This window comes from Lepus europaeus, chromosome 10 (assembly GCF_033115175.1).
Source record: "Lepus europaeus isolate LE1 chromosome 10, mLepTim1.pri, whole genome shotgun sequence".
NCBI lineage: Eukaryota > Metazoa > Chordata > Mammalia > Lagomorpha > Leporidae > Lepus > Lepus europaeus.
The window spans coordinates 27,815,590-28,103,947 of NC_084836.1; the positions used below are offsets into that span (position 1 = coordinate 27,815,590).

At 39.3% G+C, this 288,358-nt stretch overlaps 2 protein-coding genes across 2 annotated transcripts; one reads left to right on the forward strand and one right to left on the reverse strand.

Annotated features, from left to right (window-relative positions):
• Positions 1–3,269: 3,269 nt before the first annotated feature.
• EEA1 (early endosome antigen 1) lies at positions 3,270–163,792 on the forward strand. The gene is made up of 29 exons (XM_062203134.1): positions 3,270–3,484; positions 42,825–42,917; positions 66,498–66,625; positions 76,719–76,773; positions 76,864–76,929; positions 81,729–81,768; positions 82,576–82,689; positions 84,534–84,655; positions 85,896–86,051; positions 95,861–95,977; positions 105,672–106,010; positions 111,126–111,275; positions 112,233–112,352; positions 118,243–118,446; positions 121,236–121,436; positions 125,552–125,665; positions 128,750–128,905; positions 130,889–131,028; positions 134,539–134,869; positions 136,117–136,218; positions 138,294–138,488; positions 144,690–144,872; positions 152,172–152,357; positions 153,984–154,115; positions 157,050–157,235; positions 158,126–158,364; positions 158,627–158,747; positions 159,369–159,467; positions 160,168–163,792. The coding sequence occupies exons 1-29, from the start codon at positions 3,461–3,463 to the stop codon at positions 160,288–160,290; spliced, it is 4,236 nt and encodes a 1,411-aa protein (XP_062059118.1). The 5' UTR covers positions 3,270–3,460; the 3' UTR covers positions 160,291–163,792.
• Positions 163,793–166,038: 2,246 nt separating this feature from the next.
• On the reverse strand, positions 166,039–217,074 carry PLEKHG7 (pleckstrin homology and RhoGEF domain containing G7). Its single transcript, XM_062202447.1, has 16 exons — positions 216,271–217,074; positions 215,533–215,555; positions 198,742–198,869; positions 195,823–195,863; positions 190,803–190,898; positions 189,888–190,031; positions 186,478–186,573; positions 185,835–185,936; positions 183,445–183,558; positions 178,220–178,394; positions 176,035–176,150; positions 175,582–175,675; positions 173,106–173,185; positions 171,673–171,826; positions 167,452–167,549; positions 166,039–166,464 (listed from the first exon to the last, which is right to left on the reverse strand). Exons 1-16 carry the CDS (start codon positions 217,072–217,074, stop codon positions 166,357–166,359), a joined length of 2,373 nt encoding a protein of 790 aa, XP_062058431.1. The 3' UTR covers positions 166,039–166,356.
• Positions 217,075–288,358: the final 71,284 nt, after the last annotated feature.

Consider the following 288,358-nt stretch of genomic DNA (forward strand, 5'->3'; position numbering starts at 1 on the left):
GATGAAGGATTGATTGGAATAGGTTGAGGGGGAAATGTCAGTCAGAACATATAACAACTATAGATGTGTAAGCCATTTTGGAGGTATAGAGAAAGAAGACAAAAAAAGGATAAGAGGAATGCTACTGGGCAGTGTTGAGGGCCTCAATGAGCTCTGTGGCTGTTAATGTAAAAGGGGCCCAATTATACCAGTTAGCTTTGTGTATATCGAGTGATGCTCATCTACTCTTGGGCTGCACAGAGTAGGTGAATAGTTGGTTTTAACCAGAGTTTAGGCTCTGCTACATGAAAATGATGGAGAAAAAGAGATGTGAAGAAGTTAAGCTTGCTTATATTAGCAAGTAAAGTTGGATCCTCAAATTTAAGCTTGGTTTTGATAGAAATAAGTAGGCTAAAGATACAGCAGTAAGACAACAAGAGAAGCCAGTGGTCTACAGGCTTTGGTAGGGGTCAAAGTGTTGATGGTGTGGGAATATTATGTAAGAGAGTTGAGTGGATAGAAATTAGTGGTCAGAAAGTAAAAACATACTGTTACATGTGGGAAGCTGCAAGATTAGTGACGGGTATTATGTAATTATGTTTTACCCATCACTTATTTTCTTTTGGAGTAATTAAGTTCTCCAGTGTATTATTCTGGTGAGGGAGAATATGACCCATTTAGCTAAACAGTAGACGACAGTGTGTTACATTAGTCAAAAATATTCCAAGGAGAGTTTCAATAAAGATGACTTTGGCATGTGCCATTCATTAACAAGCACTTAAAAAAAAAAAAGATTTACTTTATTTGAAAGACACAGAGTGAGAAAGAGAGAGAATGAATCTGCCATCTGCTGGTTTATTCCCCAGGTGGATGCTATGACCAGGGCTGGGCCAGACCAACACTAGGAGCCAGGAACTTCTTCTGGGTCTCCTACATGGGTGCAGAGGCTTAAGCACTTGGATCATCCTCTGCTGCTTTCCCAGGTGCATTAGCAGGGAGCTGGATGGGAAGTGGAGAAACCAGTACATAAACTAGTGCCCATATGGGATGCCAGTGCAGGCAGCAGCTTAACCTACTATGCCACAACGCCAGTCCCACTAATAAGCATCTTTCATAATTGAGGGGCCACTGCTGTGGCTCAGTGGGTAAAGCTGCTGCCTGGGATGATGGCATCCCATATGGGCACTGGTTCATTTCCTGGTTGCTCCACTCTGGTCCAGTGCCCTGCTAATGCTCCTGGGAAAGCAATGGAAGTTGGCTTGAGTGCTACAGTTCCTTTACCTATGTGGGTGACCCAGAAGAAGCTCCTGGCCCTGGCTTTGGAGTGGCCTAACTCTGGCCATTGTGGCCGCTAGGGGAGTGAACCAGTGGATGGAAGAACTCTCTCTCTCTCTCTCTCTCTAATTCTGCCTTTAAAAAAAAAAGCGATTAATAATGTATTAGTAGGGGCTGGCACTGTGGCATAGCAGGTAAAGCCACTGCCTGTAGTGCCAGCATCCTACGTGGGTGCCAGTTGGGGTCCCAGCTGCTCCACTTCCTATCCAGCTCTCTGCTATGGCCTGGGAAAGCAGTAGAAGATGGCTCAAGATCTCCCATGTGGGAGACCCAGAAGAAGCTTCTGGCTCCTGGCTTTGGATGGGTGCAGCTCCAGCCATTGTGGCCATCTGGGGAGTGAACCAGCAGATGGAAGACCTCTCTCTTTCTTTCTCTCTCTCTCTGCCTCTCTGTGTAAATCTGCCTTTCAAATAAATAAATAAATCTTTAAAAACTAATGTATTAGTAGTCTGTGTGCCTGTTCTGATGCACTATAGACACACATAGAAAAAAATTTCAGGGGCTGGCACTGTGGCATAGAGGGTAAACCTACCTACCGCCTATGATGCCAGCATCCCAAATGGACACAGGTTCCAGTCCCTGCTGCTCCACTTCTTTTTTTTTTTTTTTTTTTTTTTTTTAGTTCCCTGCTGATGTGCCTGGGAAAGCAGCAGAGCATTGTCCAATTACCCAGGCCCCGCCACCCATGTGGTAGACATGGAAGAAGCTCCTGGCCCCTGGCTTTGGACCGGGTCAGCTCTGGCGTTTGCGGCCATTTGGGGAATGAACCAGCGGATGGAAGCTCTTTTCCTCTCTGTGTTTCAAGTAAAATAATAATCTTAAAAATACTTTCACATTAACTCGTTTAAAAGATATTTTATGCAGTTTTTTACCAGAAAATTTGGAAGTACTTTCCAACAAGGCCTCGATTTTTAATGCTTGGTGGGCTCCAAAGTTTGTCTCCCAGTCCTGCAGCACCCGTGTCCAATCAGCAGCTCCCTGCATAAGCCTCTTGGCTCATGAATACTGGCAGAAGGAAGGACGCAGGTACTTTTTGTTTAAATAATGACATTGCGCATAGAGGTCAGTTCCAAGTCCATGTCTTGGTTATTTGCACGATGATTATCTGTGCCTTTTTTTTTTTTTTTAAATTTGTAACGCAGAGCATTAATGATGGTTTGCTTCTTATGTCTATTATCACTGGAAGACTTGAAATTCCTCTGGGGAAGAGATCAAGTAGAAGCTTTAGAACAAGAAAGTGCAACGCAATAAACGAGCCTATTAAATATCATGCCCCAGGACAACCTCAAATGTCTCTTGCCAACTCAAATTCCAGCTTCTTCCCACCCTTTTCTTCTGAGTCTCTACATTCTCTTGGGCTGAAAGAAGCAAGAACGGAGCAGGGAGCTTTGGAAAAGCGGAGGACGCCCAGCAGACCGGTTAAACACGTCTGCGGGGACCCAGGGGCGAGGCGGTCGAGTCAGCAGTTGCGAGGATCCAACTCCAGCTCCACGCCATGGTCAGATCCAGGCGCCGCCACATTTTACAAAACAGCCTGAGGCGCTGGCGCTACAGTCAGCCGGGGGCCCCCTCCCTCTTACCCGGGCCAGGGACCCCCCCCACCCCGACTCCAAGCCACCGAAGTCCCCACCCGTCACCCTCGCGAGCACGCGAGCTGCGCACGGGTGCGGCCTCCTGACGGAGGGCGGGCGTGCGCTTGTTGGCCGCGGCATCCTCCCGCCTGCCGGAAGGAGCGCAGCGCCAGCGTCCTGCCGCCTGTCCGTCACGCAGCCGCCCACGCAGTTGCCGATTCCGATTGGTCCGAGGCCCAGGCTAGCCCTCTCCCAGCCCCGCCCCCCTCGGCGGACAGACAGGCCGGAGGGCGGGGCCGCGGCGGTACCGCCTCGTCGGCGGCCGCGGGCGGGCAGGCCCGCCCAGCTGTCAGTTACGGGGGCAGCCCGGCGGGCGGGCGCTCGGAGGCTACCTCGTCGCTCGCTGCCTCTCGCCGCCAGTGGGGAAGTCGGGGCCGCTTGAGCGGCCGCCGCCACCGCCTCATCCCGATCTCCTCCCCCAGTCCCTCCCGGCCCGCGCGCCCCCGAGTAGTGAGTGAGTGGCCCCGAGTAGGGTCCGGAGAGTCACCGCGGCGGCGCCGGGAGGTGTTTAAACCATGTTAAGGAGGATTTTGCAGAGGGTAAGAGAGTGAAACCGTCCTTCCGGCAGCACGTGAGCGGGAGAGCCCCGGCCCCGGGCCGCGGGCGCGGCGCGGCGGCGCGGGCGCCCCCTCCTCAGCGCGGGCCCCTCGCTTCTCTAGGCCCCGCAGTCCGCAGGCCGCGTGGGCCTGGTCGTCCGGCCCGGGGGCCAGCCGCGGGGGCGGGGAGGGCGGCTGGAGCGCGGCGGGGCGGCAGGCCGGAGCCCCGGTGGGGCTGTCAGCGCGCGCGGGCTGTGAGCTGGAGGGTGTGGCGCCGCGCTTCCCTCCCGGGATCCCGGAATGGGGGCGAAAATGGAGAGTCGGTGCCCGTGGGACGCCCGGCCGGCCGGGCCGGAGTCCGGCCCGTGGGAGATGGCGGGCGGCGTGCTTAGCTCTTCCCCAGGTTCCCCGCCCGCCGGGCCCCCCACCTGACGTGACGCGCACCTGCCCCACGCGGCGTCGCCCTCCCATGTGGACAGCGCTGGAGGGCGGCGCGGCGAGACCCGGCCTAGCGTGGGCCCAGTCGTAGGACTGGCACTTAATAGCGAAGTCAGCTGAGAAGGAAGATATTACTCACCGTCGGAAACTTTTTTTTTTTTTTAATTAAAAATGCGTTTTCCCTTCCAAGCCCAAGTACCTTATTTTAGCTATCTGAACAGAAATCCGTACTAAGCGTTATCAAATGGTGCACACTTCTTCCATTTCTGCCAGTGTATCTCTATTTGAAATCTGGAAAACCTTGAATATGTAACGATTAGGACATCCCAGAGAGCTGTTGGTGGATTGTTTACCAAGCACTTCCTAAAATAACATAATTAAACTCTCTCTTCCTGTAAGAGTTACTGAACTCAAGTTTTTGCTTTGTATAGCTTGCGTTCTTCTTGATTTTGAGACTAATAGGGGTTAACAAAAAAGTAGGTGCCAAACCCATCAGTTGGTTACCTAGGGAGTAGGATAACTAACAAGTTCAAAGGCAGAAGAAATGAGTGAATTTGTGGTATTCAACAAGAGTCGAGTCATCCAGTTGAATGGAAAGGGAGTGTTCTTGCTTCTGTACAGCTTTCCTGAAATGTTCAAGGCATGTAAAACTTGGCTCATATATGAAGGGCAGGAATAGTTAACTTCTGTATCTGACCCTCTGTATTGACATTTGTTTTTTATTTTTTTGCAGTGGTTTTGTTGGAGTTTTTTGAGCTCTTGATAAGCAGTGAATTTGGCAGTAGCAAGGGCATGCCCTTTACACTTTCCGCCAGTTCCTTTGTGCAAGACATCTGTGTATGATTTACTTGTAGTACTTAGGAGATTTTCTTTTATCGCCCTAGAGAAACTGATTACCTCATGCCTCAGATTCTGTTTCTGTTATAGGTCCACAAGGGAAAACCTTGTTTGCCTGTGAGTTGTTTTAAAGTTTACAAAGTGTTTACTGATTTGAAAGTAGCTTGTGGTAGTTATGGATTAGTTTTCAGAAATAAGAGGGGCTTTCCAGTACTTTTCCTTTAATGTTGTTAAGCATTAAGATTATATAAGGATCATTTTTAGTGTTGGTGTGTACATATGAACTGTTAGGAGAGTTTCTGTTGGAAGTACAAGATTGGAATTGATTGTGGGTCTTGCTGAGATGTAGTACTGAATCATCACATTTGAATAAGTCAGTTGACAGCTGAGTTTCTCACCCTCAGCACTATTGATGTTTTTGATCAGGATAATTCTTTGTCATGGAGGGCTATCCTGGGGACCATAGGATACTTAGCAACATCTCTGACTTTAACCCATTAGATGCCAGTAGCCTTCCCAAAAATGTCCTCCCCCCGGTTATGACTATTAAAAATATCTCCAGACTTTTCCAGATGTCCCCCAAGGGCAACACTGCCTCTGGTTGAGAACCACTGTGTAAAAGCAAATTTTGTTTGAGAGGCAGAAACAGAGGAAAAGAGTGAGCTACCATCTGTTGGTTAATGCTTCAAATGCTCACAACCTTTTAACTGGAGGCAGCAACTCAATCCAGGTTTCTCACTTGAGTGGCTCAGTTCTGCCTCTCAGGGTCTGCATTGGCAGGAAGCTGGAGTCTGGAGCTGGGACCAGAGTCAGAACAGATAGGGGTGGAACCCAGGCACTCCGGTATGGGACTTAGCATCTTTACTGCTAGACCAAACATCAGCCCTAATGTAGGCACTCTTTAGTAAGAAGATCCACTATTTAATTTTCTTTTATTCCATATACTTGAGTTGACAGTGAATACCAGGCATTATGGTAGAGGCTGGGGAACAGTTTGATAAGATATGTGCTCTCCTTTTAGAACTCATGGCCTAGTCAGGGAGGTGGACATTTAGAAGTAATTATAGAACGATGCAGTAGAAGTGTGAAGAGTGCCCTGGGGGCCACTTTGTGGGAGGGTATTGGTGGCAGTCAGGAAAAGCTTTTAAGGAAGAGGGCATATTCACAGGTCAAAAGAGGGAAGGGTGGATTGGACTCAGAGAATGGCAAATACAAAAAGGCATGGATTCATAAAAGGAGCAAATAATGTGGGACAGGGAGAGTGAGCAGTTAGATTTAGGGAGTGAGATGATATTCAGGGACTGGCAGGAGATGAGGCAACCCAGGTAGCTAGTGACAGACTGAGAAAATCTAGAGTTCCTTTGAAGGAGTTAGCTTTTATCTGGGAAGTAGGTCAGTGTTAAGCTCGCATTTAATAGTTACATTTTGATAAAAGTCTTAAAGAAATTTTGTGATTTGTATTGCTAATTTGGAACCTAGAATATATGTTTTATTTTAATTCTATTAGTGGTGTTGAATCTTTAAATTATGTAATATGGCAACCATTATATCTCACCCTACCCTGGTAAATTTATTTCACAGTATAGGTATCAAGATAATAAAAATAAAACTATAGTTCTGATTTAGAAAGTTGTTTGAAATGGTCTCTATGCTTTGAAATTATTTTGCACTTAAGATTCTGTTTTTAGATGATCTTTTCACTTTAGCTATTGTGATTTTCTTCTGAATAGTGTCCTTTAAATAACATTTTTTAAAGAAGAAAGGGAGAATGAGCTTATAATCAGTTATAACTCATAGTCCTTAAAAATTAGAAATAAGATCCTATGTTACTTTAAGAAAGTTTCTGGTCCCACTTCTCGTCCTCTTCCTCTTTTTTCATTCACTTATTAAAGAAAAATATCTCTCTGAAGCTTGAAAGGGCTTGGGGAAAACAACCCAGTAGCTCTAATATGTGTCATTTTGCTTAATAATCCTTTGAAGAAAACACGAATTTAAAGGGCCTAGTGGCCAGAAAGGTGGACATTTAGTACCTTCAGTAGTTTGTAAACTTTGCTGCTCTTTCTTCTTAAGGAACTCTGTGATGTAACAGTGGTGGGTTAGATTTCCTTTTACTGGTAGATTTCAGTAATGCTGCTAAGGGAAAAAAATGAATTTATTTCAGAACTGTGGAAATAGAAGGGCTGCTTTTTTTTTTTTCATTTTTTTTTTTTTTTTTTGACAGGCAGAGTGGACAGTAAGAGAGAGAGACAGAGAGAAAGGTCTTCCTTTTGCCGTTGGTTCACCCTCCAATGGCCGCCGCGGTAGCGCGCTGCGGCCGGCGCACCGCGCTGTTCCGATGGCAGGAGCCAGGTGCTTCTCCTGGTCTCCCATGGGGTGCAGGGCCCAAGGACTTGGGCCATCCTCCACTGCAATCCCTGGCCACAGCAGAGAGCTGGCCTGGAAGAGGGGCAACCAGGACAGGATCGGTGCCCCGACCGGGACTAGAACCCAGTGTGCCGGCGCCGCAAGGCGGAGGATTAGCCTAGTGAGCCGCGGCGCCGGCCAAGAAGGGCTTCTTTTATGTCATGAGGTCTTACCTCTCTGATTTTAAGAATGAGGAAGTAGAAACTGAGTGAGATTAAGTGATTTTTCTAAGAGGACAGTAGATATCAAAGATTACTGGAGACTTCAGCCAAGTTTTTACAACTCCCCATCCTTTTCGCAGCTCCCAACCCCATGTTCCTTTTCCTGACACCTAGCTGCCCTTCTTCCTCACTGTTCAGCTGATATGGTTGACATCATGCTATCACTGTGGAAGATACAGGAAAAAAATACCAGGCCCAAGTTCTGCCTTGAGGAATGTACATGATTAAATGCCAAAGTAAGTGACAGAGGCAACGAGGACTGTAGTAGTACAGAGGAGGATCAGATCGGCTTGGAGAAAATGGGCCTGAGATGGGGTTGTGAAGAGAAGAAAAGTTTCATTTCAGGAAGGAGTTACAGTGTAAGCAAAGAATCAGAGATGGGAATGGGTTCATTCCTCTTGCCTCGACTTCTTCCTAAGTCTTTTAACAAATATGTGTAACACTTGCTTTGTGCTGGCATGGGGGGCGGGGGCTAGGACAGTGAAGACACAATGTCTGCAGTTAAATAGCTTAAAACTAAGTGACTTTTAGACAGATGTCTATTTATAGCAGAAAGAAATTGAAAGATACATTTATTATATATATTTTTATTTATTTTAAAAAAGATTTTATTTATGTATTTGAGAGGTAGAGTTACAGACAGAGGGAGAGACAGAGAGAAAGGTCTTACATCTGCTGGTTCACTCCCCAAGTGGCCACAGTGGCTGGAGCTGACCCAGTCGGAAACCAAGGGCCAGGAGCTTCTTCCATGTCTACCACATGGGTGGCGGGGCCTGGGTAATTGGACAATGCTCTACTGCTTTCCCAGGCACATCAGCAGGGAACTAGATCAGAAGTGGAGCAGCAGGGACTGGAACCTGTGTCCATTTGGGATGCTGGCATCATAGGCGGTAGGTAGGTTTACCCTCTATGCCACAGTGCCAGCCCCTGAAATTTTTTTCTATGTGTGTCTATAGTGCATCAGAACAGGCACACAGACTACTAATACATTAGTTTTTAAAGATTTATTTATTTATTTGAAAGGCAGATTTACACAGAGAGGCAGAGAGAGAGAAAGAAAGAGAGAGGTCTTCCATCTGCTGGTTCACTTCCCAGATGGCCACAATGGCTGGAGCTGCACCCATCCAAAGCCAGGAGCCAGGAGCTTCTTTTGGGTCTCCCATGTGGGTGCAGGGCCCAAGGGCTTGGGCCATCTTCTTCTGCTTTCTCAGGCAATAGCAAAGAGCAGAATCAAAAGAGGGGCAGCTGGGACTAGAACCAGCGCCCATATGGGATGTGGGCAGAGAATTAACCTACTGCACCACAATGTTGGCCCCAAGAGACTTCTTTTAAAAGATTTATTTTATTTATTTGAAAGGCAGAGTTACACACAGAGAGAGAGAGAGAGATCTTCCATCTGCTGGTTCTCTCTCCAAATGGCTGCAGTGGCCAGTGCTGGGCGAGGCCAAAGCCAGGAGCCGGGAGCTTCTTCCGGGTCTCCGGTGTGGGTGCAGGGTCCCAAGGACTTGTGCCATCTTCTGCTTTCCCTAGCACATTAGCAGGGAGCTAGACCAGAAGTGGATCAGCTGGGACATGAACCGGTGCCCATATGGGATGCTGGTGCTGCAGAGGCAGCATAACCTTCTGCCATTGAGCCAAAGCCACCTATAGAGAAATTGTGCAGAGAAATTTAACACCTTATGTGGAGGTGTTTGATTGTCTAGCTCAGCTCTGTCCAGAGCAATTATGAGTTACATGTGTAAGGTAAAATTGCTAGTAGTTATATTTTTAAAAAGTAAAGAGGTGAAACTAATTTTTAAAATGTTATTTCTGGGGACAGGTTTGTGGTCAAACAGGTTAAGCCACTGCTTGTGACACAGGTGTCCTATATGGGCATCAGTTCATGTCCTGGCTGCTTTGCTTCTGATCCAGCTGCCTGGTAATTGGCCTGGGAAAGCAGCAGAAGATGGCCTAAGAGCTTGGGTCCTTGCACCCATGTGGGAGACCCGCATGGAGTTAGAGGCTCCTGGCTTCAGTCTGGCCTAGCCTAGGCCATTGCAGCCATTTTGAGAGTGAGCCAGTAGATAGAAGATGTCTGCCTGTCTCTCCTTTCTCTACCTCTCTTTCTGTAACTCTGCCTTTCAAATAAATAAGTAAATAAATAAATCTTTATAAATTTTTATTTTCTTGAAAGTGGTGAGGTGCTACGTGACTCCCGGCCGCGTGGGTGCTCAGAGCGCCGAGCCAGCGAGGCGCGGGCGAAGGATGCGCGCTGGAAGCCGGGCCCGCAGAACTCCGGCCCATAACAAAACATTAAAAAAAAAAAAATTATTTTCTTTAATTCCATGTAGCTAAAGTATTTAAAAATGTAATTAGTACAGAAATTATTTATGAGAAATTTCTTTTGTACTAAGTTTTTGAAATTTGGTGTGTATTTTATACTAGTGGCACATCTCAATTTGTATTAGCCATATTTCAACTGTTCAGCAGTCTCTTGTAGCTAAGGGCTACTGTATTGGACAGTACAGGTGTGAAAATGTGTGTGTGTGTGTATTAATTTTCAACTTCCTATTTGGAACTAGTTTCAGACTTGCCAACAGTTGCAAGAATAAAGTAATGCAATGAACACATTTTAATGCAGATTTACCTATCATTGACATTTTGTCCCATTTGCTTACTTTCTTCTTTTATCTCTTTTTTTCCTTCCCTTTCCTCAACCCCCTCTGCGTATGTATGTGATTTCTTTTTCCGTGAACCATTTGAAGATCTGTTATGGACCTTCACCTCTAAATATTTCAATGAAGAATAGGAATTTCTCTTACATAATTACAGTATAGTTGCCAATTTCATAAATCTACATTGGTTCAATTCATTATCCATCATTAATGTTTCACAGTTAGTCTGCCTGTGTCCTTTGTAGCATCCTGCAACCTCCTGAATACAGTTAGTTAAAATTAGATATCCTATTTAGTTGTCTTGTTGTTACAGCCTTTTTATATACTTATTTAAAGTTTCATTTATTTATTTGAGAGGCAGAGTTATAGACAGACAGAGGGAGAGACAGAGAGAAAGGTCCTCTGTCTGCTGGTTCACTCCCAAATTGGCCGCAATGGCTGGAGGTGGGCCGATCCAAAGCCAGGAGCCAAGAGCTTCTTCAGGGTCTCTTGTGCAGGTGCAGGGGCCCAGGCACTTGGGCCATCCTCCAATGCTCTCACAGGCCATAAGCAGAGAGCTGGATTGGAAGAGGAGCAGCTGGGACATGAACCGGCACCTTTATGGCATGCCGGTGCCTCAGGCGGAGGCTTAGCCTACTATGACCCAGCACTGCACCCTATTCCAACCTTTTAAAATCTGGAATATTGGCTGGTGTCGTGGCTCACTTGGCTAATCCTCCACCTGCGGTGCTGGCACCCTGGGTTCTAGTCCCGGGTGGGGTGCCGGGTTCTGTCCCGGTTGCTCCTCTTTCAGTCCAACTCTCTGCTGTGGCCCGGGAAGGCAGTGGAGGATGGCCCAAGTGCTTGGGCCCTGTACCCGCATGGGAGACCGGGAGGAAGCACCTGGCTCCTGGCTTTGGATCAGTGCAGTGCGCTGGCCATAGCGGCCATTTGAGGGGTGAACCAATGGAAGGAAGACCTTTCTCTCTCTCTCTCACTGTCTAACTCTACCTGTCAAAAAAAAAAAAAAAATCTGGAATATTTAAACAGCATTTATTTTTATTTTATGGCATTTTTAAATAATATATTTCCCCTTTTTGCTTATTTTGTGGTGTTATAACAAAATACCATAGAGTGAATAAAGTCCAAGATGAAGGGACCAGCATTTGGCAAGCACATTCATGTTGCTCATCTATGGCAGAAGGCATAGAACTGAACTTGCTTTTGTAACAACCTACACGGGGGCCGGGACTGTGGCCCAGTGGATTAAGGTGCTGCCTATGACTCCCGAATCCCATATGGGTGCCAGTTTGATACCTGATTGCTCCACTTCTGATCCACCTCCCTGTTAATGTGCTGGGAAAGCAGTGGGGGATGGCCCAGGTGCTTGGGTCCCTGCAAGAAGCTCCTGGCTCTTGGCTTTGGGTGTGGCCCACATCCAGCCTTTGTGGCCATCTAGGGAATGAACCAGTGGATAGAAGATGTGTCTCCCTCTCACTCTCTGTAACTTTGCCTTTCAAATAAAATAAAGGAATCTTTAAAAACAAAAAACAAAAAAATAAAAACCCTACTCTATCAGTATCGAACTCAATCCTTCAATAGCCACATTAATCCATTCATTTGTAGGTTTAGCAACTGTTGTTGATTCCTGCCTGATCCAGTCTTTAATATCATGGCTGCAAAATGATGATTTTTCCACTCCACCACTTTTCCTCATTTACCAGTAGGTCCTTGGCTGGCTGGCTGGCTTTCTGTCTTTCTGATGTGAGCTCATAAATTTACAGTATTATGCTTAACTGTGTCATGTTTGAACAGCAGGACCCCCTTCAGGATGGCTTCTGTGTCCTTTAGACTCTCTCCTTCATTTTTATGAGTATTTCATGACTTTTTGGCCTAATGAGATATACCTAGGGTATTCTTTACCTACGCTTTCCCAACCTTGAAATTAGCTCTAAGGATCTTAGGTTTCTTTTAGTGGGAAATGGTATAGACTTTCCCTTTTGTTTTTTAAAGCAGACGATTCTAGTGAAATTTTGAACTTTGTAAGCAGTAGAAAAATCAATACGATTTGGGTAAACAATGAGTTGTACTTGGCACCCACTAGGAATTTAATCTCTTTGAGAAAATGATAAAGGGATGTTTTAGGAAAATTAATATGCTAGTATTGCATATAATGTATTAAAATATAGGAAAATATAAGCAAAAACCAGGTTATTTTTAATATTTTAAGCACTAAGCAATTGTGATATTTGCATAGGGTTGATGACAGTATAAGGAGAATAAAGATGATGAATAAAGGATACATTTTAAGCATAGCTATTCCCAAGACATCTTTTATGGATCCACTTCTATAGCTACAAATGATGAATAAAGCAGAGATGAAGGCTTGTGGAACTTAGTGTCCAGTGGAGGAGAGAGGAGTTGTTAAAAAAAATCATGTAATTGTACCATTGCATACTTAGAGCATCCATGAAGAGAGCCTTTGTTTAGACTGAAGTATGAGGAAAGCTTCCCAGAAGTGTTGCACATTTAATTTTGATGACATTATTTTTTTTTAATCTTTTTTAATTTTTTTATTATTTTTGACAGGCAGAGTGGACAGTAGAGAGAGACAGAGAGAAAGGTCTTCCTTTTTGCCGTTGGTTCACCCTCCAATGGCCGCCGCGGTAGGCGCGCTGCGGCCGGCGCACTGCGCTGTTCCGATGGCAGGAGCCAGGTGCTTCTCCTGGTCTCCCATGGGGTGCAGGGCCCAAGGACTTGGGCCATCCTCCACTGCACTCCCTGGCCACAGCAGAGAGCTGACCTGGAAGAGGGGCAACCGGGACAGGATCAGTGCCCCGACCGGGACTAGAACCCGGTGTGCTGGCGCTGCAAGGCGGAGGATTAGCCTAATGAGCCGCGGCGCCGGCCAATTTTGATGACATTATTACTTAATTTATTGAAGCACATGTTTAAAAGTACCAGCTAATGGAATTCTTTCTTTCTTTCTTTTTCTTTTTCTTTTCTTTCTTTTTTTTTTTTTTTTAGCTTGTTAAGAATAAAGAAGAGATTAAGATATAAGAGAACCAAAGCTAGGACTAAGTTTTCTTCTCTAATCCTAGCTATCTTCTGTTTTAGTTAAAGAAACAGCACAGTTTAGTTGTTAAGAATGTGAATCCTGAAGACAGATTGCTATTTACCAGCTGTAAGGTTTTGGGCAAGTTATACCTGACTTCTTTGTGGAGTAAAATAGTTATAACAGAAATACATTCCTCATAGAGTTTTTGTGAAGATTAAATGAATTAATGCATGTAAAACTCTTAAAAGAGTATCTGGCACACAGTAAGCTCTCTGTAAATATTAGCTGTTGCTAATGTGTTGGTGTTTTGTTGTTGTAATTATCTACTCCAGATTTCTTTGAGAAACATTTTTCTTGTCACATTGTGCTGTGATTTTAGATGTGATTTTTTCCCCACCAAAACTCACATTGAAATTTCTTTTTTCATGTTGAAATTTGATTTCCATTGTGGTAGTGTTGGGTGATTTGGGTCATGGGTACACTACTCTCATGAATTAATGTCTTTATCAAGAAATTTGGTTAGTTCTCTTGAAGGGGGATTAGTTCCCATAACAGGTTGTTAGGGAGTGAGTCTTGTGCTTTCCTTCAGTCTCTTGTCATGTGACCTCTCTTCTACATGTGCGTGCTTTGCCTTCTGCCTTTTGCCATGCCTAGAGCAGAACATGGCCCTCAACAAAAAATGACCAGATGCTGGCATTTTGCTTTTGGATTTCCAGAACCATGAGTCCAAATAAACCTCTTTGTTTTATAAATTCCCTTCTTCAGTTGTTGTAACACCAGAAAACAGACCAAGACTCTGATTTTTTTTTTTTGGGTAGATGAGGAATCAGCTTAGATGTAGATCTTCATCTGACATACTGCTGAGAGTTTATTCTGTACTAACTACTGTGCTGTGCTTGGAGATAAAAATGTACAAGCAGATCTCTTAGAATGCACATTGTGGCATAGCAGATAAAGTTACTACTTTGGATACCTGCATTCCATATCAGAGTGTCTGGTCAAATTCTGTGTATTCAGTGCTTCCAATCCAGCCTCCTGCTCATGTACCTGGAAGGCAGCTGATGATGGCTCAGGTGCTTGGGTTTCTGTTTTCCATGTGGGAAACAGAGTGAGTTTCTGGCTCCTGATATTGGCCTGGCCTAACCCTGGCTGCTAAAAGCATTTGGGGAGTGAACCGGGGGTGGAAGATTTTTTTTTTTCTCTTTCTCTTCCTTTCTGCCACTCTGCCTTTCAAATAAACAAATTAAAAAAAAAAAAAAAAAAGTCATGGGTAAAAAAGTCTTGTAATTTTAATAGAGGAGAAGGGTACTTGAAAATAACAAAGCAGTGTGATAATTGTTGTAATAGGTACACAGAAGAGTAATTTGGGAACATGAAATAAAAAGCAACTCATTCTGTGGTGGAAAGTAGTTGGGGAAGGTAGAGAATGAAGATTATTGAAAGTCTTGGAGAGGATATACGTGAAATGGGCAAGGGGAAGAAGGCCATTTTATATATTTATAAATATTTATTCATTTATCTATTCAAAAGGCAGAGTTACACACACACACACACAAGAGGGAGAGAGGGAAAGAGGAAGAGAGAGAGAGGAGAGAGACACTCATGTTTCATCTGCTGGTTTACTCCCCAGATGGCCGCAATGGCTGGGGCTAGGCCAGGCCAGACTAGACCAAAGCTAGGAACCAGAGCTTCTTCTGGATTTCCCACATGGGTGGCAGGAGCCCAAATATTTAAGCTATCCTCCACTACTTCCCAAACTAGGCCATTAGCAGGGAGCTCAATTGGAGGTGGAGCAGCCAGGACACAATTCTGCGCCCATTTGGATGATGGCATTGCAGGTAGAGGCTTTACCAACTACTTCACAACACTGGAGTGCCATTTTAAACATAGGGCCAGGCAAATGCAAGAGCATGGTATAGCTTAGCATAGAATAGGGGATTGTATTTCTGGATATGGGTAGGGATACTTAGAACAGAGAAGACTGGAAAAGTAGAAGAATTTTGAATGTTATACAGTAAGGACTCCACCCAAATTTTTAAATGATCAAATTTGTAATAAGGAAAACCATTCAATAATATTTTCCCAGATAATATTTAAAAAAAATTTGTTATGTTTTCATTTTATTTTAAAGGTAGAGAGAGAGACAGACAGACAAATGGGGAGAAAAAAGAGATTTTTCTTTCCACTGGTCCTTTCACCAAATCCCACAATAATCAGAGCTGAGCCATGCTGAAGCCTGAGAGCCAGAAACTCAATCCATGTTTCCCATGTGAGTGGCTGGGACCCACATACGTGAGCATCACTACTGCCTCCCAGAGTGTGCATTAGCAGGAAGCTGCATTGGAAGCAGAGCTAGGACTCTAATTCAGGTATCCTTATATCTATTGCGGGTATCCTAAGTGGTATCTTTTTTTAAAAAAAATGTTTTATTTTTTTGAAAGGCTGAGTTAGAGGGAGAGGTAGGATGGGAAAGAGAGAGAGAGAGAGGAAGTGGGGGGGGGGGAGAGAAAGAAACAGTAGAGAGGAGAGAGAGAAGTCTTCCATCTGCTGGTTCACTCCCCAAATGGCCACAGATGGCCAGAGCTGAGCCAATCTGAAGCCAGGGGCCAGATTTTTTTCTGGGTCTTCCACATGGGTGCAAGGGCCCAAGTACTTGGGCCTTCCTCCGTTGCCTTCCCAGGCACATTAGCAGGGAGCTGGATCAGAAGTCGAGTAGCTGGGACTGGAACTGGTGCCTATATGGGATGCTGGCACTGCAGGCTGGGGCTTTAACCCGCTGTGCCACAGTGCTGGCCTCTCCTAAGTGGTATCTTAATTGCTGTACCAAACACCTGTCCTCCCCCGCCCCCCACCCCAGGTAATCATAAAAAGAGAATCAGTTGAATCATTCTACCTGTCTTCAACCTGAAGATGTTGCTGATTACTCAGTGTCCATAGCAGATGTCCAGACTTTTTATCTTGGGACATTAGAGCCTTAATATTTTGGTTCCTTTATACCACCTTAGGCTCACCTCCACATACCTCTGTATGTGTCAACTTTGCCATCCCTCACTAATTGTGTTTCTCACAACTTATCCCCTTCTCTCGGCTGTCCACATATCTTAGTTCAGGAGACATGAGGAGTTATTTACCTGTTTCGAGAGCACCCCATCCTAGTTAAGAGAATAGGCTTTTGAAATTAGATCAGCATTTAAGCCCTGGGCTTCTCCAGTCGTGAGGGTAAAATCTTGTACAGACTCGAGTTTTCTGAGTCTTAGTTGCTTTATCTTTAATATGAATATCGTACCTACTTCATAGTGTTAATGAATGATTAAGCACTTGCCACTATATCCAATATTTAATAAAGACTACTGTATACCAGCTAGTATACTAAATGTCTTTAGAAAATTTATTACATTATTTTTGTCATTTGTTTACTTGACATTTGAGGCAAACTGCTGGCTTTTTTTTTTTTTTTTTTTTTTTTGACAGGCAGAGTGGACAGTGAGAGAGAGAGACAGAGAGAATAACTGCTGGCTTTTTGTTTCTGTCACTCCTGAGAGTGGAGATTTTGCGAGAGTCTAACATAGTATCTGATGGTTAATGGTTTTCTTGTTTTTTTTTTTTTTTAAGATTCTTTCTTTATATATTTGAAAGGAAGATTTAACAGAGAGAGGGAGAGATGAAGAGAAGATCTCCCATCTGCTTGGTTCACTCTCTAAATGGTTGCAGTGGCCAGAGCTGGACTGATCTGAAGCCAAGAGCCAGGAGCTTCCTTCTGGATCTCTCATGTAGGTGCAGAAGGGGTCCAAGTACTTGAGCCATCTTCCACTGCTTTCCCAGGCACATTAGCAGGGAAGTGAAGCAGCCAAGACTCGAACTGGCACCCATATAGGATGCCTGCACCACAAGCCGTGGCTTTACCTGCTTTGCCACAGTGGCCCCAATGATTTTCCCATAATATGTGTTGACTAGTTGGTGACTTTGTGGAGAGAATGGCTATATTAAGGGAAGTACTGCTGAAAGTTATAGTTCCTGAAATTGTTGCATGTTAGAATGATTTATAATCCTTAAAAAAAGACTTTTGGGTCTCTTCATTGGCTCAGGATTTATAGACCTGTGGCTGAAGGTCCAGGGGATGATGAAAGCTTGAGTTCAGTAATGACTTTAGGGATAGATTAAGCTGATTTTCAAACAATGTAAGTGAATTCATAGGACTTCCTGACTTGTGAGTAATTTGAATAGCTGATGGAATGGACTGAGGGGGAGGGTAGAAAAGGAGAAACAGTTTGGGGGAGGAATGTGAGTGTGAACTAGCAGTTTAGACATTCCAGTGGAGATGTTCAGTGCAGGTAGAAATACAGGACCAGCACTCATGAGACAAGAAGAGGCAAGTATTAGATGTGTGAGTATGTTGAAGAGAAGTCAAGTCAAATAAGGACTGAGAAGTGTCCACTGAATGGGACAATTAGAACATACTCAATTCAGTTTCAAGAGAGTCATAGAGAGAAATGATTATCTGGGAAGAAAGGAAATTGAAACAGGGAACACAGACAACTCATCCAAGAACTGTGGGGGGAAAGGAAATGCAAAATAATGAGACAGTAAATGCATGAGTATAATCTGGACATGATCTGACTTTTATTTTTGTGGATTATAAATCCTCAAATCAGTTTAAATGAAATGAGGATTTACTGTAAAATTTCACAGTAATCTGTGAACATGAATGGCTGTATAGTTATTAGGGTCTCTCAGTAATAAGACCTAGAATGGTGTCTAGGCCAGAGGCAGTTCTCTCTCATACTGTCTCATGAGATGCTAGCTTTTTGCCTCTGCTTTTTTTTTTTTTTTTCAGATGCCCACAATTTATTTTCATGAAATTTCTTAGGCAGAGCTCCTAATCAAGTGGGAAGAGGTTTTAACTCAAGAAAGCCTAGGAAGTCTCTTATTGTACTGTTATGTATTCCTTTTCATAGGCATTCTTTTCCTGGAATGAACGTATATACTCAACATATAGATGAAAAGTAACTGACAAACTTTTTGTTAAAAATGTATTTCATCACTTACTAGAGTACTAAGAGAAGGCTAACTTAAAGACTAGGAGACACTTAACAATGAGTCTATATGATTTTTTTAATGCAAAAAAGGAATACTTTATCCCAAAAGAGGCTGAATAAAAATCCCTGCAAAATACACTGCTCCACACTCTCCTTTCAGTGCAGACTACATTGTAGAAACAAAATCTCTCTTAGAATTTTTTTTTTTAAGATTTATTTATTTATTTGAAAGAGTTACACAGAGAGAAGGGAGGCAGAGAGAGGGGGTGGGGGGTCTTCCATCCAATGGTTCACTCCCCAATTGGCTGCAATGGCTGGAGCTACGCCGATTCGAAGCCAGGAGCCAGGAGCTTCTTCCGGGTCTCCCATGCAGGTGCAAGGGCCCAAGGACTTGGGTCATCTTCTACTGCTTTCTCAGGCCATAGCAGAGAGCTGGATCAAAAGTGGAACAGCCGGGACTCGAACCAGCACCCATATGGGATGCTGGCACTTTAGGCCAGGGCGTTAACCCACTGCGCCATAGCACCAGCCCCTGCCTCTGCTTTTTTGTCTTTCTTCCACACTGCTGCTTTCTCAGGACTCCAAATAGACACCTAACATGATTCTACTTGCCTTTCATCTTAGCTTTGCATAGCCAACTGGCCTATTGTCCCAAATCCCAAGAGAAGAATCTAAATCTAAATTTATTAAAATGTCCTTCTCATCTTTTCTTGTTGGAACATATGTAGATCTCTGTCAGGCCAATAAAGTTGTTCCTGTAGGTGAGGTGTCCATAGCAAGTTTAGTCTACTGAAGTCTAGGGTGCAGTGGGGTTTATTACTCCTTTTATAAAGAAATTGTGGCACCATGAAGCACATTTTTTATAGATCATTCTTTTATAAATCAAATTTCCTGTGGCTCTAAACCAGTGATAATGGTTCTTTGGTTCTAGGATTTACACAAATAAAAGGATAGTGATGGAAATGAAAAGAAATTTTAAAAAAAGGAAATTGATAGAAATCTGAAACAAAAAATATGATATGGGGCTGAGCCTCTGAGACATTTTTGCTGGAAAGCTTTGTAGGATACAAGACAGTACTATTTGGGACCTCTATGGTAAAGTTTTGAAAATTTTCACTGTTGGGTTTAGCTATCAGAAGAGTCAGTGACTTGTACATGTTTGTGTCCTTGTATCTATGTGTTTTTATATGTATTGCAAACTCATTTTCTTACTGTTTTGCCTCTGTACACTCAGAGTCAATGGTCTTTTGAAACTTTGGCAGAGTTGTAACTATGATTTACTCATGTCCCTTGAATACTCTCACTTTACCTCATGACTTCACTCTGTATCAATTTAGTACCAGTTTGTACAGCTAATTGATTATTTCTTTTCATAGTTTATAATTTGATGGCCTTGTAAGCATAGGATTCAGCTATTGTTAATTCTGTGTTGGGACAAATTTTAATTTTTTGTTTGGCTTTTGGGCCGTTTATTGGCTGCTAGCCAGCTTGTGAATGACTGCTGTTGAGCCCAAGTGATCACATTTGATCAATGAACAATAGTCATGGAATCATATTAACCTGACTATTTTGGGCTGTGTTCTCCAAATGAATCATGGTAAGACAGCTTGTTTTAGGATGGATCATGGCCATTGCATGTTCTACTGTTGATTGACATATTTAACACAATAACAATAACAGTTTAGTTGCACAGATGTATGTTTGTTGCATGGACAATAGCAGTAGATGCAAATCATTAAATATCACATTCTTTCCCTCAGTTTTTAATATTAGTCTAAGGTTAAGTTTTACATAATGTACTAATAAAATTTTCCCAATGCTTGGAACTGCCATGCCTATGCTGTATTGTAACCAAATACATTGTTATGTGGGTTGAAGTGATTGGTAGATCATATTGTTAGATCTCTGGGAGTGAGATCCCAGTAGAAAGAAGGGGCCATCAAAGAAGGATGTACTTTTCTCTGAAGGGAGGAGAGAACTTCCACTTTGCCTATGGCCCTGTCTAGATAATGTTGGAGTTTGTGGACCCAGAAGGCTTCCAGAGCCTTGGCAGCTCATGACAAGAGCCTTGGGTGATCACTGACGTCATAAATAAATGTGTCAGTTGTTAAGTCAACAACAGGAGTCATTGTGTACTTACTCCCTATGTAGGACTTTTGTCCTTAATGAGTTGTACTATGAGAATTAACTGTAAAACTTGTATTCAAACAGTACTTTATACTTTGTGTGTCTGTGTGGGTGTAAACTGTTAAAATCTTTTCTTAGTATTGAGTTGGTCTTCTGTATATAAAGATAATTAAAAATGAATCTGAATGAAGAATGGTATGGAAGAGGGAGTAGGAGGTGGGACTGGAGTGGAGGTGGGAGGGCATGTATGGGGGGAAGAACTGCTATATTCCTAAAGCTGTACCTATGAAATTTGTATTAATTAAATAAAAGCTTTCTAAAAAAAAAAAAAGAAAGAATAGATTTATTTAAAACTGTAAAACTTTTATTTTTCTTTGATATAACTATAACTGTTTACAACTACTAAATATTTTAAGCAATGATTTAGGCTTAAATTATTTTAAAATAACAAAGGTGTATATCTGATTATAAAAATAAACCACATACACTATGGAAATTTGAAAAGTTCAGAAAGTGAAATTGGAAAGGAACATAAAGCTGTAACACAGTGGATGGTTTAATGTTAAAAGCACGAGCCCAGAAGTCAGGTAGAATTCCAGTTCTGCCCATTATTGTATTTTTTATTTTAGCTAACAACTATAGTGTCATTATTATTATTATTATTATTATTATTTTACTTTCACTTTTTATTTATGTTAGAGGTGGGCAAGGAGGTGGGGGGAGTGAAAGCCTGAGCGTACTCCCATCCAGTTGTTCACTCTCCAAATGCCCACAATGGCTGGGGCTGGACTTTGACTGGAGCCAGGAGCTAGGAAGGCAGTCCAGGTCTCCGGATGGAACTGAACCAGGCATTTCAATATGGAATATAGGCAACAGCTTGGCTAAATGCCTGCTCCCTAAGTTAGTGTCTTTAATGTCTTGTTTTCCCTTTGCTAAATGGGGACGATCTTTTGGTTTTTACTATAAAGATTGTTGTGAAGATTAAATCATATAAAGCAAACACAGTCCTTAGAGTTGTGTCTGTCATAGAGTTCATGTTAGCTAATATTGTTAATAAAAATATAAAGTATTTCACCCTGCAGGCATTGACATTTCTTTAATTGTTATACAATAATTTATTAGATGAATGATTAGAAAATGCACTTGATCTAGGGGGAAGTTGTTATTCTGAGGTTTAGAACAAGATTCATGCTTCAATGTTATTTTGGTTTTGTTAAGTTTTGATTTAAGGAACCCAGAACAAATGAAGAAGTCATTGAATTTGGAATAAAAAATCTAGTCCCGGTCGGGGCACCGATCCTGTCCCGGTTGCCCCTCTTCCAGGCCAGCTCTCTGCTGTGGCCAGGGAGTGCAGTGGAGGATGGCCCAAGTCCTTGGGCCCTGCACCCCATGGGAGACCAGGAGAAGCACCTGGCTCCTGCCATCGGAACAGCGCGGTGCGCCGGCCGCAGCGCGCTACCGCGGCGGCCATTGGAGGGTGAACCAACGGCAAAAGGAAGACCTTTCTCTCTGTCTCTCTCTCACTGTCCACTCTGCCTGTCAAAAAAAAAAAAAAAAAAAAAAAAAAAAACCAAACCAAACAAAACAGGAATTCAGGTTTCCCTCTTCTCTCTCTCTAGTCTTAGGCCAATCATTGAGATTCCCTGGGCTTCACTGTCCTTGCCTATCCAGTGAGGGTACCACCTAGGTGATGTCTCTAGTGCTTTTGAGGATGAAAGTTTTAGATGAAAACTAAAGAAGAACCAGGATTTTAAATCTGTGGTTCATTTGTATATCTAAAGTAGAATTTTAGGTGTGCTGTATAACAATCCTTATACCTTTTACCTTTTTCTCTAGCATCTTTATTGAAGGATAAAAAAGGTATCTTTAGGAAGCAAGGATTCCATGATAAAATTTGATAACTCACATAAGGTGACTGTCACAACATCTTCCATACAGTAGGCTTCAGAAAATATTTGGCATCCTCTTCTGAGATCTGCTTGCCTCTCCCCGACCTGGGGTATGGTCCTTCATAGTATCTTAAATGCAAGTAAGGCTCATTGTTGTAGTAACTGCCAGGGGGAAGACACATCCCCTGGATGCCTGGAATTGTGGTTGCTAATGGCTCATCTTTGCATCTCCTTTTCTGGAATTGCCCTTTCAGAAGGATGCTTCCTCATGATCATGTGCCTTCCTGCAGGCAGCTTGCTTAGTTGGTATGGAAGATACAAAGACTCATCCCTTTGCCTTGATTAGGGACTTTTTGGAAGGACCCTTCCTGCTTCAGGATTAATTTAGGCTGCTCTTGCAGTTGTGTTACCATTCAGCACTGTTCAACTTCTCCCTCTACCCCATGCTTCCCCTGTGCCCACACAGGGTGTTGTTTTTGAGATAGTGTCCTAATAAACCTGCTGCATGCAGACTTTAGTATGAAAGTGTTTCCTTGGGAACCTGAATTGTGACAGTAATCTGTTTGGATATCTTTCTCTAGGATTTTTGCGTCATAGAAAATTTAGTATAGATTTTAATGTTATGACTTTTTTGTTCTGTTTCCTTGAAACCAGACATCCAAGCTAATAGATTAGAATTTCTGTTAGATTATTAAGTGCTATGTAATAGATTTTCAGATTCATTTTCTGGGAATTTCAGCATGGCCCACACATGCTCTGTTCTGAAAATTTTATTGTTAACACTTCTTTTCTATTAAGTGATTTTAAGGCTTAAAAAAAGGGTTGCTTCTCAAAACTATATTGTCAACCCTTATTTTGATATGTTTTCTTATCTGTCCATATTCGATGAATTAAATGTTCTGTACTCTAACCTTGCCTAAAATATATAGATCAATTTTAATTATATGTTAGATATTTTAAAAACTTTTATTCTTTTCCTGAAGTTAATTGTGTGATGTCTACATGCCCATTTTAATTACTAGTAACGTCATTTGTAATTAGTTGTAATGGTCTTAGTTTTTTACTGACTTGGCTGATTTTTTACCCCATTATGCTTGTTGCTTTTGATAGATAAGCCACTTTCATTTAATTATTAACAACCAGTGAATTAAGTTTTAGAATTTTGGAAATAACCAAAAGAAAACTAAACATATTTGAGGATTGGTAGTTTATTTGACTTAGTTTCTATGTATATACTTTTTTTTACAGGCTTTTTTTATTTTTATTTTTTTAAAAGTTTATTTATTTGAAAGAGTTACACAGAGAGAGAAGGAGAAGCAGAGAGAGAGAGAGAGAGAGAGAGAGAGAGAGGTCTTCCATCTGCTAGTTCACTCCCTAGTTGGCCGCAACGGCTGGAACTGCGCCAATCCGAAGCCAGGAGCCAGGTGCTTCTTGCTGGTCTCCCATGTGGGTGCAGGGGCCCAAGGACCTGGGCCATCTTCCACTGCTTTCCCAGGTCATAGCAGAGAGTTGGATCAGAAGTGGAGTATCCAGGACTTGAACTGGCGCCCATATGGGATGCCAGCACTGCAAGTGGTGGCTTTACCGGCTATGCCACAATGCCAGCCCCCTGTGTACCTACTTTTAAGTTAGCCAATTTAGGGCCCAAATGAATCATGGAATTAGAATTTTAAAGCTGGAAAGACTTATGATCTTGTCCTATTCCTACAGCATATCAATGATGAAGTTGAGGTTAGAAAATTAAATGTCTTGATTGGTATCAGAGAGATTAATGAGAAACATTGTGAGAAGGTAGAAAGACTACTGGGTTGAGACCTTGGAAACCTAAGTTTTAATTACAACTCTGTCATTGGGTGACTGAATAATATCGAACAAGCTAGTTATTTCTTCTGCTTGGTTTCTTCATCTGTGAAGTGATGCAATTGGAAGAGATAATCTATTTCTGAGTGCATTCTGGCATTGACATTTGTTTTCTAGGAGAGGTACATTTAATAGTAATAATGTGTTTACAATTTATAATATATCTTCCACAATGTGAAGCCCTGAAATATACATTCTACATTTATTATAATCTAATCTTCACAACACATTTTTAGTTCAACTATACATATGGGAATTTCAGGCTTAGAAACGTTAAAGACATTTACAAAGCTTCTAAATAGTGAAACTGGTAGTTGAATGCAGTCTGTGTGACCCCAACTTCTATAGTCTGAATCAGTGTACTTAGATTTAGGTAGACTTTTGATTTTGGAGCATTTGACAGGCTTTGATGAAAATAATAAACAATTGCATTTTGGGCCGGTTCTGTGGCTCACTTGGCTAATCCTCCGCCTGTGGCGCCGGCACCCCGGGTTCTAGTCTCAGTCGGGGTGCCGGATTCTGTCCCGGTTGCTCCTCTTCCAGTCCAGCTCTCTGCTGTGGCCCGGGAGTGCAGTGGAGGATGGCCCAAAGTGCTTGGGTCCCTGCACCGGCATGGGAGACCATGAGGAAGCACCTGGCTCCTGGCTTCGGATCGGCGCAGCGCCGGCCATAGCAGCCATTAGGGGAGTGAACCAAAGGAAGGAAGACCTTTCTTTCTCTCTCACTGTCTATAACTTTCTTTCTGTCTCTCTCTCTCACTGTCTTAACTCTGCCTGGCAAAATAAATAAATAAATAAATAAATGAATGAATGCAATTGCATTTTGATAGGTATATGTTTCCTCCCCACCCCCTTTTTATTTATCATGTCAGCCATTGGACTGGCTGAACTAAGAGGGAAATAGATTTTTTAAAAAAATTATCTCTTTATTATTTGATTTCTTTTTTAAAATAAGATTTGTTTATTTATTTGTGAGTCAGAGTTACAGAGAGAGAGGAGAGGCAGAGAGAGAGAGAGAGAGAGCTTCCATTGATGGTTCACTCCCCAATTGGCTGCAATGGCTGGAGCTGCGTCGATCTGAAAACAGGAGCCAGGAGCTAGGAGCTTCTTCTTCTGGGTCTGCCACGTGGGTCATGGGTCTAAGGACTTGGGCCGTTTTCCACTGCCCTCCCAGGCCATAGCAGAGAGCTGGACCAGAAGTGGAGCAGCCTGGTCTTGAACCCGTGCCCATATGGGATGCCGGCACTTCAGGTCAGGGCATTAACCCACTGCACCACAGCGCCAGCACCATCTCTTTATTATTTGAAAGGCAGAGTGACAGAGTAAGACAGAGAGAGCGTTAGAGAAAGACACACACACACACACACAGATCTTTGATCTGCTGATTCTCTCCCCTAAATACACACAACAGCCTGGAGCTAAGATCTCTGTCTAGGTCTCCCATGTGAGTGAAGGGGACCCCAGTGCTTGGGCCATCTGCTACTGCTTCTACAGGCAGAGTAGCAAGAAGCTGAATCAGAAGCAGATTAGCCAGGACTTGAACTAGTACTCCAAAATGGGATGCCAGTGTTGTAAGCTGCAGCTTAACCTGCTGTGCCACAATACTGGCCCCAGGCATATGCTTCTGACCCTTTTTTTTCTGGCATAGAGTAGTATTTTGTGCTGGTAGGTTAGGCAGAAATGACTTAAGAAACAGACGTATTTGTGTTCTGGCACTTGATTTTTGGAGAACAGTGGAATTGGATGCAACAGGTGGGATAGTTGTTTAGATGCCACTTAGAGAGACAAATTGAGTAGGCATTGCATTCAATTTGCCATTAGTAATTTAATGGTGTAGGTGACTGTATTTGCTTGCTCATTAAAGTTGTACATGGCTTAGGTTTAGTGAAATTGCCCACACCTCAGATAATTGGACTTGTATTCATTTGAAAGCTGATATAAATGGATTTGGATTAAAAATGGTATATGTATAAACATGATTTTATGATGGATAGAAAAGCACCTGTGGAATTAGATGGAGAGTTCTATGGTACCTTTAGTTTTCTAGATCAAGGTCATATTGTTGGAAAAACCTGAGTAAGTGTTCTGTTTCACAATTTGATATTAATCAGCATCTGATCAGTTTCTTTTAAATATTTACTTATTTATTTGAAAGTCTAAGTGACAGAGAGAGAGGGAAGGACAGAGAGAAAGAGATCTTGCATCCTGTGTGGGTCACACCCCAAAAAGCTGCAGTGGCCTGGGCTGTGCCAGGCTAAAGCCAGGACCCTGGAACTTCAGCCAGGTGTCTTTGTGGGTGCAGAGGCTCAAACACTTGGGCTGTCTTCCACTGCTTTCCCAGGCTCTCTAGCAGAGATCTGGATTGGAAGTGGAATATCTGGAACTCAAACTGGTACTTATCTGGGATGCCAACATTACAGGAGGCAGCTTAACCTGCTGTACCATAAGGCTGGCCCCAGGTTCTATTCAGGTTTTTTTTTTTTTTTTACACATTTATTTAGAGTTACAGAGAGAGGCAGAGAGAGGTCTTCTATCCACTGGTTCACTCCCTAAATGACTGCAATGGCCAGAGCTGATCTGATCTGAAACCAGGATCCAGGAGCTTCTTCCAGCTCTCCCATGTTGGTGCAGGGGCCCAAGTACTTGGGCTATCATCTGCTGCTTTCCCAGGTGCATTAGCAGAGAGCTGGATCAGAAGTAGGGCAGCTGGCACTCAAACCAGCACCAATATGGGATGCCAGTGCTGCATGCCGGGGCATTAACAAGTTGAGCCACAGCGCTGGTCCCTCTGCTCACTTTTAAGAAGACCAAGAATTGAGAAAGAATACTTAAGTACAAAAACTATAATTAGCAAAAATGATTTAATGAGTTGAAAAGTGTTATTGTTATAATAGTGATTAGAATGAAGAGTATTAGTTTTGAAAGGTGAAGACTTAGATCAAGAAGAAAAGGATATGAGACATTTTGTATGAAGTTTGAGATAAAGAGTTGATTAAGGTAAGAGCCCTGTGAAATCAATCTTTCCAACTCAAATTGGATCATAAAACTTTTTCTGATCTCTACCATGTCCCTGACTTATTCTTCTCTTGTACCACTTACTCATAACACAGGAATAACATGGTATCAGCAATAGATTGCTATGAATGACCATCAGTGACTCACCCCTATTTGTAATTTTCTTGTAATTCTTCCTATATAATCTCTTCCACATCAACTCTGAGCTGGCCATAAAACTTGCTTTAGTTCATGAGATACAAGCAGAGACTTGAAACGTGCTTTCACAATGTGTGTTGGTGCTGGAAATTCATCAGTATTATATAAACTCAGGCTAGCCTTGCACACATATGGCCCCGTGGACATAACCAGCAACTTGAGTAAAGCAGTTTTACACCATCCATCTTAGTTGTGTCACCAGATGACTGCAGATGAATGAGTAATTCCAAGAGAGACTAACAAAAGAACTATTTAGCTAAGCCCATCCCAAGCTGTTGATCCACAGAATCAAGAATAAATAAGGGGCTGGCGCCGTGGCTCACTTAGTTAATCCTCTGCCTAAGGCACCGGCATCCCATATGGGTGCCGGTTCTAGTTCCAGTTGCTCCTCTTCCAGTCCAGCTCTCTGTTGTGGCTGGGAAGGCAGTAGAGGATGGCCCAGGTGCTTGGGCCCCTGCACCCGTGTAGGAGACCGGGAGGAAACACCTGGCTCCTGGCTTCGGATCTGTGCTGCGCTGGCCGTGGCAGCCATTTGGGGAGTGAACCAATGGAAGGAAGATCTTTTTCTCTGTCTCTCTCTCACTATAATCTACCAGTCAAATAAAAAAAAAAAAGTACAATAAAAACTTAAAAAAAATAAATAAAATGGTTGTTGTAAGCCAAAGGATGGAGGTGGTGTGTTATACAGCAATAGATACAATGTCATATCTTCTCCACAAGAGAGGACAAAAGCCTTTTTTGAAGATAGAAATCTACACCTGATGTATTCACCACAATTCCTGGTAGGAAAAAGAAATGTTTCCACCTGACTTCAACTGACACTGAACAGTTTTTATCAGTTAATAAAGGATTAATAAACTACTCCAAGAAGTACATCATTCTGTTTTCCTTTCTTCTACATTTTTTTAAACTTTTCAAGTTAAACCAGAAACTAGAAGGCAACATGACAACCACCAATCTAGTTTTGAGGTATTTAAGAAAAATCAAGGATTTTTTTTACTCTTTGACATTATTCATCAAGGTTGTAAAACCAGGGCTCTCAATGTGAGAGGATGTAACTAAGTGCAAAAAAAATTTAGTCTCTTGGAGGCATGCTAGGAAATCACTCAATGACGAATTCACAGAAGAATTACCTAAAATACATGCAGCACTGCTTATAACAGTGAAAGTGGAAATGACCTAAATGCCTTTCAATACAGGACTAGTTAAATAAATGTGGATATTCCACACAACAGAATATAATGTAGTTAGTAAAAATAAACAAGGAGGGGCCAGCACCTCGACGCAGATCAATGCTCTGCCTGTGGCGCTGGCATCCCATATGGACACTGGTTCTAGTCGTGGCTGCTCCACTTTTTTTTTTTTTTTAAAGATTTTATTTATTTATTTGAGAGGTAGAGTTACAGACAGTGAGAGGGAGAGACAGAGAGGAAGGTCTTCCGTCCGTTGGTTCATCCTCCAAATGGCTGCAACGGCTGGAGCTGCGCCAATCCAAAGCCAGGAGCCAGGTACTTCTTCCTGGTCTCCCATGCGGGTGCAGGGCCCAAGGACTTGGGCCATCCTCCACTGCCTTCCCGGGCCACAGCAGAGAGCTGGATTGGAAGAAGAACAGCCGGGACTAGAACTGGCACCCATATGGGATGCTGTAGGCGGAGGATTAACCAAGTGAGCCACAGCACCGGTCCCTGCTCCACTTCTGAACCAGCTCTCTGTTATGGCCTGGGAAAGGAGTAGAAGATGGCTGAAGCACTTAGGTCCCTGCACCCACATGGAAGACCCTGAAGAAGCTCCTGGCTCCTGGCTTCAGATTGGCACAGCTCCGGCCGTTGCGGCCATGTGGGGAGTGAACCAGCGGATAGAAGGTACCCCCCCCCCCCGCCTCTCCTCTCTCTGTGTAACTCTGACTTGCCAATAAATAAATAAAATCTTAAAAAAAATTGATTTCATCGGCCTTTGGAAAATGGTGATTTTTTTTTTAAAGATTTATTTATTTATTGGCAAGTCAGAGTTACACAGAGAGAGAAGGAGAGGCAGAGAGAAAGAGAGAGAGGTCTTCCATCCGCTGGTTCACACCCCACATGGCCACAATAGCTGGAGCTGCACTGATCCAAAGCCAGGAGCAGGAGCATCCTCTGGGTCTTTGCACATTGGTGCAGGGGTCCAAGGACTTGAGCCATCTTCCACTGCTTTTTTTTTTTTTTTTTTTTGACAGGCAGAGTAGACAGTAGAAGAGAGACAGAGAGAAAGGTCTTCCTTTTTGCCGTTGGTTCACCCTCCAATGGCTGCCGCGGTAGGCGCGCTGTGGCCGGCGCACCGTGCTGATCCGATGGCAGGAGCCAGGTGCTTCTCCTGGTCTCCCATGGGGTGCAGGGCCCAAGAACTTGGGCCATCCACTGCCTTCCCAGGCCACAGCAGAGAGCTGGCCTGGAAGAGGGGCAACCGGGACAGGATCGGTGCCCCGACTGGGACTAGAACCCGGTGTGCCGGCGCCGCAAGGCGGAGGATTAGCCTATTGAGCCGCAGCGCCGGCCTTCCACTGCTTTCTGAGGCCACAGCAGAGAGCTGGATTGAAATTGGAGCAGCCAGGACTTGGACCAGTGCCCATATGTGATGCTGGCACTGCAGGTGGTGGCTTCACCCATTACGCCACAGTGCTGGCCCTGGAAAATAGTGATTTTTTTTTTTTTTTAAAGATTTGTTTGAAAGGTAGACTTACAGAGTGGCAGAGGCAGAGAGAGAGAGAAAGAGAGAGGTCTTCCATCTGCTAGTTCACTCCCCAGATGGCCACAATCTGAAGCCAGGAGCCAGGAGCTTCTTCTGGTTCTCCTATACAGGTGCATGGGCCCAGGGACTTGAGCGTTCTTCCCAACGGTGATTTCCCATGTACTGCCTGTCCCAACATATGTGTAGCCTGCCATATTATTAACATTCCATACCAGAATGGTCTGTATGTTACAAATGATGAACCTACATTGATACCTCATTATCATCTGGAGTCTTTAGTTTATATTAGGCATCATACTTGGTGTTATATATCCTGTGGACAAATTTATAATATTTCCACCATTATAGAACCATGCAGGGTGATTTCATCTTCCTACATGTCCTTTGTATTCCACTTCTGCATCCCACCTTAGACTTAAACTCTTGACAGTGATGGTCTTTTCACTGTCTTAGTTTTGCCTTTTCAAAAGACATATGGTTGGAATCACAATATGTAGTGTTTTTCAGTTGACTTCTTAGTAATATACATTTAAGTTTCCTCTGTGTCTTTTAATGTCTTGATAGCTCATTTCTTTTTTGTTCTGATTAATATGTTATTGTCTGGATGTGCTACAGTTACTTATTCATTAACCTGCTAAGGACATCTTGGTTGACTCTGTTCAGGGCAAGGGAACCTCAGAAATGAAAGGTTTATTGAACCATTAAAGATGCCAGTCAGAAAAAGGACCAGGTTGGGGCTGGCGCTGTGACATAACTGGTAAAGCTGCTACCAGCAGTGCCGGCATCCAATATGGGCACCAGTTAGAATCCTGGCTGCTCTACTTCCGATCTAGCTCCTGGGAAAGTAGTGGAAGATGGCCCAAATGCTTGGGCTCCTGCACCCACTTGGGAGACCTGGAAGAAGCTCTTGGTTCCTGGCTTTGGATAGGCCCACCTCCGGTCATTGTGGTCATTTGGGTTGTTTACATTCTTATCAGTGACTTTTAAGAATTCTTTGTAGCTGGTGTGGTGGCGTAGCAGGTTAAGGTGCTGCCTGCAATGCCAGTATCCTCTGTGGGCACCTTTTTGAGTCCCGGCTGCCCTACTTCTGATCCAGTTCCCTGCTAGTGTGCCTGGGAGAGCAGTGGAGGATGGCTGAATTGCTTGGGTCCCTGCACTCACTTGGGAGACCCTGATGGAATTCCTGGCTCCTGGCTTTGGCCTGGCCCAGCCCTAGTTGTTGTGGCCATTTGGGTAGTGAACCAGTGGGTGGAAGACCTCTGTCTCTGCCTCTCCCTCTCTTTCTCTATAACTCTGCCTCAAATAACTAAAAATAAGTCTTTGTAAAAAAAAAAATAATTATTTATGCATTTTTGCTAATAGTTCTTTTTCAAATATGTCTTTTGCAAAAATTCATTTCTAGTGTGTCTTGCCTTTTCATTCTCTTGATAGTGTGTTTCAAAGAGGAGTAATTTTTAATTTTAATGAAGTCTAGCATATCAATTCTTTCATGGATCCTGCCTTTGATGTTGTTTCTAAAAAATTACTGCCAAAACCAAGGTCATCTCAATTTTCCATGGTGTTATCTTTTACAGCTTTGTAGTTTTGAATTTTACATTTATGTTTGTGATCCATTCTGAGTTAATTTTTATGGTGAGTGCAGATTCTTTTAGTTCTTTTGCATGTGGATGTCCAGATGTTCCAGTACCATTTGTTGAAAGTATGTCTTCATTGTATTGCCCTTGCCCTTTTGTCAAAGATAAGTTTACTAACTCATGGGTCTTTATATATTTTCTGAACTCATGGATTTATAGCTATTTTTTAAAGAGTTATTTATTTATGTGAAAGTTGAAGTTACACAGAGAGAGAAGGAGAGGCAGAGAGAGAGAGAGAGGTCTTCCATCCACTGGTTCACTCCCCAGTTGGCCACAACAGCCGGAGCTGCACTGATCTGAAGCCAGGAGCCGGGAGCTTCCTTTGGGTTTCCCATGCAGGTGCAGCAGCCCAAGGACTTGAATCATCTTCCACTGCTTTCCCAGGCCATAGCAGAGACCTGGATTGGAAGTGCAGTAGCCGGGACTTGAACCAGCACCCATATGGGATGCATCTATAGAGGGTGAGCATCTCAAATGATGTGGTTTTGTTGCATCCACTCGTCAGCTAAAATAGACTATTACCAGTGACAGTCACATGTGAATTTGAGAGGCAAGGCAACCAATCAGGACCTTACCAGAGTGCAGCCCCCAACAGCAAGTTACACAGCTTTTTATAGTATTCTGTCCACTAGGGCTCACAATTTCAAACCCCTTGTATGCAGTGAACAATAAAAAACCCAGATTATGGTTGTAAGATAACAGTGCAGGGTGCGTTTCTGTCAGCTGAGGCAGAACACTTGGTTTGTGTCCTTTCTCAGTTCCTTGGAATTTGGGCCTACATAGTTTCACAAGATATACCCTTAGCCATTAGCCAGCAAAGGTAATGTGTAGAAGCAACAGATCTGCAATTAGCTTTTAGCCACACTCACTCCATTTTGATTTTGACTATACAGTTTTCTCATCTCTGGAAAAACTATATGAATGTTTATATTCTGACACTTTTTTTAAAACTTTTATTTAATGAATATAAATTTCCAAAGTTCAGCTTATGGATTACAATGGCTTCCCCCCCATAACTTCCCTCCCACCCACAACCCTCCCCTTTCCTGCTCCCTCTCCCCTTCCATTCACATCAAGATTCATTTTCAATTCTCTTTATATACAGAAGATCAGTTCAGTATATATTAAGCAAAGATCAACAGTTTGCCCCCACATAGCAACACAAAGTGAAAAAAATACTGTTGGAGTACTAGTTATAGCATTAAATAACAGTGTACAGCACATTAAAGACAGAGATCCTACATAATATTTTTTTAAAAAATTAATTAATTTTCTATGCCATTTCCAACTTAACACCAGGTTTTTTTTTTTTCATTTTCAATTATCTTTATATACAGAAGATCAATTCAGTATATACTAAGTAGAGATTTCATCAGTTTGCACCCACACAAACACAAAGTGTAAAAATACTGTTTCAGTACTAGTTACAGCATCACTGCACATTAGACAACACATTAAGGACAGATCCCACATGAGTTGTAAGTACACAGTGACTTCTGTTGTTGACTTAACAATTTGACACTCTTGTTTATGGCGTCAGTAATCTCCCTAGGCTCTAGTCATGAGTTGCCAAGGCTATGGAAGCCTTTAGGGTTCGCCGACTTTGATCTTATTCTGATAGGGTCATAGTCAAAGTGGAAGTTCTCTCCTCCCTTCAGAGAAAGGTACCTCCTTCTTTGATGGCCCCGTTGTTTCCACTGGTTCTTTCCACTGGGATCTCACTTGCAGAGATCTTTCATTTAGGTCGTCTTCTTCTTCTTCTTCTTCTTCTTCTTTTTTTTTTTTTTTTTGACAGAGTGTCTTGGCTTTCCATGCCTAAAATACTCTCATGGGCTCTTCAGCCAGATCCGAATGCCTTAAGGGCTGATTCTGAGGCCAGAGTGCTATTTAGGACATCTGCTATTCTATGGGTCTGCTGTGTCTCCCACTTCCCATGTTGGATTGTTCTTTCCCTTTTTGATTCTATCAATTAGTATTAGCAGACACTAGTTTTGTTTGTGTGATTCCTTTGACTCTTAGACCTATCAGTGTGATCAATTTATGAACTGAAATTGATCACTTGGACTAGTGAGATGGCATTGGTACATGCCACCTTGATGGAATTGTATTGGAATCCCCTGGCATGTTTCTAACTCCACCATTTGGGGCAAGTCCGATTGAGCATGTCCCAAATTGTACATCTCCTCCCTCTCTTTTTCCCACTCTTATATTTAACAGGGATCACTTTTCAGTTAAAATTTAAACACCTAAGAATACTTGTGTGTTAATTACAGAGTTCAACCTCTAGTACTAGAACAACAACAACAATAACAACAAAAAATATTAAAAAGGATAAAATATTACATTGTACATCAACAGTCAGGACAAGAGCTGATCAGGTCATTGTTTCTTATAGTGTCCATTTCACTTCAACAGGTTTCCCCTTTGGTGCTCAGTTAGTTGTCACCGATCAGGGAAAACAAATGATATTTGTCCCTTTGGGACTGGCTTAATTCACTCAGCATGATGTTTTCCAGATTCCTCCATCTTGTTGCAAATGACCAGATTTCATTTTTTTTTGACTGCTGTATAGTATTCTATAGAGTACATGTCCCATAATTTCTTTATCCAGTCTGCTGTTGATGGGCATTTGAGTTGGTTCCAGGTGTTAGCTATTGTGAATTGAGCTGCAATAAACATTAATGTGCAGACGGCTTTTTTGTTTGCCAATTTAATTTCCTTTGGGTAAATTCCAAGGAGTGGGATGACTGGGTTGTATGGTAGGGTTATATTCAGGTTTCTGAGGAATCGCCAGACTGACTTCCATAGTGGCTTAACCAGTTTGCATTCCCACCAACAGTGGGTTAGTGTCCCTTTCTCCCCACATCCTCTCCAGCATCTATTGTTGGTAGATTTCTGAATGTGAGCCATTCTAACCGGGGTTAGGCGAAACCTCATTGTGGTTTTGATTTGCATTTCCCTGATGGCTAGTGATCTTGAACATTTTTTCATGTGTCTGTTGGCCATTTGGATTTCCTCTTTGGAAAAATGTCTATTGAGGTCCTTGGCCCATCTCCTAAGTGGGTTGTTTGTTTTGATGTTGTGGAGTTTCATGATTTCTTTGTAGATTCTGGTTATCAACCCTTTATCTGTTGCATAGTTTGCAAATAATAAATTTTTTTTAAAAATATGACAATAATAATAGAAACTTTTTTTTGTAGGTAGGAAAGTAGGTGGATGGTTTATGCAATCATTTTTTTTTTTTAAATTTATTTATTTGACAGGTAGAGTTACAGACAGTGAGAGGGCAAGACAGAGAGAAAGGTCTTCCTTCCATTGGTTCACTCCCTAAATGGCCGCAATGGCCAAACTGCGCCAATCCGAAGCCAGGAGCCAGGAGCTTCTTCCGGGTCTCGCACATGGGTACAGGGGCTCAAGCACTTGGGCCATCCTCCACTTATGCAATCATTTTAATGCAAATTTCTTCCTGTTAGTAACATGGGGAAAACAACAAAAATCACCTTCGCATAAACTTAGCAATCTGTTATATTTGTCTTTTAATATTTTTATGTATTTATATTTTTATATAATTGAAGTCACATAATTTATAAACTTTGTACTTTTCTTCTTTCATAGATTTGGGATTGTGTCATATGCATGCTCATTTTTCTACATAACTTTCACCCTTGCCATTTTTAATAGTTAAGCATTGAATGATTATGTTATAGTTTAGTTAGCTGTTTCTTTATTTCGAACATATAAGTTACTTACAAGTGACTTATAAGTTTGCTTGGAATGCTCTTTCAACTGGGCTTGAAAAATTTTGATCAGACTTCAATCCCAAACAGTGCCTGGAGGGACTTAAATCTTTTAGAAAAATTTGTTTTTGTCAAGGGGTAGCAGTAGCCTTGCTCATTTTCTGAATTCCTACAGTGAGCCTGGCTTGTTAAGACATTGGGTGCTTTAGGTCACTGTTAGAGAACTTTTTGCCTCTTCCTGTTTTTGGTCTGTATACTCCTGTGTTTTTTTAGTTTTGATTAGGGGTACTTGTTTTTGAGAAGTCTCTGCCTCTTTAATATTTAAGCATTCTTTTTGTCTTACTGATGTATAATTGAAGCAGAGGCAGCTGGTTTCTTTGTGAATCCTGAACACTGTCAGAACTAGTTCTGGACATGCTCTCATTTGGAACATGGCATATTTGCTCTATATCTCCTGTCTCATTCCACATTTTCAGTGTCTTTTAAAAGGTTTATTTTATTGGGAAGGTAGAGTTACAGAGAGAGAGATCTTCCATCCTCTGGTTCATTCCCTAAATTGCCACAATGGCTGGGGTTTGGGCCAGGCCAAAGCTGGGACCCAGAGCTTCTTGTGGGTCTCTCACATAGATGACAGGGGCCCAAACACCTGGGCCATCTTCTGCTGCTTTCTCAGGGGCATTAGCAGGGAGCTGGATTGGAAGTGGAACACCTGGGACATGGACCTGCACCCCTTTGGGATGCTGGTATCACAACAGCAACAACCTGCTGGACCAGGACTGGGGCAATTGCATATCTGATTAAAGCCATGGCCTGGAGCACCGGCCTGGGAAAACAGCAGTGGATGTTCCAAGTCCTTGGGCGCCTGCACTTGTGTGGGAGACACAGAAGCAGCTTCTAACTATTGGCTTCTGCCTGGCCCAGCCCTGGCAATTGCAGCCATTTGGGGAGTGAACCAGCAGTTAGAAGATTTCTCTCTATCTCTCTGTCTCTCCTTCTCTCTCTCTGTAACTCTGCCTTTCAAATAAATAGACAAATCTTTAGAAAACAAAAAAAAAAAAACCATCCCCCATGTTATCAGTTTAACTTGTGTGTTTGAATGTATATATATTTCTCTGATAAATTTCTGTCAAATATTTATTTTTCTTTAAGTATAGTATTATTTCTGCATATCTACTTTGCATTTTCCTCATCTAATTGAAATTATTGCTATTCTACTTAATTTATTATTTCCTTCAAGGAATAATTTCTTTTTCAATTACCAGAACTAGCATTGATCTCTTCATTCTCAGAACTCTAATTACACTCAGACCCCTTCCATTTACCACTCCTGTTTTTTTTTTTTTCCCCAAAATTGCTTTCTACTTCTTTGTATGCATTAGTTTAGTTTTCTTATTCAGAATGTGGTCTACCTGAAAGCCTGGTCCTTGGTTCTCTTAATCTGTCTTCATACCTGATGTACTTCCATTTGGCCTCTAGGTATAAAAAAATAGCTGTGTATGTAATACTTTCTCAAATATATAACTTAGAGGATATTTATCTCCTTATCACTGTAAATTTTTGGCACGAATTGTTATCTCATTGTTTTTGTAAAATAAAACTTTTAAAAAAGATTTATTAATTTATTTCAAAGTTGGAGAGAGAAAGAAAAAGAACGAAAATTATACAGAAATATCTTCCATCTGCTTGCTTACTCTCCAAATGGTCTAGGCTGACACCAGGAGACTGGAACCTTATCCAGGTTTCCCCCTTGAGTGACAGGGGCCCGAACACTTGCCATCCTCTACTGCCTCCCTAGGCTCATTAGCAGGAAGCTGGATTGAAAGCAAAGTAGTTAGGAATTGAATTGGTTCTCTAATATGGGGTGCTGGTTTCACAACTGGTGGCTTAACCTGCTGCACCAAAATGCCAGACTCTAGAATAAACTATTTTTTTAAACTTTTATTTAATAAATATAAATTTCCAAACTACAACTTTTGAATTATAGCGGCTCCCCCCCCCCACCTCCCTCCCACCTGGAACCATCCCATCTCCCATTCCCTCTCCCATCCCATTCACATCAAGATTCATTTTCAATTATCTTTATATAGAAGATCAATTTAGTATATACTAAGTAAAGATTTCAACAGTTTGTACCTACACAGAAACACAAAGTACAAAGTACTATTTGAGTACTAGTTATGCCGTTAATTCACATAGCACAACACATTAAGGACAGGGATCCTACAAGGGGAATAAGTGCACAGTGACTCCTGTTGTTGATTTAACAGTTGACACTCTTATTTATGACGTCAGTAATCACCTGAGGCTCTTGTCATGAGCTGCCAAGGCTATGGAAGCCTCTTGAGTTTGCCAACCCTGATCTCAGAATAAAATATTTTTTTAAAGATTTATTGGAGAGGCAGAGGCAGAAAGAGAGAGAGCGAGGTCTTCCATCCGCTGGTTCATTCCCCAGATGACCGCAATGGCCAGAGCTGCACCAATCTGAAAACAGGAGCCAGGAGCTTCTTCTAGGTCTCCGACATGGGTGGAGGGGCCCAAGCACTTGGGCCATCTTCTGCTGCTTTCCTAGGCCATAGCAGAGAGCTGGATTGGAAGTGGAGCAGCCAGTACTTGAACTGGTACCCATATGGGATGCTGACATTTCAGGTGGCAGCTTTACTTGCTATGCCGCAGCACTGGCCCTGCAGAGTAAACTTTTTTAAGTGAAAAGTTATCTGAGTGGTATTTCTTCAGGGTTAGTTTTATTGCATTTGGGCTTCTTTTTGAACTGTTGAGATTCTGGTGGCCTCAGAACAGAATAAGAAGCTCTCTGACAATTCAGCAACAATCAGTGGGGTATATTTAAAAATAGGCACATCAAAAACCCCACATCTTAGGATAATTTTCCTTTTTTTCTCTCATTTTACTCCCCATGCTTGTTGAGCTTACTTAAATCAACTAAGATTATTATTAAATATTTTAAAGTATTTGTTTTATTTATCTTTTAAAAAATGAGAGAGAGAGAGAGAGAGAGAGAGAGAGATATCTTCCATCTACTGGTTCACTCCCCAAATGGCTGCAGTGGCCACGGTTGGGCCAGGCTGAAGCCAGGAGCTTGGAACTCCATCTGGGTCTCCCACTTGGGTGGCAGAGGTCCAAGTAATTGGGCCATCTTTCTGCTGCTTTCCTAGGTGTATTAGCAGAGAGCTGGATCAGAAGTGAAGCAGCCAGGTCTCAAACCAATATGCTCATGGGATACTTTGCAGATGGCACTTAACCTGCTGTGCCATGACACTGGCCCCAACTAGGATTATGTTAAGCAAATGTGAGAATGGCTACTTTTGGTGGTGGCAATAGGATTATGTAGAAATACAATATTTTTTTGAATTTATTCCTCTCAGTAAAGGTAAATATTGGTGAGAAGCCACCTGGAACCTGGAAAATAAAAAATACAGAAATAGGGAAAATAGAGTTCTTTGGAGATACAGCTTTTGTGTCCAGTCCCTTAGGGATGGTGTTACTAGGTTTTTTTTTTTTTTTTTTTGGGACAGGTAGAGTGGATAGTGAGAGAGAGAGACAGAGAAAGGTCTTCCTTTTTGCTGTTGGTTCACCCTCCAATGGCCGCTGCAGCCGGCACATTGTACTGATCTGAAGCCAGGAGCCAGGTGCTTCTCCTGGTCTCCCATGCGGGTGCAGGGCCCAAGCACTTGGGCCATCCTCCACTGCCTTCCTGGGCCATAGCAGAGAGCTGGCCTGGAAGAGGGGCAACCGGGATAGAATCTGGCGCCCCATCCGGGACTAGAACCCGGTGTGCCGGCGCCACAAGGCGGAGGATTAGCCTGTTAAGCCACGGTGCCGGCCCGGTGTTACTAGTTTTTTAAAAACCATTGCAGTGTGAAGCTTTCAAAGGGTTAAAGAATCAAAAATGAATTTTTAGTTTCATACAGTAATCCATACTAACTATATCACTTTAATGCTTTTCTTTAATTTTGTAAATGTTCTTTCCTTGCCATATCCATGAATATATCATCAAGTTCAGAACTAGCTTTTATTTATTTATAAATTATGTCATATAAATTTATAAATTTATAAGTATATCATTTTAGAAAAGAACCTTGTATTAGTTTCTGGAGGAGTGTAGCTGTTATAATAATTAAAACATGAACATTTTATGAACATTAAGTGAACCCAATAAAGACTTATTTTAGATATGTTTAGAAAGTTTTAGAAGGATTTTGGGAAAATTTGATGTAATGTGGAAAACAGGGATTCTTTCTTACGCTATACCAGGAAATCTGAGATCCCCTATGGCCAAGAACAACAACCTGAGGACTCTCTGAAGGACAAAGAGAAATCTGAGATCAGTATATCTGCTGTATCCACATGATATCTACATAATTTTAAAGAGTCAGGATATTAACCACTTCCTTTATCATCTGATTCTTTACTCTTATATTATTTTTATTATTTTTTTTCAGTAAAATGGGGGTCAACATAGTAAATCAAACAAATAAATCAAAAAAACCCTCAGTTATAAAGACTAGGAATCTTAAATATTCATCCTCAAACATGTCCTCAAAGTCTTGAATATATCAGTACACACTTAAGACAGAACAATTCCAGCTTTAGGAGACTGACCCTCTATAAAGAAGTTTGAACTCATCAGAGCCATTGGTGTGGACACCTGTGGATTATATGGTTGAGGTTTCACAAGACCTTACCATGCCTTCAGTCCAGAGGAGAAAACTATATCCACTCAGAGAAAAGACATAAGCATTTTAGGAAGGTCACAGGACAAATAGAATGACAAAGCGCAAGAAGAAAGACAAAATGGAGACCCACTGCTTCCCCATTCCTAACATCTTGGTGTCACCACAAAGTAAAGATTGAAACTGTTGATGAAAACTCATTGCCTAGGAAGATGAGCCGGCCCCTTCTTGTCATTCTTCACTCAGACTCACAGAACCTTGAGTTTTTCTGAGAAGCCTAAAGAAGTTAACTACAAGTTCAGTATCCCTTATCTGAAGTGATTGAGACCCAAAGTATTTTGGATTTCTGATTTCTTACTCTTTTGGAATATTTGCTTACATGTAGAGATGTTTTGGGAATGGGACCGAAGAGTAAACACTAATTCATTTATGCTTCATATATACCTTATACACATAGCCTGTAGGTAATTTTATACAAGATTTTAAATAGTTTTGTGCATGAAACAGTTTCATTTGTGATGTGGAATTTTCCACTTGTGGTGTCATATTTATGCTCAGACACATTCAGATTTTGGAGCATTTTGGATTTTTGAGTTGGGGTACTCAAGCTGTGTTTTTAAAAATGTTCTAGATAATTTTATTTCCCCCTTGTTGTCTTAGCATTCTAGGTCCATTCTCCTCCTAGAATATAACATAGGAAGTTAAATTAATCTTACACCATCCTAGAGGGAGTATGTTTAAGAAACACTTGGGAGTTTCCTTGTAGCTTTAATCAATTGTTATTTCCTACTTGTCCCAGTTTCCCAATTTATATATTTCTACTATGAAATATAATAAATGTGCAAAATATCTGTGTAAAAAGAAAAATAGAAGAAATGTGGAACATTCAATGTAAGATGTCTGTTTATCTTTAATTTTTTTTTTTTTTTTGACAGGCAGAGTGGACAGTGAGAGAGAGAGACAGAGAGAAAGGTCTTCCTTTTGCCGTTGGTTCACCCTCCAATGGCCGCCGCGGTTGGCGCGCTGCGGCCGGCGCACCGCGCTGATCCGATGGCAGGAGCCAGGTGCTTCTCCTGGTCTCCCATGGGGTGCAGGGCCCAAGCACTTGGGCCATCCTCTACTGCACTCCCTGGCCACAGCAGAGAGCTGGCCTGGAAGAGGGGCAACCGGGACAGAATCCGGCACCCCGACTGGGACTAGAACCTGGTGTGTCGGCGCCGCAAGGCAGAGGATTAGCCTAGTGAACTGCGGCGCCGGCCCTATCTTTAATTTTTTTAATATAAAGGTAATTTATATGTATTGAAATTTTGAAAAAATTTAACAAAAACAAAGCATGAAAAACTAAACGCCAAAACTTTCATAATTCTGTTTTGCCATATGTAATTTTTAATATATAATTATAATATTGTATATATATTTTCCATTTCTATCCAGTTTTAATAATTTTAATTAATGAATTTGAAATAGTATCAATGCATCCTTGTTTGGCATTTAGGTTGAATATTTAGTAATGATATATTGGATGTTCTTGTGTTGAGGCAAATGTGTAGTAAGTTGTCAATCTTGGGTGTCTGAGGTACATTTTGTATGACAAGCCTATCAGGCAAGCCATATGGGCTAGTGATTAAAAACTACACTGCACAAACTAAAATGTATTCTTTCACTATTCAGTGTGTGTCTTTGTGCAGATCACTTAGTCTCTGTGCTTTGGCTCTTGTGCAAAGTGAGATTAATGCTAGTATGTACCATATATATCTTTGCTCTGAATCTGTTTTTATCCAACAGATTTCACATTCATTTAAAGTAACCCTAGATATTAATGAGTGATATTTGATGATATATGGTACAAATGTTGCAGGAGGAAAAGACCTTTAATCCTCCAAAATGTATCTCTAGTGGTGCCACTTTAAATATTGGAGACAGACTGGTAATGATTAGCTTGAGAGGTTGATGAAGAGGCAACTAGGTAATTTGTGCTATGTTGGTTGTTTTGACACTCCTCAAGTCATTGTAGTTTAAGTTTCCTTCCCTCCCTCCCTCCCTCCTTCCCTTCTTCCCTCTCTTCCTTCTTTCCTTTCTCTTTTGTAAATATTTATTTATTTGAAAGGTAGAGTTTACAGAGGGAGGGGGAGAGAGAGAGAGAGAGAGATCGTCTGTCATGGTTCACTCCCCAGCTGGCTGCAATGGCTGGAGCTGGACTGGTCCAAAGCCAGGAGCTTGGAGCTTCTTCCAAGTCTCTCACATGAATGCAGGGGCCTAAGCACTTGAACCATCTTCCACTGCTCTCTCAGGTGCATTAGCAGGGATTGGAAATGGAGTGACCAGGTCTCGAACTGGCACCCAAATGGGATGCTGATGTTGCAAGTGGGAGCTTAACCTGCTACACCACAATGCCAGCCCTATAGTTTTAGTTTTTGTAGTGAAGAGCAATGCAAGGGGAATCAGAAGATCATTTGGTTTTACTTCTTTCTGTTTTTTTTTTATTTTTATTTTTTGTTGTTGTTGTTAATAGTATGATCATGAGCAGGCCACTTAGCTCCTTTAAATGTGTTTTTTCTTCCATAGTGATAATGTTTACCTTATCTTTCTCAAAGATGTTATTATGATTAAATGTTCTATGAAAGTAGGCTGAAGAATATAAAGTATTATATTCAAAAGTAAATTTTGTTAATTGTAAAAGACTAAAAATGTGAGAATATATATGGAGATCTTGATACAGTATTAGCCACAGTACTGTTTGTCATTGTGAAGACATTTACTTATGTGAGAAGATTTGCATTATTAAATGGGTTATGAATATATTTTAGTATCTGCTTTGATATTTTTTCCTTTTATTTGTATTTCAGACTCCTGGGAGAGTTGGCTCTCAAGGTTCTGATTTAGATTCATCAGCAACTCCCATAAACACGGTGGATGTCAATAATGAAAGCTCTTCAGAGGTATGAAAATAATACTTTGGCAACAAAATTCAGTATTATTTCAAGGAAAATTAGGAAATATTTGGAGTAATGATTGTGACTTAAACTTGTCTTCTGTAGGAAAAGTTCTTATCAATCTTTCACAAAAATTGAAATGCAACATTTGCATCATACTTGTAGATATTTAACTGAAAAATTTGTGAGACTATGAGTATATATTAAGACTGAAAAATATATTGCCAATTTGTCTTTAATGCTATTATCATTTCAAGTTAATGAAGAATTTTTAGTCTGTTTATAAAGAATTAATAATTAGTTCTGTATATATACTGTCATGAACTGCAAGTTAATGAGAAATTAGTTTATCTATACAATTTGTATATTTACTGTTTCTTTTATGACTTTGGAAGACTTTTTATTACATCTCTGGTAGTTTATTATGAAAATTAATAGAGAAAGTAGGTACTTCATTTTTTTGGAAAATTATCCTTAATATTTGTGTTATTTGTCTGTTTTAATAATAGTTATTATTTTTAATAGAAAATTTTTATTTAATAAATATAAATTTCAAAAGTACAGCTTTTGGATTATAGCAGTTCTTCCCCTCATAACCACTTCCCCACCTGCGAACTATCCCATCTCCTACTCCATCTCCCATCCCAGTCTTCACTAAGATTCATTTTTAATTGTCTATATATAGAAGATCAACTCTATACTAGGTAAAGATTTCAACAGATTGCACCCACACAGACACACAAAGTATAAAGTTCTGTTTGAAGACTAGTTTTACCGTTAATTCTCATAGTACAACACATTAAGGACAGAGATCCTACATGGGGAACAGGTGCACAGTGACTTCTGTTGTTGATTTAACAATTGACACTCTTATTTATGATGTCAGTAATCACCTGAGGCTCTTGTCATGAGCTGTCAAGGCTATGGAAGCCTCTTGAGTTCACAAACTCTGACCTTATTTAGACAAGGCTGTAATCAAAGTGGAAGTTCTCTCCTCCCTTCAGAGAAAGGCACCTCCTTCTTAAATGGCCCGTTCTTTCCACTGGGATCTCACTCACAAAGATCTTTCAATTAGGTCACTTTTTTTTGCCACAGTGTCTTGGCTTTCCATGCCCGAGAAACTCTTCTGGGGATTTTTAGCCAGATATGAATGCCTTAAGGGCTGATTCTGAGGCCAGAGTCCTGTTTAGGGCATTTGTCATTTTGTGAATCGGCTGTGTATCCCGCTTCCCATGTTAGATCGTTCTCTCCTTTTTAATTCTATCAATTATTATTAGCAGACACTGGTCTTTTTTTTTTTGTTTTTGTTTTTAAAGATTTTATTTTATTTATTTGAAAGGTAGAATTACAGACAGTGAGAGGGAGAGACAGACAGAAAGGTCTTCCTTCCGTTAGTTCACTCCCTAGATGGCTGCAACGGCTGGAGCTGCACTGATCCGAAGCCAGGAGCCAGGAGCTTCTTCCTGGTCTCCCATGTGGGTGCAGGAGCCCAAGAACTTGGGCCATCTTCTACTGCTTTCCCAGGACATAGCAGAGAGCTGGATTGGAAGAGGGACAGCTGGGACTAGAAAATGGCACCCATATGGGATGCAGGTGCTGCAGGTGGAGGATTAAACCTACTGTGCTACGGAGCAGGCCCTAACACTGGTCTTATTTATGTGATCCCTTTGACACTTAATCCTATCTTTATTTATTTTAATAATTATTTTTAAAAATTTATTTGAAAAGCAGAGTTAGAGATGGAGAGGAAGAAACAGAGGTTTTCCATTCTCTGGTTCACTCCCCAAATGGCCACAATGGCCAGGGATGGGCCAAATTGAATCCAGGAGCCTAGACTTTTTCCAGGTCTCCCACATGTGTACAGGGGCCCAAGGACGTTGGCCATCTTTGACTGCTTTCCCAAACCAATAGCAGAGAACTGGATCAGAAGTAGAGCAGCCACATCTTGAACCAGTGCCATACCACAACACCAACCCCTGCATTATTATTTTTAACAAATAAGTAGTAATTATTCATTATAGAAAAGGAGATAAGAAAATGTAAGAACATAGAAATCACCCATGATATTACCACTAGGAGATCAATACATTCACATTCTGTTGTTTTGTTTTTTTTTTTTTGATTTTGCCTTTTTTGTTTGTTTGTTTTCCCCAGAAACACTTTTATTTATGGTATACAAACTTCATGCATTTCATTAATATAACTTTTGGAACATAGTGTTTCTTTCTACCCTACCTGCCCATCCCACCTGCAATCCTACCCTTCTTCCTCCTCCCTCTCCTATTCCCATTCTTTTTTTTTTTTTCACTAAGATCTATTTTCTTTTTTTTTTTTTAAGATTTATTTTATTTATTTGAAAGACAGAGTTACAGAGAGAGTTAGAGAGAGAGAGGTCTTCCATTTGCTGGTTCTCTCCCCAGATGGCCTCAACAGCTGGAGCTGAGCCAATCCGAAGCCATGAGCCAGGAACTTCTTCCTGGTTTCCCACGTGGGTTCAGGGGCCCAAGGACTTCTACCATCTTCTACTGTTTTCCCAGGCCATAGCATAGAGCTGGATCAGAAGTGGAGCAGCAGGGACTAGAACCAGTGCCCATATGGGATGCTGGTGCTTCAGGCCAGGGCTTTAACCTGCTGTGCCACAGCACCGGCCCCTAAGATGTATTTTCAATTAACATTATACACCTTAGATTAACTCAATACTAAGTAAAGAGTTCAACAAACCATTTAAAAAAAAAACTTCCTCAACAGTTGAGACAGGGCACTTCAAAGTCATCACATCGGCCGGCGCCGCGGCTCACTAGGCTAATCCTCCGCCTTGCGGCGCCGGCACACCGGGTTCTAGTCCCGGTCGGGGCACCGATCCTGTCCCGGTTGCCCCTCTTCCAGGCCAGCTCTCTGCTATGGCCAGGGAGTGCAGTGGAGGATGGCCCAAGTCCTTGGGCCCTGTACCCCAGGGGAGACCAGGAGAAGCACCTGGCTCCTGGCTTCGGATCAGCGAGATGTGCCCGCTGCAGCGGCCATTGGAGGGTGAACCAACGGCAAAGGAAGACCTTTCTCTCTGTCTCTCTCTCTCACTGTCCACTCTGCCTGTCAAAAAAAAAAAAAAAAAGAAACAAAGTCATCACATCTCAAAGTGTCAATTTCACTTCTATAGATTACCTTTTAGTTGCTCTATTAGTTACTACAAGCCAGTGAGAGCATATGGTATTTATTCTTATGGGACTGACTTATTTCACTAAGTATAATGTTTTCCAGTTTCATCTATTTTGTTGCAAATGACTGAATTTTTTTATTGCTGTGTAGTTCTCCATGGTTTACATATTCCATAATTTCTTTATCCAGTCTTCAGTTGACAGGCACTTGGGTTGATTCCATTTCCTAGCTATTATGAATTGAACTGCAATAAACATGGGGTAATGATAACTCTTTCATATGCTGATTTAAATTGCGTTGGGTAAATTCCCAGCAGTGGTATGGCTGGGTCATATGATAGGACTATATTAGATTTCTGAGGTATCCCCATACTGTATTCCATAGTCACTGTACTAGTTTGCAATCCACCAACAGTGGATTGGGTACCTTTTCCCCTACATCTTTACCAGCATGTGTTGTTTGTTTATATCTATATGAGAGCCATTCTGACTAGAGTGAGGTGAAAGCTCATTGTGTTTTTGATTTACATTTTCCTAATTGCTACTGATCCTGAATATTTTTTCATGTGTCTGTTGGCCATTTGAATTTCCTCTTTTGAAAAATGCCTGTTTAGGCCGGCGCCGTGGCTCAATAGGCTAATCCTCTGCCTTGCGGCGCCGGCACACCAGGTTCTAGTCCCGGTCGGGGCATCGATCCTGTCCCGGTTGCCCCTCTTCCAGGCCAGCTCTCTGCTGTGGCCAGGGAGTGCAGTGGAGGATGGCCCAAGTTCTTGGGCCCTGCACCCCATGGGAGAGCAGGAGAAGCACCTGGCTCCTGCCATCGGATCAGCGCGGTGCGCCGGCCGCAGCGCGCCAACCGCGGCGGCCATTGGAGGGTGAACCAACGGCAAAAAGGAAGACCTTTCTCTCTGTCTCTCTCTCTCTCACTGTCCACTCTGCCTGTCAAAAAAAAAAAAAATTAAAAAAAAAAAAAAAGAAAAATGCCTGTTTAGGTCCTTTGCTCATTTCTTAACTGGATTGTTTGTTCTGTTGTTGTTGAGCTCCTTGAGTTCTTTATAGGTTGAGAATATTAATCCGCTGGCAATTGCATAATTCACAAATATTTTCTCCCATTCTGTCAGTTGCCTCTTTACTTTGCTGATTGTTTCTTTTGCAGTACAGAAGCTTCACAGTTTGATGTAATCCCATTTGTTGATTTTGGCTTTGATTGCCTGTGCCTCTCGTTTTTTTTCCAAGAACTCTTTGTCTATGCCAATATCTTGTAGGATCTCCCCAATGTTCTTTAATAATTTGATGATATCAGGTTGCAGATTTGTATTTAGTCTATTTTTAGTGATTTTAGTGACAGATGTAAGGTAAGGATCTTGCTTCATGCTTCTGCATGGTGCGATCCAGTTTTCCCATCGCCATGTGTTGAAGAGAGTGTTCTTGCTCCAGAGATTGATTTTAGTGACTTTGTCAAAGATAAGTTGGTTGTAGATGCTTGGATTGATTTCTAATGTTTCTATTCTGTTCCATTGGTCTATCCATCTGTTTTTTATACCAGTACCAAGCTGTTTTGATTATAACTGCCTTGTAGTATGTCTTAAAATCTGCTATTGTGATGTCTCTGGCTTTGTTTTTGTTGTGTAAGATTGCTTTAGCTATTCAGGATCTCCTGTATTTCCATATGAATTTCAGTATCATTTTTCTATATCTGAGAAGAATGTTTTTGGTATTTTGATAGGTATCACATTGAATCTTTAAATTGCTTTCAGAAGTATGAACATTTTGATGATTTTGATTCTTCAATCAATGAACATGGAAGATTTTTCCATTTTTTGTATCTTCTTCTATTTCTTCTATTTCATTCTCTGATGCTTTGTAATTCTCATTGTGGAAATCTTTGACATCTTTGGTTAAATTTATTCCAAGGGTTTTTTTTTTTTTTTTTTTTTTGGTAGCTATTGTGAATCGGATTGATGTTAGTAGCTTTTTTTCAGCCATGGCATTGTCTGTACATACAAAGGCTGTTTATTTTTGTGTGTTGATTTTATATCCTGCTACTTTTACAAATTCTTCTGTGAGTTCCAGTAGTCTCTTAGTGGAGTCTTTTGGATCCCCTATATATATAAAATCTTGTCATCTGCAAATAAGGATTATTTGACTTCCTCCTTCTCAATTTGTATACCTTTGATTTGTTTTTCTTATCTAATGGCTCTGGCTAAAACTTCCAGTACAATATTTAATAGCAAAGGTGAGAGTGGGCATCCTAGTCTGGTTCTGAATCTCAGTGAGAATGTTTCCAACTTTTCCTTGTTTAATAGAACACTGACTGTGGGTTTATCATAAATTGCCTTGATGGAGAAATGCTGCTTCTATTCCCAATTTGCTTAGAGTTTTCATCATGAAAGGGTGTTGTATTTTGTCAAATGCTTTCTTTGCATCTATTGAGATAATCATATGGTTTTTATTCTTCAATTTGTATCACATTGGTTGGTTTGTGAATGTTGAACCATCCTTGCATTCCAGGGGTAAATCCCACTTAGTCTGGGCAAATGATCTTTCTGATGTGTTGTTGGATTCAATTGGCTAGTATATTGTTGAGGATTTTTACATCTTTTTTTCATCAGAGAAATTGCTCTGTAGTTCTCTTTCTCTGTTGTATCTTTTTTAGGTTTAGGAATTAAGGTGATGCTGGCTTCATAGAATTTTGGAGGATTCCCTCCCATTCAGTTGTTTTGAACAGCTTGAGAAGAATTATGCTAGTTGTCTTTAAATGTCTGATAGAATTCAGCAGTGAAGCCATCCAGTCCTGGGCTTTTCTTAGTTGGGAGGATCTTTATTACTGATTCAATTTCTGTCTTGGTAATTGGTCTGTTTAGGTTTTCTGTGTCTTCATGGCTCAATTTAGGTAGGTTGTATGTGTACAGGAATCTGTCCATTTCTTCTAGGTTTCCTGGTTTGTTGGCATATAGCTCTTTGTAGTAATTTCTGATGATTCTTTTTATTTCTGTGGTGTCTGTTGTTACATTTCCTTTTTCAATTCTAATGTTATTGATTTGAGTCTTTTCTTTTTTCTTGGTGAGTCATGCCAGTGGTGTTTGAATTTTGTTTATTCTTTTCCAAAAGCCAGCTCTTTTGTATATTTTGTATAAAGTTTTTTTGGGGGGGATTTCTTTTTTTTTTTGACAGAGTTAGACAGTGAGAGAGAAAGACAGAGAGAAAGACCTTCCTTCCGTTGGTTCACCCCCCAAATGGCCGCTATGGCCAGCGTACTGTACCGATCTGTAGCCAGGAGCCAGGCGCTTCCTCCTGGTCTCCCATGCGGGTGCAGGGCCCAAGCACTTGGGCCATCCTCCACTGCCTTCCCAGGCCATAGCAGAAAGCTGGACTGGAAGAGGAGAAACTGGGACAGAATCCAGCACCCCAGCTGGGACTAGAACCCGGGGTGCTGGCGCCAAAGGCGGAGGATTAGCCAAGTAAGCTGTGGCGCCGCCCTTGGGTTTCAATTTTGTTTCTTTCTATTCTAATTCTACTTATTTCTTTTTTTCTACTAGTTTTGGATTTCGTTGGTTTTCTATATCCTTGAGATGAATTGATAGCTCATTTATTTATAGCCTTTCCAATTTCCTGATATTGGCACCAATTGCTATAAACCTTTGTCTTAACACTGCTTTTACTGTAGCCCCTAAATTTTGATATGTTATATTCTTGTCTTCATTTGTTTCCAGAAAATTTTTGATTTCTGTTTTGATTTTTTCAATGACCCACTATTCATTCAGGAACATGTTGTTCAGTTTCCATGTGTTTGCCTATGTTCTTATCCTACTTGTGACTCACTGGGCTTCCTGCACATGTGAATGTTTTCTTGAAGTGTTCTGGAAAAGTCTGTGATATTACTTCCATTTTTTTTTTTGTTACCACCATTTGTTACTCAGATTTATTTTAAATGTAGGCCCAGTAGGAATTTCTGATTCATGGAATATCGAATGTATTTATGTTTTTGATAACTTTTTCAAGAAAGCTATAAGCTTCTTACATGTGAGGACTTTGCCTCGCTCTGTTGTAGTCACAGTACTGTAACATAGTGGCTAGAACATTGTAATCATATTCAGTGAATATATTTTGAATGATTGCAGGTAGAAGCTTAAAGTGAGCAAATAAGAGAAAAGTGAAAAGCAGCATAAAGGCAGAGTTACAGGAGGCAGAGGCAGAGAGAAAGGTCTTCCATCTACTGGTTCACTCCCCAAATGGCTGCTATGGCTGGAGCTGGGCTGATCTGAAGTCAGGAACCAGGATTTTCTTCCAGATCTCCCACATGGGTGCAGGGACCCAAGGACTTGGGCCATCTTCTACTGCTTTCCCAGGCCAATGCATAGAGCTGGATTAGAAGAGGATTAACTGGGACTCGAACTGGCACCCATATGAGATGCTGGCACTGCAGGTGGCAGCTTTGTCACCTGCTGAGTCACAGCTCTGGCCCCTATTAACCCCATTTTATAGATAAGGAAGCTGACAGCCAAGTAAATTGATTTCCTTAATGTCATGTGGTCAACATGGATTGATACCAAGATCCACATTTGTTTTAACACCCAAACTCATGATGTTATAACCTTTATCACCTTTTGTCTTCACAACTGTCTTCATTTTATTTACTTTGTTCCTAATACCATCAGTCCCCATGTTCTCTCATCCCTATAGTATTCTTTAAAAACAATTTGAAAGGCAGAGAGCTAGAAACAAAAAATGGTTTGTCATCCTCTATTCACTCCCCAGATACCTACAACAGTTGGGGTTGGACTAGGCCAAAGCTGGGAGCCAGGTACTCAGTCTGGGTTTTCCATCTGAGTGGCAGCGATCCAACTGCTTGATCTACCACCTGCTGTTACCTGTGGTGCATATTAGCAGAAAGCTAAATCCAACCTGGGCACTCTGATGTGGGGTATTGGCACTACTGTGCCAAATACCTCATCCCATTACTACTTTTATCTGACAGAATCTCAAGCCGCAGATCAATTTAACAACCATATTTCAAAACATTTGTTAATAATAGGGAATTTGAGAGATTATTTTAAGAAAGGTTTTATTTGGCTTGGAATGTTAAAAGGAAGAATCATCTAAGGACTATGAGTGTGGATTAGAATGAGAACTCAATGAAATATGGGGCCAGCGTTGTGACGTAGTGGGTAAAGCCACCGACTGCAGTGCCAACATCCCATATGGGCGCCAGTTTGAGTCCCGGCTGCTTCACTTCCAATCCAGCTCTCCGCTATGGCCTGGGAAAGCAATAGAAGATGGCCCAAGTCCTTGGGCCCCTGCACCTGCATTGGGGACCTGGAAGAAGCTCCTGGCTCCTGATCAATACAGCTCCGGCCGTTGTGGCCAGTAGGGGAGTGAACCAGTAGATGGAAGACTGCTCTCTCTCTCTCTCTGCCTTTCCTTCTCTTTCTGTGTAATTATGACTTTCAAATGTATAAATAAATCTTTTTTAAAAAGAAATAATAAAATCTTTTTTTTAAAAAAGAACTCAAGCCAGTGGAACATGGTAGAAGCTAAAATTACTTTCATTAAGAAAACCTCTTTGTTGAGAACAATATATCTCATAAAGGCATTTGTTAACACCTGCCAGTAATTTCTTTTTTTTTTTGTGAGGGGGGGGGGATTACTTATTATTTTTTTTATTATTTAATAAATGTGAATTTACAAAGTGCAACTTTTGTATTGTTGTGGCTTCCCCCCACCGCCAACCTCCCTCCCTCCCGTGGCCCTCCCCTCTCCCACTCACTCTCCCATCCTGCCCTTCATTGAGTTTCATTTTCAATTACCTTCATATACCAATGCCAGCGCACTTGGTAAAGTGATAAGTGTAAGTACACAACCGATCAAAAAAGATAGGGTAAGTGTTGAAGAGATTTCACAGATAAGACCAGTGTAAGCAAATAATGAAGGATAGAGTTAAAAGGGAGAGAATGATCTTGTGGGGGAAGCAGGACACACAGCAGACTCAGAACGGCAAACACCCAAAACAGCACTACGGCCTCAGAATCAACCCTTGGGGCATTCAGATCTGGCTAAAAGGCCCATGAGAGTCTCACAGGCATGGAAAGCCAGGACATGGTGGCCAGTAATTTCTTGAGACCAATACTAGATCTCAAATAAGTATGGCTAAAGTGGGGCCTGCGCCATGGTGCAGGTTAATCCTCCACCTGCGGCGCCGGCATCCCATATGGGCGCCGGTTCTCGTCCCAGTTACTCCTCTTCCAGTCCAGCTCTCTGCTGTGGCCTGGGAAGGCAGTGGAGGATGGCCCAAGTGCTTGGGCCCCTGCACCCACATGGGTAGACCAGGAGGAAGCACCTGGCTCCTGGCTTCGGATCGGTACAGCTCAGGCCTTTGAGGCCATTAGGGGAGTGAACCAACAGAAGGAAGACCTTTCTGTCTCTCTTACTGTCTGTAACTCTACTTGTCAAATAAAATAAAATAAAAATCTTTAACAAAAAAAAAGTATGGATAAAGTGTCATAAGCAGAAATAGTGAAAATGGTATTTTATTTTTAATTTTTTTATTTGACAGCAAGAGTTAGTGAGAGAGACAGAGAGAAAGGTCTTCCCTCCATTGGTTCACCCCCAAATGGCCGCAACAGCCGAAACTACGCCAATCCGAAGCCAGGAGCCAGGTGCCTCTTCCCAGTCTCCCATGCGGGTGCAGGGCCCAAGCACTTGGGCCATCCTCCACTGCCTTCCCAGTCTACAGCAGAGAGCTGGACTGGAAGAGGAGCAGCCAGAACTAGAACCCAGTGCCCATATGGGATACCAGCACCACAGGCAGATGATTAACCCAGTGAGCCATGGCGCTGGCCCCCGAAAATGGTATTTTAAATGAAAGAATATTCCGGCCTGTCCCATGGCTCACTAGGCTAATCCCCCACCTGCTGCGCCGGCACCCCAGGTTCTAGTCCTGGTTGGGGCGCCGAGTTCTGTCCCGGTTGCTCCTCTTCCAGTCCAGTTCTCTGCTGTGGCTGGAAAGGCAGTGGAGGATGGCCCAGGGGCTTGGGCCCTGCACCCGCATGGGAGACCAGGAGGAAGCACCTGGCTCCTGGCTTCGGATCAGCGCAGCGCGCAGGCTGTGGCAGCCATTTGGGGCGTGAACCAATGGAAGGAAGACCTTCTCTCTCTCTCTCTCTCTCTCTCACTGTCTAACTCTGCCTGTCAAAAAAAAAAAAAAAAATTCCAACCAAGTCACTGGTCACCATAAAAAAATTGAACCAATGACAATTTATAGCCTAAGGATGGGAATTAATTTTAGAAGCCCTACTTTGGATAGATCTTTGACCTTTTGTGCAATTACTACTTGAAAATTTTCCCTAAGTCTGTTAAAATGAGATATGCTAATTATTTTCCTGGTATGTCTGTTGGTGTATTTTGTTTTATAAGAAACGTTTTATGTATTTCTAAAAGTTGTTATTTCACAGGGTTTCATCTGCCCATTATATATGAAAAGATTTGTAACTACTATTGATTTGTTGGAGCATTACCAGCAAGTACCTGCTGAAAATGAAATAAGAGGACAGGAACTTCTTAATGACTCTAGTGTTATGCTGGGTCCTATATAATTTGTTTTAGCAGCTTGGTTATGGGTTGCTCAAAGTAGTTTGTTTTTCTTTGCTTTGGTGTTGCTTAACTTTTTATGCTACAAGGGAATATGGATTGCTTTAATTATGCATGCTTAATGGAAGGTTCAATAAGGAAAAATGCTCTTGGGCAGTCTGCTTGGTTTCTCCTACTGTTTGCACTTGTTTTTTTTGTGAGTTTATAAATAAATATAAAAGGTTAAGTTAATGTTTTGCATAAATTTTGCCATGGGATTTGAAATAACAAAGTGAATGATATTACTTCAACATTTATAAATGATATCTTTATTATTTTGTTAATGCTGTGTTGATGAATATATTAAAATTCATTAAGTTAAAATGCTTTGATCTTCCGTGGAAAGAAGATGGCATATGAATACTTACTATCCTTATTTGGAAAAATCTACAGTATTAGAACTTGAATCTATGATTTTCTTAAGTTCTTTAGACTTTTCTTTTTTTTTGACAGGCAGAGTGGATAGTGAGAGAGACAGAGGGAAAGGTCTTCCTTTGCCGTTGGTTCACCCTCCAATGGCCGCTGTGGCCAGCGTGCTGCGGCTGGCGCACCGCGCTGACCTGAAGCCAGGAGCCAGGTGCTTCTCCTGGTCTCCCATGCGGGTGCAGGGCCCAAGCACTTGGGCCATCCTCCACTGCACTCCCAGGCCACAGCAGAGAGCTGGCCTGGAAGAGGGGCAACCGGGACAGAATCCAGCGCCCTGACCGGGACTAGAACCCGGTGTGCCAGTGCCACAGGTGGAGGATTAGCCTATTGAGCTACGGCGCCGGCCGTTCTTCAGACTTTTGAGGGAGGTGACTGAATGATACACTCTATAAGTAATAGTGGATCCATCCCCAAAATATTTCTTAGTATTGTGGGACTGTTGCATATCGAAGGCTGAGAGTGAATATGAGTCAGGGGAAGTGTTGCTGATTTTTAGGCTGGAAAGAATTTCTTTTTTTGTTTTTTTTGAAAGGCAGAGTGGATAGTGAGAGAGAGAGAGACAGAGAGAAAGGTCTTCCTTTTTGCCGTTGGTTCACCCTCCAATGGCCGCTGCGGCCGGCGCATCACGCTGATCCGAAGCCACGAGCCAGGTGCTTTTCCTGGTCTCCCATGCGGGTGCAGGGCCCAAGAACTTGGGCCATCCTCCACTGCCTTCCCGGGCCATAGCAGAGAGCTGGCCTGGAAGAGGGGCAACCGGGATAGAATCCGGTGCCCCAACTGGGACTAGAACCCGGTGTGCCGGTGCCACAAGGTGGAGGATTAGCCTGTTAAGCCACGGCGCCGGCCCTGGAAAGAATTTCTCAGATGATCCTGATAAATATGTGTTTTCTTGGAAAATAACTAAGGTATTCTAAAAACAATAAGAAATGGTGTTTTTTGATTGTTGTTCAAATCTTATAAAAGAATGAAACTTGGAGCCAGCGCTGTGGCGTAGTGGGTAAAGCTGCCACCTGCAGTGCAGCATCCCATATGGGTGCCAGTTCGAGTCCTGGCTGCTCCACTTACGATCTAGCTCTGCTATGGTCTGGGAAAGCAGTGGAAGATGGCCCAAGTCCTTGGGCCCTTGCGCCCACGTGGGAGACCCAGAAGAAGAGCCTGGCTCCCAGCTTCGGATCGGCTCAGTTTTGGCCGTTGCGGTCATTTGGGGAGTGAACCAACAGATGGAAGACCTCTCCCTCTCTCTCCCTCTCTCCCTGCTTCTTCTTCTCTCTCTGTGCAACTGTGACTTAAAAAAAAAAAAAAGAAACTTTTTGTATCATGAAAGACCAAAATTTAAGACTTTTTTTTCCCCTGTGAGGCAATTATAATAAGAAAACTGTCTTACAAACCTCCACTTATTTGGAACTCCTCTGATTTTTGTGGAGTACTTCTTATGTAGCAGGTGAACATAAGTGAAAGTGATAGCAAAGTAAATAAAACAGGATTGCTATCCCAGGAAGCTTCTATGATAGATATTTGCAAAAAGACTGCAAAAGTTAATTCAGTATGATAGGGAAATCAGGAAAAAATCACAGATGAACAGTTAAACCAGACATTTTCTGAGGGTAGTAGGGAAAATTGGATGCATAAAGGACTACAACAGTTAAGCTAGCTACAACAGTGCAATCAAAAACAGAAGTATAAAAGATCATGGGAAGTCTGCTTAGCATTTTACCACTTATTTTTATTTTTATTTTTATTTTTTCTAGAACATGTAGGGCAACTTTTATTCTTCATAGGTTAACTAAAATTAAAAGTAACAGTATGCCTACTTGGCACTTAAATAGTGTGTACCAGATTGTCTCTGGAGACAAATGGCATTATTCTGATGTCCAAGGCATATCCTAAAGTCCATTGTATTTTATCATTTCAGGAATTTCATTGGGGGATCCTTATGTTGTGCTACTGCCATTCACCTTAACACTGATCAGAACACATCTTTAAGCATCTGTTTCCCAAATGCAGCATGACCGTGTTTCATGGTGTTTCTTGTACCTTTGTTTATATTCCTCCTTTTGTTTAGAATGCCTTTTTAAAAAATCTCTACCATGTATAAGCCTACTCATTAGTTAGTACCTAGTTCCAGTGTTTATTATATATAAATATTTACATGCAGTGCAGCTGCAGGGAGGATGGAGATGTGATAGATACATAACCTATTTGTGTATTTTTTAAAAAGATTTATTTATTTGAGAGGTAGAGTTACAGACAGAGACAGAGAGACAGAGAGAAAGGTCTTCCATCTGCTGGTTCACTCGCCAGATGGCTGCAATGATCAGAGCTGCGTGATCTAAAGCCAGGAGCCAGGAGCTTTTTCCAGGTCTCACATGTGGGTGCTAGGGCTCAAGAATTTGGGCTGTCTTCTGCTGCTTTCCCAGGCACATTAGCAGGAAGCTTATTGGAAATGGAGCAATTGGAACTTGAAATGGCACCTATATGGGATGTCGACATAGCAGGCAGAGCTTTACCCGCTTCACCACAAAGCCAACCCATGTATTTTTTTTTTTTTTTTTTTTTTGGACAGGCAGAGTGGATAGTGAGAAAGAGAGAGACAGAGAGAAAGGTCTTCCTTTTTGCCGTTGGTTCACCCTCCAATGGCCGCTGTGGCCAGCGCATCTCGCTGATCCGAAGCCAGGAGCCAGGTGCTTCTCCTGGTCTCCCATGTGGGTGCAGGGTCCAAGGACTTGGGCCACCCTTCACTGCCTTCCCGGGCCATAGCAGAGAGCTGGCCTGGAAGAGGGGCAACCGGGATAGAATCCGGCACCCCGACCGGGACTAGAACCCGGTGTGCCGGTGCCGCAAGGCGGAGGATTAGCCTGTTGAGCCACGGTGCCGGCCTATTTTTTTTTTTTAAGTGTTAACTTTTGGCACAAGCACAGTTGGATTTTTGTTTTTTGTTTTTGTTTTTCCCAAAGAAACCTTTTATTTAAGGAATGAAAACTTCATGCATTTCATAAATACATTTTTAGGAATATAGTCATTCTTCCCACCATACCCACCCTCCCACCCACATTCCTACCCCTCATCCTCCTCCTTCCCTCATTCCCAATCCCATTATCCACTAAGATCCATTTTCAATTAACTTTATACACAGAAAACCAACTCTGTACTCAGTAAAGAGTTCAACAGTTTGCACAGGGAAAAAAAAAACCTGTTCCTCCATAGTCGAAACAAGGGCTATTCAAAGTTATTGCATCTTGAGGCTAATTTCAATTCTTTTTTTTTTTTAATTAATTAACTTTAAAAAAACTCCCAAGGATGATATATCTTTTTTGAGCACTTAGACATACTATAACTTATAAGACATAAAATATCCTCCACTTAGTACATTAAAAGAAAGTAAGTCTTTGAGAACAAGTTTTATCATTAATTAAAGGAGCATCTAGGAAAGCAAGCAATGAAGTTGGACACCTAGGCATATCTAAAACTTATGAGACATAAGAATATCCTCCACTTAATACAGTAAAATGAAATAAACCTTTGAGAACAAGTTTTACTCTTACTTCTCATAATACAACACTGAGGACAGAGGTCCTGCATGGGAAGTTAGTGCACAGTAACTCCTGTTGTTAATTTAACAATTAACACTCTTATGTATGACATCAGTGATCACCCGAAGCTCTTGACATGAGCTGCCAAGTCTATGGAAGCCTTTTGAATCCAAAAAATCTGTCAGTATTTAGACAAGACCATAAGCAAAGTAGAAGTTCTCTCCTCCCTTCAGAGAAAAGTATCTCTCTTTTTGATGACCACTTCTTTCCATTGGGGTCTCACCCACCAAGGTCCTTCATGTAGGACATTTTTTGCCACAGTGTCTTGGCTTTCCAGGCCTTAAATACTCTTGTGAGCTTTTCAGTCAGACCAGAATGCCTTAAGGGCTGATTCTGAGGTCAGAATAAAATTCTGAGGTCAGATAAAATGATTATCATTCTATGGGTCTGCTGTGTGGACTGTTTCCCATGCTGAAACATTCGCTCTTTTTAATTCTATTTTTTATTATTACCAGACACTTAATCCTATATATATGATCACTTTAACACTTAAGACCTTTACCACCCAGGTTAAGAGGATTTGGGGTCTCATGGCAAGTTTTTAAACTGTACTCTTAGAAGTAAGTCTGTAGGAATGTATACAGAAGTATACAGCTTTATAGTTACAAACTTCATACACTTAATAATTACAACTTTAGGAATATGGTGATTCTTCCCACCGTGCCCATACTCCCACACATACTCCCACCTCTCTTCCTCCTCTCTCTCTTACTCCCACTCTTATTCTTTACTGAGATGTATTTTCAATTGACTTTATACACATATGATTAACTCTATGTTAAGTAAAGAGTTAAACATAGTATTAAAAAAAGCTGTTTCTCAACAGTCAAGACATGGGCTGTTCAAGTCATTGCTTCTCGAGTTATCAATTTCACTTCTACAGATTGCCTTTTAGGTGCTCTATTAGTTGTCACAGGTCAGGGATAACATATGGTATTTGTCCCTTTGGGACTGGCTTATTTCACTAAGTATGATGCTTTCCAGATTCATCCATTCTGTCGCAAATGACTGGATTTCATTTTTTATTGCTGTGTAGTATTCCATGATATGCATATCTCATAATTTCTTTGTTCAGTCTTCAGTAGATTGCCATTTGGGTTGATTCCATGTCTTTGCTATTGTAAATTTAGCTGTGATAAACATGGAGGTACAGATAGCTCTTTCATATGCTGATTTCATTTCCCTTGGGTAAATTCCCAGGAGTGGGATGGCTGGGTCATACAGTAGGTTTATATTCAGATTTCTGAGTTACCTCCATACTGTCTTCCTTAGTGGCTTTACCATCTTACATTCCCACCAACAGTAGATTAGGTTACCTTTTTCCCTATCTCCTCACCATCATTTGTTATTTGTTGATTTCTGTATGAAAGCCATTCTTACTGAGGTAAGGTGAAATCTCATTGTGGTTTTGATTTGCGTTTCCCTGATGGCTAGTAATCTTGAGCATTTTTACATGTGTCTGTTGCCCATTTAGATTTCCTCTTTTGAAAAATGTCTGTTTAATTCCTTTGCCTCTTTCTTTCAATTTATTTATTTATTTATTTGAAAGGCTGAGTTACATGGGTCTCCCACGTGGGTGCAAGGACTCAACGACTTGACCCATCTTTTACTGCTTTCCTTGGCCAATGCATAGAGCTGGATTAGAAGGGAAGCATCTGGGACTTGAACCTGCACCCATATGGGATGCCAGCATTACAGGTGGCAGCTTTTACCCATTATGCCACAGCACCAGCCCCTTTACCCATTTCTTAACTCAGTTGTATGTTTGGTTCTTGTTGAGTCTCTTGATCTTTTTATATATTCTGCTTATTTATCCATTATCTGTTGTATAGTTTGCAAATATTTTTCCCCATTCTGTTGATTGCCTCTTCACTTTGCCGATTGTTTCTTTTGCAGTACAGAAGCTTCTCAATTTGATGTAATCCCATTTGTTAATTTTGTCTTTGATTTCCTGTGCCTCTGGGATCTTTTAGAAGAATTATTTGCCTGTGCAAATGTCTACAGGGTTCCCCCAAAGTTATTTAATAATTTGATGATTTTGGGTCATAGATTTAGGTCTTTAATCCATTTTGAGTGTTTTTTTTTGTTTGTTTGTTTGTTTGCTTGTGTATGTAAGATAAGGGTATTGCTTCATACTTTTGCATGTGGAAATCCAGTTTTCCAAGCACCATTTGTTGAAGAGCGTGTCCTTCTTCTAGGGATTGATTTTAGCTCCTTTGAGAAAGATAAGTTGTTGTAGATGCTTAGATTGATTTCTGGCTTTTCTTTTCTGTTCCATTGGTCTATTCATCTGTTTTTGTACTAGTACCAGGCTGTTTGATTATAACTGCCTTGTAGTATGTCTTGAAATCTGGTATTGTTGAAGTCTCTGGCTTTGTTTTTGATGTCTAAAATTGGTTTAGCTATTTAGGGTCTCCTGTGATTCCATATGAATTTCAGCATCATTTTTTCTCTAAGAAAAATATCCTTGGTATTTTGATAGGTATTGCATTGAATCTGTAAATTGCTTTTGGGAGAATGGACATTTTGATAATATAGATTCTTCCAATCCTTGAACATGGAAGATTTTTCTATGTTTTTGTATCTTCTTCTATTTCTTTATTTAATGTCTTATAATTCTCATCGTAGAGATCTTTGACATCCTTGTTTAAATTTGTTCCAAGTATTTGATTTCTTTGGTCCCATTGTGAATGGGATTGATTTTAGTAGATCTCACTCAACTTTGGCATTATCTGTGTATAGAAAGACTTTGTGTGTAATGATTATATATCTTCCTACAAAGTTGGATATTTCTTCTTGTATGTTCCCATGGCTCTTTAATATATTTCTTTTTTTTTTTTGAAGATTTATTTTTTTTATTTGAAAGATAGAGTTACAGAGAGAGGTAGAGACAGAGAGAGTGGTCTTCCATCCGCTGGTTCACTCCCCAGATGGCTGCAACGGCTGGCGCTGTGCCGATTTGAAGCCAGGAGCTTCTTCTGGTTCTCCCATGTGGGTGCAGGGGCCCAAGGACTTGGGTCATCTTCTGCTGCTTTCCCAGGCCATAGCAGAGAGCTGGATCGGAAGTGGAGCAGCCAGGACTAGAACCAGTGCCCATATGGGATGCTGGCGCTTCAGGCCAGGGCGTTAACCCGCTGTGCCACAGTGCTGGCCCCTAGTATACTTCTATTACAGCATTGTCTGAGGATAATTGTCTGCAAATCTGTATCCTGAATAACTAGTTGGCCTTGATTTTGCCACATAATGTAAAGTAGTGATAAATAATAAGGATATGTGTTGTTTTACATCAACACCTAGTGAAAGAGCAGTGGTTTTTATTTATTTTTAAGCTTTACATGTTCATAATACTTATTATGTAGCTCATTTTGTCCCTTGAGAAGATGTATACTCTGTAGCTATTCAAGATCTGTGTCATTCCACTGGGTTCTGCACTTCTAGGTTCATTCAGATTTAAGTAAATAATTATACAGTGTAGATATGTCCAAAGTAGTACTTATCCATTAGGGAAGCACAGATGAAGAAACAGTGTGCTGTGTATTTTAGTGAATGTAGGAATTTGACGGCTAATGGGAGTGTTCTGGAGGGAAAAGGAATGTATGCAAAGGCATAATAATCTGAGATACCATGGTGTGCTCAAGGAAGCATAGGTACTTCAGTGTCATTGAAGCATGTTTTATAAAGTGAGAGGTGTCTGGAGACCATACTGTGGGTTATTAGAATGGTCATGCAGGAATATGTATGCCATATTTTTTAGAACATTAAAGCAGTGTTTTATTATTGTTGTTATTTATTTGAAAGGCAGAGTTACAAAGAGGCAGAGAGAGAGAGGTGTCTTCCATCCACTGCTTCACTCCCCAAATGGCCACAACTGCCAGAGCTGGTCCTATCTGAAGGGAGAAACCTGGAACTTCTTCTGGATCTCCAACGTGGGTGCGGGGCCCAAGGACTTGGGCCATCTTCCACTGCTTTCCCAGGTAACAGCAGAGAGCTGAATCAGAAGTGTAGCAGCTGGGACTTGAACTGGTGCCCATATGGGATACCAACTCTGCAGGTGGCAGCTTTACCTGCTGTGCCACAGTGCCGACCCCTGTCCACCATATTGACAACAATTGAGGAATATTGAACAATCCATATTTAGAAAGATCCTTTGGGGCCAGTGCTGTGGCATAGTAGGCTAAGCCTTTGCCTGTGGCCCTGGCATCCCATATGGGCAATGGTTCATGTTCTGGCGGCTCCTCTTCCAATCCAGCTCTCTGCTTATGGCCTGGGAAAGCAGTGGAAGATGGCTCAAGTACTTGGACCCCTGCACTTGTGTGAAAGACCCGGAAAAAGCTTCTGGTTCCTGGCTTGAAATTGATTCACTTCTGGCTTTTGCATCCATTGGAGAGTGAACCAGTGGATGGAAGACCTTTCTTTCTCTGTCTCTGTTTCTGTCTCTGTCTCTGTCTCTCTCTCTCTCTCTCTCACTCTGCCTCTCAAATTAAAAACTTAAAAAAACAAAAGATTTCTTTAGCAACTGTGTGAAGGATAATCAGGGAGAGGGGAGTCTGGATAAAGAAGCACCATTTGGGATGTTGTTGCAGGTAGCCTGGATGAGAGATACTAAGTGAACAGGGGCAGTGCAGTGAGGATAGAAATAAAAAAGAAAGGAGAAATATGTTTTATTAGAAATGAGAGGGCAGAGCAGTTTAGCATAATTTTACAATCCTAGTTCAGATGAAAGGTATAGTTGGTTGGAAACAGTGGTTGGAGAAAATAATTGAGTTAGATTTGTTGTTTGAGATTCCTAAGGGATACAGGCAGAGATGTATTGTTGTTCGACACATAGATCCAGAAAAATTGTGGAGAGAGTTTTTGGTTGGATGTATGGATTTGAGAGTCATCAGCACATAAGTGATAGTTGAAACTATTATATACCAGGGATTGTTGAGTTAGAAGAGGGGAAGGTAAGTGAGAAAGTCCTTGGGAGCAGTAATCTTTAAAGGAAATTGTGTTGTGATTTTTATAGAATGAAGAGAGGATGCTCTGTGCTAACAGAGCATTTTAGAATTGTAGCGTACTTGATGTAAGTAGATCAGTGTTTTATCTTTGATTTAATGAATAAACTTAGATATTCTTTATTAAATGCTCCTTAAGAATAGATTGCATGAGGATATTTTTGGGAATGGTTAGTGTTGAGGTTGATTTGTTCTGAGAGGAGCAGCGTGGTGGGGGCAAGAGGCACAGAGTCACTGCACAGACCTCGGGAGTTGGGTGAAAGCAGGCCTGAGGCGAGCAGCCCACAGATTCATTTATTTCAGTTGGTACAGCAGCTTAAATAGCCAAGGCAACCAATCCAGTCAAGGGGCAGTTTATGCCCTAACCAATCACAGCCTGTTGCCAGGCAGGCTTTGTTGCCGGGTGGGTTTCAAAGCCATTCCTGAGTAACTGATGCTCGCTTGCCAGCGGCCATCTTGGTGTGACCTTCTCATTCCACCACAGGTTACAGTGAATATGAGATAATATTTTGCAAAACCCTGTGTGTGTGTGTGTGTGTGTGTTTGGTGTGAGGAATAACTTTTGTATTTTCCATGAAATCTTTGAATATAAACAATTTAGAAATTAATTTAAAGATGAAAGAGATTTCTATTGTAAATTGGGATTGTAATGCAGAAATAATATGTAGTATTTTGAATACTGTTGAGAATTTGAAGGATGTAGAAATCAAGTAAATAATTTTCTGTTACACCAACCGACAAATGGAGAGAAAGATAGTTTAGTCTTTGATTTGCTAATTTATTTTGCAGTCAGATACTCTGACAATATAATTTTTAATACCATCTGTTATATCATTTATTCTACAAGAGGATACTTTACAAAGTTTGTAGTAAATGAATTAAAATGTAAGTTTACTTAGATACATATTTAAAATCCATGCATGTGTGATGTCTTAAAAAGTTCACGGAAAATGCATATTGTGAAAAAAACAGTGCATGGATTTATCTTTTAATTCCAGTTTTCTTTTTTTTAAAAAAAAAGATTTATTTATTTGAAAGTCAGAGTTACACACACAGAGAGAAAGAGAGGCAGAGAAAAAGAGAGGTCTTCCATCCACTGGTTCACTCCCCAATTGGTCACAGCAGCCGGAGCTGTGCCCATCCAAAGCCCAGAGCTTCTTCTGGATCTCCCACGTGGGTGCAGGAGCCCAAGGACTTGGGCCATCTTCTACTGCTTTCTCAAGCCATAGCAGAGAGCTGGATTAGAAGTGGAGCAGCTGGGACTCGAACTGGTACCCATATGGGATGCCAGCGCTGAAGGCGGCAGCTTTACCTGCTATACCACGGCACTGACCCCTTAATTCCATTTTCTATGACTTTTGAAGAACTCTTGTATTCTGCCTTCTCAATTCTTTGAAGGTTAAAAGCATGTTTTACCATTTGTATTTTTTATAGGACTATTATAATATTTGAAATTATGCTCAATAAATATTTATTGAATAAAGTCACTACAAAAGTTATTAGATAAAAGGATTTATTTTGGGGCCAGCATTGTGGCATAGTGTGACATGGGCATCCCATATGGATGCTGGTTTGAGTCTGGGAGCTCCACTTCTGACCCAGCTTGCTGCTTACGTACCTGGGAAAGCGGTGGAAGATGGCCGAAGTCTTTGGGCCCCTGCACCCACGTGGGAGACCTGGAAGAAGCTCCTGGCTCCTGGCTGCAGCCTGGTCAAGCCCTGGCTGTTGCAGCCATTTGGGCAGTTAACCTGCAGATGGAAGATCTCACTCTCTTTTCTTTTTTTTTTTTTTTTTTGACAGGCAGAGTGGACAGTGAGAGAGAGAGAGAGATAGAGAGAAAGGTCTTCCTTTGCCGTTGGTTCACCCTCCAATGGCCGCCGCGGTAGGCGCGCTGCGGCCGGCGCACCGCGCCGCTCCGATGGCAGGAGCCAGGTGCTTCTCCTGGTCTCCCATGGGGTGCAGGGCCCAAGAACTTGGGCCATCCTCCACTGCACTCCCTGGCCACAGCAGAGAGCTGGCCTGGAAGAGGGGCAACCGGGATAGGATCGGTGCCCCGACCGGGACTAGAACCCGGTGTGCCGGCGCCGCAAGGCGGAGGATTAGCCTATTGAGCCGCGGCGCCGGCCTCACTCTCTTTTCTTTTTCTCTCCCTCTCCCTCTGTAACTGTGCCTTTCAAATAAAGACAAAAATTTTTTTAAAAAAGGACTTTTTTTTTTTTTTTTTTGACAGGCAGAGTGGACAGTGAGAGAGAGAGAGACAGAGAGAAAGGTCTTCCTTTGCCGTTGGTTCACTCTCCAATGGCTGCCGCGGCTGGTGCGCTGCAAAAAAAGGACTTATTTTAAGGAAGTTACTTTTAACTATAATCAAAAAGTGCAAGAGATAGAGTAGCATTCTGGAAAGATCATGGGGTTTGTTCAACGGACTATTGCATATCCTGATTTAGTTAGGTTTGTGACATTGCTGAAGTTATTTAACTTTTCTGAGATTTAATTTACTAAGAGTTTTGAGATTTAAATGCAGTTATGTAGGGAAAGTGCCTGGCACATAGTAAGGATAGCGATCATTATGATCACTCATCCATTTTACATCTAACAACTGTGTATACCAATGCTTTTCAAGTTTTTTTAATTGCAACCACTATAAAAAGAAATTGATTTTTTTGTCATCACCCATACAAAAGTTAAAACATTATTTATCTTCACTACATATGATAAACTGTAATATATTATGTTGTAGAGCATTAAAAAATTGCAGTTGTAAGTTGGTTTTATGATTTATTAATAAAGTACAACTCAAAATTTGTGAAAATCACCTGCATCAGCATTTTAACACAATATTCTAGTTTTACAGACATTTTGGCTAGATATATGGATTTGGAAGACTTCTTAAGATTAATTAATTAATTGAATTTATTTGAAAGGAGCAGTTACAGAGAGTGGGAATGATAGACAGAGCTTCCATCCACTGGTTCACTCACTCCCCAAATGGCTGTAAGAGCTAGGGCTGGGCCAGGCTTAAGCCAGGGGTCTGGAACTCCATCTGGGTCTCCACATGAATGGTAGGGTATCCAAGTACATTGGCCATCTTCTGCTGCTTTTCTAGGCGCAGTAGCAGGGAGGTGGACTGGAGAGGAACAGCCAGAGATGCTGGTGTCACAGGTGATAGCTTAACCTGCTGCACTACCATGCTGATACCTAGTTGGTAGTCTTAACCATGTAATAATTCTGTTTTTTTTATGTTTTATAAGATTATACATTAATTTTAGGCTTTTATCCTGTTAACTTGAGATTAATAAGGATATTTACTGACAAGAATACTTTTATCATTGTAGATGTCTGAATTCTGTGGTAATTATGGATGGTTAAGGTTTTTACTTTTTCCCTTTAACCAGAGGACTTCTTCATTATTTTTGTTTGTTTGTTTGTTTCAGTGAAGTAGAATGGGACGGATAACATTTTACTAATGGAGATATCTAGATAGAGGAAGAATATGATAGCGCATCTTCTCAACCGATCTTCTAGGTTAGAACTAACTTCTCAGATTAGAACTTGATACTCTAGCAATTAATTTATCAACCTAAAGGTTACAAAGATTTTAATTGTATTTCGTGAAGTTTAATCAGAATAGACATAATACCTTTACATGATACCAGAATTCGGACTTCACATCATAAATGACAACTTTTGTAATGGCCCGTGGGCTTAAGTAAGGCATTTTACTATATTTCTTAATATGCAAATTGTTATTTTATAATATTAAATACTATTTTGAAACCTTTCTGCCTCTTTCTCTAGGGCTTCATATGTCCCCAGTGTATGAAGTCTCTTGGCTCTGCTGATGAACTTTTCAAACACTATGAGGTGGTTCATGATGCTGGTAATGATTCAAGTCATGGAGGAGAAGCTAGTCTTGCTTTGAAGCGGTACAGTATAATACTTTTTTGAAGTGTAATGCCGTTATGGAATGTGCCTGTGGTATTGGTTAATCATGGTCTGTTTTGAAAACTAATATTTTTGTATTATTTAATTTAATTATTTTTCATTTAGTATGGCCTTTATCCCTTATTTTTACAACTTATTCAATTCTTGATCTGTGATATCTATATCAATATCTACAATATAGTACAGAGGTTATATTTTTAATGAAAATGTAAATTCACAAAAGAAGGTTAAGTTAAATTTGGCTTTTGTCTAGTTGATTTTCTAATAAATTAAAATAATGAATTTAGCCAAGAATTAAATTTAAAGTTTTTAAATGCTAACTTATGATCAGCAGTAAATAATAAATACGCATACATATTGTGCTTCTGGACAATTTTGCCTGACCATTTTAAGAATTAAAGTTAAATGAAAATATAATACTTGGAATAGTACTCAGCAATATGACTTCAGTTTTCTTTTACTGCTAATGAGATATCATGCCTTTCTTTTTCAACTTTTATTTAAGAAATGTAAATTTCCAAAGTACAACTTTTGGATTATAGCAGCTTTTCCCTCCATAACCTCCCTCCCACCTGCAACCATCCCATCTCCCACACCCTCTCCCATCCCATTCTTCAAGATTCATTTTCAATTATCTTTATATACAGAAGATCAACTTTGTATATACTAAGTAAAGATTTCAACAGACTGCATCCACACAGCCACACAAAGTATAGAGTACTGTTTGAGTAGTAGTTTTACCGTTAATTCTCATAGTACAACACATTAAGGACAGAGATCCTACATGGGGAACAGGTGCACAGTGACTCCTGTTGTTGATTTAACAATTGGCACTCTTATTTATGACGTCAGTAATCACCTGAGGCTCTTGTCATGAGCTGCCAAGGCTATGGAAGCCTGTTGAGTTCACCAACTTCAATCTTATTTAGACATGGTCATAGTCGGAGAGTGGCAAGATGGCGGAATAGGAAGGGAGCACATTGATAGTTCAGCAAGACACACGGGTTAATAAAAGTGGAGATACTGCAGGGTCAAGGAAGAGTAGGGGAAGAAACAGCAGCGGAAACTCTTCTGGAACTAGTGATTCACAGTGGACCTGCGTGGAGAGCGTGGGAGCCCAAGTTCGGGACACCAGCGGCAGACTCAACACACCAGCGCTGGAACGCGAGGTGAGCCGAACCTCCATAGCCCGAGACACCAGCGGGCAAGCGGAAAGAGGAGACTAGAGGGAACGAGGCTTGAAACTCCGTGGGGAAAAGTTCACCAGGCTAACTAGAAGAGAGAGAGGAAAAAAAAAAAAAGTGACCGATACGGACACAAGTTTGTCTCTCTCTGCTCACCCCTCAAAGGCGAGCAAGACAAAGAGCAGGCGCCATTTTGGACATACGTCATAAGCAGGGCGACCTCAGGTCTGCACCGGCCCTGAGCCTAGCAGAAAAACCTGACTCTGGGGGGAGGGGTGAAATAACAGGAGATTAGCATCTAACTTGGCAACCCAGTGGGACACTGCAGAAGAATTGGAGCCCACACTGAGGGCAGCAGAGATTCCCTGTGTGGTCCTTGGGAAAGAGCTTCCGATCTCTGGCTCCTGTGGGTATATCATTTGCCTGCTAACTACCTCCAATTACGTTCAGCTGTGCGGAATTACTTCCCTTTTGAATCAAAAAAAAAAAAAAAAAAAGAGATTTACCACGCCTAAATAGGGAGTGTCATCTTTGACACACCCTCAGCCCTGAGGAACCGAACACAGCTCTCAGTCCACACTCATCTCAAGCCTCTAAGGCTCCACTGAAAGCAGACAGTCCACTTAATATAGAGCCATAGTGTAACAAGAAAAAACACCACAGTGAAGAAACCAAATATCTCCAACATGCCATACAACAAATGCAAAAACCGAGGTAACAAGAACAAGGAAGACACTATGATGCCCCCAAATGAAAAAGACACCCCAATTCAAGATTATGAAGATGATGAGATAGAAGAAATGCAAGAAGCGGATCTCAAAAAATCGATAAGAACATTAAGAAGTTCTCAAAAACAAATTCTTGAACTACAGAAATCCTTAATGAACAAGATAGAAAATCTCTCTCGTGAAAATGAAATATTAAGGAGGAATCAAAATGAAATGAAACAACTAGTAGAACATGAAACTGTGATAGTGACAAAAAACCACAATGAAATGAAGAACTCAATAGATCAAATGACAAACACATTAGAGAGCCTTAAAAACAGAATGGGCGAAGCAGAAGAGAGAATATCAGACTTAGAAGACAGAGAACAGGAAAGGAAACAGGCAAACCAAAGAAAAGAAGAAGAAATTAGAAATCTAAAAAATATTGTCGGGAATCTACAGGATACTATTAAAAAACCTAATATTCGGGTTCTAGGAGTTCCTGAAGGCATGGAGAGGAAGAAAGGATTAGAAGGCATTTTCAGTGAGATACTAGCAGAAAATTTCCCAGGTTTGGAGAAGGACAGAGGCATCTTAGTACAGGAAGCTTACAGAACCCCTAATAAACATGACCAAAAGAGATCCTCACCACGACACATTGTAATCAAACTCACCACAGTGAAACATAAAGAAAAGATTCTAAAATGTGCAAGAGAGAAACGTCAGATTACTCTCAGAGGATCTTCAATTAGACTCACAGCAGACTTCTCATCAGAAACCCTACAAGCTAGAAGGGAATGGCGAGATATAGCCCAGGTACTAAGAGAGAAAAACTGCCAGCCCAGAATATTATATCCTGCAAAACTCTCATTTGTGAATGAAGGTGAAATTAAGACTTTTCATAGCAAACAGAAACTGAAAGAATTTGTTGCCACTCATCCTGCCCTGCAAAAGATGCTTAAAGATGTGTTACACACAGAAACACAGAAACATGGTCACCAATATGAAAGAAGGTAAAGGAAGGAAACCTCACAGCAAAAGATCACAGGAAGCTCAATTTCTCTTTGACATAGAATTAAACTCTGATGCTCTGTTAAAGCAATGTGTTAAAGTAATCTAAAAACAAAAAGCAATTCAAATCAATTGGCAATCTACAAAAAGTGTTAAAGATTTTAAAAGCTATTTTTAAAATTGCTATATTGGTCTATTATGCTATGTTATATGTGTGTACATATTGTATGTCCACATGGGGAAATTTTATTAAGAGTTTTATTTTAAATGGCTTATAGATAAGATTGTCCATAAATTTAAGCTGCTAAAATCAATCAAAGATACATTTTAATTTGTGTGACCTGAATCTGTGTATCATATGTTTTAAACTTGTTGGTAGAAAGAAACTAAAAACATTTTATATGGTTGTGCTTAAGTTTACTGGTTAAACAAACTACACCATGTTAGATATTTAAGAGGTGTTTTCAAATACATGATTCTTAAAATTTATAGAAGGCATTGGACCTTCTGGTAGATGTTTTCTTAAGTTGTTATCTAATGGTTGAAACGGTTTGCTAAGTATTCATGTAATACTGCTATTGTCAGCAAGCGATCTAGGACTTGCTCCCTCATTTCTCTATTCTAAGCCCAACTTGTTCTTTCATTTCTCTATTCTCTTCAAGGTAGGAAACTAATTCTATTATGAAGGAATCTGTAGGATGCACAATTTAATCTTTAGACCTTATAAAAGAGATGGCTAACATTTTTCTGTAATAGCATAGCCAAAATAAGAACTTAAATAATAATCTCATAGCTAGATTCACTTTGCCATCAGCGAAGTATACAGTAAGTAGAAAAAACCTCCCTTTCAGACCAAAGGGAAAGAAAGTTTTAAAGTGAGAATATAATTTTCCTCATGGGCATTGTCTACCTTAGAAAAACTACTACAGAACATGCCTGTGACTATAGACTTGTAGTTCAGGCCACCGAAGATTAGAGATGGGACACGGGCACTCCCTTGACTTGCATCCTCTGGTCTGCTTTAACACAAACCAGGAGGAAAAGAAAACTAGGCATCAGAAGCAATGGGTGGCAGACCTATTAATGGCTGACATGTACATTGATCTGCCCTCAAGGAGACCCAACAGGCCAGTCCACTGCAGTGCTTTCAATGTGGTAAGCCTGGGCTTCAGCAGAAGTCAGCTTGTGAAGAGCCCTGGCAGCTCTGCCAAGAGTTGGATCACTGGAAATGGACCTGCCCTGGAGTCGAAGGATGCCCAGGTCAGAGCCACAGATCTTATTGGCTCTAAGCTGAAAAGCCCTTCACTCAGCCCAACTTCCAAAGTGACCACTGCAGCTGAGGGGATGGTCAAGTAGGGTCAGCAACATTGCAGGCAGAACTGTAAATTTCTTGTTAGAGATGCCACCTGCCTTTACCTGGCCAGCTCTCCTCCCAGGCCAGCCAAGTAATGAAAGTCAACAGAGTGCCTTCCCCTAGGAGGTTCACACCTCCCTTAGGATATACCCCATGTGAAGAGATAGATAGGTCTGGGCCTCTTAACTTACAAGGCCTAAAGTCCACCAGATTATTATCAAGCCCCTTCTATCAGGTTCTATTTGCCTCTCAATCAGAAAACTTAATTGTAGCTTAGACAGCACCTTTCTTAGCACATCTAATAATGACTCTGTCCTTTGTTCTAGACCCTGTCTAGCACACTTGGGCCTCATTCCTTTGTAATCATAACCTCTACTCTAGCACCAATGGCTCTACTCCCAACCTGTGTGTACTGATGGTCCTCTTCCCCACTTAATGCTGTATAATTGTTCAAACTGGTAATTGCCACTCTTAGGATCATTGGTTACTATCCTCACTCTGTCTTTTATGCCTTGTCTAAATATGATCAGAGTTGGTGAACTTGGAAGGCTTCCATAGCCTTGGCAACTCATGACGACAGCCTAGGGTGGTTACTGGCGCCATAAACTAGAGTGTCAATTTGTTGGGTCAACAACAAGAGCCACTGTGCAGTTGCTCCTCATGTGGGATCTCTGTCCTTAATGTGCTGTACATTGTGATTTAATGCTATAACTAGTACTCAAACAGTATGTTTCACTTTGTGTTTCTATGTGGGTGCAAACTGTTGAAATCTTTATACTAAATTGATCTTCTGTATATAAAGAGAATTGAAAATGAATCTTGATGTGAATGGAAGGAGAGAGGGAGCGGGAGAGGGGAGGGTTGTGGGTGGGAGGGAAGTTATGGGAGGGGAAAGCCATTGTAATCCATAAGCTGAACTTTGGAAATTTATATTCATTAAATAAAAGTTAAAAAAAAAAAAAAAACCTAGACATGGTCATAGTCAAAGTGGAAGTTCTCTCCTCCCTTCAGAGAAAGGTACCTCCTTCTTTGATGGCCCATTCTTTCCGCTGGGATCTCACTCAAAGAGATCTTTCATTTAGGTTTGTTTTTTGCCACAGTGTCTTGGCTTTCCATGCCTGAGAAACTCTCATGGGCTTTTTAGCCAGATCTGAATGCCTTAAGTGCTGATTCTGAGGCCAGAGTGCTATTTAGAACATCTGCTGTTCTGAGTCTGCTGTGTATACTGCTTCCCAATTTGGATTGTTCTCTCCTTTTTAATTTTATCAGGTATTATTAGCAGACACTAGTCTTGTTTATGTGATCTCTTTGACATTTAATCCTATCATTATGATCAGTTATGAACTGGAACTGATCACTTTGACTAGTAAGATGGCATTGGTATATGCCACCTTGATGGGGTTGAATTGAAATCCCCTGGCATGTTTCTAACTCTACCGTTAGGGTTAAGTCCGAGTGAGCAGATATCATGCCTTTTAAACTCTAAGGAAGACAGCTTAATTTCATTCTACTTGCAAACAATATTTTAATGCCTTTTTAAAAAGAAATATAAACTAATTGATTAATGTGTTATAATACAAGGAATATTCCATAGAGGAATAATATTGCTACCTAACTTTGTGATTGATAGATGATGTAGAACTATAAAATTTGACTTTGAATTTATTAAAATGTGTGAGAAAACTCATATATTTTGGGAGAAGGTCTTCTTTTTAACATGCCTTTTGACATTCTTTGGTATTTTTATGTGTAAGTTAATAATTTTGGCTATTGTTCTTTTGTCAGTTAGAAAATAAAGTGGTTACATTAAATCATATTATAAATATTTTAGAAGATTTATTTATTTATTTGAAAGGAGAGTTACAGAGAGAGAGAGAGAGAGAGAGAGATTATCTTCCATCTGTTGATTCACTCCCCAAATGGCCACAACAGCTAGGGCTGGATCACATATGGGTCTCCCATGGGAGAGTAGGAGCCCAGGGACTTGGGTCATCTTCTGTTGCTTTCCCAGGTGCATTATTAGGGAGCTGGATTGGAATTGGAACAGTTTGAACTCAAACTGGTGCCCATATGGGATGCTGGCATCGTAGGTAGTATTTTAACCTACTATGCCACAATGCCAGCCCAAATATTTTTATATTTAATATAAATTTAGTAGAGTTAACTTTTCAGCTGTGAATTAGACCATGTCCAACACATAAACTTTCAACATAAAGGCATTCATAGTCTATACTTGTTCTTCCTTTTGATTTACTAATTTAGTGTTTAGTTCTCTGCAGCATGGCTTTTGCCCTACCATTCTCCTGGAATTTGTTCCTCAAAGGTCAGCAGTAACCTGGATTATTTTCATTATTGTTTTACTTAACCTCTATTTTAATTACCTGTTGCCATGTAACAGTCTACCCAGTGCTTAATGAGTTTATTACTGCTCATCATTCTTTAGGAGAGGTAGATTTCTCTTTAAGTGATATTCATGGAAAAGCCAGAAAGTTCCAATTGGCCTTGCATTTATGGCTGGAAGTTGGTATTGAATGCTTGCTGAGTGCATATTGGGGACTCAGTTCTCCTTTCTATGATCTCTCTGTGTGACTGCTTGATCTTAGAAAGTAGGAGTTGGGTTCCAAAAAGGAGCATTCTGATAGCAAAGAAGCAGAACCTGCCTATTTTCTTTAGGTCTGATTCAAAAGTGGCAGAGCAATGCTTCTGCCACATACTATTGGTGGAAGCAGTCATAAAGCCAGCTCAAATTTGAGAAATAAAGAAATAAACTTCATCTTTTAATGGAGCAGTGGATTTTGCATATAGGAAGGGAAGAATATGATGGCAGTCATCTTTGTAGACTACCACAAGCTCTGCAAAATTTGACTCTGTTTTCTGTTTTTCCTTTTAGTCTTCTGGCACCTCATACCATTGTGATCATTTTTTATGTTTTCTGTGGTGCTCTTCCTCCATATAATCTTCCTACAGATAACAACTAACTCCATAACTTCCTATTAAACTACATCTTCAGCCTTAAATTATCTTCCAAATTGGTGAATAGGTAGCTTCCCTTAGATGTTTCAAAGGCATCACATGGTTGATCTTCTGAAAGAGTTCATAGTATTTCCTTCTGAACCTACTCCTTCTCTTCTGTTGGTTCTCCTGGAGAATGACAGCATTATGTGTCTATCTAGATACTAAAGCCGGAAAATTGGATATATCCCTATTCATTTCATCTGATCTGTCACAAAATTTAGTTAATGCTGTTTCTTTAACAGCTCTCATGTCCTTTTCCATCCTCACTTCTACAACTTATATTCTGCAACTTTAGACCTTATCATATCTCACTCAAAAATATTTTTCTTTATTTATAGTTGACTTTCTGCCTTTAGTCATGCACCTTTCCAATTCTCCATATTGTTGGATAATTAAGTTCTTAAAATGTAAATTTGATTGCTGTTACTCTAAATTATAACTTTTACTGGTTTCTCCTTGATTATGGGGCATTGTGTACTTTGTCAGGTTTATCTTTTGTTATAAGTCCTCTTTCCTTCTCCCTGCACTGCTCTACTTTATGACAGTTGTGTAACACAGTGGATAGCATGTGACTATAGGTAGGATATGTCTTTTAGATCAAAACTTCACGACTTGGAATCAAACTTTAAATGATTTAAGAAGATACATGTTGAAAATTGAGGCCTTGCCGCCCTTTTTCTTTAGCACTCACTTCTTTTCATTAGTTTCTCGTGTGTTCTTCTGCGATAATCTATGCCTATAAATGTATATGTTTATGTCTCTGTAGACATAAATCAGTGTGTAAACATCATACATGAAAGGTGCCAATTCTACATTATTCTGTATCATTCATTTTTCTCTGTAAAATGCATTCATATCAATGCAAATAGGGCTATCTCATTTTTTAAATGATAGCATGCAATTTTATTTCTTTTCTTGAATACTTTGCAATTCCATGTAATGTTGTGGCATATGTTCTTATGGAGATATCATTTGTACATGTTTGACTATATCTGTAAGATAAATATTTAGGCAAAGATTCCCTTTAATGTTTTGATAGATATTGCCAAATTGTCTTTTGTAGATAGCCTGAGATTGTTTTGATATGTTACACATTTCAAAAGATTGTCTTTATTAGGCAAATTACTTTTACAACTTTGTTGAAATGACACTTTATAAAAGATTAATTGGAACAACTGAGATTACTGAATTAGAAGTTAAATCACAATTCTTTTAAAAACTTTATTAAATTTTAGTATGAACCATTTAGGTATGTTGTTATTCCTTTCTTAATCATTTTGTTTTCTATGTAGAGTTAGAAGATTAATAATAGGGAAAACCTACAACATACCCACACATTTCCATTTACCCGTAAAGATTTAAATGTCTTGTGGTTGGATTGTGGTTTCTGTAGTCACCTTAGTTCATTAGACAACATGGAAGAGAGGAGGGATGGGTCTCACACTCACACACACACACACACAGAGACGCACAACAGATAAATGAAAATGTCACAAAAGATGTATTTTGAGAGTCAACAAAACTCTTAGGAATCTATTTTCTAATTTTATTTTAATGTGTAGAAGATTAAAGACTTGACCTCAAAGATTATCTCCATCATGAAGCCCTTTTCCAATCCTCTAGGTAGAAGTGACCACTATCTTTATGCTTCTGTTTTAGTTTCTATCATAGAACTGATCATGGATTGTTACACTTACTTATTTACATGTTTACTTCCCCCATTAGACTGAGCAACTTGAGAGTCTGGCACAAACAACATATGCCTGTTGAATAATGAATGAATGAATTACTTACATATTACTGGCTATAAAGGTAGAAGACTCTTTTCTTCATCCTTTACATTTGTCTTTGTTTGCAATTTCCTTTCTGTTCTGTTATTAACCCTATTTCACGGATGAAGATGTTCTTTATCCTCCACCCCAATCTCCATCCAAGTGTTTGATTCTCATAACAGTCTGTCCTATAATCTTTCACTTTACTGATATCTTTTACTTACGCTGGAGTGGACTTGACCTTCTCATCATTAGACCTGATCCTATTCTTGTATTGCCTTTAGAGTAGAATCAGTTCATTTGAGTATTCCTCATCAACTCCTGTTCCCTTTCCATTTTTTTGTAATTTTTTTTTTATCATGGCTGTCATTGGTAGTGGCATGGATTAAGAGAATTTTTCTGCTAACAGTCCAACAAAGGAAGAAATCTCGCCATCCAGAATAATAATCCCACATGTGTTTTCTCATGTAATTTCCCGCCTGCATTAGGGCCTAGGGTGGTCTACTTATAATTCTTTGTCAGTTAGAGTCTTGGGTGTGGAGAATAGAATATATCAGTATGTTCTCAAACAAGAACAAGTGTTTTATACTCAAGGAACAAAATGCAGCCAATGTGTTCAAGCTAAGTGAATGGAGGGGAGAGTGATAAGTTCAGGACTAGACTGGGCAGATTTTATAGTCCCTGTAAATGAGTTTCGATTTTATGCTAACTGCCATAGGCAGCCGTTGATGCTTATTGCTGGTAAATAAATGGAAGACATTGTGCTTTTGGCTGAGGTACTTACCTTTCAGTACATGATTATTTCCATGAAAAAATGTTTTCCATTTATAAGTAGTGAGCTTTAGGAATAACTATTTTTTTTAGGTTTTATATATATATGTGTTATTATACATGAAATATGTAGTGGTTTTTTTTTAAGAATTGTGAAAACTGTAATAATCATGTAGTTACTAGCCATAATTTGTTAAGTGACCAGTTTGTTAATTAAAGAACACTAATTACTAATTCCTTTTCCTCCTATATATGTTTAGCGATGATATAACACTACTCAGACAAGAAGTCCAAGACCTACAGACTTCACTTAAGGTGAGCATAAACATGATTATACTTATTTGCATTCAGCATTTCAGATAATAAATATTTTAAAATTTATTAATTAAATATCTTTTGTACCAGGAAGAAAAATGGTACTCAGAAGAATTAAAGAAAGAATTAGAAAAATATCAAGGGCTACAACAGCAAGTAATTACTTTTAAATACTTGAAACATGTTTATTATGTATTTGCATTTCAGTTATGCATAATACTTTTTTATGTGCAAGTGGTCTATACAAATAATATTTTAATTTATTTCCCTGTGTTTAATAGTCTACAGGGTATTAAAAATTTTTTTTTTTAAATTTCAGTGAAAACAAATATCAGGGAAGCAAAGATGTAACTATTAAAGGTCTTCTGTCAGGGCTTAGCTGCCTATGGATTTTTTTTTTTCAATACTGGACTTACCATATTTTCTGACAATAAACATAAATGGTTAAAAAAGATAGGTTCAAACAATAATGAATCACTTCAAAGAATTTGTGTTTGTGACAACTTAGAGGACAAATTTGGAATGACTAAAATATTTGTAGGGAAAAATATTAGCTGTTTGTGCTAGTGATGATTGAAAATATGAGAAACTGCTTTATTAACAATGTTAGTTTTTTAAAATCTTTAAAAAATATTTACTTGAGAGGCAGAGAGACAGGGAAGCAGGAAGGGATGAAGAGTGAGAGCAGGAACAAAAGAGAGACCACACTCCCATCTGCTGGTTCTTTATTCAGAATCATCCACCTGCTTGTTCATTCCCCAAATGGCCACAACAATCAGGTCTGGGCCAGGCCAAAGCCAAGAGCCAGGAACTCCTTCCTGGTCTTCCACATGGTGATGGGGACACAAGTACTTGGGCCATCTTCTACTGCCTTCCTAGGCCGATTTGTTGGGAACTGGGTCAGAGACTTGAACCAGCATTTTGCTATGGGATATCAGTGAGTTAAGCCACAGCTCTCCCCTCCATTCACTTAGCTTGAATGCATTGCCTTCATTTTGTTCCTTGAGTACGACACACTTGTTCCTGCTTGAGAGCATACTGATATTCTATTCTCCTGCACCACAGTAAACTTAATTTATTTTTTACTTGTTGATTCTTGTATAATGAAACTTAGCTTACAAAGCCACACTGTACAGCTGTACAAAAATATTTCCTTTCTTTACCTATTCTATAAGATTTTTAATATTTTTGTTTTACTTTATTTTAATTTTTAACTTTTCTTGTTAAAAACTAAGATACTAAGATAACCTAGGCCTGCACAGAATCAGGATCATCAATATCATTGTCTTCCACCTCCAAATATTGTCCCACTGGGACAGGAGTGGGGAACTTCCCATATAAGCCTTGTGAAATCCTTCGGTCTGGCCCCACCAAGGCAACCACAAGCAGGACTTGAAGTTCAGTAACTTTTTTTTTAAGGGAAAGAGTTTATTGGGGGAAACCTGACAGACCAGAGGAAAGGGGTGAAGAAGGAAAAGAGGGAGAAGGAGAGCATAAGAGAGAGAGAGACAGAGATCAGATGTAGAGAGTCACGTGTTCAGGAACAGGTCCTTTTAAAACTTCACTGGGGGACAGGCAGGGAAGTAGGAGCAGTGAATCCCATTAGGATGGGGGTGAGGCTGACACCAGTGGTTGGGCCATGTGGCCACCTGGCTTCCAGCAATGGCAGTAGGGGCTAGAGCCTACGATGGTGTCAGGGTGTAGATCGTGCCATAGATAAGACTGCTGCAGACTAATTTTTAAAAATTTTTTAATTATAAATTTTTTTTATTTGGAAGGCTGAGCTGCAGCCACAGAAAAAGGGACACATACATACACACACACACACACACAGAGACAGAGAGAGAGAGAGAGAGAGAGATTTTCCATCTACTGATTCACTCCCCTAGATGGCTGCAACAGCCAGGGCTGGGCTGAGAGCCAAAAGCAGGAGTTTCTTCCGGGTCTCCCATGTTGGTGTAGGAGCCCCAGCACTTGGGCCATCCTCCACTGCTCTCCCAGATGCATTAGCAGGGAACTGGATTGGAAGTGGAGTAGCCGGGACTTGAACCAGTACCCACATGGGGTGCTGGCACTGCATACGGTGGCTTTACCCACTATGTCACAGTGAGCAGGCTAATTATTAAGTTGATAATTTTTTATGGCACACAAATAATGTAAGAAATATCCAAATGGCCTTTGGAGGATTAAAGGTTCCCAGCCGTCACACTGGGAGCTATTCAGGGGCAGCAACATGCATGGAACTGTCACATTCGATGATAATGATGCCTTCTTATGCAATGCCTGATGAAGGACTTTGCTGAGCTGTTAGTTTTTTTTTTTTTTTTAATAAGTAGAAGGAATACATTTTGAAATAATGATAAAATATAGTATTGTAAATACATAAACAAGTAACAGTTGTTTATTGCTAATATCAAGTATCATATACTGTACATATTGAAGTTCGTATACTTTTCTATGACAAGCAGCATAGGTTTATTTACACTCTCCTATAATGTTATGATGGCTGCAACACAAATAGAGGATAGGAATTTTTCAGCTTAATCATTTTACTGGACCACTGTTGTATATGTGGTCAATTGTTGATCAAAACATTGTTATGTGGTACATGACTATATATATATGTATGTACATATATATATATAAATACCCTATGAGTTTAGCAAGAATTAAAGAATGATGAATTTTACCAAATCCATAGTTTTAATTTGTTGGACTAAAGTAGATACCCTTCAACAATAGTTCTAACATTTTTGTGAAGTATTCGTAATCCCTTGGCACATTATCTTGGCACATTGTGATTTTCATTTGGTAGTCTTGAGTTTTTCACCAAGAATTATCATTTGAACTGGAAAAGCAAAAGAAGTGAATATCAAGATATTAATCTTATTGCTATTCAATTTCTTTAAATCAGAAGTGCAGTTAAGATAAAAGAAGCTTTTAGTGACCTAAAATGCTTATAATTCATTTATTCTTGTTTGATATAGGAAGGCACTTAAAAAAGTTTTTGAAAGAATGAAATTAAAAGATAAGCTTATTTTGGCCCAAAAAATGGAAATCCATGCACACTTCCTTTATAATATACATTTTCCATAAATTTTTTTAAGATCTCTAGTAGATGCCACTAGCAATTAAGCTTGGGCTATATTATTTTATAATTCTGAAAGTAAGAGAGGAAATTGCCTGCTGCATTAAAGATGATTATTTCACATTTAATAAATTTAAATCAATTCTCTACAGTGCAAGGTATAAATTACCTTGATAGGAAATATATCTGTTGGGGGGAAAATGTATTTTAAATATTGATGATTCTGGGGCTGACACTGTGGCATAACAGGTAAAGCTGCTGCCTGAAGTGCTGGCATCCCATATGGGCACCAGTTCTCTGCCTTTCAAATAAATAAATAAATCTTAAAAAAAAAAAAAAAGAAAGTAGACACTTAGATATTTCCGGTCTTTTTAAAAACACATATTTGATGCTAAGAATAATATGTCTAAATCCAGTTTATAGGGAAATAAAAAGTCAGGTTTACTAGGAAAATCTTAATAAAAATCTTTTAGATATGTTTAATTCTTTAAAATGTAAAAATAATACCAAGGTACTATATTTTGTTCCTAATGCATGTGATAAATTAAAACTTAAGGAATATATTCTTTATTTCTGCTTCTTTTAAAGATGAATTATGAGCCTGAATTAAAGATTTATGCTTTTAACACCTGGTGTTTTAGTGGTGATAGTTCATTGGCACATTTTAGATTTTGCAGATTTTGAAATGTAGATGTTTTATGATTGTAAGGAGATGATCAAAGTTTGATTTCACAAAGCCCGTGGTTTATTGCTATAGTTAGAGAAAATTTTCTGAGGTTCATAGGCTTAAAGTGTGGGAGAATTATATGAACAAATCTACAGGAAATACTCTGAATAGTTGAGCAGCACTGACTACATCATAGGTGAGTTCCAAAACTATTAAAGTCCAATTCCTCAGTTATGATGTGCACAGGTCTCTGTGGAATGTGAAGTCTAAGTAGAGCTTGAGGTGCACCTTTTTTATTATTTGTTTCTGTGGAGTGATGGTGTTCAGCACAGCAGAGATCTGCAGGAATCTCCTGGTGCTAGAGGGCAGTGCAGGTATTGGCAGGCGAGATTCAGTGCTCAAATACTAATGGTGTGGTCCTGTCTCAAGGAGGTATAAGCTGTTGGTCTTGGAGAACTGGCAGACACATTGCAGCCTGCCACAGCACATACTGTTGGTATTAGGAGATCCATTCAATGGAGTATAGCTTGCCGCAACTCTCAATGGGTCTTTCAGACTCTTAGGAGTGTATATTGTGAAATCCAGAAGTTGAGGTCAGTATCTCACATTTGGGGTATGATAAGATCTTATATTGCATTCCCTAGGGGTGGTGGAGTTCCCTATAGATCATTAAATGTGGGATCTGATAAGACATTACAAGCTTAAGGGGAGAAAAGAATGTATTTCAAATTCATATTATAGTAAAACATTTGTGATTCACATAACAAACTATGTATTTGGAACTATTTCCGAGCTACATAACAGTAGGATTTTGAATATTGCCAGATAACTTAAGTTCAAGTATTTGTTTTAGAGCCTATGTTTATAATCATAGTAATTTATATTATTTATATATATTTGAATTCATGGAATTAAAGTGCTATCTATTTTAAGACCCATTAACATTTTTGTAGACTAGTATGTTAACATAGAAAAAAATTCTGTCTTTTAACTGGTGAAGTTCAGTTAGACCATTGTGCTGCTCTGCTTCATAGCACCTTACAGATCTGAAAGAATGGCCACTACTAATCTTTCATCTTCACTGAAATCTTGCTACTTATCTGACAGAATGAGGTTTTCAGAGATTTTTAACATTTGCAATTGTAATTGCATTGTTTATTTCCCCTTTAATACATCCATTTATGTCTTGTTTTCATTGAGGAGGCCAAACCTGATGGACTGGGTGCAGATTCATCAGCAGGTAATTTCACGTAAAGCAGATAGTTTTTCATTTTTCTTTTTCTTCTTTTTCATCCTTCTTTTTTATTGTTTCTTCTTTTTCCTAGATAACTGCTAAATGAATTTGGTTTGTGGTTATACTTTATGATTCTAAAGCAGTGAAGATAATGGTCATATCACAGCTACTTACGAACTTTATAATTTAATCAGTGAACTAAACTCATTTTTTCAGTTCATTTGTATTCTCAAGTTGTAAATAAGTTTGGGGAATATTATATGAATATGATTGAAAATTTGTTTATATTAAAGTTATATGATCTTTGTGCCTTAGTAAATTGATGATACTAGCATCTTTGTAAATGTCTTTAACTGCAGGATTGTTCAACGTATAGTGTAATTTTGAGGAATTCTTATTTTTTTACAAGAAGGAAGTAATATTAGGAGTTGACTAAATACTTTAGTTGATTAATTTCTTTCAAGACTTTGATTGTTGACTGCTTTAAAACTAATTTAAGAGGAACAGAATGTATTTTCTTTGGATGGTATATTTGTGAAATGTGAAGTCAAGATAACTTTTAAGCAAGTATTTGTAGACTATCTTGGGATTATTCCCAGTATTTTTTTCTTGTATGTTTATAAATTATGATTTGTACCCTAAATGACTCAGATGTGCTTAATTCATGATGAACATACTCTGCTTTAATTGGATATTAGACTCACATTGAATGTCTTAATAGCTAAAATGAGTATACTACAATGAATATAAATAATAAAAATTTAGTAAATGTAGTTAACATTATATCTGAACAACTGATATATATTTTTGTAGAAATACAGTCTTTGGAACAGCAATTAGAAGAAGCCCAAACAGAAAATTTTAATATTAAACAAATGAAAGACTTATTTGAGCAGAAAGCAGCACAACTTGCTACTGAAATTGCAGGTAATTTGAATCAGAACTTTTTAGCCAACAATCAGTCTCATTATCTTTTTACCATTATATGTCCTGGATATAAACGTAGTAGGTTAGTATGCTAAGCCTTTGGTATAGACTGTGGTTGTCATTAGTGGAGTTTAATGATACCCGAGTTGCTGCATAAATTATTTTGTCTTCCCATCTCCTTCCTTAAAAAGATTGAATTTTTTCCCTGTGGATTCTTCCTGAAGTTTATTCATCTTTTGTGGTATGCTTGATGATTAAATAGTAACATTTGAGTGAAATTGATTAAATTATATAGTATACATTTAACACTTGGTTATGCTATTAATTGTATATATTTATATTTTAAATTTTATTTAATGAACATAAATTTCCAAAGTACAGCTTATGGATTACAATAGCTTCCCCCCCCCATAACTTCCCTCCCACCCACAACACTCCCCTCTCCCACCACCTCTCCTCTTCCATTCACATCAAGATTAATTTTCAATCATCTTTATATACAGAAGATAAATTTAGCATATTTTAAGTAAAGATTTCAACAGTTTGCACCCACACAGAAACACAAAGTGCAAAATACTATTTGAGTACTAATTATAGCATTAATTAAACACCTAAGAATAATTGTGTATTAATTACAGAGTTCAACCAATAGTTTTAAGTAGAACATAAAAAAATACTAAAAGGGTAAAGTATTAAGTTCTTTTTTTTTCTTGTTTTTTTTTGTTTGTTATATAGTTATTTTTTTTTTATTTAATAAATGTGAATTTACAAAGTGCAACTTTTGTATTGTTGTGGCTTCCCACCCCCAACCTCCCTCCCTCCCATGGCCCTCCCCTCTCCCACTCCCTCTCCCATCCCACCCTTCATCGAGTTTCATTTTTAATTACCTTCATATACTGAAGATCAACTTAGTATATACTAAGCAAGGATTTCAACAGGCTGCACTCTCACAACCACACAAGGTATAGGGTATTGTTCGACTAGTAGTGTTTTTAAGTTTCATAGTAAAACACATTAAGGACAGAGATCCTACGTGGGGAGCATGTACCCAGTGACTCCCGTTGTTGATTTAACAATTGGCACTCTTATTTATGATGTCAGCAATCACCTGAGACTCTTGCCATGAGCTGTCTAGGCTATGGAAGCCCTTTGAGTTCACCGACTCTGAACTTGTTTAGTCAAGGCAGTATCACAGTGGAGGTTCCTTCCTCCCTTCAGAGAAAGGCGCCTCTCTCCTTGATGGCCTGTTCCTTCTGCTGGGGTCTTGTTCACCAGGATCTTTCATTTAGATTGTTTTTTGCCACCGTGTCATGGCTTTCCATGCCTGTGAGACTCTCATGGACCTTTTAGCCAGATCTGAATGTCCCAAGGGTTGATTCTGAGGCCGGAGTGCTGTTTTGGGCATTTGCCATTCTATGAGTCTGCTGTGTGTCCTGCTTCCCCTGCAGGATCATTCTCTCCCTTTTAATTCTATCCTTCATTATTTGCTTACACTGGTCTTTATATTATATAGTATACATTTAACACTTGGTTATGCTATTAATTATATATCTTGTTTTAAAATTTACATGCTGTTAGATAAGGTATTGTATGTCATTAAGTATAGATTAAATGCTAATTACTACAGGGTTGGTGGAATTTGTGTAGTCAGAAGCATTTGCTTATTTTAGGTTCATCATTTAATATAATCAGAAGTGCAGTTTTATTGTGTATGTTTAGTTTTATAGGGAATGTGAATTTGAGTGATATAGATATGCAGAGAAATATATAGGAATTCACACAAAATTATCCTTCCCAAGAATTAGTTTCATGAAACTAGTATTTATGCAACTATATTTACTTAGATATTAAATCAAAATATGATGAAGAAAAGAGTCTTCGAGAAGCTGCTGAACAAAAAGTGACACATCTGACAGAAGAATTAAACAAAGAGGCAACTCTAATTCAAGATCTGAAGACTGAACTGGTAATTTAGACACTATTTATTATGATGTGCTTTTGTTCTGATGAAATATGTATTCTGAAGAAATGTTTAAAAAATATAACCTGAGGCCGGCGCTACAGCTCACTAGGCTAATCCTCCGCCTGTGGCACTGGCACTCCGGGTTCTAGTCCCGGTTGGGGCGCCGGTTCTGTCCCGGTTGCTCCTCTTCCAGTCGAGCTCTCTGCTGTGGCCAGGGAAGACAGTGGAGGATGGCCCAAGTGCTTGGGCCCTGCACCCGCATGGGAGACCAGGAGGAAGCACCTGGCTCCTAGCTTCAGACTGGCGCAGCGTGCCGCTGTAGCAGCCATTTGAAGGGTGAACCAACGGAAGGAAGACCTTTCTCTCTGTCTCTCTCTCTCTCTCTCACTGACTAACTCTGCCTGTCAAAATATATATATATATATATATATATATATATAATCTGAATATGGAAGAATTTAAAAATTGCCTATATTTTGCCACCTACATATTCATACATATTGTATATATAATTGTTAAATAAAAATGGAATGTTAAATAACATTACCATTACATTTTTTTAGTTAGTATCAAAATTGTATATATTTTTATAGTTTCTATAGCTGTGTCTTTGATCTTGACATTCCTTAGCTCTTTTTTTTTGTAAATGTACTTACTATTAAGATATTCCTGATTGAATTTCTAGCTTTCATTTCAAATTGAAGAAGTATAAAATCATATTTCCTCTATAACTGTATTTCTGTCATTGATACCATATATCTTCAACACTTTCACCAGGCTTAACTTGAATCCATCGTTGACTTCTTTCTTTCCTTTATTAGTACTCAACAACTATATGAATAAATGAATTAACTACATCTAAGCAGAAGCAAACACTAATTGTGCTTCTATCTGATCTTTCTTCTTTTTCATTACTGGTTTCCTGGGATCGGAAAAGAAGTATTTGTTAAGTTATTGTTTTGGTCAATGTAAGTTGTTTGTGAAGAAAGGGAAAGCAAATAAAGTAGCAGTGATAACTGAATTTGCTAGATTGGCCCTTACATGATAGTACTATTAAATATAAGACAGAGTGGGAAGAGGAGGTGGCTTGTTGGGGGGAAGTTATTAGTGTTAGATGCTTAGGTTCCAAAAGCTGGTAATAAGGATTATTTTAATTTTGATTTCTTTCTAATGAAACAGTCCTAAAATGCTTATTATTTTACTTTTTCATCATAGTTTCTAATTAAAATGTGTTGTATCACAGCTTCAGAGACCTGGTATAGAAGATGTTGCTGTGCTGAAGAAAGAACTAGTCCAAGTTCAAACACTAATGGATAATATGACCTTGAAACGTGAGAGAGAATCTGAAAAACTCAAAGATGAATGCAAGAAGTTACAAGCAGAATGTGCTAACTCAGAGGTAATGAAGTTCAGGGAACTTAAATGTGATTGATAGTAGCTTATGTTCATATAGTGAATGCTATTGAGTGAAGCTAAGATTTGAGATTTTTCTAAGTGGTCTACCAAAATAGTATTTGCCTATCTTTCAATTGATGTGAATCATATTTGTCTATAGTTAATGTGGACTGATAGCAAATATATCTTACTTTTGCTTCATAAACTAGATACTTGAGGATGAATGTTTGCATACTAAATTATTATTCTGTTTAATAAATGATGTAGACTGTGGAAAGATGAAATTTAAAGTTAAATTTACCCAATGGTAATTGATAAATGGCAACTGAATTTATCTTAGTCTGATAGGAGTAGAGGAAAATATAATTTTAAAAAATTATATTTATTTAACTGAAAAACAGAATTGGAGGTATGGGAAGAGAGGGAGAGATCTTACATCTGCTGGCTCATTCTTCAGATGCCCTCAGAAGCACTGGGCCAGGCCAAAGCCAGGAGGTAGGAACTTCATCTGGGTCTGCCATGTGCATGGCAGAAACCCAAGTACTTGGACCATCATCTGTTGGATCAGAAACAGAGGAGCTAGGACTTGAACTGGCACTCTCATATGAGATGTGGCATCCCAAGTATCAGCTTAACTTGCTGTACCACAGTGTCCTGCTCAAGAATAAAATTTTCTACAATTACATTACCAATGCTATTTGGAAAAAAAAATTTAGGAACTGCTTTTCTCATAAGATTATTTCTGTTGGGCAATAAATTTGATAGTTTGAAGCAATCTTAAAAATGATATAGTCTGACACTCCCTCTAGAACTCCTGTTGTGAACCACAACTATCACTAGGTGGTGTATTAAATGCCTATTTATCCCTAAGTGACCCATTCTGTTGAGTTAACATTTGTTCCCCTGTAACTCATGTGCACTGGTTCTAGGAATTACACAGAATAAATTGTTTCTCTTTTCACATGGATATTTCAAAACTATTCATATTTTGCTGGCTTTTTCCTCTTCCAAAATAAACATTCTCAGTTCCTTCTACTATTTCTATACAACATGACTTTGGACTGTAAATTTTTTATATAATTATGTCCTTATATGACAAACTATGATTTGTAATAAGTATATTGGCTTAAAAATGTAACCCTTGTTCTTTTTACTGTTACAGGCAATATTTTCTCACAACTATTATTATTAATTTTTTTAAAGATTTATTTATTTATTTGAAAGTCAGAGTTATACAGAGGGGAGAGGCAGAGAGAGAGAGAGAGAGAGAGAGAGAGAGGTCTTCTATCCAATGGTTCACTCCCCACTTGGCTGCAATGGGTGGAGCTGCGCTGATCCAAAGCCAGGAGCCAGCAGCTTCTTCCAGATCTCCCACATGGGTGCAGGGGCCCAAGGACTTGTGTCATCTTCTACTGCTGTCCCAGGCCATGGCAGAGAGCTGGATTGGAAGTGGAGCAGCCAGGTCTCGAACCAGTGCCCATATGGGATGCCAGTGCTTCAGGCCAGGGCGTTAACCCGCTGCGCCACAGTGCTGGCCCCACAACTATTATTATTTATATTCCTTAAGCTTTCTTAAGTGAATATATTTTTCATGTTTTATTTTTTAAAAATTATTTATTTATTTGTTTATCTGTAAAGCAGAGAGAGACGGAAACAGAAAGAGAGACAAAAGGAGAGGAGAGAGAGCACTGTTCTGTTCACTCCCAAACAACAAGCAGTCAGGGCTGTGCCATGCTGAAGCCAGGAACTTTGGGCCCAGTCAGGGTCTCCTATGGGAACACAGTCAGGCAGCAGGGACCCAAGCACTATCACTTGCTGCCTCCCAGGTTGCACATTACTGGAAGCTGGAAACAGGTGGAGCTGGGATTTGAACCCAAGTGCTCTGATATGGGATGTGATTATCCTAACTGCTGTCTAAACTGCCAGGCCAAACACCTACCTATGTTTTTCATATTTTCAGTTTAAAAGTTAGTATAGTGATGTTTCAGTTTGCATCTCTTAGAGGTTTTTAGTTGGTGATCTAAAAGCTACCCTGTTCATAAATACTAACATGTTAGCTAGCTATGGGATATAAATGTTATAGATATTTCATGACTAATTCACCCTTTATTTTCCTTTGTACTCTATATTATCAGTGGGAGAATGGTGAAATTCATAGGTATAGCATGCATAGATGTTAGGCATTTTGATATTTAACACTTCATTTTAAAATTTATTACCTTTTGGGGTGGGCATATGGCATAGCAGTTAAGATGCCACTTAGTGACCACATCCCTCAGTTCAGGCTCTGATACTGGCCAGTTACCAGCTGCCTGCTGATGTGTGCCTTGGGCGGCAGAGGTAGTGGCTCAGATAGTTTCCCTGCTTACCATCTGAGAAATTAAGATTTTGAGTTCCGGCTCCTGACTTTCACCTGGTCTACCCTGGCTTTTGTGTGCATTTGGAGAGTAAACCAGAGGATTGGAGATTCTCTCTCTCTCTCTTTGCCTTCTAAACAAAATAAACATTTTTTTAAATTTATGATATTTAGATGCAGATTTCTCAAAAGCGATGCTTCATAGCCCAATAAAAACCTAATCTCACAATTTTTCAAACAATTTTAGAGAGTTCATGAACTTATCAAAATCAGTTAAAACTCCTATAATTAATTCATTAGCAAAAAGCAATGATTAATCTATGAGAGCACTTCAAAAAATTCATGGATTAGTGACATTAAAAGATCATTTTGATGAAAAAAGTTTTTGAAGACCATGCCTAGATTTTTCATAATATGCATTTTCCATCAATTTTTGAAGATTCCTTGTATATCCACAAATGCAGAATCTGGAAAAGGCTGAATCAAAGAAGTGTCATGAGGTAAAGTCCCATTTAGATAATGTTAAAGTAGAAATATCTGAATCTAGGTGAACTCTGTACTTCAGTAAGAACTATTCTGATTAAGTCGGCCTGAATACTGATATTTCTGAAATTAATAAAAAATTATACCCTTTTTAAGAAATTCCTTTAAATGTTATTCAAACTTTAAAAATAAATTTAAAAAATTTAATACAGTGAATAAAATTGAGTCAAAATAGTGGTCTTTGCTACCCTGTAGGAGACCAGGATTGAGAGTTTCCAGCTCCGTGCTGCAGCCTGGCCCAGACCTGGTGTTGAGGCCGTGTGGGGAATAACCAGTGTATGGAAGATAATCTCTATGTCTATGTCTATCTCTGTCTCTGCCTGTATGTCTGTTGCTCTATCATTCAAATAAGTAAATAAGTATTTTTAAAATGTCAGTTTTTTGAACATACAGTCTTCTCTGAACTTTTCCAGCTGAGAATGATGGAGTAATACATGTACTTGTTAAACAAATAGAATATTAACAAGGAAAATAAATTTATGTGTTTACTAGCATTTAAAAGATATATGTGGGGACATATTATAGCTTGGTAATGGGAAAATATTCCTGAGTAATATTTAATAATTAATATAAATTTAACTTGGAAGGTTTTTATAAATTTTATTTTTATTTATTTAGATTAGGATATATTTAATAATTAGAAGTCATTTAAGATGAAAGAGTTCTCACTAGAGTTATAAAAGATTTGATATAAAGTTTAGTTTCCCCCTCTATTTGTCCTCTTGTATACAAGGCTAACTGTAGCAAATAGTGATTTTTTTCCCTAAAAAAGATATTTTTAGAAAAAAAGGAAGATGATTTAAAAATCAGGTTTTTACATTTTAACTTGTTCAAATTTTAATGCAGTTTAATCTTTTTAGGTATTTTGAAATAAATTTAGAAAGGGATTTATCTTGCTGAGTAATTACACAGGCAATTCAACATCTCATATTTTTAGTAAAACAAAGATAATATTTATCCCCTGCTTCATTAATTAGTAAATAAGTAATAAAGAATGAAATCTTAGGCTGTATTAAAATATTATTGACAACTTTGGAATGATGGCATAAGAGTCAGACTAATATTATTTTTAGAAATGAACTCTTGTATTTTAAACACCACTAAACTTTGTATACTATGCTGATCACTTTGAACATGGTTTCATTTGTTTCTCTTAAGTCTGTTACACATGAGGCAACTGGGGTTCCATGAGTAAAGTAATTTGTTTAAAGTCATAAACTCAGTAAGAAAACCCTAGAGTTTAAATCTGGATCTTATCCAAAGCCTGTGTTCCTATTTCTGTATCATATTGTCACCCATTTTAACATGGTCTGATGACTGCTTTCTAAGTAAATTTTTAAGTAAATCTTGTCTTAATGACTAACTGCATTTTTATTTTCCCATATTGTATGTTGTAGAATTTGTACTGAGTAATAGCCTGAAATATTTTTGTGTTGCTTCTTATCCCATTTCCATATGAAAAAAATTACTTCCTAATTACTTCATCTCATTTATTTGTTTATAACTACATTCATTTTGTAGTTCTGTTTATGCTAACTGTATGGCATGTATTTTATGATAGTACCCCAGATATTTGTGGAAAAATGGAATTAAAAGTATCATTTATTTTGGTATAAAATTTTGAAATTCATTCATAGTTTTTAATAAACATTTTCTACATTTTATGAAAAAGATATTTTTTGCACCAAAATAAACTCATTCTTTAATTCCATTATTCCATAAACTTTTTAAAACACTTTTGTATTATTTATTTAAATTCAGTTGTTTTAGCTCTCAATTAAGTATGTTGATAAGTTATAGTACATAAATAACTTAGTAGAAAAAGTCATTATAGATGTTACTTTTACTGAACCTAAATATTGGCTTCAAAGGAAAACACATTTTAAGGAATTAAACTAAAAATGCGGCTTTTTGACTGTATTTCTAGTTAGGGCTAAAGGTAAATAGTCTGATGGACAGTTAAATATGTACTTATGTCTGTAACTTTTTTATTGAATGTTTACCTTATGAGTTTATTGACTTTTTTGCCTATGCATTTTTGAATGCATATAGATAATATCCCATTCTGAACATTTGAAATACTTTCTAATTGGCTGTTTTATAGATTGATGATTTAAAGGTTGAAATGTAGTATTAAAAGTCTAAAAGTTCACATGATTGAAAATATCAACACTGGAATTAACATATATTTGGTGTGGTATTTTATGGGAATGATTTTTAAATAATTTTATTTGTATTCCAAATAAACATTTGAATTCCAGTTTTGAGAGTAATGATGTTTATATAGATATGATTATATCCATATATTGCTAATAGAGTATTTAAATGTTTTTGAAAGTATGCTAATTCGAGAAATTAGATTTGTAGGTATGTCTGGACATTTTTATTGTGTGCTCAATGTGTGCTTTTGTCATTCTTGTCTTTCACCTTTCATCCATCATTTTATTATTTTTTTCTGCTTTCTAATGGAGATGCTTAAACTTGAGGTAATGTGTTTTTGTAATAGTTTTTAATATTAATAATGCCCTTAATATACTAACTCCTATTATATGGCAATTTTGTGTTTAAGATAATCTTGGAAATTCAAAGACATGCTCATTTTTGTTTTGTTAATCAAATTTTCAACCATCTTTAAATGATTATTTACTAATAGCAGTAGAATATTAATATAATCATTCTAAAGCACCTATAGGATGTTTGAAATATCATTCCTTAATTATTTTGAGGTTTTTTAAGTAAAAGTTCAATGTTGAATTCAATAATGTAGCATCAAGGAAATACTAATATATCAGTATAACATGGTGTTCTCATGGAAATTAATAAATTTTAATTTCTTGGAGAGAAAATCACTCATTCTTTCAGCAAGTGTTTTCTGAGTGCCTAACTAGCATTGGGAATATAATACTGAGTAAGACAGAGTGCGTGTTCTTTTCTTCCTTTTTTTTTAAAGCTTTTATTTAATAAATATAAATTTCATAGGTACAGCTTTAGGAATATAGCAGTTCTTACCCCCATACCTGCCCTTCTGCCTCCTCCACTCCTATCCCACCTCCTACACCCTCTCCCATTCCACTTTTCATTAAGATTCATTTTTAATTATCTTTATATACAGAAGATCAACTCTATACTAAGTAAAGATTTCAAAAGTTTGCACCCACACAGACACACGAAGTATAAAGTACTGTTTGAAGACTAGTTTTACTGTTAATTCTCATAGTACAACTTATTAAGGACAGAAGATGTCCTACATGGGGAGCAAGTGCATAATGACTCCTATTAGTGATTTAACAATTGACACTCTTATTTATGATGTCATTGATCACCTGAGGTTCTTGTCATGAGCTGCCAAAGCTATGGAAGCCTTTTGAGTCCACAAACTCCATCATTATTTAGACAGGACCATAAGCAAAGTGGAAGTTCTCTCCTCCCTTCAGAGAAAAGTACATCCTTCTTTGATGGCCCCTTCTTTCCACTTGGATCTCACTCACAGAAATCTTTCATGTAGTCCATTTTTTGCCAGTGTCTTGGCTTTCCATGCCTGAAACAGAGCGCATGCTCTTGTAAGGCTTGTAGTCCTTTGTGGAAGCCAAACAATGTATAATAAACCTAATCACAATAGAAAATCAGGTAATAGTAAGTGCTATGAAGAAGAGAAATAAAGCAGCTTTTGGGCTATAGTGAAGCCAGGGATAATGTGAGACAAATTTAGATAGAATGGTCAGGGAAAAAAATCTCCTCCAGGAGGATAGCAGTGAGGAGATCGAAGTGAGCAAGAATTTAGGGAAAAGCCTTGGGAGAAGGGTTCCCAGGAAGTTAGAATGTGTTGGAGTCCAAGGCACAGATGAGCTTGGCTTGTCAAATAGAGAAACAAGTCAGTATGGCAAGAATAGAGACTGTTTGAATTATACTGATAGTGACATCTGAAGAAGGAATGTAAATTATTTTCTTTGAAATTTCTCTCTTTAATGTTTATTTTTCCTGAAATGTAAACATAATATGTGACCTTTATAAAAGGTTATGATTCATAATATGCAGTAGAAAAAGAGAGTGCCTCCTGTAATTCACTCTTCTCCCTCCCTTTCTACATAACTAGCCTCCCTTTTGGTATATACTCTTCTTATGTCTTTCTTTTTTGTCCCTTTCAGTAAATTTGAAAATTTTAATGTTTGCATTTATGTTTATAAACATTTTAGTTTTTCAAAATACTTGAATTTAGTGTACAAAAGATAAATGAAACACCAAATATTTAGTTCTTTAGGTGTTAACTTTGTGGAATCATTTAGAAGAACCTGTCTAAATTCTACAAAATAAAATATGGCACCATATTTTTTTATTATATTTGCTTTATATCTCCTTATTTCATTTTTTCTACATGTTGTAATTTATCAGTAAGCCAGACTTGATGTTACATTTGGCTTACTACATTTTATTATTTAAAGAAACTGTTTTTGTGTGTTTGAAAAGCTGAGAGACAGAAAGAGACAGACAGATCAAGAGTTATCTTCCATTTATTTATTCATTCCCTAAATGCCTGCAAAAGCTAGGGCTGGGCCAAGCTGAAACCAGGAGTGTGGAACTCAGTGCTGATCTACTGCTGGATGTAGGGAGCCCAGTACATGAGCTATCACCTGTTGCTTCCCACAGTGAGGGTGCACATTAGCAGGAAGCTGGAATTGGAAGGAGAGTTGGAACTCAAACGCGAGCAGCTCTGATATGGGGTGTGGGCATTCTAAGTGGTATTTTAACTGTTATGCCAGATGCATCCTTCAGCTTACTAGAATTTATAATCTTCAACATGAAATCATGGTATTTTAATATAAAATGCTATTTATTTATGCTTATTATATGTCAAAAACTTGTGCACTATCCTTTGGTAAAATATAAGTAGAGATTTAAATGAGATAGTTTATTTTGTTTTGTGATCAGTTGATTTTTATGCTATATGATTAAACATTAATAATTTAAAAAACCAAATTGTTCCTAATGTTTCTGTTAACATCCATAATCTTGCTAACAAATTGATTCTGAGATTTAATGTTGTTAGAAATAGTAATTTGAAATACTGTCTCCACTACTTCTATCCAAGTTAAGGATATGTGATCAGCTTATTACAGATGGTATACCTTTAACTTGAACACAGTCAAAAATACATGAATAGTTAAACATTTTCTTCTTTGAAGTAAATGAAATTTTTATGTCAATATGTCAGTTCTTATATGTAATGCTGAAACACCCTAAATATGGTATAGCCATAAAATATTGTGACAAATTGCCTTTTTCTATATCAGAATTGGTACATTTAAATGAATATTTTCCTTAAGAGGTCAGTCCATGCACATATTTCAGATATGTTGCCATTCCTAAGGATGTTGTTTTGAACTTTCTTTTAATTGAATTGAAACTACTTTGTAAACCATTTGAAAATAGTTTTATTAATTTTTGGTTATTAAAATAAGCTCAAATGTCTGATCATTCAGTTCAGTCATTTACCTTATTTATTATGTTGTATTTAAAACTTAAAACCAAAGCCACCATAAATGGGCAAAGATATACTGTCACTGAAAATCCTTAAAATAAAATGTATGGTAAACTTGGGAAGAGTTTCCAGAAGAACTGTGGTGAAAGCTCTCTTGAGCAAAGACATTACTGACACAATAAAGGGTTTTCTTTCCAAGGTGTCTTCCTTAAAGATGATAGCACTTGCTTGTACTATATAATATTAATTATTGACGTGTTTAATAAATAACATTTTCAAATTTGTGCCTTACCCACAGTATAGAGCTTATCCAGAAACAGACAACAATTGTAGCTTTAGAAGTAATTGTAAACTTTAGGAATGTAAAAAGTAAAGCCAGTAAGCAGTGCTAGAAATATAAAGTTCTTTGTTAATGTCATTTGCAGTAAACCATGACTAAGGCAATATCTTTTTCAATAGTGGTTGAGTTTTATAGAAGCTTGTATTTCCAAAGTCTTTGCTTACCTGTCATTTCTTATTTTTTAATGATCAAGTTATTATTTTAATAAGAAATATTAATTTCATGTTTTTTAAAAAAGATTTATTTATTTAGTTGAAAGACAGAATTACAGAGAGGGAGAGATAGAGGGCAGTGAGAGAGAAGTCTTCCGCTGGTTCATTCCACAGGTGGTTGCACTAGCCAGGGCTGGACCTGGCTGGAGCCAGGAGCTTCATCCGTGTCTCCCACTTGGGTGCAGGAGCCTAAGCACCAGAGGCATTTTCCACTGCTTTCCCAGGTGCATTATCAGGGAGCTAGATTGGAAGTGGAGTAACCAGGGGTTGGAACAGTACCCATATGGGATACTGGTTCTGCAGACAGTGGCTTTACCCACTATGCCACAATGATGGCCACAATTTTATGTTTTATAAAATTTATTAAAATGCACAAATACAGATTCCTGTCTAGCTCTTACTGCTGACCATAAAGTGATCTAGCTTAATGAACCTTTCTATAACTTTAGTTTGATAACTTCTTGGAAAGCACATTTTTATTACAGCTGGTTTGATGATTCAGATCAAAATCTGTTGCAGATCTGAAATTACATATCTTAAAAGGAAAAGTTTATGCCATAGAAATTGGGGAGAAAATAGACATAACTTGTGTAACCTCTTTAAATTCTGAAGGATTAAAGTATAGAGTTTCAAAACTAATAAATTAAAAATTACAGTTTACTGTTTACTTAAGACACATAAAATAAGATGTCAACATTTCATTTCATGTAAATGAAATAAATTAAATTATGCATCTTGGATAGATTTCAGAAACTAATTTTAAGCCAAAAAGGTGTGAAGTAGCAATAAATGTGATAAAGAGTCAAGTTGAAATTTCCAAGAATTATTTCAATTTATAACAGCAACACATATCTATGTAATCTTAACATCTTTCTTTCTTTTTTAGACCACGATAAGTCAGCTAAGGAGTGAACTTGCCAAAGGCCCACAGGAAGTTGCTGTATATGTTCAGGAACTACAAAAGCTCAAGAGTTCAGTTAATGAATTAACACAAAAAAATCAGGTAATAATTTTAAAGCTAGATATCATGGTGAATTGATTTTATCTATCTTGAATTTCAATTTTTTGCATTTTATCTGTATCTTGGCTCAGTACATTGTTATTTACTCTGAATATATTTTAGTGTTAAATATATTCACATTATTGTGCAAAGTAATTTCCAGGACTCTTTATCTTGTAAAGCTGAAATGCTATATCCCTCCCACTTAGTTTCTGATAACTATCATTCTACTTTCTATCTTTATGAATTTTATTGTCCTAAGTGTTTCATATTAGTAGAATCATACAGTATAATCATTTTGTGACTGACTTATTTCACTTAACATATTGTCCTCATGTTTCATCCTGGTTATAGCTGATGTCAGTTTCCTTTTTAAAGCTGAATAATATTCCACTGTATTTATATCATACTATCTGTCTTAGTCTGTTTTCTGTGGCTAATAACGCTATACTATTTACTGTATAATATATAAATAAAGTAAATTTACTTTGACTCATAGTTCTGCTTTAAGCTCAAGGGACTGTATCTGTTGATGGCAGAGTCCTGAGGCAGCTCAGGGGATGGGCTCCACATGGTGAGGAACTGGGAATCCACAAGTGTATGTAGCTTCTGATCTCTCTCTTTTCTTGTAAAGCCACTGTTATTTAATCCTGGGAATTCTACTGATAACCTATGTGATCCTCCAAACACAATAGTTTCCATCCTCTTGGTATCACACAATGGGAATTAAGCTCTAACATAAGTTTCAAAGGGGACAAACAGTAATCAAACCATAACACTATCCATTACCTATTCATGAATACTTGGATTGCTTTGATTTTTTTGGCTGTTGCAAATATTGTTGCCTTCTCATGAAGGTCAGATACCTGTTTGAGAATTTGCTTATAGTTCTTTTCAGGATATATTCATAAGTGGAATTTCCATAGCATTTTGATTTTTTGAAAAACCATCATACTGATTTCCATAGTGGCATATCCCTTTATATTCCTACCAGTTGTGCAAAGGGTTTTAGATTATGTATATCCTTGACAACACTTATTATTTATTTGTTTTGTTTTGAAAATTTATTTATTTGAAAGTCAGAGAGAGAGCGCTTCCATCTGCTGGCTCATTTCCTAAATGGCTGCAATGACCAGGGCTGGGCCAGGTCAAAGCCAGAAGACAGGGGCTTCATCTGGTTTTCCCACTTTGGTGTGGGAGCCCAAGCCCTTTGGACCACCTCCTGCTTTTCCTGGGTCATTAACAGGGAGCTGAATTGGAGGTGGAGCAGCTGGGACATGAACTGGTGCTCATGTGGTATCAGGAGGTGGCTTTCCTGCTATGCCACAATGCTGCTCCCTTTTTAATTTATTCATATATTTGAAAGTGTTATAGAGAGCGAGAGACAGAGATATTTTGTTTTTAGAATAACCATTTCAGTGAGTGTAAAGTGATATTTCATCATAGTTTTGGTTGACATGTCCTTAATGGATAGGATATTGAGCATGTTTTCATGTGTTGGCCATATTACTTTAAACAGTTTTGTTGTTATTGTAAGAATTATTTACATATTCTGGATATTAACTCCTTATCAGATACATGATTTGAAAATGCTATTCAGTAGGTTCCCTTTTCACTACATTTTTATATCCTTTTCTGCTAAGAAGTTTCAATTTTGATGTTGTCTAATTTATCTACTTTGTTGCTTATGCTTTTGGTATCGTATCTAAGAAATCATTACCACATCTTTTTTTTTTTTTTCCATTTTCTCTGAACTTTTTTTTTTTTAACTTTTATTTAATGAATATAAATTTCCAAAGTATAGCTTATGGGTTACAATGGCTTCCCCCCTCCCATAACTTCCCTCCCGCCCGCAACCCTCCCCTTTCCCGCTCCCTTTCCCCTTCCATTCATGTAAAGATTCATTTTCAATTCTCTTTGTATACAGAAGATCAGTTTAGTATATATTAGGTAAAGATTTCAACATTTTGCCCATATAGCAACATAAAGTGAAAAAACTACCATTGGATTACTAATTATAGCATTAAATAGCAATGTACAGCACATTAAAGACAGAGATCCTACATAATTTTTTTTTCAAATTAATTAATTTTCTATGCCATTTCCATTTTAACACCAGGTTGTTTTTTTTTTCATTTCCGATTCTCTTTATATACAGAAGATCACTTCAGTATATAATTAGTAAAGACCTCATCAGTTTGTGCCCACACAGAAACGCAAAGTATAAAAATACTGTTTCAGTACTAGTTATAGCATCACTTTAGATCTTATGATTAGGTCTCTGATTCATATGATTAGGTCTCTGATTCATTCAGAGTTAATTTTTATGTATGTTTTAAAGAGAGGGTGCATTTTGATTCTCTCTCAGATGGATATCCATTTTTTTTCCCAGCACCATTTGTTGAAAAGACTGTCCTTTCCCAATGAATGTTCATAGCACCCTTGATATTACCTTAGTCTGGGTAGCTTTTAATTAACAGAGATTTATTTCTCATTGTTATGGAGGCTGGAAAGTCCAAAATCAAGGCACTGGCAGATTGGTATCTTGTGAGGGCCTTTTTATCTTGATCATAGATGGTGCTTTCTCCCCATGTTCTTGAATGGTAGAGGGATAAGGGATCTCTCTGAGGCCTCTTTTTAAAAGGACACTGGTCTCATTCACCTCCAAATGGCCACCTGCATATGCCATATCTTTTGGGGTTAGGATTTCAACATATGAATTTGGGATGGGGGAACACATGCACTAAGAACATATATGTGAGGCTTTATTTCTGGGCTCTCATTCTATTCCATTGTTATCTGTGTCTTTTTTTTTTTATAACAATATGCATTGTTTTGATTACTATAGCTTTGTAATAGAGATTTAAATAAAGTTTGAGACCTCCAAATTTGTTCTTTATTTTGTATTTTGTAATGTTAATTTTTTTTCTCTGATATGAACAATATAATATTTCATTTTGGAGTGGGGGGCTAGTATTTATGCTCTTTTCCCCTCATCTTTGCTTTTTTGGGGGTGAGGGAATAGAGAGTTATTAAACCCTTTTGTTCCAAGTATGAGGTGACTCTGTTGGCTGTGCTTTCATATAACTTGAACCTGACATTTTGGCAAAATATAATAACAAGGGGGAAAAGTCCAGTCAGAAAAGAACATGGTAGAAGGGGAGAAAGAAATGAACATAATTGCCTGTTGGCAGCAGGTCCTCCTATCCTAGTCAAGTCATCAGAAACTGCAGCTCTTGCCAATAGCTTATTATTATTATTATTTTGGACAGGCAGAGTGGACAGTGAGAGAGAGACAGAGAGAAAGGACTTCCTTTTGCCATTGGTTCACCCACCAATGGCTGCTGTGGTCAGCGCGCTGTGGCCGGCGCACTGCGCTGATCCGAAGCCAGGAGCCAGGTGCTTCCCCTGGTCTCCCATGGGGTGCAGGGCCCAAGCACTTGGGCCATCCTCCACTGCACTCCCAGGCCATAGCAGAGAGCTGGACTAGAAGAGGAGCAACCAGGACAGAATCCGGCATCCCGACCGGACCTAGAACCGGTGTGCCGGTGCCGCAGGTAGAGGATTAGCCTATTGAGCCACGGTGCTGGCCTTGCCAATAGCTTATTACTACCTCAAGAATGACCCTGAGGTGGAACCACCCAACTAAGCTGTTCACCCTCAGAAATGTTGGGAGGTAATAGATACTGTTTCAGGTTGATGCTGCGGAGGTTCAGGGTAGCTTTTTCCTTATACCCTTGATGTGCAGTCCTCTTTACATTCCCCAGATTATTAAGGCTTCCAAAGAACTTATGGTGGGGCTGGTGCAGTGGTTCACTTGGCTAATCCTCCGCCTAAGGCGCCGGCATCCCATATGGGCACCGGGTTCTGTCCCGGTTGCTCCTCTTCTAGTCCAGCTCTCTGCTATGGCCCAGGTGCTTGGGCCCCTGAACCTGCATGGGAGACCAGGAGGAAGCACCTGGTTCCTGGCTTCGGATTGGCGCAGTGCCGGCCGTGGGGCCATTTGGGGAGTGAACCAACAGAAGGAAGACCTTTCTTTCTGTCTCTCTCTCTCACTGTCTATAACTCTGCCTGTCAAATAAATTAAAAAAAAAAAAAAGAACTTGTGTGTGTGGGGGAGAATCATACCCATCCATGTTTGTGTATATGTGGGTGTTATATATCCGTTATATCTATGTGAGGGATAGAATATTTGAGATTTTTTTAAATAAAGTATTAATTTATTAATAAATAATGCCTTAAATATTGATATAATAGCATTTTTATGAAAAGTGATTGTTTTCTAAAACAATTCAGAGAGAATAGTGGTGATACTGCATTTATTTATTTAGTTAGTTAGTTATTTTTTGGCCAGGCAGAGTTAGACAGTGAGAGAGAGAGACAAAGAGAGTTATAGACAGTGAGAGAGAGACAGAGAGAAAGGTCTTCCTTTTGTTGGTTCACTGCCCCAATGGCTGCCATGGCTGGCGCTGCACCGATCCTAAGCCAGGAGCCAGTTGCTTCCTCCTGGTCTCTCATGCGGGTGCAGTAGCCCAAGCGCTTGGGCCATCCTCCACTGCTCTCCCTGGCAACAGCAGAGAGCTGGACTGGAAGAGGAGCAACCGGGACTAATACCTAGTGCCCCAACCAGGACTAGAACCTGGAGTGCTGGCACCACAGGCGCAGGATTAGTCAAGTGAGCCATGGCGCTGGCCGTGATTATTACATTTTTGTAAACTTCTTTAATGTGCAGTTTAATATAGGACAACCAGATTCTCATATCTGTTTTTACCTTCAATCTATGTGACGTTTTTAAAGTAAATGAAGAAAATTGTTTCACACAGATACATAGCTGGAAAAGGGAGGAATATTTTAAAAGCTATAATTGTAGTTACTTTTATTGGATGCTATACTGAAACTTGGTAAGTGATAGTTTATCAAGGTTAAGTACAATGTAGAATTTGAAACCTGATCAGTGAATGTTTTGTACTATGTAACAAAAATTCATTGGTCTTTCTTGCCTTTTGAATGGATCTTTTCCTGTGCTTGATTTGGTAACATCATTATCAGTTCTGTGGAAAATCTAAATGTTAGCACTTTCCATCATACAATATAATATAAAATCAATCACATTTGTCAATATCCTCCTCAGTCTCAGAACAGGCTTTAAATATGAGGAAGCTGTTAGGCTCATGGTAGTGGGATACAAGTTTTCCAAATTCTAAATGTCATTTGAAAACTTGAATTTTATCATTGGCAACGGAAACTATCAGTTCTTTTCCTTGAGGTAGCAGATTCTTTTCTTATTTAAGTCTTAATAATCATAGCTTGTCATTATTTCCACTAAAAATTGTGTTTCATAGAAAATGTGACAAGTTTACTTTATAACTTAGTAGTATAAGTGCCTTTCCTCACTAACTGTATTATACTGTGGCCTACAGCAAAAGTATTCATTGTATATGAGTACTTTCTTTTTTTCACTGGGTCTTCCTTTTTCCCTGCCACTACAAATTTTATAGCTGTGAACATCTATATACAAATCTTATGCATTTGTATAAGAATTTCCCTATATTATATGCCAATAAGTAAAGTTGCTGCATTGTAAGGTATGTAAAAAGCATACATGCTCAATTTACTTTGAGATCACAAACTGCTTACTCTAAGTAAAGTTCTGTACTCCCAACCCTCCTTTTTCTCTTGTCAAACTATTAAAAGAAAATTTCTATGTAATAATTTAGTTCCTCAATGTGTTAGTCATTTTTTTGAGGTCAGACAACTAACTGTATAAAGAGAAAATGTTTAATTGGCTCACAGTTTTGGAGGCTGAAGTCCCAGATTGACAACCCTTTTGGTTTGGTCTCTGGGGGAAAAGATGGCAACGTCAGGGTGCATTTGGGAGAAGGATCACGGGATGAACCAGGAAGCAGCAAAAGTGACTGTCATGAGAATTCTCTTCAGAGGTACATCCCCAAGTCTTAAGGACTACCCCCAATACCGCTAGACCCTCATAAACACCATAATTAGATTAGCGTTCATCCTCTTAGTCCCATTAATTTATGACTGGAATTTAAGTGTCTGTGTAAGTTTGAGGGCCAAATAATATTAAAACTGTAAACTCAGTTTAATTTGTAGTTCTTTGAGCTACGAACGTACCTTCTACCTATTGAAAACTGACCAGGACTTGTGTAGAGACAACTGTACATGCAATGGATATTTATGGTCATTGAAACTTACTATGCATTTTTGAAATATTAAAGTAATAAAGAACAGGATTTAACAATGATAGGTGGAATATAAAATCAAATATTCAAGCCTCAGATTGCATATATAGTGTTCTTTAGTATCTGAGGAGATTGGTTCCAGACCTCCATGCAGATACCTAAATCTGTGGATACTCAAGTCCCTTTTATAAAATGATGTAGTATTTGTATATACCTTTCTGTGTACTTTAAATGATCTCTAGAGTACTGATAATACAATGTCAATACTATGTAAGTAGTTGTTATGTTGTATTATTATTTGTTTATGTTTATTTAGTTTTATTTAATTTTTTAAAAATTATTTTTCAAATACTTCGATGCAATTGTTTAAAACCAACAGATATGGAACTGATGTATATGGAGAACCAACCACATATATTTGCACACACATATACATATGTATGTACACACATTATTGAGAAAGTACTGTGGATATTTTATGGATAATACATAGAGTCAAGATGATTTAGTGTGGTAAAATAGGAACATATTTGATTAGGGAATTAAAGTGTATTCTACTAATCTTAGTAATGTCTATTATATAATCATAATACTTCACAATTTTTTAAAAAATATTTTCCTATTTAGGATCTGATCTACAGACAGAGCAAGCACAGAATTGCATCTGCCTTTTCTTGTTATCTTCATTCTCTAATTATCCTACAACATCTCTTCTCACCTATATCTTTGACAAGCCATAATTGTTAATGATGGTGATAGAAATGTTTTGACTTTAGAAATCTGTGTATATGGACCTTTGAAGACTATTAAGTAAAATGCCCTTGGCAGCTTTTATGGGTTACAGGAAGCATCAAGGTGGATAGATAGCATTGTACTATATAATGATGGAAAAGATAATTGCTATTGTGTTAATGTCAAAGCTTTCACCTTTAAACCAATGTGTTATAATTACTGGTCGTGTAAACTTAAAATCAAAATCAGAGAATTGAAGACTCTTCTTTCTTAGTCTCTAATAAAACCATATTCTACCTTCAAACAAAATCCTGTAACTCAATTTAATTACTATTTTTATATAAATTCTGTACAAAATTATATTACTTTTCTAAGGCTACTAATATAGATTACTTTAAGAGAATGCGTCTTTTGGAGGGATCTAAGCTGTCACTCATTTTCTACCTCATTGCTCTCCTTTTCCAAGGGTCTTAGTTTTAAGGTACTTATAGGCATAAGTGGAAGCCAGAAGTGGCAGGTAGCTATTACATTGCTGTATATCCTCACTGTGTTGCAAAGTGTAATAAGTCATTGGATTCTGTGGGTACCATATCCAGAACAAACACACATTCAACCAGCAATTGATTGAAAATATTTGAAAAGAAAATTGTGTCTGAACATATTTAGGCTTTTTTTTCTTGTCATTATTCCCTGAAAAATATCACGTAACAACTTTTTACCTATCATTTACATGTGTTGGTTATAGATAATCTAAAGGTAATTTGAGTTGTGCAGGAGGGTATTTGTAAGTTATATATAGATACTATGCTATTTTATGTAAGGGACTTGGGCATCCACAGATTTTGACATCCATGGTGGGTCTTGGAACTGAGGGTTGATTGTAGTGTACTGATATTATGAGCAGTATAGTATGGCGGCCAAAGGGATGTTTAAATCCCAGCTTTGCCACTTACTAGTTGTGTGTGATACTTAACTTCCCAGTCTGTTTTCCCTTCTGCTAAGAAGTTGTTATGCCCATTTGACTCTGGAATAATGAGTTTCAAAAAAATTAAAGATGTTGAAGTACATATTTGGCTTTTAGTAGGAACCTCAGTGAATGGTAATTATTGTTTTTATTTGATCCATGTTTTGATGCAGGGTTGGGTTAAGAACAAGGTGGAAATTTTTCTAATTTACTGCCTATAATATCACAAAGGCTTTTGTAGAGACATAACATTTTAAATATTCAGATATAAAAGGAATGAAATTCTGTCATTCCCATCAAAATGGTAGCAACTGGAGGATATAATGTTGAGTGAAATAAGCTAGATACAGAAAGACAGATTCTGCATGTTTTCTCTTATATGTGGGAGCAAAAATTTTTAAAAAATCAAAAATGAAAACAAAAAAAGTCTGCATGTACAAGCTTTGCTGCAAATATAGTATTTTGTAAAATATAGATATCAAACACATAATGAATAAAAAAGACATAACATTTTAGCTAAGTCTTTAAGGATGCTGAAGAGCTTTTCACTTGGCAGAGGGGTTAATGCACTATTATGTTGAAAGCTATACAGACAAAAGGCATGAAAGCACATAGGTGCATACACATCTTATAACATAAAATGTTAACTAGGCACCAAGTAGTTTGATTTGTTTTTTCTCTTACCAAATTGTTTTGAAGAGCACTTTGTGAGCTATAAAGCTTTAAAAAGTATTATTTTTTTTCCACTCATTCTTGTTACCTGGGCAAGTAACGAATGAATAATTAAGACTTATGTAGGAAATTTGTTACTGAAAGAAAATACATGGAGAAAACAATTTAAGGTAAAATCAAATGAGACTGAACCTATGAAGGGAAAGAATTTTGACTATACAAATAATAATTATGTTATGAGCTAGGCTTAATGTTCATTTTATAATTTAAACTTGAATAGGGCATTTTAGGGAGCCTAAATTGACTCACTAATTAGCTAAGTTGTATTGTGAAAAATGTATTGGATTTGCAATTGTAATCTGTGACTCTGCCACTTGCCCAAATCATTTCAGGTTCTCTCAACTTCAGCTTTCCTCACATTTAAAGAGGGATGAGATGTCTATCTCTTATGTAAATTTGGTTGTCAGGATTAATTTGGAGAAGTCAAAGTACTCTTCTTTCCTTTCTTTTTTTTTTTTTTTTGAAGATTTATTTATTTATTTGAAAGTCAGAGTTACACAGAGAGAGAAGAGGCTGAGAGAGAGGGAGAGGGAGAGAGAGAGGTTTTCCATCCGCTGGTTCACTCCCCAGTTGCCCGCAATAGCCAGGAGCCAGGAGCTTCCTCCCGGTTCCCAAGCGGGTGCAGGGTCCCAAGGACTTGGGCCATCTTCTACTGCTTTCCCAGGCCATAGCAGAGAGCTGCTATTGGAATTGGAGCAGCTGGGTCTCCAACCAGCGCCCATATGGGATGCCGGCACTGCAGGCCAGGGTGTTAACCCACTGCGCCACAGTGCTGGCCCCCTCTTATTTCATTTAATGGAGTTTACTGTGATTTTTAAAAAAAATCAGTTTTCAATAACTATATATTCATTGTAATGTTTTGTTTTGGATTCCACAGAAAGACTATAGTAAGAGTGAAAAGTTTGTAATATTAAACAGCCTTTTTTGTGTATAAAAATTATATGAGTTTTATATTGTAATATTGACTAAAACACTTACCAGGACATGGTATTGCTCTAAAAATTACTTGAATAATTAGAGTAATTAAAAGTATTAGGAAAGGAAGTAAATTGTTGAATTGATATTTCAGAACTTGACAGAAAAGTTGCTGAAGAAAGAACTAGACTATGTCCAGTTAGAAGAGAAACATAATGAAGAATCTGTGAGCAAAAAGAATATACAAGCAACCCTTCATCAAAAAGACCTAGATTGTCAACAGCTTCAGTCAAGATTATCTGCGTCTGAAACTTCCCTGCAGAGAACACAAGCTGAACTAAGTGAAAAAGGAGAAGCTACTCAAAAGCTCAAAGAAGAGTTATCCGAAGTAGAGACTAAGTACCAGCATCTTAAAGCAGAGTTTAAACAGCTACAACAACAGAGAGAAGAAAAGGAACAACATGGGTTACAACTCCAAAGTGAAATTAACCAAGTAAGAGATGTTAATTGTATTTATGGTAATTCCTCTATGGTTTCTTCTTAGTGTGCTTGATGATTATTTGATCATAAAGTAGTGTTTATTCAAAAAGTGTAATTTAAAAATTAACTCTATTTTTATACTCAAATTTTATCTCACTTCTTTTTATTTCAATTTTCCTTAAGAAAAAATGATAATATCTTTGTTGTGAAGTGTTTATAAATTAAATATAAAAATTGCTTAGAGTTGTAGCATGTGGTAGTTGGTACTAATTTTGGCTGCTATAATTAGTTCAAATTGTTGAGCATTCTCTAAATGAAAAATTCTTTTTTTTTTTTTGTTACTAAATTTTTAAAACAATTATTGTTAAAACGAGTGGTGGGGCTGGTGTTACGGCATAATGAGTTAAGCTGCCACATACAACACCAGCATTTCATGTCAGAGTTTCAGTTTGAAGTCTGGCTGCACCACTTCTGATCCAGCTCCCTGCTAATGCACGTGGGAAAGCAACAGAAGATGACTCAAGTACTTGGGCCTCTGCCACTCATGGGAGACCAGGGTGTAGTTCCTGGCTCCTGACTTCAACCTGACCCATACCTGGATGTTGCAGCCATTTGAGGAGTGAACAAGCAGATAGAAGATCCCTTTCTCTTTCTATCTCTCCCTCTCTGTTGGTCACCCTGCCTTTAAAATAAAATAAATAAATCTTCAATAGTAAGATAAAATAAAATATAGTATAAAATTAGATATTTAAGAATTAGAAAGAGTCCTAACAGCTGTTCTTTGAGGTAAAAAATATCAGATAAAGTTTGATGCTTCTTTTGGCTTTGCCACCAACTTAATCATTTAATGTCTGTATTCTATTTATTGCTTATAAGTAACATTAAAAATTAGTTGAAAAATGATGGGGGGAAAGCCACAACAATACAAAAGTTGCACTTTGTAAATTCACATTTATGAAATAAAAAATTAAAAAAATTAAAAAATAAAAAAAATTTTAAAAAATTAGTTGAAAAATGAAAGTTTGAGAAACATTAAAGTCCTCAGCCACATTTTTTATAGTACTCAATTGTTTTTACTTAAGTGGCATTGATGCTTTATTTATTATAATTAATTATTTTCATGGCTTCCTACTTCTCTAGATAAAATATTAACAATTTGGAATTATTCAATAATTTATTGAACTTCATTCATGTTTCAGGAATTAGAGTAAGTACTTCACATATGCTATCACTGATTTTTAGGATTAGCTGTAAGTTTCATGATACAGTGGATTAGAAGTGTTAGCAATATTTGTCTAGCTTGTCTTCTCCTTCTCTGTTTCCATTACTCTTTTTATTTTACTTTTAACCCACTCAACAAACACTAACAAACTCTCTGCCTAAGTGTCGTTCCTGTTAAATCAATTTTTTGTGTGGCTACCAGAGTAATCAATCTTCTTTTAAAAAATTTTTTTTAAAATTGTATTTAAGTTATGCAAGTTTCATGTATTTCATATATACAGATTTAGGAACATAGGGTAATCAATCTTACAAAAAAAAATCTTTCCATGTTCCAACCACCCTTTAAACCATTTAATAACTCTTTGTGCTTCAGTAGATTAAGTTCAGGTGCCTTGTTATACCATCCTGTTCCCCCAGTGATCTTGTCAGCCTGCCTCCTCAGTTCTTTACTGTTCTTTTTTTTTTTTTTTTTAAGATATATTTATTTATTTGAAAGGTAGAGTTATAGAGAGACAGAGAGACGGAGAGAGAGGGAGAGAGGGACAGAGGGAGAGGGAGAAGTCTTCCATCCACTGTTTCACTCCCCAAATGGCCACATCAGCTGAAGCTACGCTGATCCAAACCCAGGAGTCTTGAGCTTCTTCTGGGTTGCCTATGCCAGTACAGAGGCCCAAATTGGGCCATCTTCCACTGCTTTCCCAGGCCATAGCAGAGAATTGGATAGGAAGTGGAGCAGCCAGGAGTAGAACCATTGCCCATAGCGGATGCCAGCACTACAGGCAGCGGCTTCACCTGCTACACCACAGCGCCGGCCCCTTACTCTTCTTTATTTTATTCTCCATTACAGAAATACAGGAGTGTGCTAGGTGTTCTCCACATGTTATGTTGTATCTTGCTCTTGTGGCATTATTTAACATTATTTAGTCTGTCTTCATGATTGAAGATATTCTTGTTCTTCTTCACCTTGAAAAATACTGCTTCACTCATCACTTTCCTAGAAATCATTTTCTTTTTTTTCCTTTTCTCTCTCTCTCTCTCTCTCTCTCTCTCTCTCGGGATATATTTTTCTCTATTTGAAAGGCAGAGTTACAGTGAGAGGGAGAGAGAGAGAGAGGTCTTCCATCTGCTGGTTCACTCTCCAAATGGCCCCAATAGCCAGGGCTGGGCCAGGCTGAAGCCAGGATTCAGGAGCTTCCTCTTGGTCTCCCAAGGGGGTGCAGGAGCCCAAGCAACTTGGCCTTCCTTCGCTGCTTTCCTAGGCCCATTAGCAGAGAGCTAGATTGGAAGTGGAACAACCGGGACTTGAGCTGGCACCCAATATGGAAGGCTGGCACTGTGGGCAGTAGCTCATCCCATTATGCCACAGCACTGACTCCCAGAAATCATTTTCTAAACACTGCCACTGCTTTCCTTAGCCCCAGGATGGCTTAAGTATGCAAATATGGTAGAAATTTTACTTACTGCGTTGAAGTATATATTGTGATTTATATTTTTCTTCCTGTGGGTGCCAAAACCATGTCTTACTTATTTATCCTCACTACCTAGCATGTTTTTTTCTGGTGATATTAGAGAAAATAATTTGAGAAATTGATGGTACTAACCTCCAGGGAAAATTTCTTCTTTTTTTTTGATTGGATGACATTTGAGCTAACTTATCTTTTTTAAAGAAATAATCATTTTTTCTATTTTAGAAAATGTAGCTTTATGTTTAGATTTATGTGCCAATTTGTAGACAGGAATGCTTTGGGTTCTTTCCAAAACCCAAATGTAATAAGTCAGCTATGCTGATTATTAACTTTGAAAACCAACAAGAATCATTGTGGAATTAAAAAAAATTACTTTGTAATAGGTGCCAGGGTGTCTTAATTTTTAATTTTCATTTTATTATTTTAGATTTCTCAAGTGATTCCAACACTGACTTTTTTTTTAAGATTTATTTATTTGAAAGTCAGAATTACACAGAGAGAGAAGGAGAGGCAGAGGGTCTCCATCCACTGCTTTACTCCCCAGTTGGCTACAATGGCTGGAGCTGAGCCAATCCGAAGCCAGGATCCAGGAGCTTCTTCTGGGTCTCTCCCGAGGGTGCAGGGGCCCAAGGACTTGGACCAGCTTCTACAGCTTTCCCAGGTCGTAGCAGAGAGCTGGATTAGAAGTAGAGCAGCCAGGACTCGAACTGGCACCCATATGGAATGCCGGCACTCCAGGCAGCTTTACCCGCTACACCACAGTGCCAGCCCCCAACACTGACTTTCAAATGAGAGGCCCTGGTTCTGTTTTTTTTTTTTTTTAATTTTTATTTATTTATTTTTTATTTTAAGAGAGCCATAAAACAAAATCAAAAGCCATGGTGTTTTCAAAACTTTATGTGAGCTGTTATAGTTTATGTGATTAAAATTTAATTGTTAGGGGCTGATGCTGTAACGTAGAAGGTTAAGCCTCCACCTGCAGTACCAGCATCCCATATGGGTACCAGTTTAAGACCTGGCTACTGCATTTCCTATCCAGCTCCCTGCTAATATACCTGGGAAAGCAGTGGAAAATGGCCCAAGTACTTGTGCCCTTGCACCCACATGGGAGACACTGAAGAAGCTACCGGCTCCTGGCTTTGGCCTGTCCTGGCCCTGGCTGATGCTGCCATTTGGGGAGTGAATGAGTGGGTAGAAGACTAATTCTGTCTGTCTCTCTCTTACCCTCCTCCCTCTTTCTCTGTATCTCCTGCCTTTCAAATAAATAAATACATCTTTTTTTATTTATTTATTTATTTTTTTATTTTTTTTGACAGGCAGCGTGAATAGTGAGAGAGAGAGAGACAGAGAGAAAGGTCTTCCTTTGCCTTTGGTTCACCCTCCAATGGCCGCCACGGCTGGCGCACTGCGCTGATCCGATGGCAGGAGCCAGGTGCTTCTCCTGGTCTCCCATGCGAGGGCAGGGCCCAAGCACTTGGGCCATCCTCCACTGCCTTCCTGGGCCATATCAGAGAGCTAGCCTGGAAGAGGGGCAACCGGGATAGAATCCGGCGCCCCGACCGGGACTAGAGCCCAGTGTGCCGGCACCGCAAGGTGGAGGATTAGCCTAGTGAGCCGCGGCGCCGGCCCAATAAATACATCTTTTAAAAAAATTAATTGCTGGCCGGTGCCGTGGCTCAACAGGCTAATCCTCCGCCTTGCGGCGCCGGCACACTGGGCTCTAGTCCCGGTCGGGGTGCCGGATTCTGTCCCGGTTGCCCCTCTTCCAGGCCAGCTCTCTGCTGTGGCCCGGGAGTGCAGTGGAGGATGGCCCAAGTGCTTGGGCCCTGCACCCCATGGGAGACCAGGATAAGTACCTGGCTTCTGGCTTTGGATCAGCGTGGTGCGCTGGCCGCGGCGGCCATTGGAGGGTGAACCAACGGCAAAGGAAGACCTTTCTCTCTGTCTTTCTCTCTCTCTCTCACTATCCACTCTGCCTGTCAAAAATAAAATTAAAAAAATTAATTGTTGGTGGGCATTTGGGCTAGTGTATATGGTACCAGTTTCGATCCCCATGTCCTACATTGGAGTGTCTGGCTCTGGCTCCAATTCTAGTTTTCCACCAATGCAAGTCCTTGGAGGCAGTAGTGATGGGTCAGGTAAGTAGTTTCTTCCTACTCATGTGGGAAACCTGGATTTAGTTCCTGGCTTTTAGCTTTAGCCTTGGCCACTGTAGGCATTTGGGGAGTGAACAAGTAGATGAGAGCACTCTCTCTCCCTCAGTCTTTCTGTTTCTTTCTCTGTATGTCCTCTGTATCTCAGCTAAATAAGTTCCCCCAATGTATTGAGAAAATTAAGGTGTTTTTGAAAAATAAAACATTGGAAAGTAGTAGTGTATGTGTTTGTGTGTGATATATATAAATATATACACACACACACACACACTTTTTTTTTTTTTTCAGTTACATAGCAAACTTCTTGAGACAGAGCGCCAACTAGGGGAAGCTCATGGTAGGCTGAAGGAGCAGAGACAACTTTCAAGTGAAAAGCTGATGGATAAAGAACAGCAAGTGGCTGATTTACAACTCAAACTTTCTCGTTTAGAAGAACAGGTAAGCTAGCATTTCAAAAGTTTCTAATAGCAAGTTATTTTATAATAGCAAAAATAGCATCTTAGATCTTGTTGTGGTTCATCAATGATTTTTAATTGTCGAACTTTAAGTGAACTTTTTAAAGAAAACTTTAAATTGCATCGTGCATTCTTCCCTACTAAAAATATCATACTTATAAACTACATTAAGTACATTAAATCATTTTTATTGTGAATGTGTCCCTTAAACTCCTCAGCAAAAGTGAATTCAGAAAGCTACTCTTTACACAAGAAAAATTCTGGGGGTGAACCTTTGTTAAGCAGTTGGAGCTTTCCTATACAGAAAGTTCCACTTATTAATGAATAGCTGATGAGGATCATTAATGACAAAGTTGGTACATATGAACTTTGAATTACATTTGAGGATTTCCACTTTTAAAAATTAAGAATATCAATGAAAATACTATCCTAATTAAAGAATATGTTATCTTAATTAAAGATGTAGCTGCTAAAAATGGTACACATGATATGGTTAGAGTAAATGTTATTTAATTATGTCTTTTATTGAAATTGACCAAATATTCAGGTTAAAAGCTATAACTTCAGTAGATTTTCTGCTAGACCTACAGTCGTAAGTATAGTAAATGATCCTATTTGCCAATGAATGATAAATATGACAGGTGTGGAAAAAGACAAAAGAAATACTGATACGGTTATAAATAATTTATATGTAATTCCTTGAACGTGTTTATATACAAAAAACAATGATAAAATAAATGCCATCATGGAGAAAGATTTTGTTCTTTTTAGGATGAGAGTTTTGCTAAGAGATTATTTTATTGATCATGAGTTTAAGATTCTGAAAGTAATCTAAATTTATTTTTCTGTTCACATTTGAGAATTGGAGTAATGTCAGATATTTATGAATGATAGCATTATGCTTATAGGTTGTCAATGACAATGTCAATTTTTTTTTAAGTTGAAGGAAAAAGTAACAAATTCCACGGAGTTGCAGCATCAATTAGATAAAACAAAGCAACAGCATCAGGAACAGCAGGCTCTTCAGCAAAACACTACAGCAAAACTTCGAGAAGCTCAGGTAAATATTATTTGAACCATTAGCCTTTAAAACAAAAATTAAACCACATTGCTGTTCTTTTGCTGTGGAAAACTAGATAATGCCAAATACTTTATTGTGAAGGGCTTTGATCCTTTTTGTTATTTAGATAGTCAGAAAATCTTTTTTTATTATGTTGAAAATTTTTTCTAAAATGGCTTAAAAATTTATTTTAAACTTCAATTATATATTTACACATAGATTTCTGTAAATATTTGTTTAAATTTATTAAATTTTCTTATATTAAATATATTTAGCTAAATAAATTGATATAAATTATTACTTATAATTAAACATTACTTATTAAATTTCCTTATTTAAAAAATAAAAAATGTTCACATAAAATTTTCTGGTTTAGTTAGCCCAATAAAAAAAGATATTTTGTATTTTTTACAGTAAAACCTGATATTTGTTTGTCATATCTTTTCCTGCTTCATAACCCTCATGAGAACCTTGGAATTGTAGGTATAGAAAATATTACTGATTGAGGTAAATTCATAGAGATCTTGCAGCATTTCTTAGAAGATTGAAAGAAGTTTTTATTTTGTGATGGTGAAGGGAGGGTACCCAAATGTTTGAAATGTATTTGATTTTAATCTTCATTTGTTCCTTGATTCTTTCATTAGTTCATTTAATATTATTGAACACTGTGTGTCAGGAACTGTCCTCATCACTGAAGATAAAGAGACACAGTGCCTGCCCTTTAGCACTTGGCAGTTTACTTATGGGTACACAGGAACAGTGTTGGAATTTGAGGGAGGCAGTAAGTAATATGTTTCTCTTTCCCTTCCGAGTTTGGAGAGTGGCATAGGAGTCAGAGTTCAGAATATTGGATTCTTTGTTGTTGTGCTTTTATTCAGTTAGTCAGCAAATATGTTTTAACGTCTACTCACAGCTGGGAACTGATTTTGTGAATATGGCAGCAAATAAAACAGACAAACATGAGCTTTCATGGAGCTTACTGAGGTAAATAGATGCGATGTACAATGTGGTGATAAGTGCTGTGGAGTCATAAAGAGGAGGTATGGGGGCCGGGGGGAGCCGAAGGTGGAACACAATGGTAGAGTTTTTGAAGAAGCCTCTATGAAAGGCTTGAAGCAAGGGAGGGCATGAGCCATGATATCAGGGAGAAGAGTATCAGTAGGCCATTAAGAGATTGTGAGCGGGAGCATGTCTGAGGAGTAGCAGGAAGTCCATGGCTGGAGTTGTGTGAGTGGTTAAATGCAGAGAGCCACAGTCAAGAGGTCACAGGCTCTCTAGAACATGCAGAGGCTCATAGGAAATTTTAAGGACTTTATTTTACTGCGGTCAGAGGAGAAATCCCTGCAAGGTTCTGAGGAATGGTGCGACATGATCCTACCCTATCTGCTGTGATGAGAGTAGATTATAGGGCCACCTAAGTACAAGCTAAGAGACTACTGCAGTAATCCAGGCAAAAAACAATAGGGTTTGGACCAGAGTAGAAACAGTGCAGGTAGTTAAAAGTGGTCATATTCTAGATATATTTTAAAGGTAATGCTGACTCATAGTGACAGATTGATGGTGGTATTGAGGGAGGAGTCAATGCTGACTCAAAGGGTTTTGGTCTGGTCAATCAGAAGATAAAAACTGAGAATCCCATTGGAGTTGGTAACATTGAAATTTTTGATGACCTTGGTAAGAGCAATTTGGATAGGGGATGTGGGACAAAAACCATATTAGAGAGGGCTCAAGAGAGAATGGGAAGAGAGTAATTTGACAGAGTGAATAAAGAAACTCCAGTTTTACTGTAAAGGCTGGGAAAGAAACTGAGTAGTAAAGCTAGTGTAGGGAATTTGGCATAGGGCAGCAGCCAAGTGGGCTTTCTTATTACTGTGCCCAGAATTAAATTTTATTCATCTGGCCACAGACAAAGATGGGCATAGCAGCCTATCACCTTCTTAGAGGCAGAGTGTCTCCCATATTGGGGAACATAAGGGATCATATGAACATGCTTTGTTCCTTATTCTGCACTTTCTAGTGATGTTAAACTCTTATTCCCTGAGGAGGAATGAGAAGAGAATAGGGAATGGACCATGCAAAGTCCTTCAATATGGACCCATGAAGAGTCCAAAAAACTTAGTCCGAGAAGTAGTTCTAAGTGTATATATGTGTATGAAATTTTTATGGTAGCATCAAGGGCAATTACCTAACCCATACAGAGTCTGGAACAGAGCAGTCATAGAAGACTTCTTTTTTTTTTTTTTAAGATTTGTTTTTATTTATTTGAAAGGCAGAGTTAGAGAGAGGGAGAGAGAGAGAGACAGCGAGATCTTCCATCTGCTGATTCACCCTCCAAATGACTATAAAAGCTAGGGCTGTGCCAGGCCGAAACCAGGATCATGGAACCCCTTCCTTGTCTCCCACATGAGTGCAGGAGCCCAAGCACTTGGGCCATCTTCTGCTGCTTTCTCAGGCACATTAGCAGGGAGCTGGATTAGAAGTGGAACAACCAGGTCTCAATTGGCACCCAAATGGGGTGCTGGTGTTGCAGGTATTGGCTTAAACTACTATACAACAATGCTGTCCTGGGTGGGAGATTTCATATAAGTGAAAATCTGAGTCATAAAGAATGAGTAGATATTTTGGGGTGTAAAGATGATGATGAGCGTATATGCCAAGTAGAAGCTACAAGGAACAAGGATTCTGAGGCCAGTATGAACTTAACCATTAGATATTGCTGGAGCTGGATGTGTGAGTTAGAGATTAGAGGAGATGCTAAAGCATTAGATATGAGTAAGTTTTTGGAAGACCTTATGCGACATTTATATTTAAAGTTGGAAATGTTTCAAGGCCTTAGAAATGCCCTAGTCATATTTTCTTTTTTAAAGTAGATTATTCTTGCAGTTGTATAAAGTTTGGAAGGAAATATTCTGAAACAGGTCAATTAAAATGCTAATATTTTGCAGCCACTCAGACAAAAAATAATATCCTATTTCAAGCAGTTGTTAAAGTCATAGGAACAAATGTGAGAAGTACTTGGGAAGTAAAATAAATAAAACTTGTTGAGTTAATAGATGTAGGGGATGAAGGAGAAAGAGAATGACTTACGGATGGTTAACATTAGGAACATAGTAAACTAGTGTCATCAACACTGTTAGTGAACATGAAACAATTGACCATTATTTTTGAAATTTAAATGCAAACGGTTTAAAGATTGGGCAGAAACTGGAGGTGGGGGGTGGCTGGAGGGGCTTGACCTGGATGTAATATTAAGAAGAGAAGAGGCTTCAACAAAGGGGCTCATAGACAGGGAGTTATTAAGGATACTGGAAGACAGACTGACTACATGATGAAATACTGATAAGAAGCTATAATTGTTGCTGATACAGTGGAGGAGGGTGTGAGTTTGAACTTATTCCTGGAATCTTGAGGGAATATAGGTAAATATTGGACACACACACACATACACACAGAGAGATGGAAAATTCAAGGAGGATTGTTCTTGAAAATCCATGTTGATGGAAAAAGTTGGAGATAATATAACAATCAGGCAAACAGAGATTGAAAAGTTAGAAGTTAGAAATTTGTAGTGGCATAATTTAACAGAGATTTGTGTTTTTGCTCTAACAGTGTTTAGAATTATCAGAGTGTGAAAAAATCAGATTGTGACATCAATTTAGGGTTGGACTTTTTGGGCGTGACTCTCTTAGAAATTTGAGGGTGAAAGGAAGTGGTCAATGTGGCTGAAAGCATAGTTAAGGTTACTTCATATCCAGATGTTAGGTTTGAGAAGTAAAATCTAGGAATGTGCTGAATAAGCTAGAAGGAAGTTGAGGTCTCTGACACTGAAGAGCAGAAATGAGGTCGTGAAATTGGAAGACAGTTAAGAAAATGTGGTCACAGAGTAGGATGGTTGGACTTTTTTAGTTGGAACAATTTTAGGTGATTAAAAGATCCAGTATATGAGAGAGTGAAATGCAGAATGAGGAAAGGTCCAGGAATTAAGATGATATGCATGTTGAGGCTATGCTCTTAATTCTCTGTGTATTTTGTATTTCCCAGGAAATTGGCAGAAATTGGGATTGAAAGAAAGACTAAATCAGGTCTCAAGTCTTCAGAGAATGAGGTAGGGATTTATAGATGATAGCAACAAAGAGTAGAGGGTAGAATAAGCAAGAATGACATACTTTCTAAGCTGCCTGAAGGTTTTGCTTGAAAGAGAGAACAGTAGCAGCAAAAAACTGGAAAGGGTCAGTCTCTGCCTGCCCTGTGGAATAGGCCTTACTGGCAGAGAGGGTGAGGGGGGAATGGACATCTGTAAATGGAGAACCAGATTTTAATTTAGACTTAATGACTTTTATGGAAAAAAATCCTAGGCTTGGAACTATGATTCCAGTAGATGAATGGAATTTGAAGAAAGGGGTTATTGGTGGCAGGAACAGCGTCTGGGAGCAGAGATTATCTTTCAGCATTTCGTGACTAACGCTTAGAGGGATGAGAAGCATGTTTGAAAGTGATTATCTCAAATATTTTAATATTGACACAAATCATCGAGGGTACCAGCTGGTTGCAGGCTCTGTCTCATCGTGGTGGGATGGGCTACAGTAAGGTTTACAGAGAGGCTGGTTAAGGCTTTGTTCAGGGTAGTAGCTCTCTGGCTTCTCTTACAACGATTGAGGCAGAGGCAAAGGTGATAGGTCAGAAAGCTGGAGAAGGTTAACATGTATGGTTCTGTGCTGTATGTAACATTAGAGTCCTTGGTAAAGTAAAAAAGACCCTTGATTTGGCAATGGAAGAATCCTGTTGGGGTATTGAAGTGAGCTTGTGTGTTTGTGTGTTAGAGTGCAGTCATTTATTTTGCTGTTCGTACAATGAATATTTTAAAACATGAGTCTCAGATATCTTGGATACTTCAATGAATAAGACATTCAAAATCCCCACCTTTATGTAGCGTATGAGGTGCTTCCTAATAGGGTGGGAAAGGCAGATAAACCTTAAAAATATGTAAACATTTAGGGTGTCAGAAGACAAGAGCTATGGCAATAAAAAAATTAAGCAGAATAGGAAGTATTGGGAAGGGCTACAGTTTTAAATGTAGTGCTCAGGGTAGGCCTGTTTGAGAAGGAGACAGTGGAGCAAACAGTTTTGAAGAAGAGGGAGTCCATGTGACTCTAGGGGGAAAAGAGTTCTAGGCAGAAGAAACAATTAGTGCACAGACCCTCCAGGTGGGAGTGAACCTGATGTAATTGAGTCTTTTGTGTATGAAATGGATCAGAAGAGTAATAGGAGGTTAGCTGAGGGTGTCAGATGTGGTTAATTGAAACTTTTTCTTAAATTCTGTCTTATTAACAATAATATAAGTTTGAAGAGGGGCTTCAAAAAGTTTTTGAAAAAATGGCATCAGCATTTAGTCTAGTGGTTAAGACACCAGTTAGGGTACCTGAGAGGGTACGTGGGGTACCTGAGTTCAATTCCTGGCTCCAGCTCCTCACTCGAGCTTCCTGCAAAAGTAGACCCTAGAAGGCAGTGGTGATGGCTCAAGTAGTTGGGTTCCTGCCAAATCACATGGGAAATCTAGATAGAGTTCTCAGTTCCTGGTTTCAGCCTGTGGCTGTTTCAGCCAAAAGGACCAGCAGATGGGAGCTCACCTCTCTCTCTTTCTCTTTCTCCTTGCCTCTCAAATAAAAAGTGGATAATGCCAGTTTTCCTTGAACTTTTTGAAGCTCTCTTATATATTAATAAATATATGGTTCTAATTAATTATTTAATTAAATTTGCCATATTAAAATGTGATAGTTTTATAAAGTAAGGCCAAGAGTTTGAGTGATGAAATCTATTATCAATCATTTTATGTTTGAGAAATAACTGTAAATTCTCTGTCCTTAAAGTAGTAGTTTTTTGTTTTTTACAGAATGATTTGGAGCAAGTACTGCGTCAAATTGGTGATAAAGATCAAAAGATCCAGAACCTTGAAGCCTTATTACAGAAGAGTAAAGAAAATATTTCATTACTAGAAAAAGAAAGAGAAGATCTTTATGCCAAAATTCAGGCTGGTGAAGGAGAAACTGCTGTTCTTAACCAGTTACAAGAAAAAAACCATACATTACAGGAGCAAGTATGCTTTTTTAAAGCATATTATATTTCTAAAATGTGCTTTTTATTTAAATCTTACTGACAATACATTATTTAAATAATTAATTCTGGCTCTTGTTTAGCACTTTTTAAATGTTTTGTATCTTTGTTGAATGCCATCTCATTTACCTTAGAAGTGGATCACTATTGCAGTTAAAATTAGCATAATTTGATAAAGGGAATCCTCAGCACATTCCCCAGAAGCTAATTTACTGCTTGTGTGACTGTGGATAAATCACATCACCTTACTAGCTCTTTGGGAAATTAGAAATGTTGTTAATTATATATATTTGCTTCATGGCATTTTGTGATGTTTTTAAAAAAGAGTGAATAGCAATATATTCATAAAGATATAACAAAGTGTTAATGCTCTGTATTGGTTAATGTACAGAGTTAATGGTTACTTATATTTTGGTAATGTTTATATCTTTGAATAATAAACTTTGATAAATTACCTTGTTCCAGTATAATATATAGTTATACAATTTAGATCAGAATGTTTTCTAATGGAAAAGAATTTACAGTTGCTTTTTGAAGAATTGTCTAATAGAAGAATATTGTTATCTAAATGAGAAAACATTTAAAGTGAAGTTTGAGTAGGTCATATCACTTTATTAATTTTAGTATAATATTATAACATAGATTCCCCCCCCCCCAATTTCAAAGTTAATTTGAAGAATTGTTATGAGAATTACCTTACAATAGTTTTTAATTATATACAACTTGACATTGTTTATCATGCAGACCTAATTGGGAAAGCCATGGATTTTGTTGTTTCTGTTGTTTATTTAAAAGGCAGAGATAAGGAGAGAGAGAAAGGAAAGAAAATGTTTCCATCTGCTGGTTCACAGTGCATATACCCACAGTGCCCGGGCTGGGACGGGACTAAAGACAGGAGCTGGGAATGTAATCCAGATGCAATTCAGATCTTCCACTTTAGTTGCAAGATCCCAATTACTTGAGCCACTCACTGCTGCCTTCCAGAATCTACACTGACAGGAAGCACGATTCAGTAACCAGAGCTAGGAATGAAACCCAGACACTCCAATGTGTGTTGCCTAACATGAAAATCTTGATCACCAGGCTGAACACCTGCCCCCCATGCATTCTTTTAAAGAGTAAATTTAAATTAATCTGTATACTTCTGTGTCTGGCCATATTAGAGTAACTGATGCCTGTTTACTTATCCTACTATAAACAATAGAAAGATGGTAAGAATGCATAAAACCACTGTTTTCATACATTAGGCAATATGTAGTAGAGGATTAGAACCCCTGTGAAAAGAGAAACAGTGGAGTGAGACTTTGAATCCCTCTAACCTTCGGCCCTGAGCTATTTTCCAGACTAGTGCAGGTTCAGGGAAATGCAAGAAAAGCACAGGGGTCTCTGAACTGAAGAGTGACAGAATGAAATTAAATGAGATCGAGAGACTCAAGTTCAGGGAGGTGAAGGCTGCAGGGCAGAACACCAAGGGAAGGACGAAAGGAGAGAAAAAGCTTGAGAAATATGCCCAGGAATTCATTTGAGTCTTTGGTTGAATGCTAATAAGCTTTACACTCATAAGGTAGGATTTCACAAGACCAGGCAATGAACAATATCAGGCAACTGCAGGTTGAAAAGTAACCAAAGCTCTCCCACAGCTGGGAGAAAAACTGTAATAATAGACATAAAAGTGGAAACTATTAGAAGACCTAAGTAGGACTTCTAGAGAAATGAAAGTGAAATGAAAATTTTGTTGGATGAACTTAGTAGATGAAGCAAGTAGAAAACAGTATCAGTGAACATGAAGACAAGGCAATCAAAAAACTGCTCAAAATGAAAACATAGAAAAACACCAGGTGACAAAAGAGCAGTGATTTCGTGACCTGAGGGACAGGATCATGAAGTCTAGCGTTGATATATAATTATTGTCACAGAGGGATAGAGAGGAGGAAAATATTTATAGAAGTAATGGCTGAGGCAGGTTTAAATGTGATTAAGAATATAAATCCATAGATTCAAAAAGCTTGATTAACTCAGAGTATATCAAAGAAACATCAGCTGAATGGGATTTTATCTAATTTTTAAAAGTGTGCTGTTTAAAAGATAGTATTATGAATATAAAAACCAAAACACAGAGCAAAACACAGATACATTTATCTGACAGTTCAGAAATGTCCATAACATATAAGAAACTTGTGTCACTCAATCAGATTGCCGATTGTCTAGGACTAGAAGATGGGAGTGGAGAAATGTCTGTAGAGAGGCATGAGGACACATTTGGGAAATATTCTCTACCTTGATTGTAGTACTGGTTGAATGAATATATACATTTGTCACATCTCAAATTGTACACTTAAATTGGATGAATTTTATGTCACAAATTATAGCTCAGTAGAGATTATTTAAAAATTTTTTTAAATAATATCTCTGGGTTTGATGTTATTTCTTATGATGAGATATTATGTTTACTTATTTCTGGAAAGATGTGAATACAGTCATGCATCACTTAACAGTGGGGATACATTCTGAGAAATACATGATTGGGGATTTCATTGTTTTGCAAATATCCTAGAGTATACTTACATAATCTAGGCAATATAGTCTTATGGGGCCTCCATTATATATATGGTCATCTTTAATCAAATCATTATTATGTAGATTGTGGCCACAATTTTACTTGAAAAATTTTGAGATAACCTATTATAGAGCAATGTAATATTCTTGTGGTACTTAAATTTGGGTTTCTTAATTTTCATTTGTGAACTTGATAAAGTCTTCCTTGTACAACAGGTAACTCAGTTAACAGAGAAGCTGAAGAATCAGTCAGAAAGTCATAAACAAGCCCAGGAAAATTTGCATGACCAAGTACAAGAGCAAAAGGCACATCTTAGAGCTGCACAAGACCGTGTCCTTTCCTTGGAAACCAGTGTCAATGAATTAAATAGTCAATTAAATGAAAGCAAAGAGAAGGTCTCTCAGCTTGATGTACAGGTAACTTGATTTATGCTATTTAATGAGTTTGTATGAATAAACCAGTGATTTTAGGCTATCAGATATTTTAAATTATATATTTCTCTCTTTTTTGCCTTACATATTAATGGAAAAAATTAGGAATAGTAATTAGAAAAAGTTGTTTCTAAATAATTTGTTGACCTTTCCTGTTTATTCTCATTCCCCATGCCTCCTCAGCAAATTACACGTTCTGGAATCAAGTTCTTATTGTTGTTTTGAATCTCGAATTAATTTGATATTATACAATTAAATGTATTTGTTAAAATACATATGTATATGTTAAAATCTATCTAAATGTGTATATACATGTGTATATGTATATCATCACACAAATTTTGATGTTATACTCTTTTAACTGTGCCACTTTGTCCATGGGAATTTGAGAATATAAATCTCCCTTTAAAAGAATTATTAAGGCCGGCGCCGTGGCTCAACAGGCTAATCCTCCGCCTTGCGGTGCCGGCACACCGGGTTCTAGTCCCGGTCGGGGCACCGATCCTGTCCCGGTTGCCCCTCTTCCAGGCCAGCTCTCTGCTGTGGCCAGGGAGTGCAGTGGAGGATAGCCCAAGTGTTTGGGCTCTGCACCCCATGGGAGACCAGGATAAGCACCTGGCTCCTGCCATCGGAACAGCGCGGTGCGCCGGCCGCAGCGCGCTGCCGCGGCGGCCATTGAAGGGTGAACCAATGGCAAAAAGGAAGACCTTTCTCTCTGTCTCTCTCTCTCTCACTGTCCACTCTGCCTGTCAAAAAAAAAAAAAAAAAAAAGAATTATTAAAAAATTTCTTTTGACTTCACATGTAGTACTAGTAAATTTTTATGAGGTACAGTGCAGTATTTTCTACACAAATACACAATGTAAACCACTTAAACTAGGCAACTAGCCTTTCTATTTCCTTATCTTTTCTTTGTGTTTGGAGCCTGTCAGCTGCTCATTTCCATTTCTTTATACAAAATATGATAGGTTTTTATGAACTATAGTTATCCCACTGTAATATAAACATTAGAATTTGTTAATGCTGTCAGGCTGTGTTATCTAACAATCCTCTGTCCTCTCCCCACCAGACCTTCCCAGCTTTAGTAATCACTAAGTGTAAGTTTGGATTGACAGTTTTTTTAACTTCCACATATAAGAGAGAATATCTAATATTTGTCTTTCTGTGTCTGGCTTATCTCATAATGATCTCTAGTTCCATCCATTGTAATGCAGATTTCAAGATTTTGTTCTTCTCATGGCTGAATAATATTCCATTATGTGTTCATACATTGAAGGAGATCTAGGATGATTCCATATCTTGACTGATATGAATAGTGTTGCACTGAATGTAGGAGTGCAGGTTTCTCTTTCAAATGCTGATTTCATTGCTTTTCTGGATCTGTACCTAGAAGTGGGATAGCTGGGTCATATTGAGATATATTTTCAGTTTTTTGAAACTTCTGTACTGTGCTCCATAATGTTTGTACAGTAATTTCAATTCTCATCAACAGAGTATAAGGGTTCTCTTTTCTCTACATGCTAGCCAGCATTTGTTATTTTCTCTCCTTTTAATAATAGCCCTTCTAACTGAAGTGAGATGATACCTCATTGTGGTTTTGATTTGCATTTACCTAATGACTAGTGATGTTGAGCATTTTTTTCATACATTTGTTTGCCATTTTATTTTTTCTTCTGAGAAATGTTTATTCAGATACTTTGTCCATTTCTTAACTAGATTATTTGCTTTTCTGTTATTATGTTTTTTAGATCCTTATATATTCTGGTGTATCAATGTTTGTCAGATGAATGGTTTACATTTAATTTCTCAATTTTTGTTGGTTGTATCTTCATTTGGTTGCTTCTCTTTTTCTACTGTACCGAACCTTCTTAATTTGATATAATCCCATTGGTCTGCTTTGCTTTTGTTGCCTATGCTTTTGAGGCCTTACATTAAAAAATAAATCATTGCTTCTGCTAATGTCTCGAAGATATTTTTCCTGTGTCATTTTCCAGTAATTTCCTAGCTAGTTTCAGATCTTACGTTTAGAACTTTGATCCATTTTGAAATGACTTTTGTGTAGGATGAAAGGTTGGGAGAAGGTTATGATTCAGTCTTATATGGATATCCATTTGTCCCAACACCATCTGTTGAAGAGACTTTCCTTTCCCTGTACATGTTTTTGGTTCTTTGTTATAGAATTTGCCTGTAGATGCATGAATTTTTAAAATCTTTCCTTAAAGGTTTGATTTATTAAAAATATTGTTATATTGTACCTATATATTTCAACAAATATGCTTTCAAAAATCTATATAGCAGTCTTGCTCAGTGAATTAGTCAAGTGGTGAGAAATGAGACACATTTTGTTTTTCATGCTAATTACCAGTTTTTTATTCTGTACTATGGAAGAGAAATTTGTAAAAACACATCTAAGCCTTGGTTTTTATTTTGGGAGAAAGTTTCCATTGGAAATAGATATGTAGTAAAATACAACTGGTATACTTATTAGAACTTGGAATACACATTTCTTTTTAATTATTTGTTTGATGAGTTATATGATTATCTGATATATAAAAGTCCAGTTTAACAGATGAAGAAGGAAGAAATGAGAGGAAATTTGAATGAATAAATAGATAGCATAGTCTTTGATGCTTTTTTTTTATTGCAAGATTCTTCCTTTTAGAAAAGATCACCCTTCCACTACTACTCATTTGAGAACTATTTTTTATGAGATTAACCAATTTTTCATATTATCATTGTTCACTTTTTTACCTTTAAAATAATTTCATTCTTCCCATTGTTCTTTGAAAAGTGTTACCTTTAGATACTTTCCAGTTTTTGAAGTTTTTGTTCAGTCGCTTTAACTTCTTCATGAAGTAGAGTGTGATGGCATGATTTTACTAGAATTAGGACTCTGATGAAAACCTAGTGCTTTAAATAATGTTGTTAACAAAAGATTGGCAACCTGAATTGCTTAGCCAAAAGGTGGTGACTATGGCTTTCTTTAAATATACCAAGCAAAGGCAATTAAGGTAATTTTTTTCCCCTAGAGTGTCCCTTCAGCTATAAAAATGTGATTTTTAGCTGTTTCCTGGTTTTGAGTTCCGTAACATACCATTTTATCTCCACTTCCTCTAGTGTGCATGATCAAAGTAAGTTATTATTTACATGTGTGGCAGCATATCATGAAAAGGCTGTTCACTGCCCCTACTGTTCTAAAGGCTTTAGAGTTTCAATAATTGTTGCATTGCCATATACATTGATATAACCATTATTTGTGAAAATTCAATTACTTAGTTATTGAGAAAGAATTGTTTATATTTTTCCTTTCTATTTAAAATAACCCTACATTGTAAATCTTATATTTCTTATGTCCATTGATCTTCTCTTCAACCAATTAAAAGAATATACCCTCCATTTTTTACTGTTTTCTCACTATACTTTAAGTTCAAATATGTGTTTTATATTTTTCCTACTTTCTTATTTTCCTATTAAAGGTATACAAAAGTTATTCAAACACTTAAAAATGTTACTTTTGATAATAAGACATAATCTTTTGTATTGTTTGATTTTCTTTAAGGCCTGTTGTAAAACTCTTTGAAGTTTTAGTGTGAAATTTATTGACTTTTTGAGTGCATCAAAAGGGAAGCCTTTTAAGTGAGAAGATATCAGGGAAAACTGATTTTTACAAAGTAGTTCCAGTTTTTCTGGTTGTTTTGAGTCCTTCAGTTCTTGGATTCTTGATTTTCCTTGGAGTAATAATTTTCTTTGGCATAATTAGTTTATCACAACAGGGTGGACTTCAGACATTGACTTCTGAAAAATGCAGTAACCCTTCTCAGTTAAAAAAGTATGCATTTTTCTTTTTAGAATAGGGGCACCATAATGTATTGGTGCCATATAGAGGCACCTTTTCATTGTTTATTCAAACATTATTAGGAATCTTCTCCCCGCCCCCTACCTGTTCTTACTTTGGGGGATTTTCAAAAATGTGTTTCTCAAGGTCTAAATCCCTAAGTTTTTTGCGGTTTTAAGTTGTTTAATGACTAAAGCAATGTGCATTCAAGCAAGGGGAGATCAAGAATTACATGTGAATTAAATAACTTCTAAATTTTGTTACAGATTAAAGCCAAAACTGAATTATTGCTATCAGCAGAAGCGGCAAAAACTGCTCAGAGAGCTGATCTTCAGAATCATTTGGACACAGCACAAAATGCATTACAAGATAAACAGCAGGTAGGCAATCTGATGCAGTTTTATATTATAACCTGGTGCTTACATGTAAAAATGATATCTAGTTTTACATAATCTTGAGATAGACTTGCTTTTTGCTTATCTTGGGAAAGACTTGCTAATTCCCTTTAATTCCTCACTGAGTTCAAAGCAATTGAGTGAGTACTAGAAGCAAGTTGGACAGATGGAAATAAAAATATCAGCTTTGTGTTTGGTGAAAGCTTAATTGATAGGCAACTGTGGTTGGGCTTTCTAATATCATATTTCTCCCTTTCAAAGACCTTGGTATGAAGTTGAAGATAGACCTCTACACTTGTTTTTAGTAGGCTGGACCATGACCCAGATATACTCACCACTTGAAATCAGGGAAAGAACATTATGTATTCCATCTCACTACAAATTATAAAACTTATTCCTTTTGTTGGAGGTAGCCAGAGCAGAGGGAATACAAAAGGTACTTAACTAAATACTTCTGTTGAAGCTTCCTACTTTAGGGCCAGGTTCAAAGGGCTCATAGTTTTGTCTTTCCTTTTATGTAGGAACGTTTAAAATTTTGCTTGTAATTCAAGAAGCAATACTGGTCATTAGTCCATTTAACAAGAAAGGACAAGCCAGAAGAATATCAAGGTCAAAACAAAGCAGTTTTGTATATTTATTCTTTAATGCAATCCCGTTTTCTTCATTAGATGGAATGTTTGTTGTTAACTTTGTTGTGTATATTTCAGACCTCCATAAACATTGAACAAGTATGTGTACAGTCCCTAGGTACCTACACAGGGTTGACTCCAGTACCCCTTTCAGATACCCAAATCTGAGGACACTCAAGTCTCTTAAATAAAATGTCCTGGTGGGGCTGGTGCCGTGGCGCACTGGGTTAGTCCTCCGCCTGCGGCACCGGCATCCCATGTGGGCGCTGGGTTCTAGTCCTGGCTGCTCCTCTTTCAGTCCAGCTCTCTGCTGAGGCCCAGGAGGGCAGTGGAGGATGGCCCAGGTGCTTGGGCTCCTGCACCCGCATGAGAGACCAGGAAGAAGCACCTGGCTCCTAGCTTCGGATTGGTGCAGCGCGCCGGCTGTAGTGGCCATTTGGGGAGTGAACCAACGGAAAGAGGACCTTTCTCTCTCTCTCTGTCACTGTCTGTAACTCTACCTATCAAATAAATAAATAAAAAATCTTTAAAAAGAAAGAAAATGTCGTGATGTTTGCTTATAGTCTATACAAATCTTCCCATTTACAATGTAAATTATATATAAATAGTTGTTATACCACATTGTTAGGTTTTAATGATATGAAAAAAGAAAGACTGCATGTCTTCAGTAAAGTACAATTTTTTTTCAAATAGTTATGGTATCTGGTTCAGTCATTGCATGTGGAACCTACAGATACAGAGAACCAAGTATATGTTTATGTGTGTATGTACACACACAAACACACACACTGACGTATTTATGCTTGTGTACTCCCACTATATATATGATTATGCAACTTGCTTTTTACTCAGAGTATTACTAAATGCATCTGGAAAGTATTTTATTTTATTTGAAAGGCAGAGAGACAGAGATCATCCATCTGCTGGTTCACTGCCCAAATGTATACTGAGCCAGACCAGAGCCAGAAGTTAGAAACTCCATGGGGATCTCCCTTATGGGTAGCAGGAACCCACGTACTTGAGCCATCACTACTGCTTAACAAGGTGTACATTGGCAGGATACTGGGTCAGGAATAGCGTAGTGGGACTTGCACAGGTGCTCCAGAATGGGATGTGGGCTTCCCAAGTGGCAATTTAACTGCTACCAAATACCTACCACCTTGGGAAATATTTTCTGAGCATACTATCAGTCATAAACTATAATGGAAATATATTTATAAAAATACATGAAATTTAAAATTTATGTGTCAAAAAATTAACATAAAACTAATAGCAAAAGGATAAAACATCTTCTGAAATATATCTGATGAAGAGATAATATTCCTGATATTTATAACTTTTATATAGGAAATAAGTGAACCTACAAAAAACATGAATAATCAAAACTATATTAGGAAATGTCCAAGCTCGTTGGGAATCCATTTCAAATAAGACAGTAATGGGATATACTTGACACATTTGCCTTAGTAGCAGAAAAGTGTGTGTGTGTGTGTGTGTGAAATTACCAGTGGAAGGAAGAGAGGGTGTGAGGAAGAAAAAGTCACTTTAATGCACTGCTGGAGACAGGAAGCATCAGTTGAACCTTTGGGCTGGAGGGAAGGAGGGAACAACTTGGCAGTATGTTTCAAGAACTTCAGATTTTCTCATATTCTTTAGCCCACCGATGTATATAATCCTAAAGAAATAACTGTAGCTTTAAATGTTCTATTTGTATCTTCATTAATAAATGCAAAAAAATAGTAGCAATCTAAGAATCTAAAGCAGGGCATTTGACTAAAAAATGGAATATATCAATAAAATGGGAATTTATACAATTGAATATAATGGCACTTTAGAAAATAGTAGAAAGTTTCATAGACATTGTGGAAAAAAAGGCACTAAGATAAGATAATATATAAAGTATAATCTTGTTTTTATTTTAAAAGTACAAAGAAAATATACAGAGAAGACTGGAGGAAAATTATGAAAATGTTGAATTATAGTAGCTGGTGTATTTATTAGTATTTTTATTTGTTTTTATTTCTGTGCAAATAGTATTCCAAATCAATGGAACAAATATCACAAATGTAATCACCATAATATTTCAAAATGTTATTTTTAAAATGGTGTTTTGAGCATTGAAACATTTAACTATGATAAAAGTGTTGCTGGATAATTAGCCTAGTAAATGTTCTGTTGTTTATTTTGACTCCTAAAATAACTTTTTCTAGATAAATGTTACAAAATTGTTAAATTGTTAATGCATATACTAGTAAAAATAGTGTCTTGGTATATATTGGCGAGTGAATATAGCCTCTGCTACATCATTATATTTGTCAACACCTTTCTCCAGATACTTTCTTAAGTAAAATTGATGTTTTTAATTTTATTTTGACTAAACTTCAGGCAAGAAAATATGGTAAACCTTACCAAAGTTGTCTTCAATTGTGCTTTCCTATAGGAGTTAAATAAGATCACCACTCAGTTGGATCAGGTCACTGCAAAGTTACAAGACAAACAGGAACATTGCAGTCAGCTGGAAAGTCACCTGAAAGAATATAAAGAGAAACACCTCTCTTTAGAGCAGAAAACTGAAGAACTAGAAGGTCAAATTAAGGTTTGTGTAACAGAAGTTGAATTTAGCCATATTTTCTGCTGGAGAAACAATGGAATCTGATGACCTATATGAAATCAAGGATTTTTAATTAACAAAAAAAGGTGTAGCTGTGATACACAATTTTAAAAAGTTACTTGAGCCGGCGCCGTGGCTTAACAGGCTAATCCTCCGCCTTGCGGTGCTGGCACACCTGGTTCAAGCCCAGTTGGGGCGCCGGATTCTATCCCGGTTGCCCCTCTTCCAGGCCAGCTCTCTGCTATGGCCTGGGAAGGCAGTGGAGGATGGCCCAAGTGCTTGGGCCCTGCACCCACATGGGAGACCAGGAGAAGCACCTGGCTCCTGGCTTCGGATCAGCGAGATGCGCTGGCCGCAGCGGCCATTGGAGGGTGAACCAGTGGCAAAAAGGAAGACCTTTCTCTCTGTTTCTCTCTCTCACTATCCACTCTGCCTGTAAAAAAAAAAAAAAAAAAAAAAAAAAGTAAAAAAGTTACTTGAAGTTTTTCTGTCTTAAGTTTTAATTCCACGTTTATTTTTATTTCTTTATCTTTTAGGATGTATTCCATATGTTTCATATAGATATTATTATAGAATTTATTTGATTATATCAAATATCTTTCCTTTCATGAATTTTTTCAAAATAGGTGTTGAGCCAGACCCATAGGAATCATCTGCTTATAAAATATTTAGTATGCAAAATCATTACAACCATATAAGAAGATGCATTGTTTATAGATACTCAAACTTACATTTAACAGTTTGATTTTGTAAATTCTTAAAATCACATATTACATGTGTGTATATGAGATGCATATGAACCTGTGAAGAACAGCAGTGTTATCTAGACTAAGAAATTATTGGGGGGAAAAAAAAGAAATTATGGAAGCAAAATCAGGAATTTCATTATCTTTCTATTCAGGGTCAATAGGCATTGATGAGGTCTGTGTGGCAATTCATTAATTCTTTTTTTTTTAAAGGCAGAGAGACAGGAACTGACTGATGGGCAGAGGTTTTCCATTGGTTGGTTCACTCCCCAGAAGCTTACAACAACCAGGGCTGGGCCAGGCCAAAGTCAGGAACCTGGAACTTCATCTGGGTCTCCTACCTGGGTGGCCCAGACCTAAGTAATTGAGACATTGTCTTGCCTTTCAGGGAGTACATTAGCAGGAACCATAGATGGGAGAGTAGCCAGAACTTGAACCAGGAACTCTGATATAGAATGTGGGCATCTTGGCCAGCGTCGTGGCTCACTAGGCTAATCCTCCGCCTGAGGTGCCTGCACCCAGGGTTCTAGTCCCGGTCGAGGCACTGTATTCTGTCCTGGTTGCTCCTCTTCCAGTTCAGCTCTCTGCTGTGGCCCGGGAAGGCAGTGGAGGATGGCCAAGGTGCTTGGGCCCCTGCACCCACGTGGGAGACCAGGAGGAAGCACCTGGCTCCTAGCTTTGGATCGGCGCAGCGCTGGCCATAGCGGCCATTTGGGGGGTGAACCAACGGAAGGAAGACCTTTCTGTCTCTCTCTCTCTCACTAACTCTGCCCCCCCCCCAAAAAAAGTGGGCATCTCAAGCAGAAACTTAATTTCTAAACGACATGCTTGTCCATCTCCCTTTTTCTTTTTAAACATCTTATAGTTGTGTCAGTGCTTACTGTGAATATAAAGGATAATTATTTTTGATGGTACATGAGTGAACCTTTTTTTTTTTTTTTTTGCAGTTGAGCTAATAACTAATACTGTAGTAATATTTTTCTCTAGGTTTGTTCCTTATTCAAAACTGAACAGTTAGTAACTGCCTATAATGTATAAAGCCTCTAGAAGATAGTAAAATAAAGAATTCAGTAATGGTTTCAGAATGTGTTTTTTTAAAATCACAACATATTTTAATTATTTTTGTGTATGTCAACATCAATTGGAATATAAATAAAAACATTTTATTTATTAATATATCAGTAGTTATTCAAATGGTTCCTCTACTGACTTTTTTTTCTAGAAACTAGAAGCTGATACTCTTGAAGTTAAAGCAAGCAAGGAACAAACTTTTCAGGATCTACAACAACAGAGGCAACTGAACACAGATTTAGAGCTTAGAGCAACAGAATTAAGTAAACAACTTGAAATGGAGAAAGAAATGTAAGCCAAACTGCTTCACTTATAAATTAAGGGAGAAGATTATAAACTAGTAATAAAATTTCAGGTTTGCTATTTCAGAGCTTAAATATTTGTTAATTGTGTTGATTTTATAAACAACTGATATAAGGTAAATGAAAAATAAAGCTACCATAATATGGTTAAAGTTAACTTCATTAGAGAGGCCTAAGACTTTATTTTACAAAATTTGAGCCCTCTAATCTCTTTGAACAATAATATGGTGCCAGTTCTCTGGGGTAGAGCAATTGTTTTGAGTTGTTCACCATTTTGAATAAATTAATGTAATTTAAAAATAATAAAGATGTTACATATATCATCCAGGAGCAGTCAGACTTCTGCTTTGAGTTACAGTACCAAGTAGGAAATGGATGCTTTCTCATGAGAGATGATTCTTTTCATCATTGTGCTGCATTTTGCAGATTGTGTTTATGAGCATAAGGGAAATACTAGAATCAGTGTTTCAGTTTTTTTATTATTATGGTAAAATTGACATACAGTTGAATGCACAGGTTTTATGTATACAATTTAGGCTTTAATAAGTGTTGAGTCTGTGTAATCGTGTTCCACACTGCCCCACAGAACATTTTCATCACTCCTGGAATTTTGTTAAGCACCCTGTCTATTCAATAATTTAATCTTGCCCTGTAGACAACTGCAGTTCTGATTTTGATCTACATAGATCTTGTGTGTGTTTTAATTTCATATAAATGGAAGCATACACTGTGACCTTTCTTGCGATTGGCTGTTTTTCACTTAGTGTACTATTTTTAAATTCACCCATGTATCCATCTGGTTGAATGAAATTTTTTCTTTATTGTCTTTCCAATGAAGACTATAGTTTAGTCTCCTGTTTTGGTGTTTTGGAGTTGTTTCCAGTTTATGACTTATATGACTGAAGATGGTATATATCTTATATGTTTGTGAAATTACCAGGTGATGGTGGGATAGATGTATATTTAATGATGTATGCTATTAATATTTACATTTACAATGGATCCAATAGGAATGGGCCCATTTCCATTCTATGTTTTAATCTCATTGTTCAGAAATAATTGATGGTCTCCCATATCATACTGGAGTAGACAAATCTTGAAGCCTAAATCTCTTTTGCCTATATGCTTCATGCAAATATTTTTCTTTTGGAAACATCATATAATTGTAGAATAGTACTTAGGAAAGGAGGGCTGGGTCCCTTCTGTGTTTAAATCATGTAAACGTATCTGAGACTTGACTAAACCCCTCCCATGAACCCAAGGCACAGCCCAAAAGGGTAGAGGGTTTCCCTTTATTAAGGCCCATCTGTATTTATACATCCAAGCTTTTCCTTTAATGTCTATCCTACCTATTTTCATTACTTCAGCATATTTTCTCTGATGTATTTCCTATTTTTCTTTGATTCATAGTTTATTTGGAAGTATATTGTTTCATTCTCTAAATATGTGGGATACTTCTAGATATGTTATTATTATTGATTTCTAATTTACTTCCATTGTGGTCAGAAAACATGCTTGATAAAATTCAAACTTTTTTTTAAAGATTTTTTTATTTATTTGAAAGTCAGTGTTACAGGGCGAGGTGTGTGTGTGGGGGGGTTTCCATCCACTGATTCACTCGCCAGTTGGCCCCAATGGCTGGAGCTGTGCCGATCTGAAGCCAGGAGCCAGGAGCCTCTTCCAGGTCTCCCATGTGGGTGCAGGGGCCCAAGGACTTGGGCCAGCTTCTACTGCTTTCTCAGGCTTCAGCAGAGAGCTGGATCAGAAGTGGAGCAGCTGGGACTCGAACCGGCGCCCATATGGGATGCCAGCACTGCAGGCAGCAGCTTTACCCACTATGCCACAAAAGTTTTAAACTAAGTCTTACTTAAGGCCCAATGTATGGTTTATCTTAACTTTCTGTGTGTACTCTGTGTTGTTGGGTAGTTTCTATAAATAACAATTAGGATCAGTGATTGATAACCAATTAGGATCAGTTGTCCTTGTCTTCTGTATGCTTCCCAATTTTATTTTGGATTGTTCTATCTATTGTTGAGAAAGCGGTATTAGCATTTATGACTATGAGTATGGATTTGTTTATTCACCCTTTAGTTATTTTAATAAAAAAGTTTTACAGTGACTATGTAATCCATGATTTTTTATTTTTCTTTTTTCAATTCATCTATAATGACTTTTAAATTATTTTGAGGAATGTTAAGTAAGGTATCTTGTGACCCTACTATATGTTAGTGTCTTTTCTACTTATTTTCTAGAAAGTAAAATCATTTTCTGAGACTAAAAGTTGAATTTCAAAGCATAAAAATGATTCTGATATTTTATTGATATCCAACTTTAAGTGACTATAACATCTTACAGAAACTTTCCTTTAACATTGTTGAATTTATATTGTTTGTAAATTTCTACTGATTATATTGGAAACAGTGTGCATTCTAAAAGTATTATTACTTTATATTTGATTTTGTTTTGCCTTTAAAATATGCTCACTATTGTGTATTGTGAAAACAATAAAAGTCCATAGATTAACTTTCTAGAGCTATATTTTCATTTTCTCATTCTTGTAATTCATTCACTCAAGTGTAAAAAGCCCATGTTAAAAGACAAACCGTAACTGATCTCTTATACAATCTGCTAAGATTGAGGATTAAAGTAAATCACTTGTCTTCATTTTTTAAAAAAAATTAAATTTTAAAAGGATTTATGTATTTATTTGAAAGTTACAGAGAGAGAGGGGGAAAGGAAAGAAGAAAGAGAGAGAGAGAGAGAGATCTTCATCTGCTGGTTCACTCTCCAAGTGCCACAAGGGCTAGCGCTGGTCCAGGCCAAAGCTAGGATCCAGGAGTTTGAACTGGGTCTCCCATGTGGGTGGCAGGGGCCCAAACACTTGGGCCATCTTCTGCTGCTTTTCCCAGGCCATTAGGAGGGAACTGGATTGGAAGTAGAGCAGCTGGGACATGAACTGGCACCTATAGGATATGCTAGCATTGCAGGTGGCAGTTTTACCCACTGTGCCACAGTGCTGGCCCTTCTATTTTTACCTTATTTTTATTTTCTGGGTTAACTTTTAAGTGTTATGAAGTTTACACTCTGTCAAACACATAGCGTGTTTTGGTTTTCAAGTTAAGAGGCAAAGTTCTGTAGCTCCTTGGAAACGAACAGAATGAATAGCTTCTTGAGAGTACATGGAACAACTGTGGTCCTCAGTGTTTTCTTTGGGGATCTGTGTGGTGCACAAGACTGGATTAAATCAGGAGGGATAGTTGATTTGGCTTTACCACTAACTTATTTGATTTGAGGAAAATCATCTACATCTGTTAAGTGATCAGATCAGATGTTCTAAAGCATTTTTCGTCATTTGATTTTATGAAATTAAATCTTATTTTTATTTGTGAACTATACAAGAAAGTTTTAAAAGTCAATAATTGGTTATGCTGAATTTTGAATGGCAAACTAGAGATGATAAATTATGTGCTATTTTAAAAATTGTTTCTTAAATATTTAGAACCTCCAGTACAAAATTGGATCTACAGAAAAAATCTGAAGCCCTTGAAAATATTAAGCAAATGCTTGCTAAGCAAGAGGAAGAAAAAATAATCCTGAAACAAGAAATTGAAAATATAAGTCAAGATGCAAAGATGCAACACAAGGAACTGAACAGCAGAATGCAAACAGCAGTAACAGAATTACAAACAGTGAAGGCAGAGAAAGAAACTCTAATGACAGAGCTGTCTACAACAAAAGAGAAATTATCACAAGTTTCTGATTATTTGAAACAGTGCAAAGATGAATTTGAAAAGGAGAATCAGAAGGGAAAAGCTGCTATATTAGATTTGGTTAGTTGTTTACATTTACTTTCTTAGAAGTGGTTCTTTTATTTAAAATGTACTGATTTTTCTGCTTAATCTACTTTAGACTTTTCATCCTTAATTTAGATGACTTAAAATAGTTCTGAAGAGGGGAAGAAGGATGGAGTAACTCTGAGAAAAAGCCCAAGATAATGATGTGTGTGTATGTGTGTGTGTGTGTTTAAGTGTAATCTAAAGGTTAAGGATATTTTCACCTGAATATAACAATTTTTCTCTTGCTGGTAAGTTGCTAGATTTGGGAGACTGTAGTATGCTCATTCTCAGAGCCTTTCCCACAGAGAAGGCAGCTACTAGTTGTCCATAAAGATTGTAGTGACTCTTTTAAATCTGCTGCTATAAACTTTCTGATTTGTCATTATATCTTAAAACTCAGTTAATATCATGTTTAGAGATACAATAAAATTTATTTAAACTGTACAGAAATAGAGTTTTAGGAAGTTCTTTAAAAGGGACATATTCACAGAAATATTTTAACTCAGAATAACAAAAAGTAGCAGCAAAAGTGAAACTCCTCAGTATGAAAAGTCAATGAAAGAGTATAGTACTGTTAAAAACATACAGTAATACATTTACCTTTCATCCCTGTTTGGAGAAAGCATTTTTCTCCTGCATACCTTTCTCTCTTGAGTTATATGAAGGCACTTCAGGTAGTTCATGGAAATGGGATTAAAAGCTTTTTTTTTGGGTGTGAAATTTTTGGAAATCCATAAATATGACCGATCTTCAAAAAGTTCACAGAAGTGCATTTTATTGAAAAAGCCATGCATGGATTTTACATTTTTTGCATCAGAATGAACTTGTCTTTTAATTCCATTTTCCATGAACTTTTGAAGTCGCCTTATAGTTATTTTTTAAATGTTTTAATATTTTAAGAAATTTTTTATCTTGTTTTCATTTTCTTGAAGCCCACTATTTTACTTTTAAAATAGCTCGACAAGTTAACTAATTATAATTGATTCTCTGGCTTAAAAATGTAACTTCCTTAAATATTGCCTACAATATTTTATTATGACCGTTGGTTGGTGATAGAAACTCTTGGAATTTTGCTGTGCCTCACCTTATGTAATATTTGCCTGTTCTTGCCATTGACATGGGTGGTTGTTTTGAATCTAGCTCATCAATGATTTTAATTTACTTCTTTATGTGTATCTTACTAGCTTATAAACCAGTCCAGTTAATTACAGATATTTTCTGTGTATTTTTCATTTTTTAAGGAAAAAACTTGCAAAGAATTAAAGCATCAACTTCAAATACAGACAGACAACACACATAAGGAACAGAATGAACTGAAAAAGTCACTTGAAAAAGAGAAGGAGGTAAGATTTTCTTTGTTTCTGTGGTATAAAATATTTAAAGGCTAATAAGTCATTTATACATTGAAAGTGTTTTCATGCTGATCCTTAGGTCAAAGGAAGGTTTATTTCTATGTAATGTAATGGTTTAGGATTTAAGCTAGATTGTAATAAAAGGCACAAATAAAAGAATGTAATATAAAATGTTAAAAGTTGAATCAACTGTTGAGTTATAATTATGTAATCTAGGTAAAGTAACATTATTATGATAGAAAAATCATAATATGCTTTTTAAAATGACTTTTTAAAAGGCTATGTCATAGATTTTATATTAATGATATAATTGATAATGATTATGTAATATCCAAGAGATTTTTTCTATAGTTAATGCTTCTGTTTTTCTACAGCACGAACAAGCAGCAGATGAGTACATAAATGTATATAATATGTAGTTGTTATTCTCTGAAGCCTTACATATTAGTAGCTGGAGTACAGACATGAAACTTCCTAGAAAATCTGATTTGATAAAACAGCAAAACATAGTCCTGACAAATGTTTGATACAATTTTATTCTAGTTTTGATTGAAAGAAGACACGTGTGCTGTAGATGTCAGCCATGTAAGTGGGAAAAGTATCATGGCTAAGTGTCTAAGCTGTGAATCAAAATTGTCCAAATTTATATCCCAACTGTGCTATTTATTAACTATGTCATTTTGCCAAGTTTTAGACAGATTGTCTAATCCCTGTGCTCCAGTTTTTCTTAGCAGTAAAATTGGACTAATAATATAATCTGTGTCATACAGTTATGGTGAGAAATAAACAGGTTAATATATTTAAAGTGTTCAGAACACTATATAACAAGGTAGATGCTCATATGTTTGTTGATATTTTATCATTGATTATTATAACATAATCACTAATATGGTTATACTGCCTGACTCCTGTTTTGTGTAAAAATATTTCATTATGCAACAAGATAGATTTAGCAGCAGAACTTTTTCAAAAAATAACTTTGAATATGGTTCAACACTGCAAAGCAGTGCTAAGATCTTAATGAAATATGCATAAGACATGAAAGCATGACTTTGGCTAGAGAGATGGGAGGTTATTATTTATTGCACTTTATGTTGGCCAGTGTGACTTCTACATGAGGTGTTATTTTAACAGAAATAAAGCCTAATGGATTGTAAAAATAGAGTAGTAGCTAAATATTCCTCAGATAGCTAAATGTGGTAATTACTGCACATTGTAGTTTAGTGTTCTCAGATAGCAAGCATATTTTCTAAAAATGATTTTGGTTTTTATCATAGTTAATACAAGCATAGTACTTATTCTTTCTGATTAGCAATGGCAAATAGGCTCAGTAACATATTCTTGAAAAACAATAGATATTTTAGCAATCTGGCTAATGATGTTATTTCTGTTTTCTACAATAAAAGGAAATACTGACTTAGTTGAGTTACATGGCCTACTTAAATATAAATTATAAATTAAAAGGTAGGTGGCCGGCGCCATGGCTCAACAGGCTAATCCTCCGCCTAGCGGCACTGGCACACCGGGTTCTAGTCCCGGTCGGGGTGCCGAATTCTGTCCCGGTTGCTCCTCTTCCAGGCCAGCTCTCTGCTGTGGCCAGGGAGTGCAGTGGAGGATGGCCCAAGTGCTTGGGCCCTGCACCCACATGGGAGACCAGGAGAAGCACCTGGCTCCTGCCTTTGGATCAGTGCGGTGTGCCGGCCGCAGTGCGCTGGCCGCGGCGGCCATTGGAGGGTGAACCAACGGCAAAAAGAAGACTTTTCTCTCTCTCTCTCACTGTCCACTCTGCCTGTCAAAAATAAAAAATAAAAATAATAAATAAATTAATTAAAAGGTAGTTGAGATTAAACAAGTAATGAAGATTAATCCAGCACCTCATCTGATAGTGAATAGTGTCAGTTATGAAAACAACAGAAGGAAAGGTATCTTTCTCTATTAATTATGATTACTTCTGGCCAATAGGCTCATTAGGTTCTACCTTGAGTAGTGGTTGGCATGTAGTAAGTACTCAATAAATGTCTTTTGGATGAGTAAATGAATGCTAAACAGACTTTATTTTCATTTAGACTTCTCATCAGTTGAAGTTAGAATTGAATTCAGTGCAGGAACAAGTCTTACAGGCCCAGAATACTTTAAAACAAAAAGAAAAAGAAGAACAGCAACTTCAGGGGAACATAAATGAGCTCAAGCAATCAACTGAACAGAAGAAGAAGAAAATTGAAGCACTCCAAGGAGAAATTAAAATTGCTATTTCACAGAAGGTAATAATATGATATTTGTTTACTTTTAATGAAAAGAAAAACTGGGCAATTAAGATAAAAATACTAACACAGATGAGTTGTAACATAGAAAAATTTTTTTGTGCTCAAAATTTCTCTGAGTTGAAAGTCTACAAACAATTGAGGGAATGGGCATGTATCCTGGTAGTTAGAACACCTGTGTCCCACATCAGGTACCTGGTTCTATTCCTGCCTCCAGCTACTGAATCAGCTTCCCTCTATCGCAGACTCTGGGAAGGATGGGTGATGATTCAAGTGATTAGGTTCCTACCACTCATGTAGGAGACCTGAATTGTGTTCCCAACTCCCTGCTTTAGCCCTGGTCCAGCCCCATCCATTGTGTGCTTTTAAGGAGTAAGCAAGCACGTGAGAACTCTCTCACAAGTCTATTTTTCTTTCTCTCTGTCTCACTGCTTCATAAATAAAGTAACAATAAAGATTACATAGTAGGATGTATTAAAATTCAGTAGTATCAGGCTTCATATAGTTATAACTATTTGGTATTTTTAAGTTACATCATAATGGTTTCCATTTCCAAACGTATTCTAATTTATGATTTAGCATCCATTTTTTATTTTATTGACTAAATGTTCTAATACTTCTTCATACCAAGAGTTGGTAAAAATGGATAGTATTTAATATAAACAAAAGCAATATAAATTTTTCTCCACTATTGGTATGTGCATATTCTGTGAAGAGAGAAATCAGATTTCTAGTATGGGAATAAACTAAATATGTCAAACTAAATATGTTAGTTACCTGTCAGTAGTTAGCTGTCATACTAGTAGAGTAAAAAGAATTTAAAAGCCTACAAATACACATTTTGTGTTTATCAGTGTTTCTATAAAAATTATTATGCTACTTTACAAAAGAATAGTTTTCTAATAGCACAAGTAAGAGTAGGTTAATTTTTATGACCTTTTGTTTGTATTATGTGTAATCAGAAATCAGGATATAATTTTCACAGTGCATATTTTGTTGTACACTTTAAAAAATTTATGAGCCTCATAGCCAAGTATTATGGCATCTTCATTTTTATAGTATCAAACTTAGTGAATTAAAAAAAGCTATTTTGACCATTTTCTTTTTAAACTAAACTATTAGTTGCAACAATTTTTTCATATTTATGATTAAATATATATATTATCTGTTCTTTGCACAGCTTTAATAGATGACACTTATGGATTATGAGATTGAAAAGAAATGTTCCTGTCAATTTTTCACTTTTTTTTAGCACATGGATGCGAGAATAAGGAGCATACTTCTTTTTATAAAATAAAGATCTATTTTATATATTTGAAAGACAGAGTGACATAGAGAAAGAGGTCTTCCATGTGCTATTTCACTCCCCAAATGGCCACTGCTGGGCCACGCTGACACCAGGAGCCAGGAGCTCCATCTGGCACTCCAGTATAGGATGCCAGTGTCACAGGCAGCAACTTAACTTGCTGTGCCACAATACTGACCCCAGAAACACTTACCTTTAAAGAGGGCAGCAATTGGGAGGTGTTGAGCGAATAGTAGTATTTGTAAATAAAACTTGGAATTTAGCATAACTAGAGAGTCATTGCGAGGAAGAATAGTTTGATTTCATGGAGGAACAGATAGCGTCATTGAAATAAAACAAGTTTTGAAGCCAGACAGATCTCAGTTTTAAGTTTATGGGACACATCATCTTCATCGTCAGAGAGAAGCAACTTCTCTTTCTAAGCTCAATAACATGGAGTCAGTGGTATGAAGACTGAGATAATGTATTTAAAGTACTTAGTTCTGTGACTAATGCTTTGTAAAAGCAAAATAGTTGTTGGATGTTATATAAAGTAGAGCAAAGTATAATCTAAGAGTATCAGCAGGCCGGCGCCGTGGCTCAACAGGCTAATCCTCCGCCTTGCGGCGCCGGCACACCGGGTTCTAGTCCCGGTCGGGGCACCGATCCTGTCCCGGTTGCCCCTCTTCCAGGCCAGCTCTCTGCTGTGGCCAAGGAGTGCAGTGGAGGATGGCCCAAGTGTTTGGGCTCTGCACCCCATGGGAGACCAGGATAAGCACCTGGCTCCTGCCATCGGAACAGCGCGGTGCGCCGGCCGCAGCGCGCTACCGCGGCGGCCATTGGAGGGTGAACCAACGGCAAAGGAAGACCTTTCTCTCTGTCTCTCTCTCTCTCACTGTCCACTCTGCCTGTCAAAAATTAAAAAAAAAAAAAAAAAAAAAAAAGAGTATCAGCATATATGCTGGACCGTGTACTGGTAGTTCATGACAAAGCAGTGTTACTGGCCCACAGAAAAATATGAAAACAAGGCAAATGTTTAAATGGGTGAATATACATACACACACACACATAAACACACAAACATGTACTGAATACATGTATGTGTAATCTATATCTATCTACACACACAGAGTATTAGATTAATTGAGAACCACTGATTAAGGATCTAGCAATCATACATTATATAAATCAACAGGCCCTGTACCAACTTTATTCAAAACCTAAATGAATAGGATATGACTCTTTACCCTCTAGTAGCTTATAATTTACTGAGAAAGCAAGTGTGGAAAAGAAAAGAGAATTATAATAAATAAAAGTGAATTAAACTAATAAAACTTAAACATAGCTATAAGAAAAATGGTAACTTGTTGGAAATTTTGACTGGCCTTTGAAAGACACTAGTATTTGAACTGACTTTTGAAGGTAATTAAAATTTTGAAAGTTTAAAAAAAGGAAGACGTTAGACATTTCTATGAGAGAAAATACTATTATCCAAATTTACAAGTCTTAGAAAATGTCAGTCTATTAAAGTATGTGGTAAATAGAGAAGTGAGAGGACAAAGGCAAAAGAATTGAATGAAGCTAACTTGCAGTGGATTTTTTATAATTGTTTCTATTTAAAATGTTTAGGCATTTATTTAAGGATAAAAGTGTGATCAGACTTGTTCTAGAGCAGAAACTTTTTGTTTTTGCAGGATAAATTGCAGATGGCTAACCTTACTCCTGTGCTCTCCTTTGCAACTTGTGGTTTGTTTCTGTCAATTTAACATCCCCACTAATGGGTGTGAATTCCTTGTAGTCAAACTGTTTTCTGGCATATAAGTTCTTAATAATTTTTTAAACGGATGAATGCATCAGTCTGTCAAGGTAAAAATAATGAAGACCCTGACATTTGCCCACAGAGCCTTTATGGTTATTACTGAGACTTTGCAGAAGGTTTTCTAAAGAGAAAGAAAATTTGTGAAAAAATTGTTACAGCAGAAAATCTAGCATTCTAGGAAAGAAAATGTGTAAGTGCAGACCATCCTTCAACCTGAAAAAGATACTCAAGTGGGTGGTGTTGTGGTGCAGTGGACTAATCTGCTGCCAGCAACACTAGCATTCCATATCAGGTCACCGGGTTCCAATCATGGGATTCTACTTCCAATCTAGCTCACTGCTAATGTGCCTGGGAAAGCAGTGGATGATGGCCCAAGTGCTTGGGCCCCTGCCACCTTTGTGGGAGACCCAGATGGAGTTCCTCCCTCCCTCCCTCCCTTGCTTACTTCCTTCCTTTTTTGTTTAGGGTAAGCAGAGTTAGATTTATTAAACACATTCAAGTGAGTAGCAGCTGGTCCAGATGGAGATCTTAGTTCCTGGGTGTGGCCTAGTCTGGCCCCAGCTGTCACTGTCATTTAGGGAGTGAACCAGAGGATGGAAGATTCATCTCTCTTTCTCTCTCTCTCTCTCTCTCTCTCTCTCCCCACACACACACACACACACACACACACACAAAGGAAAAGGAAAAAAGGGATTCTGCAACATGAATTAGAGGTATGACTCTGAGAAAGGGAGATGATGGATGTTTCAGCTCATATACTGGGAAATTCCACACCACAGGCTGCATCAATCAGTTCCTATCAGTCTGCCTCCAAGCTCTCTTGAATCTATCCCCTCCTTTGATTTTCTGCCACCACAGCCTTAGTCCAAACTATCTTTTCTCTTATCAGGGTTAATACAGTAGTCCATCATAGATGTCCCTGGCTTTTCTACCTCCAATTTGTTTGTTATTCATGCATTCGTTCATTTGAATAATATTACCGTTTGTTTTATTCCATGGCACAACTTTTGGTGCTGGAGATATGGCGGTGAACAGATCAGACACAGGACCTGTTCTCATGGAGCTGATACTATAGTAGGCAAATACACTAAACAGGATGAAATGAAAGGCAATTGTGGAACAGAGGTCTACTAAAGATTAGGTAACGTGGGGACAGCGCTGTGGCATAGCTGGTAAAGCTGCTGCCCGCAGTGCTGGCATCCCATATGGGCACTGGTTCAAGGCATGGCTGCTCCACTTGTGATCCAGCTCTCTGCTATGGCCTGGGAAAGCAGTAGAAGATGGCCCAAGTCCTTGGGCCCCTGCACCTGCATGGGTGATCTGGAAGAAGCTCCTGGCTCCTGGCTTTGGATTGGTGCAGCTCCAGCCATTGTGGCCAACTAGGGAGTGGACCAGCAAATGGAAGACTCTCTCCCTCTCTCCCTCCCTCCCTCCCTCCCTCCCTCCCTCCCTCTCTTCCTCTCTCTCTCTCTCTGCCTTTCCTTCTCTCTGTGTGTGACTCTGACTGACAAATAAATAAATAAATCTTTTTAAAAAAGAAGTGAATGGTTTGGGAATATACATTGTATTTGAGCCATTAGAATTTTCTAATAGATTACATGGTAAGAAGTAATAAAAAGAGGAACAAAGGATAACTGTAGAATCGAATTTGTACACATGGTAGTTGATAATGACGCTAATTATTGGGAGAAGTAGTGACCCTTTGATATGCACGGTTGCTATCAGGAATCAAGAATTCTGCATGAGCTAAAGTATATGTCAGCACTAGGGTTCAAATATTTATGGAGTCACATGTAGATAAAAGATATTTAAAGCTGCGGGTTTAGATGAAGTCTCTAAGTAGAGTATATGTAGAATAAAAGAAGGACAATGACAGAATTTTGGAGTCCTGCAACATTGAGAGATCTGGCAAAATAAAGGGAACTAGCAAACGATTTTGAGAAGGAATTACCATTAAGATAGGAGGAGAAACTAAAACAATGCTACTCTAGAAACCCACTTCAAGAAAATGTTTGTAGAAGAGAACATAATTAAGTATATCAAGCATTGCTGAGAGGTCAAGTAAAATGTAGACAAGAATAAGAATACTGGATTTGGCACACGGGAGTCACTGATGACCATTTATTTTAAAAGCCAGTATTTAACTTTTTTATGCTGTGCATATGTATATATTTTAATTATGTCATAATCTGTGCATATTGTCTGAATAATCTTTTTTTTTAAAGATTTGTTTATTTGTTTGAAAGAGTTACACAGAGAGAGAAGGAGAGGTGGGGGGGGGGGCTCTTCCAGCGAGAGAGAGGTCTTCCATCCGCTAGTTCACTCCCCAAATGGCCTCAACGGCTAGAGCTTCGCCAGCCCGAAGCCAGGAACCAGGAGCCTTCTCCGGGTCTCCCACAAAGGTGCAGGGGCCCAAGGACTTGGGCCATCCTCTGCTTTCCCAGGCCATAGCAGAGAGCTGAATTGGAATTGGAGCAGCTGGGTCTCGAACTGGCGCCTATATGGAATGCCAGCACTGCAGGCAGTGGCTTTACCTGCTCCACCACAGTGCCGGCCCCTAAGTATTCTTAAAGTCTAAAGTTGAGTTTAGAGGAGCTGGACCTTTTGAGATTTTCCTTTTCTGCTTTTGTATTTATAAGGATGTCCTATTGATCTTGAATTTCTAAGATCGAAGCTACATACTTCAACACATACTTCTTAATTTCTTTCATACTTTCTTAATTTCTACATACTTCTTAATTTCTTTCATGTGGGAGTTTCCTGAGTTGGACCTTAAATTCTAACATCTGAGATGTCTAGCATTGTATCTTCCTTCAGAAACAAGTTTTTGTTCTGTCTCTCACGACCTGATACTTAGTACTTCCCAGAGTAATAACATTTTTTTATTTGATTGCTTTTACGATGGTCTTTAAATTGGAACTTGTTGGATTTTCTAACTCTTCAACTTTATGAGTATAAAGTGGTAAGTTACTCTTTGTTGAAGTAGAATTTGAGAACACAAATTAGCCTTGTTTTCAGGCATTTTCTTGGTTGTGTGAATTCCATTTCATTGGTTTGGGGTACACATATTATTTTAAATAACTATTGTATGTTTCAGACAGAACTTGAAAGTAAACTACAGCAGCAGTCAACTCAGGCAGCTCAGGAACTGGCAGCAGAGAAAGAGAAAATGTCAGTGTTACAGAACACCTATGAAAAAAGTCAGGAAAATCTGAAACAGCTTCAATCTGATTTCTATGGAAAGGAATCTGAACTTCTGGCCACAAGACAAGACCTTAAGGTATGGTGAACTGTATTATACTGTAAAAACTCAGTAAGTCGTTTATAGACAGTCATTAAATGATTCATTTGAATTCAAATGCATAAGGGAATATTAATATTTGCAGATTATTATGCTTGTTTTCTATTACTTTGTATTAACATACTTTTAAAAATTAAAAATTTTAAATATTTTTTAAAAATGATATATATATATATTTGGCATTTTAAGTTGACATCTATATTAATAAAATACTTTGGATATATATTAATTGCTACACTGTTAGTTTATCTAAGGATTTTGCTGTCTTTATGTGAAAATAACTTCAAAGATGGACAATTGTTAGAAAATCCAAGGAGTTTGGCCGGCACTGTGGCTTAACAGGCTAATCCTCCGCCTTGCGGCGCTGGCACACTGGGTTCTAGTTCAGTTGGGGCGCCGGATTCTATCCCAGTTGCCCCTCTTCCAGGCCAGCTCTCTGCTATGGCCGGGGAAGGCAGTGGAGGATGGCCCAAGTCCTTGGGCCCTGCACCCGCATGGGAGACCAGGAGAAGTACCTGGCTTCGGATCAGCACAATGCGCCGGCCGCAGCGGCCATTGGAGAGTGAACCAACAGCAAAAAGGAAGACCTTTCTCTCTGTCTCTCTCTCGCACTATCCACTCTGCCTGTCAAAAAAAATAAATAAATAAAATAAATAAATAAATAAATAATAAAGCTTTAAAAAAAATAATCCAAGGAGTTTAAAATTTATATATAAACCAAGGGCAGGTATTTGGTGCAACAGTGTAAATTACTGTTTGGGGCACCCACATCACATTTTGGAGTCCTTAGTTCGGTTCCTAGCTTGTTCCTTTCTATATTCCTGCTAATGCACATCTTGAGAGGAAGCAGATCATGCCTCAAGTACTTTAGGCCCTGACACCCATGTGGGAGACCCAGGTGGAGTTCTGGGATCCTTGTTTCAACCTGGCCCAGCTCTGGCTGTTGTAGGCATTTGGGAAGTGAACAGCAGATAGGAGATCTTTTTTCTCTGTGTCTCTCCCTCTCCCTCTGCCTCTGCCTTTCAAATAAAAATGAAAATAGGGACAAGTGTTGTCGGACGCCAGGGTAAGCCTCTGCTTGAGATGCCTACATTACATATCAAAGTGCTAGTTCAACTCCTGGCTACCTCCCTCTTCTGATCCAGCTCTCTTTGCTAATCCACTTGGGAAGAGGTAGATGGTGACTCAAGTACTTTAGTCTCTGTCACCCACATGGATGGAGTTCCTGGCTTCAGAGTAGCCTAGCCTGGGCTGTTGTGGCCATTTAGGTAGTGAACCAGTAGATGCATGTTCTCTGTCTCTGTCTCTCTTTCTCTCTCTGTCTTCCTGTTGCTCTGTCACTCTGCCTTTCAAATAAATAAATATTTTAAAAAACAAAAATAAATTAATAAAAAATTTAAACCATTTGTACAAGCAATTTTAGGTAATACTGACCCTGGTTTTATATATCTGTCAGCTTCCTAAGATTATTGGGGTACCTGATGATTAAAATTAGGAGATTATAGCTCAAAATAAACTTAACCTTAATTATGTAACAACTTAGAAATTTTGCCTTTGACAATACTATTTGATGGAATAAAGTATCATGTTTATTGAACTAAAAGATATAGAAAAGAGTAAGTTTTTATTTACTGTTAACTTATCAATTCCAAGAGAAATGAAACATTTGCGTTCTCAGAAGATTCACCCAGTTTTCTTCTTTTTAGGTCAAGGGGAAATAAGCTTTATGTTTCTTTCCTATGGATGGGAATTTTATTTGTTTATTTAAAATGCACTATTGTAAAAATTCTCTTGAAAGCCATATATATACTATATATAAAATGCTTTATATTCATAGGCTGTTGTAGGAAGGATTTTATTAGAGAGGTAGGACATGGGGCCTGGCGCCGTGGCTTACTTGGTTAATCCTCCGCCTGCGGCGCCAGCATCCCATATGGGCTCCGGGTTCTAGTCCTGGGTTGCTCCTCTTCCAGTCCAGCTCTCTGCTGTGACCTGGGAAGGCAGTGGAGGATGACCCAAGTGCTTGGGCCCCTGCATCCGCATGGAGACCAGGAAGAAGTGCCTGACTCCGGGCTTCGGATCGGCGCAGCATCGGCCGTGGCTGCCATTTGGGGGGTGAACCAACGGAAGGAAGAGCTTTCTCTCTCTCTCTCTCTCTCTCTCTCTCTCTCTCTCTCTCTGTAACTCTGCCTGTCAAATAAATAAATAAATAAATCTTAAAAAAAAAAAAAAAAAGAGGTAGGACTTGATCAGGTTTTGAAGGATGTGTACAATTTGCTTACACAGAGAGTCCTAAGAAAGATTATTTCACTCAGGGCCACATTTGAAAAGTGGTCCTTTAGTGTGAATGAGTCAGGATTATATTTAGAATTTAAGGTTAAATTGTATATATTTGGAATTAGGATCCAAAAGGTTGGTTCTTAGATGCCTAGCAAAGATGATTGAATTTTATATTTTGGAGTTAAAGTGGAATCTAAGCAGAAAAAATGAAGAAAATAGTACTTCAGAAAACTTAACCAAAGCAGTTTATAGAAACTTGGATTGGACCTAGGGTAGACTAATGATTGGGAGATTGGTTAGAAGTCCCTTACTGTCTCTGTAAATTCTAGTAATCAAGTTGAAAGTTTTTAGAACTAGGTTTAAAGTTAAAGAGGATGAAATATGAGGATGCTTCAGAAATTTCATGGAAAAATGGAAATGAAAGACTGTTTATTTTGGCTCAGAAAAAATATACCTCCATACATCATTGTTTCATAATACACACTTTCCATGAGCTTTTTGAAGATCTGTCTTGTACTCATACATACATACACACACACTCACACACTCACACATTATGCCTAAAGAGAGACAGATTTAAGTTAGGAAAAAGAAAATAAGGAAGCATATAAGAAAAACCTTTATGAGAAAAAAAACCCACATGACATTTATGTAGTTTTAATTGTTACTATTATTTTTTCTTTATAATACTGATTACAGGCAGAGCAGGTTTGTGAAGGAGTTTGAACCTAACCTAAAGGCAGTGTGGAACCACAGAAGGCAGTTGCTTAGATTTCTATTTTAGGTAAATTACTGGTAATCAGAATACAGAATGGGTTTGGGGGGAATGGGACTGAATGTAGAATCTGGAGAGGAGAGTTTGCAAGAAGATGGTGGTTTGGGTTGGTAACAGCAGTTAGGATGGAGAAAAGTTAATGAATCTGAAGTATATTTAAGTGATAGAAGAGATGAAACTTTATGGTTGATTGCAAAAATTCTATAGAAATCATACTGTTTTCAATGGTTGTATCATTTACTCTGGGATTAACCGAGTAACAGGACTTAGTATATTTTTTCCTTTTTTTTTTTTTTTTTTTTTTGACAGGCAGAGTGGATAGTGAGAGAGAGAGACAGAGAGAAAGGTCTTCCTTTTTGCCGTTGGTTCACCCTCCAATGGCCGCCGCGGCCAGCGCATCTCGCTGATCTGAAGGCAGGAGCCAGGTGCTTCTTCTGGTCTCCTATGCGGGTGCAGGGCCCAAGCACTTGGGCCATCCTCCACTGCCTTCCCGGGCCATAGCAGAGAGCTGGCCTGGAAGAGGGGCAACCGGGACAGAATCCGGCGCCCTGACCGGGACTAGAACCTGGTGTGCCGGCGCCGCAAGGTGGAGGATTAGCCTGTTGAGCCACGGCGCAGCAATATATCTTAAATCAATAGTTTTTCATTAAGCCAATAACAGTTTTTATATGCCTGAAAACTATGTTATGAAATAATGACTTCACATATTAAAGAGTAATTCAAGGGCCAGTGCTGTGGCATAGCAGGTAAAGCTGCTGCCTACAGCTCCAGAATCCCATATGGGCACCAGTTTAAGTCCTGGCTGCTCCACTTCCAGTCCAGCTCTCTGGTGTGGTCTGGGAAAATAGTGGAAGATGGCCCAAGTCCTTGGGCCTCTGCACCCACGTGGGAGTCCTGGAAGAAGAAGCTCCTGGCTTCGGATCGGCACAGCTCCAGCTGTTGTGGCCAATTGGGGAGTGAATCAGCAGATGGAAGACCTCTCTCTCTCTCTCTCTCTCTCTCTTCCTCTCCTTCTCTCTCTGTGTAACTCTGAGTTTCAAATAAATAAATAAATCATTTTTTTAAAAAAAAGAGTAATTCCACTGTATATATGGACAAAAAGAAAAAGCAGAGGGCGAAGGCTGCCAGAGTTTTATAATTGCTAAGAAGCCTTGGATAAATCCTTTATTCCAAAGCTTCCTTTTGCAGATGAGGCAGGCTCAGTGCTTTTACAGAGAGACAGGTTCAGTCTACACAAGAACAGAACCGTGTTTAGATCTCAGTTCTCATTCAGAGCTCTTTATTCATTAGAATTTTTAAATGAAATTGAGTATTAATAAATTCCATATTAATGCTTTTTAAGTGAGGAGCATATGAACTACTTAGTTAATTTTAAAACACATGCAAATTCCTAGGGATATTCAGGTGATATTTATAAACCAGAGTGAAAGATGATTATCAAGCATTATTTTTCTTTTGCTGCAGTAATTCTATGGAATCTTGTGTCTAGGAGAGAAGGCAAGAGATTCAGAACCTTGTCACATGACACTTTTCCTAAGTCAATGCTGTCTACTTTCGACTGGCAGTGTACACCATGGGCTGACAATATATACCCGTACACCAGTAGAATAGGTGACAGCTGGCCTGATCTATGCCTTCAGCTCCATCTGCTGGATTATTTATGAAGTACCCAAGTTTGTTGATTGGATATTTCAAGTTGGCTCTGCTGTGAGTTGTTCTTTGTTGTCCAGGAGAGGGAGTAGTGAAATTTAAAGTAAATTTTTTAGTCTGAGTGAGGTGAAAATTTTAGAATGATTAACTTTGAAAAAAATGGGAAATCTTGCTGAAAAGACAACAAAATAATAGCTACCCCAGAATACTGCAGAAATTCTTTTTCCCTGGGGTACTTTATCAAGGCATCATCAAGGTCAAGTTTGGTAGTTGATCCACTTAGAGATTTGCCTGTTCCAATGAAAAGGGATAGATGAAATATAATTCCAACAAAACTATGGAATAGGAGAAGAATGTTTCCCAAGGGAAGAGATGCTGAGCATCCAGGTTTGGCAGAAAGAAGCACAAAAGGAGGTCAAAGTCCATGGCAGTTTATCATTGAGGCATGTAAGGATACCTCAAAAAGTCCATGAAACTATAGGATTAAAAATAAATTTAATTTGGTGCAAAATTTTTTAAAGATGTATTCATTTGAAAGGCCAGGCTACTGAGAGCAAGAGCACGCACGTGCAAGAGAGAGATTTTCTCTCTGCTGGTTCAGTTCCCAGGTGGCTGCAACAGTCAGGGCTAGGCTGGACTAAAGCTACTAGCCAGGAACTCCATCAGGGTCTCCAGCATGGGAGGCAGGGGCCCAAGAATTTGGGCCATCATCTCCTGCTTTCCAGACACATTAGCAGGAAGGTGGATCTGTGGCAGAGCCAGGACTTGAACTGATACTGAGATATGGGATCCTGTCTCATAAGCAGTGGCTTTTAACTTGCTGTGCCACAACACTGACCCCTGGTGCAAAAAATTTTGAAGTTCATGCATTTTTTTTCCTTTAAGATTTTATTTATTTATTTGAGAGGTAGAGTTACAGAGAGAGGGAGAAAGAGAGAGAGAGAGAGAGAGAGAGAGAGAAAGAAAGAGAAAGGTCTTCCTTCCGCTGGTTCACTCCCCAAGAGGCTACAACTGTTAGAGCTGAACCAATCCGAAGCCAGGAGCCAGGAGCTTCTTCTGGGTCTCCCACACAGGTGCAGGATCCCAAGCACTTGGGCCATCTTCTACTGTTTTCCCAGGCCATAGCAGACAGCTGGATTGGAAGAGGAGCAGCCGGGACTTGAACAGGCGCTCATATAGGATGCTGGTGCTGCAGACAGAGGATTAGCCTACTGCACCACAGTGCCGACCCCCCATGCATAATTTTTTTTTTTTTGAAAGATTTATTTGAAAGACAGAAGTTACAGAGAGAGGTAGAGACAGAGAGGTCTTCCATCCATTGGCTCACTCCCCAGATGGCTGCAATGGCCGGAGCTATGCCTATCCGAAGGCAGGAGCCAGGAGCCTCCTCCAGGTCTCCCACGTGGGTTCAGGGGCCTAAAGACCTGGGCCATCCTCCACTGCTTTCCCAGGCCATAGCAAAGAGCTGGATTGGAAGAGGAGCAGCTGGGACTTGAACTGGCTCCCATATGGGATGCCTGAGCCCCAGGCCAGGGCTTTAACCCACTGTGCCACAGCGCCGGCCCCCCATGCATAGTTTTTTTAAATGATATCTCCTCTCCATGAACTTCTTCTTAGAGATTTATTTATTTATTGGAATCCATGCATAGTTTTTTCATAGTACACATTTCCTTTTCAAATGAACTAATCTCCAGAATAAGAAATGGCAATTTCTTATGGTTTGATTGAAGAGCATCTTAGGTTGATTTGTGTTTCCTGCTGATCCTTAGCAAAAGCAGCTGAAGGTAGAAAGGTTCCTGCCATTCCCATTACCTATCTGTTACCACATCTGCTGCCTGTTGTAGCCTGATAGGTCAAAATATTTGCCCTTTTCTCAATTTGGATTCTCGATATATGTGGACCTTAGAACAGTCAATAACTCGACTGTGTTAACTGACAATCAGTGCTTCTACCACATAAATGGGAAGTCAAGAGGGTGGAGTGATAGTCTTTTTAAGATATAGCCTCAGATGTTTTGCTGAATGTACTCTTTTTTGATCACTTGTCAGCTGTGAAATATTTTTTCCCCTAAAACAAAAACTCTTTCCTATTTATTAAGGTTTTTAGCAATATAAGGGACTTCAGAGATCTAATAAATATATATAATATATATATGTATATATATACACACATAATATAAAGTACTAATTAACTATATCATTTAAAAGTGTTTTCTTTCATGTTTTTCCTTGTATTTTCTCTAACAGTATGTATGTTTTCTGAGTTTATTTATATGATAACTACTTACTGCTACTGCTTCATTTCTCCTAGGCAATATAGATGATGTGGTAAACATTTAGTAAATCTTTTTAGATTATTTCTGTTGGTATTGGAGTAAATTGTTATACTAAATAATTTGTACTATAAATGGTTTTCACAGGCACAAGAGTTAATATTCTAGAATTCTTTATCTTAAATGATCTTAAAGAAGAGCATATCATTTTATCTTTTTACAGTATATTGCCTTCTATGATGCTATTTAATTTACTAAATGATACGACATAAAATAACTTGAGGAAATTGTTTTTTCTAAGTCTGTAGAAGAGAAACTTTCTCTAGCACAGGAGGACTTGATTTCAAATAGAAATCAAATTGGAAACCAAAATAAACTGATTCAAGAACTAAAGACTGCCAAGGTTACTTTGGAGCAGGATTCAGCAAAGAAAGAACAGCAACTGAAGGAACAGAGCAAAGCGCTACAAGATATTCAAAAAGAAAAGGTATTTCACTTTCTGATTTAAATCCACTCAACTGAGATGGCTGCAGAGACCATCCAAACCTCTTATCTCTTATAGGTGTCACCTTTATTTTCAACCGTGGTGTATTTCTAGTTTCTGATAAAACACTTTTGATTATGGGAATTTCGATGTTAGCAAGTATTTCTTCATAGCCTTTTTGCTATTTCCACCCATTTTTCTTTTAGCTCTTCTTAGTTTTATAAACATATCTACTTTTTAAATAAAAAGTCCAAAATTAATTTTAAACAATCAGCTTTTTTCTAAGGGGAAGTAGGTTGTATTTTATATGTATGATGCTAAATTATAAAGTTAAAAGCACTGGTTTATATGACTAACACATTCAAAAAATCCCTTTAACTTCTATATGAAGAAAAGCATGTTATTTTTTGTTTTATGATTGAAATCATATATTTTATGAGCTGATAAGGTAATATTCTTTTTTTTTTTTTTTTAATTTTTGACAGGCAGAGTGGATAGTGAGAGAGAGAGAGAGACAGAGAGAAAGGTCTTCCTTTGCCATTGGTTCACCCTTCAATGGCCGTCGCGGTAGGCGCGCTGCGGCCAGCGCACCGCGCTGATCCGAAGGCAGGAGCCAGGTGCTTCTCCTGGTCTCCCATGGGGTGCGGGGCCCAAGCACTTGGGCCATCCTCCACTGCACTCCCTGGCCACAGCAGAGAGCTGGCCTGGAAGAGTGGCAACCGGGACAGAATCCGGCGCCCCGACCGGAAATAGAACCCGGTGTGCCGGTGCCGCTAGGCAGAGGATTAGCCTATTGAGCCGCGGCGCCGGCCCAAATGTTTAGAAAGATGTTAGGGGTTAGGGCTTTGGATCAGACAGATCTTATTATAGTTTTGGCTCTACCTGTAATAAATTATTTAACATCCTAAACCTTTGTTTCTTTACCTATAAAATGAGAATATAAAAAGCTGCCTGTTCATATTATGGAAATTTTTTTGAAGATTTACTTATTTATTTGAAAGAGTTAGAGAGAAGATAGAGAGATCTTTCATCAGTGGTTCACTCCCCAAATGACTGGGACTGAGCCAGACTGAAACCAGGAGCCAGGAACTTCTAGGTCTCCCACACAGGTGGCAGGGGCCCAAACACTTGGGCCATCTTAGGCTGCTTTTCTCAGGCCCTTAGCATGGAGCTAGATTGGAAGTGGAGCAGCTTAGATAGGAACCGGTGCTCATATGGAATGTCGGAATCAGAGACAGGCCTTTACCTGCTACACCACAACGCCAGCCCCCACATCACAGAAATGAGATAACATATGATGCTTCTTACTATGCTCGTAGTATAAAGATATTGACAGCAATAAAATAGAAATTGTAAGAGAACGGTAGTTTTGGTTAAATTTTATAGTATTTTTTCTCTGGCCAAACACTATTCAGTTTACAATACTTATAGCTACTAATCCATAGAGTAACCTTATTGTTGTTCAAACTGTATAAACTAATGAGACAGGTATGCGGGTATGAAATTTACTGAAGTTAACTTAGGTATAAAGGGTCAGAGCCCGTGCCGTAAGTAGTTACATTTTTATTATGCTACTTTTCTGTCAGATATTTGCTTTAAAGTTACTTTTAATAAATTGTTTTTCTACAGTCACTGAAAGAAAAAGAACTAGTGAATGAAAAATCTAGATTGGCAGAGATTGAAGAAGTTAAGACTAGACAAGAAAAAGAAATCACTAAATTAACAGAAGAACTCAAGTCCCACAAACAAGAAAGCATAAAGGTATGTTAACATCACCATTTTTTCCTCCCTTCTGTGTTTATTATTGTTTTAAGTTAAACTTTACTTATTTATTTATTGAGTACCTGCTATGTGATAAATTATTTTGTTTTTGACAAATACTCTTGTCAGAATGCTCTTGTATTACATGTCTACACATATAGTTTTAAACTATTTTACTTTTCTTTTCAGATTACTGAATAAACAAATTAATCTTAAGAGTTACAGAGATATCAACTTAGAAAATTAAGATTGTAGAGTAACCTAAAATATATGAGTTTAGAATTAAGATTCTAAGACATTGTTCTTTCAATTATTTCTAAAATCCTTATTTTATGCTTTGCCTGTTTTCAGCATCAATATGGTGCCAACTAAAGAAACTAGTTTATATTTTGCTTTGGAAAATGTTATTGTTAGAGAAAGTTTAGATTCTCTCTTGTGGGGTCTCATGTATCCTTTTTGTCTGTCAGCACATTTACCATTTTCTTTATAATTAATTATCTCATTATATTCTTCTGTTCCTCTAATATGTGACTTCTTTTTTTTTTAACTTTTATTTAATAAATATAAATTTCCAAAATACAGCTTTTGGATTACAGTGGCTTCCCCCCCCCCATGACTTCCCTCCCACCCACAGCCCTCCATCTCTCACTCCCTCTCCCTTTCCATTCACATCAAGATTCATTTTCAATGATTTTTATATACAGAAGATCAATTTAGTATATATTAAGTAAAGATTTCAACGGTTTGCACCCACACAGAAACACAAAGTGTAAAGGACTGTTTGAGTACTAGTTATAGCATTAATTCACATTGGACAACACATTAAGGACAGAGATCCTACTTGGGGAGTAAGTGCACAGTGACTCCTGTTGTTGACTTAACAATTAAAACTCTTGTTTATGGCGTCAGTAATCCCCCAAGGCTCTTGTCATGAATTGCCAAGGCTATGGAAGCCTTATGAGTTCACCAACTCCGATCTTATTTAGACAAAGTCATAGTCAAAGTGGAAGTTCTCTCCTCCCTTCAGAGAAAGGTACCTCCTTCTTTGATGGCCCATTCTTTCCACTGGAATCTTACTCAAAGAGATCTTTCATTTAGGTTGTTTTTTTTTTTTTCCCCCAGAGTGTCTTGTCTTTCCATGCCTGAGAAACTCTCATGGGCTCTTCAGCCAGATATGAATGCCTTAAGGGCTGATTCTGAGGCCAGAGTGTTGTTTAGGACATCTGCCATTCTGTGAGCCTGCTGTGTATCCCGCTTCCCATGTTGGATTGTTTTCTCCTTTCTAATTCTATCAGTTAGTATTAGCATACACTAGTCTTGTTTATGTGATCCCTTTGACTCTCAATCCTACCATTATGATTAGTTATGAACGGAAACTGATCACTTTGACTAGTGAGATAGCATTGGTACATGCCACCTTGATGGGATTGAATTGGAGTCCCATGACATGTTTCTAACTCTACCGTTTGGGGCAAATCCGATTTAGCATGTCCCAAACTGTACATCTCCTCCCTCTCTTATTCCCATTATATTTAACAGGGATCACTTTTCAGTTAAATTTAAACACCTAAGAATAATTGTGTGTTAATTAATAGTTAATTATTATTAATACTTAATAGTATTAAGTAGAACAAAAAAATACTAAAAGGGATAAATTATTAAGTTGTTCATTGACAGGACAAGGGCTGATCAAGTCACTGTTTCTCATAGTGTCCATTTCACTTCAAAAGGTTTCCTTTTTGGTACTCAGTTAGTTGTCACCAATCAGGGAGAACATAAGATATTTGTCCCTTTGGGACTGGCTTATTTCACTCAGCATGATGTTTTCCAGATTCCTGCATTTTGTTGCAAATGACCGGATTTCATTGTTTTTTACTGCTGTATAGTATTCTATAGAGTACATGTCCCATAATTTCTTTATGCAGTCTACTGTTGATGGGCATTTAGGTTGATTCCAAGTCTTAGCTATTGTGAATTGAGCTGCAATAAACATTAAGGTGCAGACAGCTTTTTTGTTTGCCAATTTAATTTCCTTTGGGTAAATTCCAAGGAGTGGGATGGCTGGGTTGTATGTTAGGGTTATATTCAGGTTTCTGAGGAATCTCCAGACTGACTTCCATAGTGGCTTAACCAGTTTGCATTCCCACCAACAGTGGGTTAGTATCCCTTTTCCCCCACATTCCCTGCAGCATCTGTTGTTGGTGGATTTCTGAATGTGAGCCAGTAGAATGTGACTTCTTTAAAGCCCAGCATGCATGTAATTTATTTATTTTTTTAAAATTTTAATAGTTGATTTATTTTTGTTTTGTTTTTAAGATTTATATATTTATCTATTTGCAAGGTAGGTAGGGTTAAAGAGCAGGAGAGACAGAGAGAGAGATCTTCTAGCCACTGATTCACTCTCCAGATGGCCGCAATGGCAGGGGCTGGGCTGATCTGAAGCCAGGAGCTTCTTCCAGGTCTACTAAGCGGGTCCAGGGGCCCAGCACTTGGGCCATCTTCTACTAATTTCGCAGGCCATGGCAGAGAGATGGATTGGAATGGAGCGGCCGGGTCATGAACCTGCAACCATATAGGATGCTGGCACTGCAGGTGGCGGCTTTACTCGCTATAGCACAAGACCGTACTCCATGTATCATTTATTTTTATATTATAGCCCTAGAACATGCTTGCAAACTGAGAAAAAGGAAAATTAAGAGATGTAGTATTTTTCACACAATGTAACCTAAACTTATGCATGGCAGCTATCACCTGAATTTAAATGATTATTAAGCAAGAAGTAAATAACCTTGCAACTTTTTAATCAATTGTTTTGACATACTGAATCTCATAAGAAGAGCGGGTAAATTATTGTACGAATTTGCATAAGTTTCTGCTGTAGTTAAAATATTTACTTTATTAAGAATGGTTTATTTTTTACCATATTTTTGACAGGAGGTAACAAATCTCAAGGATGCCAAACAGCTTCTGATTCAGCAGAAATTAGAACTTCAAGGAAAAGTAGATTCTCTGAAGGCAACTCTGGAACAGGAGAAGAAAAATCAACAGATGCTAAAAGAGCAGATGAGAAAGGAAGAAGATGAGCTTAAGAAAGAGTTTCTTGAGAAAGAAGCTAAGTTGGTCAGTGAGCTAATGATGGAAAGCATGTTTTGTAACAGAGCCTTAAATCAGTCCAGTGAGGGCTTGTTAGTGTAGATAAGATTAAAATGCTTGCCTAACATTTTAGTTTTTTAAGAAAGAAGTTCTAATTTGTTTAAATAGTTGATATGTGATTGGAAATTTTTCTGTAATCATAAAATGGATTATATGGGTGAAAATCTGATTAAAATATAATTTTAGAATACTTTTTAGTGTCAGATAAACTCACACTGTATAATGGAGGTAAATGATGTAAATGTTAATCATAGTCCACTCATTTGGTCAAAGTGTTTCATAAGGAGGAATGGAAACTTCAGTTTGGAATTATGATGACCAGATTCTACTTTTCCTTCCCTAAGTTACGTGTGCCAAATGGGAAGTGTCTGGTTTTCGTCTTTTGAACCAAGTGCATAGCTCCCTTTTTTGCTTAGTATTTTAGTTGAAGAGTTGCAATTTCAAATTCAGATACTGATTTGAAGGGTTTGTATTTGGGTAGGGAGAGGGGAATGAAGTAGGACAGGTTAATCAAGACAAAAGGGTGCATGTAGAATTGGGAGACATAAGGAAATGTCAGCTTTGTGTGTGTGTCTTTTCCTGCTTTAGTGAAAAAAAGAAAAATCTCGATTGAGTCACTTTAGTTTGATCTCCCAAGAGGCTTGCTAACTGTCTTTTCAGTATTATAGCTATGAGACAGTTGAAATTTTACAGGTGTTTGTGGAATCAGTTTTATTGGTGTACAGGGAAACATATTCTGCTTTCCTTTCTGAAGATGCAGTATCTTTTATATTGCCAATATTTTAAATTCAATAAATAAATTTAGTTTCATTCCTTTTGTAATAGGATTTTTTTCTTCCCATTTTCCTTTCTCTCAGAATTCTGAAATAAAAGAAAAAGAAGTAGGAATGAGGAAACATGAAGAAAATGAGGCTAAACTTACCATGCATATTACAGCTTTAAATGAAAACTTGGGCACTGTGAAGAAGGAATGGCAATCTAGTCAACGGAGAGTGAGTGAGCTGGAGAAACAAACAGATGACTTACGTGGTGAAATCGCAGTCTTGGAAGCCACAGTGCAGAATAATCAAGATGAAAGGAGAGCACTGTTGGAAAGGTGGCTGATATCTAGTAACATTGCTTTATTTTCTTTGTAGTAAAAAAAAAGTTATAGTATTCCACATTTTTAAAAATAGAATAATCTGGAGGAAAGTGGGTAACCTTTGTAGATATTTAATAGCTATTTAAAAACTCACTTGTAAAGCCATCAGATTGTTGAAATTAGTGTATTAAATTTCAAATTATTAAAGCATCTGTTATCTATATTCTAGAAAGGTTTTGAATGACTTTTTAAAAAAATTCTCTCTAATCTATTACAGGTGTCTTAAAGGAGAAGGAGAAATAGAAAAGCTTCAAACCAAAGTACTAGAATTGCAAAGAAAGCTGGACAATACAACTGCAGCAGTGCAAGAACTAGGCAGAGAAAACCAGTCCCTTCAGGTACGTCACCCAACAATGGTAAGCAGTTTCTTAATTAGAATTAACTTAAAAAAAAAAAAAAAGAATTGACTTCTTGGTGAAAAGCATTTTCAGTCACATATATTTAATAAGTACTTTGGGATAGTTTCTGGGTAGCAGCATTGTAGGTTTTATGGATATTTAAATATAAAAGATAAACAGCTTGTTACAGAGCCCTCAGGAATTCTTTAGAGAGTCATATCATTCATGAATGGTCAGTATAGGGAAAGAATAACAAAACTCAAGAACACCAAAGAATGGATGAGATGGTCTGTGTTGAAGAAGTGACCTTACTGTGTTCTCAGAGTCCCAAGGGAGGACTGCTTTTCAGGGCCAGGAGGGATGAAAAATCAAAGGTTTACCAATGGTCAGTGCTTTTGAGGAATAAAATTTGACTTACTTTAATGATACTTTGTGATTCAGATTTATGAATGTAACTACTTTTGACAGTGGATGGTGACCAAAGTATTTGTAATTTTAAAAGTTTTATTCCATGGGTCATATAATCGACATTTGATAAAACTGGTACCAAATTAGAAATAATCCAGCATACTTTAAAATACTGAATATTACAGTGTATTCACTTTCTTTTTTTTTTAATAGATCAAACATACGCAAGCATTGAATAGAAAGTGGGCTGAAGACAACGAAGTTCAAAACTGTATGGCCTGTGGGAAAGGCTTTTCAGTTACAGTGAGACGGGTAAGCAGTTTTATTCTTATAGCTACATTTCTAGATTTCTTTTTATAGTGACAGTAAAAGTTTTAACCATCAAAGTAGCCCTGCATTTAACAGATTTAAAAATTGTTCTATTTATTGGAAAACTTTTATTTTTATAACTTGAGCTTCAGGAGGTCTCGTTTTGACTAGCATATGTGTTTGAATTTTAGTTTTAAAATCAATCATTGCCTTCCTGCTGAATTACTCTCTGGAACATATCCTGAACCAGTTCACCAGTATTAAACTCATATGGTTTAGTCATCATTGAGTTTTTTAAAGAAAGAAAAGGCAGATTAAAAAAAAATGTATTCTTGAAAATAGCATCATGTGAGGACTGAAGTTTATATTTCTTTGAAAACATTATGCTGAAACATTTGAAAAATGGGAATCATTTTTTATTTGATAGGACTATTTTTTAAAACATTTTTGAATGCATCTTAGGATTCTTTTGAGAATTCCAAGATGCAATTCATATAGAATGTTTATCATCATGGTTAACAAGTAGAAAGCATTTATTTTAACAAAAAGATGAAGGTAACATTGAAATACATCACTGAACAATACACGAGTCACTCAAACATTAATATACTTTTACAGTGTAGTTTGCTATATTCATATAGTTTCATATACTTTCCGTATAATTTTATGCTTGAAAGTGTTTCTTCTTTTATGTCATTTATAGCATCATTGCCGACAGTGTGGGAATATCTTCTGTGCTGAGTGTTCAGCCAAAAATGCCTTAACTCCTTCTTCCAAGAAGCCTGTTCGTGTCTGTGATGCATGTTTCAATGACTTGCAAGGATAATGGATTATCACAACTTCAGAGTAATAGTACACTAACAATAGATTTTTAATAAATATGCTTAATAGAATTCATGGACTACTGTTTGATTGGGACAGTGGTTGCCACACTAGACCAAATTAGAATTCGTATATTTTGCAATGTTATCAATATCAAGTAAAAGTCTTCTATTTTTGTGAGACTTGGGCTCATCTTTCATTACTTTTTTTTTCATTTAGCTGCTAGAACAGCTTTCATGCTAAGTTTAAAATCAGCCAATGAAATGTAAATAAACTTTGAACAGAAAATAGCAATGTATTTTTTTAAATATAATTTCATTGTTCATAATGGTGAATTCCATAGCTTGTTCTTCCCGTTTTAATATACAGAAATATACATGAATGATGTTATCACTTATTGCTGTTTTTGTTGCACAACACATTAATCATATTAAATATTATCTTTGTGGAGTCATGCACAAAACTGTAATAATTTCTGGCTACCTTTTCCTCTTATACATAGGTTCACAGCTCAGTTATATTATGTAATAAATTTACTACTTGGGTGTTCTAAATATAGTTCATGTCAAAATCTGTATTAAACATGAATTTTAAATTGGTTTTTGTTTTTAACAATATTGATTAAATTCTCGGGTACATTTTATGAGAACCTCTGTAAAATTAATTTGTGTACTTTATGGTTATCCTGGGATTGTATTTTAAAGTTAGGGTTAATATTCTTTTTTCTTTTTGTATTTTTCTGTATCATTTTCTAACTCCCACATAGTGTCTATTAAAAATGCTACAAAACTTCCTACCCTTACCCTCAGCTGCAGGATGAATATTAGACACTGTGTAATGGTCCTATTCTTGTTTGCTTGTAATTGGGGAGTTTTCTGAAACTAGCCTTCTTATCATACCCTTCTTTTTTTCTCTATCATCTTTAGGAAAGTGAGTTTGCCTTTTTTAATGGATCTGTTTTCCCTTTTCTTGGCTTAATCTTTCCAAGCATAGCCCAGCTTCATAGTAATTGTTTCATATTTTCCACCTTAAAGCTAGTAATTAATATTGCAATAGTTGTATCTACGAAAACAAAATAAGAAATGGTAAGAAGACATTAAATATTCTGCTTTATATTTTCTTCTAAAATTTTTTTAAAATTATACAATTGACTTAAGCTAAAAATGGTTCTGGGTTGGATTCCACATCAACTGGGAATACTTTTTTACATATAATGGTATAAAATTACCTTGAAGTAACAGCTGGAGAATAGAGCTTCACCTAAAACATTTATATTTAAAAAAACTCAAAATTGCAATAAATACTGAAACTGAATAGCTAAGCATCTTAAGAATAATTAAGGATCAGCCAACTTGAAGGTTAAACGATTTAACTGAGCATTAGTTTATCATAATTTTGTTGATTTGAAAAAGTGGAAAACATTGAAGAATCATTAATATTTGTTTATTCATCATCCAAGGGAAGATATGGAAAATTATACATTAATTTAGTGCAATCATTTAATAACAATAGCCAAGGATGGGAGTTAATATTTCATTTACAATAGTTTATAATGTACACTTTCAAATATTGCTGAAATGAAATTATGTCTATGCTATATCTAGGATATATATAAACTAATGGAGATTGTCACATACTCATTTCATTATTTAAAAAACATTTTAAGTAAACCATGTTGTCAGTAGCTATTGACACTGATTAAGTTCCAGGATTTGGATAAACATATATTCTTGAGCATATATAATAAAGAAATACAGTGGCACTTTATCAAAAATAATAGTTGGATAATGTAACCTAAGATGTTTTATGCTTTTTATATACTTATAGGTCCTTTCAAATAGTCTTAATTCTATACTTTTACATTTACTTAATAAATTAAATGTATTAGAAAATCAAAGATACTCCCAGCACCACTGTATCGTTTTGTTTTTAAGATAAAACTTAGTGAGAATTCTGGATTAGAATATCTGTTCACATCTCCTAATTGGATGCACTACAGGAATTTCCTGGTAATCCCCACTGCTCATTTTCATACACATACACACACACACACACACAAATTGTGGACACACAAATGAAACCATGTGTGTTTGAGTGATTTTTTTCTTGCTTTTTTTTTTTCATACAAGTAATCTGATTTCATATGTCCTGAATAATTTATGTACCTTAGGCTACTTTACTGATCATACAAAAAATGAAACCTAATGTTTTCACTGTTAATTTTCTTTGATTTAATATGTTTTGGAAATAAAAATTAAGTTTTTTCCCCCCATTTTAATTAAAAAGTCCTCTTCTGAGTTACTGTTGGCTATATAGTTTAGATGTTTGTTGGTACTATTATTTTGTTGGTGAGTTAGAGCTGACACATATGGAATCCCAGCTCTTGGCTCTAATGTAAAACATATTGACATCACGTTAGTAAATTGCAAACTCCAGCACAGAAATGTGAGTTAAAACCAAGTCTTGCTTAGTAGTTAGAGTAAGGTAAACCTACAGAATTTTTTAATAGAAAGAAGACAAAGCTGCTAGTATAGGACTTGCTCATTTTGAAGAAAAGAGGGAAACAAACACAAAAACCTCAATGAAGTATACAAATAACATTTTGTTCAACTACCTCTTAATGTGGAGTTAGCCAGTTTAATAGTTTCTTTACAGTAATGTTAAATAGTAACTGCCAAATTTGTTGTTTTCCCATCCTTCAAAAAGTCTTTATGATTGTTTTATATAGTTCTGAGAATTTCAAAGCCACTTTTTTAACTTTGCATTTGCATAAAAATGTTTAGCTTTAAGTGAAGAACAAATTATAATCATATATTTTGATATTCATGACCTGTTTGGCTAGCAATTTTTTTTTGAAATGCACTTTGGCTATAAAACCGTGGATGATTTGATCCATAGATTTAATAAATGTGCCATCAATTTAGTATTCCTGGACATGAGCTTGATGAATGGTATTCTGTAATTTTAATGTGCCACACATTATCATGTCTTAATTGCCCTTTGCCTGAATTTTAATGATCAATTTGTTATTGTTGCAGATGTGAATATTGTGCATAAACTTACTAAATTTATGTAAAGTTGTATAAAATAGAATTGGGAATCACTAGGTCCTTTTTGTGTAGAAGTAAAGAATTTATTGTAAAGATGATACAGTTATGTATATGACATTCTGTACTTCCTTGAACTGGATCATATGTTCATAGCTTCTGTACATACTTTTGCATGAATATTTTCTTCTTTGGTTTTTAGGTTCATTATTTGTATTGTGTTTACTTCTTGTGATCATGTAGTTTGTGCCTTACTTTGTGAGAGAGTTTAGCTCAGTAAATACTGCAATTTCTAAACTCAGTGACTGGAAGGTTATTGATTATAAGTGTAACTGATGAATGACAAGACAGCATTTAAATCTGTATAAAGAACAATGGAAGGATCCTTACTGAATTGTTGCTTTTGTGTTTTTTTTAATATGTTAAAGATAATATTAAAAAACATTTGTTTCTAGTAGATATATTCTGTGACTAAATTATTTTGCCCATTTGAAAAAAGAGAGCAAGATATTAACCATTTTGCATGAATTTATTTACTTAGTGTTAGGACTATGCACTTGTATATAGACAGTAGTTACATTTTGATGTTATTCAACTTAGAATAATAATTAAGTTAATTATCACAAAAAATTTACTAATGTCATTTTGCCTGAGTGATTCCCTTTTCATACCATTTAATTTTATGGAGATTAAGAAAACTCAAAAGAAATATAAAAAATTGTGCCTCCAAAAATTGTGTATCCAAGCTTAATATCCAGGTGAGTATTTAAAGATGCTTGTTTTTTTTTTGTTTTTTTTTTTGTTTTTTTTTTTGAAGGCTCAATGTACCTTTTTTTCCAGGGGAAATCTAGATTCTAGAATGCCCCTCCCCTACTTTCATTCTAATATGCTTTCCCTAGAAGAACTAATATGTGTGCTTTTGAGCATGTAATATATTAGGTCTGTTATTTTGTGAGGTTTGTAGAGTTTCAGTTTATAGAAGTCTTGAGCTGCTCTTCATCCTTTATGTTAATTTAGTAACTCTCTCCCTTTAAGAAGATTCAAATGGAGAAAATTAGTTCTTTAAAATTACATAATTATGTAGTTACTAGACTCGGACTAAGAAGTTGGAGAGATCACATAGTTCCAGTCTATTGCTCCCCTCCTAGGTTCGTTTGTAGCTAAAAGTCCCTACAAGAGACCTAATTTTTTCCTAAAAATACTTATTTTAACCAGAAATTTCTTCATAAATCTTTTTTTTCATAAATCGATACTGTCTTCCACTGAACATTATTGCTTACAGTCCTTTCTCCCTTTCTTTGGCTACCCTACTTCATTTACTGTAATCTATTAGCAATAGTTACAGTTTTCTAAATTTTCCTTTTATTTTCTCTTACTCCTAATACCTGACATTAATGAATAGAAGCTATGATTCTCCATTCTGGTAATGTGTTGCCCCTCATAGTCTTTGTGCTGCACTTGTGTGTACTATCTTGTTTTCACATGAACTTCATGTCTTCCTCAAGAAATTACTGTCCAAATAACTTCCCTAAATGTCACTCTTTCTATCCTCTTCTTCAGCTTTAAGAAATCAGTTAGGTTTCAGTTGTCTTACAGCCAATTATGATTAAATTTATTGCTTCCAAAGATACCATGCCTGAAACTGAAGTGTGTGGACTTCCACTGATTAAACACCTGACCCTAAGAAATGGTTCTTTAAATGCAGTTAAAATAACACCTCCTGCCATGATGATACAATTCATCAAGCTGTCTCTCTTGATGAAAATACTAATGAAGTTTTAATTCCTGCCAAATAAAATTAAGTGATTATACTGTGCACATACACACACACACATATGCACATACATGCTCAAAACCACAATGTATTATTATGACAAACACCATCAGTCTTTGAAAACTGAAGTTAACAGAAAGATATCTTACTATTTCTTTGAAAATATTCCAGTAAAAGTATTAACTGATGAGCGTGGAACAAGTATTTTTTTTTTTTCTTAAAATAAAATAGATTTAGTCCTTGGAGATTTCTACTTACAAGTTATAGCATTATAAAGTATACCTGAGATAAGTCAACTGTTGGAGAGTGGGAATTTAAAAACTACTATTGAAATGGAGACCTTATTTATTGTGTAATATATTAATAGAACAATCAAACATTTTATCAAAAGAATTACCATTGCATTTGAGGTAGGACTATAAAGTAGTAAGACTGATTGACAAGCCACGTAGGAAAACTGGTTTCATTATTTTATCAGATACACACAAAGTAGGATGCTAGAATTCATACTGGACACAAGCAATAGACTTTACTTTCCTTCAGATGCTCATTTATATGACCAATGACCCTTTACAAATTGATTTAGCACCATTCTTCACTTGTATCTCATACAACCCTAACTGAAATATTAGAAGGAGGTCTGCTTATCAGTGCAGTCATCCTTCAATATCCATAGGCAGTTTGTTTCCAGAACTCACTGGATACTGAAATTGTAGAGTATGGAATTTGAGAAAGTGAGAGAGGATTAGTGTTTGTATATAGCCTATGTACACCCTTCAGAATACTTTAAATCCTCTCTAGATGACTTATTATATCTAATACAATGTGAATGCTATGTAAATGGTTGTTTCACTGTGTTGTTTAGGGAATATAACAAAGAAAAAGGTCTGTACATGTTCAGATGAGACTGGGCACGTTCAGGGTGGTATGGCTGTAGACTGTACATGTTCAGTACAGATGCAATTTATTATTTTTCCATCCAGGGTTTGTTGAATTCATGGATGCAGAACCCATGAATATGGAGGGCTGACTATAGATATTTGTCAAGAAATTCCTCAAAGTTCAAATTTGTTGCAGTCATTATTCCTCTACACTGAGGACTTTCTTTGCTCAAATTCTCAAATTCTGGAACTCCTTTAAAATGCACATTTCCTTCTAGTTCATCACTAGGTGAGTGTTAATAGAAGCTCAAATGAAAGAATAACTTAAGCCCTACTCTCTAAAAAGGTATGTCACTTGTTTTCATTCCTTAAATTTCAGAGGATTCTGAAGGCAATGTGCACAGAGGTATTTTCTTGGTTTCCTGACTCTTGGTAAAGGAAGAGACTGCTGCTGTTATTTGTGCCATCCATGTTTTCTATTGAAAAAAAGAAAAATATACATAAAGGAGTTAGCATATGAAATAATTTCCCACGTTTGGATTAATATTTTCCATTATATTTACTGAATTGCTCTCTAAATTTAAGACTAATGAAACATTTGAATATGTTTCCCATTTTCTCTCTTACATCTAATATAAGTACCTCTAGTGATACAGGAAAGAGCAAATGGATTACATGAGTTTGGGATACAAGTGGAAAAAACAGGAGTAATCACGAAACCATGATAATCAGTGATGACTAATTAGCAAAATGAGTACTAAGAACATAAATAGTTGGAAAGTTGAATTTCTTGAATTTCTACTTTGGGTGGAAACAGAAGTTCTTAACCAGTACAATAATTTGAAAAACAGGCTCAGAGGAAGGCGACCCTGGAAATTGAGTTCCGAAGAGGAATGCAATCCTGTATTTATTGTCATGCCATGTTCGTATGATGAAAGCCTACCAGGGGAAAGACAAAACATAGATACTTCTAAGGTAGAGAAACCTGTTAAGGAGCTGCTCTGTTACCTCTGTAACTGTCAAAACAATGGCCTATTTCTGAACTTTGAAAAGCAGGCTTGGAGGGGTACATTATGGCACAGGCCCTCACGTAAACTGATATCACATAATTTGCACTTCGGAAATTGATTGGAGCCTCTTAAAAGTTAATTGTGCGATCCAAAGCAATTCTCCCCCATTTCCTCCAGAATTGCAGAACTCAGAGGCAGCCCTTGAGCTCCTGTGGCAGGAGAGTGTGGCAGGCTATATGAACATCACCAGTGTGAGGATATTGTCAACTCTGAGGTTTCGGAGCACGATCTGGACCAGACATCTCCCTCCCCACCTCTCAGCTTCTGCCCTTCCCATAGCAGGTAAGGGAAATACTCAAGACTCTAGTTCACCATTACTGAAGAGGCTTGGGGGTGAAATTCTGTCCTTATGTAAACTGAAGAACCAAAGACCTATAAAATAAAAATACATACTTTGATGTTTTCCGTTTGAGCTTGTAATACGAATGCTGCTATACACTGTCGGTATCTGTTTTCATGTTGTATAAGAAAAGCATTTCTCAGCCCAAAGACTAAAAAAAGACATGACAAAGACAAAAAAAAATCATTTAATATGAAATCCAAACAGTTTCTTAATACAAGAACCCAAGATTTGTTTTGTGTTTTGGTGTTTATGAAGGTGGGAGGTTTAAATAGCTTACAAAAAAAAAAAAAAAAATCTGATTCCAAAGCCAAGACTTAATTGCTATGTCCAAAACAGTTCCACTTTAACATGAAAACTCTTCCATCCTTAGCTAATGACTTCTGGGATAAGATGAAAGGTAATTATGGCTTGTGTGAGGGAAAATAGGCTTAGTAGGTCGTGTGTGTGTGTGTGTGTGTGTGTGTGTGAGAGAGAGAGAGAGAGAGAGAGAGAGAGAATACCAATAGTAAAAACATGGAAAACAGTTTTCTTTTTTGTCTCTGACCATTCCCTTTTTAATTGTATATTTTTGTGTTTAAAGTGAAGCAACATGAAAACAAGGTTTAGAAATATAAAGAGAGGCCGGCGCTGTGGCTCAGTGGGTTAATGCCCTGGCCTGAAGCACTGGCATCCCATATGGGCGCCGGTTCGAGTCCCGGCTTTTCCACTACCCATCCAGCTCTCTGCTATGGCCTGGGAAAGCAGTGGAAGATGGCTCATGTCCTTGGGTCCCTGCACCCACATTGGAGACTCAGAAGAAGCTCCTGGCTCCTGGCTTTGGATTGGCACAGCTCTGGCCGTTGCGGCCAATTGGGGAAGACCTCTCTCTCTCTCTGCCTCTCCTCTCTCTGTGTAATTCTTTCAAATAAGTAAATAAATCTTAAAAAAAAAATAAAGATATGGCAAAAATACAAACCACCTGAATGCTTTTCAGCAGACCAAGAGAAGCCAAAATAACTGACAAATGAAATGGAACATCCACCAATTTATGTGAAATGCAAAACAAAGCAAAAAGGCACATTGGCCTGGTTTCTGTGTTGGCCAAAGAAACAGTCTGTTCTGTCACTTCCTAGCTGGTCTTAGAGAAATTACAGGAGATGCTGGGAGAGCAGGGTCCTTTTTCTTTCCAATATAGCAAGGACTCTTAAAATGAAAATCTCTTCCTTGAATTATTAATCCAATACAGGGAATGAAATTCTGCAGGGCATACCATCCTTCTACAGTTGAGTGATGTTTAGAAACAAATAAAAATCCGCCAGGGCTGTCTCCTGGTTCTATCAAGTACTTCAGGGAGACGCTAGGGAGCAAGAGACTTTCATTACTGGCTGATCATTAAGCTGATGCATCTAAACTGATGAAGTTTGTGAGTTTAACTCAGACTTATCTGAGGAGGTCAGGCTCCCTTTTAGAATCAGAATAAATACCAAGCTTTTATCTTCTTAACTGCAAGAACTATTCCAGCATCACAGATTATAGTCATAACATTCTAAGCCTCATAATTCCTAAATTCTACCACAATGAATAATGTCTGTTAAGGCCAGGTCATGAAATTCTTCCCGGCATCCTTGGGATGAAAGAACTTAAACCTATTAAAATGGCTTTCTGGAAAATAGATCTGGCTGTATTTGTTTTACTTCCTGATTTTTCTCCTTATAAATTCTCTCTAGCAAGGTTATTGTTCTTGGCTGGTTTTAAATCTATCCTCCTCAGAAAGTGGAACTGTTGTTCTCAGTTATTCAAGGTCTCCCTCATCCATTTGGTTTGTAATAGGTTAAAAGGACTTTATCAGCAAAAAGACTTGGTAAGGCTGCCTTGTAAAATGCAAGAAGAAGATATTGTATGGGTAGGCACAGTTCTTTATTCCCCTGACATCTACTATAATAATTAACTCCTATTTTTAAACATTCACTATGCACTAGGCACCATGCTGTTTTGTTTTCCTCTCCACTTTGTATCACTTAAACCACATAGCAACCGTTTAAGATAGGTCAGCTAATTGGGAAACATAGATTTTTCCAAATTCACATAGCTTGTCAAAGGTCTAGCTGGGATCTGAAATTGGTACTGTGTCACTCCAATGCTCAGTCTCTTTCTTTGGTCTCCGTTTACTGTTTTCCACTCAACAGTTATGGTGCCTCATGGACTGTATCTCTGAGCAGCCAAGTAAGAGCAGAGGAATGAGAAAATATACAGAAAAGAGAACAAAGCATGGCAGTTTTCAATCAGAAAACAAGAAGTGGAAATACATATTTTGTAAAAGGTATCATTCCATTTATTTATTTATTTTTTTGAGAGGCAGAGTGAACAGTGGAAGAGAGAGACAGAGAGGAAGGTCTTCCTTTTCCATTGGTTCACCCCCCAGTGGCCTCTGCGGCCGGTGCACCATGCTGATCCGAAGGCAGGAGCCAGGTTCTTCTCCTGGTCTCCCATGCGGGTGCAGGGCCCAAGCACTTGGGCCATCCTCCACTGAACTCCAGGCCACAGCAGAGAGCTGGCCTGGAAGAGGGGTAACCGGGACAGAATCCTGCGCTCTGACTGGGACTAGAACCGGTGTGCCGGCGCTGCAGGCGGAGGATTAGCCTATTGAACCGTGACGCTGGCCCTATTTATTTGTTTTTAAAAAGGGGGAATAGAGAAAAATGATGCATTCCCCAGGGTAATTCAGGGATGTCAGATTTCTCATAAAATCTATTTCTCAAAGCTGGCAGGGCCATGACTGTACTGAGCTCTCAACCACACTGCTCCCATCCCTCCTCCTAGGGCTAGTGTGTGCCCTCCATTCAAGTCCATATGTCATACCAGAATTTCGCCCTAGTGAGACAATAAATTCCTAGCCTGATCTTTGCCTTTACTATGATCTTTTTTTCTCATGAAAAAGTAAATGGAATAAAGAAATCACAAAGCGGAAGTGACTTTTGGACCTCCTGTCTAAACCTCTGCCAGATCTACTCTCCTCTGCCAGCCCTTGAACCTGGAGGAGGTTCCCACTGGATGTGGGTGCACTCCTCAGGCAAATGTCTCGTAACCCAGACATACCCACTGTTAGACTTGCTCCTGAAACTGTCCAGCATATTCAGACTGTGGCCTACAGAATTTAGGATTCATGTCAGTCAAATTAAATACAAGAGGCCTTTAGGCCTGTCCTTGTCACCTTTGAGTAAATCTTATTGAAAGGAGGCAAGAGGCAGCATTTCTGGATGTTGGCTTTTTGTGTTGTGCTCTTGAGGAGATAGGTTGCATCCACTCTCAAGCTAATATAGTAAAGCACAGAAATATGTCACTCAGTTCTGTAACAACTATATAATTGCTAGGATTATTCACTTGTACAGGCATTCATTCATTATTTAAGGTTCTTGTACTATGTACAGCTCTATCCTAGATTTGTTATTGAAGCTCTGAGTCTAGATGCTTGGTTAGGAATTGAGGGAAATAGTGATTGCCTCCTCCTTCGTTGTTCCTGCCTTTCCTGCCTGGCCTCAGCTGGTCTAGGAGCTTCTATATAGAGGGACCATCTGCTTCCTCCTGAACACTCTAACCACTCACCTACCCTGAAGAGCTGAAATGGCCTTTAAGTCCCTCAGAGGCCCAGGGCTTTCCTGACAGAGAATTTACTGATCTTTCATTATTCCCTGAGCTCCCCTATGGCAAGTGCTGTTTCTTGTTCATCTTTGGATCTTCAGGGTCTACTGAGTACCTGGCTCGCAGGAGATACTCCAGAAATACTTGAGTAAAAGATTAAAAATGATAACTATTTCTGATGTATGCATGTGTATATGAGTGTATATATATACATATATGTGTGTATGTTTTGTAGAGTGTGATAAAGTATGTTTTCATAGCATGTTGTGGTTTCCAGTGCTTTAACAATAGCAAAAGTACTAATAATGAAACTATAATAATAATTGTTTTAAGTTATTTAACACATTATTTCATTGAATTCTCAAACCCACTGAAATAGATATTACTATCTGTATTTTACCAAGAAGAACCTGAAGCTTAGAAAATTTAAGGGCCTTGCCTGAGGCTACGGGGCTAGTAAGTAGCAGAACTGAGTCACCCAAGCATTGGACACCATGACTCATTTGTAGAGTGAATGATATATAGACACATAGGAATGCAGTATTTTCTTTTATGAAGACTTAAATTGGAGTCATGTCCTGCTACCATAAAAGATCAATATAAAACTCAGTGATGGCAAACAAAGGAGTTGAAGGATGAAAATAGATACCTACCTGACATGTGGAGTGGATCGATACTTTTGACCACCAATCTGTCTAGTGGAATGGGCTGATCAAGTACTGTACATGAGCCACCCTCTTTTATAACTGTTTGCAGTTCAGGAGTAAGTGAAGGACACACTAAACCAGTATCCAAGCCTCCAAGTTTCTGAAATTAAACAGGAAATTAAAGCAAAAAATAGGCAATAAATATTTGTGCATATACCTAAAGTGTATCGTTAAGTAAACAGATTCTTAGAAACAGATACTTGAATTCTATCTTACTATTCTCTCTGGATCTTGAAAAGCGTCTCCCCATAATTTAAAACAAAGAATTCTGATCTCTAAGTCTAATGACCATTACAAATAATGGTTTTTGTTTACATTTGGAAAGTATTTTAATTACCCTCACATCAGTTGGAAGATCTTTATTCCCTGTATCTTAATCTCTCTATAGCACAGAGTTAGATGAATGAGAAAAGGAAAACTTATTTTGGCTAACTCTATGCTTTTGATTCTAATACTAAACTCTACTAAATGGATTGCATGCCACTGGATTTGTAGATAACTGTAATTGTTTTATACATATAAGATGCTGATGTTTTTTTCAAATAATGAAAGATTGTGATCTGCAAGATATATACAAAATAGCAAAGAGGAATGTAAACGGATAACATTCCTTATTTTGGAATCAAGCTATGAGTCAAGCTATGAAGTATGAAGTCAGGAATATTGCTTTATGATATAATCAATATGGGCTGCCACTAATTCATCTGCTCTAATTTGTACCATTATTTGAACTTGACTTATTCAGACATGTTAATTTGTGTGGCTTAAAATAGGAGACCATAGAGATTCTAAAACTGACTCAATATTCTCCAACACCCATTTCCTCCCCAGCCACCGATCACCTATTCATAGACTGACTAATGGGTGTCTATTTTATTGCTTAAGAATTTTGAATTATTTAACTAGCTTATTAAAATATATGAGATATTTTGTTTTGTGATCTCATAATCTGGGTAAGGCTAATTATTGGGTAAAGAAACATGTAGAATAAAACAACGTTAGATATCTCTCAAGGCTGACAGCACTACAGTGTAAGGGCAGGTGCCTGCAAGTCTTAGAGGAGCCTCCCTTCCTAATACCGATATTGACAGAGTTATTTGGGTTTCCTTTGCTTAGGAAAGTCAGGCATACCTTGAAAGTACAGACTCAGTTATTCTAAAAATATGCATCTCATCCTTGACATCCTTCAGAAAAGTAACTTGTTTCCGTCTTTGTTTTAAATTGAGAGCTATAGGACTAAAAAGCCAATATTTTAAAATACTTCCATTTTTTTTAGAGGGTGAGCTCCAATTTGATGTATAAGAATATTTTTAATACAACTTACCCAGAAATATCTTAAAACACTCAGAGACTTATAAATACTTGTAGTACCATTTTACCTTTTTGTTGCGCTTGGTTTTCGTAACTAAGAGGAAATCATCAAAGAGAAACAGATAAACATCCAGGAATCTCGTGCTTTCTGAGGAAAGAGAAGGTGAAAGGGGAGCTTGAAACAGTGAGGTGGCGGTTTTGTTTTTTAAATGAAAGAATCCCTTAGGAAGTAAAACAGCAGGTAGCACAGCTGAGGGAGGTCCAGACGTGGGGATCAGAAAACTGCTTGTGCTAATCTTGGATTGATTTCTTCCTAAGAAAGAGTCTTAATTTAAATTCAAGCTCCCAACTTTAATGACATTGGATTTGTGTTACATTTCATGTGGATCTAAGACAACTTGGATGATATTTGTAACAGTTTTAATTAAGCCTAGGAGAACTCCCATCAACAATTGAACTGGCCGGATTTTTGCTTCTTGGCTTATCTGGGTGGTCACTGCCAGAGGCACACATTAGCAGACATGAGGCATTTTGTTATTGATGTGTACTGAATTGCATTAACTATCGAAGCCCTAACTTTGAGAGCTTAGACATATGAACTGTAGTATTTGGAGTAAGAAAGTAATTAAGGTAAAATGAAGTCATAAAGGAAGAGCCTTGATCCAGAGGATCTGTGTCCTCAAAAGAGGAGACACCTGAGAAGTCTCCCTTCTGCCATTGAGGACACAACGAGCCAGGAAAAGAGCCCTTACCAGGAACTCAGCCAGCACCTTGACCTGATACCTTCTGCCTCTGGCCTGTGAGAAAAATTTCTGTTGTTTGAGCCACCTAGTCTATGATAATTTGTTTTAGCAGTTCTAGTTGACTAAGGCTGCTGTTAACACTACTTATGTCACATGTTTTTTATTCTCCCCAAAGTTTTGCAAACAGTTCTAAAATCACTTTTTTTTCCTTTGACAGGCAGAGTGGACAGTAAGAAAGAGACACAGAGGTCTTCCTTTTTGCCATTGGTTCACCCTCCAATGGCCGCTGCGGCCGGCTCATTGTGCTGATCCGAAGCCAGGAGCCAGGTGCTTCTCCTGGTCTCCCGTGCTGGTGCAGGGCCCAAGGACTTGGGCCATCCTCCACAGCAGAGAGCTGGCCTGGAAGAGGGGCAACCGGGATAGAATCCGGCACCCCAACAGGGACTAGAACCCGGTGTGCCAGCACCTCAAGGCGGAGGATTAGCCTGTTAAGCCACAGCGCCGGCCTGAAATCACTTTTGATAGTTAAGCAGATTGGCTTTTCTCCTTTTCTGTAAAGAGTGGTAGAAGAGAAATAAAACACTAGATAGGTGTTTTATGCCTTTATTTTACATTATTTCTGAGAAACTAGAAAAAGGAACAGTTAAATTTAAGTGATTTCAGAGGAAAAGGCAATCTGGAGGAGAATGTAGCAAGTGTGTAAATATGAGAAAACTCATAAAAATTCTTTAATTCTGTTTATTTTATTTATTTATAGTATTATAGAAGTTCTTTTTTGTATGCTTTTTGGTAGCTTTGGGATCCACAAGGAGAGAAGGCCTATACTGCCGGGAATGGAGAGTCCCTACCTGCACTTCTGGGGAAGAAAAGTCCTTGTCAGGGTCCCCGCAGGTGCCTAAAGGTCAACCAATGAGGATCAGACCTACCTCAACCTTTAACCCCCACACCCTGTATCTATAAAAGGAGCCCTCCCAACCTCTGACGCGGGACTTCCCCCTGCACCCTACCCTGACTTCAGTGCTGACCCTGCCAAGTATTGTGTGGCATAAAGATTATTCCCCAGCCCCTACCACCGTCTCTCTCAGTACTATAAATAGGCAAGCTCCCATCTCACAGGGTTTCACACATTGTAGGTGCCCAATCAAGATTTTATACGGACATGAATAAATGAATGATTACAAATTGTATTGCTGGCAGCCCTTTTTATCCTCATATTATTTATTAACCATGGACTATGTATCAGTCATTCTTTCTAGAGCATTTACAAATGTACTTCAAAAAGTCTATGGACAGTAGAATTAAAATATGATTACTTCTGATGAAAAAAACTTTGAGAACCCTGCATCGTACTTTCATAATAAGTATTTTTGATGCATTTCTTGAAGACCTCTCATGTATCTGTTGTACCTAACACAATGTATGGCATTTAACAGGTTCTCAAGAAACACCTGAAAGCTTGACTGTTCAGCTCATTGGAGGAGTGAAATGATGTTGGTGACAACAGCTGACATTGACCAGATTTTTATTATATTCCTGACATTGGGCTAAATTCTTCATTTATATTGTTTTAACAACAATCTTGTGAGAAAAGAAACATGTATCTCATTTTATAGAGAGAAAATGGCAAGCACCTAGCTAGTTACATTGTGAGTTCTTTGTTCAAGCCAGATGTTCCCTGGTTCACATCCTCCATTACCTGGGACCTAAGCAAAAACAGTTCTTCTTACCATTCAATTAACAGCAATTAAACAAGTTACAAGGTAGTAAAGACGCTGGGTTTTAAAAAGAAATAGTTGTTTACCTGCCAGAGTTAATTTTCCTTCATAGATAAGGTGTCTGTTGGTTGGTGACAAGATGTTTTCTGCCATGTGTTCTTTAAAAATGTGTTTCAGACACTTAGAAAACAAGGGAGAAAATAAGAGAGAAGTCATTAGTGATGGGAAGAGAACATGTTGCCGGAGCTGGGGCAATCAACTTTGTCTAGAGACTTGAGAAATCCCAGGACATTTAGAAACAGCAGAACATCAACATGCGGGTGGGAAAGGATGGGAACAGCTCTCCAAAGGCCCATCTTGAGGATGGCAAAGTGACATCAGCCTCCTCACGTGCAATGCCGGAGGACCAAGGCATTATTTCTGGCTCATGAAATCAGATTTATTCTTCAAGTGGACAGTTCCTTAGATTGTTATATTTCCACCTGAATAACAAACTTTGGGAATGGGAGGGTATGAGTCATAATCAAACCTTTTTATACCTCTGGAATGAAAAATCTTTTATCTCTATCCCAAAGTGGGGGCCACACTATGATCTCCTGTAGTTGTCTAAATTTTTGGTAATTGTCAAGCCACTTCACTTTTCCTTCAAGATCCCCTGAAAGACAAGACAGGGCCAAATATTTTTAGATGCATGTGACATTGCAGCATAAATTTTAATCACTGTCCAGAGCCATCATTTTTTTAAAAAAACACTAATTGTAATCTTTATTAACAAACTGAAGTGAAAGTGGAGATGTTGCTGATTTTTAAATAAATGTATCTTCACAACAAACTTTATGAGTGCCAAAAGATCTTTTGTTAAGATAGAGTATAAAAATGTTTAAAAGGTTACATTCCTAATTTTTTAGTTGGCTGTCTCCCATATTTTAATTTTATTTTTTTAGAAAGCTTTTATTTAATAAATATAAATTTCATAGGTACAGTTTTTGGAATATAGTGGTTCCCCCCCCCATACCCATCCTCCCACCACCACTCCCGTCCCACCTCCTACCCCCACTCCCATCCCATTCTTCATTAAGATACATTTTTAATTTATATACAGAAGATCAACTCTATATTAAGTAATGATTTCAACAGTTGTACCCACACAGACACACAACATATAAAGTACTGTTTGAAGACAAGTTTTACCATTAATTCTCATACTACAACTCATTAAGGACAGAGGTCCTACATGGGAAGTAAGTGCACAGTGACTTCTGTTATCGACTTAACAATTGGCGCTCTTATTTATGACGTCAGTGATCACCTGAGGCTCTTGTCCTGAGCTGCCAAGGCTATGGAAGCCTTTTGAGTTCACAAACTCCGACCTTATTTAGACAGGGCCATAAGCAAAGTGGAAGATCTCTCCTCCCTTCAGAGAAAGGTACCTCCTTCTTTGATGGCCCTTTCTTTCCATTGGGATCTCACTCCCAGAGATCTTACATATAGGCTTTTTTTTTTTTTTTTGCCACAGTGTCTTGGCTTTCCATGCCTGAAACGCACAGCCATCATTTTGAGACTTTCACTATCCCAGGAGCCAAACTATATTTTAGGTTCATTTAGCATGTGAAGGTGCTTTGAGAAGTTTGTGGAAAATGGAACTAAAAGATAGGTTTATTTTGGTGTAAACATTTTTTGAAAACCATGCATAAGTTTTTCATAACACACATTTTCCATGAGCTCTTCCAAGACCCCTGAATGAGTGGATTTCAAATTTGTTTGCACCAAAGTAACCTCATCTTTTAATTCCATTTTCTTTGAACTTTTTGAGGTACCCTTAAATTGCTTAAAGTGTCTTAACAATTCACTGATTTGAAATCAGAGCTACAAAAATTAAGTCATCATAGGACTTGCACAATCCCCATCCCTATATTTTAGCTCTAAAGATTGTAGTTGGCACTATTTTTATATTGTTCCTGAATTTCAGTGATTAAAAAAAATGAGAAGAGGGCATTTGGCACAACAGTTTAAATGCTGCTTGGGACATCTACAGCCCATATTAGAGTGCCCTGGTTTGAGTCCTGCTTCCACTTTTGATACCAACTTCCTGCTAATGTGCACCCTGGGGTGCTACAGATGATGGTTCAAGTATTTGGGTCCCTGCCACCCATGTGGGAGACCAAGATTGATTTCTGGGCTCCTGGCTTTGATCTAGTCCTGACTACTGTGGGCATCTGGGAATTGAACCAGTGTATAGAAGATTTTTTTTTTTTTATGTCTCACTCTCTCATTGTCTCTGCACTCCCCAACCCCCGTCTTTCAAATAAAATGAAAACAAATGATTTAAAAATCATGAATGACAATTTATCCTCTGAATAGACCTTCCATACTATTTGCTCCTACTTGCTTTGGGTGTGAGTTCACTATGTATGTTACAGTGCCCTCAATCATCTGGGAAATAAAACTTTTCCTGCTGGAACTCACTTCTAAAACCATTGGGGACAGATATGTCCTGTGTAAACCTGGTGTCTGAGTTCTCTTAGGGTTCACCAGGATGTGACTTGGGCCTATTGTTTTGTGTGTGTGTGTTTGATTTACAATGCACTCAAAGTAGAGTTCATGCTTCCAAGGGTCATGACCTCAAGTCAATGGAATTATTTTCTCGGATGGAGACCCAGATAATTCCCAGGAGTCACAGGCCCACCAACTCTTTGATTATGTTCCTTCATCTCAAGGACTTACGGATTGACTTTTCCACTTTTTCTTTGATGGAGTAGATCATGATTTTCTCAGTAGGGTCTGTACTTCTCTTCCAGATATTCTTCAGCAACAAGGGATATCGAGTCAGCCTGTGCAGTGGGGCCACTAGTAGCTCAGGCAGGTGCAGCCGTCTGCATTGTTCATTTTGCTCACACCACTGGGGGAGGCAAAGGTAGAACGTATCAGAATATAACCTCTGCTGTGATGGTACTTAGAAGCCTGTACACAAGAAGTTCTTGGAGACTTTTCTTCAGTAATAACAGGATGCACCTGTGAGCTTGTTGGGAAAACTTACAAGCCGTAGGCTGGCCTTTAATTTTGAAAATTCCACATTAATCTTCTTTATGAAGCATCTACCTATCTGAGCCAAATTCAGGGTCTGATATGAGATTCTTAGATGTGGTTAAGAAGTATTAAGGGAACTTCCTGAGATGTTTTACCTTCAAAAATAATGATGAAGGCAGCAGTTATCAGCACTTCTATACCAAAGATCTTCAAAACGTTTATGGGAGAAAAAAAGAAAAAAGTAAAAACACCAAAGGAAAAAAATTTTTAATAAAAAATGAAAAAAAAAACAAAATAAAACAAGAAAAATAGGAGAGAAAAAAAAGTAAAAGAAAAAATTTCATGGAAAATGCACATTATGAAAAGTAATAAGACTCCATAATATGCATGGATTTCAATTTTTTATGCCAAAATAAATTTATCTTTTAATTCTATTTTCTTTTTTTAAAGATTATTTCATTTATTTTTATTTATTTATTTTGACAGGCAGAGTTAGACAGTGAGAAAGAGAGAGAGACAGAGAGAAAGGTCTTCCTTCCGTTGGTTCACCCCTCAAATGGCTGCTATGGCCGGCGCGCTGTGCCAATCTGAAGCCAGGAGCCAGGTGCCTCCTCCTGGTCTCCCATGCGGGTGCAGGGCCCAAGCACTTGGGCCATCCTCCACTGCCTTCCCAGGCCACAGCAGAGAGCTGGACTGGAAGAGGAGCAACCAGGACAGAATCTGGTGCCCCAACCGGGACTAGAACCCAGGGTGCCAGTGCCGCAGGCGGAGGATTAGCCTAGTGAGCCGTGGCGCCAGCCTTTTAATTCTATTTTCAACATGCTTTTTGTAGTACCCTTTTATAACACAGCTTATGCACAGTTAGGAGAACTCAGAATCAATATTGGAGGAGTACATAGGAAAAGCAGCTTATTGGGTCGATTCCTGGATGCTCCTTTGTAGGGAAGAAATGAGGTAATGATCAAAAATGAAGAGAAAGTGATAATTGAAGTTGTTATGTGTGATACAGAGCAAAGAGGCATAGGAGGGTAATGAGCACAGTTTTCAATAAGGAGAGTTTGGAGCTGGGGTTTGGAAAAAGAGGTAGTTTCAGGCTGTGAAAGCCCTGGGAAAGACTGGAAAGACATTTTGTAAGTAACACTATGGGATACACATTGGAGTTGCATCAATGATACCTGAGAAACACAAGAAAACATGAGAATAGTTTTCACTTTTTTTTTTTTTAATTTGCTTGGATATTTTCCTTGAATGTGAGACTTCCTTAAACATAAGAGCCCCCTGCTTTTATACAAGTGCTGCATAACAAACACATGGAGGTGAGTGCTGGGCTCTCTGCAGGCAGGCACATCAGGAAGTGTTAGGAAGAGAAGTTCTCTTCCTCTTCTCTTACCCCACCCACTCACACCCAATTGATCATAGGGTCAGCTCTCAAAGTATTGATAAGAACTGAAGGTTTGTGTTTCTTCACAATTCATATATCAAAATCCTAACCTCCATTCGGCTGGTACCAAGAGGTGTGACCATGGGAAGGTGATAGGTCACGGGATAGAGCCTTCACAAATCGGATTAGCGCCTTGGTAAAGGAAACCACAGCAAGCTATCAAGCTCTTTCTGCCATGCGAGGGCACTATGAAAAGGTGGCCAAATGCAACCCACAAAAGAGCCCTCGTCAGACTATGACCCTACTGGCATCTGATCTCAGACGCCCAACCTCCAGAACTGTGAGAAGCAAATGCCCATTGTTTGTAAACCACCCAGACTATGGTACTCTGTCACAGCAGCCAAATTGGTTATGACAAGGTCATAACCTTACCCTTGGTATTTCCCTGCTGCAGGCCAGTGAATCTTTTCTGCTTTCCATTTGCAGTCTAAATCCAGTTTATCTACTTTGTTTTGCCATCCTAAGGTAGACCAGACATACCGCGGAAGGCTCCTACTGTTTTCCCAAAGATGTGTATGCTCAAATGTCAGCCCCAGCTTTTCTGAGATCAAGGTACAATTGCCTCAACCCCCTACTTAGCCAATGGCCAGGGAAGTCTAAACCCTCCTCCAGTTACTCACAAATTCGTAGAGGCTGATTCTAATGACTTCCTCTGTTTCTGTTTCCATATTCATTCAGACAGTCCTCAACTTACGATAGTTTGATTTGTGATATTTTAAATTTTATGTGATGCAAAACCTGTATACCTCATTAGAAATTATACTTTGAAACTGGATCTTTTCCCAGACTAGTGATAACCAGAATGATCCTTTATCAGCAGCAGCAAGTTCAATGTCCAGGCAGTCCCACTAACTCTAGGGGAAATAACACACACTCCACAGAGTGCTGTTTTGTGAAGCTAGGATGTCTGATGCATTGGGAGTGTTTTGGACTTAAGATATTTTCAACTTACAATGAGTTTACTGTGCCATACCCCATTGTAAATTGAACAGCCTCTCTATAGTGTTTCTTCCTGAACAGCATGGGCCAAATGCAACCCCATGATCAGTTTCCTATGTTAGTTTCCACTGTAAACCTGTTCAGACCAAGTGTTTTGCAAGAATATGGATTTATTTTCCTGAAGATTCTAGGTAAGAGTAAAATCCCATCTCATAACCATCCTGTGATTTTGCTGGTTCTGATCTCTCTTTTGGAAAGAGAGAACTCATTGGCCCTCTTTGTCCCACCCCTGCAAAAAACAAACAAACAAAAAAACCCTTCCCTTTTTTCTCCTAGTTTCCTGCTTAGCAATTTGTCCTTGTCTTTCATAGCTCGACCATACCCTTGGGTGGGGGAATCAACCTCCCACCATAGGCACTTATCAAAACATTTCTTTCAAAAATATGCAGGGCTCTTTTTCATAGAAATATTGCTGACTACACTCCTCCCCTCTCCCTTGCATCAACAGGGCAGGCCTCAAAAGTGAGCACGAGATGCATGATGCATGGGGCTCCAGAAGCCAGGCACCAGGACCCCATTCCCTTCTCTGGACTTCAACTCCTGTGAAGTGGTGGGGGACACTCAGTGACCTCCATGTTCTCATCTGGCTGTGGTTCTCATTGGGGTTGGGAGTGATGGACTAGGAAGCAGGGGCTGTAGATGTGGAAAGGCTGGGAGTAGGAACAAGTGGAAAGAATGAGAGGGGAGCAGGGCTGTAGCTCTGTGCTGATTTCCAGGCTGACCTTCCACTGCTACCTGCTGGTCTCCTGGGGCGGCTTGGGAAATCCAGCACCCGATCTCTCAGCAGCAGCTAGGGATTCCTTCAGAACACACAGTCTAGCCACTATAGCTACTACCTCGCATTGCAATGCTATGGTGAACCTGCTCTGGGTGCTGGCACCACTCCAATATCCTTCAAATTTTCATCAGGTAAGAATCATCAACAGTGAATAATTTAGATAATCATTAAATTTAGATAATAAATTATCCAGGCAAGGATATGGGAAGCTTGAAGGTTTGGGGAAGCCTCAGAAAAGAGAAGAATGTTAACTGACAATTTTAAAAGTAAAGCTGTAAGTTTTTCTTTTATCTGTCTATTGGCTTTTCGGGTCCATTTTTTCCCCCACGTGCATTAGGGAAAGCAAAGCATACCTTTATCATAAAAGGACATGAAATGTCTTTGCATTAATGGGTATAAATCAATGGAGGCTACTTTTGTTTTTTAAGAATTAACCAACGTGTTTGGTGGAATAGAAAAAGGACCTAAGGGGCTCAAATAAAATTGTTTTAAGAAATCTCCATTGATATGGGATTTTCCATGATGACTTGAAAATGATGGCTGGACCTTTTTAAATTCATCTTTCTCCTACTTTGGAAATGACAGAAATGGACTGGGATTCTCTCCACTTTGGGAGCCCAGCCAAGAACCTATTCCCTCAGCATCAGCGTAAGACATTATCCAACATGGTAATTCATACATATGTAAATCTAAAGAAATTTCAGTTTTAAAATCGGGCAGTAAAGAAAACATTGAAAGGCTGAAAAATAGGACCAAGTCTCTTCCTCAAGTTCATTCCTCTGTCCTCATCTAGGCTTCCTGGCCCATGGAGTCACAGCTGAGTCATCAGAAGGTATGGCTGCCTCTTCTCCCAAGTCTCTGATATGATCCTCTAGCAGCTGCAAGGAAAAGCTAGTTTTCTGGGAAAGCTTGGGCCATTTTCTCAAGATTATACAAAAGGGCCTGGCACAGGATGAAGACATACGTCAGTCTCAGGAAATGTCAAAGGAGCTAGGGAAGTCAAAAAACACTCCTTCCAAATCTGCTTATCAGCAAATGCTGAAAGCCCCCAAGAAAATTCCTTGTTCCAGGGCTTTGGGACCCTGAGCGGCCATGCAGCACAACACCCAGTGTAACACACACAGGACATTCTCTGTCCTACTCTCGGGGCACTGTTTGTATAGAGTGCGGTGTTAAAGGTGCTCCAAGTTTTGTACAATAGGCTGTAATTGGGACCAAGTTGTACAAGAGCCAAACTTCTGGTTACAAAAATCTTAGATTCTTATTCTAGTTTTCTCCTTACAACACACCAGTTTCCACCACAAACCAACCACTGAACAAATGAAGCATTTTTAAAGCCCCAGTCCAAATTTCAGAAGGGACATCAGAGATAGTGTTTCCAAACAGGTACCATTTAAAAGTCCTAAGTGTGGGCTGGTGTCATGGCATGGTGGGACAAGCTGCTGCCCGCCATGGCAACATTCCTCATTGGAGCACCAGTTTGAGTCCTGGCTTACTTGGTTTCTGAGCCAGCTCTTTAAAGCAAAACCTCCCAAGTATGCAGGGAATGATGTGTTTATGATGAAAGCCGATTTTTAGCTAAAATATATTGTTGATTACTTATTTTTCTTCTTTTCCATTTAATTTAGGTGTAAAAATGCCCAGTACCTGTTATACCTAAGGAGTCTCAGGAAAAATATAAAAGAAAAGTAAATGGTACTTTACTTTTAAATAAATTCCGAAGTCATCTCTCTGCCGCAGGCTCTCAAGATAAAAGATGGCAGCCGAGTAATTCAGGCAGTAGGTCTGGTGGCTCTGACAGAGGCTGCCTCGGAAATACTACAAGAGAAGAGCAAAAGAAGAGTGCATGGGAGGGGCCATTGCTGTGGCGCGGCGTGTAACGCCCTGATCTGAAGCACCAGCATCCCATATGGGCGCCAGTTCGAGACCCGGCTACTCCACTTCTGATCCAGCTCTCTGCTATGGCCTGGGTAAGCCCTGGAAGATGGTCCAAGTCCTTGGGCCCCTGCACCCACGTGGGAGACCCGGAAGAAATTCCTGGCTCCTGGCTTCGGATTGGCGCAGTTCCAGCCCTTGTGGCCAAGTGGAGCATGAACCAGCAGATGGAAGACCTCTCTCTCCCCTCCTTCCCTCCTTCTCTCCTCCTCCCCTTGTCCCCATTACTTTGCCTTTCAAATGAATAAATATTTTTTAAAAAACTTATATTTAGACGATCTTTTTGGGATAAAAAGGCAAGGAGTTAGTTTAGGCAAGTTGGGCTTCTGGTACAGCTGCAATGTGATGCTGTCTCTTTAACTATCGATTTGATACGCCCACCTTCCCAAGATGCACCTGTCACATCCGGGACCAGGGCGCACAGCCAATTGGGTAGCCACCTTCTTCCTTATAAAACGAGGTGGGAAGCGGGAGGCAGTTCTCTTTTCTAAGTGGGCTTCGCCCTGAGCTCCTGCTCTCGTTTTCACTCTTTCCGCCGCGGAGTTTTCTCAGACAAACCGCTTTCTGCCGCGAGCCCAGCCGGGCCTTTGCCACTCTCCCACTCGTGCTCTCAGACGGCCCTTCCCAGTTAGAGGTACGGCTTGTGGCTTTTCTTCTCTCTGGTTTGTGAGCAATTCGTTGGCCCACTCAGGTTGGCTATTTCTCAGTGTGGGGCGGCCCACACTCACAGGTGAATTTGTTTATTCCTCGCTGCGGAATAAACTGTTCCTGTTTGTACACGCATGCGCACACACATACACGCACACACAAAGGGAGTTCTTAATTAAACTCACCTGCTTATTTCTGGCAATGCTTTACAGAGGCCTACACACCTGCATGGTACCTGATAACAGAAATCATCTTGATTTCCATGCCCAGCTTGGTGATGCTAAGCTTATATTGGTATTGAGTAAAGTAGCAATTGACTTCTCTCCAAATGTTCCTCAAAATTATCTGTAAATTTCATTCTACTGGTTTCTAAAAATGCAGACATTTGGAATTCCCCTGTGAAGTGTGCTGCATTTGGTAGCATTTTGTCTGGTAATCTTACCCAGTCTAACATTGAACTCCGTTTTCTTCATTATTCTTATTTAATGTCTTTCACTTGCCGTAAGGACGACACACTTGTAAGCCACTTCAAATTCATTAGTAGGATAAGGCAGATTGTCAGCGTTTGTACCTATATTCATTATGTATAAAGAGCAAACTGAGCATATCACACAACATGCCTTTGTTGTAGGTAAGTGACCTTGGGAATGGCTGTTATTCTTTTTTCTTCAGCAGTGCTTCTGGAAAGGACTTTTAGGATTCCATGGTGTTTTGAATACATAAATTATCACACTGTACCACATAAACAACAAAGTTAAAATAATTTTTAAAAATTAAGTCGTGAAAGAAGATGATGTGGGTTTGTTTTTGGGAGGGAGTGTTAGCTAGCTGAGAAGACTGGCTGTAATGGGCAGGTCTTCTTGCAGGGCACCGATAAGCTTGAGAAATGTCCTAAGTGCAAGGCAGCAGAGAAGAGAGTGAGACTGAGTTGTTAATGGTCAGGCTTAGAAATCCAGTTCTACCACCCACTAGCTGCATGGCCATCACGAAGTTATCTGACCTCTCTAACTCTCTGCTTCCTTCTCAGGGGCTTCCTCAGTTGGCTCAAAAAAATAGATAACAAACCAAGGCTACAGGTTTTCTCTTTTCTCCTTGTTTCACACACAGAAATATTATCAAGGATGTTGATGGATTTGAAGGCTTATTTTGTTCCTTAATGAGAGTCTGGCATTTCTATTAGAATAACTGAACCTTGTAATTAGCATATACAAAACCACTGTTGTGAATATTGCTTTGAATTGAAGTCATTTAAAAAACAGACTTGGAAATGACTTTTCCAGGCACGTAGATTTTTGTGACAGGAGATGTGACAATGGGAAAGCAGAATCTGCATGCTATTTTTGAAAATATTGGTTGGCAAGGAAAGGAATGGTTCCTTTGTGGGAGGGTGGTGGTAGAACTTTCCCAGGCACACGTGTGTGCCACACACACAGCATCGTAGATATAAACAACTGTCCTGGGAGATGGGTGAATTTATCGCATGGAAATGAGATCTCCCAGAAGGATTTTACCTTTGTGAGCACAGAAATGAAATCCACTGATGGTGAAGTCTCAGCAGCATCTAGATAGTCCTTCATGACGCCAAAAAGACTATTCACAAAACCCAGGCTTGTCTAGGGCCAGAGAAAAAGAAAACAAGAGTAGGTACACACCCAGGGTTAAGAAATAAAAATTTGATGAACTTCAAATATCCTTGCAGATGTTTCCCAGTTTCAGTGTATCTCCTAGCAAAATTCAAAAATTGATTTTCCTCCACTCTCCTTTATGCTTTCTTGTAAATAAATTCTTCTTGCTATTCTCTGTCTTGAACAATATTATGTGTTCATAATATATGTAAGGAAATAAGTTCATAGGAAAATGAAATTGATGAAGATGATGGAGATCATAGAAATATGTTTACTTCTTAGCCATAGGAATATGAAAACTGAATGTTAACCAGTAAATGTAATCTATTGTAAAGATGTATTGCAAAGATGTCAGTGGATGTCCAGACTTATTGTTCGCCTGGACCCTTGGCCATAAGATCATGAGGGGATGGAATACGGAATATGACTTTTGGAATATTGCATATAGGGCATAGAATAAACATGAATGTTCATGATCCTCAGGGGAAATTTAAAACATGGCTTCTGGCATCTTTCTGTTTTGACTCACCTGAGTTAACTCCTCCAGGTTTGCAAAAAGTCTCCATAAATTCACATCCAGGAGATAATCATGAATTTGCAGATATTTTAGTGTATTCATAAAGATCTTAAAAAAAAGCAAATGTGCATTACTTTGTTTTTTAATTTTGAAACCTTTTATAAGAACATTAAATGTAAACCTGAACCTGAATACAACTTTACAAACCAATATAGAAATTAGTGTTCTCAAATTTAAGAATTGTACTGAATACAGCCACATATAATGAAGCTTAGGCTTCATAGAAGATATCAGAAGTGTTGTTTTGTTATGTGGGTCAGAAGAATATTCCTCCTGAGCATAATCTGCTTAAATTGGCTTTCTCAGTCTCATAGTGCTAAGAAATCCCAGTGTCTTTTCTTGCCACAGCCCTGACAGCGAAACAACATTCACATAGTGTTCGCATTTATTCCCTCCTCTGTCAAAGACCCAGCTGTCCTTTGTTTTCAAGGAATTAAAAATAGATAGTGAAGGCCGGAGCCGTGGCTCAACAGGCTAATCCTCCGCCTTGCGGCGCCGGCACACCGGGTTCTAGTCCCGGTTGGGGCGCTGGATTCTATCCCGGTTGCCCCTCTTCCAGGCCAGCTCTCTGCTATGGCCCGGGAAGGCAGTGGAGGATGGCCCAAGTGCTTGGGCCCTGCACCCTCATGGGAGACCAGGAGAAGCACCTGGCTCCTGGCTTCGGATCAGCGCGATGCGCCAGCCGTAGCGGCCATTGGAGGGTGAACCAACGGCAAAAAGGAAGACCTTTCTCTCTTTCTCTCTCTCCACTCTGCCTGTCCAAAAAAAAAAAGTAAAAAAAAAATAGATAGTGAATATCTGACCACTAGTAAAATATTTTGATTTGACTAAAGATACTTAATATTAAGAAAAACATTATGAGTGTCTTTATGTTACTACTCGGTTTGATGCTTTCACACAACATGTGAACCAAACAGCAAAGCAAAACTACAGTCCTCACCTACAGATCACCTGCCCCCCACTCTATACACTGAAGAGAGATGGAGTTCTTAAAATGAGAGGTGTTTATAATTCTTTGCATATATGAGAGGAAAGACATTCAAAGGGGCCAAGTGACCACTTATTTTAAGAATTTTATGGGTTTCAGATATGTAGCCTTCCTGTATTATTTCATTAGTGCAGTGTTTCTTGAACTGGCATCCAAAGCACCTGGAGGTCTTGTTAGGCCAGAGCTTGCTGGGCCCCAACCCCAGAATTTCTGAGTTGATGCATGAAAATGTGCATTTCTCACAAGTTCTCAAGTATTTTTGATGCCGCTGTGTAGAGGCTACATGTGGAGAAGCACTGACTTAGTTTCCCAAAGCCATATAGTGTTGGTTGTCTGGAAATCCATCAACAGCCAAGCAGTTAACACTGCTCATTGTAGGAAACAGTGTTCATTAAATCATATCCATTTAGAAGAAACTCTTTGCTTTATAGAAATTTTTGCTATTAAAAAATAGTCCTCCAGTATATTTATTTTATAAGTTCTCAGTTTACAAACAGCTTTGGGGCATTCACATTAACTATGTAAAAGGAAATATATATACACTTTAAATACACTGGAGTCTTTGAAAATAAACCCTAATTGGCCCTTTCTTAAACAGAAAATGCCAGTTTAAAAAACTTGGGCAGCTTACAGTAGAAGGGAATGTTCTATACTGTTCATTGGGATAAGGAAGCAGTATAGTTCAGTGGTTAGTGCTATGCAGTGATCATTTATTGGTTACACTCTAACTTCAGTGCTCTCCTTCCATAACAGACCCCTAAGTTTCACTCCAGTATCTGCTCTTGCCAGGCTGTGCAAGTGCTAAGAGAAAAGATGACCTTACTCCCAGGGTTGGCTTGGTTGCCTTAAGACAATCAACACATCCACTTGTCTAGTACAGGTAGTCTGTCTGTTCAGGGATGGTCATGTGATGGAAGACAGGCCAATCAGAATGAATCTTAAGGCTTCTACTATGGGTACTAGAATCTCAATCTCTCTCTCAATCTCTCTTTTTCTCTCTCTCTCTTAGTTCAAGGTCAGCAGCCACTTTGTGGCTACAACAGAAGCAGTCATAGGATGAGGCTAATATCATGGAAGGTAGAGATGAGAATTGGAAAGAAATTTTGTTCTAGGTTTTGAATCTCTTGATCAAGCCAACCTTGAATTCTCTTCCACCTCTGGGCTTTAGAGTCACATGAGACATTAAAACCCTGCACTATTTAAACTAGTTTTCTGTTACCTGGTCTTATAAGCATCCTAACTGATACAGTCTTTAAGTTTCAATTTTCTCACAGATTGTCTCTGTAATTTAAATTTTTCTAAGTAAAATACTTATGACTGAAAACAAATCTTTAGAAAAAATAACTGACATTTGTATAGCAGTTGATAAATTTCAGAGAAAAGCAGTTTGGTCATCTCAGTGAAATTAATAGCCAGAAATCCAACTGTCATTCCATTTTATAGCTGGAGATAGAGATTCTCAAACTAGCCTGTGGGCTAAATGTGGCCTGCCACTCATTTCTGTAAATGATATTTAATTGTGGCACACTCATGCACATTCCTGTATGTAGTATCTCTGGCTATATTTGTACCGCAGAACAAGATTTGAGCAGTGGAAGCAATGACCATATCGCCTACAAAGCCTCAAATCTTTCCTGTCTGGACCATTATAGAACACCAATCTCTGGTTTAGAATACAGAGGGCTAGATTTTCCTAAGGTCACATGGCAAGTCAGAGGCAGACCCAGGGCTGAAACTAGGGCCTCCCAACATAGTGCTTTTCAGCTGTGTATGATAGTAACAAAACAATCTCGGACACCATGTGACTCATTCTTCCCTGTGGTCTTGGAAGGAAGCTCCTCCCTTCCTTCTCTTGTCCTATGATTCTTCTATTAGGAATTCTCTTCTCTGAGCCTTATCAGATCAGGGCTGAAAGAATGTACAACCCCAGGGATGTCATTTATAGGAAGGTATCATAAATATACCACTTGTAGATGGTAATATCAGAAATCTATGACTGCAGCCCTGCGGTCAATCAAATGAATTCACCTGGCAGCCAGAGTGCCAGAGAGGAAGGGACCAAAGATTGAATGGGCTGCCTTGGGGGTGGTTGTCAGCTGCCTGACTCCAGGAGTGTGTAAACACAGGTGAGAACAAGGCAGGAGGCATTGGGTCATTGTATGGGAAGCCAGGTTCATCCAATCTTGACAGGCTCTATTTAAAGAATAAAAAACCTCTAAAGAATAAAAAACCAAGTAGTATATAAACAAAAATGAACAATCAAAACAATTTTCTTTAAGGTCCCCCAAAAGAGGGGAAAATAAAATAATGAGGAAATCAAGTTCCCAAAAACCAAATATTTCCCAACTGCCACAAAAATTAAACCCATCATTACCATCTTAAGGACTAATAAGTGGTCCAAGAAGTAAGTGCATTCACTCGTGAATAGTTCCCACACAGCCTCTTGCTGCTTTCTCGGGTCTAATTGATCATTAGGAAGATTCTGATGTGTTTCCATGACTTCATTCCAGGTCTTATCCTATAAATGGGAGAAATGAAAGAACACAGCATTTCCACCCCATTGGGCCGAGTTGTTCACTGTTTGCTTTGGCTTGCAGTACAGCAATCTGTTTGCCTCTTCATGTTCTTGTTGTCTGTCTTTGAGGTGCCTCCTTGAGCTACCCCAACCACAGCTTCCCTGCATGATTTTGGGAAACTAATTCTTCCTGATGCAAAGGATGAGGGGAGGCACAAAATATTTTAAAATGGAAAGAAATTTGAGTTGGTGGTGTTTTGACTTATGCTTGAGATTTTCATGAGTTATTTTCAGTTTGCTGCAAGAAGAAAGCCTCAACAACCCCAAACTTGGGATTTGGAAGTCTGATTCTAGGTTCTCCTGGCAAGACTTGTTGAAATTAACTACTGAAGAATCATAAAATAAGAATTTTAGAACCCAAAAAAACCTTTAGAAATTTCCTTATCCAAAACAACTTAATTTTCAAATGAGGAAATTGAGGCACAGAGAGAGAAATAATAGTAACATCCGTTGACCAAGCTACAAAGCTTCATGACCGACAAAGTACTCTCGAATCAGTGACCTTCTTAAGATGAAATGACTTCTCCAGGTCTCGGCATTTACATCAGATCTGGCTCTGTCCTACCCAGCCCAGGGTTCCTCTCTTGCGCTTTTCCGATATAATGAACTAGGCAGTAATCTGACAGCTTCATCATCATTAAAAAAATGTAGAAAAAGAAAGGAAAATAAAATTCCATGCAACACAGTAAACAACAATATTCCCTTTTGAGATACCTTATAGCTGAAGAACTCATAGGCCCTGAAGTCTGTAATCGTCACAGAGGAGAGGCAGTTTTCCAGATCGGATATGTGCTTGTTTTTGTCTTTGCTCTGCTTAAAGGTGGTTAGAAAAAGGATTTTCAAAAATGAATTCTTTACAGACACAGTTTTGATAACCTCAGCTCTTCATTCTAACATTCATGAGAACAAACTGCACATTTTGTTTTTAAGCCACTAACAGTTCCAAAGCCAGCTATGAGTCTTAGCCTGACATAGTGACCACAGAATGTCAGAGCTGGGGGAACAGAGGCCTGTGAGAATGTCAGGTACAAACCTCTCATTTTACTAATGAAAAAAAGAAATTCAAGTCATGGAATGGTCACATAGCAAATAGTTAGTCTCTAAGGTTAACGCCCATCGTTTTCAGAATTCTGGACCAAAGGACTTCTGCATCCAAAGCTGCCTTCAGTGTACTCGTTTAACCCTTCATTTAGTAAATGACTAAATAAAGCCCAGAATATTAGTGGGACTTGACTTACACAACTGTCCCCTGCTAAAGAATACCAGAATGTACTTGAAACTAGTTTCCTTAGGATAGAATCACCCACTTATTTTCTGAAACCTTCAGTATATTAATGTTTGTCTTAAAATTTGATTACAAAGGTCATGCATGATTATTGGAGAAAATCTGATAAACAAACACAATGAAAATTAAAGCTACTCATAATCCTTACCCTTGGGTAACCATTACAGACATGTCTCAGATCATACTTGTGTTTGTTTATATGAGGGGAAGAGAGACAGAGTTCCTGGATGCCTGCAACAGCTGGAGTTGGGCTGGGACCAAAGTTGGGAGCCAGGAACTCAGTCCAGCTTTCCCTTCTGGGTGGCAGGAAGGCAAGAACTTGAGCTATTACAGCTGTTTTCCAAGGTCTGCCTTAACATGAAGCTGGAATTGGAAGCTGGAGCTGGGAATAAAATTCAGGCACTCCAGTGTGTAATGAGAGTGTCTTAACCACAAGGCCAAATTCTGTGTCCCATAATTAATTTTCAAGTATTGTCATATTTACACACTTTTGTATCTTTTAAAACTTAACATAAAGATACTTCAAAAAGGTCATGGAAAATGGAAAAAAAATTGAAGTCTACGCTTAGTTTCTTCATAACACACATTTTCCATGAACTGTCCTTGCATAACAGCCTTTTAAAAATTCATTTAGTATTCTTTTGCAACATCCTAAATTGTTAACTTTTTTAAAGATTTATTCATTTGAAGGAGTTATAGCGGGGGCAGGGAGGGAGGGATGGAGAAAGAGAGAGAGGTCTTCCATCCTCTGGTTCACTCCCCAAATGGCTTCAATGGCTGGAACTGGGCAGATCCAAAGCCAGGAGCTTCATCAGGGTCTCCCACATGGGTGGCAGGGCCCAGGAACTTGGGCCATCTTCTGCTTTCCCAGGTGCATTAGCAGGGAGCTGGATGGGAAGCAGAACAGCTGGGACATGAACCAGCACCCATATGGGATGCTGCCACTGCAGGCCATGGCCCAACCCATTGCGCCACAGTGCTGACCCCAAATTGCTAACTTAGAGTTCATCGTACCAATGAAACCAGGAAGAGGCTATCAGACAACAGTGTGTAAGGCTTTCTACAGTCAGCTTGGGTGCATTTCAGAGGAATGTTTGTCACAAATAATTTTTCTACTTGTTCTATTGCCTGAAGTTGGTGTGGATCTAAATGGTTTGAAGGAAGTTAACTGGCATGTTAATCAGCGAGAGAAGGCACAAGCTATCTGCTGCCTTCTGTATGTCTGAAAGGAGACCCTGTAATAGTTTTGGAATGTGCCAAGGGGCTGGGGTTAGTTTTTCTGGTGGAGTTAAGCACTGAAAGAGGAAGCCAAGTATAGACTCATTAGCTTCCATAGTAGCAAAGGAATCTTGGAGCCAGTTGGGGTCCTCCTACAGCATTTGGGACATATGCTTCTTGTTGATATCTGAAACCATAGCAACTGCATGTTGTGGCAATAAAAACAGGGCCAATTGGCAAAGGAAGAAGCTGAGCTAATGGGAGCAGCAATGGAATTGCGGGAAAGTGGGTGCCAGTCCTGGACTTTAAGGGCTCTCACTGTGGCTTTCCATGGGTTTGAACAACCTCTTGGCCAAATAGCTTAGTGGATATTTCAGTGAAAACAGAAGAGACAGTTTTCTTAGTGGTCACCTTAATTCTTTAGCATAACAGACCCATTTAGTGTGTTGTTTGTACTCTGGTGGCATTGGTTAGGGGAGCTGATGAGAAGCATTTAAAGGGCATTTGAGAGGATATGGTAAATAAAGGGAGAAACCAGGGTTCTGGAGTTGCAAGCTTAGCAATAAGAGGTAGGTGGAATGGAAATTTGAAGCAGGCACTGCTGACCTGAACTGGAGTGAAATTGAAGGTTAAGGTTGAATGATTGGTAAAGGTATGACAGTGAATTGTGACAACAGACAAAATCTGAAAGGAAGGAGACAAGACCAGATATGGATACAGGGACCCCCAAAGTTAAAAGGGTGATGTGATGTGGGGGCTAGAACAGACTTGGGGCCAAACTGCTGGAGACGAGCCACTGCCCTGTTGTTTATGAGCTGTGTGACCTCAGACTGTTTGACTTCTCTGAATCCATTTTTTATTTACAAAATGGGGCTCATGATGCTACCTACTTAGTTGGATGGTTGTGAAAATTTATGATCTCATGTGTACTATTATGTACAAAAGCAAAGGTACATGTAAACAGTGTCTGGTCGTGTGTGAAAGGTATTATCTGCTGTTATTAACATTATTGATCATTGGAAAGGAAAGAGGGAAGAAAAGAAAAGGAAAACTCTGTAATGGATTGGGAAAATACATTACAACTTAAAGTGTGTTAGTTTTATTGATATAGATTATTATTTAGATAGATATGAATTAATTGATAAATAAGGCAAAGAGGATGAAGGAAGTAGATGTATTGATTTTTCAAGGCACCAAATACTGTATTCTTGTTTTCACTTCAAGAAATTAAGTTCTTTTCACTGCTGAGAGGATTTTACATTAGTGGAAAACCTTTTGTCGTTTCACTTCATACCCATGGGTTCTATATCCATGAATTCAACCACTGTGGAGCACAAATATTTGAATTAAAAACCAGATTGCTTTCCTGTCATTATTCCCCCAAAATACAGTATAACAATGATTTATGGAACATCTACATTTTTACAATGATAGAGAGTTGATGAAAAGAGCATATATGAAGAATAGGCACAGGTTAAATGCAGATTCTGTGCTGTTTTACATAAGGAACTTGAGCATCCTCGAATTTTAGGATCCATGAGGAATTCTGGAATCAATCCCACTTAGTTACAGAGGGGTGACTACTTATTCTTTCTTTGTGTTTCCACCTCTGCCCCCCAACAGAGCACACACCATTTAGCACATCTTCCCAACCCCAGATTTATGCGTCAGTCTGATCTTAGTTGTGAGTTGGTAATGGGTGTCTTGGGACCTTAGATATCTAGCTTGATTCTTTGGCCCAAGTTGCTTCTCTTTGTGGACAAGAAAGGTTTTCCTGACAACTTGAAGGATCATTCCTTCCTTGGCGAAGTCTTCCCCTTCTGAAAGCACATGCTAGCTTTCCTGCCCTTCCTTTAGGAAGGCTGGGAGGATGTGAAACTTCTCCTGGGTCTCACTGCTTGGTGACTGGCAAAGCCTTTGTCTGCATGAAGAAGGAGCTCAGGAGAGATGACAGCCATGCACTTTGACTCAGACCTGCCAGAAAAATTACTGGGAAGCATTAGCCCTGGTGACAGTGGTGTTACAATTTTATTAACAGTTTATCATTGGCAGCTTGTAATGTGCAGGCCATGTTCCATGTAAATTGCTTTGTTTTGAAAAAAATACGCAAGTCACTCATACACTTGGCTATGAGAACAGGTAGTTTTTCCAAATCTTAAAAATATTACTACTTATAATATGGCCAATATTGACTGAGAGTGAGTTCCCAGCTGTGGTAAGCTCCATGTGCATTTTGATTTATTCATCAGAGCCACCTCTGAGGCTGGTGCTATTTACCTTTTATAGGGAATGATCTGGAGCGGGGGGAGCTTATCATTTGGCCAAGGTCCTAGAGCAGTAGGTGATGCAGTTGAGGTTAGAAACTCAGAGACCTTTTAATTTAGTTACTGGACTTAAAAAAATATCAAGGTTGTGTGTCTACAGAACCACTGCAGATGTCAGCAGTAGATGACAAACTGATTTAGAGGCCCATGGCAGATTTTTAACAGAATCAGGCACAATAGCTATAAGGCCCTGCTTCTCACTGTGTGTCTGTATCACCATTATACTGTTGAGAAAACACAAAATCAGTCCCTTTCCTTCTCCAGAAAACAGGGCTGAGGATTCAGGTTGTGATCATGAACATGCCCTCCCCCTACCACAGCACATCAGAAGGAAAGGCTTGACTGTAGTCACCCTTGTCCTAGGAAATCAGGACTCAGGGACTGCTGATTTAGATTGGTAACTCTTCAATAATTGATCTAAACAAGAATGACTTAAAAAACTGACTCAGACTAATCCACCTGGCTTTCCCAGAAGTAGAAGTGTATTTGTGTAATATGTTTCTGTAATATCTCATTAATTTTTCAATGCAACCAATGTACATGGCATCAACTGGAAGCTGAGACAGGCACTTGTGCAATTTACTTCATTCAGAGAGCTGTTTCCTAACCCATCTCAAGTTAAAAATTTGGTGTTGTAAGGCATCACTATACTAGAATTGCTTTGGAATTTTTAAAAACATTTTTGCAGAATGCAGGAACAACTGGCAATTAGCACTGTTTTGCTGCACAAAGCGGCACCATTTGGCACGTGCTACAGCCAAGACTGGATGTGGTGATTTACATTGCAGGTGCCATCTGCCTTTATGCAAAGATAAAGCAGAATGAAGAGACTTTCAATCATATTTTCACTTTTTTTTTAGCTGTAGGAGGCTGAATTAAAATAAAAAAAAGACTATATAACACTCACCAATCCTCTTTTGGAGAAGGGCCATCTTGGTTTTTTGGATTCTGGTGGGTGAAATTAAAGAAAATATATTATTAGAGTAGTTAGTGACAGATCATTGCTTTGTTTTACAAAACTTCCTTATGAAAATAAGCCAAACGGAATTCATTCTGCTTTAATTCTCCTTCTCTTGAGAATGCACAGAATGAATATTTATATTCTTGCAGATAAGTGAATGATGTAATGTTGCAACCTAAAGGTTGGTGTTCTATTGCTGCCTTAAAGTGGTAATGTCCTATTTCTTTATGATGGTATTGTTTAACCCCCTTTTCTCTGTCACTGCGGGGTGAAATCCATCAACTATAATAAAGAGGTTGGGTAATTCACTTAACACAGAGGATTCTAGCACTTTGTGTCTGAAGGGACTAACTTCATTTTTACATAGTCTTACCATAAACCATCCTATCACAGGCAACCTCAGTAGCCTGACCAGACATGAGACTTGGAGATTACATCAACCCAGTAATCCTCAGAAGTGGTTAAATAAAGATTTCTGAAATAGGGAACACCAACACATACCACCAATTTTTATGTTGGGGCTGTTGTCACTAGAGGCCACGACCTAAATAGTCCTTAGGAGTTGTTTTGCATTAAGAAGGAAGTCATTATTTGGTCATGCATTCTTTTGGTGCTCAGAGATTAAAGAGATGACATTCTGACTTCTTGATTTTTTTTGTTGTTTGTATCAATTTGAAATGATACCCAGAAAAATCTGATAGTCATCTTTTGGGTTTACGTTGGAATTTCTGACCTCTCAGTATTCAAAATATTTTTCTTATAGGTCTTTCTCTCTGTCCAATTCACCAGGAGACTGCATAACCCTTCAATCAAATGAAAGCGATGACCTGAACAGCCTTTACTGCTAATGATGTACTTGAGGGACTTTTCTCACTGTAATCTTAGACAGCACCTGCCAACTGATTATCCTTTCACTCATTCTGACCTCCTTATTGATCTTTATAAAAAGGGATATTAAGTGGAATCTCCCTTAGAGACAAATCAGCTTCACCATACTTAGCAATTAGCTTTGAAATGCCTGGTAGTAAATTGTTATATCCAGTTTGAATTGCAATAATTAGGGTCCTTGGCAAATTTCTCTCCTCTTCATTCTAAATTTAGGGATAATTTTGGAGCCTAGGGAAACCGAGGCAAGTATTCAGAAGATTTAAATAAGGCCTTAGTGAATCTACAATCTTTCATTATCTGTCTTAAATATGAAGTTTTGAGGATTCAGAATCTATTTCCACCGTATGTGCAGGTGACTTACATCATGAATTTGGCACACAAGATCTCCATTCTGAATTCCTTAAAAAGAGGGCATGGAGGTGTAGGGTGCAGGACATTGCTTATGTTGTAGAATCTACCACAGCGTTAGGCATACAACTTCACAGAACGACTTGTGTGATCAACAAGCATCACACAGCAAGTCTGACCTCACTCTTAGTGTCTTGGTTCTTAAGCTTCAGCTAGCACCAGAATCACCTGCATGGCTTGTTACAAAGCAAGATAGCAGATTGCTGGTTACCATTCCTGGGCTCTCCATTTAGAAGGTCCAGGGACAATTTCCAGAGACCGCATTTCTGACAATTTCTCAGGTGACTCCAAAGCTGCTGGTTTGGGACTAGCCTTTGGGAACTACTGCTCTCGTTGTTAGCTGGTTTAGAACCTGTGGGAGGCATCATGAACCTCTATTAGCAGAACACTTGGTTTAAACTAACTCTTATTTCTAGGGATATGTCTTTAGCAGATGACTTAATCCCTCTTGGACTATTCACTGGGTTGTTGTATCATATGAGACAATGGTGTTGATTTGGATTATTGCATTGTATAAGATAGCAGAGGGGGAAAGGATCTATAAAGAATGAAGAGCAATACAAATGTTCTTTATGGTTTGTTCATGGTTGGCTTTGGGAATCCACATACAGAAGATCATAGCTGTCTATCCAATGGATGATTGATGCAGGCTGTTGGAAAGGGTGTTGGGTCTGCAGTTAGGAGGTTAGATTCCCTTCCTCTGACATGAATCAGCTGCTACCATGATTAGGTCATTCTCCTTTTTGGTCTCTCTCTGCATGCCTGTGAGTGAGAATGTGTGTGGTTGTTTGCAAACTGCTTTCAGGTGTTCCAGGCTCCTAGGGACACCTCAACATGCTCTTTAGAACCCACTTCAGGTTAAAGCATTGTGATATCACCTGCATCTGTTTTATATGTTGCACTTCCAAGTAAGGATTATTTTGTGAAGAGGGTTACGCTAGGAACAAAACCTGGTTAAAAAGAACCAATGTGGATGTTCTTTAAGTCTTTTTAGCTCTCAAAGGCTTTGATTTGCCTACTGTAGAATCATGAGGAAAGTACCCTAAACACCTCTGTTGTTCTTTTCTTTCATAACTGGGATGAAGATGCAGATTCTTACTCAAGGCTGCCTCTCTCCATCAGACACTAATCTGCCTCTGGCTCTCTACTGCCACACGGTGCCTCTCTGGTTGGAAGACACCAGTGCAGGACTGAAGACAGATGAGGGGTGGGGGGGATAAGCCTTATAGCAATGGTAGAGAAACTGGCACCAGCCTAGTGAAGACACTGTGCTCTGAGGTGGCCATTGTCACCTCAAGTATTGGACCTGGGATAAGTTACTTGACTAGAGAACATTTGAGGGAAGATCCATGCCTTATCCACCTGTATAACTATAATGCCCAGTATTAGGGTGGTTATCACTTGGTTCCAGTAGTTCACGGTTGGTGCCTGTTCTAATCCATGAGTCTTTGGTTTTAACTGGTCATGGCATGTATTCTACTAGTTATTAAATATAGAAAATCTCCCCCTGCTTATGACAATATCTGTTTCATGAGAGACATGCAATAAAATAGGCTGGATGAACAGGACCTGAATTCAGCAGCAGAAGTGGGTGGCACAGGTAATCAGCAGCTCCATCTGACACCAAAAGGTCCCCAGGGAACACCTCAAGTCCAGGTAAGTTCAGCACCACAGAACTCCGCCTGTGCTCATAGAACCTGTGTGCAGGAGACAAAATGTGAGGGCTTAGAGCTGGGTGCAGGCAGGGTCACCATTCAGAATGCCTGTGGTCACACAGAAGTGGCTGCTGGCCACCTGATGTCTACCGTGTCAGAAGGACTCAGGCCATTGCAGGCATCAGGCATGGGAAAGCTGTGATGACACCCAACACATTTATTGGCACTTCTTTGAGCCTTCTTGACCATTTATGACTTTGACTAATTCAAAGCAGAAGAGTTCATCTAGAAAATCTAATTGTTCTGACTCAGGATACTAGGAGAAAGAGCTCAGATACAGAAATCTTTACAAATGATGCAGACTGACTCAGAAGTGAGCAGAATGTGTGAGAACAGCACCAGCACCCATAGTGATCCAAGTTGGCTGTTTAAAGTTGGTATTTTTATTTTTTCCCAGTAAAAAAATGAGAAATATTATTGGAAAATTTTAACAGATAGAACTATGTACCTTCTCCTTTCTTCTACCCTGTTTCATGAAATTTCTTTTCTATTAGATATTCACACAATAAATGGCTGATATATCAGACACAGTGAGGAGTGTGTTCAAAGCCACTGAGCATTTCCCCAGTGATGTCACAGGAATAAAAATGGCAAGGGGTCTGTCATGCTGGGAACCCACTTGATAACATTGAATCATAGGGATTCCTACAGCTTCCCCATCAGAACTGTTCCTGTATTCTTTCTGATCTATTCTAATGGATGGGAGATGAGATTCCTTCTATTATTGACCAATATAATCTCGAAATGCTCATTTCACCAACAAATAGTCTAGCATATCAGTTACTTCATATAGGATGGAATTTTGTCTTGATTTAGTAATAAAAACATCACTGTGAAATTGCCTGGAAAGTTGTTGAGAGCCTGGATTTGTATACCTATTTCGATATTAGGATTAGTTCATTGTCATGTAGTGCTGTCACCCCTCAAGTGGTCGTGCCTGAAACTCTATTAGTCTCTCTGACCCAGTTCTACCTCTGCTCCTTCTACTTGCCTACATGCCTGCTGCTGAAATCCTTCCAGGCTCTGTAGCCAAGTCCTGTGGCTGTGACATTCTACATGAATGTGGCCTTTCTGCCTGCACGTTTGTCTCTTGTTGCTTAATTGTGCATTTTTGGAATATCACGCCCTCTTTCTTGTCAGTATGTTTGATATGAGGGTCCTGGTCATACCTGTCAGATCCATCATGCTGCTGACCTAACTTTGGTGCACATTAGCATACCCTGTGGAATTTATTATGAATGCCTTCCCCCAAGTTCTATCCTCGGGATGCTAATACAGTGGGCCTGAGAGAGGCCTCTGCAGCTGTGATTTTGCTCAGTTTCCTAGATACCAGATTTTCAGAACAATCAATTTAGATTACTACCTTGACATAGGTCTTTCCTACCTTTTGGTTTTAAAGATTATTTCCGATTTTCAGCCTTTGGTTTAAATAAAGTTACCTAGAATAGATAAGTTTTTTTATGAATAGAATAAATTGTTTAGGAATTTCTAATTAACCAATAACTTATATCCCACAAATTTCCATAAAATATGTGAAGTAAGAATGCCTTGGACTCTACAGATAATTAATTCTTAGTTATAAAGGCTGCCTGTTCCAAGAAGTCTTCTAGATACTCAAAGAGGCCATTCCTTTTATGTGTGCATTCCTCCAGCACCCCCTGAGAACAGGTCCTCAGCATCTTCTATCTAAATGCAGTTGCCTCTTGTTTGTCTTGATGCCCTCCTGCTCACAGTCACTAAATGTGAGTCTTGTAAAAGTCAGGGCTCACATTGTGGTGCAGCAGGTTAAGCTGCCACCTGTGACACTGGCATCCATGTGGGCACTGGTTTGTGTCCCAGATGCACCACTTGCAATCCAGCTTCCTGCTAATGTGCCTGGGAAAGCAGTGGAAGATGGCACAAGTGCTTGGACTCCTGCCACCTGTGTGGGAAACCCAGATGAAACTCCTGGCTTTGGACTGGCCCAGCCCTGTCTGTGTGACCATTTGGGGTGTAAACCAGTAGATGAAGATTCTCTCTGTTTGCATATGTGTAACCTCCCTCCCTCCCTCTCCCCCTCCAACTCTGCCTTTCAAAATAAGTAAATGGTCTTTAAACAAAACAGTAAGTCAAGGATTTAAAATAAAATTTGAGTTATGCAAAATTAAAGTCTGACCTGTCCCTGTGGCTTAAAATAATTCAATAGCTCTTCATCCTGTACCAAAGAAACACATTTTAAAACCATACACACAAAGTTGCCATGATCTGGCCCCATATACCTTCCTGGTAATCCTTACTTTACAATTTCTTCTCCAGAAACAGGGAATGGGTTGTAATTCCCACACACACAACGTGGTGTTTCACACCTCGGTGCCTTAGTTTGGAATTCTCTGTCCCCTCTGTCCCCTCCCCAGGCCTAACTCCTCATTTCATTAGATTCAGACCCATGGAGCAACTGGGTTATATAGCTTAAAAGAGGATTACTTAAATATGTCTGGTCTCAGCTGTATCCAATTATCTGTTTCCTGGGGTTCTGTGAGCTGTTTTACCTTTCCTTTCTCTCCTCTTTTCTCTTTTTATTGGAAATCTAGGTTAATCTGGCAAACACTACCAGTTGCCAACTCATTGTGCATGTTCTCCCTCCACTTGCTATCAAAACTCTGCCTTGAGTGGTGTGGCATGTGCTGAGTGAATACACTGACCTGCTGTGGGTCTCCTGCAGTTAGCAGAAGCTGTGTGAGTCAAACCTGGCCAATAAGACTTGGATGCTGCTGGATGTTACTTCTAAGAAAACATTTTCAAAGGCTACAGACTTGGCTAACTTCTTTGGTTTACCTTTTTGCCTTTTTATTGCCTTCTTGCTGTTTGGAATATGATTTGAAATCTGAAGGTATCCCAGCAGTCTTGCAAACATAGTAGCAGTATTTGAAAAAAAGAACCTGGTGTACTGTTATAAAAGAAACACTCTTCATTTGCTTAAGCTATTTTAGTTACGATCTGTGACATGCAGACAAATGCTACCCTAATTGACACAAGCATCTCCATCCAGATCTTCCTTGTCCAAGAATGAAGCCATCTTTTGATGTTCTGCACTCCTGTTTGACTTTTTCACCATCCAATTTTTAATTAGATTTTATAATAAGATCATTGTAGTTTCAACTTCTTACAACTTCCCCTTTTCATCTTCCAACCTCATATCCATGGTGGTGATGAGGATGGAAGGGGGCAGAATTAGATGGGTGTTGGAAAAATTACTCTAATTTGAATAAGGTGTATAATTCTAGTTGTATCCTAGTGGTACTCAGGATACTGGGGCTGACAAATAATGGATTAGAAGTTTTCAAATCCAGTTGGAGATTTTCAAGTTACTATAGAATATAAAATTTTGGGAGTCTACAAGGAGATCCTTGCAAAGAAACAATAGAAGCTTCTTTATCAAGATTATACTTGTCTTTATAAAGGTCCTGGAAGCATATAATGTGACTTTGGTATTTAAAAGGAATAGATGGACTGAGTCTTGCGGGAATTGAAAAAATTACAAAAATTGAAATAAAAATGTAACCTAGGTGAATTTGGTGGTGGTGGGAGTTTACTCTTGAGCTTCTACTCTGGATGTTACACAATCTGGTAACATGAGTTTGACATTTTCCTAAGATTCCATAACCTGCCTTTATATTCCTTGGAGACTTCAGAGAGCACATAAATGCTATAAGGGTAGAACAATTAGTTTCTCCACCCCTCTAGACCCATACTTGTGCTTCTCTTCCAGAAGCCTCCAGTTCTCCAGATTGCTGGTTAGGAATGTGGGTCAAACGGCCTGGATTTTGATCTTAGCTGTGTATCCTTGCTTGAGCAAGTAGCTTCTCTTGCTCTTTATCATTGGTGAAATGTGGACAGTAGTAATATTGTGTGAGGATGGACTAAAATGACCAATATAAAGCACTTAGATCAATGCTTGAAACTTAGTAAGCAGTCTACAAATGCTATTATGTTAATGCTTGCATGCATTACAATTTGTTCTATTTATATATTTGTATATTTCTTTACATTGCCAGCTTTCAAGCACAAAACTTATCCTTATCCTCATTTATATTGGTAGGTGTGCTGATTTAAGATGTAGTCCATTGTTGCTGATGGACACAAATAATGGAATAATCCTCTGATGTTGTCTTCTCACGTGAAAGTGTCTTACTGTATATGATTTTTGTAGATTTTTGTAGATTCACATCTTATTTCCTGTATTACACTAAGCACCTAGCTCCTAGTCTAAGTCTCCATTTGGTTGGGTTCAGCAGACTGTTGTTAAATGAGACAATGACCAAACCTGCACACATGCAGAGTGATTGCTGTGATTTCCTAACACACAGTCCTGCAGAATGGGTGCTCCAGGGATAGCTGCTGCATGCTATTTCAACATAGTCTGCACTTCACACCTCCATGCTTTGCCTCCGAAGATTCCCATCTGCTTGCCTCTCTCCACTGTGTTTGGCCAACTCTTAGTCATCTCTAAATTCCTTTTCAAATTCTTCCTCCAGAATTCCTCTGGTTGACACAGGGAGGGTCAACCCTCTCTCAATCTCTCTCCCCTTCCCTCCCTGCCCAATTCTTGTTTTTTTATGGTAATGATTTCATTGAAAAATCATATTAGCTCTTTTATATCACAGAAGCTAATCACTTAACATAGAAACTGACATACAGCAGGTGTTCAAATAAGCTTGCTGAATACACAGGCACTGGCTTATAAAAGACAGGCAGGTCTGAAATGAGTTTATTTTCTCAATCTGAATTGCAAGAATTATTAAGTACATATACAAAAACAAACTGCAACTTGATCCCCTGCTCCCATTAAAAGTGGTTAAATTCCCTTTATCCATTTCTTCTTGGTGCTGGGTACCTTCTGACATGAGGCATCTATTTGGGAGCTCATAGGTTAGTTTGGAGTTAAATTTGCACATAGGGAGCAGAGGGAGGATAGTTGGCTTGCACAGGGCTTGAGTCATGACTTTGGCTTTATGCCTTGTGCCCCTGAAGGGCATTGTACAGCCTCTGGGGACATGAAATGTTTTGGCTCATCTCAGGAGATCATAGGTTAATAAAAACATCAAGAATCACAGCTGTAACCATATAAAGATGGAGGAAAGTTGTAAGAAAGGACATCTGCACCCAGTAATATGAAGAGATACAGATCGGTGCAGAAAATCTGCCCCTGTGTCACCTGTACCTGGCAGCAGGTTAGATTTCTGGGTATTCTGAAAAGGATCCTGGTCTGCATCAGCTGGGGCTTCTCAGATTGTTGTATTAATGCTATTAGTGCAAAGGCTTGTAATAAATTCAGCAAGACTTTGAATTTAAGTCTCAAGTAGGGAGGGTGTGTGTGTGTGTTGGTTCCAAGTTGGTATCTTACTCTTAGTCTAAATATCAGGATCTCTTCTTTCACAAAGTGGTATGTATGCAGGGTTCTTCTGTTTAGTTCTGAATTGATTACTCACTGGGGCAGTAACTATAAAGAATTCAGAATTTTGAATTCTGTCTCCCCCCAAACAAAATTGAACCTGTGTCGGGTAGGATGTCCTCTATGAAAAAGGCAGGGGAGAATTATTTTGAGATATCTGATTTTCTCATAAGGAGATAAAGCTTGGAAATGAACTAGTACTAAAGGCAAAATACTTGAGGGTGTGGCTAGCAACACACTGTCACTGTGTGAACATAGTATAACTTCAGGGCATCCTGCATTTGGAAAAACACAACTAAACAAACATCCTTGAGAAATGCTTTTTTTTTTTTTTTTTTGGTTTGATGCTTGGGTATTCCTTGCTTCAGGACAAAATTGTGGAGTTTTTCTAACTGGGTGTCTAGTGAAGATTAGCAGCGTTTCAAGGTTTGACACCCATCACCTTACCCTCCCTCTCCACACCCCATTTGAAACCCCAACGCAGCCACACTTTCACTAACCCTGAGTTGCGTTGCCCCAAGCTGGTCAGATCGGACGGAACTAGTCCCATGGTTGCTGGAATAATCTTGTCTCCCTTCTGGTACCAGGAGGTCTCCTTATTCTGTTGCGTGCTGAAGATTGGAAGGTTCATGGTGTGGGCTGGGAAGGCAGCAATTCAGAGAATCCAGGGAATTCTCCCCCACTGCTGAGCAGGCCTCCAGGCACCCAGGCTTCAGCTCAACAATGAGGCTGCTCTCACAGGCCACTGAGAATGTGCCGCCCCTTGGACCTCAATAAATTGGTCTTGGTGAATATTATGCTAATTTAAGATCAGCTGGCATTTACTGAGTACTGATTCTTTCTTGCCATCCTGACAAGTGCTGTACATGGATTATCATATTGATTTTCAGAAGCACCCTAGGAAATGGGAATTAATGTTCTTCTAAACCAGAGGAACTTCAGGCTTAGAGGGCTGGGTAAGGAACTTACCTAAGGTCATTTTCTTGTAATGAATGGCAGAGCCGGTCTTGCATGAGGAAAAATATGAATGTGACAAAAACCTTACAGTTCATATATAAAGAAACTGACAGAGGATTCCTAACTTTGACAGTGATGCTGAAACTTAGTATAACATTACCAATAGCTGATTATTTTCAATCATAAAGTTTTGATCAGTAATTCAGAAGTATGAATTGCCTTTCTATCTTTAGAAAATATTACAAAGAAACTCATATGAAGAGGCCATCAAAGATGTGGATAAGAATGTACAGGAAAATGTGTAACAGAGAGGCATGTCAGCTGTTGATTGATAAAAATATTGTTGTTTTCTGAATCTTGTTTGTGGTATTTCCTGCTCAAAACCTGTTGTGATTTCTTATTCTAAATAAGCATTCATTGGATTTTACATTTGAATCCCATACATAAAACAAATATTCAGGTCTGACTCCAAAAAGGCTTGCAAGTAGGGAGAAGACAGAAAGATACTACCAAAAATTCCAAAGTACAAAGTGTTTTACAAAATTGTATATAACAATGACTACTTTTAGGTTAAAAAAAAAAAAGGAGTGTAAAAGGTTTAATGGTGCCCCCACTGCTCACAAAAAGTAGGCCCACATCCTATGCCATGGAACCTACGGATGTGATATTAAGCTATAAAAAGGGTCTTAGCACATATAATTGAATTAAAAATTTTGAGATAAGATTATTTGGTATTATATGGGGGGACCCAAATCCAAGAACAACTGTCATTGTGAGATACCCAGATAAGAGACAGAACAGAAGAGGGATGAAGACAGAGGCAGAAGTGAAAACTGATGCAGCCACAGCCAAGGAATGAAGAAGCCAGGGAAGGTCTTCCCTCCCCAGAGCCCTCAGAGGCTCTGCTAGTACCATCATTTGGGATTTCTGGCTTCCAGAGCTGAAAGAGGATAAATTTCTATTGTTTTAAGCCACTTGGTTTGTGGGAATTTATTACTGCAGCTGCAAGAAACTAGTGCAGGGTGATGCCATTGAGAGGCATGGGCAGTCGACCTAGGGCCCAGTTTCCCCGCTGTGATTGACCTTTATCAAGTGTGACTGCTGTATGCCACTCCTCTGGCTCTGACTGTCCGTAGATGAAAACCAAGTGTGGTGACAGAGCGATGCTTTCTGTGCCTCATGACCTCACATCGCGATTGGGGATTCAGGCAGCATTGTCAGCTTCCCCTGTCAGTGGCCAGTGGCTGGGGGTGGTAATTATGTGGTGACATTTTCCTTGGCAGAAATGTCTGAAGGCAAATCACTGAAAGCTCCCCTTTAGAAAGATGACTAATAGATCATTAATATTTTTAAAAGATTCCTCCTTCAAAGTGGCTTCAAACCAGACTACTGGTCTTTCATTTCCAAGTGAATCATTAAGGGAAAATCATGAAAAATGTTAGAATACATAGTGATGCCCTACAGTGAAACACATCTTAATGGAATGAAATTCTCATTGAAAGCACTACAGTTTGGGTAAGGCACAACCTTATTTTTTCCTTTGCTATAAATTTTGTGCAATGGTTTCTTATTAGGTCCTATTCCTTAGAAACAATAGTCCTTGTCTGACAGTAAAAGCACATATAGTCTTTTTTCAACTGGTTGCTTTTTTTTCTCCCCAAAGAAACCTTTTATTTAATAAGTACAGATTTCATAAGTACAACTTGAGGATTATAGTGATTCTGCGATACCCACCCTCCCACCCCTACTTTACCCCACCTCTTCCTCCCTCTCCCATTCCCAGTCCCATTCTCCACTAAGGAAAAAACAAACGAACAAAAAACTGTTCAACAGTCAAGACAAAGGCTGTTCAAGTCATTACTTCTCAAAAGTGTCAATTTCACTTCTACAGATTTCTTTTAATGTGCTCTATTAGTTATCACAAATCAGGGAGAACATATGTTATTTGTTCCTTTGGGACTGGCTTATTTCACTAAGTATGATGTTTTCCAGATTAATCCATTTTGTTGCAAAAGGCTGGGCTTCATTTTGTTTTTATTGCTGTGAAGTATTCCAGAGTACCTATCTCATAATTTCTTTATCCAGTCTTCAGTAGATTGGCATTTAGGATGATTCCATGTCTTAGCTATTGTGAATTGAACTGCAATGAACATAGGGGTTCAGATAACTCTTTTATATACTGATTTCATTCCCCTTGGGTAAATTCCAAGGAGTGGGGTGACTGGGTCATATGGTAGATCTGTATTCAGATTTCTGAGGTATCTCCATACTGTCCTCCAAAGTGTCTTTATCAGTCTACAATGCCACCAACAGTGGATTAGGGTACCTTTTTGCCCACATCCTTGCCAGCATTTATTGTTTGTTGATTTATGTATGAAAGCCATTCTAACTGGGGTGAGGTGAAACCTCATTGTGGTTTTGATTTGCATTTCCCTAACGGCTAGTGCTCCTGAACATTTTTCATGTGTGTGTCAGCCATTTTGATTTCCTCTTTCAGAAAATGTCTATTTAAGTCCTTTGCCAAACAGGTTGCTTTTTACTAATTGTGTAAGTAGAAGAGATAGGAATTCAAACATCGTAGTGTTTTAACCTATGAAAGAAATATGAAGGTACTTTACAAAGTTCATAGAAAATGGAATTAAAAGATAAATTTATCTCAGAGCAAAAATGTTTGAAATCCATGCATAGTTTTTTTATAATACACTTTTTCTATGAACTTTTTAAAGCTCCCTCATATAGCACATTTTGGAAATCTTTTTTTTTTTTAATTTTATTTATTTGAAAGAGTTACAGAGATGGAGAGGCAGAGGCAGAGAGAGGGAGAAAGAGATCTTCCATCCACTGATTCACTCCCCAAATGGCCACAGTGGCCAGGGCTGGGCTGGGCTGAAGCCAGGAGCCAGGGATTTCATCCAGGTTCCCCATGTGGGTACAGGGGCCCAAGCACTTGGGCCTACTTCTGCTTTCCCAAGTGCATTAGCAGGGAGCTAGATCAGAAGTGGAGCAGCCGGCACATGAGGTACCCATATGGGATGCTGGCACTGCAGGCAGTGGCGTTACCGCTACCACAGTGCTGGTCCTGGAATTCTTGCTTATAACTATGGGTTCATTACACAGGAAAAACAAATTAAGGATCGGTAATACTTTATTACCTTGTAAAATAATCAACAGAGAAATGGCAAGTTACTGACCAATTTATTAAATTGTAGCCTCTTGGTTAAATTTGGGACATATTTTTCCATCAGGAACCCAGAAGATTGGGAACATATCTTTGTATGTTTGGCTGTAGTTCCCAGTTCAACACTCTTAACAAAATGTCCCATTTGCTGGAAATCCAAGCAAGAAGGCAACACAGATGAGGAACTCTGGTGTAGTTTACCACCCATAACCTGGTACCTGGTGACTATTTCATTAATGTGGAATGAAAAAATGAAAACTCGCCCCTGATACATCAATTTGAATACAGAACAGAGATACTTCCCTCCCTACCCTGCCGAGGAGTCTCAGTGTATGGGCAACACCCTGTGCTGTGACTTTTTGGACTCATCAGTATATTCATTGAACACACATGTGTTCACATCACCAGGCTAGCTGCTGCTACCTGCCTAGAATTCTTACTTTTCTAGGCTACTACTGTCTTTTTCTGGACAAGAGCCAAAACACTCTCACTGGGTTGTTGTGGTGCAGTGGATTAATCCACTGCTTGTGATGCTGGCTTCCCACATGGGAGTGCTTGCTTAAGCTTTGGCTACTCCTGTTCTGATACACCTTCCTGCTAATGTGCCTGTGAAGGTAGCAAAAGATGGCCCAAGTACTTAGGCCAGGGTGGAGTTCCTTGCTCCTGACTTCAGCATGGCCCAGACCTGTCATTTGTGGCCAGTTGAGTGAACCAGGAGATGGAAGATCTTTTACTCTGTGTTTTTCCCTTTCTCTCTTTTTGTCACTCTACCTTTCAAGTAAATATGAAAAAAAATTACCTAGTAGGATCAAGCAATAACCACTTAATAAATCCCTAGAAACCCAACGTACATTCAAGAAACATGCACAAAATAATAAAGAGGGCAAGGGATGCTGAAAGGAGCTGTAGAGAGACAAGTACCTGGAAGAGAAAAATTTACAGTACACAAAGAGGACCTCACAGTTTCCCCTTTAGGGAATGTCCAAATCTAACTGACCAACACACTTTCTTTTTCCTTCCTTAAACAGTTATTGAGCTCCTGTAGGAGTCAATCAGTATCTCAGGCATTGGGTTTAGAGTAGTGAACAACACTCCTACTAGAGAAGCTGATTGTGGTGTTAGAACAGCATGTGGCTTTTGTTCTGCCATGCCGGATCCGGGAGGTTCCCCTGAGGCTGCCGTCTTCTCTGTTGAGTAATGAGTATCACTCCAGTCTCTAGTTCATACCTTCCCAACAAGCCTCAATGCTCTGAGATAGCTGAGCAGAGTCTTCTCCCTCTCCAGTGTTGTCTCAGAGTTTACAGACAGTGCTAGGGATATAATAAGGTTTCAATAAAAGTCTGTGGAGGATACTTCAGATATATCAGCTGAACTCTGTGATCAGTTATCTTACTCTGGAGTTAGAATATTTATACTTTTTTATTTTTTTTAGCTATTTTTATTTACTTGAAAGGCTGACAGAGATACTGACATGGAGATATTCCATCCACTGACTCACTCTCCATATGCCTGCAATAGCCTGAGCTGGGCCAGGCTGAAGCTGTGATCCTGGAACTTGATCTGGGTCTCCCATGAGGGTCGCAGGGACCCAAGTATTTCAGCCATTATGATATAAGATAAGCAGGTAGCTAGTTAACAAAGTGGAGCTGTAAGCTACAAACCCCCACCCCACATGTAATTTTATTCTCTGACTTGTCAATGAAAATGCGCCCACCCCTGATGTCTGTTTCATCTGGGATCTCGGGGGAATACACCATGGATATATGGAGATTAAGCTCCACATGGAATTTTGTGAAAGTGTCATAAAACTCTCAGCTGGCTTTAATCCTGCAGAGGTACCCTGCTCTGACCTTATAAAAGAGGCCAGCAACTAGGGGGAGCTCTATCTTCCACCAGAGATCAGGAATGGAGGAGGTGCTGGAGTGCTATGCCCCTCCCCATTCTCTTCTGGGCCCATTGAGCACTCACAATGGATATCTCTGTGTGGGGCAACCCACATTCATATGTGTATGTGTTCCCTTCTTCACTGTTTGAATAAAAGTTACTTTGTATATGCCACCACCTAGACTCCCCATTTTTGTGCATGACAAGGGCCTGGGGTAAGCATTAACACCCCACTTCCCCAAAATAATTATCTGCTGCCTCCCAGGGTGGGCATTAACAGAAAGATGGAATTGAATACAGAGCTAGGACTTGAATCCAGGCACTCATTCAATATGAGATGTGGGCATCCCCAGCAGTAGCTTTAACCACTGCACTTGGCCTGTCCCAAGAATATTTTAAAATAGGTCAGTGACTTGAACATGGAAAGTGCTAAGTGGTATCTATAAAAAATAACATTAGTTACCATTTGAGTTATTATTTAACCAGTTCAAAGGTTTATGAGATAGAAGCTATTTTTATCTTCACTTCATGGATGAAGTTTTGAGCTGCTAAGGAAGTTACTCAAGATCGTATAGCCAGAGAGAAGTGAGGTAGGATTTCAACTCTGAAAGTTTGACTCTAGGAGCTTAACTCCACATTGTACTGTTGCCCAGAGGGAGTCCCAAATGAACCTGACATTGGGGTAAATTTTATTGGTGTTCAATATTTTTTCTGGTTTATTCCTCAAGGTAGAGTTTCAAATACCTTGTGATTTCTTTTTCATGCTAAGGTTGCCCCATTTGCTAATTTGGATATATTTAGAATTTTTCCTATTTCCTTTTGAGCACTGGAGGATTAGCCTTTATACTCATAGAAATGTAGTATGTACATTTCCCTTCTCAGCTTCAGGGCTGACTTGAAAATTAGGTGAGACAGATGTCTTTCTGTGAATATAGAATGTAACGGGTGCCGGGAAGGTGTCTCCATAGTCAGAATCTCCCTCACTTGCTTCCTATTCATTAAAATCCCATCAGCATAGCTTCTTGGCTTGGCCTTAATCCATTTCTTTTGTCTAAATACAAATACTCTGGAGATAGATAAGAGACATTGTAATCCAAGCACTCTGCCAGCCTTCTTCCTTCCTTCACCCATCTTTTCCTTTAATAAATATTTTTGGAGGTGGAGATGCTGGGTACTGGAAGTTCAGAAGTAAACAGGAAGTGCTATTTCCAGGAATATTTTCTTGACTTTCATTTTATCCTAAACACAGAGAGAAAGAGAAGAAAGAAAGATGTCTTTCATCTGTAGGTTCACTTCCCAAATGTTTGCAACAGCCAGGACTGAACCAGGTTGATGCCAGGAGCTTTGAACTCAGTCTACATCTCCACATGGGAGGCAGTACTTGGGTACTTAAGTACTTGGGTCATCACCTGCTGCCTCCCAGGGTGCCCATTAACAGGAAACTGAACTAGAAGCCAGTAGCTGGGACTTGAACTGTTATAGGTAAGAATACAGTAAGAGATCAAAGAGCCAGAGGACATGCCACCACACTCTCTCCTAGAGCTGCCTCTAAAACCCCTCATGGTCAGCAATCTGAAATTGCTATTGTAGTAAAGCCACTATCCAGAACCAACTGAAAATATCCAATATCCAACATGGCTGGTGATGGTGTCCTGTGGTAACCTATAATAGTATCATGATAAACTTCCATGGCTGACAGTCCCATTCCCATCATTCATCTGATGCCATGAAACTTCTAAGACTGCTAACACGGTTGGAAACTGGGGTGTTGCCAAATTACTGGAAATCCCTTTCTTTCCTGGAGAGCTCCTCTGAAAGTACTACCACCTCTGCATCCATATCACTTAAAGTCAGGATATGCACCTGGAGCGTGCCTGCATTCCCTCTGGAGTGTGTCTTTTGCTTTGTGATAATTCTGTTCCTCTGCTAACTTTTTTTTAAAAAATATTTATTTATGTGAGATATAGTATTATAGAGAGAAGGGGGACAGAGAGAAAGGTCTTTGATCCTCTGGTTCACTCCCCAAATGACCACAATGGATGTAGCTGGGTCAGTCTGAAACCTAGAGCCAGGAGCTTCTTCAGGGTCTCCCACGCAGATGCAGGGGCCCAAGCATTTTGGCCATCTTCCACTTCTTTCTTAGAGAGCTGGATAGGAAGAGGAGCTGCCAGGACACAAACCGACAGCAATAGGGGCTGCTGCTGCTGCAGGCGGAAGCTTAGCTACTATGTCACAGCGCCGGCTCCTCTGCTAACTTTTATCTATGCCTCATTCTCAAATTCTTGTCATGTGAGAGACAGAACCTGAACCCCTTGTCCCCTGCTCCCACCACAACAGAACCACGCACTTTGATATGGATGTCAGTGTTGCAAGCAATGATTCCACTACTGTGCCACATGCCCACCCCTTCAGGAAGGGTGTGAATTTTGGGAGCAGATGAATGTGAAAGAAATGTAATACAGTGTTTAGATACTATGATGGAAGCATTTACAAGGCACAAAAAAACCAAAAAGGAGGAATGGACTTGTTCTACATGGAAAGATGAGAGTACTTCAAAATGTTCATGGAAAATGGAATTAAAAAATAAGTTGGAAGGTAGACATTTGGTGAAATGGTTAAACTGCTGCTTGGCATGCCTGCATCCAATATAGAGTGTCTGGGTTTGAGTCCAGCTCAGCTTTCAGTTCCAATTTGGGTTCCAGGCTCTTGGCTTTGGCTTGGCCCAGCTCAGGTTGTTGCAATCATTTGGGGAGTGAACCAGTGGATGAGAGCACTCTGTACTATTCAAATAAAGTCTATAAATAAACTAATTTAAAAAGATACATTAATATGGTGGAAACATCTTGAAATTCATGCATATGAGCAGTCTTCCAAATATTCTTGGAAAATCAGTGTGAGGGAAATGCTGCACATAGAAAAATTATGCATATTCAAATCTGAGGTCAAGACCTACTTTCCACTCACATATTTTTTTTTCCCCTCAGATATATCTAGGTCAGTGAATAAACACTGGTCACTCTGTTCTGTAAGCCAAAACGTTGGTGATTGTTCTCATCAACTTTCTTTCCCTTACCCCTGATGGTCTACTCTTCATAATGTCCAAGTGATTTTATTTCCTAAGTTTCTCTTGCACTGAAATAGTTCTAATTCCACTGCCCTAATCATAGCCTAACCTTTCAACTTCTCATCTGAACATTCTAATTCTTCTGCTCAAGTTCACTCTCATCTCAATCCCACATCTACACATGATAATATGAATTCTTCAATAGTTTCATATTGTTCTTAGGGTAAAGAACAAAATTCCTAAACATACTTTTAGTCCCTGCATGAAGTGACTCTAATCAACATCATCATCTTTCTCTGAGACCACTGTCTTTTTCACTTTGACACACCTGATCTGAGAGCATTCTTGTCTTTTGCATCCATGGAAGATACTGTGCCAATGACCTCTTCACCCGTTCTTTGATCCATTCCCTTTGTTGTATAATACTTCAGTGCTTTCTCACTGATGGTGACATATAATTCCCTAACCCAGGGTTCAACCAGTTGGCCTGCTTTGGCCAGTCAAATTAGACAAGATACAGAGCATGGTCTTTAAGATGTGTTTCCATTTGTCTTCTTTGTCCTCTCCTTTGACCTTAAGAAGAACATGCCTAGGAGCCCTATGACCCTGTGAAAAGGATGAGAGACATGGAGGACACAACCACCCACTCACAACCACCCACTCATGACCAGTTGACTCCCAGCAGATATGTAGGTTTATAAGAAACATTGAACTAGCTGTTGGTTTAAGTGTAATGGGGTGGCTTGTTATGTAGCAACAGCCAACTGGTACACTAACGAATAATTTGCATTTTCCTGTGGTTTTGTGACTGTATTCTTTTTTTTTTTTTTTTTTTGACAGAGTGGACAATGAGAGAGAGAGACAGAGAGAAAGGTCTTCCTTTTCCATTGGTTCACCCCCCCAATGGCCACTGCAGCCGGTGTACTGCGCCAGTCCGAAGCCAGGAGCCAGGTGCTCCTGGTCTCCCATGCGGGTGCAGGGCCCAAGGACCTGGGCCATCCTCCACTGCACTCCCTGACCACATCAGAGAGCTGGACTGAAAGAGGAGCAACCAGGACAGAATCTGGTGCCCTGACTGGGACTAGAACCCAGGGTGCCGGCGCCACAGGCAGAGGATTAGCCTAGTGAGCCGCAGTGCCGGCCCTGAGTGTATTCTACCTTTGCTCACACACTTAGATCAGTTATGGTTGATGTAAACAAAGACTGCAGAGATGGTATTTTCCTTACTGCAAGAACAACAAACTGCTGCTTGAGGAGTGAGGGCCAGTAATAAAACAACGGCTATTTCACCTAAGGACGCCTCTGAGTTTTCAAACAGAATGAGAGCTTTCCTGGCAGTCCCACAATTAGGCATGGATTTTTCCTTTGCTGCCACAGAAACTCTTCATCCCTGGGAGAGATGGCAGATGTGGGGGGCAGTGGTGCAAGTTCAGAGCTGGTTTTGGAAGTGACAGAATCTGCTTGCATTCTAGATAAGGACAGAATCTGTCATGCAGACATGTCAAAGGTCATCCTAGATTTAAATAGGATGTCTTGTCCCTTTTATCCTTGTTCTCTGAACTTCTCTTGAAAAGCTGTTGAATGTTGAATGTTTTTGGTTTTTCCATTTTCTCTATCAGACAAAACCTATTATGTAGTGGATATTAATTAAGCCACAGGGCCAAGGCATTGACAATTCAAAGGGAAAACCAGGACTGCAGGGGTTGACATACACAGTTCCCAAAAGCCACAGCTATGCGCTTAAAGGACACTCTTAAAGTGAAGACTCTTATACCCATAAACATGAAGAGGGACTTGGGTGTAGTAAAACCCCAAGTGTTTGGGCCCTGCACCCCATGGGAGACCAGGATAAGCACCTGGCTCCTGCCATCGGAACAGCGCGGTGCGCCGGCCGCAGCGCGCTACCGCGGCGGCCATTAGAGGGTGAACCAACGGCAAAGGAAGACCTTTCTCTCTGTCTCTCTCTCTCTCTCACTGTCCACTCTGCCTGTCAAAACAACAACAACAACAACAACAACAACAACAAATGTGTTGATCAATACACCAGCAGGTACCATCAAATCAGAAATAGAGTTGTGAAATGAACAGTCAACAGATGTCATAGCACTGGAAAAAAAAAATGCATACATACCTGGATTGATGCTTTTTTTCTCCCTGAAATAAATTTTAAAAATATGTTTTGGTTTTACTTGAATCATCCAAATTCCAACAAAAACATTTTGAAAGAAGAAAAAAATGAGCTATCCCAGCTAGAATGTTTTGCAGGGTGTTTTTGAGGGAGGTATAGAAATATAAATAATTTCCTTCCCTCTTTTTTAAGGCAGCTGCATCAGATTGTCTTCAAATGATGTGCACTTGCAAGAGGGCCGCTGCTACTGTCCAAATTCTGACAGGCCAACTGCAGCCTGTTAGTATTTTTCTTAAAAAAGGCTTTTAGGATAGAGGAAGAGGTGACCTAGACACCCATATTTCTTCTTCCCCCAATTACTGCACTCTTTTTACTTGAGAGCCATTGTTCCTAACAGGTGTGTCCTTCCAACTGTGACTTTCTGTGCTGTCTCTCTTCATAGCAATGTGGGTAACTAAGTAGGAGGTTAGATAAGAATAACTGAGCTGGGAGATGTTTCCAGAACTTCCGTATCTGCTGCCCTGCACTGTAACTCCATCCCCTTGCCTCTCAAACTGGTATGCCCATTTTCCCATTATGCATCACATCTCATCTGGGACTAGGAAGAAGGAGCCACCATGATGAACACACAAATGCTTAACTCCATGAGGAGATGTCATGGAGCTTCCAGCAAGACTCACACACACTAAACCCTGTCCCAATTCCACCCTGTATACTCAACTATGGCATCACCTGTATTACCTGAGGACTTGGGTGCAGTGGGGTGAGGCTGAGCAGTGAGTGGTCTTCTTGCCCTTGGAGAGAAGCCTGGAGAAGCGGCCGCTCACTGATGGTCTGAAGCATGGGCAGGACACACTCCTCAGAGGGCTTGGCTTGGGGCTTGATGGAGTCAGCAGTGCTGAGGGTGCTCTCAGGGGTGGAAAGCAACCTTGGGCTGGGCTTTGGATTTCCAGATAGACTCTTAGAAAGGTAGTCTGGGGAGTCTGCAGGCTCCCTGTGGCTTCCCCAGGTGCGTATGTCTAAGGCATCTCGCTGCAGCAGTGAGCCCAGGGTCCCCCAGCCACTGCCCCTCAACCTCCTCAAAGTGGGAGAGGTAGAAATGCGGCCCAGGGCTTGCCGGTCAAACTGGAGAAGATTCCCCTGGCTCTCACAGTGCTGTTTTGACAGGCTCCTCAAGGGGTGCTGAGGAGAGGCCTCCATGGGTTGTGGCTGCATTTCTGGGCAGGATGGTTCTGCTTTCCTCACGAAGCTAGGAGAACTCAGTGCTGGAAGCTTCCAGGGGACACAGTCCGAGTTGCTGTTCTCGGGCTCATGCTGGGTGTGCTCAGTTTTCACATTCGAGGGCCACTCTCCCTCTGGCGTTTCTTCGTCCTTTTCCGGAGGAGAATTACAAGTGAGTTGCTGCATCTTTACTGAGGAGGAACAGGCTGTGGGCTCTGGAGCAAATGAGGGAAACTGAGGTGAGAAAAGATTCCTGAATTTCACAAACTCCCAGTTCCTCACAGGAGATGGATAGAGCCCAGTATGCTTTAGCATCCCTTGCATTACTATGCTTTGGAGATAATTATCATATGTGACTTTAGCCTTTCCATCTAAATAGTACGCTGAAATTTGTTCATTGTTTATTATGAAGTTTAGTTTTTATTTGAAAGGCAGAGAAAGAAACAGACACACATATACACACACGCAGGGAGGGAGGGAGAAATGGAGGGAGGAACAATGGCACAGTGACTTAAACTGCCCCTTGGGATATCTACATTCTATACCAGAGTGCCTAGAATGGAGTCTGTCTTCTACTTCTAACTCAACTTCCTGCTGACGCACACCCTGGGAGGCAGCAGGTGATGGCACAAGAACTTGTATCCCAGCCACTCATGTAAGAGACCTGAATAGAGTTCCTGTCTCCTGGCTTCAACTTGGCCTAGCCCTGGCTGTTGTGGGCATATGGGGAGTGAAATGGACGATATTCTCTCTCTCTCTCTCTCTCTCTCTCTCTCTCTCTCTCTCTCTAACTCACTGTCAAAAAAAATCAAGTACACATTAAATTTTCCTTATAGTCTGCATTTATGTAGGAGGGTACTTTAGTGAGTTTTGCAAATGGAATTAAAAGGCCAGTTTATTTTATGTGAAATTCTTGCACAGTTTTTTCATTATAGTCATTTTCCATGAACTTTTTGGAGTCTTCTATTTAGGCAGGTATGTAGATAGGTAGGTAGGTATTTTGGTTTATTTGGGGGTTGTAAGAACAAGGAAAACAAGGCCTCTTCCCTGAAGGTTTAAATTATAGAGTAAGAACAGGATTCCAAGACAATCGATGTATTATTGCACGGAAATCAATGCTTTATTATTCGCAGACTAGGCATGGAATTGGGGAACAGATGACATAACCATTGTCCCTTGCCATGGGCAATGTGGAAGGCAGTTTCAGATTGGGCATGGATAATAGCTGGCCACATATTCTGATATCACCAACAATAGTTTCAGCAAGTCTATAATTCTAAAATAAAACTCAGCAATCTGGAACCTTTTGAGAATGAACACATTTGGGTAGTCAAAATCTGAAGATAGCTAATAGCTTACCATTTTAGTGCTATATAATTTGACAACAATTTTTACTAGAACTTTTTTTTACAGTGTATTATTTACTTCTTCAGCTTGAAAATAGAAAACACTGAAAATCAGTACATCTTTTCCTTATGCCCTAACCTCGTTATGTTGACTATCACTCATAGCTCCATGCAGAAATGCAATGACAATTATTCTGTTTACTGTAGCTCTACAGAGGGTACAATAATTGGTACAGGCTTTTATGCATGTGATTATGTATTTCCATGCTAAATGGCTCCACACTGAGGTACTCCTTAATTTTTATTCATTACTTCTCATTATGCTTTGTGTGCTTGCCTATAATCTGTCTCTGGCACAGAAGTCCCATGACTTTGTATAAAGAGAATTAATAGGCTCTTCAATTTATTTTCAACAGCAAAGAGGAGGAGCCCAATGTTATGACATTGTCATGACCATGTCATGACATTGATTCGGGAAACTTTGGGACCTCTTATATTTACTCCTTTCCTCTCATTTGCTTTTAAGTCACATAAAGGAAGTTGGTATTGGATTTTAGGGTGGAGAGATGTTGGAGGAGCTACTTAGAAGTAAACTAAAGTCGATTCAACTCTTATTTACAAAAGAAACCCAAATGTCTTAGCATTGGCTTTGCTTTTAATATTCTGGGTAGAGGACTCAAATGTTAAAGAACCCTACATGTAGAACTAGAATGCGTGAAGTGCCTTTTTATGGGGTTGAGGTGGGGGAGTGATGGTAAAGGTCACTTCCTCATTCTCCCAACATATAGGTGGCTGAATTGAGGACTGGGGTTACAGCTACTTTCACACAAATACACAGGCCAGGGATTCTGTTATTCTTCTCCTTTATAGCATTGGGCACATTCTAGGCAGCATAATACTAAAGGAATGTTTGCATATGCTCTTGCATAATAACTGTATCAGAACTCTTAGGTCATGGATTTTCCCTCTGTCCTTTTGGGTTTTTTAATTCTCCTCTGAGGGGACAGAGCATAGCTTTGGGCTTTCTTTCCAGGTGTCTGGATACAGGGTTGCGGCCACGGGAAGGTTATTTACATCCAGTTGGATTTAAGCATTATTTAGTATAATTTGCTGGCTAGCTGTCTTCAGTGTCAGAACCATGGTGCTGCTGGCAGGTTTCACGGCAAAGCTGGAGAAACTTAAAGTACAGCAGGGATTTTGGGAGGCAGGATGCCGGGGTAGGAAGGGCTCCAGCTGTGGTATAAACAGACCTGGTTTCTCTTCCACCCTCACTGCCAAGTAGCTCTGAGACCTAGGACAAGCCACTTTTCTGCCAGCCTCTACATAATACTTATATAAAGAGCATCAACATACTTCCTTCACAGGCTTGTTGCAGGAATTAAGTGAGAAAATGGTTAAAACTTCTGAGAGGCCCTCCTTAAATTACTACCCCCTTTGGAGAAGGTGAAGAGCCAAAAGTTAAAAAGAACAGCCTTTCTGCTAACTCTTCTCCATTAGGCTCTCTGAAAGACCAGATTGGTACATGATAATTATAAAGAAAAGCACAAGCCTTTGACCTCACAAGCTTTAAGAATCCCACAAACACCTCCTCACATTGTTGGAGAAAGATCTCACTGTTCCAGAAATTAAACCATGTAGATTAATGATTCACCAATTCTAATTAGAGCTGGAAAGACCAGTAAGACAGGACTGAGCAAAGCTGGTAGCAACAGGATCCGAACAAAGGGAAAATGCAAAAAGGAAACTCAGAAAGCAGCTGAAAGTCGCCTTCTATACCTGTGGGATGCTGTGCCTCTGAATGTGACATTGTCCAGGTGGGTTCTGACAGTCCACAGAGTCAGCAGAACCACACAGGGAGCTGCCAGCTGAGGGCTTGGAACAACAGGTCGCACACTGGTCACCTGGACCCTCCCCGGTTGAGTCAGTGCAAGCAACCTTGATAGGAGCTGAAATGAGGAACTGGCCTCCTCCAGTCTTAGAGATTTTCTAGTCATTTGTTTATGAAAAAGCCTAAAAGGAAGCATGTTCAGAATCTAAGACTGACTAAAGAAAAAAAATTTATTTGCTTGCACTGAACAGTGTCAGAACCAATAAAGAAATATGCAAATGTGGCTTTTTAAAATTCCCTTAGGGTGTTCAACAACTGTCATTGATAGTTCTGGGAGGAAATTCTAGGTTTCCATTCTGTTTCTATTCTCTAAAGCTGTGAGAATCACTCCTTGGGATCTTTCTTTCTTTGCATCTTAAAGCATTTTGTGTTTATCTGTTTTATTAATGGGATGCTTTCATAAGTATTGAATAATAGAGGAAATGATCATTGCTTCAGGGAACACATCCATGAGCATTAATTTTCATGTAATTAAAATGCAAATGGAAAAACATTTGTATCTTCCAGTGTTCTTACAAGATCAATACCACAAAGAATATCTCCAGGTGGAGACACTGCCTATACATGCCGCATTATAGCCAAGTTTTATATACTTTTTATAAGGACAGATTCAAAGTAATTCTAATTGTCTTTGCTTTAGGTCATTACAGACACTTATTTCAGTGGTTCTCAAGACGAGGGTCCCTGGAGCATTAATGTCACTTGGGAACTTTATAAAGAGGAAAATTCTCACCCTGCTGTCTCAATCAGAAACTCTGGGGAGGGGTGGGTGTTTGACTTACCAGTTAAGACACTGCTTGGGTTGCCCACATCCCACATCAAAGTGCCTGGTTCAAGTCTTGGCTCTGTTTCTGTGTCTGTTTATTGCTAATGTGTACCCTGGAAGGCAGCAGGTAATGGCTCAAGTACTTGAATTCCTGCCATACACATGGGAAACCCGGATGGAGTTCTTGGCTCCTGGATTTGGCTTGGTTGGGCCTTTGCTGCTTTGGGCATTTAGGGAGTGAGTTAGTGGATGGGAGATTGATCTCTTTCTCTTTCCCAAATAAAATGAAAATAAATGAGTAAAAAAGTGTGACCAGAAATCTCTATTTTAAGAATCCCTTCTGGTGATTCTTATACATATTAAAATTTCCTTAGGGGAGAAAAAGGCCCACTTTACAGACCTTGGCCTGGTGATAAGCTTTGTCTTCATCTTTAATTCTCTCATATTGGTTTTGTTAGAGCATCATTTACTTATAACTTTGGAAAATGACTTGATCTTCTGCCATCAGCACCATTGCCGCCATTACTAGCACTAAGGCAAAAAATGGATTATCAAGCAATATCTATTTTGTCAGCATGGATCCAGCATAGAACAGTCTGAGCTCTTGCCAAGACTGTCTAGAAATGAATTGCTTGACTTCAGGAAGAAAGAAAAATGAGTAAAGTCTTTCAGCTTTTGGTTTGTGAAAGGAAGGTCGTCCTTTATCTACCAGTCCCCTCACGCGTTCATGTTGTAAAACTGTCTCTTCTGGGGGACAATGATAATGGAATATTTTATTCCAATGCAAAATTGTCCAACCTCTGGTTGTAACTTAAGAAAATTAAGTGTCTCAGAAAGGTCACAAAGCATGATCAGGAAAAAAAAAAAGTGCCACCTGCATCTGATTTGTTAAGGAGACAGGGACAAGGAATTATTTTGGGTGAAGAAAAAGCTCTAAGGTCAGCTTCTCCTTCAAGACCCTGGAGCATCTGTGTCGATAGCAAAGGTGGCCCCTCATTTCTCAGTGTGACCACAGAGTCTTCAGTTCTGCAGAGAGTGTAGATTGCTTCATCTTTTTGTCTACTCTCTGGTTTGCTGGATTGGGATGTTTTGGCTGGGGTAGAAAGCCATCTGGCGTCATTAGGAGTACAAAGTCAGAAGCTTAACATCTGTTTTTGTATCAGGAATATCCATTTCTGAGACTGCAAGCTGTGGAATTGTGATTGGTTCTCTGGTTTTTAGAAACACTTTAATTCAACATTAGAAACTGGGAGATTTTAGAGAAAAACTTGGATTACAGGGTTAAAAATAATCCATCTGGCAACACTATATCTACGTTACCATACTCTCATGTACATTGAAGGCTTAGATCCAAGGACAGGCTCGCTGTTTCAGATAGGACAAGCACTGCTCAGTTCACCTCAGCCTCTACCCTGCCTTATGCTCCCTGACACAGGCTAACATTGTTGCTCTTAACTCTTGTGCTTGCAGAGATTTGTTTCTTGCAACAGCATTATAAATAATGACCCCATACTAACAGCAACCCCAGGGCCTATGTCTACAGGGTAGCCATCATCAACAAGTGTATGCTGTGATTCCTATACTGGATTCTGTTCAACAATGGAAATGAAAGAATGATTCCTGTCCTCCCCAACATAATTTTCAGGGAGACAAGTCAAATCATGTGTTTCTACATCAACACTAAAAACAGGCAAAACTAATATATGTTGTTAGAAGTTAGGGTAGTGGTTTTTATCTTTGGAGCAAACAATAACTGAGTCTGGAATGTGGTTTCTAAGACTCTAATGGCTTGAATTTTTATCAGAACACTGGCACCTGAGTGTATTTTCTCTGTAGAAATGTAGTCACTGGTATGCTTGTGGTAGGTGAAGTTTCTTTAAGATGTGTACTTAAAAAGGTGTGCCTGGGCTGAAAGATGACATCTTGGTCTGCTTAGCTGTTAACATGACCTTCTGGCTTTGAATTGGAAAATACTTTAAAAAATACTTTTTTCCAAGTTGTTGAAAAGCAGTAGTTTTTAAAAAAGATTTATATTTTATTTGAAAGGCAGAGTTACAGAGAGGTAGAGGCAGAGAAAGAAGAGAGAGGTCTTCCATCCACTGTTTCACTCACAGATGGCCACAATGGCTGGAGCTGAGCCAATCCGAAGCCAGGAGCTTCTTCTGGGTCTCCCACGCGGGTGCAGGGGCCATTTTCTACTGCTTTCCCAGGCCATAGCAGAGAGCTGGATCAGAAGTGGAGCAGCCAGGACTCAATCTGGTGCCCATATGAGATGTCGTTACTGCGGGCGGCAGCTTTATCCGCTGTGCCACAGTGCTGGCCCCCAAAAAGTAGTACGATTTTTATTTGAGCTTTCTTTTAGGCTTTAGGGTTACAATTATATAGTCTTTAAAATTATTACCATTAGTTTATCTTGATGTATTTTATAGTTCTTGAGTTACTTATTCAAGAAAATTTGTTACACAATACATATGCTGAGCCATTTCATATCCAAAAATGTCTTTATTTTGTTATCACATATGAATGCTGTGTGTGGAATTCTTGCATCATGATATTTCCTCTGAAGATGTATAGAAATTTATTTATTTATTTGAAAGGCAGAGTTGGCAGAGAGAGAGAGAGAGAGAGAGATGTCTTCCATCCGCTGCTTCACTCCCCAAATGACTGCAGTGACCGGAGCTGGGCTGATCCACAGCCAGGAGCCAGAAGCTTCTTCTGGGTCTCTCAAATGGGTACAGGGGTCCAAGCACTTGGGCCAACTTCTGCTGCTTTCCCAGGCCATTGCAGAGAGCTGGATTGGAAGTGGAGCACTGGGTCTCAAACTGGTGCCCATATGGGATGCTGGCCTTGCAGGTGCCAGCTCTACCTGCTCCGCCATAGCGCTGGCCCCTGTATAGAAATTTTTGCAAGTTTTTCAGTTATTAGTCATTGATATAGGAAGCAAATCCGTTCTTTATTGGTGGCTACTATTTTCTTTCTTTTTTTTTTTCAATATTGTGTGTTTCTTGAAGTGTTAAATTAATTTCTATATACATATATATTTTAAAATATATTCATTATATTTTAATGTAGAGATGCTTAGTTATCAAAAGTCAAGATGAGTTCTGTTTTGCCAAGGGTTTGCTTTGTGTTTATGATTATTCAAAATACTTTTTCCAAATAAAGAATACTTTCTATATATTCAAAAACTCTATTTTACTGGTTCTCTTTTTTTGGGAAAGTCTATTACTATCTCTTGACTATGATGTTTCATCTTCTCTCTACACTATTTTTATTACCTTTGCCATTTCCACATAGAGTCAGGTAATTTCTATCTTTCTTTAAAATAAAGATATATTTACTTATTTGAAAGGCAGAGTTAGGGAGAGGGAAAGATCTTCCACTGTTAGTTCACTCCCCAGATGGCTGCAGTAGCCAGACCTGGGCCAGGTCAAAGCCAGGAGATTCATCTGGGTCTCCCGCTTGGGTGGTAAGGGCTATTTTCCTCTGCTTTTCTCAGGCCATTACAGGGAGCTAGTCTGGAAGTACAGCAGCTAAAACATGCACAGGACAGCCATATAGGGTGCTGGTGTTGCATGCTCCAGCTTTACCCACTGTGAAACAAAACCAGCCCCAGAGGTAGTTTCTTGATATCATTTTAAATTTCACTTATTTTCTGCAGAATCCAAATTGCTTTTTTTTTTTTTTTGCCGTAATGGCCTTAATAGCCCTGTCAATTATAAAAATTAAATATTAAAAAGATACATAATTACACATTACATGCATATACAAACTATCATACTGTATCCTATATGCATATGTAATTATTATGTCAGTATTTAAAAAAAGGCATATAAGCTGTGAATCCTAAAAGCTTCAAGTTTTCATTTTCCTATGAAGCCTTCCATGTGCAAATAAAAATGTTCAGTTAAATTTATGGGCTTTCCTTCTGTTCAAAGAAAAACAAAAGTTATGGCCACAGTGCATAGTTAAGATGGGAAAGGACATGAGAGGATAGGGTTTTGTACTATCACTGGGTTCAGAATTCCACTGGGGACCTTGGAATGTACCACACACAGACAAGGGGAGTTGCTACATGAGTTATTTAATGTGTCACAAACTGAGGCATATGATTATCTCAACTATATGTATATGTGTTCTAAAAATCAAAGTGAAAAGTTATGAATTAGATAATTTCTAATTTTTTTCTTTCCTAGAAATGTTTATGTTAAAGATAGCTCTATTCTTACAATCTATATGGTTATTCTATTTGCTGTTACTTATAGAGGGATGTATTTGCTTGCCTGGTGTTGATTTTTGAGCAGGAGATGGTTAGACTTGAATTCTACTAAAGTGGAATGTGAGTTTATACTAAAATATCTCAAAACAATTGATATTGAAGGTTGAAGTGAGAAAAATTAAATCATCAGATTTTTTTGATTGGTGATTTATAAAGACTAAGGGGCAAGGATGTGGAGCCACAGCTTTTGTCAAAAGCAGAACATGAACTTTGTGCCATTGCACTTTAGCAGCATCAAACCGCTCCCTAGCATGTGTAGGCCTCTGCTTGCCAAGATTTTTTTTTAACCAGGAGTAAAGTCTGAGTCCTTCCTACATGGCTGCTTTTGCATTTCTACTTGTGTTTGTTGACAGAAGTAAGAGTCTGAAGGTTAGGTTTTCCCTGTGAGTTCCCAATGCCCTCCCCTCTTCTGATTCTGATAGCAGTGCCAATCTCAACTCTTGATTGGAGTTTTATTGAACATTTGTTAGTAGCCTTGCTGTATCCATTACCTGTTTCCTTTTCCAAAGGGATGACATTTCCATTTAGATTGTGTTTCCTGAGTGCTTATTCCCTGTCCAGCCTGAGGACTAGAGTACTTGACTTTGGCTAAGCCAAAAATGCACTTCAATCCCTGGGCTGCAAGTGTTAATAAGAGACAGGCCTGTGAGCTAATGACTTGCTGATCAGTGTGAGCCAAATCAGAGGTTAATCAGTATGGCTATTGGGAGTTTTGCTAATACTGGAAAAAAAAGTTCCTAACGGATGTGGAAGAAGCAACATGTAGCAATAGGGACTATTGGCAGCTATCATGAAATTAAAGGGTGGAGCAAGCCAGTCTTAGGATGTATGAGGAGTCCTCAAAAAGCTGGTGGAAAGTACATATTATGAGAAAACTATGCATGGATCTCAAAAATGTTTGTGCCATAATAAATTTGTAGTAAGTTGTTATCACATACCAAAACGGAATCTAGTTTGAGTCACCTAGAAGGATATGGTATCAATTTGAAAAGAGTCCTTATCAGAGCAGCAAAGGTCATGGCAGCAGTGTTTTCGGATGCTTAAGGTATTTAGCTTTTTAACTTTCTAGAGGGCCAAAGAATGGTGACATCTGCTTATTATGAGAGTATTTTGAGAAATGTAGCTAATGCTTGAGCAGCAAAATTCCTGCAAAAATGTTATCACAAAGTCCTTCTCTACTACAACAGTTGCTTCTACTTATTTCTCTCATCAAACAAAGGAAACTTTGCAAGACCTTAGTTGGAATCATTGGGCACTCACCTTACAGTCCTGATTTGGGTTCTTCTAATGTCTTTTTGTTTCTCAATCTTAAATTCTTCAGAAGGAACCTGTTTTTCTTCAGTTAAGAATGTAAAACAGATTGGATTATTATGGTTAAATTCTGAGGACCCTCAGTTCTTTAGGGATTGATTAAAAATCATTATCATCACTTATAAAAGGGTATTGAACTTGATAGAGATTATAGATAAAAAGTTTATATTTTTATCTTTTAATTCCATTTTCACACAAAACTCTTTGAAGTCTCCTTTTAGCTGTCACTATGCCACAGGGAATAAAGTTAAAAATGAAACAAAACCAAACTGAGCTTTCATGATATCATGGAGCAGCAGACTCAGTCCTCCTGAGACTCCAGGAAGACATTGCTTTACATTTATAACTCCCAAGCCGTTCCATTCCCCTTATTGCTAAGCCACTTTAAGCCATCTTTTCTCCTCCAAGTTCATCCTCAGTGATAGTCAGGTAACAGTATAGGTCTATTAGTTTCTTTTTCTGTTTTCCAGAAACACTGTTACTGTGGTTTGGGTATGGCCTAATATGTCCCACAAGGGTTCATGTATTGAAATTAAATCCACATTGTGAGGTAGTAAGGGCACAATAACTTTTTTTATTTAATGAATGCATTTTTTTCATAGATACAACTTTAAGAATACAGTGGTTCTTTCCCCCATACCCACCCTCCCATCCCACCTCCCTTTCCCTCTCCCATTTCCTTCTTCATTATGGTTCATTTTTAGTTTGACTTTAGGACCAACTCCGTGCTAAGCATAGACTTCAACAATTTGTACCCGTGCGCACATACAACATCTAGAGTATACTCACTAAAATACTTAGAGGTGGGGCCTTTGAGTAGCTATTACGACTGGGTAAGTTCATCAGAGTGGATCTGCTGTGATGGAATATTGGTAGTTTTACAAAAAGAGGGAGGGAGACACATGTACACAGGCAGACAAGCTTATTCCCTGTCTCTTGACTTGCGATGCCCTGCACTGCTTTGAGTTCTGTCAGCAAGAAAACCAGCACAAAATTTGGTCCCCTCAGCCTTGGACCTCTAGAATCATGAGCCAAAATAAGTTACCTAGCCTCAGGTTTTTTTGCTATAATAACAGAAAATGGACAAAAACTACTTCCCTCAGGAAGAGGAGTGCTTTTAGCATATTCCTTTGATCCAGGACCACATAGACTGTATCTGAAGAATTGACTCCTCTAGATTTCTGAACGGTAGGTGCCACCACTCCTTGATTTCCAGTAGTCATGCAGATGTTTCCCAGTGTGACTGCTTTTTTGGGCATAGTATTTTCTATTGTTGGATAATAAAATTGCCTTAAATTTAGCAACTCAAAACAGCGTAGATTTGCTATCTTGCAGTTTCTGTGGGTCAGGAGATCTGGCACAGATTTTCTGGGTTCTTTGCTGTCTCACAAGGCTGCAATCAAGGTGTCTGCTGGGCTGTGTTCCTTTCTGGAGCTTAGAGACCATTTCTCATCTCATGTGATTGTGGCAAGTATCTAGTTCCTTATAGTTGTAGGCTTGAGGCTCTCTGTTTCCAGAGGCTTCCACCAGTTCTCTGCCACCTAGTCTTCTCCATACATGGTTCACACCATAGCTGCTTTCTTCTCCTCCTCCTGCTCCTCCTTTAGATATTTATATATTTCTTTGAAAGGCAGGCTTACTAGAATCAGAAACAGAGAAAGAGAGAGAAAGCACATGAAATTCCATCTGCTTATTCAATCCCCAAATGGCTGCAGTGGCCAGGGGTGGGCCCGGCCGAAACCAGGAGCCTCGTCAGAGTCTCCCACAAGAGTGGCAGGGCCTCAAGAACATCGGCCCATGCACATTAGTAGGGAACTGGATCAGAAGTGGAGCAACCGGGACTTGAATTGGCACCCAAATGGGATGCTGGTGTTGTAGACGACAGTTTAATCTGCTGTGCCACAACACCAATCCCAAGCTTGCTTCCTGAAGGCCAACAGGGAAGGTCTTTCCATGCAGTCTGGTGAGATGGCTCTACATATACTGTACTGCAAAAGCAGATTATCATTTCCTTTTTAAAAATGATTTTATCTGTTTGAGAGCTAGAGTTACAGACAGAGGGAGAGACAGAAAAATCTTCCATCTGCTGGTTCACTCCCCACATGGCCACAACAACTTGAGCTGGGCCAATTAGGAGCCAGGAGCCAGGAACTTCTTCCAGGTCTCCCATGCCAGTGCAGGGCCCAATTACTTGGGCCATCTTCCACTGCTTTCCCAGGCCATAGCAGAGAGCTGGATCGGAAGTGAGCAGCTGGGACACAAACCAGCACCCATATGGTTTGCCGGTGCCACAAGCAGGGACTTCTACACCATAGCACTGGTCTCATGTCCTATTTGTTACAAGCAAATCATAGACCTCATTAAACTTAAGAGTGAATTGCTACACAAGAGTGTGACTTGGGTAATTGAGTTTTTTTCTAATTTGTATATTGCTACGTTAACCTATCCCTGCACTAGCTCTTTCTTTGAAATCAGATTGGCCTGAAGAATTATTTTGAGTGCTTCTGAGGGAGAGGAGCCAGAGTAAAAAAGTAAAAGTAAATGGGAAAAGAAGTAAAAGTAGAAGTAAGCAACTGCACATCACAGAAAGCCATGAAACAGCCCAGGTTTCACAGTTCCCGAGGCTGCCCTGGCTCTGTACCAGCTCTTTTGTGTTTGCCAGCATCCAACAGAGGTATTGTGAGTTAATTTCATCCCCTTAATTTTACTGTGGGCTGCTTTGGATTGTACCTTGATATTCAACAGAGCTTCACAGTAGTGTGTAGACTTACATGAATGAATTTACTCCATGTTGGCTGAGCCAACAGCAAACTGTACCTTAGAAAGTATAGAGAGCAGATTTAGGTATAAAATTCATTTCTGAATTGTACTGAAGTTCTAAGTTGCTGCTTATTTACTGAGCACATTTCCCTTGGCTCAGCTCAACAACTTTTAATTTGAATATCTTTCTAAGATTTATATTTTATTTGAAAGGCAGAGTTATAGAGAGAGGAGGAGAGACAGAGAGATCGTCCATCTGCTGGTTCACTCCCCAAATAGCTGCAATGGCCAGGGCTGGGCCAGACTGAGGCCAGGAGCCAGCAGCTTCTTCCAGGTCTTCCACCTTGGTACAAGGGACCCAAGTACTTGGGCAATCTTCCCTACTTTCCCAGAAGCAATAGCAGGGAGCTAGATCAGAAGTGGAGCAGCTGGAACTCAAACTGGGCCATATGGGATGCTGGTGGTGCAGGCAGAGGCTTAACCTGCTACACCACACTGCCATCCTCAGTTCTGACATCTTTAAAGTGACTGAACTTCATTTGTCAGAATTCTACCTGTGAAGAAACATGACTACGATAACAACCTTGGGAAGAAGTTTCAAAATCTTGGTGAGGAAAAAACAAGCCTGTGAATTTTATTTTTAAATGTAGTAAAGACAAAGCAAATAATTAGCCTGAAAATTTATCTTATTTCTGGCTGTTTTTTGTGATTTAGGACTCATTCTAAGATTTCATGTACTCCCCTATGGTCTCTGTCTATCAGTCATAATTCCATCATGGTTATGTCAGCATTATCTCCACAGTAGCCAGATGTGGTGTTGCTAACAGAGAAGTAAGGTGTCAGGTGGTGATATGCAGAAATAGCAGGAGCTCTGGAAATGGGCAGGCATAAACCTTCTACTCCTTTAATAATGTTCCTGAGGTCAGCAAAGATAGTGGAGAGAAAAGAAATGTGGCTTGTGACCTAGAATAAACAGTATTTCTAAATGGAAGGAAGGTTGATTCAGTTTTCCCAAAGGATGTTCATGAAATTTCTCAAGCAAAGGGACTCTGTGAGAAGGGCCATGGTACAGCTGCATTATATGATGGATACAAAACATTTTCAAAACACAGTGAATATCACTTCCAGCACAAACTGCAGTCGCTGTACAGAGTCATCTTGGAATTTTCTGACCAAAGAGAACTCTACCTGATAGTTCCTGTTTCCTTTACACACAGGACTTTTTCTCAGATTTAAAGGATTATAATCAGGAATTGATCTGTGTTTTGTATTTCAGCAATGGTGAGAGCATTTAGTGGAGAGTGATCAATGTGTATGGCCAGTTATAACACATTAGATGATTAATGGCCATTTGCAATTTATTGATTTTATTTCAGCAAATGTTGCTTTATTCATCTGCTTTATATTTAGTCTAACTGTGAAAGTGTCCTTTGAGTATGGCTCAAGACTTCACACTTCATAGGGTCAATCACATTAACTCAGGGAAGATTCCATGTGTCCAGTGTCCATTGTTGGAAAACCCAATGATTTATTTTCCTGTTTTCTGTGTTAATAGATGAGAATTTTTCTAGATGTAGAGTATATTGGCTTTAATACCATATACAACACAGATTCTCCTGCTTTCTTTAGGGCAGGATGAGGATGTATGGGCTGAATTGGCATCTAGATAGGTTAACAGAGGTCAGCTGTACCTGCAAAGGTAAATGTGTAGGACAGGCAGGCTATTGAGAGTGTTATTTATAAAATTTTTTTTTTAACTTTTATTTAATGAATATAAATTTCCAGTGTACAGCTTATGGATTACAATGGCTTCCCCCCCCCCCCCAATAACTTCCCTCCCACCCGCAACCCTCCCCCCTCCCGCTCCCTCTCCCCTTCCATTTGCATCAAGATTCATTTTCAATTCTCTTTATATACAGAAGATCAATTTAGTATAAAGATTTCAACAGTTTGCACCCACATAGAAACACAAAGGGAAACATACTGTTTGAGTACTAGTTATAGCATTAAATCACAATGTACAGCACATTAAGGACAGAGATCCCACATGAGGAGCAAGTGCACAGTGGCTCCTGTTGTTGACCCAACAAATTGACACTCTAGTTTATGGCGCCAGTAACCATCCTAGGCTGTCGTCATGAGTTGCCAAGGCTATGGAAGCCTTCCAAGTTCACCGACTCTGATCATATTTAGACAACGTCATAAAAGACAGAGTGAGGATAGTAACCAATGATCCTAAGAGTGGCATTTACCAGGTTTGAACAATTATACAGCATTAAGTGGGGAAGAGGACCATCAGTACACACATGTTGGGAGTAGAACCATTGGTGGTAGAGTAGAGGTTATGATTACAAAGGAATGAGGCCCAAGTGCACTAGACAGGGCCTAGAACAAAGGACAGAGTCATTATTAGAGGAGCTAAGAAAGGTGCTGTCTAAGCTACAATTAAGTTTTCTGATTGAGAGGCAAATAGAACCTGATAGAAGGGGCTTGATAATAATCTGGTGGGCTTTAGGCCTTGTAAATTCAGAGGCCCAGACCTATCTATCTCTTCACATGGGGTATATCCTAAGGGAGGTGTGAACCTCCTAGGGGAAGGCACTCTGTTGACTTTCATTACTTGGCTGGCCTGGGAGGAGAGCTGGCCAGGTAAAGGCAGGTGGCATCTCTAACAAGAAATTTACAGTTCTGCCTGCAATGTTGCTGACCCTACTTGACCATCCCCTCAGCTGCAGTGGTCACTTTGGAAGTTGGGCTGAGTGAAGGGCTTTTCAGCTTAGAGCCAATAAGATCTGTGGCTCTGACCTGGGCATCCTTCGACTCCAGGGCAGGTCCATTTCCAGTGATCCAACTCTTGGCAGAGCTGCCAGGGCTCTTCACAAGCTGACTTCTGCGTGAGCCCAGGTTTACCACATTGAAAGCCACTGCAGTGGACTGGCCTGTTGGGTCTCCTTGAGGGCAGATCACTGTACAGATCAGCCATTAATAGGCCTGCCACCCATTGCTTCTGATGCCGAGCTTTCTTTTCCTCCTGGTTTGTGTTAAAGCAGACCAGAGGATGCAAGTCAAGGGAGTGCCCGTTTCCCATCTCTAATCTTCGGTGGCCTGAACTACAAGTCTATAGTCACAGGCATGTTCTGTAGTAGTTTTTCTAAGGTAGACAATGCCCATGAGGAAAATTATATTCTCACTTTAAAACTTTCTTTCCCTTTGGTCTGAAAGGGAGGTTTTTTCTACTTACTGTATACTTGGCTGATGGCGAAGTGAATCTAGCTATGAGATTATTATTTGAGTTCTTATTTTGGCTATGCTATTGCAGAAAAATGTTAGCCATCTCTTTTATAAGGTCTAAAGATTAAATTGTGCATCCTACAGATTCCTTCATAATAGAATTAGTTTCCTACCTTGAAGAGAATAGAGAAATGAAAGAACAAGTTGGGCTTAGAATAGAGAAATGAGGGAGCAAGTCCTAGATCGCTTGCCGACAATAGCAATATCACATGAATACTTAGCAAACCGTTTCAACCATTAGATAACAACTTAAGAAAACATTTACCAGAAGGTCCAATGCCTTCTATAAATTTTAAGAATCATGTATTTGAAAACACCTCTTAAATATCTAACATGGTGTAGTTTGTTTAGCCAGTAAACTTAAGCACAACCATCTAAAATGTTTTTAGTTTCTTTCTACCAACAAGTCTAAAACATATGATACACAGATTCAGGTCCCACAAATTAAAATGTATCTTTGATTGATTTTAGCAGCTTAAATTTATGGACAATCTTATCTATAAGCCATTTAAAATAAAACTCTTAATAAAATTTCCCCATGTGGACATACAATATGTACACACATATAATATAGCATAATAGACCAATACATCAATTTTAATAATAGCTTTTAAAATCTTTAACTCTTTTTGTAGATTGCCAATTGATTTGAATTGCTTTTTCTTTTTAGTAACCTCAGTTAACCATACTTTCTCTCAGTTGGTACTGTTAATCCATTATTGGCTTCATCTGTTTACAGAGCCATCCCAAAGTACTGAATACAATAAAAGTGGCTGGAAAAAGTCCATAGGAACCTATAGGAGGACAGCTAAACACAGAACCAACAACGCTTTAGTTTTATGAGCAGCAGATATTCAAATTTTTGAAAAAAGCACATATTTAAATAACCCATAGCTCTTAATAAAAATTCAGCTGTTTTTGAACAATTAGAATTTAACAGACATCAAGAGAACATAATAGATTACTTTAACACATTGCTTTAACAGAGCATCAGAGTTTAATTCTATGTCAAAGAGAAATTGAGCTTCCTGTGATCTTTTGCTGTGAGGTTTCCTTCCTTTACCTTCTTTCATATTGGTGACCATGTTTCTGTGTTTCTGTGTGTAACACATCTTTAAGCATCTTTTGCAGGGCAGGATGAGTGGCAACAAATTCTTTCAGTTTCTGTTTGCTATGAAAAGTCTTAATTTCACCTTCATTCACAAATGAGAGCTTTGCAGGATATAATATTCTGGGCTGGCAGTTTTTCTCTCTTAGTACCTGGGCTATGTCTCGCCATTCCCTTCTAGCTTGTAGGGTTTCTGATGAGAAGTCTGCTGTGAGTCTAATTGGAGATCCTCTAAGAGTGATCCGACGTTTCTCTCTTGGACCTTTTAGGATCTTTTCTTTATGTTTCACTGTGGTGAGTTTGATTACAACATGTCGTGGTGAGGATCTCTTTTGGTCATGTTTATTAGGGGTTCTATAAGCTTCCTGTACTAAGATGCCTCTGTCCTTCTCCAAACCTGGGAAATTTTCTGCTAGTATCTCACTGAAAATGCCTTCTAATCCTTTCTCCCTCTCCATGCCTTCAGGAACTCCTAGAACCCGAATGTTGGGTTTTTTAATAGTATCCTGTAAATTCCTGACAATATTTTTTAGATTTCTAATTTCTTCTTCTTTTCTTTGGTTTGCCTGTTTCCTTTCCTGTTCTCTGTCTTCTAAGTCTGATATTCTCTCTTCTGCTTCGCCCATTCTGTTTTTAAGGCTCTCTAATGTGTTTGTCATTTGATCTATTGAACTCTTCATTTCATTATGATTTCTAGTCACTATCAGAGTTTCTTGTTCCACTAGTTGTTTCATTTCATTTTGATTCCTCCTTAATATTTCACTTTCACGAGAGAGATTTTCTATCTTGTCCATGAAGGATTTCTGTAGTTCAAGAATTTGTTTTTGAGAACTTCTTAATGTTCTTATCAATTTTTTGAGATCTGCTTCTTGCATTTCTTCGATCTCATCATCTTCATAATCTTGAATTGGGGTGTCTTTTTCATTTGGGGGCGTCATAGTTTCTTCCTTGTTCTTGTTAGCTTGGTTTTTGCGTTTGTTGTTTGGCATGTTGGAGATATTTGGTTTCTTCACTGTGGTGTTTTTTCTTGTTACACTATGGCTCTATATTAAGTGGACTGTCTGCTTTCAGTGGAGCCTTAGAAGCTTGAGATGAGTGTGGACTGAGAGCTGTGTTTGGTTCCTCAGGGTTGAGGGTGTGTCAAGGATGACACTCCCAGGTTAGGTGTGGTAAATCTCTCTTTCTTTTTTTGATTCAAAAGGGAAGTAATTCCGCACAGCTGAACGTAATTGGAGGTAGTTAGCAGGCAAATGATATACCCACAGGAGCCAGAGATTGGAAGCTCTTTCCCAAGGACCACACAGGGAATCTCTGCTGCCCTCAGTGTGGGCTCCAATTCTCCTGCAGTCTCCCACTGGGTTGCCAAGTTAGATGCTAATCTCCTGTTATTTCACCCCTCCCCACAGAGTCAGGTTTTTCTGCTAGGCTCAGGGCTGGTGCAGACCTGAGGTCGCCCTGCTTATGACGTATGTCCAAAATGGCGCCTGCTCTGTCTTGCTCGCCTGTGAGAGGTGAGCGGAGAGAGAGAAACTTGTGTCCGTATCAGTCACTTTTTTTATTTTTTTTTCTCTCTCTTCTAGTTAGCCTGGTGAACTTTTCCCCACGGAGTTTCAAGCCTCGTTCCCTCTAGCCTCCTCTTTCCGCTTGCCTGCTGGTATCTCGGGCTATGGAGGTTCGGCTCACCTCGCGTTCCAGCGCTGGTGCGTTGAGTCTGCCGCTGGTGTCCCGAACTTGGGCTCCCACGCTCTCCACGCAGGTCCACTGTGAATCACTAGTTCCGGAAGAGTTTCCTCTGCTGTTTCATCCCCTACTCTTCCTTGACACTGCAGTATCTCCACTTATATTAAACTTTCTCTCCCCCCGGACTAAGTGTGCTTCCTGCCTATTCCGCCATCTTGCCGCCTCCCCTATAAAATTTTTTTAACAAGCTTATAAATCACTGTGCATTTATTTGTCATTCAACAATATAGTGTATGTTGTATGTATCTTTCAGTATCATTGAATACACTGGAAATAGATGTTTCAGCATTTTGTGCTATTCCACAATGTGGAATTGCGATGATGTGGTCATGTCTCCTGCAATATCACTGTCACCTAATTTACAGAAGAACTTTGTTGCTCTCCTGGTGTTTGGGTCCTTTTTCCTTTCATTCAGGTTGATTTTTCTTTCTCTACCCCTACATGAAACCAAGCTTGATTAGTCAGATAATTGTTTTTTTTTAAAGACTTATTTATTTATTTGAAAGGCAGAGTTACAGAGAAAAAAGATCTTCCATCTGCTAGTTTACTCTTCATATGGCCACAACAGCTGGGGCAAGGGTAGGCCAAAGCCAAGAGTCTGGATCTCGCACAAGGATGGCAGAGGGCCCAAGGACTCAGGCCATCTTCCACTACTTTCTCAGGTACATTAGCTACTCAGCCCACTCCATCACAGTTCTGGCCCCAGTCCGAGCATTGTTTCACTCTGGCAACATGTGACTGATTAGAAGCTGACAGGCGTCACAGGCCAGGCCAATGAAGACCTGTGGCCATTCAAGAAGCAGGGTCTCTTTGCTGTTTGATCACAGGCTGTGAAGATGGTGTCAACTGGGATTTACCATATTTGCTACCATGCAAGAGCATCTGCCCCCAAATGAAGCAAAGCGATGCATGTGGGTACCTGATGCCATTCTAACCCCTTATGTTTCCCAGCTTGGACATAAATTCTATCTTCTAAAATTAATATTAGGTAGTTTTTTTTTTCCCACTAGTAACTGAAAGAAGCCCAGCTAATACAGAAATAAGGCACAGTCAACAGAAGTGAAAATGTTCAGCTTATGTATTTAAGAGATAACTGAGGTGACTGAGTATATATGAAGACTATCTTCATACTTTGAAAGAATTGTAATGGGGGCTGGCCTTGTGGTACAGCACTTAACCTCTGCCTGAAATGCCGGCATCACATATGGGCACTGGTTGAAGTTCTGGCTGCTCCACTTCCAATCCAGCTCCCTGCTAATGAATATGAAGAAGCAATTGAAGATGGTCCAAGAACTTGGGCTTCTGCCAATCCTGTGAGAGACCCAGATGAAGCTTCTGGCTTCAGCCTAGCCCAGCACCGGCCCCTGCAGTCATTTGAGGAGTGAACTAGTAGATAGAAGATCTCTCCCTGTCTCTGTCTTTGTCTCTCTATAACTCTTAGAAAAATTGTTACATAGAATTTATTGTATTAGACTTATTCTGAATAGCTTCCACCCAGAATTAAGTTGTAATTTAATGATAGGAAGATTTGGATCCTACATAAATCAGAACTTATAATACCTAGGGCTCTTCCAAAATAAAGAGTTGCTTTGTAGATATCTATCCTGGCACGTCCTTGCTCATGCCAGCATGAAGTCTAGACAGAGGATCCTTTTGGGGATGGCCCAGCTGCTGGTCCTCAGCTCGTCAGAGTGGCAGTAATGGGATGGGAAGGACCACACAGAAGGAACAGGGTCCCTGGCTTATGGCACAGAGAAGGGATGGTGGCCCAGTGTGTTGAAATCTCTGAGAAAGGAAGCAGCTGTAAGAGAAAGTTTCTGAGCTGAGATGAATTTGGAGTGGTTGATCTGCTAAGTGGGACTCTGCTGAGAGACAAGTTTGTTTTAATGTTGCAAAATTAACGTACTTCATGTAACTAGCAACAAAAGAGAAGAACCCTGTGACCTGCCATTGTTTGTTGCTAGTGTTCTCTTATTTTATCCTCTGTCTCTTCGCCACAAACTCTGATTATGTGACCCATATCTGTTACTCTCTGTTCTGTTATTTCTGTCTTTCCCTCTTTTTTTTTTTTTTTTCTTAACGGTATTCAGTTTGGAAACTTTTTGTTGACTATCTTTGATTTTATTAATTCTAATTTAATTTACTTATTGTGTCCCCCAGTTCTGTTCTGCTAAACCCATCTAATAAGTTCTTAATTTTAGATATTCTTTTCAGTTTTGGAATATTTGGTTTGAATTTTTTTGGTAGGTTGTCATTTAGTGCTGAAATTTTTTTTTGACAGGCAGAGTTAGAGAGACAGAGAGAAAGGTCTTCCTTCTGTTGGTTCACCCCCTAAATGGCTGCTGTGGCCAGCGCACCGTGCTGATCCGAAGCCAAGAGCCAGGTGCTTCCTCCTGGTCTCCCATGCGGGTGCAGGGCCCAAACACTTGAACCATCCTCCACTGCCCTCCTGGGCCACAGCAGAGAGCTGGACTGGAAGAGGAGCAACCGGGACAGAATCCAGTGCCCCAACCGGGACTAGAACCTGTGGTGCCTGCACCGCAGTTTAGAGGATTAGCCAAGTGAGCTGCGGCGCTGGCCTGTGCTGAAATTCTTTATCTTCACTTTCATTTTCCCTTTCTCCAATTTTCAGGAACACATTTGTTATAGTTATTTTAAAGTTGTTTTCTGCTAACTTCCATGTACGGATTATATGTGGGTCTGGTTTTGTTGGATAGTGTTTTGCTTGAGTACCAGCCACTTTTTCATACCTGGTTCACATGCCATATAATTTACCATTGGGTGTCACACACACATTGGTATATAAAATAAGTGATGTTGGCCGGCGCCGTGGCTCACTAAGCTAATCCTCCACCTTGTGGCGCCGGCACACCGGGTTCTAGTCCCGGTCGGGGCACCGATCCTGTCCCGGTTGCCCCTCTTCCAGGCCAGCTCTCTGCTGTGGCCAGGGAGTGCAGTGGAGGATGGCCCAAGTGTTTGGGCTCTGCACCCCATGGGAGACCAGGATAAGCACCTGGCTCCTGCCATCGGAACAGCGCGGTGCGCCGGCCGCAGCGCGCTACCGCGGCGGCCATTGGAGGGTGAACCAACGGCAAAGGAAGACCTTTCTCTCTGTCTCTCTCTCTCTCTCTCACTGTCCACTCTGCCTGTCAAAAATAAAAAAAAAAAAAAGAAAAAAGAAAAAAAAAGTGATGTTATTGCCATGGAGTTCTTTCCTTTAGTTTGTTTGGCAGCTAGATTGAAGTGTTAATCATCTCAATCTAATCAGATTTTTACCAGTGTCCGGCTTGGATAGAAGCTTTCAATTCAGTCCCCTTCCATTGTCAAACATCTCAAGGATGAGGTCTGCCTGTTACAGAGCACTCCCTCTAGTGGAATTTTGTTGCCTAAGCATGATGAGTCTGTGGGAGATGAAAAAAACAAAATAACTAGTTTTGATTTTTTAATTGAAAGGCAGTAAGACAGAGAGATCTTCCATTTTCTTGTTCACTCTCCAAATGCCCACAACATCCAGGACTGGTCCGGCTGAAGCCTAGAGCCTGGAACTCAATCTGGGGCTCCCACATAGGTGGTAGGAACTCAAATACTTGAGCATCACCTGCTGCTTCCTAGGGTGTGCATTAGCAGGAAGCTGGAATCAGAAGCAGAGTCAGGACTTGAACCAGGCACTCTGATATGGGACGCAGGCATCCCAGGTGGCATCTTTACCACTGTGTTAAATGCCCTTCCCTGTGGGATGTTTTATGCAGTCTTTCCAGCCCACCCTTGCCTTCCATTGCCTCCACACTCAGCAAATGCCCTATAGGGAAAATGGCCATGCATTTGAGATGACTCTAGATTCCATCTTTCATGACTACCATGTGGTTATCAAAAACTGGTCTTGTTGGTCTTGTCCCTGATACTGCCCTTCTTGCCTCTATCAGGCCAGTCCCAGTCCTTATCTCATGCTGGATTTAGTTTATGTCCCCTGGGAAGAAGAAAGCTAATAGTCTCAGTTCATGGAGGGCAATCGTCATTCCTTCTGGTGTTGCTGCTGGGGTGATGCTTGCTGTTTCCTATTATCTCCTCCCTGGATGAAAGGATGCCTGTGCTTGTATAAATCATAGCAGCGCTGCACCAACCACCTGTATTCTGAAGTCATACATAGCCAACGTACTATTTTTTTTATTCCCCAAAGATTCATTTATTTATTTGAAAGGCAGAGTTGCAGAGAGAGAAAGATTTTCCATCTGCTGGTTCACTCCACAAATGGCTGCATTGGCCAAAGCTGAGCCAATCCAAAGCCAGGAGCCAGGAGCTTCTTCTGGGTCTCCTACATGGGTACAGGGGCCCAAGCATTTGAACCACATTCCACTGCTTTCCCAGGTGCATTGGCAGGGAGCTGGATTGGAAGAGGTACAGCCGGGGCACAAACAATGGCCCTGGCCCTAGGGCCAATAAACTTAAAACCCTCTATTGTAACTTAATAAAGAAGTAGATATGCAACAACTGTTGGGCATTTGTTTTATCCCCCAGGATCATGCATGGTACAGGTTATGAAGACAAGATAAGAACAATTTATTGAGCAGGCACTATATTTTAGATACTATTCTAGGACCTTTCTCAGTAACCTCTTGAGGATTGCAGAACAGTGTCCTTTTTACATAGATAAAGAAACTGATGTTTCAAGAGGAAAATTACTGTGCCCAAACAGTGAATATTAGAGCTATAGTTTGAACCATGTCTGTCAGACTTCTGTTATTCTTAATTGTTTTACTATAAGTGTCAAAAGGACACTTGAAGCTGTTAAGTCAGAAGGTAAAACAATAGTACCCCTGGCAAACACAAAAACATGCTGTACTACAGTGACCAAGAACTATCACATGTAATTCATTTAAAGAAACACAGTAGACAATACAAATAATGTCTAGGCATTTATCAGCGCAGAGCCTTTGTTCATTTCTGGTATTCTTTGAAATGAACTATCATTCTCCCTAGTGGCTGGATTTCAGAATGTTTAAGGCCCAATGTTTAAGTCCTAATTTGATTTTCATTATCCTTTCTCATCCATAGAACTATGCGTTTTTGGATTTGTAGGAAAGATTTAAAAACAATTGCAGGAATCCATATACTAAGTCTAGCTTCCCTAAGTTTGCCATTGGCTTTAATTATCCTTTCCTGACATTAGCATTGCACAGAGATTAGGGAAAGGGAAACATCCTCTCCTTATTGTTCCTGTGTTTTTCTTGTTCTGAAATGTGATTTACTTCATTGTTTTTTAGACACAATTGTCTTGTTAGATGGCCATGCTTGTGTTATCCTGGGCTTGGAATGTGTGTTTTTCTCATATTTTTATTTTTTAGCATCAAGATGCCCTTGCTCAAAACTCCCATGTGTGCTTCCTTCCTTTCTCACGGTCTCTGCTTGCAGCCAAGTTAGTCTCAGAAATTTCCAACTTGCAGAGAACAAAGGAAAATCACAGAAAGCAAGGAGATGATAGTATCTGCACCTTCTGGCACAAGCTCCTCAGAGGAGCTAATCTCTCTGGCCCCACAGTTATCAGAATCCAAAATTGGAAGGGGCAGAGTCACCCGTCTAAACCCCTTCATTCTCAGGGAAAAAAAGTCAAGAGAGCTAAGCGATTTGCCCCAGATTGTGTTAGCTTCTCACGTGATGCTGGCATTCAGCATCAGGGATTCTGACTTCTGCCTTAGTGCCCTCTCCTAAAACCTTTCCAAAACTCATCACTGGATAAATCCTTTTTTTTTGGAAATAGTACAGAGGAGGATGGTACCAGCATTTGTGACTTCTTTTTTAAAATTGATTTTATTTATTTGATAGAGTTACAGAGAGGGGGAGAGAGAGATTGATCAAGCTTCCATTTGCTTGTTCATTCCTCAAATGGCCTCAATGATTGGGAATGGGCCAGGCTGAAGTCAGGAGCCAGGAGCTTCATTAGGGAATCCTACGTGGATGGCAAGCATCCAGACACTTGGGCCATTTTCTGCTGGTTTCCCAGGTGCATTAGCATGGAGCTAGATTGGAGGCAGAGCAGCTGGGTTTTGAACTGGTGCCCATATGAGATGTGTTGTAGGTGGCAGCTTACCCTGCTATGCCACAATGCTGGCCCCCAAAACACACCAATTTAAAAACCTAATTAAAACCATGTTTAGCTTATGTTGTGCCTATCTGTCTTTCCTTTTTCATGATGCCCTATTATAAGAGTCCATATCGAAGGCAAAGTTGTCATAAAGTTAGCAAACTAATTTACCTGCTCAGTTTACCCATTTAAATACCAAAGACGATGAGAACAACAACCACACACTCCAATTCATAGATTTTTTATTTGTGCAAATATTTAGAGACAAAAAGTGGAATAAGACACTGTCCTTTTGCTCAAGAAATTCCGGACCAAAGTGAGTGAAAGGTCTTCAAAAAAGACTGCAAAATGTGAGAACTAATGCAAGTACAACCTTGCAAATTCAAAGCTCACAGGAGTAATCTGTTAAGGAGCTCAGAGAAAGCTGTGTTAGTCTCTGGGTGCTGGTAAATGATTAACAACAGCTTTCTGAGGAAAAGTCTTGATTTGTAAATGTACCCATTTCTGTTGTGTAAGCTGGGATGTCTGATTTTGAGTTACCATAAAGTCGTGGAAAGCAGATTTGGGAAAAGGTACATGTATTGGCTTTCTAGAGCCTGTTTAATCAGGCTCCAGCACACCAGTGGCGTGGTCAGCAGATCACACACAGAGGAGGTGGCAGTTGAGCAGGGATTTCAAAATAGAAGGATGTTCCAGGAGAGAATCCAGCATATGATAACATGGACATAGGCATGGATATAAATGTTAAAGGTGTAGTATGAAAGACATGTGGCCATTTTTTTGTTAACCTGAAGGTCATTGAATTCATGATAATGGTGATCAAGTCATTTTTTATTGTTGAATTTCTCTATCTCTAAACACTGAACCAAGTCGTTGATATATAGTAGCTGGTTAATAAAAAAATGACTTCTGTGTATATTTATTTGAGCCTTTAAAAGTATTTTCTGGATGAAAAGAAACTAATAGAATATCTACAAACTCAGCTGCTGATATATTTGTACACTAATAATTTAATTAGGTTTTTATGGAAGTTGCAGGTCAGTGCTTATATCAAACAGGGTAATAACTTTCAAATTTATATTTTAACAAAGTTTATTTATTTGCATATTCTTGAAAGAGAGAGAGAGAGAAAAAGAGAAATACCTCCTATCTTCAATTTCACTCCCCAAATGCAGAGGTTGGGCTGGGCTGAAGCCAGGAGCCAGGAGCACCATCAGTGTCTCCCACATTGATGACAATGGCTTAAGCACCTGAGCCATTATCTGCAGTCTTCCAGGATGCACATTAGCAGGAAGCTGGATCAGAAGCGGAGCAGCCAGAACTCCAACTGGTATACGAGCATCTAAAACAGTGGCATGACCTGCTGTGCCACAGTGCCTGTCCCTCAGATTTCTATTTTTAAGAGCAGAACAAAGTATTTGTGCCCAAAGATACACTCTGAAGTTTATTTATATAGCACAAATTTATGAGGAGTTTGCAAGTCCATCAGTAGGAGAATAGGCACTTAAATGATCTAGTGTATACATAAAAAACTTATTACACAGCCAATCAGAGTGACACATGTAATGATTGTGGTAGTTTGGAAGATGTTATGTGAAATTAAATGGAGAAGAACAGGGTACAAGATTTAACTTACATAGTGGGAAAAAAATGAAATATACCTGTCTGCTTAATTGTTAGTCATGGTTACGTTTGAGTAGATGCTTGATAAATTCACTAAAAGTCTTACTTTCAAGTTTAGAAGAAATATTTTGAAAGTGTGAAATGATTAAGACTAATCTATCCAATCAACCTAAATGTGTGAATTTTTGCTTTGAGAACATTTTCAATAAGGGTAAATATCAGACCCAGCTAAGTGGCTCATATGCTCAAACCAAGAAAGGCAAAAAGAGCTCACATGTTCCTGGCAGGCAGCTCTCTGACGTGTCCTGGGTTACAATGACTCAGAGGCTGCTGAAAGAGGATAAAACAATGATTGTGGTGGTGAACATTATGATTTGCCTGCTTTGGATCAATTCCTGGGTTAAATTCCATCTATCTGTCCTTATGTTAATCTTACCATGCCATGTGATTCTTTGACCAAGAGGCAAGTGCAGGTCATATTGTAGGGCAATGATAGGTGGGAAACGAAAAATTCTTAACTTTCATTTCGTGCTAGAGACAGAGTCTGCACTGAAGCTGCTTGGGAGTCACCTGAAGTTCTGGGGTGCTGCCTTTTAGGGACCGGGCATGGCCTCATCTGATCATTAGGGGTTTATGACACTCTTGGCTACTCAGGCCACACAGCAGACTAATAGAATGACAAATGCCCTAAACAGCACTCTGGCCTCAGAATCAGCCCTTTAGGCATTCAGATCTGGCTCAAAAGCCCATGAGAATATTTCAGACATGGAAAGCCAAAACACTGTGGCGAAAAATGACCTACATGAAAGATCTCTGTGAGTGAGATCTCAGTGGAAAGAGGGGACAATCAAAGAAGGAGGTACCCTTCTCTGAAGGGAGGAGAGAACTTCCACTTTGATTATGGTCCTGTCTAAATGGTGTCAGAGTTTGTGAACTCAAAAAGATTCCAGAGCTTTGGCAGCTCATGACAAGAGCCTCGGATGATCACTGATGTCATAAACAAGAGTGTCAATTGTTACATCAACAACAGGAGTCACTGTGCACTTGCTCGCCATGTAGGAACTCTGTCCTTAATGAGTTGTACAATGAGAATTAATGGTAAAACTGTCGGACCTCTCAGTTGCAGAGATGCCCACTTGCTCGGGAGGACGCCCAAAGATCCAGACTCCAGACCAGTTGATGCAAAAAGCACGAGGTTTTTATTGAACGTTTGCGCAAACGGGCCCCCACCTCAGGCAGTGAGGAGCCCTGAGCGGCAGTTTCACACAGGTTATATAGGCAACGAATTAGCATATTCCTAATGTGCATGCGTAGGATTGGTCAGTTCAGAGGGACCATTAGCATATGGGAGAATGCTGGCGAAGAATGCTGGTGGAGAGTGCTGGTGTAAAATGCAGAGGTGGCACAGGATTGGCTGGTTCGGAGGGACAATTAGCATACCGGAGAGTGCTGAGGGAGAGTGCTGAGGGAGAGTGCTGAGGTGTTACAGGATTGGCCGGTCGCAGTGACATCATAAGTGCGCGCCTAGAGACTCTCCGAAGAGGAGGGGCATCTCTGCTCTGGGCACGCCCAGAGGTTTCCCGGATGGAGGGGCAGTTCTGCTCTGGGTGTGCCTAGAGATTCTCTGAAGGGGATTGACTTTTCCTTCCCAGAGAACGTCCTGCCCGCTAGACTCTGGGGAACATCTAACCTCTTAAGAAGCCCCTGATATTTGCCCAGGCCTAGTTTCTTGTCCCTCCCCCCATAAGGGTCCTTCAAAACTAGCCTTCAAACAGTACTTTATACTTTGTGTGTCTGTGTGGGTGCAACTGTTGAAATCATTATTTAATATAGAGTTGATCTTCTGTACATAAAGATAATTAAAAATGAATCTTAAGAATGAGAGGGGAGAGGGTGTAGGAGGTGGGATGAGAGTGGGGGTGGGAGGGTGGGTATGGGAGGAAGAACCACTATATTCCTAGAGCTGTACCTATGAAATTTTTTTTGGTCTTTTTTTTTTTTTTTTTTTTGGACAGGCAGAGTGGACAGTGAGAGAGAGAGAGAGACAGAGAGAAAGGTCTTCCTTTTGCTGTTGGTTCACCCTCCAATGGCCGCCGCGGCTGGTGCACTGCGGCTGGCACACCGCGCTGATCTGAAGGCAGGAGCCAGGTGCTTCTCCTGGTCTCCCATGGGGTGCAGGGCCCAAGCACTTGGGCCATCCTCCACTGCACTCCTGGGCCACAGCAGAGAGCTGGCCTGGAAGAGGGGTAACCGGGACAGAATCCGGTGCCCAACTGGGACTAGAACCCGGTGTGCCGGTGCCGCAGGCCAAGGATTAGCTTGTTGAGCAGCGGCGCCGGCCTGTACCTATGAAATTTATATTTATTAAATAAAAGCTTTCAAAAAAAAAAAAGGGAACTCTTGGCTACTGAGAGGTCATAGAGGTCATAGAAACCACTGAAGTTCTCTGAGTTATGTTATCATACTGAATTTTCCATTTTAGGAGTTCCAGCTTGTCTGCCTTGGCCCCAGTGTAAAGCAGGATGGAAATGATTCTCTTCTTGTATAAGAATATATGAGTTGGCATGACTAGAGCCTAGGGAGATTACTGACGCCATGAACAGGAGTGTCAAATTGTTAAGTCAGCAACAGGAGTCACTGTGTACTTACATCCCATGTGGGATCTGTCCTTAATGTATTGTCTAATGTGCAGTGATGCTATAACTAGTACTGAAACAGTATTTTTACACTTTGTGTTTCTGCATGGGTACAAACTGATGAGATCTTTACTAATTACATACTGAATCGATCTTCTGTATATAAAGATAATTGGAAATGAAAAAAAAAAAACCTGGTGTTAAATTGGAAATGGCATAGAAAATTAATTAATTTAAAAAAATATATATTATGTAGGATCTCTGTCTTTAATGTGCTGTACACCCTTATTTAATGCTATAACCAGTACTCCAACAGTATTTTTTTTCTTTTCTTTTCACTTTGTGTTGCTATATGGGGGCAAACTGTTGAAATCGTTACCTAATATATACTAAACTGATCTTTTGTATACAAAGAGAATTGAAAATGAATCATGATGTGATAGGAAGGGGAGAGGGAGCGGGAGGGGGGAGGGTTGTGGGTGGGAGGAAAGTTTTGGGAGGGGGAAGCCATTGTAACCCATAAGCTATACTTTGGAAATTTATATTCATTAAATAAAAGTTTAATAAAAAAAAAGAAATATTGTATTATCCACATAAAAATATACAAGTATCACATTAATAAAAAGTTTAAAAATGTCAAAAAAAAAAAAGAATATATGAGTTGGGGCCAGTGTTGTATAGTGGGTAAAGCCACAACCTGCAAGGCTAGCACCTATATGGGTGCTGGTTCATGTCCCTGCGGCTCCACTTCCAGCTCCCTGCTAATGTCCTGAAAAAAGCATTGGACTGTGGCCCAAGTGTGTGGGCCCCTGACTCCATGTGGGAAGCCTAGATGAAGCTCCTGGCTCCTGACTTTGGCCTGTATCAGTGCTAGCCCTTGTAGCACTTGGAGAGTGAACCAGCAGATGGAAGATCAATCTTTCTGTCTCTGTCTCTCTCTGTCTCTGTAACTCAGCCTTTCAAATAAATAGCTAATTCCTGGGTGTTGTGGCCATCTAAGGGCAGTGAACCAGTGGATGGAAGATCTCTGTCTGTCTCTCCCTCTCTCTGTAACTGACTTTCAAAATAAATAAATCTTAAAAAAAATTATGAGTAAGTAAGACTTGTGAGGTGCCACCCATCAGCCCTTTCTTAGGCTTCCACATGTGGAATTCTCTAGAGTGATATTTCTAACTGCTTGTTTTACCTCTCATTTGATCTTTCCCATAGAATCAAGTGCTGGAGCTGGTTGGTGTGGGAACATTGATTTGTAGCTCAGTCGTGTGGAGATGGCTGAACAAGCACAGGATTACTTTGCTTTTCTTCCCCTCCTACATTGGGTCTGTATGAAACAGTGATCCTGAGTAGGCACACTGGTTCCTTTGGGTGGATTATTTCAACAGCTGGCACTGTAATAACTTGAAAAAGTTGTGTTAGAAAACCTACTGGGCCGGCGCCGCGGCTCACTTGGCTAATCCTCCACCTGCGACACCAGCACCCCGGGTTCTAGTCCCGGTTGGGGTGCCGGATTCTGTCCCAGTTGCTCCTCTTCCAGTCCAGCTCTCTGCTGTGGCCCGGGAGGGCAGTGGAGGATGGTTCAAGTGTTTGGACCCTGCACCCGCATGGGAGACCGGGAGGAAGCACCTGGATCCTGGCTTTGGATTGGCATAGCATGCCGGCTGTAGCGGTCATTTGGGGGGTGAATCAATGGAAAGGAAGACCTTTCTCTCTGTTTCTCTCTCTCTCACTGTCTAACTCTGCCTGTCAAAAACAAAACAAAACAAAACAAAAAAACACACACACTGGAAAGGTACGTCAAGGTAAATGATGGTGCTGGCTGCAGTAGGAGCCAGGGGAGCAAAGGTGATGGCTGCTCTATTCTGAAGGAAGCCATGAGATCAATGTCTTTGTGCCCTCGAGAAAGAAAATGGAAGGAGGGAGAGGTGACAGAGAAGTGAGAGGGAGGTGTGCAATGTAGAAAAAAGCTAGCTGTCAGTGATTTGGTAAGTTTCTTCAGGGTGAAGTGGTTAGTAAAATTTTGCTGCCTGATATCTAACCTGAACCTGAAATTCAATTCAAAGTAGAATTATTACTAGATCTTAATCTCTTTTCTGTAAACTTCCAGCAAATTCTACTACAAACAATCTCCTGGTGTGTAGTTGTGTGCCTATTTGGATGTGTTTGTGTGAAATCTAAAAAGAGACAGAGTTTTATGTTCCTGTTGCAGTGGTACTAATTCAAGTCCTCATAGGGAGCAAAGGAAGAGCCTGGAGTCAGACAGAACCACATGAACAACCCATTGGGATTGGCAGAAACCTTGGCAGTGGTTCAAGCTAAGCTTATTTAGGTTGATTGTTTTCTAATTGTTTTACTGTATTTACTAAATGACATGCTCTTGGAAGGCAGAGCCCATACGTGCTTTGTTCATCTAAAACATGTGATCCAAACATCAATCATAATAACAGAAATGAAAACAATCATACCACTACATTGCTGTGTGTATGCTGTGGAAACAGTAGGTTTCATCTACTGAGCATTTATAAATGATGGAGAGAGGTATGAACTCCAAAGTGTAAGCTCTGTACTTCATTTCCAGCTGTTTTACTTTCTGGTTATGTAACTTCAGGAAATTTGCTGTGTGTGTTGTTTTCTCAGTCTGTATTATTTCATATCTATAAAAGGAAGTTCCTAGTTCTAACTCATTACTGGCTGTGAAAATCAAATTTAGTTGTTTACTCAACAAGTATTGATTGCATACCTTCTATGTGCAGGGGTGCAAGGGTCTTTGTCAGTCCTTCCAGGTCTCCTCTACTGTGAACGGAGGTCCTCTGGCTTGGGGGCCCCTTAATCATCATTACTATTCAGCAGGTGGCCCTTCATCCTGAACTTTCCAAATGAGAGCAGGACTTGAGGACTGAAGTACATCAGTGTGATGACGCTCTGATCCTTGACTTGTGCAGGAACTCCGTTCTGTTTCAAAGAGTGTTGCAAAGAAGCAGAACAAAATCAGAAATTTTACATGGGCTTTGTGACAATCCCAGCAGACTTCAACAGTGCCCAGAATTTCCTGGCATGGACCTTTTATAGCAGCCTCTAACCCCACGGATTTATTGCCTCCTCCACTCCTATTTCATATCACTTGAATGTCAGGGGCTATACGTGGGGCTTTGACGAGCCCTTTGTGCCTGCGGCTAAGTACGTGAGGCTGGCCAGGTCTGTGGAGATACAAAGTTCTCCTGCAGATGGCTTCAACACTTGGTTGTACTTGCTCTGTGGCAAACTTTGGGGATCACATGGTTCCAATGCTCTTTAGCAGCTGTGCATAAGTAAGCATGATGTTCACCTGTACTGTATCACCTTGTTGTTAACGGCAACCTGGCCAACTCTGTTTTCATCTCATTTGCACAGGTTGCTTTCATGAGACTAAAATTACACCAAGTGCAGCATTTTGAAGAAAGGGTCAATCTGGTGGCAGTGCCCTACACGCTGCTTGTTTCTGGGATGTCTGAGTGTAATTCTGAAAGCATCAAAGCCAGTGCCACGTTTGGCTTTATCAATCTGAATATTTCGCCTGCTTTCCCTTCTGATGAAGTGAATTATGTGTGCACTTAACATTTCAGTATGTCCAGATTTTAAAGGTCATCTGCATTCCAGTAGGTTCTAAATATCGCTATTGTAATCAAGTAAGTCATGAGTTCCAAAAATTTATCATTGTTCAAATTTTAACTGGAAAAAATATAGCTATTTTAGGGGGAAGAAGTTATCTATTTCTGCAGAACAAGCAGTCTGAAACACAATAAACATTTGTTATCTCACAGTTCCTGTGGTTCTAAAATCCAGGAATCCAGGTACAGCTTAGCCAGGTCCCTCTCTGATACAGGATCTGTGTAAGATTTTTAATCAAGGTCTTGGCCAGGGATGCACCCATCTCAAGGCTCGAGTGGAAGATCTGCTTCCTCGCTTACTCCACAGCTGAGGGCAGGCCACAGGTCCTTCCTGGCAATTGTTCAGAGACATCATTTCCTTGTTAAGCAGCCTTCTGTAGGGCAGCTCACAGCATGGCAGTTGACTTCGCTTTGAGTCAGTGAGCAGGCCATGAGAGGGTGAATGTACAAGAAAGAATCCACAAGTTTTGGGTAACCTAGTCTTAGATGTGGTATACTGTCACTTGGCTGTATACTGTTTTTTTTTAAAAAAATATTTATTTTATTTATTTGAAAGAGTTACAGAGGTAGCGAGAGAGAGAGGTCTTTCATCCACTGCTTCACTCCCCAAATGGCTGCAATGGCTGGAGCTGGGCCAATCCAAACCCAGGAGCCAGGAGCTTTTTCTGGATCTCCCACATAGGTGCAGGGACCCAAGGCCTTGGGCCATCCTCTGCTGCTTTCCCAGGCGTATTAGCGGGGAACAGGATTGGAAGTGGAGTAGCTGGGACTTGAACCAGTGCCCATATGGGATGCTGGCACTGCAGGCCAGGGTTTTAACCTGGTGGGCCATAGTGCTGGCCCTTATATTTTGTTCTTAACAGTGACTTACTAAGTCCAGTCCATACTAGATGGGATGGGATTACAAAATGGCATGGAGATCAGGAGGTGAGGATCATTGGGGACCATCTATCTTGGAGACTGCCGACTACACCTATGGATTCATCTCTTGTTTAATGGAATGAATTGGGAAATTGGTTACTTAAGATCACATAGCAAGGGAAATCAAGGAGGGAAGTGGGCGGGGGATGGGAGGAGGGTTTAGAGCCACCATCAGATTCTGTTCTTTTGGCCTCTCTTCATCTTAGTGACTGAGACATTTCAAATGGAGCAAACATGGGGTTTATTCAAACTGTGGCCACATATATCTCTGTTCTTTGACTGCTATTCCAATACTGAATGTCATGTTAGTGTGGTATAGAGCAGCCAGCATTACAGGGAGTTGGGTTATAGTGCATTGTGTTCTGAATTCTCAGTGGAATGGCTAGGGAACAGCAACACAGATTTGAAGTTTCCCAACATAGAGCTAAGTCATGGAAAAGCCTTCCTGGATCCTGGGAATCTGAAGCACTAACTTGTAGACAACTTTTTTTTTTTTAAAATGATTTATTTATTTATTTGAAAGGCAGAGTTAGAGGAGGAGAGAAATTGATTGATTTCTTTCATACGCTGGTTCACTCCCCAAATGGCTGCAATGGCAGGGGCTTGGCCAGGCTGGAGCCAAGGGTTAGGAGCTTCTTCCTGATCTCCCACATCGCTGCAGGAGCCCAAGAACTTGGGCCATCTTCCACTGCTTTCCCGGGTACATTAGCAGGGAGCTGGATGGGAAGTAGAGCAGCCAGGTCACATGGGATGCTGGTGTTGCAGATGGCAGCTTTATGTACTATGCCACAACACCAGCCCTGAGTGCGGCTGCTCTACTTCCCATCCAGCTCTCTGCTATGGCCTGGGAAAGCAGTATAGGATGGCCCAAGTCCTTATGCCACCGAACCCACATGATAGACCTGGAGGAAGCTCCTGGCTCCTGGCTTCAGATTGGCTCAGCTTTGGTTGTCACAGCCATTTGTGGAGTGAACCAGTGGATGGAAGACCTTTCTTTCTGTCTCTCTCTCTGTCTTTCAAATAAATAAATAAATCCTAAAAAAAAACCCATGACTAATCTTATGACGATCAGGCCATTGGATTTACTGACAGGCACCAGTTTAAGGCAGCAATAGAAAATGGTTGGAGTGCTGGCTAATTAACTGGATACATATATCTAAGACAAGTAACCTCAAAGTCTCACATTTGTCACCGTAAGATGAAGATGATGTTAGTGTCACTCTCGGTTGGTGTGAAGGCTGGTACCCTCTGTGAACATCTGTTTAAAGAGCCCTTACTGCTGTGGTTATGAAGATGGTGAGTGTGACTGTGGGGAATGCATTTCCCAGTCCTCACGTTCTGGTAGAGGCGTGAGAATTTTCCAGCTATCCAGCAAGCAAAAAGGCTCAGAGGAAAATGCCTACCTTACTTACCTCTGTTCTTGCACTCATTCCTTCCTTTGTAGAGTAGGAGACCGGGAGAGAAGAAACCAAGCATGCTCAGTCTTTTGGTCTGACTCTGCAGAGAGAATATAATTCCATTTTCTCTCTACTGTCTTGAAAACTCCTCTGTCTTCTCAGTTCTTTTTTATGGAGGGGGGGTCTTAGTTTCCTGTTGCTAAAACTGAATACCTGAAAGTGGGTTGTTGATAAGAGGAAGATAATTATTTTGGCTCATGGTCCAAGGACACAGTGGAGGCACTGACAAAGGCATAATAACATGGTAGAAAGTGAGAGGGTAAAGGAGTGCATTCTGCATTGACAAAACATTAGGACCAGCCTTACTTCCTAAGAGCCCATTCTTGTGCTAATCAGTTGCCCTAGCAGAATAACTCCACTTGAGGAAAGCATAAATCCCTCTTAAAGGCTCCTACTTCCCAGTATTGTAATGGTAATTATATTTCCATATGAGTTTTGGAGGGAACAAATCCTATGCAACCCATAGCAGAGGAGCATATTCAGGAAGCCTAATGTGGTCCTGTTCTCAAACCCACCCATGTCAGTAATGAAACTGCTACTTTGATATTCATCTATCTGCACTTTAAATCAATTTCATACAGCTCCCAAAAACCACAACAATGATCACTACTATTGTTTATTTGATTGTACACTCTGGTCCAGGTATTTGTAAAGATAAAAATGGAGATGAAAATACCCCTCTATCTCTCTGCAACCAATTTAACATTTCTCTGATTCTCTGGGCACTTCTTGGACCTTTGTGGGTGGTTCAGGCTAGATTTGGGGATTGAATTATCCATGAAGTATTTTTCTTGATTTCTGTTTGGAGTCTGTAGAGGGGTTTGACTTCTGATGGCAGGTGATGTTACTGCAAGCCCAGGGTACTACCCATGTGGAGTTGCCCTCCTCTTAGGGCTGTGGGAGAGCAGTCAAGTGTGCAGATGTGTTCATTGCCTGACTCTGGTGCACAAAATCCTCATTAGTAGCCACCGTGGGGCAAGTTGCCAAAAGGGATTTCAGTATTTTATCATTATATCTTCTAGCTCCTGCTTTTTAAATGAGAGTTCTGTCCATACTGAATCATATCACCATCTGTGAGTTATTTCACTCCTGCTTTATGAAAATTTTTTTTCTAAAATTAGCCATGTAAGTTTGTTGTAATGATAATCCCAGAGTTACCAAAAAACGGTACCTGAAACAGGCAGGGGATGAGATACTGATCTTTTGCTGATGGCCTTACAGAATCCCTCCTCCCAGTCTTTTCATGGTAAAGAAGGAAAGGAAAATAAAAACAGTGAAATTACTAAAAATGTGTGCTGAACATTGAATGGCTTCAACTCACCTTTGCTAAAGCCACGTGAGAATTCGTTTCCACCTCCTAAGGATCTATGAAATGTAGAGGGACTTCATGGAGGTAAAATGAGACAAAGTATGTGAAACCCTTCCTGCAAAGGCCCTCACAGCAATAAATGATAATAGTGATAGCACTGTCAACAGGATGATCATTTATAAATGCCACAAAGAAGGGAGTCTGCTAGGGGCTTTAGGAAAATTCAGTGAAAAAGCCTGTTCTGAAGGAGCCTGCAGGCCTTCAGGGACATGTTTCATAGCCATGAACGTACAAATAGCAAACATTGTCGCTTACAGCTAATTGGCATTTCCCAAACTGGTGTTCCAGGGTACAGTATTTTAGGGTATGAGAATACATGGTTTGAGGAGAAAAATAAGAGTTCCATGATAGAACAAGTCTGTCAAAACTTGTATCCCAACTACTCCCTCTAGAGATTCACAACACAGAAGTGGTTTTTATAGTTTTTGATAAATCTTGTAGAAAAGAAAGTTGATTCCTTTTGGTTACTCTATTTCCCAAACTGCTTTAGCTCAGATTCTTGGCATTACCTTTCAGATCCTTGAACATGCAGGGGTCCTTCCTGCCACAGAGCTATTTAACAACATTTCCTCTGGTGCCAAGAATTTCCTTGTTTCGTGTTCATGTTTACTGGTTATCCCTCCTCACCCTAGCTCTGCTCTGCTGTTACTTTCTCAGTTCTCCCATTGTAAGAGTGTCAGTCCTTCACAGACCTCATGGCCTGTGTATTTATGGGGAGATTATTCATTTACTGCTTCCTCCCAACCCAGTAATGTAAGATCCATGAGGGAGACCCTTTCCTCCAAAATTCTTTTTTATTTTTTAAAATTTTTGACAGGTAGAGTTATAGACAGAGACAGAGAGAAAGGTCTTCCTTCCATTGGTTCACTCCCCTAATAGCTGCTACGGCCGGTACTCCAAAATTCTGACAGCTCTTGGGAATAATATTGGCTACCTAGAGGATTTACTTATGCGATCGGGTAGACCAGTGAAGTGCTCTTTCTGTTGTTGCAGTTTAGGTTACTTTTTTTTTTTTTTATGAAGTTTACTTTTATGTGTTTTTTTTTTTTATTAAACTTTTATTTAATGAATATAAATTTCCAAAGTATAGCTTATGGGTTACAATGGCTTCCCCCCTCCCATAACTTCCCTCCCGCCCGCAACCCTCCCCTTTCCCGCTCCCTTTCCCCTTCCATTCATGTAAAGATTCATTTTCAATTCTCTTTGTATACAGAAGATCAGTTTAGTATATATTAGGTAAAGATTTCAACATTTTGCCCATATAGCAACACAAAGTGAAAAAACTACCATTGGATTACTAATTATAGCATTAAATAGCAATGTACAGCACATTAAAGACAGAGATCCTACATAATTTTTTTTTTCAAATTAATTAATTTTCTATGCCATTTCCATTTTAACACCAGGTTGTTTTTTTTTTTTTTCATTTCCAATTCTCTTTATATACAGAAGATCACTTCAGTATATAATTAGTAAAGACCTCATCAGTTTGTGCCCACACAGAAACGCAAAGTATAAAAATACTGTTTCAGTACTAGTTATAGCATCACTTCGCTTTAGACGACACATTAGGGACAGATCCCACATGGGATGTAAGTACACAGTGACTCCTGTTGCTGATTTAACAATTTGACACTCCTGTTCATGGCGTCAGTAATCTCCCTAGGCTCTAGTCATGAGTTGCCAGGGCTATGGAAGCCTTTAGAGTTCGCTGACTTTGATCTTATTCCGATAGGGTCATAGTCAAAGTGGAAGTTCTCTCCTCCCTTCGGAGAAGGGTACCTCCTTCTTTGATGGCCCCGTTCTTTCCACTGGGGTCTCACTCACAGAGATCATTCATTTAGGTCTTTTTTTTTTTTTCCCATGATATCTTGGCTTTCCATGCCTGCTATACTCTCATGGGCTATTCAGCCAGATCTGAATGCCTTGAGGGCTGATTCTGAGGCCAGAGTGTTGTTTAGGACATCTGCCATCCTATGAGTCTGCTGTGTATCCCACTTCCCATGTTGGATCTTTCTCTCCCTTTTTGATTCTATCAGTTAGTATTAGCAGATACTTGTCTTGTTTGTGTGATCTCTTTGACTCTTAGACCTATCAGAGCTATCAATTGTGAGCTGAAATTGATCACTTGGACTAGTGCGATGGCATTGGTACATGCCATCTTGATGGGATTGTGTTGGAATCCCCTGGCACATTTCTAACTCCACCATTTGCGTCAAGTCCGATTGAGAATGTTCCAAATTGTTCATCTCCTCCCTCTCATTTTGCACTCTTAGATTTAACAGGGATCACTTTTCAGTTAAAATTTAAACACCTAAGAATAATTGTGTGTTAATTACTGAGTTCAACCACTAGTACTAGAACAACAACAACAACAACAAATACTAAAAAGGATAAAGTATTACATTGTACATCTAAAGTCAGGACAGGAGCTGATCAGTTCATTGTTGCTTATAGTGTCCATTTCACTTAACAGGTTTCCCCTTTGGCGCTCAGTTGTCACCCATCAGGGAAAACAAATGATATTTTTCTCTTTGGGACTGGCTTAATTCACTCAGCATGATGTTTTCCAGATTGCTCCATCTTGTTGCAAATGACTGGGTTTCGTTGTTTCTTACTGCTGTATAGTATTCTATGGAGTACATGTCCCATAATTTCTTTATCCAGTCTACTGTTGATGGGCATTTGGGTTGGTTCCAGGTCTTAGCTATTGTGAATTGAGCTGCAATAAACATTAATGTGCAGATGGCTTTTTTATTTGCCAAATTAATTTCCTTTGGGTAAATTCCAAGGAGTGGGATGGCTGGGTTGTATGGTAGGGTTATGTTCAGGTTTCTGAGGAATCTCCAGACAGACTTCCATAGTGGCTTAACCAGTTTGCATTCCCACCAACAGTGGGTTAGTGTCCCTTTTTCCCCACATCCTCTCCAGCATCTGTTGTTGGTAGATTTCTGAATGTGAGCCATTCTCACCGGGGTTAGATGGAATCTCATTGTGGTTTTGATTTGCATTTCTCTGATTGCTAGTGATCTTGAACATTTTTTCATGTGTCTGTTGGCCATTTGGATTTCTTCTTTCGAAAAATGTCTATTGAGGTCCTTGGCCCATCTCTTCAGTGGGTTGTTTGTTTTGTTGTTGTGGATTTTCTTGATTTCTTTGTAGATTCTGGTTATCAATCCTTTATCTGTAGTATAGTTTGCGAATATTTTTTCCCATTCTGTTTGTTGCCTCTTCACTTTCCTGACTGTTTCTTTTGAAGTACAGAAACTTCTCAATTTGATGCAATCCCAAATGTTAATTTTGGTTTTGACTGCCTGTGCTGTTGGAGTATTTTCCAGGAAGTCTTTGCCTGTGCCTATATCTTGCAGGGTTTCTCCAATGCTCTCTAATAATTTGATGGTTTCGGGTCGTAGATTTAAGTCTTTAATCCATGTTGAGTGAATTTTTGTGTAAGGTGATAGGTATGGGTCTTGCTTCAAGCTTCTGCACGTGGAAATCCAATTTTCCCAGCACCATTTATTGAATAGACTGTCCTTATTCCAGGGATTAGATTTGGATCTTTAGTCAAATATAAGTTGGCTGTAGATGTTTGGATTGATTTCTGGTGTTTCTATTCTGTTCCATTGGTCTATCCATCTGTTTCTGTACCAGTACCATGCTGTTTTGATAACAACTGCCCTGTAGTATGTCCTAAAATCAGGTATTGTGATGCCTCCGGCTTTGTTTTTGTTGTACAGGATTGCTTTGGCTATTCGAGGTCTTCTGTGTCTCCATATGAATTTCAGCATCATTTTTTCTAGATCTGAGAAGAAGGTCTTCGGGATCTTGATGGGTATTGCATTGAATGTATAAATTGCTTTTGGGAGAATAGACATTTTGATGATATTGATTCTTCCAATCCATGAGCATGGAAGATTTCTCCATTTTTTGGTATCCTCTTCTATTTCTTTCTTTAAGGTTTTGTAGTTTTCATCGTAGAGATCTTTAACGTCTTTGGTTAAGTTTATTCCAAGGTATTTGATTGTTTTTGTAGCTATTGTGAATGGCATTGATTTTAGAAGTTCTTCCTCAGCCGTGGCATTGCCTGTGTATACAAAGGCTGTTGATTTTTGTGCATTGATTTTATATCCTGCTACTTTGCCAAACTCTTCGATGAGTTCCAGCAGTCTCTTAGTAGAGTTCTTTGGGTCCCCTAAATAAAGAATCATATCATCTGCAAAGAGGGATAGTTTGAGTTCGTCCTTCCCGATTTGTATCCCTTTAATTTCTTTTTCTTGCCTAATGGCTCTAGCTAAAACTTCCAGAACTATATTGAATAGCAGTGGTGAGAGAGGGCATCCCTGTCTGGTACCAGATCTCAGTGGAAATGCTTCCAACTTTTCCCCATTCAATAGGATGTTGGCCGTGGGTTTTTCATATATTGCTTTGATTGTATTAAGGAATGTTCCTTCCATACCCAGTTTGCTTAGAGTTTTCATCATGAAAGGGTGTTGTATTTTATCAAATGCTTTCTCTGCGTCTATTGAGAGAATCATATGGTTTTTCTTCTGCAGTCTGTTAATGTAGTGTATTACGTTGATTGTTTTGCGAATGTTGAACCATCCCTGCATACCGGGGATGAATCCCACTTGGTCTGGGTGGATGATCTTTCTGATGTGTTGTTGCATTCTATTGGCCAGAATTTTATTGAGTATTTTTGCATCTATGTTCATCAGGGATATTGGTCTGTAATTCTCTTTCAATGTTGCGTCTCTTTCTGGCTTAGGAATTAAGGTGATGGTGGCTTCATAGAAAGAATTTGGGAGGATTCCCTCTTTTTCGATTGCTCTGAATAGTTTGAGAAGAATTGGAGTTAGTTCTTCTCTTAATGTCTGGTAGAACTCAGCAGTGAATCCATCTGGCCCTGGGCTTTTCTTTGTTGGGAGGGCCTTTATTACTGTTTCAATTTCTGTGTCAGTTATTGGTCTGTTTAGGTTTTCTATGTCTTCCTGGCTCAATTTAGGGAGGTTGTATGTGTCCAAGAATCTGTCCATTTCTGATAGATTTCCCTGTTTGCTGGCATACAAGTCCTTGTAGTAATTTCTGATGATTCTTTTTATTTCTGTGGCGTCTGTTGTTACGTTTCCCATTTCATCTCTGATCCTATTGATTTGGGTCTTTTCTCTTCTTTTTTTAGTTAGTTGGGCCAATGGGGTGTCAATTTTGTTTATTTTTTCAAAAAACCAGCTCCTCGTTTGGCTGATTTTTTTGTAATTTTTTTTTTTTTTTTGGATTCAATCCTGTTGATTTCTTCTCTGATTTTAATTATTTCTCTTCTCCTACTGGGTTTGGGTTTGGTTTGCTGCAGATTTTCTAGATCCTTGAGATGACTTGAAAGCTCATCTATTTGGAGTCTTTCCAATTTCTTGATGTAGGCACCTATTGATATAAACTTTCCTCTTAACACTGCTTTTGTTGTATCCCATAGGTTTTGGTATGTTGTGCTGTTATCCTCATTTACTTCCAGAAAATTTTTGATTTCTCTTTTAATTTCTTCTATGACCCATTGTTCATTCAGGAGCATGTTGTTCAATCTCCATGTGTTTGCACGTGCTCTAGGGATTCCTGAGTTGCCAATTTCCAATTTCATTCCTTTGTGGTCTGAGAAGCTGCATGGTATGATTCTAATTCTTTTGAATTTGCTGAGACTTGCTTTATGGCCTAGTATGTGGTCAATCCTAGAGAGGGTTCCATGTACTGCTGAGAAGAATGTAAAGTCCTTAGATGTAGGATGAAATGTTCTGTAGATATCTGTTAGATCCATTTGGGCTATAGTGTCATTTAAATCTACTGTCTCCTTGTTGATCTTCTGTCCTGTTGATCTGTCTATCTCTGAGAGTGGAGTATTGAAGTCCCCCAGTACTATTGTATTGGGGTCTAAGTCTCCCTTTAAGTCCCTTAACAAGTCTTTTAAATAAGCTGGTGCCCTGTAATTAGGTGCATATACGTTGATAATCGTTATATCTTCCTGTTGAATGGATCCCTTAATCATTAAATAGTGCCCCTCTTTGTCTCTCCTAACAGTTTTTGTGGTAAAGTTTATGTTGTCCGATATTAAGATGGCTACGCCCGCTCTCTTTTCATTTCTGTTGGCGTGGTATATCTTTTTCCAGCCTTTCACTCTCAGCCTGTATGGATCATTGTTGGATAGATGGGTTTCTTGTAAGCAGCAAAAGGATGGGTTTTGTTCCTTAACCCAATCAGCCAATCGGTGTCTTTTAACTGGACAGTTCAAGCCATTAACATTCAATGTGACTATTGAGAAGGAGTAACTTTGCCCTGCCATTAGCCAAAGATACTTTCTAATATATGGTTTGAGATTCCTGTGAGCTTTTGGTGTGAGGTTTCCTACCTTTACCTTCTTTCATATTGGTGACCGTGTTTCTGTGTTTCTGTATGTAACACATCTTTAAGCATCTTTTGCAGGGCTGGACGAGTGGCGACAAATTCTTTCAATGTCTGTTTGCTGTGAAAGGTCTTTATTTCACCTTCATTCATAAATGAGAGCTTTGCAGGATATAATATTCTGGGCTGGCAGTTTTTCTCTCTTAGTACCTGGGCTATTTCTCGCCATTCTCTCCTAGCTTGCAGGGTTTCTGAAGAGAAGTCAGCTGTGAGTCTAATTGGAGATCCTCTGAGAGTAATCTGGCGTTTCTCTCTTGCACATTTTAGGATCTTTTCTTTGTGTTTCACTGTGGTGAGTTTGATTACGACGTGTCGTGGTGAGGATCTCTTTTGGTCATGTTTATTAGGGGTTCTATGAGCTTCCTGTATTAGGATGCCTCTGTCTTTCTCCAAACCTGGGAAATTTTCTGCTAGTATCTCACTAAAAAGGCCTTCTAATCCTTTCTCTCTCTCCATGCCTTCAGGTACTCCTAGAACCCGAATGTTGGGTTTTTTAAGAGTATCCTGTAGATTCCTGACAGTATTTTTTAGATTTCTGATTTCTTCTTCTTTTCTTTGATTTGATTGTTTCCTTTCCTGTTCTCTGTCTTCTAAGTCTGATATTCTCTCTTCTGCTTTGTCCATTCTGTTTTTAAGACTCTCTAATGTGTTTGTCATTTGATCTATTGAATTCTTCATTTCATTATGATTTCTCACCACTATCACCATTTCTTGTTCCACTAGTTGTTTCATTTCATTTTGATTCCTCCTTAATATTTCACTTTCACGAGAGAGATTTTCTATCTTGTCCATGAAGGATTTCTGTAGTTCAAGAATTTGTTTTTGAGAACTTCTTAATGTTCTTATCAATTTTTTGAGATCTGCTTCTTGCATTTCTTCAATCTCCTCATCTTCATAATCTTGAATTGGGGTGTCTTTTTCATTTGGGTGTGTCATAGTGTCTTCCTTGTTCTTGTTACCTCGGTTTTTGCGTTTGTTGTTTGGCATGTTGGAGATAATTGGTTTCTTCACTGTGGTGTTTTTTCTTGTTACACTATGGCTCTATATTAAGTGGACTCGCAGTTTAGGTTACTGTTACAAGACATTCTGTTAAATGAATTTTATTCTCTGAAACATTGGAGTACAGAGTAGAACTTGATAAGAGCCCTATGGGGGAATATTTATATCCATCTATATATGTAAGCATAGAGATCTTAGAAACAGATATTGATATAGATTGGTTCAGTGGCCCGGGAAGGCAGTGGAAGACGGCTCAGGTGCTTGGTCCCCTGTACCTGCATGGGGGAACAGGAGGAAGCACCTGGTTCCTGGCTTCAGATCGGCATAGCTCCGGCCGTGGCAGCCATTTGGGGGGTGAACCGACGGAAGGAAGACCTTTCTCTCTGTCTCTCCCTCTCACTGTCTTACTCTACCAAATTAAAAAAAAAAGGAGGGCATATATAGTAAAGAGAGATGTATCTCAAGATAATCATGATAACCCCCATTCATCAACTACTCTCCATGGGCCAGGAAGTATTCTAATCATTTTTCACTATTTAGCCAGTTAAACCTCAAAGCAATTGTATGAGATTTTACAAATGAAGCTAAGACAAAGGTAAAATGTTCAATTGCACACTTCTTGTAAATGGGAGGATTAGGATCATAACCCAGAAAACTTGATTTCAGAGTCTGTCATATTGAGAGTAGAAATGACTTCCTGGAAGAGGTGGCCTTTAAATGGACCTTGAAAGTTAGATAGGATATGGATATTGGGAGACTGGCAGTGGTTGGGGAGGTGAAGGCAAAGGCCTACTCTTGTAAGAGGTGGGACATAAGTTCAGAGTTTGACTTCAGTGGAGGGAAGAATGGCAAAAACAAACAATAAACAAATCTTGCTGTGATGACAGCTGGAGCCATCACACATACTGTGTTAGGAAGCATCAAATATGATTGACCAGGAGCAGTGACTTAGCATATATATATATATATATGTGTGTGTGTGTGTGTGTGTGTGTGTGTGTATAATATATATATGCTATTTAAAGATTTGTTTATTTACCTGAAAGAGTTACAGAGAGAGAAGGAGAGGCAGAGAGAGAGAGAGAGAGAGAGAGAGACTTCGACTTCCATCTGCTGGTTCACTCCCCAATTGGCTGCAATGGCCAGCCAGGAGCCAGGAGCTTCTTCCAGGTCTCCCGTGCGGGTGCAGGGGCCCAAGGACTCGGGCCATTTTCCGCTGCTTTCCCAGGCCATAGCAGAGAGCTGGACAGGAAGTGGAGCAGCCAGATCTTGAACCGGCACCCATATGGGATGCCGGCACTGCAGGCGGCAGCTTTACCCACTACGCCACAATGCTGGCCCCAAGCACATATTTTCAATGAGGGATGTGCAATATCAGTTCAACTTAATCAGCAGGATGCAGGATTAGACTGATCACGTGCTGTGGTTTTAGTCTGTCCCCCAAAAGCCCATGAGTTGGAAAATTAATCCTAGGAATTATATGTTGATAATGTATAGGTGAGGTTCCCATGTTGGGATTAATGGCTTTATAAGAAGAGGAGAGACTTGAATTTCCAATCTTCCTCTATCTTGCTGGGTGATAACTTCTGCCATGTTTTGACAGCAAGAAGGCCCTCAGCACAAGGATCTCCTTGATCTTAAACTTCCCAGCCTCTAGAACAGTGAACTAAATATATTTCTATTGGTTGTAATTTACCTAGTCTGTAGTATTCTATTATAACAAGATAAAATTGACTAAGTACCATATATCCAGAATAGAACTGTATTATACCTGTTGCTCTTTCACTCTTAAAACTGTCCTGGGTTGGATGAAAAATTATATGGTTATGCTATAGAAGAAGAGTTACTGGTGGGCAAAGACTGCAGGCTCTGATGGGAGCCTGTTGTAATGTGCAGCTGAGAGTGAGGGAGGTGGGGGAAAAGGGAGAAGGAGATGGAGTCAAGATAATGTCAGTAACAGGGTGATAATATTTAACAAATATGAGGCTACTTAGGGTCAAGGGGGACTGAGGAATCACAGTTGATTTGAAGTTTTTGTGTGGCTGACCAGGTAGACAGAAGTCTGTGTAATGGAAGCCTGACATGTAGGAACAAGAACTGATCTGGATAGATGGGTGGAGAGTGGCTCTCAGTCTGTATGTAGCAGGCCACAGGGAAACTAGGGAAAGGTGAAATAAACAGGAGGCTGATCCAGTGCACCTGGGCTCTGGAAGTGATGTGTCAGAACTGAAGACTCCTGTTCAGGAAATCATTTCACAAGAATGGTTAAAACCATGAGTGTGACTGAGAAATAACCTAACTATTTATTTATGTGTGCATTTATTTATTTACTCTTACTACTAAGAAAAAAAAATGAGTTTAAGGTGGCTTAAATGAAAAAATAGAAAAATTCAAAGCATCTAAACTAGAGAGAAGCTATAAATGTGGGGGCTAGTGCGGTAGTGTGGTGGGTTGGGCATCTGCCTGTGGTGCCAGCGTCCCATGTGGGCACCAGTTTGAGTCCCATCTGCTCTACTTCTGATCCAGCTCCCTGTTGATGGCCTTGGAGGGCAGTGCAGGATGGCTCAAGTGCTTGGGCCCCTGTACCCACGTGGGAGACTTTGGCTCCTGGCTTCAGGTCAGCTCAGCTCAGCTCCAAGCGCTGCTTGGAGGAGTAAGCTGGTGAATGGAAGACCTCTCTCTCCCTCCCTCTGTCTGTGGCTATGCCTCTTGAGTAAATAAATGGCCTTTAAAAAAATAAATAAATGCAAAGGGAAAGGGGGATGAGAGAGTTTACGGAAGTTTTTGAAATATGGTAGGAAAAAAAGAATAAGAATATAACATGAAGATGCTCTTGAAGTGTTGGTCTGGGCGGGGTGTAGGGTGGAGAAGGAGATAAACCTTCTGAAAATTCCTGTTTGCTGTTGCTTTCTCTGTCAAGTTTTTTTCCTAAGTCTGGGACTGCTCCATGCTTCTTATATTCCTCAACTCCCTCTGGAGCCCAGGTACCTAGTTTGCTGTAGACCACTTCCTACCTAGGACATAGAAGCTTCATATATATATATGGCAGAGACAGATCTTCCATTCATGGGTTTACTCTTCAAATATACACAACAGCCAGGGCTGTCCAGGCTGAAATCAGGAGCCCAGAATTCCATCTGAGGCTTCCATGTGGGTGTCAGGGACCCCATCATCTGCTCCCATCATAGAAAATGCATTATCAGGAAGCTGAACTGGAAGTGGAGTAACCAGGACTTGAACCAGGCACTCTGTTATGGAATGTGGGCATCCCAAGCAGTGATTTAACCATTGTGTCAAACACCTACAACAGAATCCATTATTCTTTTTTTTTCAACTTTTATTTAATAAATATACATTTCCAAAGTACAACTTTTGAATTATAGCAGCTTTTCCCCCCATAACCTCCCTCCCACCCACAACTATCCCATCTCCCACTCCCTCTCCCATCCCATTCTTCCTCATGATTCATTTTCAATTATCTTTATATACAGAAGATCAACTTAGTGTATACTAAGTAAAGATTTCAACAGACTGCACCCACAAAGACACACAAAGTATAGAGTACTGTTTGAGTAGTAGTTTTACCATTAATTCTCATAGTACAGCACATTAAGGGCAGAGGTCCTACATGGGGAGGTCACAGTGACTCCTGTTGTTGATTTAACAATTGACACTCTCATTTATGACGTCAGTAATCACCTGAGGCTCTTGTCATGAGCTGCCAAGGCTATGGAAGCCTGTTGAGTTCACCAACTCTAATCTTATTTAGACAAGGCCATAGTCAAAATGGAAGTTCTCTCCTCCCTTCAGATCAAGGTACCTCCTTCTTTGATGGCCCATTCTTTCCACTGGGATCTCACTCACAGAGATCTTTCATGTAGGTCTTTTTTTTTTGCCACAGTGTCTTGGCTTTCCATGCCTGCTAAACTCTCATGGGCTTTTTAGCCAGATCTGAATGCCTAAAGGGCTGATTCTTAGGCCAGAGTGCTGTTTAGGGTTTTTGCCATTCTACGTGTCTGCTGTGTATCCTGCTTCCCATGTAGGATCATTCTCTCCTTTTTAATTCTATCAATTATTTGCAGATACTGGTCTTATTTATGTAATCCCTTTGACATTTATTCCTATCTTTTTGATCAATTATGAACTTAAACTGATCACTTTAACAAGAAAGATGGCATTGGTGCATGCCACCTTGATGGGATTGAATTGGAATCCTCTGGCACGTTTCTAGCTCTCCCATTAGGGGTAAGTCCAATTGAGCATGTGCTGAACTGTACATCTCCTCCCTCTGTTATTCCCACTCTTATATTTAACAGGGATCACTTTTCAGTTAAATTTAAATGACTAAGAATAATTGTGTGTTAGAGTTCAACCAATGGTATTAAGTAGAACAAAAAACACTAAAAGGAATAAAATAATAAGTTGTTCCTCAACAGTCAGGACAAGGGCTGATCAAGTCATTGTTTCTCATAGTGTCCATTTCACTTCAACAGGTTTCCTTTTAAGTGCTCAGTTAGTTGTTGCCGATCAGGGAGAACATATGAGAATTAGTATTCTGACCCACAATACTGACCATAATGTACAAGGGAAAGTCATTGAGAGAGAGAAAGAATGGTAACTCCCACATGGAAAACAGGGACCAGATGCTTAGGTGAGCAGAAGCATTTGGGACATTGCTTTTCATCTTTTATTCTCATTTTGTGTCTGGTTAGAAGATCTGCTTCCTCTGTTAGTAGCCTGAAGTCACATTGAACATGTCACCAAGAAGCCATATTACAAAACTCAAAATGAATTTGGTACAGAATTGCCAATGGGTGACTGTACCGATCTGAAAACTTTTCTTGCTCTTCTTCTTCCTGTTTCCTGTTCCTGTCCCTCTTGCTCCTTCTCTCCACAGTAATGTAGATGAAACATACTTTGATGAATTCGACCTCAGATATTATGTCCATCTTTACAGTTTTCAGAATCTTTCCTCAAAAAAGAAAATCATGGCCAACCAAAAAGTTCCTAATAATCATCTTCATGACTATGTGGTTGAGGTTCTCTGTCCAAATGACTTCAGGCTCTGTTTGTGTCCCAGCTTGCCCTTACAGCCACATAGTGCACATTGCAAGTTCTCCTGAAGCTTTGTTGGAGTTTTTGGCTTAGCCAGAGATTTGATCCATGCCAGAACTGTCTAATCAGATGAGAACAGCATGCCTGCTTAAGTGTGAGAGCCAGAAACTAGGGTTCTTGATATCTATCCAAGGACTCTGGGCTCAGGATCACCCAAGAGTGGTAGAGGTTCTGTTTCAGAGAACCCTCAGAAGGGGTGTGTAATTCAAAGGACAAAGATAATTTTGATACCAAAAAACCCTCACTTCCAGGAATTGTTTGTATTTTAAAAAATTAAAATTTTCCTGACCTATATTTTCCCTTTCCAAAATTTTATTAGCTGGACTACTGTGTTTCTAACTTACATGCAGGGCATGTTGATAGTAGAGCCTTCTGCAGCCCCAGTGGGTCTCAACCTTTTCAAAGTCTTCAATCTGTTAGTCCATTTGTACATGTCTGATTGGACAGAAATAGAAGAGAGCTTGAAAATGCCCATGTTATCCTACTCGTGTTGTTTCCTGGCTAGAACTGAGACAAAGAGTTGCTTGTCATTTAACAAATGAATCCACAAATCACCATCTCTAGCTCGGTGGTCAGTGGAAGGAAAGGGAAGGCCTTCGCTTCTACCATCAGAGTTCAAAGTAGTTGTAGAGAAAGCACAGCTTAGCAGTTAAGTTGATTTGGGAGACTCAAGGGGCAGAAACTTGTGATTTCCTTTCCAACCACATCTTTTCTGTACTCTCATCCATCTGCTGCTGTCAGCTGCACACTGGTTGGCAGCTAATTTCAGCCTTGCTCTTACTTTCTAAAAGCTATCAATTCTTCTGACACTTAATAATGTCATGATGGCATGGCATCCAAGGTCAAGGCTCATCAGTATCCTAAAATATATCACTAGGGGGTCATTAATAATAATGAAAATAATAATAGAAAAGTACTAAAATATTCACTGGTATTTAGCCTAGTTTCTGTTATACTCTTTTAATATCGTTCATAACTTAAGACCCATTAGTTTATATTAACCTGAGTATAAATTGGGACCAAGTTCTTTTATTTGCAAGAGACTTGGAAGTGAAGTCCAAGTACTATATTCTAGTCTTGGCGAGACCTTAGACAAATTATTCATCACCACATACCTCAATTTCCTCACCAAGATAAGGTGGAATATCATGTTTTATATCAACCACACAAGTCATTAAAGAGTACTTTCACAGGTATAAAAACCACAACACATGCGAGTGATTGAATTATTGTCCTTGTTTTTGTTTTATCTCAAGATTTTTTTCTTGAGTCTAAAAAATTCATTCTAATATCAATCACAAGTTGAGCCAGGTTCTTACTGCTGGGGAGGAAACATACAGCAAATAGATGTTTCTTAGTCTGTAGGATGGGAGCTGGGAAGTGGGCTGGAGGGCTTATGGGAGGGGTCTCTGCTAACAGTCCATGATAGTCAGGGAAGCAAGCCTTAAAAGGAGGCCCCTTTAGGCCGGCGCCGTGGCTCAACAGGCTAATCCTCCGCCTTGAGGCGCCGGCACACCGGGTTCTAGTCCCGGTTGGGGCACCGGATTCTATCCCGGTTGCCCCTCTTCCAGGCCAGCTCTCTGCTATGGCCCGGGAAAGCAGTGGAGGATGGCCCAAGTCCTTGGGCCCTGCACCCGCATGGGAGACCAGGAGGAAGCGCCTGGCTCCTGGCTTTGGATCAGCACGATGTGCCAGCCACAGCAGCCATTGGAGGGTGAACCAACAGCAAAAAGAAAGACCTTTCTCTCTGTCTCTCTCTCACTATCCACTCTGCCTGTCAAAAATAAAATAAAATAAATGCTTTAAAAAAAAAAAAGGAGGCCCCTTTAAATACTATCAAACTTTATACTGTTCTCCCTTTACATTCTATGATGATGTTTTTCGGGTTTATTTATTTCTTTGAAAAGCAGAGTTACAAAGGGAGAGGGGAAAGGAGAGAGAGAGGGAGAGGGAGAGAGAGAGAGAGAGAAAGAAAGATAGAGAGAGAGAGAGAGATCGGTCTTCCATCTGTTGGTTTACTCCCCAAATGGCTGCAGTGCTTGGGGCTGGGCCAGGCCAAAGCCAGAAGCCTGGAGGTGCTCCTGGGTTTCCCTTGTGGGTGCAGGGGCCTAAGCACTTGAGCAGTCCTCTGCTGCTTATTTGCTACACCACAATACCAGCCCCCCTTTGATGATATTTAAAGCATCTTAATCATTATGTCAATGCAGGCATATGGGTGAATTTTAAAATTTTTTATGCCAAAGCTTATTTTTAAATTCTACTTTCCATGAACTTCTAGAAATAATACATATGATTGGTTAAAACATTTTGAGAAAAAAATTAATTTGGAAAATGTGCTCAAGGCAAGCAACTGCTCCTCTTGTTCCAATCTAACCCTTCTCCCAGCTTTGTCACTGCAATTCCAACTTGGCACCTGGATCGCTTGTCAACAGATGATCAGCCTGGGAATTGGCAGCCATGAAAATACAGTGACTCTATTCCACTGGGAGTGTGAAGGGGCCATGACATAAAATCACAGGTAAACCAGAATTTACCAAGCCAGGGGTTTCCAGCAACCAGATGTTAATATGTGTCAAGTCTGTTTTGAGGAGAGAGGGAATAGGGAAGAAAGGTGGATGGTTGAGGACTGGGGATATGGCTTTAATGGGAAAAATAGATGGAGGAATAGAAACACAGGCTTACCTGTGCAAGTGGAGCCACTCTAAGAAGGGAAGTGGTGGAGAGAGAGAAGTAATGATCTCAGAGAGGTTCATAAACCAGATGGGATGGTAGGTTTTATATATATATATGTGTGTGTGTGTGTGTGTGTGTGTATATATATATATATATATATATATATATATATATATATATATATATATATATAAACAATCTTTATCTTTGTTGGTTTGGCCAGATTCAATAAGTGATTCTAGAGTAATGAAAGGATTGTACATCTGATCATTGAAATCACAAGCAAATAGTATTTTTCAAGTCCAGCAAGTGCATGGTATCTTACTGGTACTTGTTCCTGTTTGTTAGCATCTTTGCAAATATCAGATTCAAAGGAAATGAAAGAAAATTTTAAAATCCCTATGTTGTCCCAACACTTATAGTTGTTTCCCAATTAGTATCCAAACTTGTTTGGGATAACAAATATATGTTAAATCCATTTTCCATATTCCCTTTTCATGTTCTTTAATGGAAAGCAAATGAACAGACTTTTTCTTTGTTGCACAGTCTGGCTTTGGGATTGGTGTCTGTGCTGGCCAACTGGGCTGCTTTCTGCCCATCAGCAGCAGCTCCAGCTCCTTAATGTTGTAGACCAAGAACTGCTGGAAGCCACTGGGCGGCATATGCTTTGGTTTCCTTTTACTCTCATAACCAGTGCTTGCATCAACATGTGGCTTTGAATCTTTTCTACACCCTGTGGTCAGTACCTCTGGGTAATCTGGACATTTTGATTTCACTGCTGCTGCTGATCTTCTTAGTACTCTTTTTGACAGTTGTGGCCTTCACAAAGTTCTGGGGGGTTGTGATGCTGAGCAGGAGCTGGGGAAGACCCAGCATTTGTGTTTTGCAACTGTAAAGATGACAAATATTATTAGATACTTTAATTTGTGTAATTAATGGAGGCAAACTTAGATGAAAAAGTATGGAATTGGATGTTATGTTATACAGATATGTTTCTGTTCATAAGGACATAAAAGTACTATGAGTTATAAAATGTACTTTTTTTTAAAAATTTTTTTGACAGGCAGAGTGGACAGTGAGAGAGAGAGAGACAGAGAGAAAGGTCTTCCTTTGCTGTTGGTTCACCCTCCAATGACCGCCGCGGCTGTCGCGCTATGGCCAGCACACCGCGCTGATCCGAAGGCAGGAGCCAGGTGCTTCTCCTGGTCTCCCATGGGGTGCAGGGCCCAAGGACTTGGGCCATCCTCCACTGCACTCCCTGGCCACAGCAGAGAGCTGGCCTGGAAGAGGGGCAACCGGGACAGAATCCGGTGCCCCGACCGGGACTAGAACCTGGTGTGCCGGCGCAGCAAGGCGGAGGATTAGCCAATTGAGCCACGGCACCGGCCTAAAATGTACTTCTGTCACTCTCAAGAAAGTTTCCTGAGTTCTTTTCTTGATTTTCATTTGTTACAGAATGAGGTTATTAAAGCTACACCTAGTGTTAATTTCCTGCTTGCCATAGGATGTGTTTACAAAATATAAACATTGATCAACATAACAAGTAAACCTTATGCATTTCCTGTGTTTGAAGGGAACACACTGACAGTGGTTCACTCCCCAAATGGCCACAGTGGCTGGACAAGTCCCAATCCACAGCCAGGAGCCAGGAGCTTCTTCGGGGTTTCCCATGCGCATGGAAGATCTCTCTCTCTCTCTCTCTCTCTCTCTCTCTTTCTCTCTCTGTAACTCTGCCTTTGAAATAAATTAATAAACCTTTTCAAAAAAAGTATATGAAGTATAATCTATTCAGAATAAATTAGGGAATACTGAATTTTCAGAATTATCTGAAAAAAATTTCCTAGTTTATTTACAACTTTATTCTGGCCTAATTCTGTTGTATTAAATTGGCTGTAGTAGAACACCAAGTTAGAGCAAAAAAGAAATGTTTACTATGTTAGGACACTAAAACTTCAGGGTTTGGTTGTTTAAGCAACCAGTGAATTATACCTTAAATAATCAGTCTAGAAAATAACCTTTTATTGCTAATGGCCAGGAGTCAGGACTTGGGCCATCTTCCACTGCTTTTCCAGGCCTTCAGCAGAGAGCTGGATTGGAAGTGGAGCAGCCTGGATGCTAACCAGTGCCCATATGGGATTCTGGTGTTGAAAGCAGAGGCTTAGCCTACTACTCCACAGTTCAGGCCTCTGCTGATTAAAGTATCTTTTTACATGGGTTTGATTTCAGTCAGACTCCAGGAAGATCCACATATTGCATTTGGTTGGCATGTCTTTTGTGTTTTCTCTAAGATAGTTCTTCAAAGAATTCATGGAAATTCAGATTATGAAAAAATTATGCATGAATTTCAAGGTTTTTTGCACTGAAGTAAATTTCTTTTAATTTCACATTTCCATTCACTTTTGGAAGCCTCTTCGTATATTTGTGACTGTTTCAATTAGCTTTAGCTGTTAAACCACTGCAAAGCTTAGTGGCTTAAATCAATAGCCTGTTATTTAGCACAAGAAGTTGTGGTTTGGCATTGTGAACTGGGCTCAGATGTGAATTAGGTGCTGGGTCAGCTTAAGACTGGCTAGTGTATGGTGATGGTGAGAGGTCTGAGGCTTATGCTCTATGTGTTACACTCCTTTCCCAGGAGGCTACCTTGGACTCCAAGTGGGAAATCCCGAAAGGCCTCTTGAAGCCTGAACTTGGAAGGCACATTCTGCTTTGTCACGTTCCATTTGCCAAAGGGGCCCCAAGGCCAGTCCATGTTCAAGAGGGAGGGAAGAAAACCCCACCTTTTGATGGGAGAAGTTGCAGAGCACATAGAGCTGAACCAGCAGGAGAATGATTTGTGATCACCTAGCAATCCACTATAGTCAACTTCCAAGTATGTTTGGACTTCTAGAACCTTTAATATACATCAGAGTACACAACCTCCTGAAGTTAAGTTAAAAGTGTTCTGTTTTTAATTTTTATTAATACAGAGAGAACAGATTTTATGCCTTTTACGTGTGCAGTTCCAAGAATACAACCACACTTCTCTCACTCCCTTGCTCCCCTGAGTCCCCCTCCCTCATCTCCATCAGTTTTTGCAAAGCCTTAGTTTTAATCTACTCTATAAGAGTCAACAGGTAAAAACTGTGGAAGACCACAGTTCCACAGGGATATAGACAAGGGCTAAAATCGGCCATCATAGCCTGAAGGGACCATTTCATTCCTTTACATTATTTGGTGTTCTATATTAACTACCACTTATCCGAGAAAACTATTCCTAAAGAAGTACAAGTTGGTCATTTAACAGATTTTTAAGAAACATTGGATCAGAAGCTGGATCTTTTATTCCTGAACAAAAATTTTATCTTGTTTATTTAATTAGCAAGCTTAATTCAGAAGGCATTTCTTTTTTTTTAACTTTTATTTAATAAATATAAATTTCCAAAGTACAACTTTTGGATTATAGTGGCATTTCCCCCCATAACCTCCCTCCCACCTGCAACCATCCCATCTCCCACTCCCTCTCCCATCCTATTCTTCATCAAGATTCATTTTCAATTATCTTTATATACAGAAGATCAACTTAGTATATACTAAGTAAAGATTTCAACGGTTTGCACCCACACAGAAACACAAAGTAAAAGGTACTGTTTGAGTACTAGTCATACTGTTAACTCACATAGTATAACACATTAAGGACAGAGATCCTACATGGAGAGTAAGTGCACGGTGACTCCTGTTGTTGATTTAACAATTGACACTCTCATTTATGACGTCAGTAATCACCTGAGGCTCTTGTCATGAGCTGCCAAGGCTATGGAAGCCTCTTGAGTTCGCCAACTTCAATCTTATTTAGACAAGGTCATAGTCAAAGTGAAAGTTCTCTCCTCCCCAGAAGGCATTTCTTTGAAGCCTAGCTTGTAGTGTCTGAAGAATTCTTAAAAATATATTAGATATATAACTGGAGTATAGTAAAAGGTTTTGAATTATTTTAATTTCAGCATGTACAATAGTATGTTTGTTTTGCTTTTATTTTCTCTTATCAGAGTGTTATTAAATGTGTAGAAATCATTGGGAAGAGCATTCCATTTATCTGATTTAGGGCAATAATTTAATGATGCAAGAAAAACTATTTATAGAAGCCATTGGTAGACTAAGGGCTTAATTCATGTGGTTCTAACATTTCAGGCAAATGCTTTGCAAATAAATAAAAAGTTTCCATAGTTAAAGACCTTGGCAGATTAGCTTTGATAGTAAAGGCAAGTGACAAGAAGGTTGACAAAACAGATGAAGATCATTACTGAATACATAGCTTTCATTGTCTGGTATTATATGCTTTACCTGGGCTGTGCTGGAGATGGCCTGTGAGAGCCATTGGATTCAGACCTTTCTAATTTCACATGTTGTCACGTCAGTAGCTTGATATTGGCCAGAGCGGGAGCGGGTGGGGGGGGATTATTTACACCATGGAAATTGGCAAATGCTACAAGTGACTCAACAGTAGAATGTTTACAGCATACACTGAGGTTTACCCACGAAGAATGTGACAGGTGCCACTTCCTGGTAATATTTAGAGAAGGCCCCTGGTAGAGAACAACCAGAGTAGAGATGAGGAGGGAGGGTCTCCCTGGGCATCTTTTCCATCAACCTCCAGACGGCTGGCAGCCCAGTCAGATACAAGCAAAGAAAATGTACTTTTGAGAAATTAGCAGCAGCAGAGGCAAGGGTAAAAAGTAGGAAGTGCACTTGGTTGTTTTGCTTACCTGTTGACCTCTGACTCCCCTCAGGCTCCAGCTAGACATAGTCGTTATCTTGTCTGATGCTTCAGCATTCTTTGAGACTGTTAGAAAGAAAGACAGAAACTGAAGCAACTCTGTTTATGGAATTCTGCCACTTGCCATTTAGCTTGGGTGAATTCCTTGCCTGCCACGGAGTTTTTCCCATGCAACACAGAGATGGGACCACAGTTTCTCCCTACTGCATAGTTGTTATGGTGAATGCCAAGTCACTTCTTACTGTAGAATAAAAATGGAATAGAATGAGATTATTCAAAAGAGTATCTGTAAAGAAGGCTCTTGTGAATCAGAAAAAGGAAATTTGTATGTCCCCAGATAAGGCCTTGATATTGAAAGAGCAGCTTACAGGACAGCAGTATCTCTGGCACCTGGGAGCATATCAGAAATGCAAAATCTTACCTGACCAAAACCTACTGCCTAAGAGGCTGCATTTTAACAAGGTTCAGGTGATTCTTATGCCTATTATAGTCTGAATGTGATCTAAGTGGTGGTTTGTTCATTGGACTAGAGAAATTCTCATGTGTTTTCTCACAGAGAATGCGTATCAATCTTATTTATAGCTCTACTTTAGCTCCCAGCCTTTGTTTTTCCACTTCTAGGTTCCCATTTAAGCTTCATCCCTAGCAAACAGCCTAGCCTTTCCAGGAACAACATTTACATAATCATCATAGTAGACAAATGTGTATTGATTTACCTGCAATAGTGACACACTTACATTGAGAGTATGGGGAAGGTGAACGTTAACACCACATCTGCAATGGCAGAAATCAATAGGCATAAATTGTAAAAGTCAACAGCTCTGACTTTCAAATAAATAAATCTTTAAAAAAGAAAGTACCATGTCACCATATTAAGTTTTAAAGATTTTGTTTAAGTTATATAAGTTTCATATATACAGATTTAGAAACATACTGATACTTCCCCCCTACTCTCCCTCCTACCCACTCTCCAATCCTTGTTCCATCTCCCTCTTACATTCCCACTCTTACTTTTTACAAAGATCTATTTTCAGTTTACTTAATGATCATAAAGTTAATCGTACACTAACTAAAAGAGATCAACAAATAGTACAAAGAAAACAAAACACTGTTCCTCAACAAAAGAGATAAGTACTATAAAAAAAATCACTGAATCTCGAAATGTCCATTTCACTCCAATACGTTACATTTTAGGTACTCTGTTAGTTACCTGGGATCAGAAAAACATATGATATCTAACTCTTTGGGACTGGTTTATTTCAATAAGTATAACGGTTTCCAGTTGTGTCCATCTTGTTGCAAAAGATAGCATTCCTTTTTTATTAAGTAACTGAATAGTACTCTATAGTATATATATACCATAATTTCTTTATCCAGTTAACAGTTGATGGACATTTGGGTTGATTCAATATCTTAGCTGTTGTGAAGAATGCTGCAATGAACATGGGGATACAGATAGTTCTTTCAGGTGCCTATTTCTTTTGGTTTCGGTAAATTCTCCATAGTAGGATAGCTGGATCATATGGTAGATCTATATTCAGATTTCTGAGGTATCTCTGTACTGTCTTCCACAGTGGCTGCACCAGTTTACATTCCCACCAACCATGGATTGGGGTACCTTTATCCCCAAATCCTCACCAGCATTTGTTGTTTATTTATTTATATATTAGAGCCATTCTAACTGGAGTGAGGTGAAAGCTCAATGTGGTTTTGATTTGCATTTCCCTGGTGGCAAGTGATCCTAATTTATTTTTTCAAGTGTCTATTGGCCATTTGAATTTCTCTCTTGAAAAATTTCTAACCAAGTCTTTTGCCCATTTCTTAACTGTATTGTTTGTTTTATTGTTGTTGAATTTCTTGAGCTCTTTATAGATTCCAAATATTAACCCTTTATCATTTGCATAGTTTGCAAATATTTTCCCCCATTGTATCCATTGCTTCTTCACTTTGCTGAGTGTTTCTTTTGCAGTGCAGAAGCTTCTCAGGTTAATGTAATCCCCTTTGTCAATTTTGGCTTTGATTGCCTGTACTTCTGAGGTCATTTCCAAGAAGTCTTTGTGCCAACAACTTGCAGGGTTTTCCCAATGATCTTGAGTAATTTGATAGTATTGGGCCATAGATTTAGGTCTTTAATCCATTTTGAGTGCTTTTTTGTGTAGGGTATAATGTAGGGGTCCTGCTTCACATTCCTGCATGTGGAGATCCAGTTTTCCCAGAACCATTTGTTGACGAGACTGTCCTTGCTCCAGATATTGATTTTAGCTCCTTTGTTGAAGATAAGTTGGTTGTAGATGCTTGGGTTGATTTCTGGAGTTTCTGTTCTATTCCATTGGGATCTACACGTCTGTTCTTGTGCCAGTACCAGGCTGTTTTCATTATAACTGCCCTGTAGTATGTTTTGAAATCTGGTATTGTGATGCCTCTGGCTTTGTTTTTGTTGTGTGAGATTGCTTTAGTTGTTCAGGGTCTCTTGTGTTTCCATATGAATTTTTGCATCCTTGTTTCTATATCTGAGAAGAATGTCATTGGTATTTTGATTGGGATTGCATTGATCGTGTAAATTGCTTTTGGTAGTGTAGACATTTTGATGATGTTGATTCTTTCAGTCCATGAACATGGAAGAATTTTCCATTTTTTAAAATGTCTTTTTCTATTTTTTCTTTAGTGTTTTGTAATAATCATTGCAGAGATCTTTGACATCTTTGGTTAAATTTATTCCAAGGTATTTAATTCATTTTGGAGCTATTATGAATGGGACTGATCATAAAAATTCTTTCTCAGTAATGCATTGTCTGTATATACAAAGGCTATTGATTTTTCTGTGTTAATTTTATATCCTGCCACTTATCAAACTCTTCTATTAGTTCCATTGGTCTCTCAGTGGAGTCTTTTGGATCCCCTTATATATAGAATCATCTCATTTGCAAATGTGGATAGTTTGATTTCCTCCTTTCCAATTTGTATTCCTTTGATTTATTTTTCTTGCATAATGGCTCTGGCTAAAACTTCTAGTACTATATTAAATAGCAATGATGAGAGTGGGCATCCTTGTCTGGTTTTGGACCTTAACAGGAATACTTCCAGCTTTTCACCATTCAGTAGGATGCTGCCTGTGAGTTGGTCATAAATTGCCTTGATTGTGTTGAGGAATGTTCTTTCTATACTCAATTTGCTTAACGTTTTCATAATGAAAGGATCTTGTATTTTATCAAATGCTTTCTCTGTCTCTGTTGAGGTAACCATATAATTTTTGTTCTCCAGTTTGTTAATGTGATGTGTCACATTGATTGATTTGCAAATGTTGAACATCCCTGCATACCAGGCATAAATATCACTTGGTCTGAGTGAATGATTTTCCTGATGTGTTGTTGGATTCAATTAGCTAATATGTTTGTTGTTGAGGATTTTTGCACCTATGTTAATTAGAGATACTGCTCTGTAGTTATCTTTGTTGTATCTTTTTCTGGTTTAGGAATTAAGGTGATACTGGCTTTATAGAAGGAGTTTGTGAGGATTCCCTCCCTTCCAGTTATTTTGAATAGCTTGAGAAGAATTGGAATCAGTTCTTCTTTAAATGTCTGGTAGGATGTAGCAATGAAGCAGTCTGGTTCTGGGCTTTTCTTTGTTTGGAGAATCTTTATTAGTGATTCCATCTCCATCTTGGTTATTGGTCTATTTAGGTTTTCTATGTGTTTATGACTCAATGTTGGTAGATTGCATGTGTCCAGGAATCTATCCATTTCTTTTAGGTGTCCCAATTTGTTGGCATACAGCTCTTTGTAGTAAATGTTGATGATTCTTTTTATTTTTGTGGTATCTATTTTTACTTTTTTTTCATTTCTGATTTTATTGATTAGAGTCCCCCTCCCTGCTTTTTTTGTTGGGCCAATAATGTATCAATTTTATTTATTTTTTCCAAAAAGAGCTCTTCATTTCACTATTCTTTTGTATCTTTTGGTTTCTATTTTGTTTATTCTCTAGTTTTAATTATTTCTTCTACTAAACTGGGGATTTTTGTTGTTTTTCTAGGTCCTTGAGATGTACTGATAGCTCATTTATTTGATATCTTTCCAATTTTTCATGTAGGCACTGATTGTTACAAACTTCTCTTTTCCTATATCCCATAAGTTTTGATATGATGTATTATCTTCATTTCCAGAAATTTTTTGATTTCTATTTTGGTTTCTTCTATGAACCATTGTTCATTTAGGAACACGTTGTTCAGTCTCCATGTGTTTGCGTACAATCTAGAGATCCTTGAGTTGTTGATTTCTAGCTTCATTACATTGTGTTCAGAGAAGATGCATGGTATGATTTTAATTTTTTTGAGTTTGCTGAGACTTGCTTTATGGCCTAGCATAGGGTATATCCTAGAGAAAGTTCCATGCGTTGATGAGAATAATGTGTATTCTGCAGCCATGGGGTGAAAAGTTCTGTACATATCAGTTTGGTCCATTTGATCCATAATGTGGATTAGCTCTGTTTTTGTTGTTGTTGATTTTATGTTGAGTTGATTTGTCCATTGATGAAAGTGGGGTGTTGAAATCCTGTTATTATAGTAGTGGAGTCTATGTCTCCCTTTAGATCCATTAACATTTTTTTAAAATAGCCAAGTGCCCTGTAATTAGCTGTATATGCATTTATTATAGTCACATCTTATTGATTTTACCCCTTAATAATTACATAGAGTCCCCTTTCTTCTTGTCTCTTTTTACAGTTTTTGTGTTACAGTCTATTTTGTCATATATTAGGATGTCAACACTTGCTCTTTTTTGCTTTCCATTAGCATGGAATATCTTTTTCCATCCTTTCACTTTCAGTCTGCATGTATCTTTGTTGGTGAGATGTGTCCTATTTTTTAATCCATTTAGCCAGTCTGTATCTTTTAACTGGAGAGTTGAAGCTATTTGCATTCAAGGTTACTATTAATAAGTAACAACTTGGCTTTGGCCTTGTCATTTTTCCATTAATATTCCTGTTTACTTTGTATTCTTCTGTGCTTTTACTGGGGTGGGGGGGATTTCCTGCCTTCACATTTTCTTTTGTATTGATGGCTTTCTGTGTTTCTGTGTGTAGCACATCCTTAAGAATCTTTTGTAAGGCTGGACAGGTGGTAAAAATTCAATTTCTGTTTGTTATGGAAGGTCTTTTATTTCACCTTCATTCCTAAATGAGAGCTTTGTAGGGTACAGTGTTATAGGCTCTCAGTTTTTTTTTTTTTTTTTTTTTTTTTTCTCTTAAGACTTGGAATATATGTCTCCATTCTCTTCTAACCTCTAGGGTTTTTGATGCGAAGCCATTTGTGGATATCCTCTGAAAGTAATTTGGTATTTCTCTTGTGCACATTTTAGAATCTTTTCTTTATGTTTTTCTTTGGAGAGTTTGACTATAATGTGTTGTGGTGAAGATTGTTTGTAGTTAGGTCTTTTAGGAGTTCTTTGTGCTTCCTGTACTTGGATGTCCCTTTGTTTCTCCAAATTGGGGAAGTGTTTTATAATTATTTTGCTAAATAGGACAAGGTGGTATTTTAATGAGCAAACATAGAAAACCAAAAATATTTCCCCCCCAAAAATCACCTATAATGGTGCTAAAATAGGAAACACAGTGGTTTATGCAAGGAAAAATATGCTAGTAACTTCAGAAGTGAGTTGTGCATACCGGCTTGGGGATAAAATGGAGGTAAAGGAGTCACAAGAGGTTGTGGTAGGATGATATTCATCAGAGAGGAATGTATTATCAGGAGATAGACTTTTCTCAGCAAGGTTTCTTCTGGTGACTTATCTGCCGGATAGGAAAGACCACTATGAGCTCTAAGAGGCAGGAAACCTGTTAAGTGAAATGGACACTATAAGAAACAATGAACTGATCAGCTCGTGTCCTGACTTTAGATGTACAATGTAATACTTTATCCTTTTTAGTATTTGTTGTGGTTGTTGTTGTTCTAGTACTAGTGGTTGAACTCTGTAATTAACACACAATTATTCTTAGGTGTTTAAATTTTAACTGAAAAGTGATCCCTGTTAAATTTAAGAGTGGAAAAAGAGAGGGAGGAGATGTACAATTTGGAAGATGCTCAATCTGACTTGCTGCAAATGGTGGAGTTAGAAATGTGCCAGGGGATTCCAACACAATCCCATCAAGGTGGCATGTACCAATGCCATCGCACTAGTCCAAGTGATCAATTTCAGCTCACAATTGATAGCTCTGATAGGTCTAAGAGTCAAAGGGATCACACACACAAGACAAGTGTCTGCTAATACTAACTGATAGAATCAAAAAGGGAGAGAAAGATCCAACATGGGAAGCGGGATACACAGTAGACTCGTAGAATGGCAGATGTCCTAAGCAACACCCTGGCCTCAGAATCAACCCTCAAGGCATTCAGATCTGGCTGAAGAGCCCATGAGAGTATAGTAGGCATGGAAAGCCAAGATATCATGGGAAAAAAAAATAAGACCTAAATGAAAGATCTCTGTGAGTGAGACCCCAGTGGAAAGAACGGGCCATCAAAGAAGGAGGTACCTTTCTCCGAAGGGAGGAGAGAACTTCCACTTTGACTATGACCCTATCGGAATAAGATTAAAGTCAATGACCTCTAAAGGCTTCCATAGCCATGGCAACTCATGACTAGAGCCTAGGGAGATTACTGACGCCATGAACAGGAGTGTCAAATTGTTAAGTCAGCAACAGGAGTCACTGTGTACTTACACCCCATGTGGGATCTGTCCTTAATGTGTTGTCTAATGTGAAGTGATGCTATAACTAGTACTGAAACAGTATTTTTATACTTTGTGTTTCTGTGTGGGTACAAACTGATGAGGTCTTCACTAATTATATACTGAATTGATCTTCTGTATATAAAGAGAATTGGAAATGAAAAAAACAACCTTGTGTTAAATTGGAAATGGCATAGAAAATTAATTAATTTTTTTTAAAAAACTATTATGTAGTATCTCTGTCTTTAATGTGCTATACATTGTTATTTAATGCTATAATTAGTACTCCAATGGTAGTTTTTTCACTTTGTGTTGCTATATGGTCAAACTGTTGAAATCTTTACCTAATATGTACTGAACTGATCTTCTGTATATAAAGAGAATTGAAAATGAATCTTTATGTGAATGGAAGGGGAAAGGGAGCGGGAGGGGGGAGGGTTGCGGGTGGGAGGGAAGTTATGGGAGGGGGGAAGCCATTGTAACCCATAAGCTGTACTTTGGAAATTTATATTCATTAAATAAAAGTTTAAAAAAAAAGGCAGGAATTATGAAATGTGGAAAAACAAACTATAGAACAGAATTGTAAGGCAGACTTAAAATTGATCAAGGCAGTAGTTTTCAAATTTATCTGTTGATGTCCCGGTCTCCCATGAGATTTTACTCTGAACTCCGATGGATTAAAACAGAAGCAAGCAGAGCTGCTGTAGATCATGTACAGCTCTGGGCCCATGAAGTCCAGCTTGTCTTAAGGTGCTCTGAGTTCTGTGTTCCAAGGAAGACAAGCATAAATAAAATATGCTGTGTCTCACAAAGTAGCCCTCATTTTACTAAGGTTCATTTTGCTAATGGTCATTTGGAAGGTCAGTGGCAAAGCCAAATCTTGACTTGCATTTTCTTGACTTTGTTCAGTGCTCTTTGCCATTCACCTTACATAGTTGGAGGAGCAGTCCAATAGACTGTAAATTCTGTAAAGACAGAAGTCAGGTGGAATGTAGAATGCTTGGCAGGCAATAGCCCTCAATGACTATTTGTTGACTAAATGAAATATACAGTGCTATAAGTTGGCTGAACTTGCTGCTCCCAGAGAGTGAAATGGAGTTAAAAGATGTGAAGAGTGCAGTCAATTCATCTTCTAAGATTCTCTTCTCCAGAAAGAGAGCTTAGTTTCTTGAAGATAGATGATTTACTATTTTTATCTCCTGAAGAGATAAAACCCTTTCACTATCCCTCTCCAGTCTGCTACTCCTTAGCTGGAGAGTTTTCACTTGTTTGGGATTAAGACCTTTCTGTCCTTCTATTTGCAGGCCATTTTAAAGCCCACCTATTTTAAAAGCTTTCTACCTACTGAGATTGACTTCAGCTATGAAAATACAGGAGAGGGATCTTTTTTTTTCAGATCTACAAGTTGAATTGAGAGTATCCCAGCTGTGGCATGTCAGGAAAAAAAAAATCCTTATTCTGTTGAAACCAAGCCCTCTTCAGATTTTGCTTGGCTACAAAGAGATAGCAGAGCTGCAGCCTGGATAGAAGCTCAGCTGGGATCACTCACTGTAATTGTCTTTTAATGGCTTGTCTTGAGAAGCAGGCTTGTGCTCAAGGTCTCTGTGTGGGTGTCTGAGTTCTCTTTTAGTTCAGGTAAAGATGACAAGCAAAGGCAATTTGTCTGATGACTTCCACCTGTATCCTAAGAGGTGCCTCTCCTTCCCAGGTGTCCTGGGCAACTGTCAGTGAGAATGAATGAACATATGGAGAGGAGAGAAGAAAGAGAAAGCCATCAACTCTTCAGAAATCAGAGTTGCAGGCTATGGTTCTGTTTGGCTGCCAGCACATTCTGTGGGGTCCAGAGGTGTCCAACTTCCTTTTTTTTTTTTTTTTTCTGGAAGAATTAGAAAAAGGTGTTGATTGGCTGACCTACCAGCTGTTTCTGTGGCTGAAACAGTCTGTTTAGGCCAGAGTGAAGTGGTTAGTTTTTCCTCCCTCCTTATTAGTTATTCCACTGCACTGAGGTTACCTTCCCAAAGAACACAGCAACAAAGATCATTTTATCTTCAGTGCCAAGGAGTGGACTTAAGGAGGTGCTGCCAGGACTTGGAGTGGCTAGGAATGACGAACTAGTATTTATGCAGGGAAATTGACTGAAGGGATTTTTTAAAATTGGCATCAGGACTTTTCCTCCTCTTTTTTTTTTTTTTTAGCTTCTGACAATAATGAATGAAGCATGTTAGGCTTGTTTTCAATTATGCAACAAGTCCCCATTCATTAGAAATCAAGTTGCATTTCAGTAACTTTGAAAGTGCGGGTCCCTACCCAGCCCAAAGTTGAGTAGTTTTAGTTTTAGCTAACGTTTAGCTTCAGTACTGCCAGCTCAGGTATCCTGGGAGTAGTTAAATGTTTGCATATTCAGGAAAGAGTTGAATCTTTTTCCACTTGCATGTTGAGGACTCAGGACTTGTCATATATTCTGGGCATATGGAGAAACTGAAAATACAAGAGTACCAATTACATCCTGTGTTTCAAGGGTACAAAATTGTCATTTAGTAGGTGAGCTGGACACTTGGATAGCCCAATGCACAGTTTCCTCATCTGATTGCTCCAAAGAAGCATATGTTTTATTGAAAATAAATACTCCATAGAATTTAAACAAGATTTGCATCTGATAACAAAAAAAAAAAATCACGCAAGATACAACCTAAAATGACTCAGCAAGAAAAATCTCAACTATCAGGGGAAAATATACCAGCACCAAGATGACCTAGGTGTCAGAATTATCAAGAATGAAGCAGGCACTGTGGCATAGCTGGTAAAGCTGCCCCCTGCAGTGCAGCATCCCATATCGGCACCAGTTCAAGTTTGGCTTCTTCACTTCTGATCCAGCTCCTTGCTGGTGTGCCTAGTGGGGAGGGGGGAGGATGGCCCAGGTGCATGGGTCCCTGCACCCATGTGGGAGACCCAAAAGAAGCTCCTGACTTAGGATTGGCCCAGCTCCAGCTGTTGTGGCCATTTGGGGAGTGAACCAGAAGATGGAAGGTCTCTCTCTCTTAAAAATAAAATAAAATAAAATAAGATAAAGCCAATATGTCTCATACCACTGGCCCCTAATCCTCCGCCTCTGAAAAAAACTGGGAATTTCAGTTAAATTTTATTCTCTGAGAAAATTGATTGTAGTCTTAGATGTAGACATGAAGATTATTTGTATGTGTGCGTTCATGTTTTTTGGGTAGAGTATGAGGATATTGCATCATAGTGGCAGCTTAACACTTTTCTTCATCAGTCAAAATCTGTTTGTGGAGCTTCTTTTATCTGCATTGTGGCCTGGAAGGTACAGATGATAGAAGACCACTGTAGATTGGATTTGGAGCCAAATATCTGGGTTCAAATTTGGGCTTAGCCCTATGCTAGCTAGGTAATCCTAGACAATATATTTATCACTCTGTGCCTGAGTTTCCTCACCTATAAAATTGAATCAACAATATTTATTTCAGATTTGTGTGTTTGCATGGTTAAATGCATTAATGATTATGGCATACAATAAGTTGGTGGTTAACTATTCACATTGTAAGGTATAGACATATAAGGTAAAATGTATACATTTATGAGGTACTTCAAAATTCATGAAAAATAAAATTAAACATGTTTCTTTTGGTACAACAACTTTTCAATTTTTTGTGTCAGAAAAATGTCCATTTTCCATTTTCCATGAACTTTTTGGAAGCACCCATGTGTAAATATTTATAATAAGCCATGTGTTACTTATTAATGAAGATACTTTTTGAGAAATGCACCATTGGGCAATTTTGTTTTGCCAGCATAGTGTGTACTTACACAAACTAAGATGACTGCGAATCCACTGCCATCTATGCGGTCATTGACCAAAAGGTGGTTATGCAGAACATGACTATAAATGAGATTGAAACTAGTACAGATTTTTGCTAAGAGATATTTTGAACATCCTGGAAAAATCTGATGAGATATCCTTTTGGAACCCAAAAGTGATTTTTCTCTTTACTATATTCTTGTCACAGTAGTGGTAGCTGAATCCAGTCTGGGAAGCTGTGAGAAATGGAAAGGAGACCACCTCCCTGAGTTCTAAATGTGCCTGGGGGGCTCTAACTTTTTAGCAGGAACAGTAGGAGGAGGAACACTGGGTGAGTGGGGAGAGCCCTAAGGAGGAGAGAGCTGTGAAGAAGGGGAATGAGGAAATGAGAATGACAGGGCAGCTGTCCCTCTGCTGGGTGTGGGTGCTGGCTTGAGGCCTGCTGAGTAAGTATTCAAGGTGAGTGACAAAGCCCAAGGAAGGTGACTGTGATAGACTGTGGCCCGAGAAGGGCTGTCAGTGGGCCAAAGCCAAGGTGTGATCAAGATTGCTACTTCTCTGTCATAATCCCAGTGCACTGGGGTGTTCTGGTCCTGGGGGACAGGACTCTGTGGGGTGTATGCACTATCTTATTTAATTCTTACAACAATCTTGAACAGGTATTGCTATTACTATTATACAGACACACAAACTAAAGCCCAGAGAAGGAATTAATTCATGTGGTAAACTTAAACTCTGGTCTGTCTGACCATAAGTCTTGCATCTGACTCCAAATTCTTTTTTGGGACAAGAGCAATCTTTGTTTTCCCTGATACGTTAGGACATCTCTTCTCCATTCTCCATTTTTCCTTCAGCCCCTGCTCCAAATGCTCTGTGGTTTCTGGGACTGATTTTTGTCCATCTGTAGCTTTGTTTCTGATCTCCCAAAGAAGGAACCACAGGGTGGCAGTATATCATTGCTCAAACATAGGGGAAAAGACGCACATCTTCCCATCAGCATTTACCAGGTCAGACTCAGCTCCCAGACAGGAATCATGCCATCAGATGGCCTTACCAGTTCATCCTGTCCTTGGCTCCAACTCACGGATTGTATTCCTCACTTGAGAACCTGAGGGGAAAAGTTCTCAAAGACCTCAGCTGAATGACAGGGCCGGTCCCAATCTGACAATGCTGCCAAGACCTTGAAGAAACCTGAAAGAGCTATATAGGGGTGTTTCACAAAGTTCATGGAAAAATGGAATTGAAATTAAGTTTACTTTAGTGCAAAAATGTTTTGAAATCCACACTTTAAAAAAAATTATGCTTTGAAACAGTTACAGAGGGAGAAAGAGAAAGAAAACAGGGTAAGAGATGGATATCTGCTGGTTCCCTCCCCAAAAGGCTGCAACAGACAGAGCTGGGCCAGGTTGAAGCCAGGAGCCAGGAAGTCCATCTGGATCTCTTATGTGGGTGACAGGAGCTCAAGTACTCAGGCATCTACTGCTTTCCCAGGCATATCAGTGAGGAGCTGAATTGGAAGTAGAAAAGCTGGTTCTTTAACTGGTGCTCATATGGGATGCTTGCATTGCTGGTGGCAGAACCCACTATAGGATAGTGCCATATTTTGATATTATGCATTTTCCATGAAGTTTTGAAGACCCATTTTTTGCATGCATTTACAAATTTTTTGAACCTAAAGGAATTGATCTCTTAATTCCATGTTTCAGGAAATTTTTGAAACACCATGGTATATATTTTAAAAAATATTTTGCATGGTGACCTTTACTTCTTCCTCATTATTTAAGTTTTAGATTTTATAGAATCAGTGTTTAGAAAGCACAAATGTGGTAAAGAGAGCAATGAGAACAAAGGGAAAGGGAGAGTTATAGGGAGTTTCTTGGCCCCTAGAAAGCTGTATGATACTAACCATGAAGCCTAGTCCCCCAGGACTTATTTCCTTATGTGTAAAATGGGAGGATAGTGACTGCCTTGAGGTCATTGGGCAAAGTAAATAAGGCAAAACTATGATGTGTTTTCAGATGCTTAATCACAGAATTAGGTGTTTTTGTCCAATGTTTGCTTCCTTAGCCCAGAGAGGGATAGTAACTAAGGAAGAATAAGGCTAATGTTACAGAAGGGAAATAGGTCAGGAATCAGCACTATGAGCAGAGAGAATCCTGTTCATCTAACAACAAAAAACAAATTATGAGGCTGACAGAACAAGGGGAATTTTGTTTACTTTGCATTAATTTGTAGTTTGTTGTGAGATAATGGTAATAAGAAATAATACTGGTTTTCAAGGGGAGTGGCCTGATACACCTATGGAAATTTGTATAGTTTCTGAAGGTTCTTAGGGATCAATTCAGTTTTCTTTCAAAGATTTTTTTTTTATTCATTTGAAAGGCAGAGTTAAGAGGAGAGAGAAATAGATCTTCCTTCCACTGGTTCACTCCCCAATGACTGCAATGGCCAGAGCTGGGCTAATCTGAAGTCAGGAGCCAGGAGCTTCTTCCAGTTCTCCCATGGGAGTGGCAGCGGTCCAGGCACTTGGGCCATCTTCCACTGCTTTCTCAGACCATAAGCAGGGAGCTAGATTGGAAGAGGAGCAGCCGAGACTCAAACAGGTGCCCAAGTGGTATGCCAGTGTTGCCAGCGGAGGCTTAATCAGCTATGCCACAATGCTGTCCCCAGGACCAGTTCAGTTTTACAGCTGAATGTCACTCATCCTTCTTCACATGCCTGTGTTATCTGAATGAGGCCTGCATAAGGAGTCGGTGCTCTGGTTTGCAATCTGGCTTTGGGATTTATTTTTACTTACTTAATGATTTAGGGCCAGTTCCTCAACCTGGGTTTCCTCATTTGAAAAAAGGGGGAAATTATAGTAGCTCCTATCTTACAGAATAGGATTATGTAGGAGAATGCTGATAAAGGGCCCTGCACATACAGACCCTTAATAAACAGTGACCATTATTGTTGATAACTTCACACAGCTACACCAGAAATAGTGCTTTTCATAGGCCAGGAATTTAGTCATAGCTGGGAATTGGTAGTAGTTGGAATTGCTCAAGGAACAATAAAGGGGCAGGGCAACACCCTCCCTGTCCAGCCCTGCTGCTCTTCCTTGCCCCTCTGTTAAAAGACAGTTCACATCTGTGGTGCCTACATTGGGTCACAATGACTGCTGGTTGCACTGAGACTGTGTTCTTGGGACGAGCTGAGTGCCCAATAGATGCTTTGAGTTAGGAGCTCTAGCAAGGTAGAAGGGGTCAGAGATGTCTTTGGTTTCTTTTGGTGCACTGAGCAGATGTCTCCACAAGAGACAGTGTCTCTTGATCATAATTGCAATCCTCTTACTTCCTGTCCTCCAGCTTTTATGATGATGCTCCTATTTGCATTCAAATACTGTGATACTCTCCTCCCAACCATGCCTGTAGAGTGAGCATTGTTACAGAAATACACACATTGTCTAGATCAGTGGACTTCAAACTGTGGTTCCTGATCACAGCAGCAGCAGCATTTCCTGGAAACTTGTCAGAATTGCAAATCTTGTCCCACCCCTCAATCAAGCACTGAGGTGATGGTGCCTAGCAGTTGATGTTGTTTTATTTATATTACTTTGAGGGGCAGAGAGAGAGAGATTGCTTTCATCTGCTGGTTCACTCCCCAAGTACCTGCAATGGCCAAGCCTGGACCTAGGGCCAAAGCCAAGAGATAGGAGTACATCCTGGTCTCCTACATGGAAGGCAGGAACCCAACTAGCTGAACTAATCACTGCCACTTCCTAGGGCTTACAGCAGGAAGCTGGAATCAGGGGCCAGAGGCAGGAATAAAACCTAAGCACTTCGGTGTAGGATACAGAAATGCCCGCCTCCCCAAATTTATGTTTTAACAAGCTCTCCAAATTTGATAATTCTTTCCCCTCACTTTAAAAACAAACCATTTCTGTACAGTGGGGCTCTGTTCTAGCTTGGTTCCAAGAACCTAGCTGTTGCTGTCAGATTCATGATCCTGTTTTGATGGTCTTATCTGTATTTTCTCGTATTATCTCTGCATTCTGCCTGTAGAAGAAAACATCGTGTTTGAAATCCTTAAAACCAAATCTAGCTCTCTTACTCTGCCTACACATGCATATATATTTGTTTCCTTCTTTTCTTCGTTATTGCAAACCATGAGGTAGAAACATTAACTGGCCTTTTATAAAAACAGTAGCATGTGACATTTCATTCTCTAATGATTCTTTTCAGTCAGTAAAAAAGCAATCTATCTTCATCTTTAAATTGAAAGCAGGTAGTGGGTTTTGCATGAATGCATGATAACAATTATGGCTGCTTGGAGTATTACAGCACTAATAACACTAACAGCAGAAGGAAAGATTAAGGCAAATGTAGCCATGTAATGTACACATTTCACATGCATTTTCTTATTAAATTCTTTTGTTATATGTATTATTGTTATTCTTAAAATTTTTAAAATTGGGAAACAGACTTGGAATTTTGGAGGGGAGAATCATGGTTTTAAGCAGGAATTTGTCTTTGAGTAACCATAGCAACTAATGCATATTGAGTGTTTTCTACTTGTCTTCACCATCACAGGTGTGTTCTGTGTTTCATTTGATCCACGTAACAGCCCAATGAGATAGTACATATTGACATTCCCATTGTCCCAAATGGGAAGGCAGTCCTACCAAGAGTAAGTAACTTGACAGTGTCATGATCTCAAGGCATGCAAAGAGCTAGGATTCAGATCCAGGTTGGCGTTTTTTAATTAACTAATTTTTAATTGACAAGTGAAAATTGTATATAGTGTACAGCATGATGTGATATATATATATATATACATGTTATATATATATATATATATATATATATATAGTGGGATGGCTAAATCAAGCTGTGTAACA

Coding starts and splice junctions, on each gene's coding strand:
- EEA1 (XM_062203134.1), top strand. CDS start 3,461: ATGTTAAGGAGGATTTTGCAGAGG. Junction 3,485..42,824: donor TAAGGAGGATTTTGCAGAGG/GTAAGAGAGTGA, acceptor TTTGTATTTCAG/ACTCCTGGGAGAGTTGGCTC. Junction 112,353..118,242: donor CAAAACTTCGAGAAGCTCAG/GTAAATATTATT, acceptor TGTTTTTTACAG/AATGATTTGGAGCAAGTACT.
- PLEKHG7 (XM_062202447.1), bottom strand. CDS start 217,074: ATGCAAGGGATGCTAAAGCATACTGGGCTCTATCCATCTCCTGTGAGG. Junction 190,899..195,822: donor CCTTCTCCAAAAGAGGATTG/GTGAGTGTTATA, acceptor ACCTTTAAGCAG/AGCAAAGACAAAAACAAGCA. Junction 183,559..185,834: donor TCATTTCTGTGCTCACAAAG/GTAAAATCCTTC, acceptor CTTCTCTTGTAG/TATTTCCGAGGCAGCCTCTG.